The sequence below is a fragment of the Bombina bombina genome, chromosome 5 (assembly GCF_027579735.1).
Source record: "Bombina bombina isolate aBomBom1 chromosome 5, aBomBom1.pri, whole genome shotgun sequence".
NCBI classification, from domain to species: Eukaryota; Metazoa; Chordata; class Amphibia; order Anura; family Bombinatoridae; genus Bombina; species Bombina bombina.
The window spans coordinates 1,008,234,118-1,008,522,475 of NC_069503.1; the positions used below are offsets into that span (position 1 = coordinate 1,008,234,118).

The 288,358-nt window shown below is 38.3% G+C and overlaps 1 protein-coding gene and 1 pseudogene across 1 annotated transcript; one reads left to right on the plus strand and one right to left on the minus strand.

The window, feature by feature from the left end:
* Positions 1-23,122: 23,122 nt before the first annotated feature.
* On the minus strand, positions 23,123-239,134 carry SNX31 (sorting nexin 31). Its single transcript, XM_053715250.1, has 15 exons — positions 239,034-239,134; positions 212,602-212,676; positions 180,258-180,372; positions 173,751-173,815; positions 166,051-166,161; positions 163,801-163,891; positions 151,227-151,238; positions 148,381-148,468; positions 108,683-108,752; positions 95,619-95,711; positions 91,355-91,558; positions 89,869-89,976; positions 77,118-77,195; positions 39,283-39,327; positions 23,123-23,358 (listed from the first exon to the last, which is right to left on the minus strand). Exons 1-15 carry the CDS (start codon positions 239,091-239,093, stop codon positions 23,272-23,274), a joined length of 1,302 nt encoding a protein of 433 aa, XP_053571225.1. The 5' UTR covers positions 239,094-239,134; the 3' UTR covers positions 23,123-23,271.
* Positions 214,690-215,337, plus strand: LOC128659660 (thioredoxin reductase-like selenoprotein T; annotated as a pseudogene).
* Positions 239,135-288,358: the final 49,224 nt, after the last annotated feature.

Sequence of the window (288,358 nt, forward strand, 5' to 3'; positions counted from 1 at the left end):
GTGTGTGCCAGGCCCACTTTCCAACTAGTGCCACCAATCATATTTGTTATAACAGTATTGTAAATATTTAAAATAAAAACTTTTTTGACTGTGAATCATCAGTCTGCTAGTGCAATTGAATTGCAGTTGCCTGCCAGCATGTGTGCCAGGCCCACTTGCCAACTAGTGCCACCAATCATATTTGTTATAACAGTATTATAAATATTTAAAATAAAAACTTTTTTGACTGTGAATCATCAGTCTGCTAGTGCAATTGAATTGCAGTTGCCTGCCTCCCAGCGTGTGTGCCAGGCCCACTTGCCAACTAATGCCACCAATCATATTTGTTATAACAGTATTGTAAATATTTTTTAAATAAAAACTTTTTTGACTGTGAATCATCAGTCTGCTAGTACAATTGAAGTGCAGTTGCCTGCCAGAGTGTGTGCCAGGCCCACTTGCCAACTAGTGCCACCAATCATTTGTTATAACAGTATTGTAAATATTTTAAAAAAAACTTTTTTTGACTGTGAAACATCAGTCTGCTAGTGTAATCTAATTGAAGTTGCCTGCCTGCCTGCCTGCCAGCGTGTGTGCCAGACCCACTTGCCAACTAGTGCCACCAATCATATTTGTTATAACAGTAGTGTAAATATTTAAAAAAAAAAACTTTTTTGACTGTGAAACATCAGTCAGCCGCATGTCTTGTTATACTTTGTCAGGGTAATCATGCTGGCCATATAGACCTCCCCAGATAGGGGGAGTAACAGGTATTAAACTGCTAAGAACAGTACTACTTAACACAACCTAGTTACCATGGGTCCAGACCTCATGTCTTGTTGTTATACTTTGTCAGGGTAATCATGCAGGGTAGGCCATATAGACCTCCCCCGATAGGGGAAGTAACAGGGATTAAACTGCTAAGAACAGTACTACTTAACACAACCTAGTTACCATGGGTCCGAGACCGCATGTCTTGTTGTTATACTTTGTCAGGGTAATCATGCAGGCCATATAGACCTCCCCAGATAGGGGGAGTAACAGGGATTAAAGTGCTAAGAATAGTACTACTAAACACAACCTAGTTACCATGGGTCCCAGACTGCATGTTTTGTTGTTATACTTTGTCAGGGTAATCATGCAGGCCATATAGACCTCCCCAGATAGGGGGAGTAACAAGTAGTACTGTTCTTAGCAGTTTAATACCTGTTACTCCCCCTATCTGGGGAGGTCTATATGGCCTGCATGATTACCCTGACAAAGTATATCAACAAGACATGCGGTCTGGGACCCATGGTAACTAGGTTGTGTTAAGTAGTACTGTTCTTAGCAGTTTAATACCTAACACAACCTAGTTACCATTGGTCCCAGACCGCATGTCTTGTTGATATACTTTGTCAGGGTAATCATGCAGGCTATATAGACCTCCCCCGATAGGGGGAGTAACAGGGATTAAAGTGCTAAGAATAGTACTACTAAACACAACCTAGTTACCATGGGTCCCAGACCGCATGTTTCGTTGTTATACTTTGTCAGGGTAATCATGCAGGCCATATAGACCTCCCCCGATAGGGGGAGTAACAGGTATTAAACTGCTAAGAACAGTACTACTTAACACAACCTAGTTACCATGGGTCCCAGACCGTATGTCTTGTTGTTATACTTTGTCAGGGTAATCATGCAGGCCATATAGACCTCCCCCGATAGGGGGAGTAACAGGTATTAAACTGCTAAGAACAGTACTACTTAACACAGCATAGTTACCATGGGTCCCAGACCGCATGTCTTGTTGTTATACTTTGTCAGGGTAATCATGCAGGCCATATAGACCTCCCCAGATAGGGGGAGTAACAGGTATTAAACTGCTAAGAACAGTACTACTTAACACAACCTAGTTACCATGGGTCCAGACCTCATGTCTTGTTGTTATACTTTGTCAGGGTAATCATGCAGGGTAGGCCATATAGACCTCCCCCAATAGGGGGAGTAACAGGGATTAAACTGCTAAGAACAGTACTACTTAACACAACCTAGTTACCATGGGTCCCAGACCGCATGTCTTGTTGTTATACTTTGTCAGGGTAATCATGCAGGCCATATAGACCTCCCCCGATAGGGGGAGTAACAGGGATTAAACTGCTAAGAACAGTACTACTTAACACAACCTAGTTACCATGGGTCCCAGACCGCATGTCTTGTTGTTATACTTTGTCAGGGTAATCATGCAGGCCATATAGACCTCCCCAGATAGGGGGAGTAACAGGGATTAAACTGCTAAGAACAGTACTACTTAACACAACCTAGTTACCATGGGTCCCAGACCGCATGTCTTGTTGTTATACTTTGTCAGGGTAATCATGCAGGCCATATAGACCTCCCCCGATAGGGGGAGTAACAGGTATTAAAGTGCTAAGAATAGTACTACTAAACACAACCTAGTTACCATGGGTCCCAGACCGCATGTTTCGTTGTTATACTTTGTCAGTGTAATCATGCAGGGTAGGCCATATAGACCTCCCCAGATAGGGGGAGTAACAGGTATTAAACTGCTAAGAACAGTACTACTTAACACAGCATAGTTACCATGGGTCCCAGACCGCATGTCTTGTTGTTATACTTTGTCAGGGTAATCATGCAGGCCATATAGACCTCCCCAGATAGGGGGAGTAACAGGTATTAAACTGCTAAGAACAGTACTACTTAACACAACCTAGTTACCATGGGTCCAGACCTCATGTCTTGTTGTTATACTTTGTCAGGGTAATCATGCAGGGTAGGCCATATAGACCTCCCCCAATAGGGGGAGTAACAGGGATTAAACTGCTAAGAACAGTACTACTTAACACAACCTAGTTACCATGGGTCCCAGACCGCATGTCTTGTTGTTATACTTTGTCAGGGTAATTATGCAGGCCATATAGACCTCCCCAGATAGGGGGAGTAACAGGTATTAAACTGCTAAGAACAGTACTACTTAACACAACCTAGTTACCATGGGTCCCAGACCGCATGTCTTGTTGATATACTTTGTCAGGGTAATCATGCAGGCTATATAGACCTCCCCCGATAGGGGGAGTAACAGGGATTAAAGTGCTAAGAATAGTACTACTAAACACAACCTAGTTACCATGGGTCCCAGACCGCATGTTTCGTTGTTATACTTTGTCAGTGTAATCATGCAGGGTAGGCCATATAGACCTCCCCAGATAGGGGGAGTAACAGGTATTAAACTGCTAAGAACAGTACTACTTAACACAACCTAGTTACCATGGGTCCCAGACCGCATGTCTTGTTGTTATACTTTGTCAGGGTAATCATGCAGGCCATATAGACCTCCCCCGATAGGGGGAGTAACAGGGATTAAACTGCTAAGAACAGTACTACTTAACACAACCTAGTTACCATGGGTCCCAGACCGCATGTCTTGTTGTTATACTTTGTCAGGGTAATCATGCAGGCCATATAGACCTCCCCAGATAGGGGGAGTAACAGGGATTAAACTGCTAAGAACAGTACTACTTAACACAACCTAGTTACCATGGGTCCCAGACCGCATGTCTTGTTGTTATACTTTGTCAGGGTAATCATGCAGGCCATATAGACCTCCCCCGATAGGGGGAGTAACAGGTATTAAACTGCTAAGAACAGTACTACTTAACACAGCCTAGTTACCATGGGTCCCAGACCGCATGTCTTGTTGTTATACTTTGTCAGGGTAATCATGCAGGCCATATAGACCTCCCCAGATAGGGGGAGTAACAGGTATTAAACTGCTAAGAACAGTACTACTTAACACAGCCTAGTTACCATGGGTCCCAGACCGCATGTCTTGTTGATATACTTTGTCAGGGTAATCATCCAGGCCATATAGACCTCCCCAGATAGGGGGAGTAACAGGTATTAAACTGCTAAGAAAGGTACTACTTAACACAACCTAGTTACCATGGGTCCTAGACCGCATGTCTTGTTGTTATACTTTGTCAGGGTAATCATGCAGGCCATATAGACCTCCCCAGATAGGGGGAGTAACAGGGATTAAACTGCTAAGAACAGTACTACTTAACACAACCTAGTTACCATGGGTCCCAGACCGCATGTCTTGTTGTTATACTTTGTCAGGGTAATCATGCAGGCCATATAGACCTCCCCCGATAGGGGGAGTAACAGGTATTAAACTGCTAAGAACAGTACTACTTAACACAGCCTAGTTACCATGGGTCCCAGACCGCATGTCTTGTTGTTATACTTTGTCAGGGTAATCATGCAGGCCATATAGACCTCCCCAGATAGGGGGAGTAACAGGTATTAAACTGCTAAGAACAGTACTACTTAACACAGCCTAGTTACCATGGGTCCCAGACCGCATGTCTTGTTGATATACTTTGTCAGGGTAATCATCCAGGCCATATAGACCTCCCCAGATAGGGGGAGTAACAGGTATTAAACTGCTAAGAAAGGTACTACTTAACACAACCTAGTTACCATGGGTCCTAGACCGCATGTCTTGTTGTTATACTTTGTCAGGGTAATCATGCAGGCCATATAGACCTGCCCAGATAGGGGGAGTAACAGGTATTAAACTGCTAAGAACAGTACTACTTAACACAACCTAGTTACCATGGGTCTCAGACCGCATGTCTTGTTGATATACTTTGTCAGGGTAATCATGCAGGCCATATAGACCTCCCCAGATAGGGGGAGTAACATGGAGTAAAGGGCTAAGAATAGTACTACTAAACACAACCTAGTTACCATAGGTCCCAGACCGCATGTTTTGTTGTTATATTTTGTCAGGGTAATCATGCAGGCCATATAGACCTCCCCCGATAGGGGGGAGTAACAGGGATTAAAGTGCTAAGAATAGTACTACTTAACACAACCTAGTTACCATGGGTCCCAGACCGCATGTCTTGTTGGTATACTTTGTCAGGGTAATCATGCAGGCCATATAGACCTCCCCCGATAGGGGGAGTAACAGGGATTAAAGTGCTAAGAATAGTACTACTTAACACAACCTAGTTACCATGGGTCCCAGACCGCATGTTTTATTGTTATACTTTGTCAGGGTAATTATATATCTATCAAATCTATCTATTTATCTTCTATCGATTCTATCTAACTATCAATCTATGTATATCTATCAAATCTATCTCATGGCCGGACTGTTTTGAGACAGCCACTTGTGTTTAGGCCAAATTTGAAGTAGGAGGACAGACCAATCATCTTCTTCCATCTCCCTGTTCCAAAAATGCAGGCCATATAGGCCTCCCCCGATAGGGGGAGTAACAGGTAGTAAACTGCTAAGAATAGTACTACTTAACCCAGACCGCATGTCTTATTGTTATACTCTGTCAGGGAAATTATATATCTATCAAATCTATTTATCTATCGAATCTATCTAACTATCAATTGTATCTATCAAATATATATTGCATCTATTTATCTATGTAATTCGTATCTATCAAATGTATATTGCATCTTTTGATTTATGTAATTCGTATCTATCAAATGTATATTGCATCTATTGATCTATGTAATTCGTATCTATCAAATGTATATTACATCTATTGATCTATGTAATCTATGTATCTATCAAATCTATCTCGTGGTTGTGCAAATGGACTGTTTGCGGTGCGTTACACAGGGAGTTTGGTCTGTCACTGTGAAGCGGGCGTAATCCTTACACTACCTGATCGATACAACTTCATACCTGATGTTTTAAAGCACGTTATTCCAAACAATTTAGGAATGTTAGGTGATTAAGGCCCTTTATGGGTTAAAACCAGACTCTGCATCAACTATGTAATTTTCCGTGGGAGTTTTGCCATGGATCCCCCTCCGGCATACCACAGTCCAGGTGTTAGTCCCCTTGAAACAACTTTTCCATCACGACTGTGGCCAGAAAGAGTCCTTGTGAGTTTTAAAGTTCGCCTGCCTAGAAGAGTAGCGGAAGGTCGAGTCCGCCGTTCGCAAACCGAAATTTTAAGGTTCGCAACATCACTAATCTTTACTTCCTTAAGTGGTGATATTTCATAACTCACAATTCATTAATGCAAATAGTAGGTCTGAGATCGTATTACAATAGGAGTCGGACTGACTAACTTACTGTGAAAATACACAGAGGTTCCCTTCCCACCCATTAGCTGTGTCTGTCATAGAAAAACCTGGGCCTTAGTTTATGATTCAAAAATTCTATCATGTACAAAGCGTGGAGCAGCTGTGTAGTTGGTGCTCTGGAGGCATGTGATGTTGAAGGGAGCTGTCTTAGGCACATGGAGCACACTATCAGGCTCAGCATACAAAAAGTGACAATAAAAAGGTGAGTGCAATTTATGAAAGGACTAGCCTAAAGCTAGCTATAGATAACTATATATATATATATATATATATATATATATATATATATATATATAGTTATAAAAAAAATATTTATAAATATAAAGTATATATACCTTGCATTCCATATATATGTGTATCTTTATTATATAAATATTTAATGGGTGTAATACTAAAGGCAATGTCATTTTATTGATTATAAAAGTAAATTATCTATGAACAAATACTTTTTGAAGCTCTGACCTAAAAATATTATTGCCCAAAAAGGCCTTGATCCTTAGGGGGGGCAGCAGAATTTTGATTGCCTAGGGCAGCACAAAACCTTAATATGCCACTGGTCTAATCTAATCATTGCCTTATTATAAAATTAGAAAACATGTACAATACATGTTCAGGGTCTAGAACATTACCATGCTAAATATAATGGTTCCTACACAGGTCACCTATACACATATGCATTTGAAGTTAAAATCAATTTAAAAGAGATGTAAGCTACAAAAACATATTGCAACATGCTTACATAGTGCTTTCCATATGAAAGATTGCAATTTTTATGTCACTTAAATGATTGTATTATTAAATACATATAATATTGTAGTTTAAGGCAATGTTATTTTGTGTTTAGTTAATACAAACCTCAGAAATACTATTTTATAATGAGGCAGGAAAGTGGTTTTATAAAGAACAATAAAAATGAGGTAAAAACACGAGTCAATCTCTTCACAGAGCTTATTCAGATATTTACATGTAGAGATCCAAGCACCTTATCTGCTTGTTCTCACAGACATATACATTTTTTTTTTAATTAAATGTATTTTTACTACTTTATTACTGCAACTGATTAAAGTCACCAAGGCACTTTTTGTGTGTGTGAAAGTTTCTTTCAAGTATTATGAGAATCATTGGGGTCAGTGAGTGAATGGATCATCTTAAAAGTCCCACCGAATCTCACAGCTGCAGAATAAAAACCTCCTCTCTGATCCATGTCTCACAAAACACGTTCGGCAAGTGCCTCCAGCGAGCCCTGCCTTGCTTGGAGCGTTCGGGAAGGCTTCCAATCAAGGTGCTGGGCATTCGCTGAATGCTCAGATGACGTCGGTCCCAGCGCTTCCAGCTTGCTGGTAACGCTGGGAGTGAGAGGAGCAAGCATCTCAGCTGCCTTTGACGCGGCTTGGGAGCTTTTCTTAAAACCGTAACGTTTCCCAGCGCCACGTCATCACTCAGGGGATTTAACTGCCGCTGGGTCTATGTGTTTGACGAACGTGGCTACTATAGGTGCTGGAACATGGCTCTAGCCTCAGCCTGCCCTAACTGACCATAGGTTTTAGCTAACATACCTAGTGCTGCTCATCTGCCTTCAGTCACTAACAATGACACTGAAGCTGAAGGAGGGAGGAGCCTTACCCTGGACTTGCCATGCTTGACAGGGAAGGCAGCAACTGCTACTGTCCCATCCCATGCTGTTAACATGGAATCCATAGCTAGTACTCTCCTGCTGCTTCCTCCTCCCCACTCACTCTAGTGCAGTTCTGGGTGGGAGCTCAGCCCTCCACCTCTGATTTGTTTGTATTTACTGCATGGCATTCTGAATCATGTAGTTTCCAGCCATTTAGCAGAGTCTAGAAACACCGGATTAATGGCATTCTGGCACTGTCAGGGGGTCCAGGCCCCTCCCAGTCCAGGGCCCCTGACTGGAGTCACAGCTTTTAACCCCTGATGGCAGCATAAAAGTTGATTTTTTTTTTTTTGCTGAAGCTGTCTCGGGGGCCCTCTGCCTCTGTTGATGTATAATAGAAATACTTACTACATTGGTGTGTCACACCTAGTAATGTTATCACCTAAAATACTTTCCAACTCTAGTCCTTACGTACCCCTTTACAGGACAAATTTTAACAATTTCCTCTCTTGGGATGTCCAGAAGCTCATTGCGTGTTTTTAAAATCTTCCCTTTTTGTGGTAATTGAGGACAGGAATGGATAAACAGTGTTCAGTGGTGGTTTTAGTGGGAGAGCAAGGAGTCTAAAGCTCCATCAATTTTCCTTTTTTCATCCTAATTGGGCTGAGGAAGGTAAAATGGAAATACATTACTACTCCTTGTTCCTGTCCTTTTAGGCAGGCCACATCCAACAGCTGCCAAACTACACCACCTGACCACCAGGCTCTGCCCTCAGATCACCTGTGGCTCCAACTCTCCTGCCTGTGGAACACCTGTACCTATAACCCAACCACTCACCCTGTCCCCACCAATAGAACACCCACAACTCCCCCAAGGAGCATTTGCTCCTCCTTCCCCCACAATAAGGATTCTGGAACCACCACTGGTAGTGTTAGCCAGACAAGCAGCCTGCAGCATTATTACTGCTAAAATGTCAAGCTGGTGATGTCTGAGCAATTTAATCACACAAGAGAATTGCTCAATTTCCTCTCTAACTCTACGTGGCTTAATTGCAAAAAACATGTCAGCCATTACTTTGTGGAGCTGTAATCCATTCCTCTACTTAAAGCAGTTCTTCAGTGATATAATGTAATCAGTTGTTTTACATGATAAGTACATAAGTGTACTGAGATATATATTATATGGGGGTGTTTATGATTTTATTTTTAATAGTAAGTCTTTAGCATTGGCAATTATTAGTTGTGCCTCTACTTTTAAAAGTGGAATCCTGAGGTATGGCTTGTGCAGGCATCATTAATGAAATTAATAAAGCAAAAAACTCGAGGTCTTATTACTTCTGTTTTCAACATCATGGCTAGTCCTCATCCAAATATTTTGTGCCCAGAGAAACTTTTCACTACCAAAGTTGGATTGTGAACACACCAGCAAGAGCCTGTTGAAGGGGTACACCTGCAGCTTGACCCAAGCAAAGTCAGCATTAGGGTGGGTCAAACAGAAGTGCAGAACCACTTTATTCAAAGCCATTAGAAATGAACCAAATATAAATTGAGAACACATAAACTGGAAGCCATGGTGATTGGTGTAGATTATTGGCATGACAAATATTGTCTAAAATACAGCTTTCAAACTTTTCACAATCAATGTAATTGTAGAACCATTATACATTTTTAAAGGGGTATTCAAAACCTACAGCATATTCAGGAAGTTAGACAGATCATGCAGTTGGCAATAACGCATGTCCTGGATATCACAGAAGTTTACTTCACAGGGACAACCCACTGCCAGATAGACTCTCTCAGATTCCAAGAGATACTTTTGATATAATGGAACCTCAACAGTTTTGATTTTCTTTATCAACTAACTCGCCAATAGGGAGTGTAAACAATAGAGCTAAATGGTAGACTGCAATCAGGCCAGATGGTTTCCATCTGACTTACCTATGTAGTTCCTACATTGCCTAACATCCTCCTGCTATATTGGCCAAGCTGTTCCCGTTTTGTTCTTAAAATGAGACTGGGTGAGGACATTTCTTGGTCTCTTACTCCACATAAAAGATCTACAGGCCCTATATCTGATGGCTTACAGATGAATGCCACTGTTTGAAGAACACCAGACTTTCTGATCTTGTGATGGATACCCTCCTCCCCTTTCTTCCCTAGATAATTTACAATCTCCCTTCTGACAGGAAGATGGCAGTGTCATCCTGCACACCTAGAAAGGCACACTGTGTGGTTGTTCTTGTTCTAGGTGTTAAAAAAAGCCTCTTGAATATCTCATGCATATATCAAATTATTGTATATTATATGTTGCAGAGGCAGTTAAGCCTGCATCCCAACCACTGTGGGTAAGGAGGAAAAAAGCAGTTTTCACATGCAAATAAGAAGCAAAACACACAACCTAATACAAGTACACTGCAATGCTTTATTTCATGATGCATAATCAAACATTCTGTTTGTGATTTGTTAATTTAATATCCCTTTAAATTACATAGAGGAGTGGGAAGATATCAAACCAGACTTGCATATATTCATCTTAAGGAGATCCATAAAAGTAGCCTTTACATGGTATTTACAAAACAAGAGAACTGCCTACAGTTTTCAGAAAATGTTTGAGTTCAGGATAGATTTTCATGAATATAAAAGTTTATTTTGCCCCACAATTCAATTATGAACAAAGTTTTGATATCCTGTTGAATATAGTTTAATTTAAAAAACAAACAACTATTTGTAATAAATCCCTTTATTGACATAGAATAACAAACTCAGGAAACTCAGTTTATATACAAGCCTATGGGTTGGGTTCTGACGTATCAACATCCCATGGGTAGAACACAAGGACAGGATTTTTTTATATGCACATATTAAAGATGAACAAAAATGTCAGATATTACAAAACATTTAACTAGACATCTTTTTTAAACCAAAGTAAGAAAAAGAAAATTTATGCTTACCTGATAAATTTCTTTCTTTCCGGATATGGTCCACGACGTCATCAATAACTAGTGGGAATATCACTCCTGGCCAGCAGGAGGAGGCAAAGAGCACCACAGCAAAGCTGTTAAGTATCACTCCCCTTCCCACAATCCCCAGTCATTCGACCGAAGGAAAATGGAAAAAAGAATAACAAAAGGTGTAGAGATGCCTGAGGTTTAATAAAAAACAACTGTCTTAAATATAAGGGTGGGGTTGTGGACTCACCATATCCGGAAAGAAATACATTTATCAGGTAAGCATAACATTTTCTTTTCTTTCCTAAAATATGAGTCCACAACGTCATCAATTAATAGTGGGAACCAATACCCAAGCTAGAGGACACAGATAACTAGGGAGGGAGAACAAGACAGGCAGACCTAATCAGAAGGAACCACCGCTTGAAGAACCTTTCTCCCAAAAAGAGCCTCAGCCGATGCAAAAGTATCAAATTTGGAAAAAGTATGCAGAGAGGACCAAGTTTCAGCCTTTCAAATCTGTTCCACAGAAGCGTCATTTTTGAAAACCCAAAAAGAGGAAACAGCCCTACTAGAATGAGCCGTAATTCTCTCATGAGGCTGCTGACCAGCAGTCTCAAACAAAACAAATAATACTTCTCTGCCAGAGAGAAAGAAGTAGCAGTCGCTTTCGGACCTTTACACTTTCCGGAGAAAAAAACAAACAGGGCAGAGGACTGGCAAAAATCCTTAGTCGCCTGTAGGTCAAATTTCAGAGCACGCACAACATTCAAGTTGTGCAACAAACGTCCTTATGAGAAGAAGGATTAGGGCATAGAGAAGGAACAACAATTTCCTGAATATTATTTCTGAGACTACTTTAGGAAGAAAACTAAACTTCATACGAAGAACCGCCTTATCAGCATGGAAGATAAGGCAAATCACACTGCAAAGCCGAGAGTTCTGAAACTCTCCGAGCAGAAGAGATGGCAAAAAGAAACAAAACCTTCCAAAATAACTTAATATCTATGGAATGCAAAGGCTCAAACAGAGCCTGCTGCAAAATTTTAAGAACAAGGTTAAGGCTCCAAGGAGGAGAAACAGACTTAAACACAGGCCTAATCCTAATCAGGGCCTGACAATAAGATTGAACATCTGGCATATCCGCCAGACGCTTATGTAACAAAATAGATAATAATGCAGAAATCTGACCCTTCAGAGTACTGACTGACGATCCTTTCTCCAAACCTTCCTGAAGAAAAGACAAAATCCTAGGAATCCTGACCCTACTCCAAGAGTAGCCCTTGGATTCACACCAATAAAGGTATTTACGCCATACCCTATGGTAAATCTTTCTAGTAACAGGCTTATGAGCCTAAATCATGGTCTCAATGACCGACTCATAAAACACATAATTTATGTAAGAACTTACCTGATAAATTCATTTCTTTCATATTAGCAAGAGTCCATGAGCTAGTGATGTATGGGATAACATTCCTACCAGGAGGGGCAAAGTTTCCCAAACCTCAAAATGCCTATAAATACACCCCTCACCACACCCACAAATCAGTTTAACGCATAGCCAAGAAGTGGGGTGATAAGAAAAAAGTGCGAAAGCATAAAAAATAAGGAATTGGAATAATTGTGCTTTATACAAAAAAATCATAACCACCACAAAAAGGGTGGGCCTCATGGACTCTTGCTAATATGAAAGAAATGAATTTATCAGGTAAGTTCTTACATAAATTATGTTTTCTTTCATGTAATTAGCAAGAGTCCATGAGCTAGTGACGTATGGGATAATGACTACCCAAGATGTGGATCTTCCACGCAAGAGTCACTAGAGAGGGAGGGATAAAATAAAGACAGCCAATTCCGATGAAAATAATCCACACCCAAAATAAAGTTTAATTCTTATAATGAAAAAAACTGAAATTATAAGCAGAAGAAACAATCGCCCGGATGTAACGTTTGGCGACTGAGATAATCCGCTTCCCAATTGTCTATACCTGGGAAATGAACCGCAGAAACTAGACAGGAGCTGGATTCCGCCCATACCAGTATTCGAGATACTTCTTTCATAGCCAGAGGACTGTGAGTCCCTCCTTGATGATTGATGTATGCCACAGTTGTGACATTGTCTGTCTGAAAACAAATGAACGATTCTCTCTTTAGAAGAGGCCATGACTGAAGAGCTCTGAAAATTGCACGGAGTTCCAAAATATTGATTGGTAATCTCACCTCCTGAGATTCCCAAACCCCTTGTGCTGTCAGAGACCCCCAAACAGCTCCCCAACCTGTCAGACTTGCATCTGTTGAAATTACAGTCCAGGTCGGAAGAACAAAAGAAACCCCCTGAACTAAACGATGGTGATCTGTCCACCACGTCAGAGAGTGTCATACAATCGGTTTTAAAGATATTAATTGAGATATCTTTGTGTAATCCCTGCACCACTGGTTCAGCATACAGAGCTGAAGAGGTTGCATGTGAAAACGAGCAAAGGGGATCGCGTCCGATGCAGCAGTCATAAGACCTAGAATTTCCATGCATAAGGCTACCGAAGGGAATGATAGTGATTGAAGGTTTCGACAAGCTGAGATCAATTTTAGACGTCTCTTGTCTGTCAGAGACAGAGTCATGGACGCTGAATCTATCTGGAAACCTAAAAAGGTTACCCTTGTCCGAGGAATCAATGAACTTTTCGGTAAATTGATCCTCCAACCATGATCTTAAAGAAACAACACAAGTCGATTCGTATGAGATTCTGCTAAATGTGAAGACTGAGCAAGTACCAAGATATCGTCCAAATAAGGAAATACCACAATACCCTGTTCTCTGATTACAGACAGAAGGGCACCGAGAACCTTTGTAAAAATTCTTGGAGCTGTTGCTAGGCCAAACGGCAGAGCCACAAACTGGTAATGCTTGTCCAGGAAAGAGAATCTCAGAAACTGATAGTGATCTGGATGAATCGGAATATGCAGATATGCATCCTGTAAATCTATTGTGGACATATAATGCCCTTGCTGAACAAAAGGCAGGATAGTCCTTATAGTTACCATTTTGAATGTTGGTATCCTTGCATAACGATTCAATATTTTTAGATCCAGAACTGGTCTGAAGGAATTCTCCTTCTTTGGTACAATGAAGAGATTTGAATAAAACCCCAGCCCCTGTTCCAGAACTGGAACTGGCATAATTACTCCAGCCAACTCTAGATCTGAAACACATTTCAGAAATGCTTGAGCCTTCGCTGGATTTACTGGGACATGGGAAAGAAAAAATCTCTTTGCAGGAGGCCTTATTTTGAAGCCAATTCTGTACCCTTCTGAAACAATGTTTTGAATCCAAAGATTGTGAATTGAATTGATCCAAATTTCTTTGAAAAATCGTAAGCTGCCCCCTACCAGCTGGGCTGGAATGAGGGCCGCACCTTCATGTGGACTTGGGAGCTGGCTTTGGTTTTCTAAAAGGCTTGGATTTATTCCAGACTGGAGATGGTTTCCAAACTGACACCGCTCCAGTGGGTGAAGGATCAGGCTTTTGTTCCTTATTGTGACGAAAGGAACGAAAACGATTATTAGACCTAAATTTACCATTAGATTTTTTATCCTGTGGTAAAAAAGTTCCTTTCCCTCCAGTAACAGTTGAGATAATAGAATCCAACTGAGAACCAAATAATTTATTACCCTGGAAAGAAAGGGAAAGCAAAGTTGACTTAGAAGACATATCAGCATTCCAAGTTTTAAGCCATAAAGCTCTTCTAGCTAAAATAGCTAGAGACATATACCTGACATCAACTCTAATGATATCAAAGATGGCATCACAAATAAAGTTATTAGCATGTTGAAGAAGATTAACAATGCTATGAGAATTATGATCTGTTACTTGTTGCGCTAAAGCTTCTAACCAAAAAGTTGAAGCTGCAGCAACATCCGCTAAAGATATAGCAGGTCTAAGAAGATTACCCGAACATAAGTAAGCTTTTCTTAGAAAGGATTCAATCTTCCTATCTAAAGGATCCTTAAAGGAAGTACTATCTGCCGTAGGAATAGTAGTACGTTTAGCAAGAGTAGAGACAGCCCCATCAACCTTAGGGATTTTGTCCCAAAATTCTAATCTGTCAGATGGCACAGGATATAATTGCTTAAAACGTTTAGAAGGAGTAAATGAATTACCCAAATTATTCCATTCCCTGGAGATTACTTCAGAAATAGCATCAGGGACAGGAAAAACTTCTGGAATAACTACCGGAGATTTAAAAACCTTATTTAAACGTTTAGATTTAGTATCAAGAGGACCAGAATCCTCTATTTCTAATGCAATTAAGACTTCTTTAAGTAAAGAACGAATAAATTCCATTTTGAATAAATATGAAGATTTATCAGCATCAACCTCTGAAACAGAATCCTCTGAACCAGAGGAACCACTATCAGAATCAGAATGATGATGTTCATTTAAAAATTCATCTGAAAAATGAGAAGTTTTAAAAGACCTTTTACGTTTACTAGAAGGGGGAATAACAGACATAGCCTTCTTAATGGATTTAGAAACAAAATCTCTTATGTTAACAGGAACACTCTGAGTATTAGATGTTGACGGAACCGCAACAGGTAATGTAACATTACTAAAGGAAATATTATCTGCATTAACAAGTTTGTCATGACATTCATTACAAACAACAGCTGGAGGAACAGATACCACAAGTTTACAACAGATACACTTAACTTTGGTAGATCCAGCACCAGGCAGCGTTTTTCCATAAGTATCTTCTGACTCAGTGTCAATCTGGGACATCTTGCAATATGTAATAGAAAAAACAACATATAAAGCAAAATTGATCAAATTCCTTAAATGACAGTTTCAGGAATGGGAAAAAATGCCAGTGAACAAGCTTCTAGCAACCAGAAGCAATAAATAATGAGACTTAAATAATGTGGAGACAAAAGTGACGCCCATATTTTTTAGCGCCAAAAAAGACGCCCACATTATTTGGCGCCTAAATGCTTTTGGCACCAAAAATGACGCCACATCCGGAACGCCGACACTTTTGGCGCAAAAAACGTAAAAAATGACGCAACTTCCGGCGACACGTATGACGCCGGAAACAGAAAAAAAAATTGGCGCCAAAAAAGTCCGCGCCAAGAATGACGCAATAAAATGAAGCATTTTCAGCCCCCGCGAGCCTAACAGCCCACAGGAAAAAAGTCAAATTTTAAGGTAAAAAAAATGATTTATTCATATGCATTATCCCAAATATGAAACCGACTGTCTGAAATAAGGAACGTTGAACATCCTGAGTCAAGGCAAATAAATGTTTGAATACATATATTTAGAACTTTATATAAAAGTGCCCTACCATAGCTTAGAGTGTCACAGAAAATAAGACTTACTTACCCCAGGACACTCATCTACATGTAGTTGAAAGCCAAACCAGTACTGAAACGAAAATCAGTAGAGGTAATGGTATATATAAGAGTATATCGTCGATCTGAAAAGGGAGGTAAGAGATGAATCTCTACGACCGATAACAGAGAACCTATGAAATAGACCCCGTAGAAGGAGATCATTGAATTCAAATAGGCAATACTCTCCTCACATCCCTCTGACATTCACTGCACGCTGAGAGGAAAACCGGGCTCCAACCTGCTGCGGAGCGCATATCAACGTAGAATCTAGCACAAACTTACTTCACCACCTCCATAGGAGGCAAAGTTTGTAAAACTGATTTGTGGGTGTGGTGAGGGGTGTATTTATAGGCATTTTGAGGTTTGGGAAACTTTGCCCCTCCTGGTAGGAATGTATATCCCATACGTCACTAGCTCATGGACTCTTGCTAATTACATGAAAGAAAACATGCTTAGACAGAACTAAGCTCAATCTCCAAGCAGTCAGCTTCAGAGAAACGAGATTTGGATGGAGGAATGGACCCCGAGTTAGAAGGTCCTTCCTCAGAGGCAACCTCCAAGGTGGAAGAGATGACATCTTCACTAGGTCTGCATACCAGATCCTGCAAGGCCATGCAGGAGCTATTAGAATTACCAAGGCTCTCTCCTGTTTGATACAAGCAATAACTTGTGGAAGGAGCGCAAATGGAGGAGACAGGTAAGCTAGACTAAAAATTCCAAGGCAACGCTAGAGCATCTATCAGGGCGGCCTGCGGATCTCTTGACCTTAAACCGTACCTTGGAAGTTTGGAGTTCTGCCAAGACGCCATCAGATCAACTCTGGATGGAGAGCCCACTCCCCAGGATGAAATGTCTGTCAGCTCAGGAAGTCCGCTTCCCAGTTGTCACTCCTGGAATGTGGATGGCAGATAGAAAAGAATTGTAAACTTCCACCCAATGAACAATCCGAGCCCCCTTTTTTATGGCCAAGGAACTCAGAGTTCCTCCCTGGTGGTTTATGTAAGCCACTGAGGTGATATTGTCCGACTGGAACCTGATAAACTGGGCTAATGATAACTGAGGCCAAGCCATCAGAGCATTGTAAATTCCTCTTAACTCCAAGATGTTTATGGGGAGAACAGACTCTTCCTGAGTCCATAGTCCTTGCGCCTTTAACAAGTCCCAGGCTGGCGTCCATGGTCACAATCACCCAGGATGGTCTCCGGAAGCATGTGCCCTGAGACAGATGCTGCTGAGAAAACCACCATGGGAGAGAGTCTATTGTCGACTGATCTAGATCTATCCTCAGAGATCTGAATGGTCTCCATTTCATTGACTGAGCATGCATAACTGCAGAGCTCTCAAATGGAATCGAGCAAAGGGAATGATGTCCATGGAAGCGACCATCAGACCAATTACCTCCATACATTGAGCCACTGATGGCCGAACAGTAACTGCAGAGAGGCAAGAATCTTTGGATTTTCTGACCTCTAAGAATTATTTTCGTAGATAGGGAATCTATCATGGTCCCTAAGAAAACCACACTTGTAGCTGGAACTCTTTCCCAGATTCATTTTCCATCCATGGGAACGTAGAAAATATAACAAGATCTCTGTATGAGAGCTTGCTTGTTGAAAAGATGGCGCCTGAATATTTCATCCAGGTAGGGCGCCACTGCAATTCCCCGAGACCTGATAACAGCCAAGAGAGCCGCCAGAATCTTCAAGAAAATTCTGGGAGCTGTGGCAAGGCCAAATGGAAGAGCCACAAACTGAAACTGTTTGTCTTGAAAGGCGAATCTCATGAAATTGTGATGATCCCTGTGAATGGGAACATGAAGATACGCATCCTTCAGGTCTATGGTCATCATGAACTGACCCTCTTGGACTAAAGGAAGAATGGAACAAATAGTTTCCATCTTGAAGGACGGTACTCTGAGAAACTTGTTTAAACACTTCAGGTCTAGAATAGGCCTAAAAGTTCCCTCTTTCTTGGGAACCACAAACAGATTTGAATAGAAACCTAGGCCCTGTTCCAGTATGGAAACTGGAACAATCACTCCCAGGGAGGAAAGGTCCTGAACACATTTCAAGAACGTCTCTTTATCTGGTCTACAGATAATCTTGAGAGGTGGAACCTGCCCCTGGGAGGAAAGGTCTTGAATTCTATTTTGTAACCCTAAAAATACTATGTCCACAGCCCAGGGATCTGGGACATCTCGTATTGAAGCTTGATAAAACTGAGAAAGTCTGCCCCCACTTGATCTGATCCCGGATCAGGGGCAAACCCTTCATGCTGATTTAGACTCAGCTGCGGGTTTCTTTGACTGCTTCCCCTTGTGCCAAGACTGACTTGGACTGTTCCTGCTTGTAAGAATTTCCTTAAAAGTTACGAAAGGAACGAAAATTACTCTGACGTCCTTTAGGTCTATTCCACCCATGATATCAGAAATTATTTCTGCTAGACCAGGTCCAAACAAGGTCTTACCCTTGTAAGAAATCGCCAGAAGCTTGGATTTATATGAAACATCAGCTGACCAAGGCTTCAGCCACAAAGCCCTGCGGGCTAGCACAGCGAAACGAGATATCTTGGCTCCCAACCTGCATGGTAGCATCAGAAATAAAGTAATTGGCTAGCTTAAAAGCCTTAATCCTGTCTTGGATCTCCTCCAAGGGAGTCTCTACTTGAAGAGAATCAGACAAGGCGTCGTACCAATAGGATGCCCCACTGGATACAGTGGCAATACACACTGCAGGTTGCCATTGGAGACCTTGATGAACATACATTTTCTTCAAATAAGCCTCCAGCTTTTTATCCATTGGATCCTTAAAAGAGCAGTTAGCCTCAATAGGAATGGTAGTTCTCTTAGCCAGAGTAGAAATTGCCCCTTTTATTTAAGGCACCGTGTGCCATGACTTTTTAATTGAGTCGGCAACAGGAAACATCTTTTTAAAGACAGGAGATGGTATCCCATTCTTGTGCAATAATCTCCGTTGCACGATGTGGAATAGGGAATACTTCCGCAGAGGAAGGAACATCAAAGAATACAGTTTACTTGATTTTTTAGGGTCGACAGCAATAGTCGGGTCAAAACCTCCTTTAATAATACAGAAAGGCATTCAAGCTTAAATCTGAAGGATACTACTTCAAAGTCAGAAGAAGGAATTAGACTTTCCAAATCTGATATTTCACCCTCAAAAACTACCAGGGAATCCTACCCCTGAGCAGCAAAATGCGGAGCAGAAACCTTACTATCTGAATCTTTAAATGTCCTCTTGCGTTTTCCCTGTAGGATAGGAAAAGCAGATAAACCTGCAGATACTGCAGAGGATACGTGAGCTGCAAAATCTGCAGGTAAATAAACTCCTCCAGGAGATTGAGAGGAACCACAGGGCACTGCATGTGACGCCATAGAGGCTTGGGAAGTTTGAGGAGAAAGCTGTGGCAATGCCTGAGCAGCATCATCCTGAGAGACATTTGGCTCAGAAACAAAAAGTTTCTTTATGTTTTAAAGTCCTATTTAGACAAGAGGAGCAAACTTTCATGGGTAACACAATTTGGTTCTCTAAACATAGACACATGTTTAAAGGAAAAGATATTGGCAAAAATAAGAACAAAAAAATAAATCTACTTTATTTAATGTACTGTCCCTTTAAGAAACAGTAGAGTGGTATAGTGTTAGATTAACTAGACAACCTGCACCCTCACTGCTTGTAGCAATATAGCCCCCACACTATACAAAGAACCTGCATGGGATCAGAGTATTTGAAGGAACAAACCGCTTCAATTTAACCTTCTAAGAACAGCCTCTACACATCAGCTACACACTGAGGTGCATACCTGCCCCATTCGAGGATTATGATATCCCAGCAGCAACGAGAAAGTCTGATTTCTCTAGCCGGTCTCGCTCGCATCCAGCCACCGCAACCGCTAAGTGAACACTGAAGGATTTGGGAGGTCACATGACTGGAACAATAGAAGCGGCACAACTTAGAAATAAAAAGCGCACTAAAAATGTAGAGTGTGATTAGGGATACTACACTTCTGCTCTCCTAGCTAATCCCAATATGGAGTGTGCTAACCTCATAAAGTACACCCTTAGTTCAAAAAGAAAATGTGGGGGAGGGATAGCGCTAACGAATAGCTGAGAGCCAAAATATCTAAAAAACTCTAATGAGATAGTGCATTACTAGTATAAATAATAAAAATCGAATTAAAATTAGCGTGTCTACGTAGCCAAAAAAAAAGGATAGGATATATATGTACAAATAAATCAATATTTATTATAACAATATAAGATAAATTCTAACATAAATTCTAACAGATAACTCCTATAAAAGATGCCGGCATCAGGTAAAAAATGAGTGTATCTAAAAGACTGCAATGAGAGTGACCATCTGAGGTTCTCAAACAAACAAAATCATTAGCAGCATATATGACTAAACAGAATTATTAGCAGCATGCATAACCAACCAGAATTATTGGCAGCCTATATGACAAAAACAGATAAAATAACTATAAAGTCTATTAAAAATGCTTAATATCAGTATTCCCAAAATGGAGCTGATCCGTGGGTGATAATGTTTACCAGTGTGATCCGTGGGTGGTAATGTTTACCAGTGTGATCTCCTTAGGGGGTAATGTTACCAGTGTGTCAATTCAAAGACCGGGTAAAAACGGAGTGATGTGAGAAGTAACTTTATCTTCTTTCTGTATGGCTTTCCTCCGTTTTTTAGCCTATTTTTAGCCAGTATCTGTCCGTCCTCTGCAGCAGGTATCCAGCGTGTGGAAATGGTCCCAGAGGGGTCAAGTTCCGGGTTAAAGTTCAGTTCAGATTTCCAAATAGTAAAGCGCCGTTGTGCAATATTTCAGCCTATGAATGATAGACCTTTAAAAAGCACTCTGGGTTCGTTTTCTGTGGGTCCTGGGGCAGGAATTACACATGCAGAGACGGCTCACCTGTGATCAGTGACCGCTCAATGTACCTGTCCTATCCACCAACGATACCTCAGCTAGTAAAGAGATATAAAATGTATCAAGGTATAGTAAGCAAGCTCTACGCGTTTCAGCCTCCAGGGGCCTTTATCAAGATCTTGATAAAGGCCCCTGGAGGCTGAAACGCGTAGAGCTTGCTTACTATACCTTGATACATTTTGCCCCTGCCCCAGGACCCACAGAAAACGAACCCAGAGTGCTTTTTAAAGGTCTATCATTCATAGGCTGAAATATTGCACAACGGCGCTTTACTATTTGGAAATCTGAACTGAACTTTAACCCGGAACTTGACCCCTCTGGGACCATTTCCACACGCTGGATACCTGCTGCAGAGGACGGACAGATACTGGCTAAAAATAGGCTAAAAAACGGAGGAAAGCCATACAGAAAGAAGATAAAGTTACTTCTCACATCACTCCGTTTTTACCCGGTCTTTGAATTGACACACTGGTAACATTACCCCCTAAGGAGATCACACTGGTAAACATTACCACCCACGGATCACACTGGTAAACATTATCACCCACGGATCAGCTCCATTTTGGGAATACTGATATTAAGCATTTTTAATAGACTTTATAGTTATTTTATCTGTTTTTGTCATATAGGCTGCCAATAATTCTGGTTGGTTATGCATGCTGCTAATAATTCTGTTTAGTCATATATGCTGCTAATGATTTTGTTTGTTTGAGAACCTCAGATGGTCACTCTCATTGCAGTCTTTTAGATACACTCATTTTTTACCTGATGCCGGCATCTTTTATAGGAGTTATCTGTTAGAATTTATGTTAGAATTTATCTTATATTGTTATAATAAATATTGATTTATTTGTACATATATATCCTATCCTTTTTTTTGGCTACGTAGACACGCTAATTTTAATTCGATTTTTATTATTTATACTAGTAATGCACTATCTCATTAGAGTTTTTTAGATATTTTGGCTCTCAGCTATTCGTTAGCGCTATCCCTCCCCCACATTTTCTTTTTGAAATAAAAAGCGCACGCTTCATAACCGTTATAGGCAGTTTAAATTAAATATGCCTCTTACAATCAAAAAGCCAATAAAGTCTAGCTTCATAGCCACCAATAGAGGGTTAACCCCTTCCTAACCATGAAGGAAGTTAACCCCTAAAGTCTCTTAGTCGCATGCAAGAAAGTGCCTGCCCACTGCCAAATAAAAGATCCTACCTAAGGAATCTTGGTCCCAAATAAAGTGCAAAGAGTCCTAAACCCCTCCAGTGCCAGTCTCCCCAGAAGGCAAAAGCACTTACCTGCACATCTAGCTGTCTGGCAGGAGGACAGCTCAAACGGTGTGAAAGGACGCCACTCCTTACAGACCTGTGGAAAAAAGAACGAACAGAACAAACCTACTCTGGCTTTCTATATAAGGGCAGCAAAAAATGTTAGAAAAATGCAGCAAGGTCCACCTCACAAGTTCCCAACTGCTTTAAAGCCACGACTACCCTACTGAAGAGATTAAAGTGGACCACGGCTAGAGAAATAAATCAAATTCTCTTCAGACACAAAAAACGTCACCTCCTCCATAGACAGAGGCAAAGAGAATGACTGGGGATTGTGGGAAGGGGAGTGATACTTAACAGCTTTGCTGTGGTGCTCTGCCTCCTCCTGCTGGCCAGGAGTGATATTCCCACTAGTAATTGATGATGTCATGGATTCACCATATCTTAGGAAAGAAATTTAATTATAACATTTATAAGCAAAACAAATAATCAACCATAAACAAAGGGCAGCAACAGGCAGAACATGTCAACCTTATTTATTTATTATTTCTTAACAGACAAAAGTCTGCTGTTAATATGATAAAGTTACTGGGGAAATACTATCAGGGCTGGCAAGACCTAAATGCATAGAAGATATGATTACAGCGAGAAATAAAATATGGAAGTTACTGTAAATGATGTATTCACTGAAAAGAGTGCAATTAAAGGGACAGTAAACATGATTTAGATAAAGCATGTAATAAAAAAAAACACATTTTGCCATAGAAAAATAAATAAAATGTGAAGTGCTTAAGGATATTCAAAAACTTACATTCAATTGGCTGCTTTCATAGAAATAACAATAAAGCAACCGTTTGTATTTTATAGCATACAAAACAATACTCTTTAATTAGATTTTTAGTCTAGACAACTCACTACTATTGCTTACATTTATTTTTGAAAATCTTTAGTTTTATTAAATAATGATTTTTTTTTTGTTTATTTAAAAAATAGCTTTTGTGCAATTCTATAGTTCAAGGTCAGGGAATCCATCAAATGCTGGATTGCTTTCTGCATTTGCTAAATAAGTCTTGTTTTTTCCTTGAGTTCCGATCTGTAAAAATATAGAATACAGTTAAAGTTATTTTATAATCAACATGTTTTAAACTGATTAAACCCTCTGATTTGTAGTTTTTAATCATAAGAAAATTGTCATAAAAACATCTTAAGGAGATAAGAGTCACAATTAAACTTAATTCCGATAGATACTTTAAATTCAATGCTATTACCAAATAGACTTTGTTCTTTTGTTATCCTTTGTTAAAAAGCATATGCATATATCCTCAGTATCAGCAATGAATTGCTGGGAGCAGGGGTGTAACTAAACCTCACTGGTCTGAAATCAGCCGAGCCTGCGCCAGTAGCCACATTGAAATCCACCAGAAAATATGCACTTGAGCAGCCTTCTTGTACAAATATGGTGCAGATTTTCCTGTATGACCACACTGTCGCAACCAGTAGAGGACCTACTTAACAGAGGGCCCGGGTGCAAAGTAATAAGTAATAGTTATAATATATATGCTGCTCTGTATAATGAGTTTGAGGATAGATAGAGCAATAGAACACTAACCTACACTAATAAAAGGATCCCATGCATTAGGATTGTACACATTCTGCACACACCTATGTATAGACTGGCTGCTATGCCCCCCAGCTCTTGGGCCCTGGTTCCACTGCACCTGCTGGATCAGTGATAGATCTTCCCCTTTTTGTTTTTTTTCTACCGTCAAATTCTATGTTTTTATGGACTGCATATACAGGAAGCTAAACACTAGCTTAAAGGGACAGTCTAGTCCAAAATAAACTTTCATGATTCAGATAGGGCATGTAATTTTAAACAATTTTCCAATGTACTTTTATCACCAATTTTGCTTTGTTCTCTTGGTATTCTTAGTTGAAAGCTTAACCTAGGAGGTTCATATGCTAATTTCTTAGACCTTGAAGACTGCCTCTTAAGAATGCATTTTAACAAGTTTTTTCACATGGTTAGTTCATGTGTTTCATATAGATAACACCGTGCTCATGCACGTGAAGTTACCTGGGAGCCATCACTGATTGACTAAACTGCAAGTCTGTCAAAAGAACTGAAATAAAAGGGCAGTTTGCAGAGGCTTAGATACAAGATAATGACAGAGGTAAAAAATATATAAATATAACTGTGTTGGTTATGCAAAACTGGGGAATGGGTAAAAAAGGGATTATTTATATTTTAAAACAATAACAATTCTGGTGTAGACTGTCCCTTTAAAGGGACACTAAACCCAAATTGTTTCTTTCATGGTTCAGATAGAGCATGCAATTTTAAGTAACATTCTAATTTACTCCTATTATCAATTTTTCTCCGTTCTCTTGCTATTTTTATTTTAAAAAGAAAGCATGTAAGCTAAAGAGCTAGACATTTTTTGGTTCAGAAAGCTGAAGATAGCAAGAAAAAATGATAATAGGAGTAAATTAGAAAGTTGCTTAAAAATTGCATGCTCTATATGAATCATGAAAGAAAACATTTTGGGTTCAGTGTCCCTTTAAAGGACCATTAAAGGGGGCGGAGCCTGGGCAGGCAGCATGGAGGACGCATAATCTATCTGCTCCGTGTGCATTCCAACAAAAATTGGAGTAATAACAAGTTTAAGCCTACATAAGTGCTATTTAAATATGCATAGATAACCCCACATAACCCCTACAGCAACATCAGAGTGGTATTATATCTCTCTGAAGGGGCGACTTAAAGTGCACAGTAACGGTGTCAACCGGCTCAGCGGAGGCCCACGCAGCAAGTCTGAAAAGGGGCAACGGAAGCCTAACAACAAACACTGACAATTTTTGAGAGCTCCGGTGAGAGTGGAAAAGGGGTGAATACGATACCGGACAATGAAGTATGATTAGGAGCTGCGCGACACGTAAGCGTTACACAAGGAAGATGAGATGAATCACATGACTAACCCGCCATGCGGAGGAAATAATGGTAAAGTTTACCGGACTATGACAGACACACACTAATGCTGACAGGACATGGGAAATTGTTAAAAGGGTGCATTATAGGTCTGCAAACACAGATGACCACTAATCATATGCACTGAAGAGTAAAATACTAAAAACATCAGCCTAAACTGAATCGGTATAAGAGATTAAGAACAAAACAGCCCTAGAAATAAAGGAGATTAACCTATTACATACACAGTGGAAATAAGACAGGGGGGAGAAGAGAAAAGAAAAACGGAAAGACAGGAAAATTGAATCACACGCAGCTACTGAACCTTCTCACAATACTAGTGGGAAATAAACGTATCTAACTACTTCATATACAATACTTTTATCACAGAACCCCCTTGTCTTACCCTTTATTTTTATTTTTGCCAACACATTTTCAGTTTGAACTGCTGAGTAAATCAAGCTAGGATTTTTGGCGCCAAGTCAATTCTACACTATTACAGGGACAGTAGAGTTGTTTTTGCACAGCAAGAAGAAACTTCAGTGACGCTGTTTTGTGACTCTTTACCATCTGTAACATGTCAGTTAGGAGGCAGAATAAATTAGGCAGCACTAGCAAGCCAGATACAGCTAGCATTTTCTTTAAACCCCAAAAAGGCGACAAGATGATGGAAAGTGGTGAAGATATGAATGAAGTGGAAGTAGAGGAGGAAACTAATAATGTCTCTACAGGAACCTGTGGTCTTCCCATTACAAAATCTGACATTCAGAATCTAGTATCCAAGCAGGATATAGCATCAATTTTCGACAAAATGTGGGAAAAAATGGATACACTCCAAAATACGGTTACAAATAGCCTCACAGAAATTAAGCAAGATATTTAAGAAATGGGGGCATGATTAGAAATGGTGGAAGAAAAGGAGGAAGCAATGGAGGAGGAGGTTATAGGCATCAAGCAACAACTATCTGACCACCAACAAGAACTAAAGGACATTAACGACAAATTAGAGGATCTTGAAAATAGGAGTCGGAGGTGCAATATTCGTCTGAAAGGAATCCCGGAAACAACCACTGCTACAGCTTTAGACGACTATCTCCTTCAGTTATTTCAATCCATCACAGGTTCACAAGAAGAGGGGAAATTTCAGCTGGAAAGGGCTCATAGAGCTCTCAGAGCAAAACCTAAAGATACAGACCCCCTGAGAGATGTAATAGTAAAAATTTTTAGGTTTCAGGAAAAAGAAGAAGTTATGGCGGGAGCGAGGAAGAACCCAACATTCAAATTCAAGGGCTCAATCATCCAGTTCTATCAGGACTTGTGTGTTAAAACACTTCAGAAAAGACTTGCTCTTCGTCCTCTGACACAGCTTCTACGGAAAAATCAAACCACCTACAGATGGGGGTTTCCCTTTGCATTGCAAGTGCTTCATGAAGGCAGCACCTATACTATTAAAGATAAACAAGATATCCCAAATCTCTGTCAAATCTTGAAATTGGACTGTCCGGAATTTCCAGAAAGTTCTCAAGAACATTCCAGAATACGCTCTCAGCTTTCTAAAGGATCTATCCAGCAGGGACGCTGGACGAGGATTTCCAAGAAGAAACAGAAAACTTGAGTAACTTTCAGGTCTTTGAAGGCCGGTAACAGCTTTTCTCCCTTTTTTTTTCTTTTTTTTGCAATATAGTCAATTTTCCCTTAAACGGGTATAGTGACTTGTTTACAGTAAGTGGACATATGTTTAGGATGTTAAAACATCTCCAATAAGGCCTATTAATGACCAAATTAATATATAATTCTGTGGAAAAATAATAGGCAATAGAGTTTATAGTTATTTTAGAGGATACATATGAGGGCGAAGGACTTATCTGTCTTAGCTCATGTGGGGTCCCTGTATATTGGTTGTTCTCCATAGACTAGAAGTAACATTAGAAATGCACACATGGGTAGAAGCCAGAGTGAATGCAATTAGACAGATTGTATTCCCATAGTTATTCAAAGTTACTATTTGTTCCATGTTCTATGTTTGAATGTAATATATGTTATTTTGTTTTTGGTTTTGGTTTAAGCTCCGAAGAGTGGTGGTCTAGAAAGTTTCTCCATGCTACAGCGGGTCCAAAGAGATACCAATATAAGTTTCTTCCAAGAAGGTATGTGCAGGGGGGGGATAGAGAACAGACCCTAAATGGAATCTAAGATACAAATAATCTCCCACAATGTTAGAGGCCTAAATACCAACGTAAAGAGGAAAACCGCACTTACTCAGTATAATAACATGAAAGCTAAAATTCTATTCTTGCAGGAAACACACTTTACGCACGGCCAATGCCCTAAATATTGGGACAAACACTTTCACCAACACTTTCATGCCACAACAGAGACGAAAAAGAGGGGGGTATCGATTCTCATCCACAATTCGATCCAATTTGTTAAAGAAGAGGTAATTAAGGACAAAGAGGGTAGATATCTAATTCTTAGGGGGAATATTCAAGGGAAACAGATAACATTATGCAACATCTATGCCCCAAATGAACAACAACATGATTTCTTTAATAAAATATCCCAATTGTTGACGCAATGGTCACAATCTATTATGCTGGTGGCGGGACACTTTAATGTAAACCTGGGGATACATCGAGAATCTAGCACTGTCAAACTCACAAACAAACAGAGAAGGCTCAATACTATCACTAAGCAGATCAGAGAAGAATTAGAGACACACAATTTGCTAGACACTTGGACGGCTCTCTATGGCCAGACGACTGACCATACATATTACTCACCCGCTCATAAAATATATACTAAATTGGACTATATATATATCAGCCAAACTAATACCTAACTTAATCTCATCATCCATACATGCAGCAGTTTGGTCGGATCACTCTATAATACAAATTCATCTAAAAGGGATAGTGGATGTAAACAGGCAGAGATCATGGACATATGACCCGTCATTATTAAAACATCCGGATATACATGATAGAATTTTAAACAATCTTAATGAGTATTGGAGGATAAATGTTAACACCGCAGTCAAACCGCTTATGGTATGGGCAGCACACAAATCGTACATCAGGGGGTTGATTATCAAAGAGAAGGCTTTATACCTGAAGAGAATAAGGTCAACGGTAGAATCCCTACAACAAGAAATAGAATCTCTAGAAAAAATACACCAAACCACATCATCCCAACTAATTCTAACTACACTAAATATTAAAAGAAAAGAACTTGCTAAAATACTGACTGATAACTCTATGAGAGCCATAAGCAAACTAAAATCTTATTATTTTTTATATGCCAATAAGCCTGATAGGTTCTTGGCTAACAAATTAAGAGAAAAAACAAAATCTTTCACAATAGCGCAACTACAAAAACGGGATGGTACACTGACTTCCCACCCTCAGGAAATAGTAGAGGAGTTTGCTAAATACTACGAAAATCTATACGATGGTAAAAAAGTTAGTCACAATTCGCAAATAACAACATTAAGAGAACAAATCCTAGAGAAAGCTTCTCTGCCTAGATTAGATAAAGAAGAGGCAAAAAGCCTAGAAGCAGAGATTACATTACAAGAAGTAGCACTAGCCATCAAAGAACTCAAAAGGGGTAAAGCAGCAGGCCCAGATGGGTTCTCAGGGGATTACTACAAATCATTCAACACGGACCTAATGGCACACATACACAAATTCTGTAACGACATTCTAGAGGGGGCTCAGATTCCACCGGAGCTGCTACAGGCCAAAATTGTAGTAATCCCTAAACCAGGGAAAAATCCTAATTTGGCACAAAACTATAGACCGATTTCGCTGATTAACCAGGATGTGAAGATTTTCACAAAAATCTTGGCGAATAGGCTTAAACAATGTATACCCACACTGGTACATCCTGACCAGGTGGGCTTTATCAAAGAAAGGGAAGCTCCTGATAATATTCGGCGAACGGTAGCTCTGGTGGAATACTTGAAGAACACAGAAACGCCTTCTCTGCTCCTATCTTTGGATGCGGAGAAGGCGTTCGACAGGGTAGATTGGGGATACATGCAGGCGGTCCTCCAACATCTGGGATTCGGGAACAAACTCTAAGAGGCAATCAAAAATATTTACTCCTACCCAACAGCAACAATAAGAGCAGCGGGCTATCAGTCGAGAGTTATAAAGATCTTGAATGGTACTCGCCAAGGATGTCCACTATCTCCTTTACTGTTTGCTCTATGTGTAGAGCCGCTAGCAGCTTGCATCAGGAATTCCGACATTTATGGAGTCAAATTACATAGGGGGGAATACAAATTAACATTGTTCGCCGATGATATTTTACTATCAATTACGAGACCCATGCTTTCCCTATCTAATCTATATCAATTATTAGAGGAATTCTCTAGGGTTTCAGGTTTTAAAATTAACTCAGAAAAATGCGAAGCCCTCCCATTATCTTTACCAGACCATACAAGAAAATTAATAGAGATTAACTTTAATTTTAAGTGGACAAGTAAGTACATCAAATACTTAGGCATCAATATCACTGACACAATAGAAAAACTTTATACAATTAACTACACCCCAATTTATAAATCTATAAGGCAAGATATTAATAAATGGAAAAAAGGAAATTTTTCATGGCATGGTAGGTTAGCAGCAATAAAAATGAACGTATTGCCCAGGCTGCTATATTTATTCCGGGCATTACCGATCAAAATTCCGATGAAAGACCTAGATGAGATGCAAGGCGACCTCATGAAATTTATTAGAGGACATAAAACAGCGAGGTTAGCTGCTCAGACCTTAAAACTACACAAACAATTAGGAGGTATAGGAGTCCCCAATCTTAGGGATTATTATCACGCGGCCAGGGTGGCTCAAGGCGCCCTACTACATAAAGATTGTCGGGATATGACTTGGCCACTAGTAGAAGCGGAAATAGGGGGGTTGGATAGTCCAGGAGAGATACTGTGGATGACTACCAACAGTGGTCCACACTGTCGCACTAAATTAAAAATTACTGAGGATTCCAAGAATATATGGAAATCCTTAACCAAATCACTAAACTTACTGACCACGCAGACTACCATTATACCATTGAAGCTATTATTACCAAAAGATTTTCAAAAACAAGTAACTAAGTGGGAAAATAAGGGGTTATACAGGGTCGCAGACTTTATAGATAAGGGGCAGATACTAACATTTAATCAAATAAGAGATAAGGTTTCGCCAGATCCATTACACTGGTTTGTTTATCTTCAGATTTCACACGCAATACATAACTACAGAAAAGGGGCTAAGGATAACGTATACACGACTTTAGAGCATCTCATCTTAACACCAGGCAGACAAAAAAAAATGATCACACGCCTTTATCTGGCCATTCAAAGCGCACACAACACTGCAAAATCGAAGCTCCATTTTAAATGGGAGCAAGATCTGAATATTACCCATAACAAGGATGAATGGAATCAAATATTCTCAGAGTTAAGCAGAGGCTTGATTGGGGCGGACCTAATAGAAAACATAATTAAAACAGCATACAGATGGTATCTCACCCCACTAAAAACCTCACATTATACTATTCAATGTAATAGGCTGTGCTATCGTGGTTGTGGGGTTTTGGGAACATATTTGCACATGTGGTGGGAATGCCCAAAAATTAAACCAATATGGCAAAAACTCAGACAATTGCTTAAGAAAATACTGGGCGACTCTGTTAAACTATCAGCCGCAAAGGCTTTTCTACACATACACTTAGACTCCTTAAACTCAGCTAACAATAAATGGGTGAATATAGTGTGTACTGCCACCAGAATCTGCATTGCTAGAAAATGGAAGGTGGGGGCCCCAGATTGGAAGGAGGTGCTAGATAAAATTGAGGACATTTATCATATGTCTGAGTCAGCAGCATGGATGCAGGGCAGTGTGGAAAATTTTCAAAATACATGGTTTCACTGGACTCTCAACAAGCAATACTAAGGGGATCAGAATGGAGTAAGAACCATTGATCAATCCCTCCCTTCAAAGTCACACAAATTAATATATAAGAGAATTATTCATGAAGGTGAGAGGGAGGAAATATCTGATATTCTTCTTTTGCAAATTTTTCTTTTTCTTTTTGGAAGACACCACTCTACGGAAAAGGTTTACAGTTTAGAATTATACTAAGTTTATTAGTTTGAATGTTGGGGGGAGGGAAAGGGAGGGGGAGGTGGGATATAAAGGAAAGGGGGGAAAATAATAACATTGTGAACACAAAGGCAGAATGTATATTTTACTGTTTCCCACAACTTCTATGTACTGTCATGATGATACTAATGTGAATTATTAATAAAAAGTATTTCAACTAAAGGACCATTAAAGTCAAAATTAAAGTATCCAGTATACTTCCATTTTCAAAATGTTCACATTCTTTTTATATGCACTATTTCTGAGGCTCAAGCCTCTTTTGAGCATGTGCAAACGTGCTCAATATACGCATATGTTTTTTTTTTTGATAGGCTGATGGCTGTCGCATGTCGCAGGGGGAAGGAAAATTGGATTAACTTTGAAAGTTGCAAGAAAATATTTTACTGCTCATTTTAAAATTAAAGTGCTATTGCATTTTTGGTTTATTGTGTAATTCTCAGTTATTTAATGATACTGTATTTAGTGATCCTTTAAAAGATAACTTAATATTTAGGTAGGAAAAAACATAATTTATGTAAGAACTTACCTGATAAATGCATTTCTTTCATATTGGCAAGAGTCCATGAGCTAGTGACGTATGGGATATACAATCTTACCAGGAGGGGCAGAGTTTCCCAAACCTCAAAATGCCTATAAATACACCCCTCGCCACACCCACAATTCAGTTTAATGAATAGCCAAGTAGTGGGGTGATAAAGAAAGGAGTAAAAAGCATCAACAAAGGAATTTGGAAATAATTGTGCTTTATACAAAAAAATCATAACCACCATAAAAAAGGGGTGGGCCTCATGGACTCTTGCCAATATGAAAGAAATGAATTTATCAGGTAAGTTCTTACATAAATTATGTTTTCTTTCATGTAATTGGCAAGAGTCCATGAGCTAGTGACGTATGGGATAGCAATACCCAAGATGTGGAACTCCACGCAAGAGTCACTAGAGAGGGAGGGATAAAACAAAAACAGCCATTTTCCGCTGAAAAAAAATTAATCCACAACCCAAAATATAAGTTTATTCTCATAAATGAAAAAAAAACCTTAAAACATAAGCAGAAGAATCAAACTAAAACAGCTTCCTGAAGAACTTTTCTACCAAAAACTGCTTCCGAAGAAGCAAATACATCAAAACGGTAGAATTTAGTAAATGTATGCAAAGAAGACCAAGTTGCTGCTTTGCAAATCTGATCAACTGAAGCTTCATTCTTAAAAGCCTATGAAGGGGAGACTAATCTAGTAGAATGAGCTGTAATTCTCTGAGGCGGTGCTTGACCCGACTCCAAATAAGCTTGATGACTCAAAAGCTTTAACCACAAAGCCAAGGAAACTGCAGAAGCATTCTGACCTTTCCTAGAACCAGAAAATAACAAATAGACTAAAATTCTTCCTGAAATCTTTAGTAGTTTCAACATAATATTTCAAAGCTCTTACCACATCCAAAGAATGTAAGGATCTCTCCAAAGAATTCTTAGGATTAGGACACAAGGAAAGGACAATAATTTCTCTATTAATGTTAGAATTCACATTCTTAGGTAAGAATTTAAATGAAGTCCGCAAAACCGCCTTATCCTGATGAAAAAAATTCACAAGAGAGCGGATAATTCAGAAACTCTTCTAGCAGAAGAGATGGCCAAAATGAACAATACTTTCCAAGAAAGTAGTTTAATGTCCAAAGAATGTATAGGCTCAAACGGAGGAGCCTGTAAAGCCTTCAATACTAAATTAAGACTCCAAGGAGGAGATATTGATTTAATGACAGGCTTGATACGAACCAAAGCCTGCACAAAACAATGAATATCAGGAAGTTTAGCAATCTTTCTGTGAAATAAAACAGAAAGAGCAGAGATTTGTCCTTTCAAGGAACGTGCAGACAAACCTTTATCCAAACTATCCTGAAGAAACTGTAAAATGCTAGGAATTCTAAAAGAATGCCAAGAGAATTTATGAGAGGAACACTATGAAATAAAAAGTCTTCCAAACTTGATAATAAATCTTTCTAGAAACAGATTTACGAGCCTGCAACATAGTATTAATCACTGAGTCAGAGAAACCTCTATGACTAAGCACTAAGCGTTCCATTTCCATACCTTCAAATTTAATGATTTGAGATCCCGATGGACCTTGAGATAGAAGGTCTGGCCTTAATGGAAGTGGCCAAGGTTGGCAACTGGACATCCGAACAAGATCCGCATACCAAAACCTGTGAGGCCATGCTGGAGCCACCAGCAGCACAAACGATTGCTCCATGATGATTTTGGAGATCACTCTTGGAAGAAGAACTAGAGGCGGGAAAATATAAGCAGGTTGATAACGCCAAGGAAGTGTCAATGCATCCCCACATCTAAATCATTTGAGAACACACATCTGGATGGAGAGACCATTCTCCCAGATGTAAAGTCTGACGACTGAGGTAATCCGCTTCCCAATTGTCTATACCTGGGATATGAACGACAGAAATTAAACAGGAGCTGGATTCCGCCCAAACAAGTATCCGAGATACTTCTTTCATAGCTTGGGGACTGTGATTCCCACTCTGATGATTGACATATGCCACAGTTGTGATATTGTCTGTCTGAAAACAAATGAACGGTTCTCTCTTCAACAGAGGCCAAAACTGAAGAGTCCTGAGAATCGCATGGAGTTCCAAAATATTGATTGGTAATCTCACCTCTTGAGATTTCCAAACCTCTTGTGCTGTCAGAGATCCCCAAACAGCTCCCCAACCTGAAAGACTCGCATCTGTGATCACTGTCCAGGTTGGATGAACAAAAAAGGCCCCTAAAATTATATGATGGTGATCTAACCACCAAGTCAGAGAAAGTCGAACATTGGGATTTAAGGATATTAATTATGATATCCTTGTATAATCCCTGCACCATTGGTTCAGCATACAAAGCTGGAGAGGTCTCATATGAAAACGAGCAAAGGGGATCGTGTCCGATGCTGCAGTCATGCACATGCAGCTACTGAAGGGAATGACTGAGACTGAAGGTTCCGACAGGCTGGAACCAATTTCAAACGTCTCTTGTCTATTAGAGACAAAGTCATGGACACTGAATCTATCTGTAAAACTAAAAAGGTTACCTTTGTCTGAGGAATCAAAGAACTTTTTGGTAAATTGATCCTCCAACCATGTCTTCGAAGAAACAACACTAGTTGATTCGTGTGAGATTCTGCAGAACGTAAAAACTGAGCTTGTACCAAGATATTGTCCAAATAAGGAAATACCGCAATATCCCGCTCTCTGGATGAATCAGAATATGAAGATATGTATTCTGTAAGTCTATTGTGGACATATAATGCCCTTGCTGAGCAAAAGGCAGAATAGTCCTTATAGTTACCATTTTGAAAGTTGGTACTTTTACATATCGATTCAAAATCTTTAGATCCAAAACTGGTCTGAATGAATTTTCTTTCTTTGGGACAATGAATATATTTGAATAAAACCCCAGACCCTGTTCCTGAAACAGAACTGGCATGATTACCCCTGATAACTCCAGGTCTGAAATGCACTTCAGGAAAGCCTGAGCATTTACTGGGTTTGCCGGAATGCGTGAGAGAAAAAAAATCTTCTCATAGGTGGTCTTACTCTGAATCCTATTCTGTACCTCTAAGAGACAATACTCTGAATCCAATAATTTTGGACCGAATTGATCCAAACATCTTTGAAAAATTTTAATCTTCCCCCTACCAGCTGAGCTGGAATGAGGGCAGCACCTTCATGCGGACTTGGGGGCTGGTTTTGATTTCTTAAATGGCTTGGATTTATTCCAATTTGAAGCAGATTCCTTGGGGTGAAGGATTAGGTTTCTGTTCCTTATTTTGTCGAAAGGAACGAAAACGGTTAGAAGCTTTAGATTTACCCTTAGGTCTTTTATCCTGATGCAAAAAAACTCCCTTCCCCCCAGTGACAGTTTAAATAATTGAATCCAACTGAGAACCAAATAATTTATTGCCTTGGAAAGAAAGAGATAGCAATCTGGACTTAGAAGTCATATCAGCATTCCAAGATTTGAGCCACAAAGTTCTTCTAGCTAAAATAGCTAAAGACATAGATTTAACATTGTGACGGATACCCCGGCTACCCCAACTGGATAGCTCCACCAAACGGGTCCTGCTTCCTCCCTGCCGACTGCAGCTATGTAGCTGGCAAGTGACCACAGCCTGTAGCCACTCCTGATGCCCGACAGCACCAGTACTCAGGGTCCCACCCTGTGGCAGACTCCAGCTACCCAGACTAGGTAGCTCTGCCAAAGTGTCCTTACTCTGCCTGGAACAGGCTGCTATGTAGCCCAGGAAAGTGATTTCTATGTAGCCCAGGAAAGTGATTCTAGCTGGAGCCCACCTAAATGACTAGACAGACTAGCATTCAGGTGAAATAAGAACTGATTTTATTGAAACACACACTCCTTTTATACAGACAGCTCATCTTGATAAGAACAGAAGACAATGCAACAGTTTTCCCGCCATTCCCGCCCCTTCAGACAGCCCGGCACCTCCATAGGAGCCACAGTCTCACATAATCCCAAGACCTAGGGGTGGCGGTTTCGGGGTGATCCCGGTGGAGTGGCACCACTTCCAGGGTGTCATTTTAAAGCTTTCGGTCCCCAGATGCCACAGTCCAAATCAGCATGATTCGTTACTGGGGACCGGAGTTACAGTCCATTGAAGTTATGGGGTTAGGGGTGTCCAAATCCCGCAGTTCCCAAAGGAGCTCTGCCACTGGGGAGAGAGACCGACTGTCTCCTCTCCCAGGAAGGGGTTCTGTTTATGGGGAGGGAGGACGACTACCTCCTCTCCCTGTTCCTGGCTCTGCCGCTGGGGAGAGAGACCGACTGTCTCCTCTCCCTGCTCCTGGCTCTGCCACTGGGGAGAGAGACCGACTGTCTCCTCTCCCAGGAAGGGGTTCTGTTTACGGGGAGGGAGGACGACTACCTCCGCTTCCAGGGGATAACTCTGCTGCTGGGGAGAGAGACAGACATCCATCTCTCCCTGCAAGGGGTTCTCTGTAAGTGGAGGGAGGACGCCTACCTCCTCTCCCTGGTTTCCTGGGGCTGTTACAGTTGCTGGGCAGAGGCCGGCGCCTCTCTGCCCTGTTGCCAGTGCTTCTGTTGTCATTTTAAAGCTCTCTGTCCCAAGATGCCACAGTCCAAAAAATCAGCATGATTCGTTACTGGGGACCGGAGTTACAGTCCATTGAAGTTATGGGGTTAGGGGTGTCCAAAATCCCCAGTTCCCAAAGGAGCTCTCCTCTGATAATTGCCACAGCTCTTTTCCTCCCTAGGGGCTACCAATCCCCAAAAGAGCGGAGCTCTGGGGCAAAGGGCTGCTGGAGCGACCAGGGGTAAAGTTAGCGGGTGTCCTGCTGTTCTGTGGCTGACCGGGAGTTCCAGGAGCCCGGCCAGCCTTGGAGGGTTTTCCTGGTCATACACAAGCTCTTCACAAAACAAGCAAACAAAAGCTTCCAGAGATTGTGGTTGCTCTGAAGAGCGCAAAACCACTGAGAAACAACAGGTGTGAGGTTGTAGGGGGGGTTGGGGGTAGCCTTAACTGTCTGGTATCCGTGACAAACATCAATTTTGATATCAAAAATGGCATCACAAATTAAATTATTAGCATGTTGAATCAACTTAACAACGCTAGACAAATCATGATCCAATACTTGTTGCGCTAAAGTATCCAACCAAAAAGTTGAAGCAGCTGCAACATTAGCCAAAGAAATTGCAGGCCTAAGAAGATGAACTGAATATAAATAAGCTTTCCTTAGATAAGATTCAAGTTTCCTATCTAAAGGATCTTTAAAAGAAGTACTATCTTCCGTAGGAATAGTAGTACGTTTAGCAAGAGTAGAGATAGCCCCATCAATTTTGGGGATATTTTACCAAAACTCCAATCTAACTGCTGGCAAAGGACACAATTTTTTAAACCTTGAAGAAGGAATAAAAGTACCACCAGGTCTATTCCATTCCTTAAAAATCATATCAGAAATAGCATCAGGTACTGAAAAAACCTCTGAAATAACCACAGGAGGTTTATAAACGGAATTTAAACGTTTACTAGTTTTAATATCAAGAGGACTAGTTTCCTCCATATCTAATGTAATCAACACTTCTTTTAACAAAGAACGAATATACTCCATTTTAAATAAATAAGAGGATTTGTCAGAGTCAATATCTGAGGCAGGATTTTCTGAATCAGATAGATCCTCATCAGAGAAGGATAATTCAGTATGTTGCTGGTCATTTGAAATTTCATCAACTATACGAGAAGTTTTAAAAGACCTTTTACGTTTATTAGAAGGGGGAATGGTAGACAAAGCATTCTGAATAGAATCAGAAATAAATTATTTTAAATTTACAGGTATATCTTGTGCATTAGATGTTGAGGGAACAGCAACAGGTAATGAACTACTACTGATGGATACATTCACTGCATATAAAAGTTTATCACAACAACTATTACAAGCCACAGCTGGAGGTATAACCTCGACAAGTTTACAGCAAATGCACTTAGCTTTGGTAGAACTGTTATCAGGCCACAGGGTTCCAACAGTGATTTCTGAGACAGAATCAGATTGAGACAGCTTGCAAATGTAAGAGAAAAACAACAACATATAAAGCAAAATTATCAATTTCCTTATATGGCAGTTTTAGGAATGGGAAAAAATGCAAACAGCATAGCCTTCTGACATAGAAAAAAAGGCAGGAGGCAAAAAAGGATAGGGTCTTAAATGAAAATATTTGGTGCCAAGTATGACGCACAACAAACAGAAAAAATATTTTTTGGCGCCAAAAACGTCCGGAAATGACACTCGCGTCAGATGACGCAACCTTGTGAAAGGACCCGGCGTCAACTAAGACACTGGAAATGATGAATTTGCGCCAACGAACGTAACTTCGCGCCAAGAATTACACAATAAACTTTAGCATTTTGCGCCCTCGTGAGCCTAATTCTGCCTGCGAATTGAAAATGACAGTCAATTGAAAAAAAGACTATACCCCAGGTAAGAAATACATTTTCCTAAAAAATGCATTTCCAAGATATGAAACTGGCAGTCTGCAAAAGGAAATATACTGAAACCTGAATCATGGCAAATATAAGTACAATACATATATTTAGAACTTTATATAAATACATAAAGTGCCAAACCATACTTACCAGAAGACACCCAGCCACATATAGCAGATAGCCAAACCAGTACTGAAACAGTTATCAGTAGAGGTAATGGAATATGAGAGTATATCGTCGATCTGAAAAGGGAGGTAGGAGATGAATCTCTAAGACCGATAACAGAGAACCTATGAAATAGATCCCCGTGAGGAAAACTATTGCATTCAATAGGTGATACTCCCTTCACATCATTCTGACATTCACTGTACTCAGAGGAAACGGGCTTCAAAATGCTGAGAAGCGCATGTCAACGTAGAAATCTTAGCACAAACTTACTTCACCGCCTCCATAGGAGGCAAAGTTTGTAACACTGAATTGTGGGTGTGGTGAGGGGTGTATTTATAGGCATTTTGAGGTTTGGGAAACTTTGCCCCTCCTGGTAGAATTGTATATCCCATACGTCACTAGCTCATGGACTCTTGCCAATTACATGAAAGAAAACAGCTTATTCAAAATTCAACATTCTCTGACAATATTTTGAAGTGTTATAGAAATAACAACTGTAAAATCATTATTCTTCAATGCAGAATGTTGGCATAATGTTCATTACAGCAATAAAAACACAAATATAAGGTTATTGGTTTGTTTGATTTTCTGTGTTCATAAACACACTTCTGTTGTATTTATATTATTCTTTGTAGGGGAAGCAGTATTTCTTCTTGTGCAACAAAATAGTACTCTATGTTCCTCCTCTAAAATACCTATTAATGATCTTACCTGTACACATTTTTTCAAGGATTTCTTGACTGTTGGCTTTTCAATCTATCAGAAAAACACATAAATCAATTTAGTATGAGACACAGGACACTGGCAAATATTAGAATTTGCATTCATTTATTTGCATGTGATAGCAAGCCATACTAGAGTTTACTGGGTTTATAGATTAGCAGATGGTGGCTGTTGCACAGCATACATTTGTTCACTTAGATTTTAGATGAATAATTTAAAGATATAATGGATGGGATACATTACATGTTACATTTACTACTCACATCTCAGTGGTTTGAAACCTTGAAGTTGCATAAGGTATAATGATAGGTATCCTACATTAGGCTTGAAAAATCCCAGGAGCCAGTGAGAGACAGTGCTTTCTTCACATGTCCACAATGTAAAGAGAGATGTAGAAAAAGAAAGGGGATTTACAACAAAAATAAATATAAAAAGGTAAGAACTGGTAGAAGATGAGGCCCCTCAATAGTACTTCTTTAGTCCTTTGTGCACCTCTTATTTAATGTTCAATAACCAAATATGGAGCCACGGGTCCTAGAATTGTATAATCAATAAGGAAAATAATAGACAAACACTTGGGAGACTAAGGTTAAATATTTTAAGTTTAAAACTTCCATTACTTTAAACCCAGGAATATTACAATTTCCCAGCTTTTGCACATTTTTCCATTACATTTTCATGTTTCCATGGTGCTTCCATTAATGCATCCAGAACCAGTGGCAAATTCCAAGAGTCAAGGTTGTAAAAGACACAGTATCAATAACGGCCAGATATATCCACACAACATCCAAGCCATTAACTAATTTTTTGTGGATTTGTACCCAGACACAGATGTCCCTGAGAAGCTTGAATCTAGATAGGTTTTCTAGCAACAGGGACCACGGTATCCTTGGCCAAAGAGGAACAACAACTATCATCCTGAGCTTCTTTCTCTGAATACAACAAAGAAAACAAGGTATCAGGGCTATAGAAAAACACATTAACCAATCTGGCCTGAATGAGCATTCATACCCAATGAACCTGGTATGGGAATCGGCTACAAATTCTTGGAATTTGAAAAATTGACCTTTGTTGCTATCAGATCTATATCTGTCAATCAACCAATATAAAGACATATATTTTAATGGAAATGTGATGTATATCCTCAGACAGTACTGAGCGTTTCATCTGCTCAACAATTAGCTTTGAAGAGGTTGCATCCTCCACCTGGCCCATCTCTCAATTGGGAATACTGATGCTGTTCTTGCCAGAAGACTTACCCAATTAATTTCTGAAAGAGAAGTCTTCATTTAAGTTCTGTAAATGAACTAACGTCTGCTATGATAGAGTACACTTGAGTCTTCTCACATTGACAGTCCAACCTTGTTCTGTCTGAAGACATTAGCAAGATAAATAAAAAAAAAAAAAAAAAAGGACATCAGAAGTATCTTTTTCTCTCAGCTCTGTAATTAATAGTAGAATCTTTGCAATTGCTACAGCTCACAGTACTTCCAAAAAGGGTGTGGCATGACCCACAAATGCAATCTTAGAAATGTCTTATTGTACAAGATAGGAATGTGAAAAACATCCTGACGATCAACAGACCTCAGGAAATAATAATGGAACTGTTCCTAGATACTCCATTTTGAGTCTTCTTAAATGTTGGTAGTTATTCAGAAGTCTCCAATTTCCTTCCTTCTCATCAGGAACAAACATGAACAAAACATTGATTGAACTTGGAACTTTGACAATTACATCAGTATTCAGAAGATTTGAAAACATTATAGCACAATGTTTCTAAATTTGAGCAACAGACGTGACACTTAAAATAAAGGAGACATGAGTTAGAGAAATGTGGTAGAATTTGTTATGAAGTCAATTAGCCAGAAATACACAACCAATCCTACACAGATCTTTCTGAAATGACAGGTCACAGCAAAACACAGTAAGATGGCTCTCAAATGGACACTAAACAGTTCTTATACAAATCAAATGACATTCTATAAATAGAAATAAAAAATGTTGTGCACAGCAATACTGCATTACAGGCAGTAAGAGCCAATTTGGAGCTTCCCTACTAGCTGTAACTGTGGTATAGCCAGAAACATACCCTTATCAATGGTACTCTGGATAACCTTTGAAAATGTTTTATAGGAACATAAAAGTACAGGTTATCTAAAACAAATAACCCATATAAATAGTAGTCCAAGTTTAATACAAGGTCAATATCCTGAAGAATCAAAGAGAAGCAGGTGACAAAAGCAAAGAGTGCAGCTGAATGGGTAATCCAAATAGCAGTTCCAGAAATCAATAACCAGGTTATTAGTTCAAAACAAGCAACAAAACAGCAGTCAGGTAACAGGGTCCAAGTAAATATACAAGTATAGTATATAAGTATACAGAGCAGTAACAGAAATGCTAGGGTCTTCATGAAAGTATAACCAAGCACAAAATGACACCATCACAAGCCTTTTAAAATGCCTGCCACAAGGCTTCTTCCAACTCTATCACCACAAATAGAACTACCTTTAGCACAGGTACCACACAGTCAAACACAATACCAGCATTGACATCCACTGTGCTAACTTTAGAGCACCCAGCCTCCATAGTAGTGCTAACTTCAGATCTCTCTTCAGCAATTGGTCCAAAACCAATTTCAGACAACTTGGTACAGCTCATAGCAGGTTCTTTGATACCCGACAACAAATCTTCACAGGTTTGTGAAAAAATCAATTAGATAGGAAAGCACTGTCAAATTTCATAGCCAATACTAGCATTATCCTTAAAGGAATATGAAACAGTCATCTGTGAAGGGTCCTACAAGGGAGCGGTGGTCTCTAAAGTAAAGCAAATAACCTTTTTTGAAATGTTGCTAGGAGATATCTGTTCTAGCTGTAGTCAGTTTATGTCTTATGTTCAGGAGAGGACTTTTGCTGCAAAAATCATGTGACAGTAGAACTCAAGTTCTGCAATGTCTGCTGTCCTATCTAGCTGCAGGTAGTGGCTACACTGAGAATTTCTAAGGGCTCATTTAACAAGAAAACAAGTACGTTGTTTGCTACTTTTTTAAAGCACCTTCTTATTATGTATACTTTAATTTATATTTGCTTTTGCTACCCTAGCACTGCTTCATATCGCTTTAAGCAAGCAGACAAAGGTGTTGAGGCATAGTCCTTCAAAATAGGATGGATTACATGAAAGAGACTGAACGCATTTTAAAAGATTAATCTTATGTGTGTTAAATTCAGAAAATTCTTAACTAGAATGAATTGCCTGAAAAACCTTGTTTAGTACCGTATATTATCTAAAAAAAACATATAATTGATTAATTCTCTAGTGATTTATACTTTTTCATATAAATAGTAGCCTGGTGGGGGCAGTGTGATATGATTAAAAAAAAAATGCTATCTAAAGCACAAAATAATTGCATAATTTAGCAAGTTTGTTTAATTATTTGTTCAATACAATCAATCATAATCATCATCATCTTTTACCTACATTCTTACTTAAATTTGACAGGTGGTCAGTAAAATCAGCCGGGTGGTGCAGCCATTAAAGAGGTCCTGGGTAGAACACTAAGATTAATATATTAGAGATACTTCAGAAGTTGTGATTTTTCAGCTTTGTGCTCCAAGATGTAACATAATTTTGATTTAATGACTGATATTTCTAGACAAGTGCTTCTAATTTTCAGTTCTCAAGGAAGGCCAAGCTTAACGGAACACTAAACACAGTAGAATTGCATAATTAACAAGTGTATAATAAAAAAACATAATTTATGTAAGAACTTACCTGATAAATTCATTTCTTTCATATTAGCAAGAGTCCATGAGCTAGTGACGTATGGGATATACATTCCTACCAGGAGGGGCAAAGTTTCCCAAACCTCAAAATGCCTATAAATACACCCCTCACCACACCCACAAATCAGTTTAACGAATAGCCAAGAAGTGGGGTGATAAGAAAAAAGTGCGAAGCATAAATAAAAGGAATTGGAATAATTGTGCTTTATATAAAAAAATCATAACCACCACAAAAAAGGGTGGGCCTCATGGACTCTTGCTAATATGAAAGAAATGAATTTATCAGGTAAGTTCTTACATAAATTATGTTTTCTTTCATGTAATTAGCAAGAGTCCATGAGCTAGTGGACTACCCAAGATGTGGATCTTCCACGCAAGAGTCACTAGAGAGGGAGGGATAAAATAAAGACAGCCAATTCCGCTGAAAAAAATCCACACCCAAAAATAAAGTTTAAATCTTATAAAGAAAAAAACTGAAAATATAAGCAGAAGAATCAAACTGAAACAGCTGCCTGAAGTACTTTTCTACCAAAGACAGCTTCAGAAGAAGAAAACACATAAAAATGGTAGAATTTAGTAAAAGTATGCAAAGAAGACCAAGTTGCTGCTTTGCAAATCTGATCAACCGAAGCTTCATTCCTAAACGCCCAGGAAGTAGAAACTGACCTAATAGAATGAGCTGTAATCCTTTGAGGCGGAGTTTTACCCGACTCGACATAAGCATGATGAATTAAAGATTTCAACCAAGATGCCAAAGAAATGGCAGAGGCCTTCTGACCTTTCCTAGAACCGGAAAAGATAACAAATAGACTAGAAGTCTTTCGGAAATTCTTAGTAGCTTCAACATAATATTTCAAAGCTCTAACTACATCCAAAGAATGCAATGATTTCTCCTTAGAATTCTTAGGATTAGGACATAATGAAGGAACCACAATTTCTCTACTAATGTTGTTGGAATTCACAACCTTAGGTAAAAAATTTAAAAGAAGTTCGCAACACCGCCTTATCCTGGTGAAAATTCAGAAAAGGAGACTCACAAGAAAGAGCAGATAATTCAGAAACTCTTCTGGCAGAAGAGATGGCCAAAAGGAACAAAACTTTCCAAGAAAGTTATTTAATGTCCAATGAATGCATAGGTTCAAACGGAGGAGCTTGAAGAGCCCTCAGAACCAAATTCAAACTCCAAGGAGGAGAAATTGACTTAATGACAGGTTTTATACGAACCAAAGCTTGTACAAAACAATGAATATCAGGAAGATTAGCAATCTTTCTGTGAAAAAGAACAGAAAGAGCAGAGATTTGTCCTTTCAAGGAACTTGCAGACAAACCTTTATCCAAACCATCCTGAAGAAACTGTAAAATTCTCGGAATTCTAAAAGAATGCCAGGAAAAATGATGAGAAAGACACCAAGAAATATAAGTCTTCCAGACTCTGTATCTAGGGAGATATATTATAGATTTACGAGCCTGTAACATAGTATTAATCACAGGGTCAGAGAAACCGCTTTGACTAAGAATCAAGCGTTCAATCTCCATACCTTTAAATTTAAGGATTTGAGATCCTGATGGAAAAAAAGGACCTTGCGACAGAAGGTCTGGCCTTAACGGAAGAGTCCACGGTTGGCAAGAGGCCATCCGGACAAGATTCGCATACCAAAAACTGTGAGGCCATGCTGGAGCTACTAGCAGAACAAACGAGCATTCCTTCAGAATTTTGGAGATTACTCTTGGAAGAAGAACTAGAGGCAGAAAGATATAGGCAGGATGATACTTCCAAGGAAGTGGCAATGCATCCACTGCTACCGCTTGAGGATCCCTGGATCTGGACAGATACCTGGGAAGTTTCTGGTTTAGATGAGAGGCCATCAAATCTATTTCTGGAAGTCCCCACATTTGAACAATCTGAAGAAATACCTCTGGGCGAAGAGACCACTCGCCCGGATGTAACGTTTGGCGACTGAGATAATCCGCTTCCCAATTGTCTATACCTGGGATAAGAACCGCAGAAACTAGACAGGAGCTGGATTCCGCCCATACCAGAATTCGAGATACTTCTTTCATAGCCAGAGGACTGTGAGTCCCTCCTTGATGATTGATGTATGCCACAGTTGTGACATTGTCTGTCTGAAAACAAATGAACTATTCTCTCTTTAGAAGAGGCCAAGACTGAAGAGCTCTGAAAAATTGCACGGAGTTCCAAAATATTGATCGGTAATCTCACCTCCTGAGATTCCCAAACCCCTTGTGCTGTCAGAGACCCCCACACAGCTCCCCAACCTGTAAGGCTTGCATCTGTTGAAATTACAGACCAGGTCGGAAGAACAAAAGAAGCCCCCTGAACTAAACGATGGTGATCTGTCCACCACGTCAGAGAGTGTCGTACAATCGGTTTTAAAGATATTAATTGAGATATCTTTGTGTAATCCCTGCACCACTGGTTCAGCATACAGAGCTGAAGAGGCCGCATGTGAAAACGAGCAAAGGGGATCGCGTCCGATGCCGCAGTCATAAGACCTAGAATTTCCATGCATAAGGCTACCGAAGGGAAAGATTGTGACTGAAGGTTTCGACAAGCTGATATCAATTTTAGACGTCTCTTGTCTGTCAAAGATAGAGTCATGGACACTGAATCTATCTGAAAACCTAAAAAGGTTACCTGAGTCTGAGGAATCAATGAACTTTTTGGTAAATTGATCCTCCAACCATGATGTTGAAGAAACAACACAAGTCGATTCGTATGAGATTCTGCTAAATGTGAAGACTGAGCAAGTACCAAGATATCGTCCAAATAAGGAATACCACAATACCCAGTTCTCTGATTACAGACAGAAGGGCACCGAGAACCTTCGTAAAAATTCTTGGAGCTGTAGCTAGGCCAAACGGCAGAGCCACAAACTGGTAATGCTTGTCTAGGAAAGAGAATCTCAGAAACTGATAGTGATCTGGATGAATCAGAATATGCAGATATGCATCCTGTAAATATATTGTAGACATATAATGCCCTTGCTGAACAAAAAGGCAGGATAGTCCTTACAGTTACCATTTTGAATGTTGGTATCCTTACATAACGATTCAATATTTTTAGATCCAGAACTGGTCTGAAGGAATTTTCCTTCTTTGGTACAATGAAGAGATTTGAATAAAACCCCAGTCCCTGTTCCAGAACTGGAACTGGCATAATTACTCCAGTCAACTCTAGATCTGAAACACATTTCAGAAATGCTTGAGCCTTCGCTGGGTTTACTGGGACATGGGAAAGAAAAAATCTCTTTGCAGGAGACCTTATCTTGAAGCCAATTCTGTACCCTTCTGAAACAATGTTCTGAATCCAAAGATTGTGAACGGAATTGATCCAAATTTCTTTGAAAAAACGTAATCTGCCCCCTACCAGCTGAGCTGGAATGAGGGCCGCACCTTCATGTGGACTTAGGAGCTGGCTTTGATTTTCTAAAAGGCTTGGATTTATTCCAGACTGGAGATGGTTTCCAAACTGATACCGCTCCTGAGGATGAAGGATCAGGTTTTTGTTCCTTGTTGTGACGAAAGGAACGAAAACGATTATTACCCTGGAAAGAAAGGGAAAGCAGAGTAAACTTAGAAGACATATCAGCATTCCAAGTTTTAAGCCATAAAGCTCTTCTAGCTAACATAGCTAGAGACATATACCTGACATCAACTCTAATGATATCAAAGATGGCATCACAAATAAAATTATTAGCATGTTGAAGAAGAATAAAAATGCTATGAGAATTATGATCTGTTACTTGTTGCGCTAAAGCTTCTAACCAAAAGATGAAGCTGCAGCAACATCCGCTAAAGATATAGCAGGTCTAAGAAGATTACCTGAACACAAGTAAGCTTTTCTTAGAAAGGATTCAATTTTCCTATCTAAAGGATCCTTAAAGGAAGTACCATCTGCCGTAGGAATAGTAGTACGCTTAACAAGAGTAGAGACAGCCCCATCAACTTTAGGGATTTTGTCCCAAAACTCTAATCTGTCAGATGGCACAGGATATAATTGCTTAAAACGTTTAGAAGGAGTAAATGAATTACCCAAATTATTCCATTCCCTGGAAATTACTTCAGAAATAGCACTAGGGACAGGAAAAACTTCTGGAATAACTACAGGAGATTTAAAAACCTTATCTAAACGTTTAGATTTAGTATCAAGAGGACCAGAATCCTCAATTTCTAATGCAATTAGGACTTCTTTAAGTAAAGAACGAATAAATTCCATTTTAAATAAATATGAAGATTTATCAGCATCAACCTCTGAGACAGAATCCTCTGAACCAGAAGAACCATTATCAGAATCAGAATGATGATGTTCATTTAAAAATTCATCTGAAAAATGAGAAGTTTTAAAAGACTTTTTACGTTTACTAGGAGGAGGAATAACAGACATAGCCTTCTTAATGGATTTAGAAACAAAATCTCTTATGTTATCAGGAACACTCTGAGTATTAGATGTTGACAGAACAGCAACAGGTAATGTAACAGTACTAAAGGAAATATTATCTGCATTAACAAGTTTGTCATGACAAAACAGTACAAACAACAGCTGGAGGAACAGATACCATAAGTTTACAGCAGATACACTTAGCTTTGGTAGCTCCAGCCCCAGGCAGCGATTTTCCAGAAGTATCTTCTGACTCAGTTTCAACGTGGGACATCTTGCAATATGTAATAGAAAAAACAACATATAAAGCAAAATTGATCAAATTCCTTAAATTACAGTTTCAGGAATGGGAAAAAAATGCCAGTGAACAAGCTTCTAGCAACCAGAAGCAATAAAAAATGAGACTTAAATAATGTGGAGACAATAGTGACGCCCATATTTTTTTAGCGCCAAAAATGACGCCCATATTATTTGGCGCCTAAATGCTTTTGGCGCCAATAATGACTCCACATCCGGAACGCCGACACTTTTGGCGCAAAAGAACGTCAAAAATGACGCAACTTCCGGCGACACGTATGACGCCGGAAACAGAAAAAAAAAATTTTGCGACAAAAAAGTCTGCGCCAAGAATGACGCAATAAAATGAAGCATTTTCAGCCCCCGCGAGCCTAACAGCCCACAGGGAAAAAGTCAAATTTTTAAGGTAAGAAAAAAATTGATTTATTCATATGCATTATCCCAAATATGAAACTGACTGTCTGAAATAAGGAATGTTGAACATCCTGAGTCAAGGCAAATAAATGTTTGAATACATATATTTAGAACTTTATAAAAAAAGTGCCCAACCATAGCTTAGAGTGTCACAGAAAATAAGACTTACTTACCCCAGGACACTCATCTACATGTTGTAGAAAGCCAAACCAGTACTGAAACGAAAATCAGCAGAGGTAATGGTATATATATAAGAGTATATAGTCGATCTGAAAAGGGAGGTAAGAGATGAATCTCTACGACCGATAACAGAGAACCTATGAAATAGACCCCGTAGAAGGAGATCATTGAATTCAAACAGGCAATACTCTCCTCACATCCCTCTGACATTCACTGCACGCTGAGAGGAAACCGGGCTCCAACCTGCTGCGGAGCGCATATCAACGTAGAATCTAGCACAAACTTACTTCACCACCTCCATAGGAGGCAAAGTTTGTAAAACTGACTAGTGGGTGTGGTGAGGGGTGTATTTATAGGCATTTTGAGGTTTGGGAAACTTTGCCCCTCCTGGTAGGAATGTATATCCCATACGTCACTAGCTCATGGACTCTTGCTAATTACATGAAAGAAACACTTACATTGAATGTCAAATAAGCAGTAGATTTTTTGAGACAAATTTATGTTTTCCTTATTTGCCAGCCAATCACAGATAAGTGTACATTTACCCTATGAACTGTGCACATGCTCAGTAGGAGCTGTAGCCTCAAAGTTGGTAGATAAAAAGAATGTGCAAAATGTAATAAAAGTAAATTGGAGAGTCTCTTGGCATGCTCTATCTGAATCATACAAGTTAAATTTTGACTTTAGTGTCCCTTTAAATTTTATGACATATTTGGTTAATGAATAGCACAAGAAGGGAAATGCTTAAAATTGGTCCTGTTAGCGTTCCTTGAGGACTTGGACTGAGAAACCAAGATGTGTATATGCCAGCGAAAAAGAAAATTTTATTAGACTCTACTCTCTATCCTTACTATTTATTTATTTTTATTATTATTTTTACAAGTTTTGGGCAATGAAGACTAGATTTGCCCCTATATTTGGAATCTCTTTATGGGATGTTTAAAAATTATTAGATATTTAACACCTATTTTTCAACCAATACAGTCAACAAGTGCCATTCCTATATATTTTGCAGTTCATTTGTAGAGGCTCTCAAGTGCAAGCCCTCATTTTTATTAATAATTTAAATAGAAATGATTTAGGTATAACATTTTCATATTGTATCAAAAGTAAAAATATCCTTCCTGGATGTGAATTTAAGTTGGACAGATGAGAGGATCTATTTAAAAACCTATTTTAAAGAGGTATACAGCAAAAACAAAATTTATGCTTACCCGATAAATTATTTTCTTTCCTGGAATGGAGAGTCCACGAATCCATTCAATTACCAGTGGGAATTCAACTGCTGGCCACTAGGAGGAAGCAAAGAACACCCCAGCAGAGCTGTTAAAGTAAAAGTAAATCCTAGTGCTTTACAAACGCTAGGATTGACTATTGAAAGAAATAAAAGGGGACTTTCATTCATTAAGTATAAAAGATACTTTATGTAGAAAGTTCCTTTATTTGTTTCACTCGATTGCTGCTCTTAGCTCCTACAGCAGCCCACGGCTAAATAATATTTTGCTAAGGTGGTGACGTTTTCACCTCTTAGCCAATAGCCGTGTGGTAAATCCGGCTCCCATGGGCGCCAAGCCGGATTTACTGCCCGGCTATTGGCTAAGAGGTGAAAACGTCACCTCTTAGCAAAAACATTTTTTAGCCGTGGGCTGCTGTAGGAGCTAAGAGCGGCTATCGATTGAAACAAATAAAGGAGCTTTCTACATGAAGTATCTTATACTTCATGTGAATTAGAAAAAAAGAGGGCGCCACATAGCGTGATATTGTTGACTCAGAACCCAAAATAGGTGATAGATGTTAAGGCTTACCAAAGGTAATGGCACCGTGTAACTGGTGCTGACAGGCAGGCTAACACTTTCAGTGGTTAGCACACTGGGTGATCTCCGGCAATCTGTGCACAGGTGGTATTCAGTGTTTCCTTAATTGGCGTCTGTGCGGCTGCTAGCTGAGACGCTGCGGTATCGCAGACACTTAGAAACCTTTACCAGGAAGGCTCAATAAGGAGAACAAAAGCAGGCAAAGAACAACTTCCGTGTATTTAAAATCATTAAATTTTAATCCATACAAACTGCTACGCGTTTCTAGATCATAAACCGGTCTTTTCTTCAGGCATACAAAAATGGATATAAATTCATTAAAAGTATTAACCTTATAAACAATTAAAAAACGGAAGTTGTCATAGATTTCAAAAAAAGACCAATGAAATATAGGTGGTTACTTTGAATCTTATTTGTGTTAATAGGGCTTAGTCACCTGTATGCTCAATTGGCACCTGTAAATGGTTATTCAATGAAACACTCGAATATTTTTCTCAATCTGCCACAACAAACTTGAATGTTCTATAGTGTGCCTGCTCAAAAAAATATAATATAATAAAATACTTAATCTGCCTATGTGAACAATGTGTGAGTCTGAGTATGATCGTTTGAAAAGTATGTGTGACCCCATGTGAAAAAATAAAAATAAAATTGTCAATTAACAAAAGATCTTCTGTTCGCATTGGATGTGAAGTGTGTCAATTTATCATAATTCAAATCTATGGACATATAGGCGTGTGAATGTGTATTCGGCCAATGGTGTATATTGAACCTGAAACCACGATGTAATTTAATAAGTCACAACACGAATGTGTGTGTTACACAAAATCGTGACCTATAAGTCAGAATACATTCTGAACAATACATGATTTTGACAGAGTAAACTATGTAAGTTAGTTGTAATTACAAATTTCTATGTAAAATGTAATCCTTATAATAAACCCAAACCTGTGAATAAAATTCTTATTGTATTCATCACTGATATGAGGGACTCAAAGATTCAAAATGTTATATAGTCGTCCACAATTGACAAATGCGACTGGACTCACAGCTCTGGATATTAATACACAGAGGTCCTTTAACCTATGGATTCTAACGAGAGATATGTGTGTTCCTGAAGATGGCTTGTATCATGTTACTATGAAGGTATCTGATCTTACACTTCTGTGATTGAAACTTGGACAGATAAATCTAGCGAATAATTGTTCTGATTTATTATTATTTTCTTCGTTAAGCAATCTATATTTAATGGTCATGTTTTTATATATATATTTGTATTCTTCGTTTGAGAAATGAATGACCAATAGTGTTAAGAAAACACCATTAGTAATAAATTCGTCTCAATGATTTAATAATCTTGTTGTCTATACAATAATTTTGATCATTTCACAAAAGATTAGGCCATTTTTCAAAACTCCTAGTTCGGAGAGTTTGTGGCAGCTCTTCCAATTTTAAAAAAAGAAGATCTAATGGTTACCTCGGGATATTGAAATTGGTCTGATATATCTAAAATGAACAGTACATAAAGTATAGTCGTTCTTACCATCAGCTAGTGTTATATGCTATTTGGTGTTTGGTCTAGTGTGCCTAATGTATCATGTATCCCTATGTTAATGGAATTTAGTGGGCTGGGACATATTGAAACTATTATGACAGTCCATAGTGTGTGTTTGTTGTTGAAGTGATGAAAAAAGTTAGGTGTGTGGGAAATAACTATTTTAGTGTATGAGAAGGATTAATATGATGAATAATTGAATCTGCTGGGTATACTCTATGGCTATATTTACATACATGTTAGAATGCATAAATATCCTATCTTGAGTTTTGGGTTAAATTTTAGTTGAAAGCTGCTAAATCTAAATTAGCGTTTAGACCATCCGGAAAGAGAGTTTTTAATTTAAAGATCCAGAAAGTTTCTCGTTGTCTGAGTTTGTTTGTTCTGTTGTAATCTGCAGACCTAGGGATAAAATCTATGGGTGTATATCTGAAAGTATATGGATTACCTTGGTGTTTATTTAGACAATGGTTTGGTACACTGTGTTTGATTTTAGTTTTTTTGCAATTCTTGCAATTACGCAAGTGTTCACCCCATCTTATTTTAATTTTTCTGCAGGTGCGGCCTACATATTGTAGGCCGCATATACACTCCAATAGGTATACTACAAAAGAGGAATTGCAGTTATAAAATCCCTGAATGGGGTATGTGTCCCCTGTCGTGTGGGATCTGAATGATTTACTACCATGTTTGATGTATTGGCAAGAATTGCAACCAGTTTTCCCGCATTTGTATGTTCCTTGGAAACCAAATATCCCATTTTTTGTATGTGTATTGTTTTTGTTTTTGGATCGTTGTAAAGTGTGTTTGACTATTTTGCTTGGTGCTAATTTACTTCTCAGAGTGGGCGCTCTCCTGTAGACTATCTTAGGTTTATCTTGTACAATATTCTTTAGAACAGGATCTCTTTGGATGACATGCCAATGTTTGTGTATTATCTGATTTATTTTATGAAAACTACTGTTGTATTGTGTAATAAACATGGTCTTATCTTGCTTTGTTGTGCTATTAATTACTCTGTTGTTTTTATTGTTATTGAATAATATCTCATCTCTATTTAATTTTTTGGTTTTTGTCAATGCATTATCCAAAATGTGGACCGAATAGTTTCTTTCTAAAAATCTGTTGTAAATGACCTGACTTTGTTCAAGAAAGGTGTTAAAATCAGAACAATTCCTCCTGATGCGTCTAAACTGACTGTACGGTACGTTGTTAATCCAACTTCTGTGATGGTTACTATGGTATTCTAAATAGCTATTGCTATCAACATCCTTAAAAAATGTTTTTGATGTAATGGTCCAATTGGGACCCCAACTGAGTATCAAATCTAAATATTCTATTGATTCTGTTTGAATGTTGGCTGTAAACGTAATCCCCATATCATTATTATTAAGATTTGTTATAAATGATTCTGCTGCTTGTATGCTGCCATTCCAAATTAAAATAAGATCATCTATGTAACGGCCATAGAATACCAGGCTCCCCCCAAGGTTCGCTTGATGAATGTAGATCTCTTCAAAAAAATCCCATGAAGAGATTCGCAAAACTTGGGGCGAACCTGGTACCCATGGCCGTTCCCTTTATCTGTAAATAATAACGATCTAAATATAAAAAATAATTGTGTTGTAATATGTATTTGATACATTCTAAGATGTAAGTTCTTTGATCCTCAGGTAAAAAAGGGTCCTGTTCTAAATAATGTGAAACTGCCATCAATCCTAAGTCGTGTGTGATATTTGAATACAGTGAGCTGACATCGCATGTGATCCAAAGTTTTATGTCATCGGTAAAAGTGAGATTATGTAATGATTGTAAAAGATGTGTGCTGTCTCTGATATAGGAAGGGAGTGTAGTGACAAATTTCTGTAGAAATTTGTCAATATAAGAAGATAAATTGTACGTAAGATTGCCAATCCCTGCTATGATGGGACGTCCGGGGGGGTTAATTTTATCCTTATGGATTTTGGGAAGATGGTAGTAATGTGCTATGCTAGGATGGTCTATTTTCAAAAATTCTCTTTCTTCTTTGTTTAGGATACCTTGTAATGCGCCTTTATCTATTAGTTTCTGATATGTTAGTTTAAAAATCGGAGTTGGATCCTTGGGTAAAATTTTGTAATAATTATCATCTCCTAGGATTCTCTCTGCTTCTTGAATGTAATCTTTATAGTCTTGAATAATGATCCCACCCCCCTTGTCTGCGTCACGTATGATGATATTAGGATTATTTTGTAAACTGTGTAAGGCTTTTTTATGTCTATGGAAAGAGTAGTTGGTTTTCTTAGCTGTTGTTTTAAGTAATTTTTCGCAATCCTCTAGAACCATATTTTGATATAATTCAATATATTTATTGTTGCTATTATTGGGATTAAAGTTGGATTTATTTTTTACATTAGTGTGTATATATCCTTCAAATAGATGATCAGTTATATCTTCTATGTTTGTTATGACACATGGTGTTGATTTGTCTGATGGCATGTTGTCAGTTAGTATTATTTGTGGGTTGTTGTGATGAGGTTGATCTTTAGCTAATTTTTTATTTGCAAAATATTTCTGCAAGGCTAGTTTTCGTGTGAAATTGTTTACATCCACGAATAAATTAAAAATGTTTGGAGAATTGGGTGGACAGAACGAGAGGCCCTTTTTGAGTACTCTTTTTTTCCTCTACAGATAATGTATGTGATGATATATTAAAGAGACCCTGATCTAATCTGGATAATTCCGCTTTTTTGGCGGTAAGGCCTCTGCCCCTCCGGCCTCGCTTTCTGTTATGAGAGGTCTTTTTGCTGATCTGGTTGGAAAATTTTCTAATCTTGTATTGTGGCCTATTCCTAAAAAAGGTGGTGGTGGATTGCTACTGGTACTAGGACTTTCGTCGTCTCTTATAGTTAAAAGAGGACTAAATCTATTGTGCTGTCCAAATTGTTCAAAATGTGTGGTCGGAGTGTGTGGGTTCTCATTGTTAGCCCAAAATTGATTGGATGTTACATTGATTGTTGGTCGTCTAGGCTGATGCATTGTGTCATTGTAACTGTTGTAGTCATATCTCATGACATCTTCCCCTTGGGATCTAAAATTGCCATTTAGATTTCTATTGTTCCCCTGAAATGCACCCTTGTGATGATGTGTCTGGGCTCTCTGGTAGGACATGTTGTGTATGTCCTTATTGGTATTATGCCTGAATTTGAATTCTCTATTATTATGAGGTGTATGATCTCTATTCAAAGGTTGATAATAATGTTGTGATTTATGAGAATGTGTTTGGTATGGGCCCTTAGGAATGGAATATAGATTATGATGTGCTCTATTGTTAGATGAAACCCAATTGGGTCTATGTTGTTCTTCTTTGTTTGTTATTTGTTCAAAATCAGATTGCGTAGTTCTATACTGGGATGGCATGTGGTAAGTGGAATGTGGTGGATATGATCGATCTTGAAGAGATTGGGGTGTTCTATAGTGATTGTTATAACTCCTATTATGTTGAAATTGTCTAACTTCCTGATGGTTATGTGTTGGAGACGATTTTTCTTTACGGTTGAAGGTATATACACTGTCATTGGTATAATCTTCATGGTCCCTTTGTAATTTTTTATTTTTAATTTGCACAATGTTTTCCTGAAACCTATCTGTACGTTCACTAATTTCCTTCAAAATCTTGTTATAATCTGGATTCTGCTGGTAGACTCTAAGGTCTGTTTGTATTTTTTCTATATTGGTACTACTCTGGCTATAAAGCTGACGTCTATGTTCAATTAGAATTTTAATTAAATTAAAGGAGCATTCATCTAGTGCCTCATACCACTTTTTTAAAAGTGTCGGATCATCTTTAAATGAACAATGTTTCAATATCCTAAGGCCTCTGGGAATATATTTAACCTCTGTGTATTTTTCCAGAGCCGTAAGGTCCCACCAATGTCTGTGTTCTTTATTTAGTTCCTCCTCTAATAAATAGAAGAGGTCTCTCATGGGTTTGATTTCATTACTTTCCAAAATGACATCAGAAATGTTATAATCTTTTGATAAATTGAAACTGAGTCTTTTGGAACTACGTTCTTCCTTGGACTGCATGATAAAACGTGTAACTGTTGAAAGTTACTATTGAATTTACTCGGGAAATACCCTGGGATTTTGGTGATGATGTGATAAAGTTGGTATGTGTATGAAATCGTAAAATGTGACATGCTAGATGATGTGTAAAGAAAAATTGTTGTGAAAAATAGAATAAATAAATAAAAATGAGAATGAAAATTTGTGCAGTGTGTACGTAATGATCAGTGTGTAAACCCAAATGTGTAATTAGTAATAGTGTGTTACCAAAAAAAAAAAAAAAAAATTCTTTTTTTCAATTTTTTTTAAAAATAATACTATTCAGCCAGTGTTGAAAATGTCACTCTAATTATTAAAGTGTGGTAGTATTAGTAAGTGTAAAAGTACCGGTGCTAAAAGGGATTTGATGTGTGTAAAAATTCTGTGATGGTCGTGTAAATATTCAAATAGCCAATGTAGCTAAGGGAGTGAGAAATGTTGGTGAAAAAAAAGGTGATGTAAGAGGAATGTATGTGTGTGCAATGTTGTGTGATGTTTGTGCTGTCTATGCAGCTAGCTCACAGTATGTAAGTGCGAAATATAAATAAGAGATGTGGTGTGTGTGGAAAGGCCCTAATCGTATGGTGAACTAATATTGATGGGTGTAAAAATCGTGTTTGTGTGGCAGAAATGATCACGATGTTAAAAATTGATCATATAGCTATACTCTATATAAAAATGGAGGAACAGAGTGTGCAAAGAAACCCTAATTGGTAAAAAGTGAACCAAATATACAATAGTGTCAAACTGAACCAATTCAGTACAATATCAATTTGTAAAACAGAAAAATAATATGTGATGCAATTCAAAATCTAAAAGCAATTAATGTCAACATGTAGAGAAACCCTAATTAGTAAAAAGTAAACCAAATGTGCAATAGTGTCATACTAAACCAATTCAATACAATACTAATTTTGGACCTAGAAAGCAACAATCATTAAACAGGGATGTAATAAATGATGCAATTCAGAAACCAAAATCTAAAAGCAAAAAATGTCTAAAAGCAAATAATGTCAGCATGTGTAAAGACAGATAGTTAGCAAACAGTTGTTAGAGTTCAAAAAAAAAAAAGGTATCACAAAGAAGCCTCCTAGGTGTCAAAAGTCAATGGCTCAATCGTTATTGTAGGGCGCTGTAAAAACACCGAATGATACCCCAAATTGAGCTAAAGAACAAAAAGGAACCCCGTAGGGAACCGAGAGCGGGGTGCGCTGACAGAAATAATATATGGTGTAAGGACTTAGTGTCTATGGACAAACCATACTAATCCATGTGAGGAAATGGTGCTGTGTCTTCTGAAACAGTCAAATGTGCGGGCGGCAAGGCTCCTCTGATCTTTGGGAAAAAGGTATCTGTGAATTAGAAAAAAAGAGGGCGCCACATAGCGTGATATTGTTGACTCAGAACCCAAAATAGGTGATAGATGTTAAGGCTTACCAAAGGTAATGGCACCGTGTAACTGGTGCTGACAGGCAGGCTAACACTTTCAGTGGTTAGCACACTGGGTGATCTCCGGCAATCTGTGCACAGGTGGTATTCAGTGTTTCCTTAATTGGCGTCTGTGCGGCTGCTAGCTGAGACGCTGCGGTATCGCAGACACTTAGAAACCTTTACCAGGAAGGCTCAATAAGGAGAACAAAAGCAGGCAAAGAACAACTTCCGTGTATTTAAAATCATTAAATTTTAATCCATACAAACTGCTACGCGTTTCTAGACCATAAACCTGTCTTTTCTTCAGGCATACAAAAATGGATATAAATTCATTAAAAGTATTAACCTTATAAACAATTAAAAAACGGAAGTTGTCATAGATTTCAAAAAAAGACCAATGAAATATAGGTGGTTACTTTGAATCTTATTTGTGTTAATAGGGCTTAGTCACCTGTATGCTCAATTGGCACCTGCAAATGGTTATTCAATGAAACACTCGAATATTTTTCTCAATCTGCCACAACAAACTTGAATGTTCTATAGTGTGCCTGCTCAAAAAAATATAATATAATAAAATACTTAATCTGCCTATGTGAACAATGTGTGAGTCTGAGTATGATCGTTTGAAAAGTATGTGTGACCCCATGTGAAAAAAGAAAAATAAAATTGTCAATTAACAAAAGATCTTCTGTTCGCATTGGATGTGAAGTGTGTCAATTTATCATAATTCAAATCTATGGACATATAGGCGTGTGAATGTGTATTCGGCCAATGGTGTATATTGAACCTGAAACCACGATGTAATTTAATAAGTCACAACACGGATGTGTGTGTTACACAAAATCGTGACCTATAAGATTTATTATTATTTTCTTCGTTAAGCAATCTATATTTAATGGTCATGTTTTTATATATATATATATATTTGTATTCTTCGTTTGAGAAATGAATGACCAATAGTGTTAAGAAAACACCATTAGTAATAAATTCGTCTCAATGATTTAATAATCTTGTTGTCTATACAATAATTTTGATCATTTCACAAAAGATTAGGCCATTTTTCAAAACTCCTAGTTCGGAGAGTTTGTGGCAGCTCTTCCAATTTTAAAAATAGCATATAACACTAGCTGATGGTAAGAACGACTATACTTTATGTACTGTTCATTTTAGATATATCAGACCAATTTCAATATCCCGAGGTAACCATTAGATCTTCTTTTTTTAAAATTGGAAGAGCTGCCACAAACTCTCCGAACTAGGAGTTTTGAAAAATGGCCTAATCTTTTGTGAAATGATCAAAATTATTGTATAGACAACAAGATTATTAAATCATTGAGACGAATTTATTACTAATGGTGTTTTCTTAACACTATTGGTCATTCATTTCTCAAACGAAGAATACAAATATATATATATATATAAAAACATGACCATTAAATATAGATTGCTTAACGAAGAAAATAATAATAAATCAGAACAATTATTCGCTAGATTTATCTGTCCAAGTTTCAATCACAGAAGTGTAAGATCAGATACCTTCATAGTAACATGATACAAGCCATCTTCAGGAACACACATATCTCTCGTTAGAATCCATAGGTTAAAGGACCTCTGTGTATTAATATCCAGAGCTGTGAGTCCAGTCGCATTTGTCAATTGTGGACGACTATATAACATTTTGAATCTTTGAGTCCCTCATATCAGTGATGAATACAATAAGAATTTTATTCACAGGTTTGGGTTTATTATAAGGATTACATTTTACATAGAAATTTGTAATTACAACTAACTTACATAGTTTACTCTGTCAAAATCATGTATTGTTCAGAATGTATTCTGACTTATAGGTCACGATTTTGTGTAACACACACATCCGTGTTGTGACTTATTAAATTACATCGTGGTTTCAGGTTCAATATACACCATTGGCCGAATACACATTCACACGCCTATATGTCCATAGATTTGAATTATGATAAATTGACACACTTCACATCCAATGCGAACAGAAGATCTTTTGTTAATTGACAATTTTATTTTTATTTTTTCACATGGGGTCACACATACTTTTCAAACGATCATACTCAGACTCACACATTGTTCACATAGGCAGATTAAGTATTTTATTATATTATTATATTTTTTTGAGCAGGCACACTATAGAACATTCAAGTTTGTTGTGGCAGATTGAGAAAAATATTCGAGTGTTTCATTGAATAACCATTTGCAGGTGCCAATTGAGCATACAGGTGACTAAGCCCTATTAACACAAATAAGATTCAAAGTAACCACCTATATTTCATTGGTCTTTTTTTGAAATCTATGACAACTTCCGTTTTTTAATTGTTTATAAGGTTAATACTTTTAATGAATTTATATCCATTTTTGTATGCCTGAAGAAAAGACCGGTTTATGGTCTAGAAACGCGTAGCAGTTTGTATGGATTAAAATTTAATGATTTTAAATACACGGAAGTTGTTCTTTGCCTGCTTTTGTTCTCCTTATTGAGCCTTCCTGGTAAAGGTTTCTAAGTGTCTGCGATACCGCAGCGTCTCAGCTAGCAGCCGCACAGACGCCAATTAAGGAAACACTGAATACCACCTGTGCACAGATTGCCGGAGATCACCCAGTGTGCTAACCACTGAAAGTGTTAGCCTGCCTGTCAGCACCAGTTACACGGTGCCATTACCTTTGGTAAGCCTTAACATCTATCACCTATTTTGGGTTCTGAGTCAACAATATCACGCTATGTGGCGCCCTCTTTTTTTCTAATTCACAGATACCTTTTTCCCAAAGATCAGAGGAGCCTTGCCGCCCGCACATTTGACTGTTTCAGAAGACACAGCACCATTTCCTCACATGGATTAGTATGGTTTGTCCATAGACACTAAGTCCTTACACCATATATTATTTCTGTCAGCGCACCCCGCTCTCGGTTCCCTACGGGGTTCCTTTTTGATCTTATACTTCATGAATGAAAGTCCCCTTTATTTGTTTCAATAGTCAATCCTAGAGTTTGTAAAATGCTAGGATTGACTTTCACTTTAAGTATCACTCCTACTTCCCACAAGCCCCCAGTCATTCAGCCGAAGAAATATGGAAAGAGAAGATAAAACAAGGTATAGTGGTGCCTGAAGTTTGAAATAGACAAATGCCATCTTAAAATTAAAGGTGGGTTGTGGACTCTCCATGCCAGGAAATAAAATAATCAGGTAAGCATACATTTTGTTTTTTGCTGTATACCTCTTTAAAATAGGTTTTTGAATAGATCTTCTCATCTGTCCAACTTAAATCCACTAATCCATTAAATTACTAGAGGGAACTAATACCCAAGCTAGAGGACACAGAATGGAAGAGAGGGATAACAAGACGGGCACACTCAAACAGAAGGCACCAACGCTTGAAAACTACCTCCTAAAAGGAGCCTCAGCTGAGGCAAACACATCTGATCTGAAAAATTTGTAAAAAGTATGCAACAAGGGCCAAGGAGGTCCCTCACAAATTTTATCCACAGGACCACATCCTTAAGGACCCAGGAGAAGAAACAGCCCCAGAGGAATGAACCATAATCATCTCAGGAAGTTGTTATCCAGATGTCTCATAAGCCAACAGATAACACTTCTGAACGGAAAGAAAAGAAGAGCCCTTCTAGTCCTTTCATCAACCAGAGAATACAACAAAAAAAGACAAGATAGGAGAAAATCTCTAGATGATGGTAGATAGAACTACAGAGCACGTACATCATCCAGGTGACACTGCAGACTCTCCTAAGAGGAGAAGACTTAGGACAGAAAAGATCCAAGGGACATCCAGTACCAGTAGCCTTAATGCGAACTAACTACTTTTGAGATGCTAATCCACAAAGCTACTCCTAGGCTACACCGGCTGCCTGCAGAAATAGTTGGACTTAGCCTCGCTACCTTTGACTAGTGAGGCAGAAATGTTACCCACTAGGCTACACCGTCTGAAGATGACAAATCTAGATTAATATTAAGGTCCGAAACCACGTTAGGAAGCAAACCCAACTCGGTACGAGTGCTTTATCTGCCAGAAAAAAAAGATAAAGGAGGGTCACACAGCAAAATCGAAAACTGAGATTTTGCGAGCAGAAGACTTTAGCGAGAAGAAGCAAAAAACCTTCCAACATAACCAATAAAAATCAACAGATAATATGGACTTAAACGGAGTCTACTGCTGAATCCTAAGAAGGAGATTAAGACTCCATGGAGGAGCAACCCACATAAACACAGAGCTGAAAATGACTAAGGCCTGAACAAAAGAATGAACATCCGGTAAGTCAAGAGATTATCAAAAGATCAAAAGGTTAGAGATCTGGCCCTTCAGAAAATGACAGAAAAGCCCTTCTTCATGACCTTCTGAATAAAAGACAGATGGAGGATAACCCTCACGTGACTCCAAGAGAAAACCCTAGAGTCACATAAAAGAAAGAAAGGCATACTTCATAGCAAATCTTGCCAGCTGCCGACGTACAGCCTGAACCGGGTTATCAAACACCTTATGGGAGAAACTATGTTCAGACAAGACTAGGAATAAAATTTCCAGCCCTCATCATCAGAGAGCCTAAGCTTGACTATAGGTCTTTCTAAGGGACAAAAGTCACAGAAGACAATTAAGAAGTCATACGAGACCCGCAAACCAAAAATTGCGAGACCAAGCTAAACAGCTGCAAGTTGTAAATAGCTGTAGCTGGTTACAAACCATTAACCTACCGCTAGCTAGACAGCCAAGGTAACCATCTGGCTACTACAGCTGGTTCACCTGAAACCTGCTCCTATTTGATACAGGCAAACCCCAAAGGTTTAAGGAAGGCAAACAAAGGATTTATAAAGTTTGCAACCATGTAATTGGAACCACTGTTTAAGGAGCTAATAATAAGCAGGAGACAATATATAGACCACTGCACCAAAGAGCTAGTTTGCGTGCAGATTCGTATCTTGGGAGAGAAGCGTTTAGACAAAGCGCCAATAGACCCAAATCCGGAAAACACTCCCAGTGGATGTATAGCTAAAGGACTCCTAGTCTCTCAATGGTGGAAAATATACGTCACGCCAGAGAGAAGTCTGATAGGAATCTGTGAAGAACTGACCGATTCCAAGTGAGGCCAAGCTATCAGAGTATTGACGATTGCTCTCAACTCTAGGATATTTATTGAGAAGTCAGACTCCACCCGAGTCCCAGTCCCTGAGGAACCTCAAACTACTCCCCAGCCCAAAAGGCTGGCATCCGTTGACACAATCTCCCAAGATGGTCTCAGGAAGCCTGTGTCCTAAGCCAGATAGGTCTGAGAGAACCTTAGAAAATCTTGAAGCTTCTAGAGTAGATCTGTTCTAGGAGGGAACCAGCAAGTCCTAATTTCCAAAGACAGCCAAACAAGCCACAACACAAATGACCAGCACCCGTGGGTGGATTCCATCTCTCAACCTTCTGCCTCAAAGTCAGGTGAGCTAACCACTAACTACACCAGAGAGATCCAGGACAGATCTTCTGACATTTTTAGTTGATTTTGGCAACTGCCAGAAACACAGAGGAACACATAGTCATAGCTAGAATTAACCTCTCAACCTTCAGCTTACAAGCCATCATAGTTTACCACCAAGCCAGTGTGAGACTTTACTATCCAGGTATTGACCAGGCCTGGCCCTGCTTAACTTCAGAGATCAGACGAAATCGGGTGCCTTCAGGGCAAAGTGGCGGTAGACTAAGACTATGCTCTTAGGAAGGCCAAATGGACTCTGTACCATAGACTTGGCATGTCTAATCATAGAGGTCTCAGAATGAAGAAAGAGAAAGCAAAAGAGAGAAACTAGAGTAAACAAAAATGCACTCTATCAAAGGAATGAAGGGATAAAACATGAAAAGTTTAATCCCTAAAAACTACATTCAGCATGAATAGTACAAAAAAACCCCATAGGATATAACAATACCCATAATATATTTCTACAGAGAAAAGATAGGCATGGGAAAACATGCCAACGATAAACATCCCTAAAGGAACACAGTAAAACGTACGGACATAGCTTATAACAATATCACATATAAACCTCTCCTGAAAACAGAGAGGGAAGATGTACTATAGAAACAGAAAGAAGAAAACAAATACTGGATAATATTCAGATATACTTCTGCTATAAAAGATAGGGAGAGATAAAAACTCCCAAATACCATGTTCCAGATAAAAAAAAAAAAGTTCACTGGGACAAAGAATGTATTAGATATTAAATATCACCTCAATCTGAGAAGGATAGTACAATTTTCTTTCCAAAAATAGGATAACATACATGTCACAGGCATAAAAAGATTTCAGCTCAATATGAGCTATATAAATATACAAGTTAATAATTAGGGTTGCACCGATACCGATACTAGTATCGGTACCAATACCAAGTATTTGCATGAGTACTTGTACTCGTGCAAATGCACCGATACTTAAACCGATACCTCCACTTCCTACCCATATGCTATCTTGTGGCGTTTTTTCAAACTGCATGTTCCCATTTCATTTTAAACTGGCGTGGAGACTAAACTAAACATTGTTTACTACTGTTCTGCCAATACAAATTGCTGTTATTTGTATTATTGTAGGAGAGATCACTGTACCTCGTTCAGACAAACCCCTGAAGTACTGGGCAGTTAATAAACAGATGTCCAGCTCTGGCTAAAATGGCCCAAAAATATCTTTCTGCCCCATGCAGTATGGTGGAAAGTTGAAAGACTGTTCAACTTAGAGTCGAACCTCCATACAAATGTCAGATTGATGTTATATAACAGCCCTACAACCCAATTGTATCACCCCTTTAAATGTAATATTTTATTGTAATATTTTTTATTTATAAACATGTACAGTGAGCTTTGTGACAAATAAAACTGTTTTATTATTTCATAATGTCTTAAATAATTAGTCTGTATTGTGCTTGGCAAACTGTCACATGACATTAAAATAAAAAGTATCGGTAATTGGTTTCGGCGAGTATTTGAAAACAAGTATCGGTACTTGTACTCAGTCATAAAAAAATGGTATCGGTGCAACCCTATAATACAATTTTTCCTTCAGCCCATATATAAATAAAAATCTGGAACGTCTGAATTATACCTGGATAACTAAGAATATTGAATGCATACTACCTAATACCAATATAGGTAGAAAAACTACTCAGAATGACAGAGAAAAAGAATTATAATACATTAAATCACATGTAGATAATTAAGATTACATAATTTAAAACACAATCCCCGTGATTAACCTCTAAACCAGAAGGTTGTATCCTATGGCAGGGAACCAGAGAACCTTATATTCCTGATAAAGAAAATAATTTCAGTAGCCATGAAACTGCCACTAGATGGCAGTAAATGCTAAGAAATCCCTGAGCAGGCTCAAAGTTAAAGGGACATGAAACCCAATTTTTTTCTTTCATGATTCAGATAGAACAAGCAATTTTAAACAACTTTCTAGTTTACTTCTATTATCTAATTTGCTTCATTCTCTTGATATCATTTGCTGAAAAGCATATTTAGATAGGCTCAGTAGCTGGTAATTGGTGGCTGCACATAGATGCTTCTTGTGATTGGCTCACCTTTGTTCATTACTATTTCTTCAACAAAGGATATCTAAAGAATGAAGCAAATTAGATAATAGAAGTAAATTGGAATGTTGTTTAACCCCTTAATGACAACTGACGTACCAGGTACGTCATGCAAAAACTAACTGTTAATGACAATAGACGTACCTGGTACGTCAGTTGTCTAACAGAGTGCTGGAAGTGATCACAATCGCTTCCAGCAGCTCTGAGGGTATTGCAGTGATGACTCGATATGGAGGCATCCTGCAATACCCCTTTACAAGCCTCCGATGCAGAGAGAGCCACTCTGTGGCCCTCTCTGCACCGGTAGCGATGGTGCCGTTGTCCGGGTGGGAGGAGGGAGCGTGTGTGTGCGTGCACGATGCGCGCGCGTGCACGATGCGCGCGCACATGTGCGTGTGCACGGAGGCGCGCGTGCACGTGCGTACATTAGCCACACTGACACCAATGAAGGAACTGGAAGGAAGGGGAAAAAAAGTTAATTTTTTTTTTTTTTACATATAAAATGATCTGGGAGGGGGAGGGGGGTGTTGGTATTGTGGGGGGGCTGCTACACTACAGAAATAATTACAAATAAAAATAAAAGTTATAAATAAAATTATTTGTAAATAATTTCAGTGAGAAACCTAAAATTGTGAAAAATGTAAAGTTTTTTTTTTTATTTGCTCGCATTTGGCGGTGAAATGGTGGCATAAAATATACCAAAATGGGCCTAGATCAATACTTGGGGTTGTCTACTACAATACACTAAAGCTAAAATTAACCCTACAAGCTCCCTAATTAACCCCTTCACTCCTGGGCATAAAACACGTGTGGTGCGCAGCGGCATTTAGCGGCCTTCTAATTACCAAAAAGCAACCCCAAAGCCATATAAGTCTGTTATTTCTGAAAAAGGGGATCCCAGAGAAGCATTTACAACCATTTGTGCCATAATAGCAGAAGCTGTTTGTAAATAATTTCAGTGGGAAACCTAAAGTTTGTGACAAAATTTGTGAAAAAGTGAACTTTTTTTTTTTTTATCGCATTTGGCGGTGAAATGGTGGCATGAAATATACCAAAATGGGCCTAGATCAATACTTTGGGATGTCTTCTAAAACAAAATATATACATGTCAAGGGATATTCAGGTATTCCTGACAGATATCAGGGTTCCAAAGTAAATAGCGCTAATTTTGAAAAAAAGTGGTTTGGAAATAGCAAAGTGCTACTTGTATTTATTGCCCTATAACTTGCAAAAAAAGCAAAGAACATGTAAACATTGGGTATTTCTAAACTCAGGACAAAATTTAGAAACTATTTAGCATGGGTGTTTTTTGGTGGTTGTAGATGTGTAACAGATTTTGGGGGTCAAAGTTAGAAAAAGTGCGTTTTTTTTTTCATTTTTTGCTCATATTTTATCATTTTTTTTAGTAAATTATAAGATATGATGAAAATAATGGTATCTTTAGAAAGTCCATTTAATGGCGAGAACAACAGTATATAATATGTGTGGGTACAGTAAACGAAAGAGGAAAATTACAGCTAAACGCAAACACTGCAGAAATGTAAAAATAGCCATTGTCATTAAGGGTAAGAAAATGGAAAAATGGTCCGGTCATTAAGGGGTTAAAATTGCATTCTCTACCTGAATCATGAAATAAACATTTTGGGTTTAGTGTCCCTTTAAATATTATGAATCAAAATTGCATCAACATATGTACCAAAAAGTTATTCTTAAACCCAGGTCAGTAGAGATGAAGGATATCTTACACCTTAGAGCCCTTGGTGCATGCAATAGAAGCGGACCCTTCAAAGATCGCTGTTAGAATACAAACCGCATATAATTAAAAAAATTAGTGCCATTTCCCTCTCATATCCCGCTCCCAATATTGAGTGCCTGAAAAACAGAAAATTTCTGCTTTTGCACAACGCGGTCGCCATTTTTACCGCCAGTAAATAAGACAGAGGAAGGACAGGGCGCCAAAAAACATAAGCGCAGCAGACTCTCTTTCTCAATTAAAAAAAAATAAACTTTTAGAAGAGAGCAGATCCCACTAGGTCCCTGAATCCTAGTCATTCTTCCATAATATTTGAGATATATGAAAGGAGCAGCGACATACATCCAGGTTTGTTAGCCTCAACCGACCACTGACAGGGACCTGAAGATACAAGAAAAACAGAGTAACCCACCTTGGTTTTCTATAAAAGGGTAGCATACATTGTTGGAGTTAAAGTAAGGACTACCTCCCCGACCTCCAACCGCTAATAGCCACCATTACTCTTACTAAGAGATTTTGACATGGACACAGCATACCCCCATCCTTGCTTGCAAAGAAAAGTTCCCATTAAAGGATTAAACACTATTTTCTTCAGACACCATCTTCGCACATCTTCCCAGATGTACAAGCAAAGAATGACTGGGTGCTTGTTGGAAGTAGGAGTGATACTTAACAGCTCTGCCGGGGTGTTCTTTGCTTCCTCCTAGTTGCCAGGAGTTGAATTCCCACTAGTAATTGAATGGATTTGTGGACATCCATGCCAATTGAAAGAAAGCTATTTAACTTAAATCAGTAACCATTATCCAACAAAAGATTGAAAACATTCCATATAATAATTTTTGCTGTATACGTTGTAATTGCTCAAATTTAAAAATAAAAAAAATCCTTAATTAATAAGTTTTGGGAGAGCAACAAGCCAAGTCTAATGTTTAAATATGATGTATATAAAAATCTTCCCAAATGTTAGAAAATTAGTCAATTTAATGTTAACTATATTAAAATTATAAATGTATTTAATAAATATTGGACAATTCTAAAAGATGATTCCCTTTTGAAAGTTGTAATATGGGAAGCAACCGTATGTGTTTTTAGAAGGGCACCAACACAAATATAATCCATCCCCTTGTAAAGTGGTATTCAGTAACATTTGGAGAGTGAAGACTATTGATACTAAGGTGTTTTTAAATGTAAATGACAATATAGAATTTTCTTTTTTGGTCATTCACTTTGAAATATATATTTTAATGTATTTACTGTACATCACATTATATTACACACTGTGTGTTAAAATAATATTGCTTAATAAAATATTTGCTATTACAAAAATATTTTACATTGCTAATTACTTTACACTTAATAAAAAAAATAATATATATATATATATATATATATATATATATACATACATACATACATACACACACACACACACATTTCTTTAGAGGCTGGTGGTAATTGTAGCCTGTGGAACTCTTTCCTGGGACTACAAATCAATAGTCCGAGGAAAGACATCTGATATACAAACTAGGTTCCAGATATGACTAGTATTATTATTATTATTATTATTATTATCAGGTATTTGTAGAGCGCCAACAGATTCAGCAGGACAACCTATTATTATTGTTAGGATTATTATTATTATTTTTCTTTTTATTTTGCCAAGCTTTTTATTCAATTGCCCATAACTGCTCAACTGTTTGTGCAAAGCTCTTGAAATCAGGTATGCTGGTACAGCCTATTGCTCTGCTACATCTCATGCAAAATTGAACTCATAGGTCACATGCTCTGGCAGCCATATTGCTTTTTGCGACAAATTTCGACAAACGCTTAAAAATCTTTAACTCTGGAACTGCTTATGGTACAACTTTGAAACTTGCTGTGCTTAGTGCTACTATGTAGATACTAATATATGAATGCCTACATAATGTGTGCCCTGAATCATATCTAGCATATAAACTAAATATTAAAATATCCACAGATATGCAATATTTATATTAATATGGGATAATAATCAAATGTAAATATAGCTATATGAAATTACAGCAGACTCACAAGGTACAGTATGTAGATGATATTAAGATGGAAATTGTAAACTGAGAGTTGAATCCATGCTGAAAGTATTGTAATCCTTTTAAATCCTTTCATAGAAAATGTGATTTTTAAATGCAATTTCTTCAAATACCTCATATTTAGTCTTGAAATACTCAGATTAAATAATATTAAATGATCCCATACATATTGGACATATTTGTTTGCTGATGCAGGAAATAGTGAGTATATTAAATAGGCATTTGATAAAAATATATTTTCTGTAGCAGTATTGATAATGAAACTGTTTTTCTATGTCTGCTGCCCCTAATGGAATAAAACTGGTATTGCAACCAAAAGGCATTTGGCTGCTTAGAGAGGTGTTTCCAAATAACCAATTAAAGACCAGCTCAGAAAAATTGTGTATCCAAGCATATTGGATGATTAAGAAATGGGGAGTAGTTTGGTTTCAGACAGAAACTCCTTGTACAAATAGAATGGGTCTTTTTGCGGGAAATTTGCTTGGTGACTGTTGCAATCCTGCTTGGGACACTCTTTGTGGATAAGAGATGATCAGGATTAATTCTCTTCAAATTGTGCATAATTCCCCCCAAAAATATGATAATAGACATATTTGGATATTGAACCCTCACCTGGAGCCAGTAAAGTATATGCAATTGTTAAGTATATTTAATTTTTAAATCAAAGGTATTCTATAACTATAATTAACTTGTAGCTGTGATTTAAAAGGGTATTTTGTACTTTAAATGTATGTCCCATTGGCCTGTGTAGCTTAGAAATAATTATATGGATGCCAAGTTATTTTATTGCTAGGAAAAATAATTTGTATTTTGGTATTTATAAGTCAGTCTTACGTATAATGAAATCTCTTAGAAATTGCATATAAGTTGGTTATTGTGTTAAATATACAATTTCTCTGAATTATTATTATTATTTTTATTATTATTTATAATAATAATAATAATAATAATAATAATAATAATAATAATATTCCAGCATTATAACTTATAGGCTTATGTAGTGGCAGTAAATTAGAATTGTTGGCTAATTATAGACTGTTCTGGTATTCTCATTTGTGGGATTTTAATAAGCAATTCATTGTGAATAAGGTTAAATGTGTAGAGTTACCTTTATAACTGGCTTTGTATAGAATAATTGTAACAGCATAGATATACTTATATTGGCCATAAGTACTACGTAAATATAATCATTGTGTCTATAAAGATAACTAATCTGAACAAATATTCATAATTACAAGACGTATCAACATTACTGGAGGTTACTGCTGGGATACTAAATTATATTGTAACCTAGATATACAAAATGTATTGGTTGTCAATTGCTGAAATAAGTACACCAACAATATTAGCAAGAGCACTAGATGGCAGCACTGTTTCCTGTTATGTAGTGCTTCAGACATGCACACGCTACCTATCTAGATATCTCTTCAACAAACAACAACAACAAGAGAATGACGTAAATTTAATAGAAGTAAATTGGAATTTAAAAAAAAAACAGAATTTATGCTTACCTGATAAATTACTTTCTCTTGTGGTGTATCCAGCCCACGGATTCATCCTTTACTTGTGGGATATTCTCCTTCCCTACAGGAAGTGGCAAAGAGAGCACACAGCAGAGCTGTCCATATAGCTCCCCCTCTAGCTCCACCCCCCAGTCATTCGACTAAAGGTTAGGAAGAAAAAGGAGAAACCATAGGGTGAAGTGGTGACTGTAGTTTAAACAAATTTTTTTTTACCTGACTTAAATGCCAGGGCAGGCCGTGGACTGGATACACCACAAGAGAAAGTAATTTATCAGGTAAGCATAAATTCTGTTTTCTCTTGTAAGGTGTATCCAGTCCACGGATTCATCCTTTACTTGTGGGATACCAATACCAAAGCTTTAGGACACGGATGAAGGGAGGGAACAAGACGGGTACCTTAAACGGAAGGCACCACTGCTTGCAAAACCTCCCAAAAATAGCCTCCAATAGCAAAAGTATCGAATTTGTAAAATTTGGCAAAAGTATGCAGTGATGACCAAGTCGCTGCCTTACAAATCTGTTCAACAGAAGCCTCATTTTGAAAGCCCATGTGGAAGCCACTGCTCTGGTAGAATGAGCAGTAATTGTTTCAGGAGGCTGCTGGCCAGCAGTCTCATAGGCCAAACGGATGATGCTTTTCAGCCAAAAGGAAAGAGAGGTAGCAGTCGCTTTCTGACCTCTCCTCTTACCAGAATAGATAACAATCAAGGAAGATGTTTGTCTGAAATCCTTAGTTGCTTGTAAATAGAACTTTAAAGCACGAACTACATCAAGAATGTGTAACAGACGTTCCTTCTTCGAAGGAAGGACACAGAGAAGGAACAACTATTTCCTGGTTAATATTCTTGTTAGAAACAATTTTAGGAAGAAAACCAGGCTTAGTACGCAAAACTACCTTATCTGCGTGGAACACCAGGTAAGGTGAATCACACTGTAAGGCAGATAATTCTGAAACTCTTCAAGCAGAAGAGATAGCTACCAAAAACAAAACTTTCCAAGATAACAATTTAATATCTATGGAATGTAAAGGTTCAAACGGAACCCCTTGAAGAACTGAAAGAACTAGATTCAAACTCCATGTCGGAGCCACAGGTTTATAGACAGGCTTGATTCTGACTAAAGCCTAAGCAAACGCTTGAACGTCTGGTACCTCTGCCAGACGCTTGTGTAAAAGGATAGACAGAGCAGATATCTGTCCCTTTAAGGAACTAGCTGACAATCCTTTCTCCAATCCTTCTTGGAGGAAAGACAATATCCTGGGAATCCTAATCTTACTCCCTGAGTAACCCTTGGATTCACACCAACAAAGATATTTCCGCCATATCTTATGGTAGATTTTCCTGGTGACAGGCTTTCTAGCCTGAATCAGAGTATCTATAACTGACTCAGAGAAACCACGCTTTGATAGAATAAAGCGTTCAATCTCCAAGCAGTCAGACGTAGAGAAATTAGATTTGGATGCTTGAATGGACCCTGTATTAGAAGATCCTGCCTCATTGGCAGTGTCCATGGTGGGACAGATGACATGTCCACTAGGTCTGCATACCAAGTCCTGCGTGGCCGCTCAGGCACTATTAGAATCACTGATGCCCTCTCCTGCTTGATTCTGGCAACCAGGCGAGGAAGGAGAGGAAACGGTGGAAACACATAGGCCAGATTGAAGGACCAAGGCGCTGCTAGAGCATCTATCAACACCGCCTGGGGATCCCGGGACCTGGACGAAGAGGAAGTTTGGCATTCTGACGGGACGCCAATTCTGGAGTGCCCCATAGCTGAGTCAGCTGGGCAAATACCTCCGGGTGTAGTTCCCACTCCCCCGGATGAAGAGTCTGACGATTTAGAAAATCCGCTTCCCAGTTGCCTACTCCTGGGATGTGAATTGCTGAGAGATGGCAGGAGTGATCCTCCGCCCACCTTATTATTTTGGTTACTTCCGTCATTACTAGGGAGCTCTTTGTTCCCCCCTGATGATTGACGTAAGCTACAGTCGTGATGTTGTCCGACTGAAATCTGATGAATTTGGCCGCAGCTAGTTGAGGCCATGCCTGAAGAGCGTTGAATATCGCCCTCAGTTCCAGAATGTTTATCGGGAGAAGCGTTTCTTCCTGAGACCATAAACCCTGAGCTTTCAGGGAGTCCCAGACCGCACCCCAGCCTAACAGACTGGCGTCGGTCGTTACAATGATCCACTCTGGCCGGCGGAAACATATTCCCTGAGACAAGTGATCCTGAGACAACCACCAGAGAAGAGAATCTCTGGCCTCCTGGTCCAACTGAATTTGAGGAGACAAATCTGCATAATCCCCATTCCACTGTTTGAGCATGCATAGTTGCAGTGGTCTGAGGTGTATCCGAGCAAAAGGGACTATGTCCATTGCCGCTACCATTAATCCGATTGTCTCCGTGCACTGGGCCACAGATGGCCGGGGAATGGAATGAAGAACTCGGCAAGTAGTTAAGAGTTTTAGTTCTCTCTCCTCCGTCAGAAATATTTTAATTTCTACCGAGTCTATTAGAGTCCCTAGGAAGGGAACCCTTGTGAGAGGGGAAAGAGAACTCTTTTTGATGTTCACCTTCCACCTGTGAGACCTCAGAAAGGCCAATACAATCTCCGTGTGAGACTTGGCTCTTTGGAAAGACGGCGCCTGAATTAAGATGTCGTCTAGGTAAGGTGCCACTGCTATGCCTCGCGGTCTTAGAACCGCCAGGAGGGACCCTAGCACCTTTGTGAAAATTCTGGGAGCAGTGGCTAAGCCGAAGGGAAGAGCCACAAACTGGTAATGCTTGTCCAGAAAAGCGAACCTGAGAAACTGGTGATGATCTTTGTGGATAGGAATGTGTAGGTATGCATCCTTTAGATCCACGGTAGTCATATATTGACCTTCCTGGATCATTGGTAAGATTGTCCGAATGGTCTCCATTTTGAATGATGGGACTCTGTGGTTCCCAAAAGAGAGGGAACTTTCAGACCCATCCTGGATCTAAAAATTCTAAACAGATTCCTCAAACAGGTTTGAGTAAAAGCCCAACCCTTGTTCCGCCATTGGAACTGGGTGGATCACTCCCATTGTATGTAGATCTTCTACACAGCGTAAAAACGCCCCTTTCTTTGTCTGATCTGTAGACAGATGAGAAATGTGGAACCTTCCCCTTGGGGGAGAACCCTTGAATTCTAGAAGATATCCCTGGGATACAATATCTAACGCCCAAGGATCGTGTACATCTCTTGCCCAGGCCTGGGCAAAGAGAGAGAGTCTGCCCCCTACTAGATCCAGTACCGGATCGGGGGCTACCCCTTCATGCTGTCTTGGTGGCAGCTGCAGGCTTTTTGGCCGGTTTACCCTTATTCCAGCCCTGATAAGGTTTCCAGGTTGCCTTGGGCTGTGAAGCGTTACCCTCTTGCTTTGCAGCCGGAGAGGATGAAGCGGGGTCATTCCTGAAATTATGAAAGGAACGAAAATTAGCTTTGTTCTTTGTCTTAAAGGACTTGTCCTGAGGGAGAGCATGGCCTTTCCCCCCGGTGATTTCTGAAATAATCTCTTTCAATTCAGGCCCGAAGAGGGTCTTTCCTTTGAAAGGGATGTTCAAAAGCTTGGATATAGACGACACATCGGCCAACCAGGACTTTAGCCATAGCGCCCTGCGCGCCAAAATGGCGAAGCCTGAATTTTTTGCCGCTAACTTAGCTATTTGGAAAGCGGCGTCAGTGATAAAAGAATTAGCTAGCTTTAGAGCCTTAATTCTATCCATAATTTCCTCATATGAGGTCTCCGTCTGGAGCGAGTCTTCCAGTCAAACCAGAAAGCGGCTGCAGTAGTTACAGGAATAATGCAGGCAATAGGCTGGAGAAGAAAACCTTGTTGACCAAAAATTTTCTTAAGTAAACCCTCTAACTTCTTATCCATAGGGTCTTTAAAAGCACAACTGTCTTCAATTGGTATGGTTGTGCGTTTAGCAAGTGAAGAAACAGCCCCCTCCACCTTAGGGACCGTCTGCCACGAGTCCCGCACAGGGTCAGATATGGGGAACATTTTCTTAAAAACAGGAGGGGGAACAAAGGGAACACCTGGTCTATCCCACTCCCTAGTAACAATATCCGCAATCCTCTTAGGGACCAGAAACGCATCCGTGTAAACAGGGACCTCTAGGTACTTTTTCTCTGGGATCACCAAAGGGTCGCAGTCATCCAGAGTAGCTAATACCTCCCTAAGTAAAACGCGGAGGTGTTCTAGTTTAAATTTAAAAGCCAATGTATCTGAATCTGTCTGAGGGGGAACCCTTCCTGAATCAGAGGCTTCTCCCTCAGACATCAAATCCCTCGCTCCCACTTCAGAGCGTTGTGAGGATATATCTGATACGGCTACCAAAGCGTCAGAATGCTCGTAATCTGTTCTTAAAACGGAGCTATCGCGCTTTGCAGGTAACACGGGCAGTTTAGATAAGAAGGCTGTAAGAGAATTATCCATGACTGCCGCTAAGTCTTGTAAGGTAAAAGGGCTAGATGCACTAGAGGTACTAGGCATCACTTGAGCGGGCGTAACTGGTTGTGACACTTGGGGAGAGGTAGACAGGCTACCCTCGTTACCGTCAGTCTGAGAATCATCTTGGGCCACATTCTTAAGTGCAACAATATGATCTTTAAAGTGTATAGACATATCAGTACAAGTGGGACACATTCTGAGAAGGGGTTCCACCATGGCTTCTAAACACATTGAACAAGGATTTTCCTTGGTGTCAGACATGTTTAACAGACTAGTAGTATACACAAACAGGCTTGGAAATCACTTTAATCAAATAAAAAACACAATTTGAAAAAACGTTACTGTGCCTTTAAGAGATAAAAAGGGCACACAATTTTGCAAAACAGTGAAAAATGCAGTACTCCTTTTGAAATTTTCACAGTATGTACCTAAAGCCTTAGTAAGATTGCACCACAAGTAGCAAAACGATTAACCCCTTAATGCCCAAACCGGAGCAGCCTAAAGCCAACACCCGGTTAAAATTACTACAGCACCTTGCCACAGCCTTGCTGTGGCCCTACCTGCCCTTAGGGATCAGATTTGGGGGAATATAGCTTCTTTAAGGCCCTCAAACAGCGTCAGGATCCTCCATGTGAAGCAGCATGAACTTCTCTGCAATTCTAACTGCGCATCTGAGGCGTGAAATTAGGCTCCTCCCACTCTATTCCGGAGCTGTGAGGCCTAAGAAATCACTCCTAAGTGAATAAAAAATAGCCATGTGGGTAATAACCCGAGAAAGAACCCAAAAGGACTTTCAAAGTGTCTTGCAAACGATATTTTCCTTAGCTAAACAATCGATTGCCCTGAATTAGTGTCAACCAGCATAATTAGCCCTGTTATGTAAGCATTCAATTCCTTACTAAGTCTGTGAACATAGCTTACCCTCCCCTCATGGGGATATTGTCAGTCTCTTCTAGCATTATCTCAGTCTTGTGTAGAAATAAATGACTGAACATACCTTATTGCAGACTACCCTGCAAACTGCTCCCCCCAACTGAAGTTTTCTGGAACTCCTCAGTCCTGTGTGGGAACAGCAGTGGATTTTAGTTACAACATGCTAAAATCATTTTCCTCTCAGCAGAAATCTTCATCACTTTTCTGCTAGAGAGTAAATAGTACAAACCGATACCATTTAAAATAAACTTTTGATTGAAGATAATAAAAACTACAATTCTAACACCACATTCACTTTACCCTCCCGAGAGAGACCCTAGTGCTTAGAACCGGCAAAGAGAATGACTGGGGGGTGGAGCTAGAGGGGGAGCTATATGGACAGCTCTGCTGTGTGCTCTCTTTGCCACTTCCTGTAGGGAAGGAGAATATCCCACAAGTACAGGATGAATCCGTGGACTGGATACACCTTACAAGAGAAATAAATTATATTCTCTATCTGAAACATGAATGAAAAATGTTAGGTTTCATGTCCCTTTAAGCAAGCATAAGGATTCCCTGTAAGTACATTACAGGCGTTTTGCTTTTTGTGGGATTTGGAAGCTCTCACAGGCTATTTATATGGTTTTGTTAATGGTATTTTATACTGTGTGATGAAACAACGTTAGAAGCAGTGAGAAACACATTGCAGAATATAATTTTCAATTACCGTTTTATTAAACGTATCTATGCATGTGCTAGTAGATTTTCTCACAAACCTGTGAAGATTATTGGCTAATTTTATACTGGATATTTATGTTGGCTGCTTTATCAAGCACGGCAATGCATTGCAATAGAGTGAATAGCGCAATCAAGATGGTTGTGATTTGCCAACAACCCTGTGATACAGTTTGAAAAAACTGCAGCAACAGACAGGACATCTAAGAAGAGTACACTATGTACTTCTTTGGGGAACAGAATTGCGTTAAGAGGGGCTTTACAAAAGTCCCTAACTCCCCTTACCGTTTGTGCACCTACTCTATAAAACCTATCTTTCCTTACTCCTTTTATTTCCTTGTTTTTATTATATTGCCAAATTACTGGACCTATATATAGATTTGGTAATGATTTTATAGGGGGATCCCCTTCTTAACATATAAAATATATAGAATCTTAGAATTTATTTTGATTTAAAAAAGGTTATAAAATAGTATTAGGATCTTTATATAAAAAAAACGAAGACCAAAACTAGACTCCTCTATATAGGAGCATAGAGTTGTGGATTCAGATCTTTAGTTAGAATCGGAATGCAGAAGTAGACACCCGCTCTGGGAATTTGGCTCTTTTCAGAGCTGACTTTATTCTTGTGAAAAAAACACCATACAAAGATTTGTGCAAATTCAGATCTTTGTGTAGCTATCTTTCACAAGAAAAAATCTGGCTCCGAAAAGAGTTGAATTCCACGAGAGGCTGTCTGCTTCTGTATCCAAACTAAGGATCTAAATGCAGACCATATTGGAGTTACTCACAATCTCCAGTTCCTGTTTGATACATTTTGTGGGCTGCTCTTGTAGGATCTTTTTCAAGCAACTGCTGAGAAGGAATGCCTGTGAAAACACAAGAGTCAAAAATACAATTTCAAAATAGTATTGTGATCTGCTTACCATAGTCCAGTAGATTTGTAAATGAATATTTTCAGGTAGAAATAGTTTTTTACTGGGTCGGGATAATAAACCTAGTTATTGGGTTAGATTTATCAATGGTGTGTATAAATGTGCCAAAAAAGGGGAAGCTAATTTGCCACAAATTGCCAACATGAAAGTGTATATACGCAAATACTTATTTAAAAACAAAACAAAAAAAACAACAAAAAAAACCAACAGAATTTTGCCAAAAAAGTTGTGATTTAAAAAGATGATAAAATGTGCGACCTAATGTGACTTTAATGTGTTTAAAAGGGAAAGTAAAATCCAAATTAAACTTTAATGATTAGGATATAGCATGCAATTTTAAGCAACTTCCCAATTTATTTGTGTTGTCAAATTTTCTTTGTGCTCTTGGGATCCTTTGTTGAAGAGTAAATTTAGGTAGGCTGATAGGAACTTAGAAGCGTTCGGATCTGAATGTGGAAGGAGGGTGCTCGTGGCATTCGGCTCTTTTTTTGGAGCCAGATTTATTCTTGTGAAAGTTCAACACACTAAGATCTGGATTTGCACAGATCTTAGTGTTTTTAACTTTAACAGGAATGAATCCAGCTCTGAAAATAGAGAGAATGAAGGAAGGAAGGAAGGAAGGAAGGAATGAAGGAAGGAAGGAATGAAGGAAGGGGAAAGAAGAAAGGGAGAATGACAAGAGAAGCACAAGAGACACATTATTAAGACAGATGATATCTGGGATCCCAGAGAAAATGCTCTTAAGATATGCACTTTATAGCCATAAAGGATTTTATGTCTGTTTGGATTTGGTGTTAGTAATTTTGTATAGTTAGGTTATTGTGTTTTCTGTAATGTATTAACTGTAATTCATGTAAATGGTACCTTATATTGAAGCATAGAATTTTGCATTGGGTGATCTAAGATTTTGGGTGCTATGACTAATAAAGTTGTTTAACCAAGCGAACTTTCTCACAAGCAAATTCTTTAATATTTAATAGCAATCAATATTTAATACACCACATGGGATATAGGAGTCACATTAAAGTACAACCTTGAGAGCAGTATAAAAAAAACACCTAAGGGGGGCGTGTCCAAGAAGCGACTCTGAGCAGTCGCATTTTTCTAGTGCTCCGGGAGAAAAGCTAATAACTTGCCAGTTATTGCTAGATTTGCACAGCATCAAGAGCCCACACGAATGGATTCGTGAATGTTAAAGACTATTAACACTAATTATATCAGATTGCTGTATTAATGACCCCAGGGTCGGGAAAGGACACCTGAGGCCTGTAGTCGTGGCAAACTCACAGGCGGCGCTTCCCCCCCCGGTCTCTCTGGGGTGTATGACCGGAGCTGTTCACATAACTATCTACTGCTGACACACTAGAGTGCTTGCAACTTCATACAACGTAGCTGTTGAAGGTGGACGGCTACGCAACATAACAGAAAATTGAAAGGCTACTGAATATCACAGCTACCATGAGAGGTAATCCACTCCCTGACAAATGGGACGTAATTCTCATAAGATTAGAGGGACTATTTCAACCTCTCATAGAGAAGGCATTGTCTGAGAGTGAGCTGCAGCTTCTTATAGACAGACTACCTATGGATACATCTCCGGTGAAAACTACGCAGCAAACTATGGGCCATAGACCTGAATCTCACACGAAGCCCGCGAAATTGGAAATCCTCGGCACACAGATTAAAGGGGAGCCTCTACAGCAAGCTGATACCCTACTACTGTCAGGATTCCCTTTAGCGTTCACTTGCTTACCAGTTCATTGAGCTGCTGTCCCTTTAATTTCAGACCTACCCACTTCCTGTTTCCTATAAAGGTCTATCAGTCTCTTAGCAAATTGCTTGGTATTGAAGTACACCTTAATTCCACGCTCCTCAAATTACCTATAGTTATCACTTATGTGAGTTACAGCTCAAACCAACCTGACCTTTTAATTCATTAAAGCCGCTTAGCCGCAACTCAGCAATTCCAGCACCTACGATATCAACTCCAACTCCGGCCGGATCTACTAGATCAATCCGCGGTGACGTCACACGCCAACGAAACGGACAATCCAGGCTAATGCCATTCTGCTCATCGTTACCGGACCTCGTAACTGGGTATTAGGAGTTATACCTAAATCTGATACCTAACCATCTGGCTTATTTTGAAGGTAACCTACTTTAAGTCTACGAACTATACGTAATATCTGCAACTATCCATACTTAAGTACTACACTCAATACCACTGCTTAATTGTTTGTAAAGCACTATAGTGTATTTTCTTCTCAGCTTATCCGAAAAGGGATACTATGTTAATTTTCAGTTTCACAATTGTTTCTCAGTTGATACTTAGTAATTGTACCTCAGCTTAATTAACATTCTCCTCAACTTCTGTCATTTAACCACGCTGGTTTCAGTACAGTAGCTTAGCTGTATTTCTGTGAATTCTCTCAGGTGACAGTTATAAGCATTTTTCCTTCTCATTCCTGAAACTTATAACAACTGCTTAGGAATATAACTGGGACCCACTTTACCTATTAGGTAAATTATGTGCTTCCCAAATGATCCTAAGCCACATATAAATATAAAATTACATCTCAGCAGCTGTGGTCTAATTTGAAGTTTTTCTTATTCTCTAGAACAACTTGATATTTTTATAAGGTCGTGACAGAATACCAAGCCATTTAATATGGATCCAGCTGAGATGACCGCAGAAATACAGTCTTTAAACCAGAAAGTTGATTTACTGGCTGATGGCCTTAATACATTAAAAGCAGAAAATGTAGCACTTAAAGCATATATAAAGGATTACCTAGAGACAAAAATACATTCCCCTGAACCACAAGTTAGTCTCCCTGAAAAATTCTATGGTGACAGGGCACACTACAGAGACTTTAAAAATGCATGTCTCCTGCTATTCACGTTAAAACCCCAGTCCTATCCCAATGATAGAACCAGAGTTCTAACTATTATTTCTTTCCTTAGAGGGGAGCCACGCAGTTGGGCAAACAGTTTCTTTGAGACCAATGAAAATATACTCAATTCATTGGATCAATTTCTATTGGCCATGGGTCAATTATATGAAGACCCTTTCAAACAGCAGACTGCAGAGACAGCACTTAGGGCTCTGAAACAAAGGAAAAGGGTAGTTGAGGATTACATTTCAGATTTCAAGAGGTGGGCAAAAGATTCCGAATGGAATAATTTATCTTTAAGGAATCAGTTCCGCCTGGGTCTATCTGATCCTGTAAAAGATGAACTCTCCCGCACTGACATTCCTGCCACATTAGAAGAGTTAATGAAGCTCAGTATTACTATAGATAGAAGATTAAGGGAAAGACAACATGAAAGAACATATCCAGAGACATACTCTAAAAAGGGTTCTGGTAGTACGTCTGCCACATCTTCTCACAAAACTAACGCTGAACCAATGGAAATTGGCTTCCTGAAAGGCCCGTTAAGTCCCCAAGAAAAGATTAGGCGCAGAGAAAATAATCTGTGTCTCTACTGCGCATCAGATGAACACTCAGTTAAAGAATGTCCTGCATTACAGAGATCTAACAAGGGTGAGTTCACAACTTTTAATATTTGCTGTAATACATCTGTCACAAGAACGATATACTGTAAGCTTTCACTCTCTTTTCAGTGGGATCAACACCGTCTCAACGTGCCCGCAATAATTGACTCTGGAGCGACAGCTTGTTACATTGATAAAGATTATACATTTATCAATAAAATTCCGCTTATTCGGAAAAAGTCTCCTGTTTTATTAAAGGGTATTGATGGAAGGCCCATCTCTTCAGGTCCAGTAGAGTTTTAAACAATACCAATTCTAGTATCTACCCCTGAACAACATAGAGAATATCTTACATTTGATGTAATTGCTTCACCTGCTTCTCCAGTCATACTAGGATTGAATTGGTTAGTTTTACACAACCCTGACATAAACTGGACAAACTTGACACTTAAATTTCCTTCCAAATATTGCATTACAACATGTTTTCCTCTTAATATCATGCACTTCACCCCTGTACAAGATGAGATAATTTTACCTAAACAGTATAGGGATTTCGCAGATGTTTTCAGTAAAACCGAATCTGAAAACCTTCCACCCCACAGGAAGTATGACTGTCCTATTGAGCTAGTACCAGGGGCACAGATACCATACGGTCATATTTTTCCTTTATCTAAACCCGAGCTTTTACATCTAAAGACCTATCTAGAAGATAATTTAAGGAAGGGTTTCATTCGCCCCTCCACCTCTCCAGCAGGAGCGGGTATATTTTTCGTGAAAAACAAGGATGGCTCCTTAAGGCCTATTGTAGACTATAGACAACTTAACAAAGTTACAATAAAGAACCGGTACCCCTTACCACTTATCCCTGAACTGATCGAAAGACTAGAAGGGGCTAAATACTTCACCAAATTAGATCTCAGAGGGGCTTACAATTTAATACGTGTCAGAAGTGGTGACGAATGGCTCACGGCGTTCCGTACTAGGTATGGTCTATACGAATACACCGTGATGCCATTCGGTTTGTGTAACGCCCCTGCCACTTTCCAATATCTAATCAACGATCTTTTCAGAGATTTTCTAGATGTTTTCCTTGTCATTTATTTGGATGACATACTCATTTACTCAAAGACCTTTTCTGAACATATTTTACATGTAAGACAGGTACTCTCTAGGTTAAGAAGCAATTTCCTCTACGCCAAACCAGAGAAATGTATTTTCAACACACAGAGTATAACCTTTTTAGGTTATGTTATAACATCTAATGGAATTTACATGGAACAAACTAAAATTCAGGCAATTAAGGAGTGGCCTTCACCTAAATCAAAGAAAGAGGTACAAAGGTTTCTTGGCTTTGCTAACTTCTATCGGAAGTTCATAAAGAACTTCTCGAACATAACAAAGCCTCTAACTCATTTAACCAAATCAGGTACACCGTTTAAATGGAATTCTGAAGCCCAATCAGCTTTTGATATGTTAAAAATCCGGTTCACTACCGCACCGATTCTGAGATTTCCTAACCCTGAACTACCCTACACTTTGGAGGTCGATGCTTCAGATGTAGCTGTGGGTGCAGTTTTATCCCAACGTTCAGGCATAAACCAACCTCTTCATCCTGTAGTTTTTTTTTCTCGCTGTTTATCCAGCTCAGAACAAAATTATCCCATTGGAGACAAAGAGCTCCTTGCCATCAAGATGTCATTGGAACATTGGCGTCACCTCCTAGAGGGTACTTCATTTCCCACTATCATATATACGGACCATAAGAACCTCCAATACCTTAAATCAACAAGGACACTTTCCGCAAGACAAGTCCGCTGGAATCTTTTCTTTTCTAGGTTTAATTTTCAGATTGTATACCGACCAGCTGGGAAGAATCACAAGGCAGATGCCTTGTCTAGATTACCTACTCATACTCGATTCAATTTACCAAAGGATACTATCATCCCAGCGGAAAACTTTGTCTCCTTCGTCACTGACACCAACTCCAGTCTGATTCATGAACAATCTCTGGACTCCACTAAACCAATCTCCCAGCTCCAGAAGAAAACTGATGGATTATACTATTTCAAGAACAAGATTTATATACCTCCTACATTAAGACAACTAGTTCTTCAGTCTTCCCATGAATCTTTACTTGCTGGACATCCAGGAGTTAAAAAAACACAAGAACTTATCTCACGTTCATACTGGTGGCCGGGAATTTATCAAGACATTAAGAAATATGTCCTTACTTGTACAGAATGTACTATCTCCAAAAGAGCTAAACATGCTCCTTATGGACTTTTGATTCCGTTACCTACTCCTAGCAAACCTTGGCAAGAGATTGCTCTAGATTTTATCGTTGACCTTCCGAAATCTGACAATAACACTACCATCTTAGTTGTTGTCGATCTCTTCAGTAAAATGTCACACTTCATCCCTTACCATAAACTTCCTACTGCATCTGAAACCATTCAACTTCTTATCGCTCATGTTTTCAAACATCACGGTATTCCCAATACTATCCTTACTGACCGTGGAACTCAGTTCTCCAGCAAACTCTGGACTGAATTCTGTAAGGTTTTTTCAATTGATAAAAGGCTTAGTTCAGCATACCATCCTCAGACCAATGGCCAGACTGAAAGGTCAAATCAGTGGCTTGAGCAATTCCTTAGGATCTATTGCTCTTCGCAACCATTACAATGGTCAAAACATTTGCCTTACGCAGAGTTCTGCTTCAATAACACCACTCACTCCACAACCAAACAAACTCCATTCTATGTGAACTACGGTTACCATCCCAGATTTCAATTACTCTCTGACAATCAGAGTTTATCACCCACTATATCTGATCTTTCCGTTCTCATTACATCTAACTTTTCTACTATCAAAGCTGCTATAGAGGATGCAAAGAAGACCCAAAAGTACTATTATGACAGGAAGAGAATTCCGTCTCCGATATACTCCGTTGGAGACTTAGTTTGGTTATCTACGAAAAACCTTAGACTCAACACCCCTTCTAGGAAATTCGCTCCTCTGTTCATCGGACCTTTTCCAGTGGCTCAAATTGTCAACTCTAATGCTGTTCGTCTTACACTACCCGATTCTATGAAGGTGCACCCCACCTTTCATGTTTCCCTATTAAAGCCTTATAAAGCTCTCAGGAATCCCTCTTCTGCTACTATTTCTCCGGAGGTTATTGTGGACCCTAACATCGAATACGAAGTACAATCTATCTTGGACTCCCGAATCCATAGAGGAATTCTTCAATATCTCATCCGTTGGAAGGATTATACTCCGGATGATGATTCGTGGGAGCCTGCTGTCAACATCTCTGCTCCTCGATTGGTTGCACTGTTCCATCGCAGGAATCCTGACCGTCCCAGTCCTTGAGCCCCGGAGTTGCTCCTTGAAGGGGGGATTCTGTCAGGATTCCCTTTAGCGTTCACTTGCTTACCAGTTCATTGAGCTGCTGTCCCTTTAATTTCAGACCTACCCACTTCCTGTTTCCTATAAAGGTCTATCAGTCTCTTAGCAAATTGCTTGGTATTGAAGTACACCTTAATTCCACGCTCCTCAAATTACCTATAGTTATCACTTATGTGAGTTACAGCTCAAACCAACCTGACCTTTTAATTCATTAAAGCCGCTTAGCCGCAACTCAGCAATTCCAGCACCTACGATATCAACTCCAACTCCGGCCGGATCTACTAGATCAATCCGCGGTGACGTCACACGCCAACGAAACGGACAATCCAGGCTAATGCCATTCTGCTCATCGTTACCGGACCTCGTAACTGGGTATTAGGAGTTATACCTAAATCTGATACCTAACCATCTGGCTTATTTTGAAGGTAACCTACTTTAAGTCTACGAACTATACGTAATATCTGCAACTATCCATACTTAAGTACTACACTCAATACCACTGCTTAATTGTTTGTAAAGCACTATAGTGTATTTTCTTCTCAGCTTATCCGAAAAGGGATACTATGTTAATTTTCAGTTTCACAATTGTTTCTCAGTTGATACTTAGTAATTGTACCTCAGCTTAATTAACATTCTCCTCAACTTCTGTCATTTAACCACGCTGGTTTCAGTACAGTAGCTTAGCTGTATTTCTGTGAATTCTCTCAGGTGACAGTTATAAGCATTTTTCCTTCTCATTCCTGAAACTTATAACAACTGCTTAGGAATATAACTGGGACCCACTTTACCTATTAGGTAAATTATGTGCTTCCCAAATGATCCTAAGCCACATATAAATATAAAATTACATCTCAGCAGCTGTGGTCTAATTTGAAGTTTTTCTTATTCTCTAGAACAACTTGATATTTTTATAAGGTCGTGACAACTACCTATGCTCCTGCCAACTGAACAGAGCGAATGGGCAGACGACGCTTACCAGGATTCTCCTAATACAGAGCACCTTTCCCCAACGCAGAGAAATGCGCTGCTGCAGTGCAACCATCAAATTAAGATGGCGCCCGGAAAAATGGACACATCAAGCCGCAGTGGCGGAGGCCGCAAAGAAGGAGCGAAAGAGCCACATCGCCATCATCTGATGATAGCACACTTATTATACCTGAGCGGGTACAAGCCGGGACCGGCGGAGCTGCCCTGGGGCCTGGGGGGGAGCTCTGAGGGGTCTGGGAACCTCGACATCTCAAGTCTCCCGCTATTTCACGATCCTCCAGAAATCTTCAAGACCTGTAACCAGCAAACTGAAATAGCGCACAGTGACCCGGGAACCATCTACAAAAAAGAATCCTCCAAAATACTGGAACAAGATTGAGCAGGGTTAGCAGGAAAAAGCTTCAGCCTCACTTTGACCACACCGGGCTCAAGATCTGTGACAGGACATCTATCATGGGGTTCAGTTGTTACCTAGCAAAATCTATGCTAGATAAGCAGAGAGAAGACCCATAGGACTATAGCTAAGTACTATAAGCTTACCAGATTCTAAGTTAAAAAAAAAAGAAAAAAGTTTTGTTCTGTTTGGGAATGTTGTTCTATATGCAAATAGGCCCTAAGAATTGTTCATGTGGCATTAACTGTTTAATAATGTTTACATCACTTTTCATGCAAAAATCATATAAGATATGCAGAGTCAAGAATCCTAGGACTGTAGCTAAGTGCTATAATCTTGCTATATTTTAAGTTTTTAAAAAAACAAACAAAAAAAAACAGAAAAGTCTTATTTTGTCTTGGAATGTTGTTCTTTATGCACATAGGACCTGAGAATTGTCTATGTGGCATTGTCAGATAAATTTTGCATATCTCAATTTTTATGTATATAAATTTATTATAGAACCATATACACATTAGATGGGTAAAGAAAAGTAGAATCATCAGTAGGGTGACTGCATCACACGCATTTATTTTAACTGGAGCTCTCAACTAGTATGTCGCTAGGCAAAGTGCCCACATCTTTCCTCAAACTATGTAAATAGGTGTGTGCCTTGGGGGTTTGTGGGGGGCCCCTGGGTAGAAACTACTCAAGCCATACAGAAGGTGGGACATAAGAATTCACGAAAAGATATTTCAATGGGTGGTGTAGATTCATACATGCTGTCTTGTCTGGCAGTCTGCGGCCGGGACTGCGAGGTGGACACAACATGTGCAGCATTTTGCACCCATGATAATATAGCCAACTTTCAGGCATATATATATATAATTTATTAAGATAGCAAGTCACCCATAGTTAACCACCCTTCTCCTTTTAGTCTATTTTTACAAACATGGTAACCCAATCTTCACTTTCAAATTGAGCCCACAGATCAACTCGTATAAATGGGAAGTTTGTTTTTCCCAAACGGATATGCACTACTTTCCTAGGAAAAATGCAGCAGGTGTAGTTTCTAATTTGTACACTATTGGGTCACAATAGAGAATCTTATTAATCTATATCGCAACTGTTCAATGGTTAAATAGATTGTGTCAAAATGTTATGCACACCCTATGTTCAGCTCTGGTCTTAGTATCTGGACCATAACTTGTTTATATCACACCTACAATGATCTCATTTATGTCGGATACTTTTTTGTTTTTTTTGCATTATAAAATCCCCTGGACTTTAGCTATATCGCTTGAAAGGTCCAAGAGTGACCTAATATATTACATACAGGGAAGAAAAATGAGGACTTTACATTAAAATACCTACTCTTGTTATAAAAGGTAAGAATTAGAAAGCACTCACTGGACTGTAGACAACAACTTCAATGAAATATCCTTTATTGTGACGTTTCGGGACCAACAACGTCCCTTCTTCTGACAAGCAAAAAAGTGAAAACAAACAAACTTATAAAGTCCCTTACAACCACTCCCCTTGTTATAAAAGGAATATATTATTTTGTACACTGTTTATAACTGTTGTATGTCTTCTATCCTCAATAAAAATATTATAAAAAAAAAACAAAACAAAAAAAAAAACACCTAAATCTATTTCTTTTACTTTTTATTACAAAAATATTATAGAATCTGTACCACAAAGTTTCTTTTTTTTGGTAAAATATACCCGTTTGCTATAACACTAGGAGGTCTTAAAATTGTTTTAATATATTAAATGTTAGGGTTTCACCGATACCATTTTTTTAAGACTGAGTACAAGTACCAATACTTTTTTTTCAAATTCTCGCTGATACCAATTACCAATACTTTTAATGTCATGTGACAGTTTCTCAAGCACAATACAGACTAATGAATTAAGATATCTTATTTTAGAATTATGGAGAACTGTAACTCAAAAGACATTATGAAATAATAAAACACTTATATTTGCTTGTTGTCACAAAGTAGTTAAAACTCAGAAATTTCACAGAACAAGTTTATAAATAATATTACAATAAAATATATTAACAAATATAAAAATCACAACCAACCAAAAGTGCAATACTAATCATGGGAACACCACTATGGGATAGATTACATTGACTGGTAAGCTTTAACAATGCTCTCATTACATGTCCAACTCCATTAAAATCTATGGAGTGGAAATATGAACAAAGCATTGGTAAAGCTTACCAATCAAACGTAATCTAATTCTAGTCCTATAATTGTAGGATTTGTGTTCCTAGGAATTAACTTATGTGTCCTATGAACACTCTTCCTGCAAATATATAAGCTAAGGATGTTCCTCAGAGTACAGTATGTTTTGAGCATAATTGTGCAAGATGAGAACTAGCAGTATAACAGGCAATCTAGGATTGACAGCTCCTGCCTGCGCGTGATTGGCTGTGTGCGGGCAGGGGGCGGGATTGCATGCGAGCGCAAAATTGCACTTGTGTGCAATGTTAATTACCTGCGGGTAATTTCGCCCCGCCACAGACGAGCTGAGGCGTACAGGGGCGCGTATACGTGCCCCTGTACGCCTCAGCTGTGATAAATCTAGCCCTTAATGTAGAAAGCTCCTTTATTTGATTCAATCGATCACCACTCTTAGCTCCTACAGCAGAGCACGGCTAAAAAATTTTTTGGCTAAGATTTACCGCACGGCTATTGGCTAAGAGATGAAAACGTCACCTCTTAGCCAAAATATTTTTTAGCCGTGGGCTGCTGTAGCAGCTAAAAATGGCGATCGATTGAATCAAATAAAGGAGCTTTCAACATGAAATATCTTATACTTCATGAATGAAAGTACCCTTTATTTGTTTCAATAGTAAATCCTAGCGTTTGTAAAACGCTTTGATTTACTTTCACTTTAAGTCAATTAGAATTCAAACAATATGACATCTAAAAAGGGACAGTTTAGTCCAAAATAAACTTTCATGATTCAGATAGGGCATGTGATTTTAAACAATTTTCCCAATTTACTTTTATCACCAATTTTGCTTTGTTCTCTTGGCATTCTTAGTTGCAAGCTAAACCTAAAAGGTTCATATGCTAATGTCTAAGCCCTTGAAGGCCGCCTCTTCTCTCAGGGCATTTTGACAGTTTTTCACCACTAGAGAGTGTTAGTTCATGTGTGTCATATAGATAACACTGTGCTCACGCACATGGAGTTCCTATGAGCCAGCACTGATTGGCTAAAATGCATGTCTGTCAAAAGAACTGAAATAAGGAGGTAGTTTGAAAAAGGCTTAGATACAAGATAATCACTGAGGTAAAAAGTGTATTAATATAACTGTGTTGGTTATGCAAAACTAGGGAATGTGTAATAAAGGGATTATCTATCTTTTAAAGCAATAAAAATTCTGGTGTAGACTGTCCCTTTAAGAGATTTTTTAATTACTTATGTTACAGAAATACCAAATTTGACAGACTTAAAATGTTTGGTATCAAAATAATCCTCATGTCACAATGGGATTGCTTATTAGTGTATATGTACTCTATATAAATGAGCAATATTATAAAAAGGTATCTTGTAACTTCAGCCAAGGCTTGCAATTGGTTTATGGCCTGCCATAAAAAAGGGGTGAGTACCCCTCTACTCGCACTCTGGAAGGGGCCTGGCCAGAAATCTCTACTCAGGAAAAAAAAATATTGAATGGTGAATTCTGTAAAATAATATAGTCATTCTACATGAGAGGCTGCAGGCAACAGCATGTTAACCATAATTTTGCCGTCTCCCTGGAACAGAGACTATTCTTGTAAAAGAATAGGTTCTGCTATATTTTCTCCTTTTAAAAAAATGTTGTTGTTCATTCTTTTTTATATAAATGCATTGCGACTCTTGTTCATAATAAATATTCCTTTATTACGTTTTTGCCTTTGTCTAATATTTTAATCACGTTACCGAATATACTAGTAATAATAGTATTGTGTTTTTAGAGGGTTTTTTTATCCGTTAGTGTGTAGTTAGTGTGTATGGCATTAAAGGAGAGTTTGGGCATTTTTCTAGGTCTAGTATAGACGAGAGTGTGTTTGTTAACCCTTGCACCCACTTACGAAGTGTCACGCTTGCCTGTAAAGGCTAGACTGCGACCAACTGGTGGAAAGGGTTGGTTAACTCTTTCTTTGACAAACTGGTGACTGTTGCAGGGTTGGAAAAAGAATAATAAAATATGTCTAGATCTTTAATTGTTTTTCCTTTTAAATCAGCATATTAGTATACCGTCTTGAACTGCACAAATCATTGTTACCAAACCCTTGCAGTGTGGAATGATGACCCGTTAACTTTTCCTTGACACTTACTTGCTCGGTATGTATAGAAAACCATTTAATTACGTCTCCTTGTCTGTATTCCATCTTGAACTCCAGTTGCTGATGTTGTTTTGGCACTACTGCTCCTTTTTCAGATGCCTTTTAAAAGAAGGGATATGATTTTTATTTCTGATTTGTTCAGAGCTAAAAAATAACGGACAAGGCAGTTTTAATCAGGTCACAAAAGTAGTTTGTAGAAGAAGGTTAAACACATTAAAAAAATGCTTTAAAAAATAAAATGCATAATTTTCTTTTTACACTAAAAAACAGGTAAAAGACTTTACTTTTCAGGGACTAATGATCATTTTGAATCCTAATTAGAGCACTACCTATTTTAACATTACCATTGTAACTACTTTATTATTACTGGTAGGAAACTAAAATGTTAAAATTATTTGTGTGCACTAAATAAGTATCAAGTTATACGTTGCTAAATAAATTATTTTTTTTATAGAATAACTTATGGATCATAATTTTTTTAAAATAAATAAAAATGTCAGGTACTCATAACTATTTAATAAAATGAATTGGAAGGCTGATGAAAATAAAGTAAAATAATAACATATGTCTTGTTGTATCATTGTTATATTATTTCTTTCATTTACATGGATATGAAACCCAACATTTTTCTTTCATGATTCAGACAGAACATGTCATTTTAAACAACGGTTGCTTCTATTATATAAATTGCTTCACTCTTGGTATCCTTAGTTGAAAAGCATATCTAGGTAGGCTCAGGAGCAGCAATGTATTACTAGTGGTTATCTGCTTATTAGTGGATGCACAAAAATGCCTTTTCATTGGTTTACCAGATGTCTTCAGAAAGCTCCCAATATTGCATAGCTGATCCTTCAAAAAAAAATATCAAGAGAATGAAAGCATATTGGATAAAAGTAGTAAATTGGAAAGTAGTTTAAAATCACATGCTCTATTTGAAAAATAATAAAGAAAAATGTTGGGTTTAATTTCCCTTTAATATTAACTTATACACCATTTTGAATTAGAGAGACAGAACACGTCTCTAGGTAGGCTGATGTATGGAAATACCCTGTTGATTAAAACTTTGGTAAACACCATGATCAGGATGGGACAATCTTTAGTTATTTAAAAAAAAATGCAATCTAACATGCAACATGAAAAAAATGTGTTGTATCTACTACATGTGCATTATTTAAAAAGTAGCTTGCTTCACTTTTTCAGTTTAATTATTGTAGATACTAGATTATGTAAAGCAGCTGCATATAATTAGGGGTGGAAGAATAATTCATCTGTACAATACTAAATCTAGGAAAATGCCAAATTTCATACTTCTTCATCTGCTGCAGTGGAAATTACAGTTTGACTTTATTGTTCATTCACAATTCCTACTTTAGAATCCCCATTATATCCATGAGGTATATGGGTGCTGAATGTTCAGTTAACAATAATTCTCATAAGTTGCCAAAATGAAGGTCAAAAGGATTTGCATACTACTCACGTGCAATTTCACATGCCAACAAGTCAGGGTGTCAATGGGCAAACAGAGAGTCTCATTCTGGCCATTGGATAATTTAAAGCCGAATATCAATTCTGAATTACCAACCGATAGTGTTACAGTTGTTTCCACTTCTGGGTAATTGCTGGAACATGGGGCAAGTTGCAAGTATCCATAATGCTGCACTTCCTGCATTAGCTCTAAAAACTAAAAAGCAGATTTAAAAACAAAAATATATGCGGAACTGTGCAGCTGTATATCGCTTTATCACTAGGTACCTTACACATTTTCCTTGTAGGGCTATTATTGTCTTAAACCATATGCATATGAATTACATCAATATGAGCAGATCTTCAGAGTTAAATTAAGTCTTAAAATACATTTGTTTCTAAGCATTAAATATATTTTACCTCATAACAGGGCATTTAATTAAATAAACAACAAAAAATATATAAAAATTAATGAAAATATCTCCACAGTAGATCTTTAGGCTCATTCTAGAAACCAAACAGCCTTATAAAGTAAAATCAAATACAGATTTAGGCATAATGGCCTCTAAATTTGGTTGCATTATCCATGTCTAGATTTATAAGAAACAAAAACAGCCAAAAATGTGTGCTCTATAGAAATGCTTTAAAGGGACAGTCTAGGCCAAAATAAACTTTCATATTTCAGATAGGGCATGTAATTTTAAACAATTTTCCAATTTACTTTTATCACCAATTTTGCTTTGTTCTGTTGGTATTCTTAGTCGAAAGCTTAACCTAGGAGGTTCATATGCTAATTTCTTAGACCTTGAAGGCCACCTCTTTCAGAATGCATTTTAACAGTTTTTCACCACTAGAGGGTGTTAGTTCATGTTTTTCATATAGATAACACTGTGCTCGTGCACGTGAAGTTATCTGGGAGCAAGCACTGATTGGCTAAACTGCAAGTCTGTCAAAAGAACTGAAATAAAGGGGCAGTTTGCAGAGGCTTAGATACAAGATAATCACAGAGGTTAAAAGTATATTAATATAACTGTGTTGGTTATGCAAAACTGAGGAATGGGTAATAAAGGGATTATCTATCTTTTAAAAAAATAAAAATTCTGGTGTAGACTGTCCCTTTAATAAGATTTTTATAACCATCTTAGGCTCATCTGTTGCATGCATTACATAAAATGTGTGTGTGTTGAGCAAAAAAGAGGCTGCTCCTAGGGTGGAAACTAGCCATACAACAAGCTATCATGCTGTTTGTTCCCAGGTTTAGCGCTTTTCTTTTTTCATTTATGCAAATTATGACTGAGGGAAGTCTCCCTAAGGATGATGCAGGAAACCAGACATGGACCTGTTGCTCAGAGTCCCTTGAGAACAGAGGTATATGGCTTCACCTCACTGACAAAGCCCACACTAGGCCAAAATGTACATCAGGGATTTTGCCGTTTCTCTCGTTGAGTGAGGGATTGCCTGGTATTTTGGGGGCTGGATTGCACGGTTTAGCAAAGTAGAAAAATGGAAGCACTCACTGGACTTCAGAAATTTGTGAACAAAAATTGTGTTTATTTGTGACGTTTAGGGACCTCAAACGTCCCTTCCTCTGGTCAGAGGAAGGGACGTTTGAGGCCCTGAAACGTCACAAATACACAATTTTTGTTCACAAATTTCTGAAGTCCAGTGAGTGCTTCCATTTTTCTACTTTGCTGTTATTCCTGCAGAGCACCCTGGTAGATGTTGGATGGTGGTGAGTGTGCATATTCTTTCAACATCCCAGGTACCTTTACATACAAGCGGTCCGGTATGGAAGTCCTTTAAATAGGCAAGTGAAGAAGCCAGTCTATTAAAAAGACTTCCATACCGGACCGCTTGTATGTAAAGGTACCTGGGATGTTGAAAGTTGGTTGGGCTTGAAAGTCTTGCGGGAATTACTGTACAACCTGGATCTGTCTCTATACTGCACACATTGCGTTCCCCTTGCAGGGACATCTGAAGCAACAGTAACTTTTACCAATTCAAAATTGTGGAGTTATACGGTGTAGACACATAAGCCGGAAAAAAAGTAATTCAGACTGACGCTAGACAGCAGGACTTTACTATCACTTGCTGAGAGCAATCATACCAGTGCATGTATCAACACTTAAGAGCCTGGTTACTAAGACTATACAGCTGTTCTAGCACTAGTGGTGGGGCCCCACACTATAAAATTGTTTATTGGTATACATGATCCTATGCTTAATATGGTTAGACACAAGTATTTGTGAGTGCAGTACGGCACACCTACATGCATATTATTTAGCCTAGGACTTACTGTGTAATAGATATTTTCCCGGTATGCCAACATAGCCTGTGGTGTTTGTATTGATTTTATGCAAGGATTTGCAACTTGGAATTTGGGTGGAGGATAGACGGTCTGATCTGACTAGTCACACCCATATAGTAATAAAGCTTTTTGTAATTCTGAGCAGCCAGTGTCGTCCTTTGATTGACAATAATGTTTGATCAATCCTTTCTTACCAAGTAGAAATGCATATATATATATATATATATATATATATATATATATATATATATATATATATATATACATACATACATATACACACACGCATATATATATGTATATATATATATATATATATATATATATATATATATATATATATATATATATATATATATATATATATATATATATATATATATATCCTCTTCGGCATTGAGTTCACCAGAGCTTCACAGGTTGTCACTGCATTCCTCTTCTACTCCTCCATGAAGACATCACAGAGCTGGTGGATGTTAGAGACCTTGCGCTTCCCCACCTTCCATTTGAGGATGCCCCACAGATGCTCAATAGGGTTTAGGTCTGGAGACATGCTTGGCCAGTCCATCGCCTTTACCCTCAGCTCCTTTAGCAAGGCAGTGGTCGTCTTGGAGGTGTATTTGGGGTCATTATGGTAGAATACTGCCCTGCGACCCAGTCTCTGAAGAGAGGGGATCATGCTTTCCTTCAGTATGTAACAGTACATGTTGGCATTCATGGTTCCCTCAATGAACTGTAGCTCCCCAGTGCCGGCAGCACTAATGCAGGCCCAGACTATGACACTCCCACCACCATGCTTGACTGTAGGCAAGACACACTTGTCTTTGTACTCCTCACCTGGTTGCCACCACACACGCTTTACACCATCTGAACCAAAAAAGTTTATATTTGTCTCATCGGACCACAGGACATGGTTCCAGTAATCCATGTCCTTAGTCTGCTTGTCTTCAGCAAACTGTTTGCAGGCTTTCTTGTGCATCATCTTTAGAAGAGGCTTCCTTATGGGACGACAGCCATGCAGACCAATTTGATGCAGTGTGCGGCGTATTGGTCTGAGCACCGACAGGCTGACCCCCCACCCTTCAACCACTGCAGCAATGCTGGCGGCACTCATACGTCTATTTCCCAAAGACAACTCTGGATATGACGCTGAGCATGTGCACTCAATTTCTTTGGTTGACCATGGTGAGGCCAGTACAACCTGTCCTGTGAAACCACTGTATGGTCTTGCCCAACGTGCTGCAGCTAAGTTTCAGGGTCTTGGCAATCTTCTTATAGCCTAGGCCATCTTTATATAGAGCAACAATTCTTTTTTTCAGATCCTCAGAGAGTTCTTTGCCATGAGGTGCTATGTTGAACTTCCATTGACCAGTATGAGAGAGTGTGAGAGTGATAACACCAAACTTAAAACACCTGCTCCCCATTCACACCTGAGACCTTGTAACACTAACAAGTCACATGAAACCGGGGAGGGAAAATGGCTAATTGGGCCCAATTTGGACATTTACACTTAGGGGTGTACTCACTTTTGTTTCCAACGGTTTAGACATTAATGGCTGTGTGTTGAGTTATTTTGAGGGGACAGCAAATTTACACTGTTATACAAGCTGTACAGTCGCTACTTTACATTGTAGCAAAGTGTCATTTCTTCAGCATTGTCACATGAAAAGATATAATAAAATATTTCCAAAAATCAGGCTCATCTCCCCCAGATTTTGCATGCATTACATAAAAATGTAAATATACACACACACTAGAAGCTTTCAAAGATGAAAATGTGCTGGTAAGAACAGTTGTATCATTAATTTCTTCATTCAGGAATTGTAAACATTTGAAGAACTGGACAAAAAAATTAAATCTTCCTTTAAACATTAATAATTGGTATTCAGTGTACCTTTAACATATTAGTATATATTTTTTTCACAAAATGTAACCACGTTCTAATCTAGCGCTTACTATTTATAATTACCTTTAACTTTTTTTTAGTCTTTGCCAGATGCTGGAGCTTCTGATCTTGGTCTTCTGTTGGTTTGGACCATTTCATTTCAAGTTCCTGAACAGCCTTTTCATAAATGTAATTTAAAAAGTAGTAAGTATAGTACCGTGTAACACATTTTAAATCAAATCAAAACCCTCCAACATAATGAAAAAAATATATATATATTCATTTCAAAGGAAACACAATCTGACTAAACGAATAAAATACAAACATTTGTACTTTTCATATTTTTATGAAAGACATTTTAGTAATCATATACGGTGCAGCAAGCATGAAAATAATTTTATTTTATGTAAACCCTTGATTTTAGTAATTTGTAACTCCTATGTGTGTATGTGTGTGTGTGCGCATGTAGTTAAACTACTTAACCTTCAGCAAGCTGAAGTTTTCCCAAGAACACACCTGGTCATGTACAGGAATAAAGCAAGAAATTCCTTTAGTTAAAATAAAGTCCATGACAGAAGAATGTCAGGAACATAATTAATAGCCAAACTGGTGTCTTAACAAGCTGCTGTCCAAAAGTCAGAAATAACTAGAGAGTATGTAAGTGCAGAGATACAAATTCCTTCTGGAACAAAAATATAGATTCAGACTTCGCATCCATTATATCAGCCAATCACACTCTTAGCAAATTGAAATAGTAACAAGAATATCCATTTTGAGGAGTGTTATCTTGAGGAGGTCTGTCTCTAAATCTCCAGAATATGTCTATAAGTTATGGGGATAGGAGGAGTTAAGGAGGAGAGGATAGAAGCAGGAGAGAACCAGAAGAGAGGCAGACTTCTTACTGGGGCCCCAGAGGTAATTTTATTATTCTGATGCACTTACTTTATAGCTATACAATTGTTTTCATGTCTGTTTGGATTTGATGTAAGTTATAAACAACAAAGATTAAGTTTCCAGCGCCTAAAAAACTGATACCTACTTCACTATAAGGAAGATCCCCTATCAGATCTGGTGGGTAGTTACTATGAAAAGTGTATATAGGAGCGCCTACAGGCTAAGGTATATCACAGGGCTAGAAATAGGTCAAAGAATGATAGAAAAATAGAAAAAACAACTAGAATAGTAAACCAATTGTGACCAAATGTTACGTTTGAAATCGTTTTAATCAATAGGGTAATACACAATTATCTAATGTATACCGATGATACTTAAAAATGTAGACAAATTAAAATAAAATAAAATACAAAATAAAATACAATAAAATTACAATTTAGTGAAATACTCGATACAGTATAGATATGGAATCTATAGATATCTGAGCTTGTGGGCTACAGATTAGGATACAATATTTTCACAATAGAGTAGTGATGATCCTTAGGGGACCATACTGGTGGAAATATAAGAAACCTTATTAACAATTATTAAATCCTATTGACAATTATGAAATCCGCAGATAATTTAGTTAAGATTGGTACAATGTTAAAAGTAATATCTATTAATAAACCATAAAAAGAAAGAAATAATGTCTATTTAGTGAACCAGTGAATAAAACACTCAAAATTGTGTCTAATGTATCAGAAAAAACAAAAAAACTAATGAAGCAAAAATCATACAAAAAATCACAATATGCAAAAAAACAGTGCTTAATCAAATCTTGTGAATCCTAACAAAAAATAAATCCTAACAAAATATACTCATACGTGTCCTACCCTAAATTCGAACAATACCGGTATGTTCTGGTGTGACTTATCCGCTTCCCTAGCGGTAATACAAAAAACCAAAGTAAAACAAATCACTGATTTATGCGCCTAGTGCGATGAAATAGCCCCTAAAATATCCTAAATGTTATTGTGGGAGTAACATTCCAAGAGAGTGAAGTATAGAGGGGGGGGGGAAACAAAAAGCTTAATAAACAAAGCAAAGCAGACAAATATACATATTGGGTAAATTAAAATAGTCAAGTTTGTGTCCAAAGTCTCTTTGATGTCCCTCGATAGGGTCCGAATTGGCCAATAATCCTGGGAATGTAGCAATCCAAACAAATGCTGTATAAAATAATCCTGAAAAAGAAAACAAAGTGCACTAAACAAAAAAGCCTATGGGGTTTCAGATTATCGGTAAATGAACTTACCCCATTAGGTAATATCCTGGAAATATGGTAAGCCTCACAAATCGTGTGTCGATATTCGTCTACGCGTTTCGGTCCTCTGAAGAACCTTTTTCAAGACATAGTGAGGCTCGGTATATACTGACCTTATATAGTGTGGTTAGGGGTTGTCCCTTTGAAATATTGGCGCCAAAAAAGGTCGGATGGGGCCGGATTTCCTGCCAGATCTTCTAGGCTATTTTCCGCTAAACCGGATGTCATAACAAACGTACTTCCGGTTGTCGTAAAACCGGAAGTTACTATTATGCGTACTTCCGGATAAACTATTTCCGGTGTTTACGGAGCCATTTTGGAAGCGGGCTTCTATATATAATTTAGTGGCTAACTAGTTCACAAATTTTGAACTAATTTTTAAGTATGGTCTTTCAAAAATATATTCCTTTGGGACTAGTGGGTTATATCTCAATAGTTACTTAAAGATTATTATCGGCGACTTCAGTAATTTCGTTGGGTAATGTCCCCTATATCAGACTGGGGGATTTTTTAAAAAGATTTTAGGCTGGATAGAAACACCTGGAAGAGGTTATCCAAACCACACACAAAGAGAAAATAAAGGACCAAGGGTACACTTTGATCCAGAGAACCATCCCCAGTATGGATCTAACAGATTGAATTTGAGGAGACTCCCCAATGACAATTTTCCGAATAACCACCTAAGAAGAAATTCCTATTATGATAGAAATATGGACTATGGAGGAACCCCAAGGAATGACAGAGGGCAGCCACTGTATCAAGATCACTGACAAAGTAACCAGAACCATCCACATAGACCATATGAAAACTATGGGTCTTATAGGATTCCGCAACAAAATTTCAGAAGAGCACCATATACACCAAATTGGAATGATAGAAATCATGATAGATTCTATCAAACACATCCAAGGAAAGAAAACCAAGGACACAATTCACAATGGTCAAGTAATTATGAATACAATGATTACCATAGGATGAAGAACTCAGAGAATAATTTCATGAGAAGAAGACCCTTTCACAACCATATAAGAGACTATAGCCCACAAGGTGGATACAGAGGACAACAACAAGATTGGAAAGAAAATTATAGAGGACTATCCAATAGATTCTCCCTTCTAGTCACACCTACAAATAGAGGACCTCCAGACTATGGTAGAGAAGAAATCAATCCCACTTCTATATCCACGGCATCTTCCTCCTCATCTTTTTTAGAGATGGGTCACAACAACCCACCACCGAGAGAAGTGAATGGAAAAAGAAAGCAAATCACACTAGAAAACGTGGACACCCCGGTGAAAAGAAGATACACCGGGGAAGAAGGTCAGGGGCCAGATTTAAGAACAGATACAGTCTGGTCCATCCAATAGAAAGATCTATTGATGCTGTACGCACTCAGGACAATGACCAAAACATCAATGAAGTTAGAGGGATTTTTAATTTAAGCAACACAGTTCTAAAACCTGAAGATAAAGAAGTCTTGGGATTAAGTATTTTTGAAAGACCATACTTAAAAATTAGTTCAAAATTTGTGAACTAGTTAGCCACTAAATTATATATAGAAGCCCGCTTCCAAAAAGGCTCCGTAAACACCGGAAATAGTTTATCCGGAAGTACGCATAATAGTAACTTCCGGTTTTACGACAACCGGAAGTACGGATGTTATGACATCCGGTTTAGCGGAAAATAGCCTAGAAGATCTGGCAGGAAATCCGGCCCCATCCGACCTTTTTTGGCGCCAATATTTCAAAGGGACAACCCCTAACCACACTATATAAGGTCAGTATATACCGAGCCTCACTATGTCTTGAAAAAGGTTCTTCAGAGGACCGAAACGCGTAGACGAATATCGACACACGATTTGTGAGGCTTACCATATTTCCAGGATATTACCTAATGGGGTAAGTTCATTTACCGATAATCTGAAACCCCATAGGCTTTTTTGTTTAGTGCACTTTGTTTTCTTTTTCAGGATTATTTTATACAGCATTTGTTTGGATTGCTACATTCCCAGGATTATTGGCCAATTCGGACCCTATCGAGGGACATCAAAGAGACTTTGGACACAAACTTGACTATTTTAATTTACCCAATACGTATATTTGTCTGCTTTGCTTTTTTTATTAAGCTTTTTGTTTTTCCCCCCCTCTATACTTCACTCTCTTGGAATGTTACTCCCACAATAACATTTAGGATATTTTAGGGGCTATTTCATCGCACTAGGCGCATAAATCAGTGATTTGTTTTACTTTGGTTTTTTGTATTACCGCTAGGGAAGCGGATAAGTCACACCAGAACATACCGGTATTGTTCGAATTTAGGGTAGGACACGTATGAGTATATTTTGTTAGGATTTATTTTTTGTTAGGATTCACAAGATTTGATTAAGCACTGTTTTTTTGCATATTGTGATTTTTTGTATGATTTTTGCTTCATTTGTTTTTTTGTTTTTTCTGATACATTAGACACAATTTTGAGTGTTTTATTCACTGGTTCACTAAATAGACATTATTTCTTTCTTTTTATGGTTTATTAATAGATATTACTTTTAACATTGTACCAATCTTAACTAAATTATCTGCGGATTTCATAATTGTCAATAGGATTTAATAATTGTTAATAAGGTTTCTTATATTTCCACCAGTATGGTCCCCTAAGGATCATCACTACTCTGATATCTATAGATTCCATATCTATACTGTATCGAGTATTTCACTAAATTGTAATTTTATTGTGTCTACATTTTTAAGTATCATCGGTATACATTAGATAATTGTGTATTACCCTATTGATTAAAACGATTTCAAACGTAACATTTGGTCACAATCGGTTTACTATTCTAGTTGTTTTTTCTATTTTTCTATAATTCTTTGACCTATTTTCTAGCCCTGTGATATACCTTAGCCTGTAGGCGCTCCTATATACACTTTTCATAGTAACTACCCACCAGATCTGATAGGGGATCTTCCTTATAGTGAAGCAGGTATCAGTTTTTTAGGCGCTGGAAACTTAATCTTTGTTGTTTATAATCTACTACCACACCTATCATAAGTGGACAGCAGCCAAAACACAGGTCTATTCATCTATTTAATCTAACGCTATGGATTCTACATTATCAATTAAGAGCCTTAGAGCTGATGTCAGCTCTGACATCAATATAGCCCTGAATAGGGACAATTCAACAGGAACAAACACTGTGATTGACATCAATACCATTTTTAAAAATTTGAAAAAATTATTGATATCAGAAACTAAATACAAAATAGAAGTATCCTTTTTGAAAAAGTGTTTGGAACTAAATATTGTACCCAAAGGTCTATTAATCACTAAAGAATGTTCTTTTAATACTAATTCGAAAGAATTTAGTGATAACTGGAGTAAAATTATTATTGAGGCATCTCAGGAACTTATGAGACTTATTATAAAATATAGGGAGCTCCTTCTAACCAATATAGACTTAGAAATTCAAGCTGAAGAGAAGAACATGGAACTCTTCAAAGACTCCCAAACGTTTAAAGAAAAACAGGAACACCTATATACAAAAATTAATAAATTGAAAGACGACACCATTGCGAAGAAAACAAAGAAAATCAACAGAGATCTGAATGCAGCCCAAGGGAGTCCAGACATCACAAGGGCGATTCCAAATGACCAGATGGAATCAGAGGCGACAATACCACCTTTAACAACACAAGTGAGAAATAGGAATAATTGGATAGAAACACCTGGAAGAGGTTATCCAAACCACACACAAAGAGAAAATAAAGGACCAAGGGTACACTTTGATCCAGAGAACCATCCCCAGTATGGATCTAACAGATTGAATTTGAGGAGACCCCCCAATGACAATTTTCTGAATAACCACCTAAGAAGAAATTCCTATTATGATAGAAATATGGACTATGGAGGAACCCCAAGGAATGACAGAGGGCAGCCACTGTATCAAGATCACTGGCAAAGTAACCAGAACCATCCACATAGACCATATGAAAACTATGGGTCTTATAGGATTCCGCAACAAAATTTCAGAAGAGCACCATATACACCAAATTGGAATGATAGAAATCATGATAGATTCTATCAAACACATCCAAGGAAAGAAAACCAAGGATACAATTCACAATGGTCAAGTAATTATGAATACAATGATTACCATAGAATGAAGAACTCAGAGAATAATTTCATGAGAAGAAGACCCTTTCACAACCATATAAGAGACTATAGCCCACAAGGTGGATACAGAGGACAACAACAAGATTGGAAAGAAAATTATAGAGGACTATCCAATAGATTCTCCCCTCTAGTCACACCTACAAATAGAGGACCTCCAGACTATGGTAGAGAAGAAATCAATCCCACTTCTATATCCACGGCATCTTCCTCCTCATCTTTTTTAGAGATGGGTCACAACAACCCACCACCGAGAGAAGTGAAAGGAAAAAGAAAACAAATCACACTAGAAAACGTGGACACCCCGGTGAAAAGAAGATACACCAGGGAAGAAGGTCAGGGGCCAGATTTAAGAACAGATCCAGTCTGGTCCATCCAATAGAAAGATCTATTGATGCTGTACGCACTCAGGACAATGACCAAAACATCAATGAAGTTAGAGGGATTTTTAATTTAAGCAACACAGTTCTAAAACCTGAAGATAAAGAAGTCTTGGGATACGGTTTAACGTATGCTCCATCAAGAGGTTTAGATAAATTTCAAACATATCTCCATACCAAGGAATTTGTGAGGAAGCTCACTTTGAAGAGATATTTTCTTAAATCTGCGACTGAAAGAAATGTGTCACTTACATCTAGAACTCCTGAGATGGATACCTTCACACATACGGACCTCAAACCAAAGTCCCGGTTCTATCCCACCCACTGCAAGGGGCCAGCGATTGAGGCGTTTGAAGCCATAATCTGCAATGACATTAAGAAATTAAAATCAGTAAAGGCATACAATAGAAATCTGAGTGCCAGACAACTGAATGTAATCTCTAAATTAGAACATAATTCAGATATTGTCATAAAATCGGCGGACAAGGGTGGAGGAATTGTAATACTAAATAAATCACCGTATTGGAATGAATCTAAAAGAATTCTTGATGACAAGGTGACTTATGAGGTCTTAAGAACTGATCCTACTAGTGAATATCAAAGGAGGTTGGACGAACTGCTGAGAGAAGCCAATGAAATCGGGATCCTAAATGAAAAGGAATTTAGCTATCTAACCATTAAACACCCAAGGATCCCGGTGTTCTACCATCTACCAAAAATCCACAAGAGCCTCGATAACCCTCCAGGACACCCAATTATTTCGGGTATTGGATCTCTTTCCAGTAATCTTTCCGAATACATCGACAAAAAACTCCAGCCATTTGTAAGAACCTTGCCATCCTACTTAAGAGACTCAACAGAAGTCCTTAATCTACTCAGGAACATGGAGTGGGATGATAGTTACATCATGGTAACAAGTGATGTAACATCCCTATATACATCCATCCCACATAAAAAAGGACTTGAATCTATAAGTTATTTTCTAGAGAAAGACACGAACATCCCAGATCTTCAGAAAACATTCATATTGGATGGCATCAACTACATCTTGGAACATAATTTCTTCTGTTGGGACGGAACTTTCTATCGTCAAGTCTGTGGGACAGCCATGGGGACCAGGTTCGCGCCTAGCTATGCCAACCTGTATATGGGCAGGTGGGAAAACATCTTCTGGGAGTCATGCCCAGCAGGCGCGGACCTGGTCCTCTACAAAAGTTACATCGATGATATCTTCCTAGTCTGGAAGGGAAGTTTGGAAGATCTACACCACACACTAGACGTGATGAATCTAAATCAATTAAATCTGAAGTTCACGAGTACGATCAGTAAAAGAAATCTGGTATTTCTAGACCTTAACATAAGGGTGGAAAATGGGAAAGTAGAAACCTCGACCCATTTCAAGGAAGTAGATTCAAATAACTTCATCCATCAGACAAGCTGCCATCATAAGAAGTGGATCTCAAATATCCCAAAGGGGCAATTAATGAGAATAAGGAAGAACTGTTCGAGTGAGGATATGTGGGCTAAACAGTCGATAACCCTTAAGAAATTTTTTTTAGAGAGGGGATATAAAGAAACCTCCATAAACAAAACAATTGAAGAAGTAAGCCTTATGAAAAGAGAAAGCCTACTAACCTATAAGAAAAAACCAAATATAACTTCTGAAAACCTCAAAATACCATTTATCACTCAATATAGTGAAAGAAGGAAAACAATTGAGGACATAATTAAACGTCACTGGCATCTTCTGAAGGAAGATGACATATTAGGGGAACATCTGACAGAACAACCAGGCTTCATCTTCAGAAAAGCGAACAATCTCAAATCCATCTTAGCCCCTAGTGTCCCTAGAAATAAAACACCTAAGAATACCATGGGAGTTTTGGGAAAGAACTTGAAAGGTTTCTTCCCTTGCCATCTCTGTAAGGCCTGCCAACACGGAATGAAGACAGATACCTTTAAATCCAAGATTACCAATGAATCTTATAACATCAAACAAACCATCAGATGCACAGACCATCATGTAGTATACCTTATTGAATGTGGGTGTGGCCTACAATATGTGGGCCAGACCACAAGGAAGCTAAGAGACAGAATTCGGGAGCACCTCCTACAAATAAAGTGGAAGAAAATAGACCTGCCCCTTTACAAACATTTTAAAGAGGTACATGGAGGAAAAAATGAAAGCTTCAAGTATTTGGCTATCTGTAAACTAAATAAGGACTGGAGAGGGGGAAACATGGAAGCAAGAATGCTGAAAACAGAGGCCAAATGGATCTTTCATCTAGATTGCATTTATCCCAAGGGACTTAATGCTAACTTTGAGATAATACATCTATTTTGAGAATTCTAAGTCTATAAACAATTAGATGAATACTGCAAAGAAATAGATTATCCCTTAATAACATCAGCATTAGTACACACCACACACTTAAGAAAATTTTAGAGAAAATTTTATAAAAACGACCCTTATATATAGTACCTCTGTAAAACAACCACTCTTCTCAAAGAGAAATTCTTTACTCCATTTTTTAGAGCTCTTAAATATAGCTTCAAAATAGAAACAATGATTATCTATTTTTTTATTTATTCAGTTAAATATGGTATAATTAATAATAGAACACATGGTTTCTGATACCCTCATTATGTGTATATGTTGTATATTATGTAACATATGACTATTGTAAATCCTGGAATATGGAAGCCTAAAATCTTTTTTAAAAATCCCCCAGTCTGATATAGGGGACATTACCCAACGAAATTACTGAAGTTGCCGATAATAATCTTTAAGTAACTATTGAGATATAACCCACTAGTCCCAAAGGAATATATTTTTGAAAGACCATACTTAAAAATTAGTTCAAAATTTGTGAACTAGTTAGCCACTAAATTATATATAGAAGCCCGCTTCCAAAATGGCTCCGTAAACACCGGAAATAGTTTATCCGGAAGTACGCATAATAGTAACTTCCGGTTTTACGACAACCGGAAGTACGGATGTTATGACATCCGGTTTAGCGGAAAATAGCCTAGAAGATCTGGCAGGAAATCCGGCCCCATCCGACCTTTTTTGGCGCCAATATTTCAAAGGGACAACCCCTAACCACACTATATAAGGTCAGTATATACCGAGCCTCACTATGTCTTGAAAAAGGTTCTTCAGGTAGACGAATATCGACACACGATTTGTGAGGCTTACCATATTTCCAGGATATTACCTAATGGGGTAAGTTTATTTACCGATAATCTGAAACCCCATAGGCTTTTTTGTTTAGTGCACTTTGTTTTCTTTTACAGGATTATTTTATACAGCATTTGTTTGGATTGCTACATTCCCAGGATTATTGGCCAATTCGGACCCTATCGAGGGACATCAAAGAGACTTTGGACACAAACTTGACTATTTTAATTTACCCAATACGTATATTTGTCTGCTTTGCTTTATTTATTAAGCTTTTTGTTTTTTCCCCCCCTCTATACTTCACTCTCTTGGAATGTTACTCCCACAATAACATTTAGGATATTTTAGGGGCTATTTCATCGCACTAGGCGCATAAATCAGTGATTTGTTTTACTTTGGTTTTTTGTATTACCGCTAGGGAAGCGGATAAGTCACACCAGAACATACCGGTATTGTTCGAATTTAGGGTAGGACACGTATGAGTATATTTTGTTAGGATTCACAAGATTTGATTAAGCACTGTTTTTTTGCATATTGTGATTTTTTGTATGATTTTTGCTTCATTTGTTTTTTTGTTTTTTCTGATACATTAGACACAATTTTGAGTGTTTTATTCACTGGTTCACTAAATAGACATTATTTCTTTCTTTTTATGGTTTATTAATAGATATTACTTTTAACATTGTACCAATCTTAACTAAATTATCTGCGGATTTCATAATTGTCAATAGGATTTAATAATTGTTAATAAGGTTTCTTATATTTCCACCAGTATGGTCCCCTAAGGATCATCACTACTCTATTGTGAAAATATTGTATCCTAATCTGTAGCCCACAAGCTCAGATATCTATAGATTCCATATCTATACTGTATCGAGTATTTCACTAAATTGTAATTTATTGTATTTTATTTTGTATTTTATTTTATTTTAATTTGTCTACATTTTTAAGTATCATCGGTATACATTAGATAATTGTGTATTACCCTATTGATTAAAACGATTTCAAACGTAACATTTGGTCACAATTGGTTTACTATTCTAGTTGTTTTTTCTATTTTTCTATCATTCTTTGACCTATTTCTAGCCCTGTGATATACCTTAGCTTGTAGGCGCTCCTATATACACTTTTCATGGATTTGATGTAAGAAATTGTATGCAGTTATGTCAATGTATTTTATGTAATGTATTTAATGTAACTCATTTTCTTGGTACTAAATAAGGAAGCATAGAATTTTTGTATCGTGTGATCTAAGATTTTGGGTGCTGTGACTAAAAGTTGTTGAATTGAGCTGACTTTCTCACGAGCAAATTCTTTCATAAATATTATTAATATAAATATTGTATTGCAAATTAATTATTAATCTTTAATAATTTTGAACAATTATTACAAATCTGTTTCAGTTCATTAATGTTTCTGGGTTGTCTTGATAGCACAGTCCTCTTCAGGTCATGCCACAGCATTTCAATTTGATGCAGGGTCAGGACTCTAACTTGGACATTCCAAAACACAAATTTTATTCTTCAGCCTTTCATTAGTTGATTTACTTGAGTGCTTTGGATCATTGTCTTGTTGCATCACCTAACCTCTCTTTAGCTTGAAGTCATGGACTGCTGCCTTGACATTCTCCTTTAAAAGGTCTTCATACATTTTTTAATTCATTGCTCCCTCAGTGATTGCAAGACATCCAAGTCCTGAGGCAGCAAATCAGCCGCAAACCATGATGCTCCTTCCACTATGTTTCACAGTTGTAATGAGGTTATAGTGCTGGTGCGGATACAGCATATATGTAAAAAGCGGACTAGAAAGAAACCAATGAATCAGGTTCCTTTGAAAGTATCCCATTTGTGTGATAGTCACTTTCCTCCTCTGTTCAATAAATTTTACTCTGAAATCTTGCAAGATCTTTTGTGTGTGGATTGTTTAAAATATGAATATATAATTATTATAATTAATAGCTTCTGAATAGAGTGGAGTGCAATTTCATGTAATGTCGTTTATTTTATATTTTTATTAAAATAACATTTAAAGAACCACTAAGTACAGTTAAATTGAATAACTGACAAATACAAAATAAAAAGATAATGCTTACTAAATTTGAGCAGTAAAATATTTTCTGACTTATTTCATAGTTAAAGTGAAGGTCAATTTTGATGAATTAGTGCCCGTTTTTTAATAATCCTATTAAAAACATGGGCACTTTAATTCATCAAAATTGACATTTCACTCATTTTCTTCAAAAATGTACCTTTTAATCCTGGAAGCCGCTCCAGCGATTCCCCCGGCCGTCAGAAGCCTCTGCAGACGTCAGAAATGACAAATCCGGCTTCCCTCCCAGGAGAATCTTGGCCTGATGCAACGCCGTGATTGGAGGAAGCCGGATTAGTCATTTTGGACCTGTGAAGACGGCTTGCGATGGACGGAGGAGGTGCTGGAGCGGCTGCCAGGATTAAAAGATACGTTTTTGAAGCAAACGAGGGAAATGTCAATTTTGATGAATTAAAGTGCCCTTGTTTTTAATAGGATTATTAAAAACCGGGCAATAATTCATCAAAATTGACCTTCACTTTAATCTAATGTTGCCTGTCCCTGCATCATGGGACAGTTATCAGCCAATAACAAAATATATATATATATATAATGCACTTTTGCACATGCTTAGTAGGAGCTGGAGTCGCAGAAAATGTGCATATAAAAAAAATGTGCATGTTTTGATAATGAAAGAATATTGGATTTTTTTTTTTTTTAAATTGCAAGCTGTATCTGAATCATGAAACATTAATTTTGACTTTAGCGTCCCTTACTCCTCTTTACTTTATCTGCTCCCCTTTATCATCTCCAAAGTTTTTAAGTCTCCTTCCAAACACTTTGTCCTCACCACCAGCCATCAATACAATCACCCTTCTCTTTCCTGCTCTACCTTTAAAGGGAAATGCAAACAATATAGATTTTGTTTTAGTTTCATAGAAAGTTCAAGTTAATGTTGTTTTAATTGGTTTAGAAACTAACAGGGAGAACACATCTGGTCCATGAGATAAAACCTCCATGGTTGAAAATGTAATCTATTCTGTTTTAGGTGTAACTAAGAAAATAATCATTGTAATATAAATGTGCATTCAGAAGTAAAGCACAAGAACTAATACTGTGTGGTTCTGCTGTAGATCAATGATCTGTTTTTCTTTGGTACAATAATATGCTTAGGACTTAAATAATACATCACCTGTATATACATCAAGTGGACAGTAGCTGTACAACCGATAAGCATTCTATCAACTGAGGGATCAAAATACCTGTGAGAAAATTAAAGGCAAATTTATGTTAAATAAGGAACAGTTCTGTTATCTTGGAAAGACAACTTTTGTAGAACAAAGACTAGTTTAAAATGTTTACTTGCTTTAGCCCTAAAAGTATTTAGATTATTGCAAACTAGTAAAGTAGTATGTTGTTAAAGTGTCAGATGAATAAATGGCTCTCCCTTATTTCTCGACCACCACTTTTAAAAAGACTATTTGGCCGCATTTATACAATATAGTTTCCAATAATGAACTATAGGTAATATTAATTTCTTTTTTATGACACAATGAGTCCACGGATCATCTTAATTACTAATGGGATATTCACCTCCTCGCCAACAGGAGACGACGAAGAGCACCACAGCAGAGCTGTTAAATAGCTCCTCCCTTCCCTCCCACTCCAGTCATTCTCTTTGCCTACATTAGTGATAGGAAGTAGTAAAGTGAGGTGTTAGAAAAGATTCTTCAAGAGTTTATTATTTTTAAAGTAGTACAAGATTGTGCTGCTTTGTCCTAGGTTGTAGCCGTAGTCCATATAAGTCTCTTCAGTAGAGCTTTGGTGGCTTTAGAGTAATGGGAACTTGTGGGACATAATTCTCACTGCACCTCCCATATTTAATACTGCCCTAATTTTCCTATAGTCTGAGAGATACGACTCAGTCTTTGATTTCTCTGCAGGTCGATGTGAGGAAGAGGACCTCTCAAACCTGTGAACTGCCTTAATGTGAGGTAAGCGCTACTTTTATTTTCTGGGAGCAGAGACAACTCAGAACAGAGTAAGCACATTAAGATATACCTTTCATGGCATATAAAGGGGCTTAATTTAAATTGGGGCACTTTATTTCATGAATAAACTCTCCTAGGCTAGAGAGGACCGTTGACAGTATCTTATAGCAGGCACTGGGGCTAATTTTTGAGCGCTGTTATGTTGTCTGGACAAACGCTTTCAGTATGGTGGTTAAGGGGTTAACTTTTCCACGATGGGCGGATCTGTTTTCTCTGCGCGCCAATTCTATGCACTGCAGTTTAGGAAGACAAGTCAGGAGTGTAATGGCCTGTGCCTGTCTAGGAGCACATGTTACGTGCTAGACATGCGTTCCTACGACCGGACTGCTGAATTGATTTTGCTGGCAGTATTCCGGATCACCTACTACTTGCTGGGAATACGTTCAGCTCTTGGCCAGTAAGGTAGGCGCCTCAGCAGCATAGCTGAGGTGTAGAGGTAGCTGTAAATTTGTTTACTAGAGTATATAGGCAGGCAGTGTTATTTCTTCCTTGCACAGACCGCAGAAAAATAGTTGCGGTTTGAATTTAAAGTGACAGTAGCGTTTTTTGAGATAAATTTTTTTAATTAAAATTTCAGGTTTTTATTCAAAAATGTACCAAGTGTGAATCAGTATGGATCATGGGACTTTGCAAAATGTTCCTTGCTATCTGTGTTTTTATGCTATTGTGGAACCACCAGTACCTTTCTGTCCCTCATGCATTGAGAGGACTTTAGGTTATAAGGAGAACATTTTTTCTGAGCCAACTTCTTCTAAGGCGGATGTTGTCCAGGAATCTAATGATGAAGTACAATATATTTCTTCCCAAGCGCTACAAGTTTTACCGCCCTCACAAACAGTGCCCTGCAACACACCTGTAGCTCCCGCTGGAGTTACTTTAAGAGACATCGCATCTATTATGTCTTCTACAATTTCTGATGCATTGTCCGTTTTCCCCATGTTGTAGGGTAAACATAAGAGAAGATAACACATTCAGTAAGCGAGGTTTCTGATGCAATTGTTGCGGTTATGGAGACCTCCTCTCAGAGGCCTGAGGAGGAGGAAGCCGCAAGAGCATCTGAAGGTGAAAATTTCAGATTTTGAAAGTGTAATTCCTCTCGCTGATACTGAGGTTGTATATTTTAGATTTAAGCTGGAGCACCTCCGTCTATTACTTAAGGAGGTTTTAGCTACTTTAGATGACAGTGACTCCACGGTTGTGGTTGACCCTAAAAAATCCAGTAAGCTGATCAGATATTTCGAGGTTCCCTCCGCGACTGATGTGTTTCCGGTCCCCGACCGAGCTTCTGAGATCATTGCTAAGGAGTGGGAGAGACCGGGTATTCCTTTTTCTCCATCTCCTATTTTTAAAAAAGAGATGTTTCCCATAGCCATCTCTATCAAGCAGGTTTGGCAAACAGTGCCTTAGGTGGAAGGGGCTATTTCCACTTTAGCTAAGAGAACTACTATTCCTATAGAGGATAGTTGTGCCATCAAAGATCCTATGGACAAGAAATTAGAGGGTTTACTCAAAAAGATGTATGTACACCAGGGCCTGCAATGGCAGCCAGCTGTGTGCATTTCTACCATCACTAGTGCGGCAGCATATTGGTTTGACGCACTGTCTGACGCTATCAGAACTGAGACCTCTTTGGATGAGATTCAAGATAGGATAAAAGCTCTTATATTAGTGAATTCCTTTACTACAGACGCCTCCCTTCAACTTATTAAGATGGGAGCTAAGATTTCGGGTTTTTCGAGTTTGGGCTTGCAGAGCCCTATGGTTGAAGCCTTGGTCTGCGGACGTTACAAGGGAACGACCATATTTGGACCTGGTCTATTGGAAATTATCTCTGATATCACGGGATGTAAGGTCATCTTCTCCCTCAAGATAAGAGAAATAAGATGAAGAGACGACAGAGTACTTTTCGTCCCTTTTGTATAATTCAAGGGAAACTCCTCTTCTTCCGTTTTCCAAAAAAGAACAATCCAAACCTGCATGTAGACCCAGCCACTCTTGGAATTTCTGACTTGGTCATAGAGACCATGATTCAGGCTCGTAAGCCTGTAACTAGAAGGATTTACCATAAGATATGGCGTAAATATCTCTATTGGTGTGAATCCAAGGGCTACTCATGAAGTAGAGAGTTAGGATTCCTAGAAATTTCTCTTTTTTCCAAGAGGGTTTGGAGATGATTTATCGACGAGTTCCCTAAAGGGGTCAAATATCGACCTTATCTATTTTGTTACACAAACGTCTGGCGGATGTCCCAGATGTACAATCTTTTTGTCAGGCCTTGGTCAGGATCAGGCCTGTGTTCAAACCAGTTACTCCTCCATGGAGTTTGAATTTAGTTCTGAAAGTTCTTCAAGGGGCTCCGTTTGAGCCTATGCATTCATTAGATATTAAGTTGCTATTTTGGAAAGTTTTATTTCTTGTTGCGATTTCTTCTGCTCGTAGAGTGTGTCAGAGCTCTTGGCATTGCAGTACGAGTCTCCTTACCTTATTTTCCATTCAGATAAGGTAGTTTTACATACTAAATTAGGATTTCTTCCTAAGGTGGTTTCTGATCGGAACATTAATCAGGAGATTGTTGTTCCTTCTTTGTGTCCTAATCCTTCTCAGAAAGAACGACTTCTGCAGGCTAAGGACTTCCGCCAGTCTTCTTCTTTGTTTGTGATTTTCTCAGGAAAACTTAAAAGGGACAGTATACTGTAAAATAGTTTTTCCCTTAATGTGTTTACAATTGCTTTTTTTACCAACTGCAGAGTAAAAAATGTATGAAAATTAGCTTTTTAAGGTTTATTTCTGTATATTAAAGCTCTGATTTTGTGTTTTGAAGCCACAGCCTAATAAAATAGGTTGAGCTTGTAGGTATAATCAGATCTCATTACTGTATCACATTGTGCACATATACCTGCTTCTTTATCTTATATCTGTCCTTAAAACAATCACCAATACTTTGAGAGAACAATGGAAAATCAACATTTTATTACCTTATCTCTTCTTTATCACACTGGGAGTGTAATTTCTTCTGCTGGCTGTGTTTACAAAGCTTATCTATAGCTGGTACGCGCAGCCACAAACTTTCAGAATAGGTGGGGATACCACATGCTAAATTAACCATTTCAAATGCCAATATAAGGGTAAAGGAGCTACTTGTAAACAATTTAATACACTCCAGCAGGTAAAGTGGATCATTGGGAACAAATTAAAGGGGAGAAAATATTTGAGTAAACTGTCCCTTTAAGGGACAGAAAGCTACGGCTACTTCTCTTTCTTTTTGGCTGAAGAGTATCATACATTTTGCATATGAGACTGCTGGACAGCAGCCTCCTGAGAGGGTTACGGCTCATTCCACAAGGGCTGTTGCTTCCTCATGGGCATTCAAAACTGAAGCTTCTGTGGAACAGATTTGCAAGGCTGCAACTTGGTCCTCTCTTCACACTTTTCCAAAGTTTTACAAATTTGACACTTTTGCCTCGGCTGAAGCCGCTTTTGGGAGAAAGGTTCTTCAAGCAGTGGTGCCTTCCGTTTAGGTTCCCTTTCTTGTCCCTCCCGTATCATCTGTGTACTCTAGCTTGGGTATTGGATCCCATTAGTAATTAAGATGATCCGTGGACTCATCGTGTCATAAAAAAGAAAAATTTATCTTAACCTGATAAATTTATTTCTTTTTTGACATGAGTCCATGGCCCGCCCTGTTCTTGTAAGACAGGTTGTTGGGTATTATAAACTTCAGACACCTCTGCACCTTGGTTTTTCCTTTCTTTCCTTAACTTCGGTCAAATGACTGGAGTGGGAGGGAAGGGAGGAGCTGTTTAACAGCTCTGCTGTGGTGCTCTTTGCCGCCTCCTGCTGACCAGGAGGTGAATATCCCAATAGTAATTAAGATGATCCGTGGACTCATTGTGTCAAAAAAGAAATACAAATTTATCAAGTAAGCATAAATTTTCTTTTTTCCTTTAAAACCATTTAAATGGCTTGTTTTTTCCAATTTGTCAGGGTTTACCATTATCCTACCGTATACTGTTTTTTCAGAAGTGTGAATACTTGTTTAATTGGATATAGCAATACTAATCATTATCCTAGATTACAAGGAAGTGCTATGTTTCTTTTTTATTTGTTTTTAGTAGGTTCATATACTGATACATTTTAATATTCCATTAAAAGTTACGTTTTATTCTTTACCCCCTTGCTTTACCCATTATCCTAGTGTGTGCCTAGTGGTTATGTCTTTTTTTCTTGTTTTCATTATTAATTCTGATTAGAGCATGAACAAAATGCCTGAAAATTTTGAATTTTAGCAATTTTCTTATGAAGCAAAACAGAAAGACTAGCTCTAACCCTTTAGAGAACTCTATGACAAATGCTTATCCAGACCCTCATGCAGAAACAAAAAAGGTTTCTAGCTAAGACCTTATGATAAATATGTCTGGTAACAGGTTCCCTACCCTGTTCAGTGTTCAATCTTCAAACTATCAAATTCAGAGATTTTAGATCTTGATAAAAAAAGGACCTAGAGAAAGAAGATTGTTTCTTAGAAAAAGCCTCCAAGGCATGCACAAGGACATCAAACAAATAAATACACAAACCAAATCCTGCAAGGCCACTGTGGAGCAATCAGAATTGCTGAGGCTTGTTTCTGCTTGATTCTGGCTATCACTGGATAGCAACACAAATGGAGGAAAATTTTAAATCAGGTTGAATAACAACCCACCCAAGGGATTCAATACCTGACACAAAACTGAGGCAGTTTGTGATTCAAGTGAGAGGCCATGCAATTTCTCTCTGGCAGACCCCAATGTCTCATAATTTGGTCAGAAACTTTCTAATTCAGACGCCATTCCCCTTGGTGGAGAGACTGGCAGCTGAGAAAATCCGCATCCCAATTGCTCACATCCAGAATGTAGATGTCAGAAATCTTGCAATGATGGTGTTCTGCCCAGATGATGATGCAGGACACTTCCCTCATCGCTAAAGCACTGAAAGTTCCTCTGCCACTGCTGTGTCCTTGTCTGACTTGAATTGCAGAAAAGATTCATGTCTGATGTCAGGCCAACTCTGGAGAGCTATTTAGATTGCAGAGAGAGAATATTTATAGGTAACCTTGACTCCTGAGGACCTCCTTGCACCCCATACTGCACCCCAACCCAACAGGCTGGCATCTGTGGAAATTACTACCAACACTGACCGAAAAAAAAAAAAAAAAGGAATGGTGCCACCAAGTTGGAAATGTCTTGTCCTTTGATCTTACAGAATCCTCTGAGACAGATCCTCATGGTCCCCATTCCATTGATGCAGCATCTACAATTATAGACAAATGCTTAGCCACTGAATTGAATATGAACCCCAGAAAAGACACACAGTCTGAGGAGTTAAGGATTTATTTTCCAACTGAGGCAACTGAATTACCATTTGAATGTCAGACACAGCCAGACGTAAAGAGGGAGCCTGAACCAGAAGGCCTGTCAAGTAAGGCACTATAGAAATTCCTTGAGCTTGAACTACAGACAAGAGAACTCCCAGCAATTTTGTAAACATGCTAGAAGCTGTAGCCAGACCAAAAAGTATCTTAAGTCTATGGTAGACATAAACTAACCCGCCTGCACTAAAGGAAGAAAAAAGAGCAAACTAGTTCAATTAAGGTTCAAAACAGGCCAATAAAACCACCGGTTTAATTCTTAAGTTGGAACTGGAGCAGTCACTCACATTAATTCCAAATCTCTTCAACAAGCCAAGAAAGCTTGGTCCTTTAAAGGATCTTGAGGCACCCAAGACAGAAAGAATCTTCCCTGAGGAGGCCTTGAATGAAAATGTATTCAATAACCCAGGGAAATGATTTGCAATAGCCAAGGATCCTGAACAGATCTCTCCCAAGCCTCCCAAGAGATTCAACCTGCCCCCCCCCCCCGCGAGACTGGTATGGGGGCCACTCCTTCATAAAGTCTTAGAGGCTGAGGTAGACTTCCTGGAGAAAAAGGGGGAGTGAGAGGTGGCGCCTACGGCTAACTGTCTTTGAAAGAAAATTAAAAATGGCTCTACTAATACCGATACCATAAAATAAAGTTTATACTTTTGTTGCGAAGTTACCAGTGAACCATTAATATTTAATTAAAAACACACACGAGAAAATACATAAATCAAATAAAATATTTATTAAAAATATCTGTATAGGGGTGTGAGTATTCAGTTCTAAAAACAATGGTAGGAGGTAATTTTCTATGTAAATGAGTGTTTATATGACAATGTGGAGAAACAAATACACAGAAAAAACGTAAAGGTCCAAACACGATGTTACAAATAGTTATTAGTAGCAATGTGCAATTGAATTAGCTACCAAATAGCGATGCTAATCGATACAAACAGAGATTCTAAGTATGAGAACTACATAGTAATCAAGCAGATAAAAAAAATATATCACTAGACACATTGTGGTTCATAAAAAAAAAAAAATTGGAAAAAAAAGATTCAAAAAAATAAAAAACGGAAAACCGCAAAAAAGCTGCAGCAAAAAAAATTTCAAAAAATAATAACACAGAAAAATTGTTTTGCTGTGAAAAAAATATATATGTGGCCTCAAAATGTCACGTAGGTCCTTATATCTTAAAGTTGCATATATTATTTTAATTGTAACGGTGCATTTGATGTATGAAATGAGGACTTTCAGTTCAATAATATGTGCTTTGCATGCAAATCCTCAATAGTATTTATGCAGCAGGAGCGTGATTATTGAAACAAGATACATTGATATCCCTTAAGGCAATGTTACAAAGTGATTGTTTCAGTGAAAATCAGCTGGTGTTGCCCAGGTAATACTCGCTTAAATAAATGAAGCGTATTTAGCCTTATTTTGAGCTTTTTTTTAATAAATTTCTGAAGGTCTCTTTCTATAGAGTGTTTATAGGATAGATCTTTCCCCTTATATATATTGTTGTATTTGTAGACGTAAGGGAGGTATAGAATCTCTTATCCTGCCTTGCCTTGTCGGGCTTATTCAACTTGTGGCGACGTCTTCAGACTCTTTGCCGGAAATAGCTGGTCTTCCTGGGAACCAATCCTTCGGCTAATCTCCATTAGTATAGCAGGTGTAGGATTCGCCCTTTACCTATGATCCACTTCAAAGAAGGCTCCTATCATCCGGTGAGAAAATTTTGGAACTCACAAAGGGACGGTCCTCGGAGCGTTGATGCTCACGTTAACTGGCCAGTTAGTTTCAGAGTTATGAGCTGGAGCTGGTTATCTTCTACGCGTTTCAGCTTCGGAAGCATAAGCCTTTATCAAGTAGAGGTAAGACTTCCTGGACTTTTTTTTTTTTTTTACCAAGAAGAGCTGGACTTCTAAAGATTTGGTGTAGCGAGGGGGAAGTTTTCATAGCCTTACGTTGCAGAAGGAAACAAAAAATGCCCTGCAAATTTATACTTACTCTTAGATTTCTTATCTTGGGCCAAACAAACATAATTTATATATAAAAACTTACCTGATAAATTCATTTCTTTCATATTGGCAAGAGTCCATGAGCTAGTGACGTATGGGATATACAATCCTACCAGGAGAGGCAAAGTTTCCCAAACCTCAAAATGCCTATAAATACACCTCCCACCACAACCACAACTCAGTTTAATGAATAGCCAAGAAGTAAGATGATAAAAATAAGGAGTAAAAAAGCATGCAAAAAGAGGAACTTGAAAAATAAATTGTGCTTTTATACAAAAAAATCATAACCACTATAAAAAGGGTGGGCCTCATGGACTCTTGCCAATATGAAAGAAATGAATGTATCAGGTAAGCTCTTACATAAATTATGTTTTCTTTCATGTAATTGGCAAGAGTCCATGAGCTAGTGACGTATGGGATAGAAATACCCAAGATGTGGAAGTCCACAGAAGAGTCACTAGAGAGGGAGGGATAATAACAGCTATTTCCACTGATAAAATTAAATCCAAACAAAAAAATAAGTCTCTTAAAAATTTCAAGAAAAAACTTAAATCATAAGCAGAAGAAACAAACTGAGACAGCTGCCTGAAGAACTTTTCTACCAAAGACTGCTTATGAAGATGCAAATACATCAAAATGGTAAAATTTTGTAAAATGTATGCAAAAAAAAAAAGACCAAGTTGCTGCTTTGCAAATCTGATCGACTGAAGCTTCATTCTTAAAAGCCCAAGAAGTGGCGACTGATCTAGTAGAATGAGCTGTAGTTTGCTGAGGCGGAGACTGTCCCGCCTCCAAATAAGCCTTGTGAATAAAAAGCTTTAACCAAGATGCCAAAGAAATGGCAGAGGCTTTCTGACCTTTCCTGGAACCAGAAAAAACAACAAATAGACTAGAAGTCTTTCTGAAATCCTTAGTAGTTTCGATATAGTATTTCAAAGCTCTTACAACATGTAAAGAATGTAAAGATCTTTCAAGAGCATTCTTAGGATTAGGACACAAAGAAGGAACAACAATTTCCCTACTTATGTGATTAGAATTCACAACCTTAGGAAGAAATTTAAACAAAGTCCGCAAACCAGCTTTATCCTGATGGAAAATCAGAAAAGGAGACTCGCAAGAGAGAGCAGACTATTCAGAAACTCTTCTAGCAGAAGAGATAGCTAAAAGGAACAACACTTTCCAAGAAAGTAGTTTAATATCCAAGGAATGCATAGGCTCAAAAGGAGGAGCCTGCAAAGTCTTCAAAACCAAATTAAGACTCCAAGGAGGAGAGATTGATTTAATAACAGGCTTGATACGATCTAAAGACTGAACAAAACAGTGAATATCAGGAAGTTTAGCAATTTTTCTATGAAATAAAACAGAAAGAGCAGATATTTGTCCCTTCAAAGTACTTGCAGACAAACCCTTATCCAAACCATCCTGAAGAAACTGTAAAATTCTAGGAATTCTAAAATAATGCCAAGAGAATTTATGAGAAGAACACCATGAAATATAGGCTTTCCAAACCAGATAATAAATCTGTCTTGAAACAGACTTACGAGCCTGTAGCATAGTATTAATCACAGAGTCAGAGAAACCTCTATGACTAAGTACTAAACGTTCAATTTCCATACCTTCAAATTTCAGCGATTTAAGATCCTGACGGAAAAACGCCCTTGAGACAGAAGGTCTGGCCTTAAATGAAGTGGCCAAGGTTGGCAACTGGACATCCGGACAAGATCCGCATACCAAAACCTGTGAGGCCATGCTGGTGCTATCAGAAACACATGAGATTGTTCCATTATGATCTTGGAGATTCTAGCTAAAAATGGCTACAGCAGCATTCTTAGCATTAATGCAAATAATTTCCACTGCTGCATCATAAATAAAGGAATTTGCTGTTCTTAGGAGATTAATGTGATCTACAATCTCATCCAAAGTGGTGTCCCCAGAATCAAGTTCTGAAAGAATGTCACACCGAACAGCAATAGCAGCGTCTACACAGGCAACACTGACAGCAGGCCTAAACCTAAAACCTTCAAGAATCACCTATGAAAACCTTCAAGTCTATCTATAGGATCCCTAAAAGAGAAACTTATCTTCCAAAGGAATAGTGGTATGCCGGCAATAGTGAAAATAGCTGCATGAAAATTAGGAATAGTTTCCCAAATCTCTGTATTAACAAAAAGGAGATGATACAGATTTAAACTTGGCAGAGGGAACAAAAGGAATACCTGCCATTCCATAGAAATAAGTTTAAAAAGGAATCAGGCATGGGAAGAGAGGACGGCTGTTTGGGAGCTGCTATTTAACTGGGTACTTACTATAACAGGACAATCCTCTAACTCTAAAGCAATCACAACTTTGTGCAATAAACCATAAATATGCTCAAGACTTAAATTAAAGGACACATTTCCTGCCAAAAGGAGTAGGTTCCTCAGACTCAGAGAGACTATCCTCACAATAAGAGTCCTCCGAGACAAAGGCACCCTATCATCAATGGGTAACTTAGAAGGACTACTACTAAGGGAAGTCCCTGATAAGCTAAAGGCCAACGAAGGGCCACCTTCCAATACTAGCAAACATCTGTGCTTAACAGCTAGAGGCAAGAAAGTTAATAACCTCAATAGTAGAGTGAATATACTCCTAGTTCAGATTAACTTTACCTTTGAGTAACTTTGATATTTTAAAAACCCTTGCACACTCCGAAGCATGTGTGCTTGTTTTAATATTAGTCATATAGGCAGGGCCGTCTTTAACTCAGGGCAAAAGGGGCAGCTGCCCAGGGCACAGTCTCTGTTGAGGGGCCCCAGGAGTTTATGGTTCATACAAGACTGCTAATGTGAAATGGGGAACACACACATTCAGTCATAATACTGTCACAGTCAAAAGTACTCTGCTTATATATTATTTATTTTTTTAAACTGTGCCAGACCGTGTCAGTGTCATGTGACATGCCAAGCTATTGCCATATGCCGTTTTAGATGTGCACTGTGCAGCACTGAATGCAAAGCCCTAACTCGGCATCCAGCCATTCCCACTGCATCAGAAAAGGTCCTACTGGGGTTACCACTGTTACCAGGTAACTGCTCTGGTGGTGGGGATTGTTTCTGGGTAGGGCTGACTGTAGGCGCATGCAGCAGAAAGCTGAAGTGGCAGGCACATGAGGATTTGAGCATCTGTGCAGCTGCATACACTGCTCTCTTCAGTCTTGAGGCTGTATGACACATCTCACACTGTATCCATGCAGCCTTGGGCAGACAGCATCCAGTCTGCTGGTCCCCTTAGCCCTGCTCTTTCTGCTGTGGCCCTAAGATCAACTAACTGAAGTTTGTTAGGGAAAGGTGTCAGTGGCAATAATAAGTGAGTGCACACACGCCCCTCCCCATGCAGCATTATCTAGTGCAGGATGAGAGGGAACTTGTTTCTAGCAAAGAAGTGACATGTGCTGCTGTGGCTGATGTATAGTGTCATGCTGATACTTGACACAATGTAAGGTTTATTTTTATAGTTTTTGTTTTCTCTCTGTCTCAGATTTTACAGCTTCCCATAGCAGTTCTGCTGTTCCAGTCAGTAAACTTATATTTGCCTGCACGTCCATGCTTCCTCCTCAGTCTTTAACTTGCTTTGCTCCTGTTGGCTGCCCTAAATCTCTTTAACCAGCTAACCTCACACCAGAATCACATTCAAAAGAATATTAAATAAATCCACAGCGGAGGAATTTATATATTTATTTACTTATTAATACTGCTTAGGTCCAGTTTCACATATTGCAATTTATTTCATTTTTTTTAAATGATTAGCCCAGCAGTGGATGATCCACTGCTGGGCTAATAATTTTGAAAACAATTTCAAAATAAATTGATTTAGTTGTTTTTTGGGATGTTGGGGTGGAGAGCGAAATTGCGTGGGGTGGGGGGGGGGGCAAGAAAAATTTTGCCCAGGGTCCAGTCAATATTAAAGACGGCCCTGCATATAGGTTTGTTCTAATAGATAGCTGGACAGTATTTTACTATTTAATTTCTGTCTTGTAGATCTATATGAAACATCTTACAAATGTAACATAACATTTGATGTTTCAAAGTTATATTTAAGCTCTGCTCTCCCTCTCAATTAATTTCCCCAAATATTTATTGGCTGCACTATTTGGCATTTGTTTAATTTAAAACAAAATGAATACTGAATTTTAGGTTGATTCAAATAGTTTGATTCAAACAAATGTAAATGCATCAATGCTACAGGTGAAAAAGTTCACCTGTAGATACAATAATTACCCTAACGCACACTGAAACTGTGTTAATTACTAATCATTAACCCTTTGGGCTCTTGAATACTATCATATGACATTACAACACTGCCATCTACTGACAAAAAATAAACACCTAAAGAAAATTATTATCTCTAGCACAGATTATATGCTAGCATTAAGTGATACATAGCAAGATTAAAACCAAACAATATAATTAAAATATTGCAACATTTAAAAGAAAAAAAAGTTACATAAATAATTACTTAAAAAACAAATGGAGATCATAATCTTTTTTTCAAGACCTATCGGATACAAAGTTTTAAAGGTGTTGAATCCACCAAACCTCTCTTTTTGAGTTCTAGCTCCCTATTACCACCTCTCCTACGTTTTGGAATGTGGTCAATTATCTGAAATCTTAATTGACTGACCGTGTGTCCCATTTCAATAAAATGTGATGAAACAGGAAGGGCCTTGTCCTCACACCTAATTGAGGATTGTGGGTGCTGATTCTGTCCCTAATGGGGCGTATGGCCTCACCCACATAGCCCCACCCACATGGACATTTAAGTAAATAGTGTCACAGGTATAGCAACCACTTATTTCATGCTTCTTCCTACCCTGTAGTTGTGCTACAAATTGACCTTTTATCATAGCATTGCATTGAGCACAATGTAGACAGGGATAAGAACCCATTTTTTGGAGTGGTTAAAGGGACACTGAACCCAACTTTTTTTCTTTCATGATTCAGATAGAGCATGAAATTTTAAAGCAACTTTCTAATTTACTCCTATTATCAATTTTTCTTCGCTCTCTTGCAATCTTTATTTTAAAAGCAGGAATGTAAATATTAGCAGCCAGCCCATTTTAGGTTCAACACAATGGATAGTGCTTGCTTATTAGAGGCTTACATTTACCCACCAATAAGCAAGCATGATCCAGGTTCTCAACCAAAAATGGGCTGGCTCCTATGCATCACATTCCTGCTTTTTAAATAAAGATAGCAAGAAAACAAAGAAAAATTGATAATAGGAAAAAAATAGAAAGTTGCTTAAAAATGCATGCTCTATCTGAATCATGAAAGAAAAGAAAATGGGTTTAGTGTCCCTTTAAATAGTTGATTCTTCCAGTGTTATGTCCACCCACATCAGCTTTCACTAGTACATATGATATTTTTAGCCCTTTTGTAGGAGTGCATGGGGGGAATTTTAAATTCTGGTATAAAAGAATTATATTTATTTAAAAAGAAAAAGTTTTCTTATTATCTTGGAAATAGTGTCACTATGAGTATTATATTCAGAGGTAAAAATGAGTTTGTTACAGGTATTCTATTATAATCAGACAAGGAAATAAAGAGAGGTCTTAAAGAAGGGAAATATAATCATAAGTAAATAAATGGACAGCTAATGGGGAAAAACAGATACCTGGCTTATAAATGCCCATAAGATACATCATTTGACAGTATGGCACATGCAGGCATATTCCTCAATTGTAGAATTAAGTACATATTTATTTACAACATAATCGGGTCATACTAATAAATGCATATCAGTTCAAATTATGGCAATATTTATCATACAAACAAAACAAACATTTCATGTTGTATCCTAGCCTGTAAACAAACTACACTCATGTGTAACTAATACATGGCTAATAGCAATAGATACAGTTCAATTCAGATTGGGGCAATAATTAACATACAAACAAAAAGAACATTTCATGTTGTATCCTAGCTTGTGAGCAAATAGCACCCGAATGAACGTAAAAGAAAACACCATGACTATAGAGTAAGACAATACTATATATATATATATATATATATATATATATATATATATATATATATATACATACATATATATACATACACACACACACACACAAACACATATACATATACATACACACACACACATATATATGTGTCAAGACCAAAAAAATGTTTTCATGTTTCAAATAGGGCATGTAATTTTAAACAACTTTTCAATTTACTTTAATCAACAATTTTGCTTTGTTCTCTTGGTATTCTTAGTTGAAAGCTAAACCTAGGAGGTTCATATGCTAATTTCTTAGACCTTGGAGGCTGCCTCTAATCTTAATGCATTTTGATAGTTTTTCACCACTAGAGGGCATTAGTTCATGTGTTTCATATAGATAACATTGAGCTCATGCACACGAATTTACAGAGGAGTGAGCTCGGACTGGCTAAAATACAAGTGTCAAAAGAACTGAAATAAGGGGGCAGTCTGCTGAGGCTTAGATACAAGGTAATTACAGAGGTAAAACGTGTATAATTATAACTGTGTTGGTTATGCAAAACTGGGGAATTTATAATTAAGGGATTATCTATCTTTTAAAACAACAAAAATTCTGGTGTTTACTGTCCCTTTAATTGATATCTGTATATTCCATAAAATTGGTCAGTATTACTTCAGACTTGAAAAAGGAAGACATTCTTCCGAAAGCTTGTCATCTTCTAAATGTATAGTTAGTCCAATAAAAAGTATCATTGCTCAATACATACACACATACATATACACACACATTGAAATCCTTTGCAGTTTAGTAGATTAAAACATGAAAAAATATTATTATATATATATATATATAATATTCTGGTATGTGAAGAACATTGGATTGTGAAATAACAAATTATGCTTACCTGATAATTTTATTTCCATCGTGGGGAGGAGAGTCCACGGCTTCATTCATAACTTGTAGGAATTAAAAACCTGGCCACCAGGAGGAGGCAGACACACCCCAGCCAAAGGCTTAAACACCTCCCCCACTTCCCTCATCCCCCAGTCATTCTGCCAAGGGAACAAGGAACAGTAGGAGAAATATCAGGGTATAAATGGTGCCAGAAGAAAAAAACTAAATTTAGGTCTGCCCACCAGAGCCACGGGCAGGAGCAGGGGACTCTCCTTCCCACGATGGAAATAAAATTATCAGCTAAGCATAATTTTTGTTTTCCATCTAAAGGGGAGGAGAGTCCACAGCTTCATTAATTACTTGTGGGAATACCCAAGCTCTAGAAGACACTGAATGAAAAACAGGAGGGCAAAAAGAAGGTGGACTCTAATCTGAGGGCACCACAGCCTGTAGAACCTTTCTCCCAAAAACGTCAAATTTGTAAAATTTCATAAAGGTATGTAAGGAGGACCAGGTAGCCGCCTTACAATCTGCTCCATAGAGGCCTCATTCTTGAAAGCCCAAGACGAAGCCACAGCTCTAGTCGAATGAGCAGTGATCCTCTGAGGAGACTTATGTCCCGCTGTCTTATAGGCTAAACGAATCATGCTACTCAACCAAAAGGACAAAGAAGTTGCTTTCTGCCCCTTGCGCTTCCCTGCATGCACCACAAAGAGAGATGTAGATTTGATTATCTGAAATCCTTTGTAGCCTGAGGATAAAACTTTAAGGCTCGAACCACGTCCAAATTATGAAGTAACCTCTCCTTAGGAGAAGAGGGCTTAGGACACAAAGAAGGAACTACTATTTCCTGATTGATATTACAGTTAGACACAACCTTGTGAAGAAATCCCAAACCAGTGCGTAGAACAGCCTTATCAACGTGAAAAACCAAATAAGGAGGCTCAAATTGCAAGGCCGCCAGCTCAGACTCTGCGAGCCGTTGCAATGGCCAACAGAAAGAGAACCTTCAAGGAAAGAATGTCAATAGAGTGCATAGGTTCAAACGGAACCATCTGCAACACCCTCAGAACCAAGTTCAAGCTCCAAGTAGGAGTGGGCTGTCTAAAAACAGGCCTGATTCTAGACAGGGCCTGAACAAAAGACTGAATATCCGGAAGCTCAGCAAGCCTCTTGTGTAACAAAACAGATAATGACGAAATCTGTCCCTTCAAGGAACTGGCGGCAAGCCCCTTCTCCAGTCCATCCGGGAGAAAGGACAGAATCCTGGATACCTTCACCTTGTGCCAAGGATATCCATGCTTCTCACACCAGGACAATTAGGTCCTCCACAACTTATGACAGATGCGACAAGTAACCGGCTTCCTGGCCTGAACGAGTGCATCAATCACTCTCTTATAAAACTGTCTCCTGGCCAAGACTAAGAATTCAATCTATACGCAGTCAGCCTCAGATAATCTAGATTTTGATGTTGAAAGGGACCCTGTATCAACAGATCCCTGGGACAGGTAGAAGTGGCAACAGTGGAAAAATGTAAACTAGGTTGAACCCCCAAGGCTCTGCTAAGGCATCTATCAGCTCTGCCTGGGGATCCCTGGACCACGACCTGTATCTGGGTAGCTTGCAATTGAGTCTGGATGCCATGAGATCTATCTCCAGAATCCCCCATGTGACAAATTTCCGCAAACACCTCGGGATGGAGAGACCATTCCCCCGGATGGAAGGATTGCCTGCTGAGAAAATCCGCTTTCCAGTTGTCCACACCTGGAATGTGGATTGCTGAAAGCGAACAGCTGTGGGACTCTGCCCATTCCAATATCCAAGAAACCTCCCTCATTGCTATGGAGCTTCTCATCCCCCCCTGATGGTTGATGTAAGCCACCGAGGTAATGTCCGTCTTTAACCTGATGAAGCTGAATGACCCCAGAGGGGGCCACGCCTTCAGAGCATTGTAGATTGCTTGAAGTTCCAGAATATTTATTGGGAGGAAAGACTCCTCTCGAGACGAACCACTTTCCCTGAGCCATCCTGGCACCTCAAACAGCTCCCCATCTTGCCAGACTCGCGTCCGTGGTCACAATCTCCCAGTTGTTTTGGACAGATCCACCAAGAAAGGGAGTCCTTCGTCCGATCGTCCAGAGAAATCTGTTGGGATAGGTCTGTATGATCGCCGTTCCACTGTCTCAACATGCACAACTGAAGAGGTCTTAGATGGAACCTGGCGAATAGAATGACATTGATGCTGGACACCATGAGCCCAATCACCTCCATACACTGAGCCACAGAGGGACTGGAGGAGGACTGAAGGGCAAGACAGGTGGACAAAATCTTTCTGCATCGCTGATCTGTGAGAAATATCCTCATGGATATAGAATCTATTATCGTTCCCAGGAACTCCACCCTGTTGCTGGGAATCAGGGAGCTCTTTCCTGAGTTTATCTTCCAAACGTGAGATTGGAGCAAAAGAAAAAGGGCCCTCGAGTGATCCTCTGAGACTGAATGACGGCGCCTGGACTAGGATGTCATCCAGATAGGGTGCCACCGCAATGCCTCTGGATCTGGCTACTGCAAGTAGCGCCCACAGAATCTTTGTGAATACTCTCAGGGCCATCGCCAGACCAAAGGGAAGGGCCACAAGCTGAAAATGTTAGTTCAGAAACACAAATCTCAGAAACCTGCAGTGATCCCTGTAGATTGGCCCATGAAGGTAGGCATCCTTCAAGTCTATTGTCGTCATGAACTGCCCCTCTTGTACTAGGGGCAGAATAGATCTGATTGTTTCCATTTTGAATGATGGAACAGCCAAAAACATATTCAAACATTTTAGGTTTAGAATCGGGCGGAATGTGCCCTCCTTCTTTGGAACCATGAAAAGGTTTGAATAGTACCCTAAACCCCTTTCTGCTGGGGGTACTGGTACAATAACTCAGAGAAGAGAGATCCCTCACACATTCTAGAAAGGCATCTCTCATTTCTGGTCTGGAAGACAGATTTGACAGGAGGAATCTACCCTTGGGCGGATGAGATCTGAACCCTATCCTGTATCCCTGGGCGATAACCTCCAGAACCCAAGGGTCCTGAACATCCTGCAACCAGGCCTCTGAGAAAAGAGATAATCTGCCCCCTACTTGGTCCGGTGACCGGTCGGGCGCCACCCCTTCATGCCAACTTTGTGTCAGTAGGCTTTTTGTTCTGCTTGGATTTAATTCCAAGACTGAGCTGGCTTCCAAGTGCCCTTGGACTGATCCACTTTCGTGGGGGGCTGCTGGTGTTGGGCCTTGTCTGCACGAAAGGGACAAAAAGTAGATCCCTTAGGCTTAACCTTCTTATCCTGCGGTAGGAAAGCGCCCTTGCCTCTCATAACCGTGGATATGATCGAGTCCAACCCCAGACCAAACAGGATCTTTACCTTAAAGGGATAGCAGTCTAGATTTAGAGGTGATGTCCGCAGACCACGACTTTAGCCAGAGAGCCCTGCGAGCTAGTACGGAAAAAACTAAAATTTATGCTTACCTGATAAATTTCTTTTTTTTGCGATGTACCAAGTCCACGGATTCATCCTAACTTGTGGGATATTGTCCTTCCTGACAGGAAGTAGCAAAGAGAGCACCACAGCAGAGCCGTCTGTATAGCTCCCCCCTTAACTCCACCCCCCAGTCATTCGACTGAAGGCCAAGGAAAAAAAGGAGAAACTATAAGGTGCAGAGGTGACTGAAGTTTACATAAAAATACAATCTATCTTGAATAGACAGGGCGGGCCGTCGACTCGGTACATCGCAAAAGAAAGACATTTATCAGGTAAGCATAAATTTTGTTTTCTTTTGCAAGATGTACCGAGTCCACGGATTCATCCTAACTTGTGGGATACCAATAGCAAAGCTTTAGGACACGGATGAAGGGAGGGACAAGACAGGAACCTAAACGGAAGGCACCACTGCTTGCAAAACCTCTCTCCTAAAAATAGCCTCCGAAGAAGCAAAAGTATCAAATTTGTAAAACTTTGAAAAGGTATGAAGTGAAGACCAAGTCGCAGCCTTACAAATCTGTTCAACAGAAGCATCATCAGATGAAAAGTCTGACGACTTAGAAAATCTGCCTCCCAGTTCTCCACCCCTGGGATATAGATTGTTGATAGATGGCAAGAGTGAGCCTCTGCCCATCGGATTATCCTGGAAACTTCTATCATCGCCAATGAACTCCTTGTTCCCCCCTGATGATTGATATAAGCTACAGTCGTGATGTTGTCCAACTGAAACCTGATGAATCTGGCCGAAGCCAGCCGAGGCCACGCCTGAAGAGCATTGAATATCGCTCTTAATTCCAGAATATTTATCGGTAGGAGGGCCTCCTCCTGAGTCCACAAACCCTGTGCTTTCAGGGAATTCCAGACTGCACCCCAGCCCAGTAGGCTGGCGTCCATCATCACAATAACCCACGCTGGCCTGCAGAAACACATTCCCCTGGACAGGTGATCCTGTGACAACCACCAAAGAAGAGAGTCTCTGGTCTCTTGATCCAGATTTATCTGAGGAGATAAATCTGCATAATCCCCATTCCACTGTTTGAGCATGAATAGTTGCAGTGGTCTGAGATGCAAGCAAGCAAACGGAACTATGTCCATTGCCGCTACCATAAGTCCGATTACCTCCATACACTGAGCCACTGACGGCCGAGGAATAGAATGAAGAGCTCGGCAGGTGGTTAAAATCTTTGATTTCCTGACCTCCGTCAGAAATATTTTCATGTCCACCGAATCTATCAGAGTTCCCAGGAATGTAACTCTTGTGAGAGGAATAAGAGAACTCTTTTTCACGTTCACCTTCCACCCATGAGATCTTAGAAAGGCCAACACTAAGTCCGTGTGAGACTTGGCAAGTTGGAAAGTCGACGCTTGAATTAAGATGTCGTCTAGATAAGGCACCACTGCTATGCCCCTCGGCCTTAGGACCGCCAGAAGGGACCCTAGCACCTTTGTGAAGATTCTTGGCGCCATGGCCAACCCGAAGGGAAGAGCCACAAACTGGTAATGCCTGTCCAGAAAGGCAAACCTAAGGAACTGGTGATGATCTTTGTGGATAGGAATGTGTAGATACGCATCCTTTAGATCCACGGTAGTCATATATTGACCCTCTTGGATCATTGGTAAAATAGTCTGAATGGTCTCCATCTTGAAGGATGGAACTCTTAGGAATTGGTTTAGGATCTTGAGATCTAGAATTGGTCTGAAGGTTCCCTCTTTTTTGGGAACCAAAAACAGATTGGAGTAGAAACCTTGCCCCTGTTCTGTTTTCGGAACTGGGCAGATCACTCCCATGGTAAAAAGGTCTTCTACACAGCATAAGAACGCCTCTCTTTTTGTCTGGTTTACAGACAATTGAGAAAGATGGAATCTCCCCCTTGGAGGAGAATCTTTGAAATCTAGGAGATACCCCTGGGTTACAATTTCTACGGCCCAGGAGTCCTGAACATCTCTTGCCCAGGCCTGAGCAAAGAGAGAAAGTCTGCCCCCTACTTGATCCGGTCCCGGATCGGGGGCTACCCCTTCATGCTGTCTTAGTGGCAGCAGCAGGCTTTTTTGCCTGTTTACCCTTGTTCCAAGCCTGGTTAGGTCTCCAGGTTGGCTTGGATTGTGCAAAGTTCCCCTCTTGCTTTGCAGCAGGGGAAGAGGAAGTGGGACCACCCTTGAAGTTTCGAAAGGAACAAAAATTATTTTGTTTGGTCCTTGTCTTATTTGACTTATCTTGAGGGAGGGCATGACCCTTCCCTCCAGTGATGTCTGAAATGATCTCTTTCAGTGCAGGCCCGAATAGGGTAAAGGGATGGTCAAAAGCTTAGATTTAGATGACACATCAGCTGACCTGGACTTAAGCCATAACGCTCTTTGCGCTAAAATGGCAAAACCTGAATTCTTTGCCGCTAACTTAGCAAGATGAAAAGCGGCGTCTGTAATAAAAGAATTAGCCAACTTAAGGGCCTTGATTCTGTCCAAAATATCATCTAGTGGGGTCTCCATCTGAAGAGCCTCTTCTAGAGCCTCAAACCAAAAAGCAGCTGCAGTGGTTACCGGAACAATGCACGCTATAGGTTGAAGAAGAAAACCCTGATGAACAAAAATTTTCTTTAGGAGACCCTCTAACTTTTTATCCATAGGATCAATGAAAGCACAACTGTCTTCAATAGGTATAGTTGTATGCTTAGCCAGAGTAGAAATAGCTCCCTCCACCTTAGGGACCGTCTGCCATGAGTCCTTTATGGTGTCAGAAATGGGGAACATTTTCTTAAAAACAGGAGGGGGAGCGAACGGAATACCTGGTCTATCCCACTCCTTAGTAACAATGTCCGAAATCCTCTTAGGGACCGGAAAAACATCAGTGTAAACAGGAACCTCTAAATATTTGTCCATTTTACACAATTTCTCTGGAACGACAATAGGGTAACAATCATTTAGAGTAGCTAAAACCTCCCTGAGCAATAAACGGAGGTGCTCTAGCTTAAATTTAAATGCCGTCATATCTGAATCTGTCTGAGGGAACATCTTTCCTGAATCAGAAATCTCTCCCTCAGACAGCAAATCCCTCATCCCTACCTCAGAACATTGTGAGGGAATATCGGATATGGCTACTAAAGCGTCAGAAGGCTCAGTATTTGTTCTTAAGCCAGAGCTACTGCGCTTCCCTTGCAACCCTGGCAGTTTAGATAAAACCTCTGTGAGGGTAGTATTCATAACTGAAGCCATATCTTGCAAGGTGAAAGAATTAGACGCACTAGAAGTACTTGGCGTCGCTTGTGCGGGCGTAACTGGTTGTGACATTTGGGGAGAACTAGATGGCGAAACCGGATTTCCTTCTGTCTGAGAATCATTTAATGCCAAATTCTTATGTCAAAATATGCTGTTTGCAATTTATAGACATATCAGTACAATTGGGACACATTCTTAGAGGGGGTTCCACAATGGCTTCTAAACAAATTGAACAATGAGTTTCCTCAGTGTCAGACATGTTTAACAGGCTAGTAATGAAGCAAGCAAGCTTGGAAAACACTTTATTTAATGAAAAAAAACACAATTTGCAAACACGGTACTGTACCTTTAAGAGACAAAAAGGCAAAAACACAAACTGCAAAACAGGTTAAAATTGCTTCAAAAATTCCGAAATTTTAACAGTGTACCCACTAAGCTTTAGAAGGATTGCACCACAAGTAAAAAAGCAATAGACCCCCAAATGAAAAAAACGGATTGATAATTGTCTAAAACCGGTTAAAACCCCCTAAAGCACCTTGCCACAGCTCTGCTGTGGCCCTACCTGCCCTTAGGAAGCAATAATATGGGGTTTAAAGCTTCAATTAGTCTGCCAGAAAACTATCAGGACCTCAGGAGAAGTTGCTTGCTGCTTCTAAATGCTTGTAAATAGGCCCCGCCCACCTCCCTCAATGTTTCTGGGGCCTACACAAAACTAAAACCCTGCCTGAAAGCCATGTGGGTTATAAACAACCCCAAAGAACCCTCAAGCAAATGTCCCATAAAACAGAAAACGTTACTCCCAGACACAAAAACGTTTGTCCCAAATTCACATAAACTGAGTGCCCACAAAAAATTAACCCTTTATGCAAGCTAGTAAAAACCTCTGATAACACTAGGATTACTGCTTACCCTTCCCCTAATGGGGACACTGTCAGCCTTTCTGAGTTAACACAGTCTCTGCAGAAAATATGACTGAACATACCCTGTATAGCAAGAAACCGTTCCTTACACTGAAGTTTTCCTGTACTCCTCAGCTCATGTGGGAACAGCAGTGGACCTTAGTTACAAATGCTAAGATCATCATCCTCCAGGCAGAAATCTTCATCTATGTCCTGCCTGAGAGTAAATAGTACAACACCGGTACCATTTAAAAATAACAAACACTTGATTTGAAGATAAAATAAAACTAACAGTTTATTACCTCTTTCTCTTTACTCTTCCTGCTTAGAGCCAGCAAAGGAGAATGACTGGGGGGTGAAGTTAAGGGGGGAGCTATATAGACAGCTCTGCTGTGGTGCTCTCTTTGCTACTTCCTGTCAGGAAGGACAATATTCCACAAGTTAGGATGAATCCGTGGACTCGGTACATCTTGGAAAAGAAACCTGATACCTTAGCATTCAGGTGTATGATTTGTATATTGGCATCACAAATAAAAGAATTATCGACCCTCAAAGCCTTAATTTTATCCTGTATCTCGTCGAAGAGAGAGTCTCCCTCTCGACCATGTCCGAAAGAGATTCGCACCAATATGTCGCAGCTCCGGCTACTGCAGCAACCGCCGCTGCAGCTGAAAAACAAACCCAATGTGTTGAAACATTTTTCTCAACATGTTTTCTAACTTTTTATCCATAGGCTCCTTAAATTATCCTCAAGATCCTCTGCTGTGGCCCTACCTGCCCTTAGGAAGCAATAATATGGGGTTTAAAGCTTCAATTAGTCTGCCAGAAAACTATCAGGACCTCAGGAGAAGTTGCTTGCTGCTTCTAAATGCTTGTAAATAGGCCCCGCCCACCTCCCTCGATGTTGCTGGGGCCTACACAAAACTAACAAACCCTGCCTGAAAGCCATGTGGGTTATAAACAACCCCAAAGAACCCTCAAGCAAATGTCCCATAAAACAGAAAACGTTACTCCCAGACACAAAAACGTTTGTCCCAAATTCACATAAACTGAGTGCCCACAAAAAATTAACCCTTTATGCAAGCTAGTAAAAACCTCTGATAACACTAGGATTACTGCTTACCCTTCCCCTAATGGGGACACTGTCAGCCTTTCTGAGTTAACACAGTCTCTGCAGAAAATATGACTGAACATACCCTGTATAGCAAGAAACCGTTCCTTACACTGAAGTTTTCCTGTACTCCTCAGCTCATGTGGGAACAGCAGTGGACCTTAGTTACAAATGCTAAGATCATCATCCTCCAGGCAGAAATCTTCATCTATGTCCTGCCTGAGAGTAAATAGTACAACACCGGTACCATTTAAAAATAACAAACCCTTGATTGAAGATAAAATAAAACTAACAGTTTATCACCTCTTTCTCTTTACTCTTCCTGCTTAGAGCCAGCAAAGGAGAATGACTGGGGGGTGAAGTTAAGGGGGGAGCTATATAGACAGCTCTGCTGTGGTGCTCTCTTTGCTACTTCCTGTCAGGAAGGACAATATTCCACAAGTTAGGATGAATCCGTGGACTCGGTACATCTTGGAAAAGAAACCTGATACCTTAGCATTCAGGTGTATGATTTGTATATTGGCATCACAAATAAAAGAATTATCGACCCTCAAAGCCTTAATTTTATCCTGTATCTCGTCGAAGAGAGGCTCCCTCTCGACCATGTCCGAAAGAGATTCTCACCAATATGTCGCAGCTCCGGCTACTGCAGCAACCGCCGCTGCAGCTGAAAAACAAACCCAATGTGTTGAAACATTTTTCTCAACATGTTTTCTAACTTTTTATCCATAGGCTCCTTAAATTATCCTCAAGAGGAATCGTCGTCCGTTTCGCGAGTGTAGAGATAGCATCATCCACCCTAGGGACAGTCCGGGATGGGGAACATCTTCTTTAAGAAGGGGAAAAGGAAAAACCTAATCTCTCCCAGTCATTCTTAATAATGTTAGCCAACTTAACAGGAACCGGGAAGGTCTGAGGCATGACCCTGTCATCATACTTTATCAAGCTTAGGAATCGAAGGTTCCTTCGGTAGTTTCAGTTCCGGAACCTCGAGAGTAGTAAGCACTTGCTTCAGCAAAAAGCGCAAATTTTCCATCCTAAACCTAAAGTCAGGCTCTTCCACAGTTGGAGCTTTAGATGACAGACTCCGACCGAGAAGGAACGTCTTCCGAAGAGTCGGAGTCGTCAGCGAATAATCTTTCTGAAATATCCATTGGAGTATATGACCCCTGGGTCGGATCACCATATTTGACCTTATGCTTGTGTTTAGCAGAACGTGGTAAGGCACTAATCACCTTAGACACCGCCGTTTGCAGTTGATCCGCAAAATATGGCAGCCAACGGATCTCTCCCGTAGGATAAATAGTCGTGCCCTGGGGTGCTGCATGTGTAATCGGAGATGAATGAAGGGAACGCACCTCACGGGAGAGGGAACTCTCAGAGGTGGACGGCTCAGTAGTACTAGACATCCTATTCTTTCTAGATGTCGTAACATTATCAAGGCATATGGAACATAGTTGAGCAGGCGGATCTACCAGAAACTCCTCGCAATAAACACAGGTATGAGACTGACGCGTTAAAGGGTACTTCCTCTTTAACAGAGTCCTCCATAGCTTGCGCCTTTTATTATGGACTAGATATATTATATGAAAAAATGGCACCTTTATGACCTCCAATGGCCGGGGCACTCACCACCTCCTATGACCCGGACCACAGAAACCGTTTAGTCTCCTGCAACCGCCGGTCAAGCAGAGGAAGTCAAATAGGCATCACCCAGTCAGAAGGAATGCCTTGCAGGACCGCTCCTGCGCTAGGGAGAAAAACGCGCCAAATTGGCAGCACAAATACTCCCGGAAATTAAACTAAAAGTCTACCCATTGCCAGAGCCTCCTCTCAGACATATCACAGCAATGACACAATAAATAATATTATGTACAGACACCCCCTGTTCAATAATTCCCCTACCAGGGATATTAACCCTTGATTCTATAAAGATAAAAAGGTATCACACTGTGACCCTGTCTTCTGTGTTATCATTATGTGTATAAAAAAATGAAACAATCTTACCAGAATCCATGCCGTGGAACAGGAACACGGCCTCTCAATTGCAACAGTGTAGTACCATCGCTCCTGACATGGACTTGAGTGAAGAAAGCAGGCATCGAAACTCTTCAACACTGATTGCTTATGGAGCTGTTAGAATAAGTCGGAATGGTTTCGCAGAAAGACTCTCCCTGCATCTCCGGACTCTAACTTTCACCCAAGCTGTCACTGAGAGGCTGACAGGACTACTTAAAACTCCAGTCCCATTCCGAAGAGTACTACCCTCCATAAGAGACTACTCCGAATCTTCCGACACTGCTCTGCCAACCTCCTGTGATGAAAGGCAAAGAATGACTGGGGGATGAGGGAAGTGGGGGAGGTATTTAAGCCTGTGGCTGGGGTGTCTTTGCCTCCTCCTGGTGGCCAGGATCCTAATTCCCACAAGTAATGAATGAAGCCGTGGACTCTCCTCCCCTTTAGATGGAAATTAATATTTTCATGTTGGGTAAGCACACTTGAAAATATGCGATCGGGTTTGCACACAAGTAGGACGTTAGAAGTCAATGGAGAAAAAAAACAATTTATGTAAGAACTTACCTGATAAATTAATTTCTTTCATATTGGCAAGAGTCCATGAGCTAGTGACGTATGGGATATACAATCCTACCAGGAGGAGCAAAGTTTCCCAAACATCAAAATGCCTAGAAATACACCCCTCACCACACCCACAATTCAGTTTAACGAATAGCCAAGTAGTGGGGTGATAAAAAAAGGAGTAAAAAGCATCAAAAAAGGAACTGGAAATATAATTGTTTTTAATTATTTTTTCTTTTCATTTATGAGAAAAAACTTTTTTTTTTTTAATGTGTATTTAATTTTGTTATCTTTCATCAGAAAGATTATTCGCCGACGACTCCGACTCTTTGGAAGACGTTCCTTCTCGGTCTGAGTCTGTCATCTAAAACTCCAACGGCGGAAGAGCCTGACTTTAGGTTTAGGATGGAAAATTTGCGCTTTTTGCTGAAGCAAGTGCTTACTACTCTCGAGGTTCCGGAACTGAAACTACCGAAGGAACCTTCGATTCCTAAGCTTGATAAAGTATGAGGACAGGGTCGTGCCTCAGACCTTCCCGGTTCCTGTTAAGTTGGCTAACATTATTAAGAATGACTGGGAGAGATTAGGTTTTTCCTTTTCCCCTTCTTAAAGAAGATGTTCCCCATCCCGGACTGTCCCTAAGGTGGATGGTGCTATCTCTACACTTGCGAAACGGACGACGATTCCTCTTGAGGATAATTTAAGGAGCCTATGGATAAAAAGTTAGAAAACATGTTGAGAAAAATGTTTCAACACATTGGGTTTGTTTTTCAGCTGCAGCGGCGGTTGCTGCAGTAGCCGGAGCTGCGACATATTGGTGAGAATCTCTTTCGGACATGGTCGAAAGGGAGACTCTCTTCGACGAGATACAGGATAAAATTAAGGCTTTGAGGGTCGATAATTCTTTTATTTGTGATGCCAATATACAAATCATACACCTGAATGCTAAGGTATCAGGTTTCTTTTCCAAGATGTACCGAGTCCACGGATTCATCCTAACTTGTGGGATATTGTCCTTCCTGACAGGAAGTAGCAAAGAGAGCACCACAGCAGAGCTGTCTATATAGCTCCCCCCTTAACTTCACCCCCCAGTCATTCTCCTTTGCTGGCTCTAAGCAGGAAGAGTAAAGAGAAAGAGGTGATAAACTGTTAGTTTTATTTTATCTTCAAATCAAGTGTTTGTTATTTTTAAATGGTACCGGTGTTGTACTATTTACTCTCAGGCAGGACATAGATGAAGATTTCTGCCTGGAGGATGATGATCTTAGCATTTGTAACTAGGGTCCACTGCTGTTCCCACATGAGCTGAGGAGTACAGGAAAACTTCAGTGTAAGGAACGGTTTCTTGCTATACAGGGTATATTCAGTCATATTTTACAAAAAAACACCATCAAAAGTGTGGGTCTCATGGACTCTTGCCATTAAGAAAGAAATTAATTTATCAGGTAAGTTCTTACATAAATGATGTTTTCTTTCATGCAATTGGCAAGAGTCCATGAGCTAGTGACGTATGGGATAGTAATACCCAAGATGTGGTACTCCACAGAAGAGTCACTAGAGAGGGAGGGATAAAAATAAAAACAGCAATTTTCCACTAAAAAAATGAAATACACATAAAAAAAAAAAAAAAAAAGTTTTTTCTCATAATTGAAAAGAAAAAATAATTAAAACATAAGCAGAGGAATCAAACTGAAACAGCTGCCTGAGGAACATTTCTACCAAAAACTGCTTCCGAAGAGGCAAATACATCAAAACGGTAGAATTTAGTAAATGTATGCAAAGACCAGGTTGCTGCTTTGCAAATCTGATCAACTGAAGCTTCATTCTTAAAAGCCCACAAAGTGGAAACTGATCTAGTAGAATGAGCTGTGATTCTCTGATGCGGGGCCTGACCCAACTCCAAATAAGCCTGATGAATCAAAAGCTTTAACCAGGATGCCAAAGAAATGGCAGAAGCTTTCTGACCTTTCCTAGGACCAGAAAAGACAACAAATATACTAGAAATCTTTCTGAAATCTTTAGTAGCTTCAACATAATATTTCAAAGCTCTTACAACATCCAGAGAATGTAAGGATCTCTCCAAAGAATTCTTAGGATTAGGACACAAAGAGGGAACAACAATTTCCCTATTAATGTTGTTAGAATTCACAACTTAAGGTAAAAATTCAAATGAAGTCCTCAAAACTGCCTGATCCTGATGGAAAATCAGAAAAGAATACTCACAAGAAAGAGCAGATAATTCAGAAACTCTTCTAGCAGAAGAGATAGCCAAAAGAAACAACACTTTCCAAGAAAGTAGTTTAATATCCAAAAAATGCATAGGCTCAAAAGGAGGAGCCTATAAAGCCTTCAAAACCAAATTAAGACTCCAAGGAGGAGAGATTGATTTAATGACAGGCTTGATACGGACCAAAGCCTGCACAAAACAGTGAATATTCGGAGGTTTAGCAATCTTTCTGTGAAATAAAACAGAAAGAACAGATATTTGTCCCTTCAAAGAACTTACAGACAAACCTTTATCCAAACCATCCTGAAGAAACTGTAAAATTCTAGGAATTCTAAAAGAATGCCAGGAGAATTTCTGAGAAGAACACCATGAAATATAAAAGTCTTCTAAACTCGATAATAAATCTTCCTAGAAACAGATTTACTAGCCTGTAACATAGTATCAATCACTGAGTCAGAGAAACCTCTATTACTAAGCACTAAGTGTTCAATTACCATACCTTCAAATTTAACGATTTGAGATCCTTATGGAAAAACGGTCCTTGAGACAGGGTCTGGACTTAGAGGAAGTGGCCAAGGTTGTCAACTGGACATCTGGACAAGATCTGCATAACAGAACCTGTGAGGCCATGCTGGTGCTACCAGAAACACAAACGATTGTTCCATGATGATCTAGGAGATCACTCTTGGAAGAAGAACTAGAGGCAGGAAGATATAAGCAGGTTGGTAAAACCAAGGAACTGCTAACGCATCCACCGACTCCGCCTGAGGATCGCTGAACCTGGACAAGTACCTGGGAAGTTTCTGGTTTAGATGGGAAGCCATCAGATCTATTTCTGGAAGACCCCAACATCTAAACACACATCTGGATGGAGAGACCACTCCCTTGGATGTAAAGTCTGACGGCTGAGATAATCTGCTTTCCTATTGTCTACACCTGGGATATGTACCTCAGAAATTAGACAAGAGCTGGATTCCGCCCAAGAAAGTATCCAAAATACTTCTTTCATAGCTAGAAGACTGAGTCCCACCCTGATATTTGACATATGCCAAACCTGAAGAGCCCTGAAAATAGCATGGAGTTCTAAAATATTGATTGGTAACCTCACCTCTTGAGATTTCCAAACCCCTTGTGCTGTCAGACATCCCCAGACAGCTCCCCAACCTGAAATACTTGCATCTGTTGTGATTACAGTCCAGGTTGGATGAACAAAAGAGGCCCCTTGGACTATACGATGGTGATCTAACCACCAAGTCAGAGAGAGTCGAACATTCGTATTTAAGGATATTAATTGTGATATCCTTGTATAATCCCTGCACCATTGATTCCGCATACAAAGCTGAAGAGGTCTCATATGAAAATGAGCAAAGGGGATCGTGTCCGATGCTGCAGTCCTGAGACCTAAAACTTCCATGCACATAGCCACTGAAGGGAATGATTGAGACTGAAGGTTTTGACAAGCTGAAACCAATTTTAATCGTCTCTTGTCTGTTAGATTCAGTGTCCATGACTCTGTCTATCTGGAAACCTAAAAAGGTGACCCTTGTCTGAGGAATCAAGGAACTTTTTGGTAAATTGATCCTCTAACCATGTCTTAGAAGAAACAACACTAGTTGATTTGTGTGAGATTCGGCAGAATATAAAGACTGAGCTAGTACCAAGATATCGTCCAAATAAGGAAACACTGCAATACCCTGTTCTCTGATTAGAGAGTAGGGCACCGAGAACCTTTGAAAAGATTCTTGGAGCTGTCGCTAGGCCAAATGGAAGAGCAACAAATTGGTAATGCCTATCTAGAAAAGAGAATCTCAGAAACAGATAGTGGTCTGGATGAATCAGAATATTAAGATATGCATCCTGTAAGTCTATAATGACCTTGCTGAACAAAAGGCAGAATAGTCCTTATAGTCACCATTTTGAAAGTTGGCACTCTTACAAAACGATTCAAAAGTTTCAGATCCAGAACTGGCCTGAATGAGCTTTCTTTCTTTGGGACAATTAATAGATTTGAATAAAACCCCAGACCCTGTTCCTGAAATGGAACTGGTACGATTACCCCTGAAAGCTCTAGATCTGAAACACACTTCAGAACAGCCTGAGTGTTCACTTGATTTGCTCAAACGTGCGAGAAAAAACCCTTCTCACAGGAGGTCTTACTATGAAACCTATTGACCCTTGAGAGACAATACTCTGAATCAATTGATTTTGGACAGAATCTGCCCAAATGTTTTGGAAAAATTTTAATCTGCCCCCCACCAGCTGAGCTGGGATGAGGGCCGCACCTTCATGCGGACTTGGGGGCTGGCTTTGGTTTCTTAAAAGGCTTAGATTTATTCCAACTTGAAGGTTTCCAATTGGAACCAGATTCTTTGGGGGAAGGATTGGCAAACTGTTCCTTATTCTGTCGAAAAGAACGAAAACTATTAGAAGCTTTAGATTTACCCTTAGATCATTTATCCTGAGGTAAATTAAATCCCTTCCCCCCCAGTGACAGTTGAAATAATTGAATCCAACTGAGAACCAAATAAATTGTTACCTTGGAAAGAAAGAGATAGCAATCTAGACTTAGATACCATGTCAGCATTCCAATATTTGAGCCACAAAGCTCTTCTAGCTAAAATAGCTAAAAGACATAGATTTAACGTCTATATTGATGATATCAAAAATAGCATCACAGATAAAATGATTAGCATGTTGAAGCAAGTGAACATTGCTAGACAAATCAGGATCCTTTTCCTGTTGCGCTAAGCTTTCCAACCAAAAAGTTGATGCAGCTGCAACATCATCCATGGATATAGCAGGCCTAAGAATGTAGCCAGAAAATAAATAAGCTTTCCTTAGATAAGATTCAAGTTTCCTAACTAAAGGATCCTTAAAGAAGTACTATCTTCCATAGGAATAGTAGTACGTTTTGCAAGAGTAGAAATAGCCCCATCAACTTTGGGGATTTTTTCCCAAAACTCCAACCTAACTGTTGGCAAAGGATACAACTTTTTAAACCTAGAAGGAGGAATAAAAGTACCACCAGGCCTATTCCATTCCTTTGAAATCATATCAGATATAGCATCAGGAACTGGAAAAACCTCTGGAGTGACCACAGGAGTTTTATAAACAGAATTTAAACGTTTACTAGTTTTAATATCAAGAGGACTAGTTTCCTCAATATCCAAAGTAATCAACACCTCTTAACAAGGAACGACTATACTCCATCTTAAAGAGATAAGTAGATTTGTCAGTGTCAATATCTGAGGTAGGATCTTCTGAAGCAGATAGATCCTCATCAGAGGAGGATAATTCAGCATGTTGTCGGTCATTTGAAATTTCATCAACTTTGAGAAATTTTAAAAGACCTTTTATGTTTATTAGAAGGCGTAATAGAAGACAAAGCCTTCTGAATCGCATCAGCAATAAAATCTTTTATGTTCACAGGGATGTCATGTACATTAGATGTTGAACGAATAACAGGCATTGTACTAGTACTGATGGATACATTCTCTGCATGTTAAAGCTTATCATTACAAGTGTTACATACAGCTGGAGATATAATCTCTGCTAACAACAGATACACTTAGCGTTGGTAGAACTGTTATCAGGCAGCAGGGTTCCAACAGTGGTTTCTGAGACAGGATCAGATTGAGACATCTTGCAAATGTAAGAGAAAAAAGAAAATTTATGCTTACCTGATAAATGTATTTCTTTGACACGATGAGTCCACGGATCATCTAATTACTATTGGGAATATCACTCCTGCCCAGCAGGTGGTGGCAAAGAGCACCACAGCAAAGCTGTTAAATATCACCTCCCTTCCCTCCCACTCCAGTCATTTGACTGACGTAAAGAAGAGAAAGGAAGTAACAAGTCTGAAGTTTATAACATACTCGTACCCTGTCTAGAAAAACAGGGCAGTCAATGGACTTATCGTGTCAAGAAATAAATTTATCAGGTAAGCATAAATTTTCTAATGACACGATGAGTCCACAAATTACTATTGGGAATCAATACCCAAGCTAGAGTTCACAGAGAAGGGAGGGACAAGACAGGGATCCTAAACGGAAGGCACCACTGCTTGAAGAACCCTTCTCCCAAAAGCAGCCTCAGCCGAGGCAAAAGTGTCAAATTTGTAAAATTTTGAAAAAAAGTGTGGAGAGGACCAAGTTGCAGCCTTGCAAATCTGTTCCACAGAAGCTTCATTTTTAAATGCCTTTGAGGAAGAAACGGCCCTCGTGGAATGAGCCGTAACTCTCTCTGGAGGATGCTGTCTAGCAGCTTCAGAGGCAAAACGTATGATACTCTTCAGCCAAAAAGAAAGAGAAGTAGCCGAAGCTTTCTGTCCCTTACGTTTTCCTGAGAAAACCACAAACAAAGCAGAAGACGGACGAAAATCCCTAGTCGCCTGTAAGTAAAATTTTAGAGCACGTGCCACATCTAAATTATGCAGAAGCCGTTCCTTCTTAGAAGGATTAGGACACAATGAAGGAACAGCAATCTCCTGATTAATGTTCCGGTCAGAAACTACTTTAGGAAGAAACCCTAACTTAGTACGTAAAACTACCTTATCTGAATGAAAAATAAGGTAAGGAGACTCATACTGTAAAGCCGAGAGCTCTGACACTCTACGAGCAGATGAAATAGCAACAAGAAACAAAACTTTCCAAGACTCTTGAGATCTAAAATTGGTCTGAAGGTTCCTCCCTTTTTTGGCTACCACAAACAGATTGGAATAAAACCCCAGATCTCGTTCCAGCGTTGGAACAGGAACTATCGCTCCTAGGTCAGAGAGGTCCTGTACACAGTGTAAGAACGCCTCTCCTTTTGTCTGGTCTACAGATAATCTTGAAAGCAGAAACCTGCCTCTGGGAGGAAAATTCTTGAACTCTAGTTTGTATCCCTGGGACACTATATCAACTGCCCAGGGATCCTGAACGTCTCAAACCCAAGCCTGAGCGAAGAAGGAAAGCCTGCCCCCCACAAGATCTGGTCCTGGATAGGGAGCAGGCCCTTCATGCTGTCTTTGTTTCAATAGCAGGCTTTTTGGAATGTTTCCCTTGTTCCAAGACTGATTGGATCTCCAGGAAGGTTTAGACTATTCTTGCTTGGAAGAGGAAGTACTTCCTTTGAAATTTCGAAAGGAACGAAAATTACTCTGACGTCCCTTTTTGTTTGCTTCTCTTATCTTGAGGGAGAAGATGACCCTTTCCTCCCGTAATATCAGACCATTTCCGCCAAACCTGGTCCAAACAAGGTTTTTCCCTTGTAAGGAATCGCTAAAAGTTTAGAGACTTAGATGACACATCCGCAGACCAAGGTTTTAACCATAAAGCTCTGCAGGCTAGTACAGAAAAACCTGAAATCTTTGCTCCCAGCTTGATAACCTGTAGGGAAGCATCAGTAATAAAAGGAATTAGCCAATTTAAGGGCTTTAATCCTATCCTGGATTTCATCAAGGGGAGTGTCTGTCCTAATAGCATCAGACAACGCATCAATCCAATATGCCGCCGCACTACTCTAATTTTTTTGTCCATAGGATCTTTAAGAGCACAACTATCCTCTATGGGGATAGTAGTTCTTTTGGCCAGAGTGGAAATAGCTCCTTCCACCTTAGCTACTGTTTGCCAAGCCTCCTTGATAGAGTCCGCTATGGGAAACATCTTTTTAAATATAGGTGATGGAGAAAAAGGGATACCCGGTCTCTCACATTCCTTAGCAATGATCTCAGAAGCTCGGTCTGGTACTGGAAAAACCTCAACCGAGGAAGGTACATCAAAATATTTATTAAGCTTACTGGATTTCTTAGGATGAATAACTACCATAGTGTCGCTGTCATCCAATGTAGCTAAAACCTCCTTAAATAACAGATGGAGGTGTTCTGCTGATACTGAAGTTGTTTCCTTCAGGTTTAAGCTAGGAGGAATTACACTGTCAGAATCCGAGATCTCCCCCTCAGATGCTACTGAAAGATCCTCCTCCTCAGGCTTCTGGGAAGGGGCATCCGAAATAGCAACAACTGCGTCAGTAACCCCCACTGAATGTTTACTTTTCCTCTTGCATTTTCCCTGCAGAATGGGAAAAGTAGACAATGCATCAGAAACCGCAAAGGACATGAGAGAACCGATGTCTTGCAACGTAACCCCAGGAGGAGTTAGAGATGAAGCGCAGGGCACTGCATGTGAGGGCGATACAAGTTGGGATGTCTGAGGAGAAAGCTGCGGTATATATTGAACATTGTCATTAGACTCCTGAACAGCATCCACCTTGGAAAATGTTAGCTCAGAAAAAAAGTCTATCCCTATATTTTAAAGTCCTCTCAATACATGAGGAACAGAAAGGGATTGGTGGTTCCACATTAGCATCAAAACACAAAGAACAAGTGACATTTTGCAAACCCTCTTGGTCCATACTGACTCACAATGGATTAAATAAATAATAACTTTAATTTTTTAATAAAAATTTAAAAAAAACGTTACTTTCCCTTTAAAATTTTAAACCGCAACTTTTTTACTTAAATCTGCAGAATGCGGTATTAAGCTACATAACATAAGGAAAAACACCTCTACACCTCAGCTTCTTTGCTGAGGTGCCTACCTGCCCTGCAACACCAGAGTTTAGTCCCTCTAAGTAGATGAACGATCCGGACTCCAGCAGCAGAAAAGATGAGCCATTCTCTGTTCCTAGAAACTCATGCTCTCAGAAAATCATGCGTTTCTAAACAGACCCTTGAAATTCTGTTTCCTCCTCACTCGGAAGTGAAGAAAGTGGCGCGCTAAACAGATTGCTGCCTCACTTAGCTCCACCCCTTGTGGGCGTCCTAAAAAAAAAAAAAAATCTCCCGGTCAGCATATTGATATATATGTTCAACAACCAAGCAGACTATTCTCAGCCCCAGTGCCTGCATAAACTGCTGTCTCAGAGTCCTCTCCAGTATAGGAGAGTCTAAGTGTCCCATATTAAAAATAAAGTGTATTAGCTTAAATGGCCCTTATTTTCTTTACACATGTCTTTGAAATAAAGTGCCCACTTTTTCTGAGTGTCTTCTCCTTCCCAGAATAAACTCAGCACTTACCTCACAAATCTGCCCGACAGAAAGGCAGCTCACCAGGTTTGAGAGGTCTTCTCCCTCACATAGCCCTGTGGAAAGAAAAAAGACTGAGTAATTTAACTCGGACTTTCAGAGTTAGGGCAGCATAAATTACATGGGAGGCGCAGTGAGAATTATGTCCCACAAGTTCCCAGTGCTCTAAAGCCACCACTGCCCTACTGAAGAGACTGATGTGGACTACGGCTACACCCTAGAACAAAGCAGCACAATCTTGCACTACTTAAAAAAAAAAAAAAAAAATCTTGCTTGCAGAATCTTTATCTAACACCTAACTTTACCACTTCCTTGCTCTACACAAGGCAAAGAGAATGACTAGAGTGGGAGGGAAGGGAGGTGATATTTAACAGTTTTGCTGTGGTGCTCTTTGCCGCCTCCTGCTGGGCATGGTGATATTCCCAATAGTAATTAGATGATCCGTGCACTCATCGTGTCATTAGAAAGAAAACAACATATAAAGCAAAATTATCAATTTCCTTATATGGCAGTTTCAGGAATGGGAAAAAAAAATGCAAACAGCATAGCCCTCTGAACATAAAAAAGGCAAGAGGCATATAGGAAGTGGGGTTTAAATAAATTATTTGGCGCCAAGTATGACGCGCAATGCAAAATGAATTATTTTGGCGCAGACAACATCCGGAAATGACGCAACTCGCATCATGGCAGACGCAACCTTGTGCAAGAAAACCTGGCGTCAACTAAGACGCCGGAAATGACTAATTTGCGTCACCAAACGTACCTTTGCGCTAAAAAAAATAAATCTGCATTTTGCGACCTCCCAAGCCTAATTTTGCCCACGAAAATTAATGAAAAAGCAGTCAATTTGAAGAAAAGACTATACCCTAGGTAGGAAAAAATAACTTCCTAAATAGGTTTCCCAATTTTGAAACTGATAGTCTGCAAAAGGAAATATACATAAACCTGACTCATGGCAAATATAAGTACAATACATATATTTTAAACTTTATATTAATACATAAAGTGCCAAACCATAGCTGAGAGTGTCTTAAGTAATGAAAACATACTTACCGAAAGACACCCATCCACATATAGCAGATAGTTAAACCAGTACTGAAACTGTTATCAGTAGAGGTAATGGAATATGAGAGTATATCGTTGATTTGAAAAGGGAGGTAGGAGATGAATCTCTACGATAACAGAGAACCTTTGAAAAGATTTCCCGTGAGGAAAACCATAGAATCAATAAGTGATACTCTCTTCACATTCCTCTGACAAACACTGTACTCTGAGAGGAATCGGGCTTCAAAATGCTGAAAAGCGCATATCACAGAAGAAAATAGAGCACAAACTTACTTCACCACCTCCATAGGAGGCAAAGTTTGTAAAACTGAATTGTGGTGAGGGGTGTATTAACCCCTTAGTGACCAGAGCACTTTTCCATTTTCTGTCCGTTTGGGACCAAGGCTATTTTTACATTTTTGCGGTCTTTGTGTTTAGCTGTAATTTTCTTCTTACTCATTTACTGTACCCACACATATTATATACCGTTTTTCTCGCCATTAAATGGACTTTCTAAAGATACCATTATTTTCATCATATCTTATAATTTACTATAAAAAAAATTATAAAATATGAGGAAAAAATGGAAAAAAACACACTTTTTCTAACTTTGACCCCCAAAATCTGTTACATATCTAAAACCACCAAAAAACACCCATGCTAAATAGTTTCTAAATTTTGTCCTGAGTTTAGAAATACCCAATGTTTACATGTTCTTTGCTTTTTTTGCAAGTTATAGGGCCATAAATACAAGTAGCACTTTGCTATTTCCAAACCATTTTTTTCCAAAATTAGCGCTAGTTACATTAGAACACTAATATCTTTCAGGAATCCCTGAATATCTATTGACATGTATATATTTTTTTTTAGTAGACATCCCAAAGTATTGATCTAGGCCAATTTTGGTATATTTCATACCACCATTTCACCGCCAAATGCGATCAAATACAAAAAATTGTTCACTTTTTCACAAATTTTTTCACAAACTTTAGGTTTCTCACTGAAATCATTTACAAACAGCTTGTGCAATTATGGCATAAATGGTTGTAAATTCTTCTCTGGGATCCCCTTTGTTCAGAAATAGCACACATATATGGCTTTGGCGTTGCTTTTTGGTAATTAGAAGGCCGCTAAATGCCACTGCGCACCACAAGTGTATCATGCCCAGCAGTTAAGGGGTTAATTAGGGAGCTTTTAGGGAGCTTGTAGGGTTAATTTTAGCTTTAGTGTAGTGTAGTAGACAACCCCAAGTATTGATCTAGGCACATTTTGGTATATTTCATGCCACCATTTCACCGCCAAATGCGATCAAATTAAAAAAAAACGTAAAATTTTTCACAATTTTAGGTTTCTCACTGAAATCATTTACAAACAGCTTGTGCAATTATGGCACAAATGGTTGTAAATGCTTGTCTGGGATCCCCTTTGTTCAGAAATAGCAGACATATATGACTTTGGCGTTGCTTTCTGGTAATTAGAAGGCCACTAAATCCTGTTGCGCCTCACACGTGTATTATGGCTAGCAGTGAAAGGGTTAATTAGGGAGTTTGTAGTGAGCTTGCAGGGTTAATTTTAGCTTTAGTGTAGAGATCAGCCTCCCATCTGACACATCCCACCCCCTGATCCCTCCCAAACAGCTCCCTTCCCTCCCCCACCCCACAATTGTCCCCGCCATCTTAAGTACTGGCAGAAAGTCTGCCAGTACTAAAATAAAAGGGTTTTTAAAAAAAAATGAATTTTTTTTTTAGCATATTTACATATGCTACTGTGTAGGATCCCCCCCTTAGCCCCCAACCTCCCTGATCCCCCCCAAAACCGCTCTCTAACCCTCCCCTCTGCCTTATTGGGGGCCATCTTGGGTACTGGCAGCTGTCTGCCAGTACCCAGTTTACAATAAAAAGTGCTTTTTTTGTTTTTTTTTTGTTTTTTTCTGTAGTGTAGCTTCCCCCAACCCCCCACCCCCCACAAACAAACCCCCACCACCTTGCTGATTGTTTAGATTTTATTGTTTATTATATTTTTTATTTCCCCATTTTCTGCAGTGTAGCGGTTCCCACCCGCTCCCTCCCCGTGCACGCGCCCGCCCCCACCCTCCCGTGCGTGCGCGCCCCCAGCCACCCCCGCCCACGATCCCGCCCCCCTTCAGATCCACATGGCCATCGATGGCCGCCACCCGCCTCCCGGTCCGGCTCCCACCCACCAACGCAGGTAGCCACCGATCTCCGGTGCAGAGAGGGCCACAGAGTGGCTCTCTCTGCACCGGATGACTTAAAAAGGTTATTGCAGGATGCCTCCATATCGAGGCATCACTGCAATAACCGGAAAGCAGCTGGAAGCGAGCAGGATCGCTTCCAGCTGCTTTCCACACTGAGGACGTGCAGGGTACGTTCTCAGGCATTAACTGCCTTTTTTCTGAGGACGTACCCTGCACGTCCTCAGTCGTTAAGGGGTTAATAGGCATTTTGAGGTTTGGGAAACTTTGCCCCTCCTGGTAAGATTGTATATCCCATACGTCACTAGCTCATGGACTCTTGCCAATTACATGAAATAAAGTAGTAAAAAAAACTATGAGGATTTTTGCGTGCACGGGGTTAGCGCACAAGAAAACCTTTCACTTTCAGCTCGTAATACACGTGCTGCCGGACGCTTGCAAAAAGCTTACTTCTAGCCGAGTTAGTGTGCGAGCGGGAGCGTTAAATACCACTCCACTTGTAATCTGGCCCATAATATTTTTATAATATTTAATCCAGCTTCCTTCTACATTTAAACATCTTGCCTGTCCCTGCATTTTCTGGATTAAAATTGTATCTTTTTTTAATTTTAAGGAAAAAGTGTCAATTAGCTTACTAGATCTTATGTGTATATTTAACAACTTACCACTTTCTGATATCAATCTGAAATTGTTCATCACTTAAACTCCAGATAGTTATAAACGGTAGCTCAAAACCTGCAATCTTCTTCATCACTACAAAAAAAAAAAAAAAAGACGAAATTTAAATATTTACAGACTATGAAGAAAACGTATTCCCATAATCTATCTACAAAAATCACTGCAGACTTGGGTATTTTGAAGACAAAATATAGTTATACACTTTTGAACTGCAATAACATCTACAATATAAAAACAGAATTTATGCTTACCTGATAAATTACTTTCTCCAACGGTGTGTCCGGTCCACGGCGTCATCCTTACTTGTGGGATATCTCTTCCCCAACAGGAAATGGCAAAGAGTCCCAGCAAAGCTGGCCATATAGTCCCTCCTAGGCTCCGCCCACCCCAGTCATTCGACCGACGGACAGGAGGAAATATATATAGGAGAAACCATATGGTACCGTGGTGACTGTAGTTAGAGAAAATAATTCATCAGACCTGATTAAAAAACCAGGGCGGGCCGTGGACCGGACACACCGTTGGAGAAAGTAATTTATCAGGTAAGCATAAATTCTGTTTTCTCCAACATTGGTGTGTCCGGTCCACGGCGTCATCCTTACTTGTGGGAACCAATACCAAAGCTTTAGGACACGGATGAAGGGAGGGAGCAAATCAGGTTACCTAAACGGAAGGCACCACGGCTTGCAAAACCTTTCTCCCAAAAATAGCCTCCGAAGAAGCAAAAGTATCAAATTTGTAAAATTTGGCAAAAGTGTGCAGTGAAGACCAAGTCGCTGCCTTACATATCTGGTCAACAGAAGCCTCGTTCTTGAAGGCCCATGTGGAAGCCACAGCCCTAGTGGAGTGAGCTGTGATTCTTTCAGGAGGCTGCCGTCCGGCAGTCTCATAAGCCAATCGGATGATGCTTTTAAGCCAAAAGGAAAGAGAGGTAGAAGTCGCTTTTTGACCTCTCCTTTTACCAGAATAAACAACAAACAAGGAAGATGTTTGTCTGAAATCTTTTGTAGCCTCTAAATAGAATTTTAGAGCATGGACTACGTCCAAATTGTGTAACAAACGTTCCTTCTTTGAAACTGGATTCGGACATAAAGAAGGTACAACTATCTCCTGGTTAATATTTTTGTTAGAAACAACCTTAGGAAGAAAACCAGGCTTAGTACGCAAAACCACCTTATCTGCATGGAACACCAGATAGAGCGGAGAACACTGCAGAGCAGATAACTCTGAAACTCTTCTAGCAGAAGAAATTGCAACCAAAAACAAAACTTTCCAAGATAGTAACTTAATATCTATGGAATGTAAAGGTTCAAACGGAACCCCTTGAAGAACTGAAAGAACTAGATTTAGACTCCAGGGAGGAGTCAAAGGTCTGTAAACGGGCTTGATCCTAACCAGAGCCTGAACAAATGCTTGAACATCTGGCACAGCTGCCAGTCTTTTGTGTAGTAAGACAGATAAAGCAGAGATCTGTCCCTTTAGAGAACTTGCAGATAATCCTTTCTCCAAACCTTCTTGTAGAAAGGAGAGAATCTTAGGAATTTTTATCTTATTCCATGGGAATCCTTTGGATTCACACCAACAGATATATCTTTTCCATATTTTATGGTAAATCTTTCTAGTTACCGGTTTTCTGGCCTGAACCAGAGTATCTATCACAGAATCTGAAAACCCACGCTTTGATAGAATCAAGCGTTCAATCTCCAAGCCGTCAGCTGGAGGGAGACCAGATTTGGATGTTCGAATGGACCCTGAACAAGAAGGTCCTGTCTCAAAGGTAGCTTCCATGGTGGAACCGATGACATATTCACCAGGTCTGCATACCAAGTCCTGCGTGGCCACGCAGAAGCTATCAAGATCACAGAGGCCCTCTCCTGATTGATCCTGGCTACCAGCCTGGGAATGAGAGGAAACGGTGGAAATACATAAGCTAGGTTGAAGGTCCAAGGTGCTACTAGTGCATCTACTAGAGTCGCCTTGGGATCCCTGGATCTGGACCCGTAGCAAGGAACCTTGAAGTTCTGACGAGACGCCATCAGATCCATGTCTGGAACCCCATAATTGGGTTATTTGGGCAAAGATCTCCGGGTGGAGTTCCCACTCCCCCGGATGGAATGTCTGACGACTCATAAAATCCGCCTCCCAGTTTTCCACACCTGGGATGTGGATCGCAGACAGGTGGCAGGAGTGATCCTCCGCCCATTGAATTATTTTGGTCACTTCTTTCATCGCCAGGGAACTCCTTGTTCCCCCCTGATGATTGATATATGCAACGGTCGTCATGTTGTCTGATTGGAACCTTATGAATCTGGCCTTTGCTAGTTGAGGCCAAGCCCTGAGAGCATTGAATATCGCTCTCAGTTCCAGAATGTTTATTGGGAGAAGAGACTCTTCCCGAGACCATAGACCCTGAGCTTTCAGGGATTCCCAGACCACGCCCCAGCCCACTAGACTGGCGTCGGTCGTGACAATGACCCACTCTGGTCTGCGGAAGCTCATTCCCTGGGACAGATGGTCCAGGGTCAGCCACCAACGGAGTGAATCTCTGGTCTTCTGATCTACTTGAATCATTGGAGACAAGTCTGTATAATCCCCATTCCACTGTTTGAGCATGCACAGTTGTAATGGTCTTAGATGAATTCGTTCAAAAGGAACTATGTCCATTGCTGCAACCATCAACCCTACTACTTCCATGCACTGCGCTATGGAAGGACGAGGAACAGAATGAAGAGCTTGACAAGAGCTTAGAAGTTTTGATTTTCTGACCTCTGTCAGAAAAATCTTCATTTCTAAGGAATCTATTATTGTTCCCAAGAAGGGAACTCTTGTCGACGGAGACAGAGAACTTTTTTCTATGTTCACCTTCCATCCGAGTGATCTGAGAAAGGCCAGAACGATGTCTGTATGAGCCTTTGCTTTTGACAGGGACGACGCTTGTATTAGAATGTCGTCCAAGTAAGGTACTACTGCAATGCCCCTCGGTCTTAGAACCGCTAGAAGGGACCCTAGCACCTTTGTGAAAATCCTTGGAGCAGTGGCTAACCCGAATGGGAGGGCCACAAACTGGTAATGCTTGTCCAGAAAAGCGAACCTTAGGAACTGATGATGTTCTTTGTGGATAGGAATATGTAGGTACGCATCCTTTAGATCCACGGTAGTCATAAATTGACTTTCCTGGATAGTGGGTAGAATCGTTCGAATGGTTTCCATCTTGAACGATGGTACCCTGAGAAATTTGTTTAGGATCTTCAAATCCAAAATTGGTCTGAAAGTTCCCTCTTTTTTGGGAACTACGAACAGATTGGAATAAAATACCATTCCTTGTTCCTTTATTGGAACTGGGTGTATCACTCCCATCTTTAACAGGTCTTCTACACAATGTAAGAACGCCTGTCTCTTTATTTGGTTTGAGGATAAGTGAGACATGTGGAACCTTCCCCTTGGGGGTAGTTCCTTGAATTCCAGGAGATAACCTTGAGAAACTATTTCTAGCGCCCAGGGATCCTGAACATCTCTTGCCCAAGCCTGAGCAAAGAGAGAGAGTCTGCCCCCCACTAGATCCGGTCCCGGATCGGGGGCTACTCCTTCATGCTGTTTTGTTAGCAGCGGCAGGCTTCTTGGCCTGCTTACCCTTGTTCCAGCCTTGCATCGGTTTCCAGGTTGGTTTGGGTTGTGAGGCATTACCCTCTTGCTTAGAGGATGCAGAATTAGAGGCCGGTCCGTTCCTGAAATTGCAAAAGGAACGAAAATTAGACTTATTTTTAGCCTTGAAAGACCTATCTTGTGGAAGGGCGTGGCCCTTTCCCCCAGTGATGTCTGAAATAATCTCTTTCAATTCTGGTCCAAATAGAGTTTTACCTTTGAAAGAGATGTTAAGCAATTTTGTCTTGGATGACACATTCGCTGACCAAGACTTTAGCCAAAGCGCTCTGCGCGCCACGATAGAAAACCCTGAATTTTTCGCCGCTAATCTAGCTAATTGCAAAGCGGCATCTAAAATAAAAGAGTTAGCCAATTTAAGTGCGTGAACTCTGTCCATAACCTCCTCATATGGAGTCTCTCTACTGAGCGACTTTTCTAGTTCCTCGAACCAGAACCACGCTGCTGTAGTGACAGGAACAATGCACGAAATGGGTTGTAGAAGGTAACCTTGCTGTACAAAAATCTTTTTAAGCAAACCTTCCAATTTTTTATCCATAGGATCTTTGAAAGCACAACTATCTTCGATAGGAATAGTAGTGCGTTTGTTTAGAGTAGAAACTGCCCCCTCGACCTTAGGGACTGTCTGCCATAAGTCCTTTCTGGGGTCGACCATAGGAAATTTATTTATTTATTTATTTATTTATAAAATATTTTACCAGGAAGGATACATTGAGATTTCTCTCGTTTTCAAGTATGTCCTGGGATCACAAAACATTGCATTGATACAATAGGGTACAATAAAATACAAAAACAATAATAAAAATACACATTATATGCAAACATTTAACATAGAGCAGGTATGAAATATTTATCCATGACAGGAGCATTCTGTTTTGAGATATGTATAGAGGGATCTCTTAAAGGATTTTAGGCTTGGGGAAGTTTTTAAAGTGTGAGGGAGGTCATTCCATAATTGTGGCGCTCTGTAGGAAAAGGAGGATCGAGCTGCTTTTTTTTTGTATTGAGGCAAGCTAAATAATGTGCTGTTATTGGATCGGAGGTTATAGGAGGTGGGAATAGCAGGGGAGAGCATTCTGCTCAGGTAGGGTGGGAGCTTCCCAGAAAGGCTCTTAAAGACAAGGCAGGAAAGATGGAGGGTGCGTCTGGATTCTAGCGACAGCCAGTTTAGTTCTTTTAGCATGTCACAATGGTGGGTCCTGTAGTTACATTGTAGCACAAAGCGGCAGAGCGAGTTATATAACGTATTTAGTTTATTAAGGTGAGTTTGCGGAGCAGGTGCATATACTATGTCCCCATAATCCAAGATAGGCATCAGCATTTGCTGTACAATCTTTTCCTTTACTGTAGGGCTGAGGCAAGATTTGTTTCTGTACAGGGCACCTAGTTTTGGATAAAGTTTAGAGGCAATTTTTTCTATGTGGAGTCCAAAAGATAGATTGGGGTCTAACAACATACCTAAGTATTTAAAAGAGTGGACTGCGGTCAGCGTGCAATTGGATTTTGTTTTGATGCGAAGATGGGAATTTTGTAATTTATGTATTTTAGGTCCCATTCCAAAGATCATTGTGACCGTTTTGTCAGTGTTTAGGAAGAGTTTGTTTTTCGAGATCCACTTTTCTACCTCTGTGAACTGGTCTTGGAGCACTGTTTCAAGCTGCAGCAGATCAGATTTGTTTGCATAGATTACCGTGTCGTCTGCGTACATGTGTACAGTTGAGGATTTGCAGACATTAGGCAAATCATTTATAAATAATGTGAATAGTAGGGGGCCGAGAATGGAACCTTGGGGAACACCACACGTGACTGGGAGAGGGAGGGAGTCAATGTTAGAGACAGAGACATATTGTGATCGATCCGATACATATGATTTAAACCAGGTTAACGGGTGATCAGCAATACCAGAGTTTTTTAGTTTGAGAAGTAGTAGGTCATGGTCCACTGTGTCAAAAGCCTTTGCAAAATCAAGGAAAATAGCTCCAGTTAGGTCTCCTTGTTCCATGGCAGTTTGGATGTCGTTGCAAACTTTTAGGAGGGCAGTTGTAGTGGAGTGATTTGGTCTGAAACCTGATTGATCAGGGGTCAGATAGTTAGAAAGTTGGTAATACTCGCATAATTGCGTATGGACGCATTTTTCTAGGATTTTTGACAATACAGGGAGCAGTGATATAGGACGATAGTTAGAAACCAAGGTTAACTCCCCACTTTTATGAATAGGCACTACTCTTGCAGTTTTCCAGAGTTTGGGTATGTATCCAGACACCAAGGATTCGTTAATTAGGGTTGCAACAGGCTTAGCAATTGCCGGCGCACTGAGCTTCAACAGCATTGCTGGGATTTGATCAGGTCCTGACTGGTTTTTCATTTTTAGATTATCGAGGTGTTTCTTAATGACATTGAAGGGTACAGGTCTAAAATTGAACTTTTCTATATTGGGTCTTTGCTGTTTTAGTGGGGCCTGATCCACATTTGTAGCTTCAGGATGCGTGCCATTTATTAGTTTGTCAATCAGGGTGGTGGAGCATCCTACAAAATAATTGTTAAAGGCATTTGCTACTTCTAAGGGGAGTTGCAGGTTTTGGTTATCCACATTGACAGTAGAGGGTTGGGAGTGGATTGGTGGATTTTGTAAGTTATTTATGAGTTTCCAAAACTTTCTAGGGTTACATATATTATTGTTCAGATTTTCACAGAAATATTGCGCCTTAGCCAATTTTGTTTGTTTAGTACATATATTTCGCCATTTTCTATATACACAGTGATCATTCATAGAGCCAGTATGCTTGAACTTTGACCACAATGAATCCCGAAATTGGTACATTTGAATGAGGTCAGCTGTGATCCAATTCAAGTGTGCTCCTTTTACTCTCACCTTACGCAGCGGTGCATGTAAATTCCAAACTTGTAGGAGTTCAGACTGAAAGAATTCAACTGCAGAGTCTAGATCTGGGATTAGGTTTAATCTGTGCCAGGGGAGGTTCTTGATGTCATTTAGAAATGATTGAAGATTAAATTTTTTGAAGGACCTGGTGATTGTAACCTTGGGAGAGGATTTAGTTGCCTTTATTTTGCGCACGCAGTACACTAAGCAGTGGTCACTGAAATTGTTAGGGAGAACACCTGCCTCCTGGATTCGGTTGGGAGAAGTGGAGAGAATCCAGTCGAGCAGGGTATGATTATGGCTTTTGATGTTTATGCGAGTTGGGGAGGAGATTAATTGCGTTAGATGCAAAGATTTAAACAGCGAGCGACAACTGTTATTTTTTGGATTCAGCCAATCGATGTTAAAATCTCCAAAAACCAAAATTTCACTTTTTGGGTTTTGAGTTATGGATTCACTAAGGAGCTGTGCTATGTCCGAAATGGAATGCACAGGGGAGCTTGGTGGGCGGTAGATTCCTGCAACAATGATTGATTTACTGCACGGGATCTCAATTTTGCCAGAAAGGAAATCAAAGGTGGCAGGAGAGCTAGATTTTTGTAAGGGGGTGAACTTTGTGGAATTGTCAACATAAATTACAATGCCACCTCCTCTCTTTGCTCTATCATTTCTATGGCATGAATATCCATGTATTGCAATGGCAGAGTCAGGTATTTTGCGGGTTAGCCACGATTCAGAGATCACAATGATTTTGGGTTTGTATTGTAAACACCAAGCTTGCAGTGCATCAATTTTCGGTAGTAAGCTGCGGATATTACAGTGCACAAAGGAGAGGCCTTTCTTAGCTGGAAGGCTAGGAATGGAATTTGTTAGGGGACCAGGGTTAGACTCTACGTCATTTGCAAGGGCAAGTAACATAAGGAATAGGAATTTGGAAATCATTTTTGATTGGCCATATAGTGAATGTGATACTTTATAATATTGTGAGGTGGGGGTAGGAGGGTTATTTTTTATAACCCTCCACCAGCACTCAGCAGATAAGTTACAGCAACAGAGCAGGCCATGATGTATGATAATTTGTTTTCCAGTTTGAGGTGTGTGCTTATGGCGGTTATTATGTGAACCAAATTGGAGTGAGAAAAGGGTTATCATGAATAACAGTAAGGATATATTTGGATTCATGTTAGTGGTATGAGGTGTGTAGATAAAAAATAAAAATGAAAAGTATATACACTATTGATGTGTGATATATAGCTATATGTAGGAAGAGAGGGTATTTATTCTATAGGGTTAAGTAGAAGGAAGGATGTGCTGATCAGTGGTTGCAGCTGTCATTTAAGGAGAATGAAATAAGTGTGGGAGACTATCTATAAAGGAAGAAATGAGCCTGGGGTGGGTGGGGTGAGGGGCAGGGTGGGAGGGAAACTATCTTGCAGGATCTACCTTTTTGCAAAGCAGGGGCACAGCTGAGATAAGTTCTGTATTTTCTTGCAAGGCTTGGGTAGATATGTTTAAAAATCAGACTAAAGGAGAGAGATAAATTAGCGTCAGATTGGGCTGCAAACATTTAGAGGAATGGGGAGGGAATATCTATGAACATTTGAGCTAAGGGTCATAAAAGCAAAAACACAGGGAAAGTTAAAATTACAGAGATAACACAGAGGTATTCATGTAGGGGAATAAAACCATTAAAGTCCAAAAAAGATACATGGCCTTAGCTGATTAAACTAACTTTTAACATAATGGTCAGACATAATGGTAATAAAATATGCATTTTAAATCATAAAAACAAAACAATAAATAGCCAATACATATAACAATACACACATCAGAAAATAACAGGGTAGGTTAAATATAATGATATAACTATCTTGCAGGATCTACCTTTTTGCAAAGCAGGGGCACAGCTGAGATAAGTTCTGTATTTTCTTGCAAGGCTTGGGTAGATATGTTTAAAAATCAGACTTTTTGCAAAGCAGGGGCACAGCTGAGATAAGTTCTGTATTTTCTTGCAAGGCTTGGGTAGATATGTTTAAAAATCAGACTTTTTGCAAAGCAGGGGCACAGCTGAGATAAGTTCTGTATTTTCTTGCAAGGCTTGGGTAGATATGTTTAAAAATCAGACTTTTTGCAAAGCAGGGGCACAGCTGAGATAAGTTCTGTATTTTCTTGCAAGGCTTGGGTAGATATGTTTAAAAATCAGACTTTTTGCAAAGCAGGGGCACAGCTGAGATAAGTTCTGTATTTTCTTGCAAGGCTTGGGTAGATATGTTTAAAAATCAGACTTTTTGCAAAGCAGGGGCACAGCTGAGATAAGTTCTGTATTTTCTTGCAAGGCTTGGGTAGATATGTTTAAAAATCAGACTTTTTGCAAAGCAGGGGCACAGCTGAGATAAGTTCTGTATTTTCTTGCAAGGCTTGGGTAGATATGTTTAAAAATCAGACTTTTTGCAAAGCAGGGGCACAGCTGAGATAAGTTCTGTATTTTCTTGCAAGGCTTGGGTAGATATGTTTAAAAATCAGACTTTTTGCAAAGCAGGGGCACAGCTGAGATAAGTTCTGTATTTTCTTGCAAGGCTTGGGTAGATATGTTTAAAAATCAGACTTTTTGCAAAGCAGGGGCACAGCTGAGATAAGTTCTGTATTTTCTTGCAAGGCTTGGGTAGATATGTTTAAAAATCAGACTTTTTGCAAAGCAGGGGCACAGCTGAGATAAGTTCTGTATTTTCTTGCAAGGCTTGGGTAGATATGTTTAAAAATCAGACTTTTTGCAAAGCAGGGGCACAGCTGAGATAAGTTCTGTATTTTCTTGCAAGGCTTGGGTAGATATGTTTAAAAATCAGACTTTTTGCAAAGCAGGGGCACAGCTGAGATAAGTTCTGTATTTTCTTGCAAGGCTTGGGTAGATATGTTTAAAAATCAGACTTTTTGCAAAGCAGGGGCACAGCTGAGATAAGTTCTGTATTTTCTTGCAAGGCTTGGGTAGATATGTTTAAAAATCAGACTTTTTGCAAAGCAGGGGCACAGCTGAGATAAGTTCTGTATTTTCTTGCAAGGCTTGGGTAGATATGTTTAAAAATCAGACTTTTTGCAAAGCAGGGGCACAGCTGAGATAAGTTCTGTATTTTCTTGCAAGGCTTGGGTAGATATGTTTAAAAATCAGACTTTTTGCAAAGCAGGGGCACAGCTGAGATAAGTTCTGTATTTTCTTGCAAGGCTTGGGTAGATATGTTTAAAAATCAGACTTTTTGCAAAGCAGGGGCACAGCTGAGATAAGTTCTGTATTTTCTTGCAAGGCTTGGGTAGATATGTTTAAAAATCAGACTTTTTGCAAAGCAGGGGCACAGCTGAGATAAGTTCTGTATTTTCTTGCAAGGCTTGGGTAGATATGTTTAAAAATCAGACTTTTTGCAAAGCAGGGGCACAGCTGAGATAAGTTCTGTATTTTCTTGCAAGGCTTGGGTAGATATGTTTAAAAATCAGACTTTTTGCAAAGCAGGGGCACAGCTGAGATAAGTTCTGTATTTTCTTGCAAGGCTTGGGTAGATATGTTTAAAAATCAGACTTTTTGCAAAGCAGGGGCACAGCTGAGATAAGTTCTGTATTTTCTTGCAAGGCTTGGGTAGATATGTTTAAAAATCAGACTTTTTGCAAAGCAGGGGCACAGCTGAGATAAGTTCTGTATTTTCTTGCAAGGCTTGGGTAGATATGTTTAAAAATCAGACTTTTTGCAAAGCAGGGGCACAGCTGAGATAAGTTCTGTATTTTCTTGCAAGGCTTGGGTAGATATGTTTAAAAATCAGACTTTTTGAAAAGCAGGGGCACAGCTGAGATAAGTTCTGTATTTTCTTGCAAGGCTTGGGTAGATATGTTTAAAAATCAGACTTTTTGCAAAGCAGGGGCACAGCTGAGATAAGTTCTGTATTTTCTTGCAAGGCTTGGGTAGATATGTTTAAAAATCAGACTTTTTGCAAAGCAGGGGCACAGCTGAGATAAGTTCTGTATTTTCTTGCAAGGCTTGGGTAGATATGTTTAAAAATCAGACTTATTGCAAAGCAGGGGCACAGCTGAGATAAGTTCTGTATTTTCTTGCAAGGCTTGGGTAGATATGTTTAAAAATCAGACTTTTTGCAAAGCAGGGGCACAGCTGAGATAAGTTCTGTATTTTCTTGCAAGGCTTGGGTAGATATGTTTAAAAATCAGACTTTTTGCAAAGCAGGGGCACAGCTGAGATAAGTTCTGTATTTTCTTGCAAGGCTTGGGTAGATATGTTTAAAAATCAGACTTTTTGCAAAGCAGGGGCACAGCTGAGATAAGTTCTGTATTTTCTTGCAAGGCTTGGGTAGATATGTTTAAAAATCAGACTTTTTGCAAAGCAGGGGCACAGCTGAGATAAGTTCTGTATTTTCTTGCAAGGCTTGGGTAGATATGTTTAAAAATCAGACTTTTTGCAAAGCAGGGGCACAGCTGAGATAAGTTCTGTATTTTCTTGCAAGGCTTGGGTAGATATGTTTAAAAATCAGACTTTTTGCAAAGCAGGGGCACAGCTGAGATAAGTTCTGTATTTTCTTGCAAGGCTTGGGTAGATATGTTTAAAAATCAGACTTTTTGCAAAGCAGGGGCACAGCTGAGATAAGTTCTGTATTTTCTTGCAAGGCTTGGGTAGATATGTTTAAAAATCAGACTTTTTGCAAAGCAGGGGCACAGCTGAGATAAGTTCTGTATTTTCTTGCAAGGCTTGGGTAGATATGTTTAAAAATCAGACTTTTTGCAAAGCAGGGGCACAGCTGAGATAAGTTCTGTATTTTCTTGCAAGGCTTGGGTAGATATGTTTAAAAATCAGACTTTTTGCAAAGCAGGGGCACAGCTGAGATAAGTTCTGTATTTTCTTGCAAGGCTTGGGTAGATATGTTTAAAAATCAGACTTTTTGAAAAGCAGGGGCACAGCTGAGATAAGTTCTGTATTTTCTTGCAAGGCTTGGGTAGATATGTTTAAAAATCAGACTTTTTGCAAAGCAGGGGCACAGCTGAGATAAGTTCTGTATTTTCTTGCAAGGCTTGGGTAGATATGTTTAAAAATCAGACTTTTTGCAAAGCAGGGGCACAGCTGAGATAAGTTCTGTATTTTCTTGCAAGGCTTGGGTAGATATGTTTAAAAATCAGACTTTTTGCAAAGCAGGGGCACAGCTGAGATAAGTTCTGTATTTTCTTGCAAGGCTTGGGTAGATATGTTTAAAAATCAGACTTTTTGCAAAGCAGGGGCACAGCTGAGATAAGTTCTGTATTTTCTTGCAAGGCTTGGGTAGATATGTTTAAAAATCAGACTTTTTGCAAAGCAGGGGCACAGCTGAGATAAGTTCTGTATTTTCTTGCAAGGCTTGGGTAGATATGTTTAAAAATCAGACTAAAGGAGAGAGATAAATTAGCGTCAGATTGGGCTAATAATTTCTTAAATATAGGGGGGGGGAACAAAAGGTATGCCGGGCTTTTCCCACTCCTTATTTACTATGTCCGCCACCCGCTTGGGTATAGGAAAAGCGTCGGGGTGCACCGGAACCTCTAGGAACTTGTCCATCTTGCATAATTTCTCTGGAATGACCAAGTTGTCACAATCATCCAGAGTAGATAACACCTCCTTAAGCAGTGCGCGGAGATGTTCTAATTTAAATTTAAATGTCACAACATCAGGTTCAGCTTGTTGAGAAATTTTTCCTGAATCTGAAATTTCTCCATCTGACAAAACCTCCCTCATGGCCCCTTCAGATTGGTGCGAGAGTATGACAGAACAATTATCATCAGCGCCCTCCTGCTCTTCAGTGTTTAAAACAGAGCAATCGCGCTTTCTCTGATAAGTAGGCATTTTGGATAAAATATTTGCTATGGAGTTATCCATTACAGCCGTTAATTGTTGCATGGTAATAAGTATTGGCGCACTAGATGTACTAGGGGCCTCCTGTGTGGGCAAAACTGGTGTAGACACAGTAGGAGATGATGTAGTATCATGTTTACTCCCCTCATCTGAGGAATCATCTTGGGCAATTTCATTATCTGTGGCAGTACTGTCCTTACTTTGTTTGGACGCTATGGCACAATTATCACATAAATTTAAATGGGGAGACACATTGGCTTTCATACATATAGAACATAGCTTATCTGAAGGTACAGACATGTTAAACAGGCTTAAACTTCTCAACAAAGCACAAAAAACGTTTTAAAACAAAACCGTTACTGTCTCTTTAAATTTTAAACAGAAAACACTTTATTACTAAATATGTGAAAAAGTATGAAGGAATTGTTCAAAAATTACCAAAATTTCACCACAGTGTCTTAAAGCATTAATAGTATTGCACACCAAATTTCATAGCTTTAACCCTTAAAATAACGGAACCAGAGCCGTTTATAAATTTAACCCCTATACAGTCCCAGCTATAGTCTTTGCTGAGACCCAACCAAGCCCAGAGGGGAATACGATACCAATTGACGCCTTCTAGAAGCTTTTCCAGCAATTTTTAGATCCTCACACATGCATCTGCATGCCCTGCTCTCAAAAAACAACTGCGCAGTAATGGCGCGAAAATGAGGCTCAGTCTACAACTAGGAAGGCCCCCTGACTGGAAAAGGTGTCTAACACAGTGCCTGCCGTTTAATAAACGTTCCCCAAGTTTATAAAAGCAAATTGTCAGCATAAATATGAATAAAATGCCCAAATAAAGCAATCGATTTAGCTCATAAAAATGTCTACCAGTTTTTTAGCCCATAATAAGCCCTTTATTCTGTTTGTTTGACTAAGAAAATGGCTTACCGGTCCCCATGAGGGGAAATGACAGCCTTCCAGCATTACATCGTCTTGTTAGAAATATGGCTAGTCATACCTTAAGCAGAAAAGTCTGCTAACTGCTTCCCCCAACTGAAGTTACTTCATCTCAACAGTCCTATGTGGAAACAGCAATCGATTTTAGTTACTGTCTGCTAAAATCATCTTCCTCTCACAAACAGAAATCTTCATCCTTTTCTGTTTCAGAGTAAATAGTACATACCAGCACTATTTTAAAATAACAAACACTTGATAGAAGAATAAAAACTACATTTAAACACCAAAAAACTCTTAACCATCTCCGTGGAGATGTTGCCTGTGCAACGGCAAAGAGAATGACTGGGGTGGGCGGAGCCTAGGAGGGACTATATGGCCAGCTTTGCTGGGACTCTTTGCCATTTCCTGTTGGGGAAGAGATATCCCACAAGTAAGGATGACGCCGTGGACCGGACACACCAATGTTGGAGAAAGGGAACACTTTTATTCAGTAAATCGAACTGCCGCAGATATCACTATATAAATTGACAACACAAAATATGGAAATATTAAAAATCCAAATGTAGATCATCATTAAGAAAAAAAAAAAAAAGAAGAACAAATTTAAAATGCAATTTACAATAAGTATCGCTATAGAGTGCTTGAAACAAAAAATAGGTGAATAAATATAAGAAAGAACGTGCAATCTGAGCCTTACACAAATACCATACAAACCAAAAAAAGTGATAAAATAATCAAAGTCCTTTTGTTGAAGTATATTTGTAGTATTTAATGTGAGTTATCCACAGAACAATTCCTCAAAAGGACTGATTATTTAATCACTTGTTTGTTGGTAAGGTTTATGTAAGGTTTATGTAAGGTTAAGAGTGCACATTCTTTATGATCAAAATGCAATTTAGTCAGAAGACTACAAAAACTAAATCAAAAGTTGGTGTCAAAATTATCACTGCTAAAGTGTGAAATAACAGCCTTTTCAAAAACAAGATTTTGCAAATTGTTTTAAGCTTCGATATAGAGAATTGCAATCTATCTTAAATTGTATAAAATTTTAAATATATTTATATGTATTAAACTATAAATTCATGGTGAAATTATATATATATATAAAAAAAATTTAAAGGACTAATTTGTTACAGAAACACATACAAACCATAGAAATAAAAAGGAAATAAAACAAAAAGTATGCTGTGCATGAATCTATGGCATATAAGAATATATGGAAGGGTACAAACATCTGCCAATCTGAATAAATGTAAGCAGCCATTATATACTCAAAGAAAAAACCATCATATAATTGCTTTTAATTTAATCACTCTGCACAGAAATGACCTCACGTCAGGGAATGTTGCATAGAGTATTAATATATTCTTTCTAATATACATAATATCTAAGGAGATCACAATTCCAATATATTTTAATTTTCACAATATGAATTTGCATTTTTAATTAGATTTCTAAAGTATTAAATGTAAGAATTCATACAGTTTTAAAACAAAAATATTGTTAAAAACAAAGGTTTACCATTAAAATAGATGTACATTTAGATATTCTGGATAATTGGATCATCTATTTTTTTTTAATTTAAACATGAGAACAATGAATTAGAAAAACTACAAAAATTATCTTCCACCAAGACTCAAATATAAATGAAAAGAGGGAGGAACTAATTTGTATATTATATTAGGATTTTTTCTTGGGATATACCCTGTCCGTTGCTGGTCGTTAAGGGTTTTCTTGTTTAGAACAGCGCTGGACCACGCTATTATACCCTCCCTCCTTTTTGCTGGTCACTGGAAATAGCTATTGATGCAATCTCTGTATGTGGCTGGTCCTTAAGGGGTTAATGCACACTTTGGAATATTTATCAAAGTTGGCAAGTCTGCAACTTGCAGCAAATGAACCACTGCATGTGAAGTGATTTAAAAAAGACATTATAAAAAGTTACTTGGCCTCATAGTATGGAATGGATAGGGGAAAAAAAGAGTGAGATGAAGAGACAGAAAAAATAAATAGTTTTTTATTCACCTGTATCAAGAAGTCAGAAAATGTACATACCTTTATAAACACCATTGCTATCCTTATGAACAAGAAACAAGCTGAAATATTTCATTAGCTCCCTTGATACACCTAACTTGTACAATGCAGCCTTAAAGAAGAAAAAAAAAAAACAGATAAACATTATGCATTGAAAAGTAATTTTGTTTAATGGTTTGAGGTTGGCTTTAGTTTTTTTAAATTTGTCAGGTGCTCTCTTACAGCCAAAACTCCCTATCATAATATAATTACATTTATTAACCTTAAAGGGACATTAAACCCAAAATGTTTATTATTCAGATAGAGAACACAATTTTAAACAACATTTCAATTTACTTCTATTATATATATTGCTTCATTCTTTAGATATCCTTTGTTGAAGAAATAATGCACATGGTGTGCAGCCACCAATCAGCAACTACTTGAGTCTATCTACATATGTTTTTCAGCAAAGGATATCAAGAGAATGAAGCAAATTAGATAAAAAGTAAATTAGAAAAGTTGTTTAAAATCACATGCTCTTTCTGAATCATGAAAGAAAAACAAATTAGGTTTCAGGTCCCTTTAAGTTTTGTAATAACCAATATTAATGCATATATACTCATTCAGGGCCCATGTTCAGAGGATCGTCTGATCTGCAACAAACGCTCATTTGAGTCTCACAGTCTGTTCGGTAGGTGAAATGTTATAACAAAAAGTGGGCTGACCCTCGCTGTATAGATGAATGGCTATGTGTCTTCCTTAGGAACCAATAGGGATTGCTACCTGTTCAACACTCTGTACAGTTTGCCAGCTAATGTGGATCTTAGTGCGTAGGAGCCATTTTTTTAAAGGATATTTATACAACATATACTGTGTGTGCACTAAAAAGTTCAAATAACCTACTGTGTATGCAAACCAAGTTTCACTGTACATTCAGTAGATTTCTTACAATTGCTCACCTCACTACTGAAAGGATGGCGAGACAGGTATACGTTAAATTGTTCACCTAAGCTGGCAGATATTGTTTACAATATTAGAAACTCCCGGCAATGTTCTCGCTTTATAATACAGGTTACTCCCATGGAATGCTTATATAATTTGCTATATAGCATCATTGTTAATTAAAAAAAAAAAAAAAAAAAAAAAGGAGCTGGGAGTTTGTGAGCATATTATACATGTTTATATAGTGTTATATGAATGTTTTATACTGTAAAATAGTATATTTATGTTTAAAAGTACTTTCATTATGTGAATAAACGTAACTTTTGGCGTGTTCTTTTCATTTTAGGCAGAAGATAATATATAATGTACGGGATATTAATTTTCCATAGAAGACAGTACCTGCAGCTTTTTCATTTTACAAAAGTGCGTTAACTTTGCACATGTTTTTAGAAAGTGACAGCTTTTTAATATTGCATTTGTATAGCCGCTAAAAGTTTTCACCATACTGTATGTGGTTTAGTTTTAATAACGCAATATTACAGCAATATTCATTTTCAGTATGATCTGGAGTTACATTGTTTTTTACAGTAAATGTAGAGGTTTGAGAATTACAAGTGCTGAAATTTTCATCCAAATAGTTGTGTGTGGACTGTTTAAGCACAAACAGATCTCTCTTTCATATACTTTACACAGAGATTGTTTTAACACATTTTACCTGAGTCGGTGATGGACTAAGTGAATCTATGTAATGACATTAAAATTGGAAAACTTTAAAAGAAATTGCTAGTGTCTATATAGTGCTAATTGTTCTAAGTCAAAGCAAATAGAAATTATATTTTAAAACAGCAGAAATGTCAATATCTTGGCCTGTATACTAGCTAATAATTACCAAGTTAGACCTCTGGAGGGAGCATGAACCATGTCCCCTTTGACTATACAAAGGTCTCCAGGAATACTAAACTCCTATTCTGTCTATCATAGTATATATGACTAGGGACAGGACTATGGTAAGTAGACTCTAGGATATAAGCCCAGATAGATCTATACAATTCTGCTATTGATTGTATAATTTCTAATTATGTTGCCCTTCCTGAGCCAATACTTACCAAGTGAGATGAATATTAAGCGGTGTAAAATAGAAATGTGGGAATAAAAACCCCTCAAAGATACAAAGAATGAGATGCAAAGATAAATAAAAATTCTGCCAAATCTATCAGATTATTTACATTTTTCTAACTACTTGTCTATGGCTTTAGCATTTATTTTTCTTCACCAACATAGTCCTGATGATGGCAGCTTTTATTAGTATCAAAAATGAAAGTCTTGGACCTATTGAAATAAAATTACCTCCATTACTCTCTCAGCTATGTCTGATGTTTGAACATTGACTTGAACTTGTTTACTGTCTGCCAAATAAACATTGAGAATCATCTTTATTTTTGGAATTTTAGAGGTTTCCTGTGAAAAAAATAAAAAAACACAAAATTAGCAACAAAAAACAATTAAACGCTTCTAATTGGATGGTGTATACATTGCATGTATCCTAACATTTTTATTTTAAAACCAGAGAGCAGGAGTAAGGGGGAGGGCTTAAGTGCGAGAGGGCATAAATGATGGATGAACCAAGTAAAGTGGGGGTTGTTTTAGGCCGTTTCTCAAATTACTAAATAATTGTGACCAGCAATGTTATAGATGTAAGAGTCAAATGAGGTATTTTTTTGTTCAAATTAAAATAGTTTGTGCATATAAAAGCTACATATATATAGTGCTGCAGACACATGCACACTCCTGAACTTGCTTTCCTGCTTTTCAACAAAGGATAACAAATAAACAAAAATTGATAACAGAAGTACATTGGATTTTTTTTTTAAACTGGATGCTTTATCTGAATCATGAATGAAAAAATTAGGGTTTTATGTCCCTTTAAGCAAACATACAATTTGGTACATAAATAAAAATAGTGAAGTAATAAACACCGATATGTTGGCTTAAAAGGTATATGAAACCCAAATTATTTTAGGATTCAGACAGAGCATGCAATTTTAAACAACTTTTTAATTTACTCCTATTGTGAATTTTACTTCGTTCTCTGGTTATCTTTATTTGAAAAAGCATGAATGTACGCTTAGGAGCCAGCCCATTTTGGTTTAGGACCCTGGGTAGTGCTTGCTAATTGGTGGTTACATTTAGCCAGCAATTTCTACCCAGGGTTCTGAACCAAAAATGTGCCAGCTCCTTAGTGTACATTTCTGCTTTTTTTAAAAAAAATTATGATACCAAGAGAACAAAGACAAATTGATAATAGGCGTAAATTAGAAAGTTGCTTAAAATTGCATGCTGTATCTGAATAATAAAAGAAAAAAAAATGGGGTTTCATATCCCTTTAAATGGCTATTTTTACGTTATTTCAAAGTCCAGTGTTGTTATTCTGGAAAGTGCTTTAGTCACCACTGCCTACAGTAATCCCCCCTGTCCCTCCAAACCTGCAATTCCATGTAATACTCAAGTATGATATATGGCTTGGTTATTTGAAACCTTTTAATCCTCAGCCCTAATAATGAAACCCTCTGCTGGTGTATCAACTAACTAGCCAGACAGGTATCTATCTCTGTCAGAAAAGGAGCCCATTTTCAATTACATACATTACAGAATGACAAATTAGGCCCTGATTGAATTTATATCCAGTAATGTGCTGCCCCAATGGGGCATAGAATATGACATAGCCTCTGTTAATATTCATGTTGATATAGTTAAGAAATTATAGGGTTTTTTTATGCCATTTTCTCAAAGCTTCTCTATGTTTATTCTGTGCTGCCATCTAGTGACCTTTATTGGTGATGCTCCTGTTTTCTGTAGTACCTTCCCTCAGACCTATTATGCATTTCCCTTTTGTGTATTGCTCCACCCTTGTAGTTTGATGATGCTTTTCCTGTGTCATGGCTGCAGCTAACAGGCCTCATGTAACAAGCACACGTGTTAAACTACATTGCACGTTACGAACAGTATCAACTTTTGACCGCTTAAATACTGTAACCATTCATCCGATGTATCCCAATATTCAGAATAAAGCAACTTTGTGGATGGACAAGGTATTGGTGAGTTCAGCTATCTGACAAGGATTGTATCTTCTTATAAAGTCCAGGCATAGATGTTGAAAACTGTTTCTCTGCATTGAACTGTGTTATCCCACCTGTCTAAGCTGCTGTTCGTCTTCTTAAAGAGACAGTACCATTTTTTGCAAACTTAAAAAAAAACTAGACATGGCTCTGAGAAATCTTATGGCTGAACCAACACAGATACATCATGCCTCTGAACCCGCAGACGTACAGGGAGCAGATCCTGTAGATATTGCCGAACAGAGTGCAAGACCCAAACGTACAATAAAACCGACACAGAAACTCAGAGAAAACTATGAAACCACTAGAGATGAGTTCTCCAGCAATCTGTCAGACCTATGGGACAGAATTTCGTGATGCATGTCTGGTTTGTCACACTTTAAAATGATCAACCAGCCGATTTGAGAGACTCTATAGATCACCTATCTACTGCGTATGAACGCTACTAGTGGCGGTCTGCAAAATACAAAGCCTTCTTACAGGACTTTAATATAGAGGACTCTTCAGCAGAACTGACTAGGAATGATGCACTGGACCAACATAGAGATCTCTTAGTACAAATCGCTAAAGAAAGGGCAGAGTTCTGCATTGCTCAACTGCAGGAGACCAGCTCTCATAGATCCACATCAACTAAAGTCACTGCACGTTCTAGATCCTCTCGCTCCAGAAGTTCAACATTAAGAGGCAAGCTAATAGATCCCCGTGCTGATGCGGAATAAAAAAAAAGCACAAAGCTCCTTTACCAGAAGGGAAGCAGAGATGGAAGCCCAAATAAATGTTCTGCAAATGGAAAAGGAAGAAGCAGCGGCCCTAGCAAGGCTGAAAGTCCTTGAACAAGCAATGGGGAAAAAGTACTAATTCAGACTGCCATATCCCAGCAGATCTAGAAGACCCAGTTGAACGAACTAATAAATACGTGTTCAAGCATAATATTTGCAATGATACAGAGTCATCTCCTGTATTTCCTACTAACACCATCATTCTCAATCCCAACAGAGAGACCTCTCGGCACCAAATGCCTGAGCCTCTTCAAATCTGCAACACAAGTGCATCTACTTAGCAAACCGCATCACCTCCCGCTGACAAGGTGACTTCCAATGACAAGCCACAGCCAGCAGAAGCCTTAGAGACTACACCACAGTTGAACGCTCTTGCAACATCATTTTATCCTGGTAAACTTCACTCTTTTTCACCAGAGAACTTTCACACCCCAAGGGGTTCCTCAAGTTACTTGCAGATCATGTTAAAAGACTGAGAACAGTACATGTTGACCACCCAGACGCAGGCCTTGTTGCTGCATGGGTAAGACTTGAGCAAGCCTATGGTAGCTCTGAAGCCATAGAAAGTGCTCTGTTCAAGAGATTGCAAAACTTCCCAAAAATAGGGAACAAAGACTATCGCAAGCTCCAAGAACTAAGTGACCTCCTCATGGAGCTAGAGTTGGCAAAGACAGACCCACGTTTTCCTGGACTAAGCTTCCTGAACACTGCTCATGGTGTCAATCCAGTGGTGTCTAAAAACTTCCATGCAACCTGCAAGAGAAATGGGTGCAACAAGGCTCAAGATACAAAAGAGACTATAACGTATCTTCCTCCATTCTCATGTTTTTGAAGGTTCATCGCGATCAAGCCTGGATGAGAAACGATCCCAGCTTCAGCAAACCCAACTTGCCTGCTTCATCATCCTCACCAACATCATCAAGGTATGATAACACAGCAGCTAAACAAAGAGACTTTAATAGAGCAATATCTGTTAAAAGGACAGACATCTCACCACTCGTATCCTCTCTTGTACATCAGAGTGACTCGTTGCAGCTATGCATCCTACTCCACTTCCAGACAACCCATAGCAGCTAACTGCCTCCACCCCTGTCTCAATTCATGGCGGGGAGCAACAAAGTTGTGCTCCAGTCACAGCGAGTGTTTCCTCTGAATGCACAGAAGTCTGTGGAGAAGGCTTAGACCACAAATGCTGTGCCAAGGTATGCCTAGTCAAGATTTACCCACAGGATCAACAGAAAGTTGCTAGAATGTATGCTATAATAGATGAACAGAGCAACAGATCCCTGGTTAAGCCTAAATTCTTTGAGATCTTCGGCATAGAGGGTCATGCAACACTGTATACTCTCAGAACCTGTTCTGGTCATGTAGAGGCCTTCGGCAGAAAGGACGATGGGTTTATGGTCTCTCATATTAAAGGAAACCAAGGCATACCCCTACCAACATTAGTCGAGTATGACCAGATACCAGACAAAAGGGAAAAAGATTCCTACTCCAGAGGCTGCATATCACCATCTGCACTTAAGGCACCTTGTTGATGAGATTCCGGCAATGCACATGAATGCGGAAATCTTGGTCCTGCTAGGAAGAGACATTCTCAGAGTACATAAAGTATGCAAGCAGTGCGATGGACCTGACGATGCACCTTATGCACAAATACTTGAGCTAGGCTGGGTGATAGTAGGCGATGTATGATTGAATAGAATGCGTACGTCATCAGATCCACTCCTTCAAAACTTACATATTAAGAAATGGATGTGCATCCCACTTCAAACAGTGCTCTTGCCATTATGAAGTAAGGGAGAAGCCTCCTGACATCATCCAAATACCTGATGTTACTCCTATACTTTGTGATGATAATCTGGGTACCAAATTGTTTTGTACTACAAGTGATGACAACAAAATAGCCTTATCAGTTGAAGACAAGAGATTTCATCAAAGTAATGGACAAAGAATTCTTCAAGGACGAGTCTAACAACTGGGTTGCACCATTGCCTTTTCGTGCTGCAAGGGTCAAACTCCCAAACAATCGTGAACAGGCATTATCCAAATTCAACTTACTTCAACAAACACTAAAGAACAGGCCTGAAATGAATTACCATTTCATTGCCTTTATGAAATTAATCCTGCAGATCATGCCACCAGGCCGGTGTCTGCAAGTGTCTTTGCAAATTCTTCTTGGTTAACAGGCCCTGAATTACTGCTGGATCATCCAGAAGAAACCACAGCTGATGTCTTCAGTCTTCTAGAACCTGACAACGATCCAGAGATTTGTCCTGAAGTAAAAACCCTTGTCACCAGAACTGAAGACTTGTCTTGGGCTGTCAACGCTTTGAACGTTTCTCCAAGTGGCCAAGGCTTGTATGTACCATTGCAAGGTTAGTCCATATTGCACACTGCTTTCACACAAAGCCCACAGATGCTCACTGTCAAGGTTGGCACGCGTGCCAAAAGTTTCTTTCTGCAAAGGATATTGCTGAAAGTGAACTGTTCATAATACGCCGTGTACAACAGGATGTCTTTGGCTCAGAAAGTAAATGTGTCCGTGACAAGAGGGACATTCCAAAAACAGTCCAATGGCTAACCTGAACCTATTCATTGACTATGATGGCATGTTAAGGGTTGGAGGACGATTAAACAAGGCTAAGCTGGGAGGTCAAGAACAGAATCCTCTCATACCTGCTCGCAATCATATCACCACTTTTCTCATATGGCACTACCATGAAGGGATTAAGCACCAAGGTAGACACTTCACAGAAGGTGCCATAAGAGCTGCAGGCCTTTGGATTATAGGAGCAAAAAGACAGATTACAGCTACACTGCACAGCTGTGTTCAGTGCCGTAAACTAAGGGGTAAACATCAACAACAGCAAATGTCAGATTTGCCAGCTGACAAGTGAAGAACTGACCCACCTTTCACTCATGTTGGTTTGGATGTCTTTGGACCATGGATGGTAACAACCCGCAGAACTCGAGGTGGCCAAGCAAATAGCAAACGATGGGCAGTGCTGTTCACTTGCATGAGTGTGCGTGCAGTACACATTGAAGTAATAGAATATATGGATGCCTCAAGTTTCATCAATGCTCTAAAGGTGATTCCTTGCCATCAGGGGACCAGTAAAAACATTAAGATCTGACTGAGGAACTAATTTTGTTGGAGCCCGTCGAGAGTTTCATCTCAACTCTAGGCCAATTTAAGACCTTTTAGCTGAAAAGGGCTGTAACATGGATTTTCAAACCTCCTTATTTTTCCCACATGGGTGGCTCATGGGAGAGAATGATAGGCATCACACGTAAAATACTGGACTCCATGCTTATGGACTTGAAATCCACAAGACACACCCATGAGATTCTAACCACCTTCCTGGCAGAAGCATCTGCCATAATCAATTCAAGACCACTTGTTCCAGTGTCTGTAGATCCAGAGACCCCCAACTCTTCTTACTCCAACTACTTTTCTTACCCAGAAGCTTGGGTCTGTTCCTGTTCCACCTGGAGACTTTAAAACAGGATATGTGTGCTACAATCAGTGGAAGCTAGTACAACACCTTGCCAGCTGCTTCTGGAATCGGAAGATGGAGTAGCTCTACTCTGCAAGGACGCAGGAAATGGCAACGTCTGAACCCTAACATCAAGGTTGGAGATCTCGTTCTCCTCAAGGACCAGCAAGCTGAAAAAATCGAATGGCCCATGGGACCAACTGTAAAGAGCATTCCTAGTGATGATAGCAAGGTGCGTAAGGTGGAGGTGAAAGTTGCAAGACAAGGGACTATAAAAACCTTCATCAGACCCATCACAGAACTTATTTTGCTCTTGCCCTTTAAACTGAGCTTACTTACGTATGCTGTTGGATTCTTCCTGTGACTTCAAGGAGGAAATATCTCGAACTCTAATTGACACAACTGGAAGTCTTATATTATAGTTGTTGCTGCATTATATGTATGTTCTCCTTATATCTTTCAGGTCTTCAAGACATCTCTGCAAATTACATTGTTATGCATAATTTCTGTTATGATTTAAATAGTGACATTTGCCATGCCAGACAGGGAGTGTGCTGCCCCAATGGGGCATAGAATATGACATAGCTTCTGTTAATATAGTTAAGAAATTATATAGTTTTTTATGCCATTTTCTCAAAGCTTCTCTATGTTTATTCTGTATTGCCATCTAGTGACCTTTATTGGTGACGCTCCTGTTTCTGTAGTACCTTCCCTCAGACCTATTATGCATTTCCCTTTTGTGTATTGCTCCGCCCTTGTAGTTTGATGATGCTTTTCCTGTGTCATGGATGCAGCTAACCGGTAACAAGCACACGTTAATCTACATTGCACTCTACGAACAGTATCAACTTTTGACCGCTTAAATACTGTAACCATTCATCTGCTGTATTTTATTATCTGCTGTAACCCGATATTCAGAATAAAGCAACTTTGTGGATGGACAAGGTATTGGTGAGTTCAGCTATCTGACAAGGATTGTCCGCAGTGATTGTATCTTCTTATACAGGCCAGGCATAGAGTTCTCAGCAAAGGATAGATCACTATCGGAGTCAGAATAAGTAACTTATTTTGGAATGTGTTAAATAATACATTATATAGAATTAACAAATAGTAATTCTGAATATTTTATACCCACTTACTGAAAATCATATTCCATTATCAGCATTACATTTCCACCTTTAACCAGAGCAGGACAATATTACAGAGAAAAAAAATTCAACTGTTATTTCACCCAACCACATTATTTTGTTACACGTCTAGTACTTGTGAAAAACAAACTTTGTTCATTGCATGGCCATTTAATTGACATTCACATGCACCTCAGTTATTACTGAATACTTTTGCTAGTGCACAAGTAGCTCATCTTGTGCGCACACAGAGATTTACTTAGTGTCTTTCCCCGAGTAGCACCATCTCCTGCAGTCTCAGCAGAAATGTTATATTTATTTTTATTCTTACAAAAATCACATGGAGCCTGTGCTGTTCCCTCCTTTATTTCACTTTAAAACGGTCAGTGGTCTCTCGCTATAAGTTCCACAGGTCTTAGAGGGTAAAGAAGACTAAATATTACACACACACACACACACCAAACATCAAAAAAGTAAAAAATTATTATAAAACAAAAAAAACAAAAAACAACAACAAAAACTTACAAGCTGTAGTTTTGTGAAACATTCAATGAAGATCTCACTTCCTGCGATAGATTTATCTGAAACAACTAGTAAAACAAAATGAAAATTGTTATCCGTGATATAAAAAGACTTTTACTTGCTTAGTTACAGACATTAGCCATTATTACACACACTGAAATCAACTCATCTCAAAATACTTAAAAGGGAAACATCGGCAGTTAAAAGATCTGCGATTCCGTACTGTTGCCAGATGTGTTTGAACATATACTGATATGTAGTTCTGTAGCTATGCACATCATTTGTTAGTTGCTCAAAACTTGCACCTACCCATAAAGAAAAAAAAAAGTGTTTTAATTTTACCAATTGGCAAAATGAAAAGTGAGTGAACAGAAGAAAAATCTAAATCAAATAAATATTCAGTGTGACCACCTTTTGCCTTCAAAAAGCATTAATTCTTCTACAGACACTTGCAGTTTTTTTAAGGAACTTGGCAGGTAGGTTGTGTTACATCTTTGAGAACTAACCATAGCTCTTATGTGGATTCAGGCAGCCTCAATCGCATGATGATGATGATGTTGAGATTAGGGCTCTGGGGGCCATGCCATCACTTTGAGGATTCTATTTATTATAATTAGCACCTGTTTTGTACAATTGTTTAATCATGCACCTCACTTTATTCCTCCAAAATCCATTTGAGCAAGTGTACCTAGAATAGAAACTATTTAGAAGGCCAAATACCAAACTAAACATTGGTTCGATTTAGATTTTTTTTGTGTTTACTCACTGTGCTTTTTTTTTTTTTTTTTAATTGATGAAAATTACTATTGACATACTATATTTAAAATCATTCTTACGTTACATAATTTTTTCCCACATCTCTGTTTAACTAAATATATATATAAAAAAGTATCTGAACAAAGTGATAGATGGTTACAATATATTTTAACATGACAGACAAATAGAATGTAATATATATTACATTTAAAGTATAATATATGGCATTGGTTTAAATAGTGGTGCAGGGATATTTGAACAGGTTCTACAATGGAGTCATCTCATATCAAAATCTTGTTATGTTCCACATATTCAGATAATACTATAAAGATGCAAATATGTATAATGCACTGTTTCTGGTATGAAAGACAGATTCCAAGTTGCAGAGTTGTGGTGTGACAGTCAAAACAGCAGCAAATATTGTAAAAATGTCAGGTCGTGTACACACTTCCCACCCTCAGTAAAACCAGGCAAAACAAAAAAGTAGGTTAGAGTTTATTGAGGAAAAAAAAAGTTAACAAGCAGAAAAAATACAAATGACTAGGCTTGACATATATAGGTAAGGTATCCCGGGTTCAAGGCAGGAGAATAACCAATGTCTAAGCAAAGGTCAGGGCCTGAGCCATAGTCCAGGCAAAGTTCAGAAAGTCCAAGACAAAAATAGTAAAATGCCAGTGGAGGGTCAAAAGCCAGAGATAAAACTTATGTTCTGCTAGTAAACAAAGAAGCAGGATTACCATCACAGAGAAAAAAAACGGATTGGATGAAGGTTGTGTGACAAAACACATTCAATAATGTAGAGAAAAAATAATATCAGTTTATATAGTACTTCTTTAAGGGACAGCCTTGGACAGACCATTGCAGATTTGAAGAGCAGTACAATGCCTTTACAAAGGTTGGGGGATGGACATCACAGGCAAGGATGCAATGTTTCTTCTCTGTTCTTTACACCTTCAAGTGGATCAATGAATTTAGGCCTCTTCAAGAAAATAGTAGGAAACAAAACTCTGTCTAATCCCAAACTCTTCTTTGTTAGGTTAGGATGTTAATGAGAACAAAAGCCACTTAAAGTCTTAAAAGAAGGTCCATTTTGATGAATTAGTGCCCAGTTTTTAATAAACCTATTAAAAACAAAGGGCACTTTAATTCATCAAAATTGACATTTCACTGTTTTCTTCAAAAACTTACCTTTTAATCCTGGCAGCCGCTCCAACACTTCCTCCACCCGTTGCAAGCCGTCTTCTCGGGTCCAAAATGACGAATCCGGCTTCCTCCAATCACAGCGTTGCATCAGGCCAAGATTCCCCCGGGGGGAAGCTGTGATTGGAGGAAGCCCAATTCGTAATTTCTGATGTCTGCAGAGGCTTCCAACAGCCGGGGGAATCGCTGGAGCTGCTGCAAGGATTAAAAAGGTAAGTTTTTGAAGTAAACAGTGAAATGTCAATTTTGATGAATTAAAGTGCCCTTGTTTTTAATAGGTTTATTAAAAACCGGGCACTAATTCATCAAAATGGACCTTCACTTTAAGATAGATAGATAGATAGATAGATAGATAGATAGATAGATAATTTTATTTTTTTATTCAGCCCCCCTCAGTACAAGAACAGTTTTACAATAAAATAAAATTAAAATGCCCTCTCTTAGGGCACAAAGATTCAGCAATACTTGGCATACATGGAAGCAATGATTTTCTAATATAGACTGAAAGTTGGAAGAAAATCTAAATATAAAAAGGGGCAAGAGAGTTACATGTACAGCAATGAGTTACATAGTCCAGGTGGATAGCAAAATCATAGAACTGATGAAGACGCAAAGTATTCACCTCCTGTTCAGAAAATACATTATTAAAGTCATTATATTGGGAATTCTCTATTTCAGATACAAGTGTTACCTTCTTACATTTAGCAATTGATAGACATGTCTCTTGAAACACAGGTGCCCACAAAATTAATTTTGTTGACCACTCTGTGACAGAATTATAGAATGGAACCCATGAATAAACCAAAACAGTAGCAGACCAAGTCTATATTATACTTTCAAGTTTCAGTATAAAAGAAGGTCATTTCCAATGGTTAGTGCAGTCTTAAATGACCCCAGTTCCTGAACTAATAAGCCTTCCATAACCAACAGACAAGAGCAGAACCTTAAAGCAAACTGGTATTGGTTGTAATTTGAAATCCTTGATATCTATAAAGTTTCAAAAAGCTACTGAGTCAATAAAAGTTTAAGTGCTTAGAAAGCAATCTTTACAAGATATGAAACATGCAGGTGACTTGAAAGGAAATGGGACTTATAGGGCTCTATTTATCATTCCAATTCTCCTATATTTTCTCCTAAAAGTTCTCATGAGAAATAATTCTCCTATTTATTATTCAATAATACTCCTAAAATTGGGCAAGTTCGACTAATATTCTCCTACTCTGTTCTAACTCTCCTTGGAGAACATGTTCTCCAAAAAAAAGGGTTAAATTAGATCTTTTTAGTCGTATTTCATATAGTTCTCCTAATAATTCTCCTAGTTACAAATTTATCATTTATATTCTCCTGTGGAGGACTGAAAGTTCTCCTGCAAGTTCCTACCTTAAAGTTCTCCATAGCTACAGTGGAGAACAGCATTAGAAATCTATTCTCTACCAGTTGTAGAAGCAGTTACACACACAAAAAGGGCTCTACAAGGTTAAAAAATTATCTATAACAAAGCACAATAATAATAATGGTTATTGGAACGCAATAATAATTTATGATGGAGTAAAAAAAAAAATATATAATGGAGCACAAAAATGATATCTATTGGGGCATAAAAATAAGATATAAAAAAGCGCTAAAATTGAAGCACAAAAACAATGAAAATGTAGATCTATTTCATATATGAAAGTTTGCTGAACAGGGGCGTTAACAAAGCTACTAGGAAGGCTGTATAAAGATTTCTATTGGTTTATATATGATTGACATGGAGAATAGTTGCTTATTTTTAGTGATAAATAAGGAGAAGATACTAATCCGACTGGAGAAATTTATCATTAGTTCTCCCCAGCTCTCCTCAGCTCTCCCATGGAGAAAAAACTACTTTTTTATGATAAATATGGGCGCACATGTAGTCCTCTCCTAAGGAGAGCTGTGGAGAACTGATAGGAGAACAGAAAGGAGAATTCCCCAAATGATTGATAAATAGAGCCCATAGAAGGCTTCGATCCAAGAGCTAAAAGCCTTAAAGGGCCACTGAACCCACATTTTTTTCATTTGTGATTCAGATAGAGCATGCAATTTTAAGCAACTTTCTAATTTACTCCTATTATCATTTTTTCTTCATTCTCTTGCTATTTTTATTTGAAAAAGAAGGCATCTAAGCTAAGGAGCCAGACAATTTTTGGTTCAAGACCTGGACAGCACTCGTTTATTGGTGGGTGAACTTATCCACCAATCAGCAAGAACAACCCAGGTTCACCAAAAATGGGCCTGCATCTAAACCTACATTCTTGCTTTTCAAATAAAGATACCAAGAGAATAAATAAAATTTGATAATAGGAGTAAATTAAAAAGTTGCTTAAAATGGCATGCTTTATCTGAATCACAAAATAAAAAAAATTGTGTTCAGTGTCCCTTTAAGCTTTGGAGTTTAATGACTGGTTAACACTTGCATTCATAAGGTGGCCCCTTTTCCCTCTGTAGAAGCACAATCTTGCTCTTTAAGACACAGGTGCTACTTTTTTTTTTGAGAGACAGGAAATACCTTTATAGGTTACATGTGCGGAAGGGACACTTTAGAAAGAATTATTGCAATTTGAAAACAGGTTGCTAATAGAGAATTTAGAGGTTTAACATTCCTCAACTGGTTTTTCTGTCATACAAAAGATCTAGATGAAGACGAAATCAGATGCTCCTTTGATTTAGGTTTATCCTTGTAAAGAATATATTATTGAATTTTCTCAGCTGCTAAAGTAAAGAATTTAAAGGGCCACTGTAAGTAAATATTTTCTATGCCTGTTACTAACTAACTACCCCAAATACGCTTTTTATCAATAGCATTTCATTAACATATCTCTACCGTATATCAGAAATCTTGTCTGAAAATTTAATTGTTTTCCAAACCCACTCCGTGGGTATCCTTTGCTCTGTACCAATTCGTTTACAATACCTAGGTTTCAAAATGGCGCTTTAAACACAAAGTTATTGGTTTAAGTATTTTGAACATGCAGTGCTGAAAATAGTGGGCAGGATAACGTGACATCATCGGCGAATAAAAGATATAACTTTTAGAACGTTATGAAACTTTGTTTTGGAGAAAATATAGGTCAGTAGGTTTTAATTAATGTTTATTAACTTTAATATGTTAGTTGTTTGGCTTAAAAATTATAACAGAAAGTAATTATTTAACTGAATAATCTAAAAAAATTGTTTGGTTATTTTGGTATCAGGGAAGACTAAAAATTGCACCTACATAATTCAAAAGTGCTTAATGTAAGCTTAAAATGTAATACATTACTGTGCACACAATTATACACTTTACATATTGGATGTGTTTATTTAAGAAAAGTTCTTCTGACCAATTATGTATTTAAAATTCACAGAGTCAAGGAAACAAATCAAACCATAGCAAAACAGTTAAACAAATCAAGAGATCAATTCCAAAAGAGTGCTACTCACATTCAGAAAAACTACTGTAGCTCTCGGGTATGCACTTTATGTTAATAAACTTGGGGTAAGGCAGAAATTCTTCATGAAAGATTTTTTTAACAAATATGAAATTAGACAGACACTCTGAATAAGCCCATATAGTGTATATCCTGCAAAGATAAATAGCAGTGCATATAGCAGCCATAGCTCTCAGATGTGAGTTGCACTATTTGGGGATTGAACCCCGATTTACTTACAATGAGCCCATAGTGTCATACTGTACAAGTAGCGTATGCTGCATTTGAGACCCGGCAATATGCAAGCCTGCTTTCTGCAATGTAGGAAGCAGTGGTCACCAGATCGCTGCTTCTTAAAGGGACACCGAACCCAATTTTTTTTTCTTTCGTGATTCAGATAGAGCATGCAATTTTAAGCAACTTTCTAATGTACTCCTATTATCAATTTTTCTTCATTCTTTTGGTATCTTTATTTGAAAAGCAAGAGTTTAAGTTTAGATGCCGGCCCATTTTTGGTAACAACCTGGGTTGTTCTTGCCGATTGTTGGATAAATTCACCCACCAATAGACTAGTGCTGTCCAGTGTTATGGATCAAAAATTGGCTGACTCCTTAGCTAAGATGCTTTTTTCAAATAAAGATAGCAAGAGAACTAAGACAAAATGATAATAGGAGTAAATTAGAAAGTTGCTTAAAATGGCATGCTCTATCTGAATCACAAAAGAAAAAATTTGGGTTCAGTGTCCCTTTAACCTTTCTGCCACCTCTGATTTGGCAGAGGTAAAATCACCTCAAACACATTTTTTCAGGGTGATTGACAAGTCCTTCTCTTACGCGAGACAAGTGGGCAGTAAAACACTGTACGTCTTCTGCCTATTCACCATGAAGCTTCCAAATTAGGAACCTCATCCGCACTTGGCTTCATACATGGGGCCGTATGTTTGGTTCTGTTTCCTTGACTCATTTCCTTAGCATTCCTAATTTAGAAATTGGTTAGAAAAGAAACTAAACACTTCTGAGGAGTTTTAAACACTGTTCATCTAAAACTAAAACGTCTAAATGTCAATTTTGTAAAGTAAATATTTCAGACATATCAACACAAAAAATAATTTAATAGAATTTACGGTTTTGCAGGTACTGTTCTAGATGTAGCCTTCTTTCTTCGACCATGGACTTAGTCATTGCCAGGTAATATTTTGGTGGAAATGCTGGCAGTAGATTTCCAAATACCCGATGAAACTGAAAACATCAAAATATAAAAATTAAGAAATCAAAATGGTATCCAAGAAACTGCATTAGAATATTATAAATGTTTTCAAGTGAACAGCAATGGGAAACAGATTTAGTGAAAGGGGGTGAAGATATTAGTGAGATGACCCTGTAGGATGATATATGTCCGTAAAACTGAGAAACTAATGTGGAGATATTCAGAGGAGGAGGATGAAAACGTGGTTAATGTCTTCAATGTTTAGTGCCTACATTCTTCTTAGTTTACAAGTTTTTAAACTGTAGTTCATAAAAGAAACATGAATTGCAAATTGTAATTTACTATATGTACAATTAAGCATAATAAATATTGCAGTTTACTTTCATTATTATTTTGCTATATTCCTATGATTTACATTGACACATTGTGCTTTTCTACTTCTGGCCAAGATACTAAAAACCTGGATTGTGTACTGGAATTCTACACTGTGTGATTGTGCCTTTAAGGTTTTCTAGGTGTGTATCCATGGAATGCTTTGTAGTATTACAGTCCTGCAAATTTTGCTAACAAATGCTATGAAAACATTTGAATATATTTTTGGGGGGCCAAATAGTGCTTAAAAGGGACAGTATATCCTACATTTTTCGCCAAATTATCCATTTTACCTTCTGGCGCGTAATTACATTATTTACGAATGACTCTTTTTACTTTATTTTGGCATTTGAAATAGCTGATTTTGCCTGTGGTATCTCTACCTATACTGAAAGTTTCTATACTTCAGTATAGGCTAAAGAAAAGCTATGTAAACATAGCCAGTAGAAGAAATTACACTCCCTGTAGGAGGTAAAAAAGAGGTAACAAAAATGTTAATTTTCAATTGTTCTCTCTAAGTATTGGGCTTTTGTTTACAGGGATAGTATAAAGAAGCATGCATGTGCACAGAAAGTGACAAAATAATTATATCCGATTTTCCTGCAAGCTCAACCCATTTTGATGGGTTGTGGTTTCAAAGAACAAAACCAGCTATTTCAAACAAAATTAAATCTAAAGGATAATTTCCGCATACATTCTATACTTTGCAGATGGTATAACAATTCACTGGAAATGCACTGTCCTTTAGATATGTAAATAGATAAAACACAACACATAAAAACATATACATAAAAACACTAAGTTTGTATGTAAAAAGTTAATGGAATAGCATGAGTGGGGATGGTATCAGTGAAGGTTACTGCGCTTCATTAATAGGTGCATCAGTTTGACTGGTCAAGAGAAGTAACACGATTTACTTCCCTACATTTTATATTTAGTATATTGAATACTTGGGCTGTCTCTTGCATCTTATTAGAAGTTCCAGTTCAGATCTTAAAAGACAAAAATGTATATTATTTTTACAGCATTTTATTATTATTATAATGCTCCTTGGTAGTGTTTTGTTTAACCCCATGTAAAGGAGCTACAGTTCATTGCTGAGCATACCAGGGTGCCAATTAGGTGCACAAGCATTATTTAAACCCGTTGGAAGTGTTACGAATGAACATTTGTGCAATAATAAAATACTTTTAAAGTGCAGTAATTTTTTATTGCATTAAACATTCCTTTCAGTACAGATATGTTTATTTATTGTATGTCTACCTGCAGGATGCAAATGTGGCAAGATGGAATCCAGACTAACTATTTTGGTAACCGTATTGGATTCACATACTGCAAGAAAAAAAAAAAAACTTTTCAGTCTATTTAAGGACATTAAACACAAAAAAAAATTTTTTTACAATTAATAATGCAGCTTTATTTTGTCAAATGAGCATATTATTTTATGCTTTTTCCACCACCAATTTCCCTGTCCCCACAAACTAAAAACACAGATACAGCATTAACTCTGTTTGCACATGTACAGTGAATGAAATAGACTGGGATAGCCTGGCCTATTATATCCCCTTAAAGGGACATGATACCCAAATGTTGAAGCACTCTATGGTGATGCAGCATTGCTGTAAAAAGATGACTAGAAAATATCACCTGAACATCTCTATGTAAAAAGGAAGATATTTACCTCAAAATTTCCTAAGCATTTAAACCCCACTAAAAAATGACTTTAGCCCCAGGACTTCCAAGGGAGTGTGCATCTAGCATGCACTGACACAGTCATGTTATTTTCCTATTCAGTTTAAGGAAATTTACTGTGAAATCTCATGAGATCACAGCAAAGCATGAGCTTAGCACTGCTGATGCAGACTGGCTGTTGTATTATTTTTTTTACCTCCAACTTTTAGCTTTAACTGTTCACACAGCACTTACTCTGGTGAGCTGAATATTTTTTTTAAAGGTAAAATATCTTCCATTTTTACATAGATGTTCAGGTGATATTTTCATGTTAACATTTTACAGTTATGCTGCATCACTTTCAAGTGATTTAGCATATGAGTATTATGTCCCTTTAAAAAGGGACAGTCTAGTCCAAAATAAACTATCATGATTCAGATAGGGTATGTAATTATAAACAACTTTCCAATTTACTTTTAGCAACAGTTTTCTTTGTTCTCTTGGATTACTTAGTTGAAAGCTAAACCTAGGGAGGTTCAAATGCAAATTTCTTAGAGTTAATAAGTAAAAAAAAATATATATATTTTTTTTTTTAATTGGTATTTAAAATACATACACTCCCTTTTAATCTTTATCTAATGGCTACATATATAAACCTATATATTTATTTACACCTAAACTAGATTGTATGATCACGGCTATTGCAAAGAAAACTTTTCCTACAATGATTGTTGTTGCAAAACTGATAAACCACCTTAAAAAGGAAATTGGTATAAAGAATGCCAATGCTAAAATTATTGGCCCGAGCCTTTCTGGAAGAAAGTGGAACAAGTTTAATGTTCAGATGTATTTTACAGCAAAAGGAAGCAAAACAAACAATGAATGTATACTGAAACTTTTTATGCATTGTTGAAATGCGTCGTTTAATGGTTTTCTGTAGAACATTTAACTTAAGGGGACAGTCTACACCAGAATGTTTATTGTTTAAAAAGATAGATAATCCCTTTACTACCCATCAGGGCCGCCACTAGAAATTTTGGGGCCCCTGACTCAACCATTGATCAGGGCCCCCCCCCCCTCCTTTGACATGTGCAATTTTTGACCAAGTGACTAAAACGTATATGCACTTTATTCTTAATTGTCTATTTAAACTTGTAAATGTTGTAAAGTTAGTAACATACACACACACAGACACACTCATACACTGAAACACACAAACACACTCACACATAAGGATTCACATAGACACTCTAGCAGACACGCAAAGAAACACACACAGACACAGAACCCCAAACAGACACTTAGCACTTGTTTACATTGACCTGACAAGTAATGAGGTATACTACAGTTTTGTAAAAAAAGGAGATTTAGAAAACAAAATATGGAGTTCTGATTATCTTTTTGTAAAAGAAGATGACAACTAAATTATGACAACAGCATGCAGTGGCTGAAAGGAAGGGCCCTGAACTGCCTAAACAATAATTTAAAGGTTAAATGGTGGATTGGTTACTTCCGGAAAGGTCTCATTAGTCTCAAAGTCTGTAGAAAGATGTGAATAATTAGTAGTAAGGTCAAAATGTCCTAAAAAGGAACAGACAATGGACACACACAAACTCAAACATAAACATGCACATACACCCAAGGAAACACCGACAGAGACAGCCTCAGAAAACAGACAAAGACATACACACACAGAGACAACCACAGGAAAAACACAGAAAGACATACATACACACACCCTCACTGAGACATCCACAGAAAACACAAAGACATACACACACCCTCACAGAGATACCCACAGAAAACAGACATACATACATACATACACACACACACACACACACACACCCTCACAGAGACGCCCATAGAAAAAGCTCAAAGACATATGCACACACCCTCACAGACATCCACAGAAAATGCACAAAGACATACACACCCACCCTCACAGAGAGCCCCACGGATAAAAAATACATACACATAGAGGCACAAACCTAGAGGCACAAACCAAAGCACAAAGACATAAACACATACACCCACAGAAACACTCACAGCAGGAAACATTTATGCACCTTGTATCCCCTAAATCAACAGTGTGTGATATGCATGATAAAACAATTGCAGAAATTAAGAGATTACTTTTTAAAGAATCATATTTGTAAATGTGCGAACAAAAATAATTCTGTGAATTCAAAATTGTACATTAATGAGCTGGGTAGATGGCTAGATGAAGATAAGTACCTTTAAAAGGTTGACATATATATGTTTGTTTTTTCCCCATTTTCCCCAACTAAGAGCACCACTTCAAATATAGTGTACAAATGTTCCCATCTGTCAGCTGTACTTATGGATTTTGAAAATGCTGTACTCTATATGGTCTTGGTGGGACCATAAGCTGTGGTACTCATACCATTAGATCTGGTTAAATGCAGGATTTAGGCTTGTTGGTATGTATTTCAAAACAAAGTCAGCTGTAGTGTAAACTGAACAGTTTTAAGTTAACCTGTCTCATTTCAAACACTGAGCAATCTTAGTCTGAAAGTATAAAATTTTATGCAGATGTAAAAATCTTAGATAAAATGCCTCCTTGCATCTGGAAAGTCCTTGCATAAAGGGGCAGTAAACTGGAATGTAATATATATATATAAAATGCATATCTGCCAAAAGAGCATCTACCATTTGTGTATTGAGGAGGAAACATTTCTGCATGGTTTTAAATATAGAATTTCTACAGCATTGTCAAACAATCATAAATACACTGCTGCTAAACAAATGTGTTTTTATGGACCCCTAGCCCCACCATACAACTACTACCACACTGAAGTTACAATCCAAAATTGCACAAATAAATAAAAAACATTTGCTAAGTAAGTCCTACCTCCTCTTCAAATGAAAGTGATCTGCCGTCTGACTCAGGCACACACTGTACTAAGTGCACACTAAGAAATCCTCTCAAATGCTAATACTTTACTCCTTGTAATAACATTTCCCATGCTCAATTAGCACTCTGCTGTAGTACCCACTGGTTGCTGCCAAAATTAAAAAAAAAAACATTTTTTTTTTAGTTCTTGCCTCATGGGGTCCCCCTGGCTCATTGGGCCCCTGACAGGAGTCACCCCTGTCACCCCCTGATGGCGGCCCTGCTACCCATTCCCTAGTTTTGCATAACCAACAGCGTTATATAAATACACTCTGTGATTACCTTGTATCTAAGCCTCTGCAAACAGCACTCTTATTTCAGTTCTTTTAACAGACCCATTTTAGTCAATCAGAGCTGGCTCACCTGAACTCCACGTGCGTGAGCACAGTGTTATCTATATGACATGAACACCCTCTAGTGGTGAAAAACTGTCAAAATCCTCTGAGAGAAGAGGCGGCCTTCAAGGGCTTAGAAATTAGCATATGAACCTCCTAAATTTAGCCTTTAACTAAGAATACCAAGAGAACAAAGCAAAATTGGTGATAAAATTAAACTGCAAAAATTGTTTAAAATGACACTCTCTATCTGAATCATGAAAGTTTATTTTGGACTAGACTGTCCCTTTAATCTCAGTAATAAGTGAAAAAATACTTCATTAACATAGCAAATGTATAGATTGAAACAGCTATTACAATTGTAGTGAGTTTAGGGTTGGAAAGTTGGGATAATCAGGTAGGCATATGACCTTCGATGCGCATGACGAGGTGTTCACATCATGCACATCACTACCTGTAGACGCAGGATGAGCCCTTCGTGTCAGAGGATTGCCAATCAAAAACGGTTTTAAATGTAGGTAGCAAAAAAAGCTCAGCACTGGGTGAAAAAAAAAAAAAAGGATTAACCGGAAACGAACGGATTAAAAAACAAACAAAACACAGACATGGAAGATTAATTGTGCTGACATCTAGTGGCCAGAGTGATGCAGTACAGCCTGTGAGTGATACTTAAAGGGACATGAAACTCAAAAATTCTTTCATGATTCAGATAGAGAATACAATTTTAAACAACTTTCCAATTTACTTATTCTCTTGTTATCCTTTGCTGAATTATTTATTTAGGTAAGCTCAGGAGCAGCAAAGAACCTAGGTTCTAGCTGCTGATTGGTGGATATATATATATATATATATATTTTTTTTTTTTTTATTGGCTCACCCATGTCTTCAGTTAAAAAAACAGTAGTGCATTGCTGCTCTTTCAACAAATGATGCCAAGAGAATGAAACAAATTAGATACAAGAAGTAAATTAGAAAGTTGTTTAAAATTGTATTCTCTGCTGGAGGTTTCCGGAGGAGGAGCTCAGGTGTATGGTCAGGTGAACCACCTGTGCAGCATCACCTCCACTACAAGCCTTGGCGGTATCTTCGCGCCTAAACCTACTGACTCAGGACGGCTTGCCTAGCTAAATCCATCGCTTCCATAAACCTCCACAGTGCCATACCAAAGCACTGGGCTGCATTCTGCAGCAGCTATATGACTTTTATCCCTCTTCTTGGATATCGCCATATCAAGTGGTAATTCTTAAAAAGAGACTGCTATCTCCCCCTCACGCTGAATTTTCTATATGCAAACACAGGTCGTGTTCTAAAAAGGCATATTGTACTGAACTTCCACCCATAGCCCTTCCTGCCCGGAACGCTGAGATCTAGAGGTGTACAGACTCCTTGGTGATCTTACCCGGCTCAAGAGAGAGGTCCCCTGCTCCTGCCGTTTGGCTCCAGTTACAGATCCAGGGCTCCCTGCCTGTTCGGAACTCTGAGGCGTGCCCTCACTGCGGATAGAGAGAGGTGTAGAAGCTCCAGACGCTGCACTACTCTTCCGGTCGTGTAGTCCCCTCCCACAGGTGCTGCGTGAGGGGACCCGACCGCTGTTTGCTTCCAGAAACCCTGCCCGGGCACCGGGCGTGACCACCCCCACTACAGTTACTGGGCCCTGGACGGACCTGGATTTCCGTCAGCTGGGCAATCTCCTGCACCTCCATCAAGCCGGACCAAGCGCCCCCTCTCCCACCGGTGCTGCGTGAGAGGGGTCGCATAAGAGAAAAGAACCTCTCGTGGACACAGGCATCCTTTAGATCTCCAGCGGGTTATATTGATGGCTACTGGGTATTAGAACTTACTACTGGTATCCTCCCTGTCCCCTTATCCTCATATACATACCAAGTTAAGAACTGGTAAAGGGAGTTAAGGAAGATCAAAGGGAAGGGATCACTAACTCAGTTCCTAACACGGCTCGTAAAAGTTTGTGAAAGTTTGGAAAGTTTCATTTTCTCACTTAATTTCATAAGATATTGGACACTTCTTTCTGCATTACTACTTATCATGCTCCTGGCCTAGAGCATTTAAATTTGTCCAAAGGTTTTGTCTGTCCTAACAAGGATTCTACCTTTAAAGAACTAATACTTAGTATATGTATATTTCATAAGGGCTGTATTTATCCATATCCGTAGCTGTGTTATTTACACCATTAGGAAAAAGGACAATAAATTCCCACCTACACATGGTTAACTAAGACATACATGTTTACTAAACTACTTTCTAGCTGTATTACACTATTTCTTTTCACTTGCTAAACCTGCATCTGACGAAGGAACAAGTGAGAAAAAAAAAATAATAGGAAAATAACTGGGAAGGAAGAGAAGGGGGGAAGGGAAGGAAGGGAAAGGGAAAAAAAAAATATATATATACTAATAATACTGACAAAATTGATGTGAACTGTTAACTGTTACATTTCCCTATCCAAAAATGTAATACTGTATAATTCACTGTTAAGCCAAGTTTATATCTTGTCGTTTTCTTATATGGTATCCATGACTTTGGAATTGTAATCATTATAGCTACTGGGCTTTGCTATTACAACCTTGCATTCTGATCACTAGCTACTACTGAAAATCTATAGAAAAAGGAGAATACTGGGAAAACTAAGACAGCAAGGAGTGTTTTAGCAATCCCAGTATATTTATAACAAAACTGAGAAAAATAGCTAATTTTGAGGTAGTAGTATCATACCTCTCTCCTTTATATTTCCCATTTGGGCTAGAAATGAAAACAATGTAGGAGGTCAACTGTTGTAACTGTTTGGTAAATCCAAATTTATTGTACTCTTTAAGAATATAACCCTTTTTTTGTTCTTAGACAATTACATCTGATATTGCTCCTCTTATCTGAAGCTTAACAAAACTCTCCCCAGATACTATGGGAGGGAGTGTATGAAACCTGCTGCAGTATTGTTAAACATCTTGAGTGTTTCCTCTGGGTTTAGTCCTTTACACACATCTTGAATTGACTGTAATAACCCTCATTGGGCTCTGTAATTACATCTCTTGAACCTAGGGCCCCTGCATTGGCACATAAAAGGTTTTAAGAGCACTCCATCTTCGCACTGAGGAAGTTATATATCCTTAGAACAGACACTTTGGTTCAGATAAATTTTCCTCGGTACCCTTGCCTTATAGGCAATAAGTTTCTCAGAAAATTAATGGTCTATTGCTCTTAAAGTCATAAATTCTCATAGACATCTTTAGAAATTGCTATAACCCTTTTAGTAATACTATATTACTGTACTATTAAACATTATAATCCTTTCTTATCTCTTAGACACCTCTTACTTACTACTGAGTTTGCCCCCTCAGGCTTAACTAATTGGCCCCTCTTTTTGTGGATAGCAGCAGAGGGAGCAGGGAACATAACTCTGTGTGGAAGTTTCAAATGAACCAAATTTGGGCTTTCTCGCCCCTGAATATGCTAATGGTCACCTCTGGAAAACAGTGTAACAGAACATAATTCTTCTTAACTGTTTCTCTTAATGTATTTGTCTAATTGAACTGGGTATTTCTTTAGCAGAAAAGAACAGGGCTTGAGAGTTCATACTCTGGTATTTTATACGCTACAAAATATAGAAGCACTCAGCCCTGGGTCAGACCAATTCATTTTAGTGCCTTTCTTTTCCTTTTTTTTTTTTTTTTTTTTTTTCTCCTCTTCTCTTATATAGGCAGTAGGGCTCTCAGAAATCAATCATTTCCTCCTGTCAAGGTCTAAAGGATAAGGTCTATTACTCCCGCTTCCTTCTTTGCACGTTTTGTATTTCACTTCACATTCACTCCTGCACACTATAAAGGGTGATAATTCTCACTTTCTTAAACTCTTTTCGCGAACGCACTTTCTCCCCTATTTAGATATAAGCACTTTACACAACGGACCCTTCACATATTCAATAATCCACCTTCACGGCCGCCTCCAATCACGCCACACCGCACGATCTGGAGAATTCCTTCACAGGACCCATTAACGCACGTCACTATATATGGGCAAATATTTACACGGACACCCAAAAACTTCTCCTTTAGCCATGACAGGGAGACAAAAAGAAAAAAGGAACAAAGCTGTCCCCGAATTCTCATCCGATTTACACCCACCTACCATGCCCCACTTAGCCACCTCAGAGCAGTTAGATATCCATTCTTTAGTATCTAAAATCTCAGAAGCTTTATCTCCCAAATTTGACCTACTGCAAAAGGAAATCAGACAAGACATTGCCTCCTTGTCTAACGAGGTGAAACAGTTTGCCAGCAGAATCTCTGAGGCTGAACAGCGAATCTCAGATCTGGAGGATCTGACTGTTAACTATAAAAGTAATCTTGAATCAATAAACACTTCCCTTGTAAGAATGCAAAGCAAAATCGATGATTTAGAGGATAGAACAAGAAGGAATAATCTTAGGATCATAGGGGTTCCTGAGGAAAGGCAATTTGAGGACTTACTTACATTTATCACTGTCACATTGCCTAACTTGTTGCAGATCCCAGAATCCCACCCTCCTATCATCATAGAAAGAGCTCATAGGGTAGGCCAACCAGATAGACATAGAAACAGCACTCGCCCAAGACCGATTGTTGTAAAATTTTTAAATTTCCAACATAAGGTCATGTTACTTCAGGCCTTTCGTAAACAGCAACCCATCTTTATAAATGAGGCAAAAATCTTTCTGTTTCAAGACTATTCCATAGGTACAGCCACTAAAAGGAGAGAGCTAGCCCCACTGTGTACAAACTTTATAAAGAAAGGTGTCCAAGCAACCCTGCTGTACCCAGCCAGGTTGAAACTCTCTATTGAGGGACACATACATTTTTTCGAAAAAGCTCGAGATGCAGCGAAATTTTATGCCGAATCCTTTCCTCAGGATTAAAATTGAAAAGACTTAAGCATCTAAAACTAGAGGGATGAACACCCATGGTGTTCTTAACAGGTAAATTGATACCTTATGGATATGGGAGTGGCCATAAGGTCAAGTCTTCCCAATATGTTTGTATTAAAAGGGAACATAGGATTAAAATCCCTTGTTTTCTGTTTTTGTTTTCGGTGGGGTTTTTTTGTTTTTGTTTTTTTTTTCTCTCTCTCTCTCTCTCTCTTTCTCTCTCCTTCCCTCTCCCTTTTTCCTTCCTCCCTTTGTTTACTTAAGAAGTGGCGGCGGGGGGTAAAGTTAAAATAACTTCCTGGAACATTGGAGGTCTCACCTCCCCTATCAAACGGAAGGCAATACTTTTGCATCTAAGAAAGATTAATACTGATGTAGCCTTCCTACAAGAAACACACTTAAAACCCGAGGAAGTTCTAAAACTAAAATCTTCCTGGGTTAGGGAAGTCCTATTCTCATCTACTACGAAAAGAAAAAGCGGGGTAGCAATTCTGCTGGGGAAGAAACTCTCTTACAAGGTCATTCAAGTAGCCACGGATCAGGAGGGAAGATACCTAATGGTAAAAATCAAAATCTCAAAAATGTTATTCACTTTTTGTAACGTATATGCCCCCAATGTTTTCAATCTCCCCTTCTGGGAAACGCTCCAAAACAAGCTCCTATCATTTGCAGAAGGGTACCTAATACTTGGAGGTGACTTCAACATGGCCCCCCAATATCCGATTGATAGGCTCAGGCAGAACCTTGTCCCAATTAAAACCAAGAGAGACAACCTTGAATCTAAACTATTTACTAACTTGCTTCACAATTTGAAACTTTGTGATATTTGGAGGGTACAAAACCCTGATCTGAGGGATTTCACCTGTCACTCGAAAGCCCACAAGACTCTGTCAAGAATTGATCTCTTTTTAGCAGATGAAAGAGTATGTAAAATGAAAGTAACTTCTAAAATTTATCCTATTACTATCTCAGATCATGCTCCAATAACACTCGATTTCCAATCAACTCCCCAGGGGAGTAAGAATCGTGCCTTTTTTTTCCCAAAATACCTAGCATCTGATTTAAAATTTAAAAACTGGTTAGTCTCTAGATTCCGCGAGTACACGCTTCTCAACCAACAACATACCTCTCAACCTGCTCTCTTTTGGGAAACTGCAAAGGCAGTCCTCCGTGGAGAGATACTAGCGTATACCATTTCCAGGTCTAAAAAATTTAAAAGAAGGGAAAACGAAGTTTTGCGAGCTGTCACAAATGCTTATAACCGCTATATATTACATAAAACACCCGAAAACTGGTCTAGGTATAATATAGCATTGACAGAAAGGGACTCTTTCCTACTTTATAAAAGTACCCAAAAAGATCTCAGGCTACAAGCTAAATTATACCACTATGGCAATAAAACAGGGAAGCTTCTGGCTAACCTGGCTAAGGTGGAAAGAGGATCCTCTATAATAAAATCCATTAAAGAAGGGAGTAAAAGCGTTAATACCACCGAAGAAATCCGTAGGGTATTTGCTGCATACTACGAACTCCTGTATACCTCTAAAACGTCTAATAACACTCAGAGAGAGAACTTTTGGAATAAAATAGCATTCCCATCCCTCACCCCTGATCTGCTTCAAAAGTTGCAGTCGCCACTTACTGAAGTAGAAATTTCTACAATGATCCAAAGAATGTCTTTAAATAAAACCCCGGGACCGGACGCACTCCCGAATGAGTTTTACAAAATATTGGCACCTGAGATAACAAGGTATCTGACGTCACTTTTCAATGACATATACATCACTGGCAACACTCCTACCAAGGAGTTTGTCGCTTCTTTTACAACTCTCATTTTGAAACAGGGGAAAGATCCAGACAAAAAGGAGTCATATAGACCCATTGCACTCTTAAACTCGGATTACAAACTCTTTACATCCATCTTAGCACACAGGCTTCAACCTCTGCTTAATATCATTATTCATAAAGATCAGGCCGGTTTTTTACTAAAGCGAAACTTATCATCTAAAATAAGAGAAGTATTTTTGTCAATTGAACACTGCGGGATGTCGGACACGAGGGACCTGGGGGGGGAGGACACTTCTGATATGGCGATCATTACTATCGACGCCGAAAAAGCGTTTGACTCGGTACACTATGATCACCTGGCTTTCTCCCTACAGCAATTCGGACTTGGAGGTAATTTCCTTCGCCTCTTTAATAACTTATACAGTAATGCTTCCACGAGAGTCTTAATTAACGGTGAAATGACTGCAGATATAAGGCTGGGGAGGGGAACTAGGCAGGGGTGTCCTCTCTCCCCTCTTCTCTTTGATGTGGCTATTGAACCACTCGCCATACAAATACGACATCAGCTTGAAGGGTTCAAAATAAAGGGAAAAGAACTACAAATTGCACTCTACGCAGATGACGTTTTGATTTACATGTCTAACACGGCTAGAAATATTCCCAAACTTTTAGATATTATAGACCAGTTTGGATCTTTCTCTGGTTATAGGGTGAACATTTCTAAATCAGAGTTATGCTGGCTTAAACAGAATAAGGAGTCTTGTGCTAATATTCCATTCTCCATAGTTCAAGACGCTTTTAAGTATTTAGGTATCTGGATTTCCCCTAATCCTAATCTTTGGTATGATCTAAATGTTCCTCCAGTTCTTAACAGAGTTAAACAAGCTCTTAAAACCTGGCAGAAACTTCCCTTGTCTTTGTCTGGACGTATTGCACTCTACAAAATGATGCTCCTTCCAAAAATCCTTTTTGTGCTTCAGAATACTCCACTTATTTTAAAATCAAAAGATATCTTATCCTTTAACATAGCACTCCGTTCATTTATTTGGCAGAATAAGAAACCAAGGATCTCTCTTGCAAAATTAAGCCTCCCTACAGAGTATGGGGGACTAGCTCTGCCAGATATTCGTTTATACAACATAGGGATACAAGTTAGAGTGGTGATAGACTGGTTAACGAAAGCTAACTACGTAACAAATCTTGATCTCGAAAACAGCATAGCGTATCCACACTCCCTAATAGCTCTCCTACACTGCAATAACGACTTAATCCCCCCCGAAATAAAAAAAATAAAGTCTATCTACAACCCAATTCACATGTGGAAAAAGATATGTATCTTGTTGAAAGTTCAATTTAGAGTCTCACGATACTTACCATTTTTAAACAACCCACAATTTCAAGCGGGGATACAGTCTCCTATCTTTTTGAATTGGGAGACCCAGGGCCTAGCAAACATCTCACAATTACTTGATCTCCTAAAAAAATGCATTAAGACTTTCGAATCTATTAGGGAGGAATTTCATCTCCCTAATAAAAAAATTTTTGCCTACCTTCAAGCGAGGCATTACACACTTAAATTAATAAACGACTTCGGCTGGGATTGGTCCTTGGGTCTCCTGGAAAATTGGCTTTTATTAGCCAAAAATGGCCAAACATCTATATCATATATTTACCAAAGATTGAGTTCTCTCCAAGCCCCAGAAACGATAGAAAAAATCCAGACTAAATGGAGGGTAATGCTCCAGGAAGACTTCGCTGAGATCCCCACAGTAATCCCATCTATTCAGGCAATCGCACGTGTCACCCCTTCTGCTACTTGGCGGGAGGCGCACGTTAAGTTGCTTCATATGACTTACTTCTCCCCAGAGAAAGGGGCTAAATGTCGAAGCACTACCTTCTATAAATGCCCAAAATGTTCACTTCCAGCAGCCAATCTTATTCATATGTTCTGGTATTGTCCGAGAATTAGATCCTGCTGGTCAAAAACTCAATTCTGGCTTATTAACCTCTTGGGCATTAGGTCCCTGGAACTATCTCCTTCAAATATAGTGTTTCCCATAGCGGACTTAGCCCTTCCTAGGGATAATATTAAAATAGTTACCCTGGTAATCTTAGCGGTTAGGTATTTAATCTTGAAGAAGTGGAAATCGAGAGCAACGCCGAGTATCACAGAAATAAAAAACTGTTTGAAGAAACAGTGTATCATGGAACAATTAGACACGAATCTACATAATGATCAAGAGGTGAGGAGTTTCTTCTCCAAGTGGTCAAAATTTATTAAGGCTTTATCTCCTAGCGAGATTGAACATCTAATCTTTCCATTTAGGGATACGGAATTGGTTCTCCTTGGAGTATGGTAAACCCTTGGTAACCAATAAATTGATATAGAGGGGGGGGGGGAGGAGAGAGAGAGAGGGAATTCTTCTTCTGGTCATCTTGTCCTGTCTCCCTTTTTTTCTTTTTCCTTTTTTTTTTTTTTTTTTTTTTTTTTTTTTTCTCCCCCGTTTATATATGTTTTTGTCCCCCCATTCAAAATTTAAAAACCCCAACTTTGTGTACAAGTAATTTTTTTTTTTATAAAGGTAATACTGATTTGATAGGAGAAGGTGTAAATCACCTTCTTGAATTATGTTTGTGTTTTGTATTTTCTTTGTTTTTTTCTCTCTTGGAATGCAATGCTACACCTGGCCCTGCGTGGCATAAAATGGTGGATTTCATTTGTCTGTATACATTGTTGGTTATAAATAAAAAAAAAAATAAAAAAAAAAAAAAATTGTATTCTCTATCTGAATCATGAAAGAAAAGTTTTGGGTTTCATGTCCCGTTAACTGGCTTTCCAAAAAGATATATAGTGTTGAGCCTTTACAAGAGAGGATATGGATGATTTTTAGATTATTGAATAAGGACATTTGTCTTTGAACAGCACATTTACAATCCTGAAAAGTTATTGTCAAAATGTAAAATAAATTGCATTTGAGGTGTTGCTTGATACTAAAAAGATTTATTGAATTTTGATAACTGCATTTTACAAAAGTAAATTTGGAGAGTGAAAAGAGCGCCACAAAAATTATTGTATAGCCTATTAGCACATCTAGGGAAGAATCCATGTTTGCTTTTCCAAGAAGTATTTCATATACATTGTTACCAATGCAACAGAGAATTGTGGGTAAGATACAAATGAAATTTACAACAACATCTCATGTTTTTTGCTTCCAGTACTGTGTTTAATCACAGATATCCTCTTTATGTGGTTAGTGCAGCAAAATCAGTACCACTTCTGGACAGCTGTCTCAAGCTCAGCTTATATCCAGGGCAAAAGCAATATTCATTTAGGTTAAGGTGGCCATAAAAACTTGTTTAAAATCCACCATTTAATACGAGTAACAACCTATCTTCTGCTGAAATAAGCCAAAATTAGTTTTTAAAAAGGTCAAACCTGAAAAATGTAAATAAGTCCCAAAATTGTGACAAAAGCTGACAGAAAATTATTTTATGATGAACTGGAACACCACAGTTGAATAGTTCCCATGAAAGAAATAGGGGTATTAATATTCCACAAATGTATTTAAAAAATGGTTTATGATAAATATGGAATTGTATGTTCCCAATTGATTAGAATGGCTTCAGTTTTGATTGGAATGATTGCTTTCTGTTAAAAGGACCATAGAATTGCATAACCAACACATGCATAATAAATATAAAAAATATAGATTTTTTTCCCCCTCTTCCTTTTATAAAGCTGATCTTAGGCTCCTGAGTGGATTGAAAAAAAAAAAGAGTCCTAATGTTAAAGTGTAAATATGGAGAGAGACATATAAATTGTTGCATACACTCCTATATTGGTTTTAATTGAATTAGGTGTGGTTCCGAATAGGGTTGCCACACAAATACTGTACTGAAAAAGTAGTGAGGGAGAAACGACTGAGATGTGCAGAGTCAGTAGAAGAGACTGCTGCATTTTACTCAGACGCTTCTTACATGAACATTTGTATAATTTCCTATTTATTGTAACCTGCATTGTATATCATCCATCACTGAGGATCTTCTTGATCATTTGTTGCATCACTCTGTGGCAACCTGTATTAATGGATGTCTCTTCTTTACATTTTCTTGTAACAAATACAACTACTGTTAACAATGCTGGTTTTCTTCTCTCACTGAAGACGCCGCCGCCAACAACCCACAATAAGACTTCCTTTAAATTTCAAGCAAGCAGATTTTTTCCTGACATATTTCATAAGTCTGGGGTTGTCATGTTCCTTGTTCAGAGGAGAATTGCCTGGTATTTCGGTGCTGGTCTGACCTTACTTGGCGGGATCAGACTGATATACTTCAGGAAAGTTTTCTTCTGTGAAAAGCACACTGGTCTAAAAGAGGCTGCTTCCGGGTAGTAAATCGCCATAGAACAAGCCACGGTTCCTGGTAGAGTGCTTCTCTCTTTGTATGCAAATTATTATGACCCTGGGGACGTCTCCCTATGGGTGATGGGGGAAACCAGACGTGGACTCCTTGCCCAGTGTGCTTAGAGGAATGTGGCTGCACCTCACTGACGAGGCCCATAGGAGGCCGAAACGATCGTCTGGGGTTGTCACGTTCCTTGATCAGAGGAGAATTGCCTGGTATTTCAGGGCTGGACTGACCTTAATTGGCAGGATCAGACTGATATACTTCAGGAAAGTTTTCTTCTGTGAAAAGCACACTGGTCTAAAAGAGGCTGCTTCCGGGTGGTAAAACGCCATAGAACAAGCCACTGAGCTGTTGTTCGTTCCTGGTAGAGCACTTCTCTCTTTGTATGCATATTTCAAAAGTTCCCTTTAATTTCCATGTATCATGACAGCTGCTAGCCAATGATAGACTCAATTATGTACACACAAAACTTTTTAACAGGGCCAACTTATCCATGTTCCACAGTAGGCACAATGCCTAGGGCCACAAAAATCATTGTTATTTATTTCTTAATAAAAAAAAAAAAATGTAGCAAGATCTTCATGGCTCATACAAATATAAAATGTTTCATCTTCTCAGGACATTTGGTCCTGTCAGTTACAGCACTCTGGGATAGAAAGGTGACTTCCACACAGGGTCGGCTCCAGAAAGAATGAAAATGGGGGTATTTTTTTTTCACGAGGGGGCACGCATTTAAAAAGCATGTATGAGAGTCAAAATAAGAGCAGACCTACCGTGGCATTCCAGGGGTTACATTTATCAGATCTCTGGCTGTGCAGGAGTTAGATTTGTTTATATTTCTGGAAGTGCAGCGGTTACATGTGTCATATATCAAGGAGTATAGGGGTTACATTTATAAGATGTATGGCAGTGCCGCAGCAGTTACATTTACCAAATGTATGGCAGTGCAGGGGTTACATTTGTCATATCTCAGGAATGTCTCCCACATATGACACAGCCAGAAGTTTGAGTGCCAAGCAGTACATTACTTGTACAGATATTATTAATGATATTTACCAGCACACACACACAGTATATACAGTATGTATATACACACAAATTATATATATATATATATATATATATATATATATATATATATATATATATATATATATACACATACATACGTACATATACATATATATATATATATATATATACACATATACATATATATATATACACATATACATATATATATATATATATATATATATATATACATATATACACACACACACACACACGGTATATATGTATATACACACAGTGTGTGTATTGTGTGATATATATATATATATATATATAATATATATATATATATATATATATATAATAAAACAACCTTGGGGACAAATAGGAGATGTTTTGAAACATGTAAATAATAAACATAAAGCTATTTCACTCATTGTCCCACAGCTACATTTGAAGTGTGTGTATTTGAGCACCTATAATCTGAAACACATTTTACACTGATCACTGCAGATAAAGCAGGCACAATGCACACTTGTTTTGTGTGACCTGCAGTGGGGAAACCAAGGAATTCCCAATTTGCTTCTTTATCTGTGGCTGCCAGGATATAAAGCACAATAGGGAAGGGATACTACTTTCACACACACATTTGTTATACGGCTGTGTTTTCACAAAATTACTTCTGCCATCCCTCTCACTGACTGTTAGCTTCTCCCAGCACTTCCTGCAGAGGTCTGATGATGTCATCATCTCACTTCAGCTCTGTAGTAAGTGGGCTAGAAGGAGGAGGGGCATTGCAAGCCCTAGGTTAACTGTGAGAGCACCAGCAGGGAAATGCAACTTTATTTGTTATCTGGTTGTAAATAGAGGAGAGTAAAGAGATAAGCTGGGCCCTCCAGTGGCGGATCTCCAGGGTCCAGTGGCTGCAAAAAAAAAAAAAAAAAAAAATTTTTTAAAAAAAATCACTTATTTTGCCCTGGGGGGCACAGCATTCCATTTGGGGGGGCATTGCCCCCCCAATGCCCCCCCTTAGAGCCGACCCTGCTTCCACAACCAGTCCAAGATAAAGCCTAATAATAAAGCCAATGGCAAGTGTAATTGGCCTTAATGGTCAGAAAAGTACTGTACAGTTTAGAGTTATAAAGCGGCTCTGCTCTTGCACAGGCTCAGTAGGAGCTGGTGCCTCAAAAAAAGTGTGCTATAAGACCACACACACTCCTCCAAGACTGAGCAGATGATCTTCTACACGGGCTCCTTATGACGATTACAACAACCTTCTCAAAGTGTAACAAATAAAATTATATACATGCTGCTGCGAGATAGTGCTTGACACGTGCACACATGAGCATATCTAGATTTGTTAAATCAACAAGGGATACCAAGAAAATAAAGTAAATTTAGTTATAGTAGTAAATTTGAAAGTCATTTTTAAAATGATTCATGAAAGATTAATTCTTACTTTAACGTCCCTTTAAGAATTTAAAGGGACAGTAAACACCTACAAGTTATTTCTGTTGTGCTGCTATAGAATAACACAGCAGCCAAACTTTTTAAAACAAATTAAATTCCTTTATTCTGCAGTTCTTTGTCAATAGCCAAAATCAACCCACTATTTGCCTTATTTGGAGGAGCCAATCTGTGCTTTAGTCAGCAGACAACAAGGCTGCCCACGATCACAAAGTTAGTATAAAAGTGAATTGTTTAGCAGTAGTTACCTGATAAAGCCTATTTGGAACAGGTATGTACCAGGGTAAGCCTTGGAATGCACCCTGCTGATTTCTCAAGTTCTGAGAATTAAAATTGGCTCAATTTTCAGAGCTAAATTTCATGAAAGGGGCAAAATAATAAAAATATATTGCAAAGTTGTTTTATTCTGCATAACTAAAAAAATATAACTGTTTACTGTCCCTTTATCCACATCATGCAACAATAAAGTAGAAAAAAGCAATGCAAATATCCAAAGGGGCTATATCTGGTACTGACTTTAAAGTAGTGAGTAGTTCACATCTTATTACAATCTTTTTTTTTTTTTACAATTTTTTTTTCTTTCATGATTCAGATAGAGCATGCAATTTTAAGCAACTTTCTAATGTACTCCTATTATGAATTTACATCACATACAAAGCAATTGAACTTTGATTTTTGCGGGGAATTCCCAGTTTCTATGTTTTCCTTTACTAGTTTCATAACGTCTAGGAGTATTTCGTTAGGTCTTATTGCATGCTTGACAATCTTGAGAATGTCAAAAGTGTCACAAATGCTAAAAAAAGGAATGTGCATACAGTACATTTCTGTTGCTTTGATTGCAGAAAGCATGCAAAAGGATTGTTGAACCTAAAGGACATTAGCACAAAAAAATAAAAGGCTAAGCTTAATTTTGTGACGATCATAGCCTGAAAAAAAGCACCTGATGGCAGCATTAGATATCCACACAGTGACCTTTATTTAAAAATATTGTGTAAAAGTATCAAAACATTTTGTATATTTTCAAATTTGAGACCATTCTAATCCATTCAAAATACATTAAAAATCTTGACTGACTATCGTGTCGTATATACCAGTGGCTTTGTACCATGTTAAAGGGACATTGTACATTAGCATTTTCTTTGCATAAATGTTTTGTAGATCAGTGGTTCTCAACCAAAGTGACCTCAAGGCCCGGTAAATTTTAGCTGGACATGTCCAGGGCCTGGATATATGGATATATGGATATATATATATATATATATATATATATATATATATATATATATATATATATATATATATATATATATATATATATATATATATATATATATATATATATATATATATATATATATATATATATATATATATATATATATATATATATATATATATAGTAAGCAGCAGGGATTTGCCCTATCAGTAACTAATCAGTTCAATGTGGGTTTAGTGGGAGCCCTGGAGTGTTGGGGTCCTGCTGAGGGTCCGTCGCTGTGAGGGACATGGAGTGTGAGGTCTGGCCCTGGAGGTTGGGGGCCCTTTCTTTGGCCCTTAATGTTGGGGGTCCTGGCTCTGGAGGTTGATGGGCCTGTTGGGGTTAGGGCAGGGAGACTACCATGTGCATTTGCATAAATTTGAATACATTTGGGTCAGTGTGAGACAGTTTTCCCGGGGCCTTGATTGGTCTCAGTCTGCCCCTTGTGTGCAGTGGGGTAAGAGTGTGCAGTGGGGGCATGACAGGTCAGGGCCCACCAGCAGGGCTATCACGGCCCGGTACTGGGCCACGGCCCGGCTGTTGAGAAACCAGGTTGTAGATAATCCATTTATATATCACATCTGAGAGTGTTTTTGTAACGATGTATAGTTTGACTTATTTTTAAATTTATAGATGTATGCTGTATATTGATGTCTACAGACCCCAGCTTGCGTAATGGGTCTTTTCATATGCAGAGGAGGGTCTACTTTTCTTGCTTTCTCGGCCCATTTCAGTGGGTGTCCTAGGCTCATCTCATCTACAGTGCTAAATTTGGAACTTCTAAGTACTTTTTCTTTTTAAAAAGGTTTTATACTGGATTTTTATATTAGTATATGCGCAAAATCTACTTTATTGAAGTGTCTATGACATGCAGTTATATGAAATTTAGTGTATACTGTCCCTTTAACTTCACCAATGCTTTGCAGTAAGAACATTTCACTACATTATTCCAATTTATCAAAAAATACATTTTGGACGGATGTAGTTCAACAGCATTAACCAATTTAAAAACAGATGTAGGCTTGTTTCAAATGTGATGTTTATTTAAATGGCTTTTTAAAAAACAAAAAAACACAAAGTTTTTGTGTACAAGTAGTTCACATCTTAATATAAATCCTTTCGAACATAGCTAAAACTATAGCTCAGATCCTGCCTTGAAACAATGAAAGTAGAACAAAAAAATAAGAGCGTGAAAATGCTAATTTTATCTCTGCAGTTAAAGGGATATGAAACCCAATTTTTTTCTTTCATGATCCAGATAAAGCAAGGAATTTTAGGTAACTTTCTAATTTACTCCTGTTATCAATTTTTCTTTGTTCTCTTGCTATCGTTATTTGAAAAAACAGGAATGTAAGTTTAGGAGCAGACCTATTTTTGGTTCAGACCCTGGATAGCACTTGCTGATTAACATTTAGCATAATTACAAAAGCTATTTTAATTAATGTCCATCTTCAAGGAGTACTTGCAGGTCCATACTAATAGAAACCGGTATTAAATCATCAAAGGACAAATACAATTCCCACGTGCTAGGATGTTACTCTTTGAATGAATGAAATATATATTCACAATCATTTTGAAAATGTATACACAAGTAATGTGTGAAGTGTATACAAATGGCAACAAAGATTAAAAAAAAACAATGATTTATCTCAGTGTTAAAATTGAACAATAGGTATCTGATTACAATTTTACAGTTAACAACGTGAGCAGATTAAACCAGCTTGTGACGGCCAACTCAGACTTTTGGAACCTACTGTATTATATATAGGCGTTTGTGAGTGTGTGTGTGTGTGGGGGGGGGGGGTTATAAAGAAACATAATTCATGCTTACCTGATAAATATATTTATTTCCGGATATGGTGAGTCCACGGAATCATCAATTACAAGTGGGAATATCACTCCTGGCCAGAAGGAGGAGGAAAAGAGCACCACAGCAAAGCTGCTATATATGTAACTTCCCTTACCCATAACCTCCAGTCATTCAGCCGAAGGGAAAATGGAAAAAAAAGATAACACAAAAGGTGTAGAGGTGCATGAGGTTTTAGTTAAAAATAACCATCTTAAAATAAAGGGTGGGCTGTGGACTCACCATATCCGGAAATAAATAAATTTATCAGGTAAGCATAAATTATGTTTTCTTTCGTAAGATATGGCGAGTCCACGGAATCATCAATTACTAGTGGTAAATAATTCCCAAGCTAGAGGACACAGAGAGGACACCGATGATTAGGGAGGGACAAGACAGGTAACCTAAACAGAAGGCACCACTGCATGAAGAACCCGTCTCCCAAAAGAAGCTTAGCTGAGACAAAAATATAAAAATTTGGAAAACTTATGCAGAGAGGACCAAGTTGCAGCCTTGCAAATCTGTTCTACAGGAACTTCCTTCTTGAAAGCCCAAGAAGGGATAGCCCTAGTGAAATGAGCTGAAATTCTCTCAGGAGGCTGCTGTCCAGCAGTCTCAAAACAAACGCATTATATTACTCAACCAAAGAGAAAGAAGTAGCTGAAGCTCTCTGACCTTTATGTTTCCCAGCGAAACAAACAGCAAACTGGTGACAATCCTTAGTCGCCTGTAGATAGAAAATAAAAGCAGGCACAACATCAAAGTTGTTCAACAAATGTTCCTTATGAGAAGAAAGGTAACACAGAAGGAACAACAATTTTCTGATTAATATATCTACCTGAAACCACTTAAGGCAGTTATTCGTACTAGTAAGGTTTTCTTCCTAACTGCATATAAGGCAAATCACACTGCAAAACTGAGAGATTCAAGACTCTCCAAGCAGAAAACATAGCAATGAGAAACAAAACCTTCCAAAATAACTTAATATCTATGGAAAGTAAAGGCTCAAACAGAGCCTACTGCAAAACTTTAAGAACAAGGGCAAAACCCTAAGGGGGAGCAACCGACTTAAACAGAGGCCTGATGTAGACCAGAGCCTGACAAAAAGATTGCACATCTGGCACATCCACCAAATGCTTATGTAGCAAAAAAAGACAATGCAGAAAACTGACCCTTCAGGGTACTGACTGAAAAACCCTTCTCCAGACCACCCTGGAGAAAGGATAAAAAAAAAAAAAAAAAAAATATTCAGAACCCCCCCCCCCCTTAGACAATACTAAGCATCAGGACGGTCTGCGGATCACATGACCATAAACCGTACCTTCAAAACTTGGCATTCTGTCGAAATGCCCCAGAAGCCAGCTCCAGAAACCCCCCCCATGTGAAGGTCTACCTAGAGAACACTTCCGGATGGAAATGCTCAGTCCTCGGGATGAATTATCAGTCTGTTTAGAAGACTAACTCCCAATTGTCCACCCCTGGAAAGTGGATGACTGACAGCAAATGTGAGCTTCCTCCCACTGAACAATCCAAGTCAGCTCCTACATGGCTAAGGAACCCTAGTTCCTCCCTAATGGTTGATATAAACCCTAGAGGTGATATTGTATGACTGGAACCAAGCTAGGGATGACTGAGGTCAGGTCATCAGAGCATTGCGAATTGCTCTCAACTCCAAGATGTTTAAAGAGAAGAGCAGACACTTAGAGTCCATAATCCTTACAGACCCAGACAGCTTACCAGCCCAGCAGGTTGGCATCCGTGTTCACATCACCTAGGAATATCTCCAGAAACACGTGCCCGAAGATAGATACTCCTGAAACAAATACTACAGAAGAAAGTCTCTTGTCATCTGATCTAAATCTATCCTTTAAAGGCAGATCCGAAAGGTCTCCATGTCATGGAAAATAGCAAAAGGAATGATGTCCATGGAATACCATCAAACCAATTCCCTCCATACACAGGGTCACAGAAAAGTGAAGAAAAATCAACTGCAGCTAAATCCAAACTCCCAACCTCCTAGTTGCAAGATGGCTAAGCTACTAGAAAAAACAAAAAAAACTTACTTTTGGCCGGACAGAAGACTGCAGAGTGTGGAGAAGGAATAAATCCTTGATTTTTTGACCTCTGAAAGACATCTCCTAGATAAAGAATCAAATAAAAGGTCCAAGCATACTGCACCTGGTGTTCCCAAGGTGGTCTCCCATCCAGGTACTGACATGACCCTGCATAACTTCAGAGATCAAACGAAATCGGGTGCATTCAGGGTATTGTGGCGATGGTCCCAAATAAATTACCCTTGTGGATAGAACATGGGAACTCTTCTCCAGATTCATTTCCCATCCCCGGAAAAGAAGATTGGACAAGATCTCTTAAACGAGAGTTAGCTCGAAGTCAGGATGATACCTGAACTATATATTGTCCAGAAAAACACACTTGCAATAGCCCAAGACCTAAAGGTCTGACTGGGATTGCGCAAACTAAATAAACTAGAGAAGATTCAAATTAAGGAAACAATAAATCTCTCAGGTCTAAGTTCATTATGAACAGGCCCACTAGAACCAAAAGGAGAACGGATACTACTTTGAAGGACAGAATCTGAAATATAGGAGGTAAATACCTATATCCCATTCCCAAAGTGGGACTGGAACTGTCACTCCCAGAGATGAAGACCCTGAATCCAGTTCAAGGAATGCTTCTCATCCTACTTGGATTGCAGATACTCTAGAAAGAGAAATCTGCCCCTGGGAGGAAAACTAAGATTGAACTTGAAAAAGGCATGACCCAAACAAAGTCTCATCCTTAAAAGGAGACACTAGAAGCATGTATTTGGAGGAAACAGAAAGAATTTAATCTGCAATTGCAGAACTATAAAGCCTAGGCTGTACCACTAAACCACAGGTAGGCTTCTCAGCTGACCATAAATTTCAGCCACAATGCCCAGCAGCTAGTACAAGACATTGCTCTAAATGAACAATTAGATCTCTCTGAAGATAATCTAGTTTTCTTTCTGACATAGGTAAGAAGCTGGAGGTTTAAGTTCTCTGATTAAAAGTAGAAAGTTCCCTTCTACTAAAGACACCATGCATTTCAAGAGAGATAGCAACAGGAAATCCTAAAAAGGGCGTGAGACAGGGAGAAATATCCCCAGATTCTCTATAACAATCCTGTGAACATCTCACAGCACATCTAGAACCCTTCCATAGAGGAAAGAAAAATATAAAACTGATAAAGTTCACAAAACTCCAAAGGAAAGACAACAATAGGGATCGGTGTCATCCAGTCAGCCAAGACCTCCTGACAATATAAGAGGCTTTGAAGCAAACAACTAAAGAATACCACTTCAGTAACAGATAAAGGAATTATACTGTCCAGATCTGAGATTTCAGCCTCAGAAACTACCGGCGAATCCTCCTCACTAACTTGGAAGAAGACAAACCTGCGTAGCAGCATGTGGAGCACAACCCCTCTTATCTGAGACTTAAAATGTCCTCTTGCCTTTTCCCTGAAGTAAAAGGAAAACAGACCAAGCCACAGATACCGCAGAAGATACCTGAGCTTGCAACTTCTGTAAGCAAATACACTCCTCCAGGAGATTGAGAGAAACCACAGGGCACTGCATGTGACGCCATATAGGCTTGGGACATAAAAGGAGAAATCTGTGGCTTTGCCTTAAAAAGGGACACTGAACCCAAATTATTTTATTTTGTGATTCAGATAGAGCATGCAATTTTAAGCAATAATGTAAGTTTAGATGCCGGCCCATTTTTAGTGAACAACCTGGGTTGTTCTTGCCGATTGGTGGATAAATTCATCCACCAATAAAAAAGTGCTGTCCAGAGTTCTTAACCAAAAAAAAAAGCTTAGATGCCTTCTTTTTCAAATAAAGATAGCAAGAGAACAAAGAAAAATTGATATTAGGAGTAAATTAGAAAGTTGCTTAAAATTGCATGCTCTATCTGAATCACAAAAGAAAAAAAAAATTGCGTTCAGTGTCCCTTTAACAGCAACATCCTTGGAGACATGAAGTTCAAACCAATCTGTACATTTAATAGCATTTGCGAAATCAGAGGTACAGAAAAAATAAATGTTTAAAACAATTCTTAGTTGAGCAAGCCTTCCACACAACTTCAGCATCAGAAGAAGAAATTATACTGCCTGAACCCGAAATTTTACCCTCTGATGCACCCGAAAAATCTTCATCCTCAGACTTCTGAGAGGAAATACTTTGATTAGCCACTTCAGGATCAGAAACCTTACTTACTGTTTCTTTAAATTTCCTTTTAAGTTTTCCCTGCAGCATGGGAAAAGCAGACAGAGCCTCAGATACTGCGGAAGATACTTAGGCAGTAATATCTTGCAAAATAACTTTAGATGGCGCTAGAGAGGAAACGCATGGCACTGCATGCGCAGATGAATAGGATTGGTACGCTTGAGGATTAAGCTACAGCACATCTGAAACAGGAGGCTCCTGAACAGCATCCGCCTTACCTAATGATGGTTCAGGGTCAAAAAGTCTATTTCTATAAGCTAAAGTTCTTTCAATACATGAACAAAAAGGTACTGGGGGTTCCACCTGGGCATCAAAACATAAGCTACAGGTAACATCCAGCCCAGCCTCCTGATCCACAATACAAAAAGAAGATATATATATATATATATATATATATATATATATATATATATATATATATATATATATATATATATATATATATATATATATATATATTTTTATTTTTTTTTTAAACAAAGGATATAATACAGAGCCAAAAAAACGTTTTTTAAATAAGTTCCCTTTAAAATTTACCAAATCAAGAAAACATACCCCAGGTAACACTACACCTCAGCATAATTACTGAGGTGCCCTACCTGTACTGCAACCCACAGCAAACTGAGGAGAAAAACAAACCATCCCATTTACAATCCGGATTCTAGAGATGCAAAAACAGCAAGAAGCCATCTAAACAGCAGAGCCATCTGAAATATGGGCACCTCACTCTTACAGGAAGTGAAAAAAAAAGCGCCAAAAAAAAAAAACCAAAAAACCTGACATCACAGAATCAGAACCTCCCTAAAAGGGGCAGTCCTACAGCTGACAAAAAAAACATTTTAGTTTTTATTTTAAAAACAACGTTCTTGAAAAACAGGCTTAAAAACAAACAATAAAACCCCACCAAAAAAGTACATAATCTGTTACTAAAAACAGATCCTCACTGAGCCATCAATAAAAGAAATAACTCCTCCCCTAACAGTGCCTGCAAAAACTGCCATAAAAACCTGCACCCTGACAGGAATAATAAAAAATGTCCCCTGCAGCGTTTCAGCTGAATAAGTGCTAATTTTTTCCCTGCTACATAGAAAAATAAAAATGGCACCTCAATATTTATCTGTCCGTTAGCAGGACAGCTCACCTGGTTTGAGAGGATGCCATCCCTCACATGGACCTGTGGAAATACAGAAAGACTGAATAAACTTACTCAGGATATCTAAATAGGGCAGCAAAATGTTTTGGGAAAATGCAGTGAGGATTGTACCCCACAAGTTCCCAATTGCTTAAAAGCCACCATTGCCCTACTGAAGAGGCTGCCATGTGCTAAGGCTAGACCCTTTAGAAAGATCAGAGCAAACCTACTCTGCTTTAAAATAAAAATAAAAATCTTGATTGTAGATCAGACACCAAAACTTCACCTCCTCCTTGCACCACAGGCAAAGAGAATGACTGGAGGTTATGGGTAAGGGAAGTGACATATATAGCAGCTTTGCTGTGGTGCTCTTTGTCTCCTCCTGCTGGCCAGGAGTGATATTCCCACTAGTAATTGATGATCACCATATCTTAGGAAAGAAAAAAAAAAAACCACACACACAATTGCATTTAACTGCATAATTGCGCAAAAGCCTTAGGCAGTTATGTGTGAGAAATAGTTCAGAACAAGAATATAATTATAAATTCAGTAAACGGGTAGTATGCACAGCGCTCCAAGCATTCTGAAATGTTCCTTTAACAGCTAGCTGGAAAGCCTGAAGACTGGCTTTAGTTCAAGAATAAAAAAAATTCAGTGCTGGTTTTGAAGGGGGCACTCGCACCAAACACGTAGCTTTATATTGTTTCTTCCCCCCCCAATATAATTTCTTGCTGATATTGTACCCTTAAAAAGGTATAGTCTAGTCAAAATTAAACTTTTATGATTAAGATAGAGCATGCAGTTTTATGCAACTTTCTAATTTACTCTAATTATCAATTTTTCTTCGTTCTCTTGGAATCTTTAGCCCATTTTTTGTTTAGCACCTGGGTAGCGCTTGCTGATTGGTGGCTACATTTAGAAACTAATCAGCAAGTGCTACCCAAGTGTTGAACCAAAATTGGGCCAGCTCCTAAGCTTACATTACTGCTTTTTCAAATAAAGATACCAAGAGAACGAAGAAGAATGATAATAGGAGTAAATTAGAAAGTTGCTTAAAAATTGCCTGCTCTGTCTGAATCATGAAACTTAAATTTTGACTATCCCTATAAGTGGACATGAAACCCCAAATATTTATTTCATGATTCAGATAGACCATACATTTGTAAACAACTTTCTAGTGTACTTCTATTATCAATTTTGCTTCATTCTCTTGGTATTTCTTGAAGGGGTAGCAATGCACTACTGGGAGCTAGCTGAACACATTGGTAAGTCAATCACATGGGGCATATATGTGCAGCCACCAAGAAGCAGCTAGCTCCAGGCTTCTAAGCCCACCTAGGTATACCTTTCAACAAAGGATACAAGGGAACAAAACAAATTAGATAAGAATTGGAATGTTATTTAAAAAACGTTATGCCCTATCTGAATCGCACAGGAGAAAATGTGGATTTCATGTCCCTTTAATAGACCAGGGCTATTGACAGCTTTGTGTGTTTTTTTTTTTAAAGAATGCTTAGCTCACTGTGTGCATTTTCTACTAATTCTTAATAGTCGTTTCATGCAGGTCATCCTTGGTCGGTTTGTTTATAAGACACAAAATTATTCATCCCCTTACCTTTTGGTTTACCATTATTCGTTAGGGATTGTCAAGCACAGGAATTTGGTTAAGACTCGGAAACTTTTTCACGAGTGACAATTTTGATCAGCAGCGATTTTTGATCTTGAGGTTGCCTACAATGAGACGTCCACCTAAAGACTTCAATTTGAGAGCTATTAATGGGACAATTTACCCTAAATTGTTCTCTCCTTTAATTTGTAATTATTGGTTAATTGTACCTGCGGGAGTGTATTCAGGACCGTCTTTAACACAGGTCAAAAGGGGCAGCTGCCCTGGGCCCAGTCTTTGTTGAGGGGCCCAAAAGTCCTAGTTCATGCCAGACTGCTGATTTCATGGGACATGGAGGGCACACACAGTCAGTCCTAATATTGTCACAGTCAAAAGTTCTCTGCTTATATTTATTTGTGAGAAACTGTGCCAGTATCATGTGACATGCCAAGCTAGTGCCATGTGCTGTTTTAGATGTGCACTGTGCAGCACTGGATGCTAAGCCCTAACTAGGCATCCAGTCAATCCCACTGCATCAGAAAAGGTCCTGCTGGGGTTATTACTGTCACCAGGTAACTGCTCTGGTGGTGGAGATTGTTTCTGGGTAGGGCTCACTATAGGCGCATGCAGCAGAAAGCTGGAGTGGCAGGCACGTGAGGATTTGAGCATCTGTGAGAGCTGCACACACTGCTCTCTTCAGTCTTGATGCTGTGTGACTCATCTGTATCCATGCAGCCTTGGGCAGACAGCATCCAGTCTGCTGGTCCCCTTAGCCCTGCTCTTTCTGCTGTGGCTCTAAGATCAACTAACTGAAGTTTGTTAGGAAAACAGTGCTTTGTAGAAAGGTGGCAGTGGGAAGAATAAGTGAGTGTACACATGCCCCTCCCCCATGCAGCATTGTCTAGTGCAGGATGAGAGGGAACTTGTTCCTAGCAAAGTAGTGACATGTGCTGCTGTGGCTGGTGTATAGTGTCATGCTGATACTTCACACATTAAGTTAAGGTTTATTTTTATAGTTTTTATTTCTCTCTGTTTCAGATTTTACAGCTTCCCATAGTAGTTCTGCTGTTCCAGTCAGTAAACTTATATCTGTCTGCACCTCTATGCTTCCGCCTCAGTCTTTACCTTGCTTTGCTCCTGTTGGCTCCCCTAAATCTCTTTAACCAGCTAACCTCACACCAGAATCACATACAAAAGCATATTAAATTAATCCAGAGTGGAGGAATTTATATATTTATTTACTTATTAGTACTGCTTAGGTCCAGTTTCACATATTGCAATTTTTTTTTTAATGATTAGCCCAGCAGTGGATAATCCACTGCTGGGCTAATAATTAAAAAAAATATATATAAAATTAATTGATTTAGTTGTTTTTTTGGGATGGAGAGCGAAATTGCATGGGGGGGGGGGGGGCCCCAAGAAAATGTTTGCCCAGGGTCCAGTCAGTATTAAAGACGGCCCTGAGTGTATTAAACCGTTAACAAATAGCTACTTTACCTTTATATCAAGCCTTCAAAATAGATTTTGCCTGTGGTATCCCTACCTATACTGAAAGTTTCTATACTTAAGTATAAGCTATATAAAAGCTATGTAAATATAAGAAAAGACACTGCCAGTGGGAGTTAGAAAAGATGTAATAAAATGTTAATTTTCAATTGTTCTCTAAGGGCCCGATATTTAAAAGCTTGCCGCTCAGGTGAGATGATCTAAGACATCTGGTCAGTACAGAGAGGTCCCTAAAAAAAAGTTAGAAACACAAACATTTTTTTGAAAGATATTTATCTCACTTTGCCTGGTTTCATATATGAACGAAAGACACTTTACGATATAAGGTCTAAAAAAAACAAAGATTTTGCATGATCACTCTATGCTGGCGAGCTTTTGAATATCAGATCTTAAGTACAGGTATTGGCTTTTGGTATACAGACAGAGATAATATAAAGAAGCATGTGTGTGTACAAAAAGGATATGATGAGGTTTCAAAGAACAAATACAGCTATTTCATATACACAATAAACCTAAAGGGGACGATTTATGAAAGTGCGGACAGACATGATCCATGTAGAGATCATGTCTACCGCCGCACATTGATAAATGCAGACAGGATACGTGGTCGTTATTTGTCATTGCACAAGCAGTTCTGGTGAACTGTTTGGCCACGAATCTGCAGGGAGCAGCATTGCACAAACGGCTGCTAGCAAGGGGTGTCAATCAACTCGATCGTATGCGATTGGGCGGATTGCTGAAGGCTCGCACGGAAACGGCTGCATCAAGCTCCATTTGAAGATTGATGAATCGTCCCCAAAGACTCAATTTCTCATACTTTTTATCATCTGCAGCTCATATAACAAGTCACTGGAAACAAATTAAATGAAAAACTATTTTACAGTACATTGGAAATTTGTTTAAAATTGAATCATTAAAGAAAAAATTTGGTTTATATGTCCCTTTAGCATTCTAGCTGAGTGTGCAAATTTTCTGAATATTTTAACAGCGTTTTTTCAATTGTCAAACTTCCACACAACTTCACTTATTTGATGGTCCAGTTCAGACTTGCTACTAGAATACATAAGAATAGTCACTCTTATTTTACAAAAGCAAAATTGGCATGGTTTTGCAGCATCGTATTGCTTCTGCTGAGGCCAGTTAAGGCCCAATATGAAGAAGGGTTAGACTAGATGCAGAATGAATAATGAAAACTGTATTGCAAAATGTGTGTTTGTTTTGTTTTTTTAAATTTATTGTGCAAAGCTTTTCAAGTCCCTTGATGGAATTTGTGTGTGCACATTATATATGGTTATACCACATTAGCTTTTAGAACCTAAAAAAAAAAAAGACAAATATTTATGATTTAGGATGAATGGTAACGTAGCCTTACACCCCTGTTAATAAATAGCTATATGAATAACCATATGAGACAAATGTTAAATGGAACATGTTGGAATTATATGTTCAGGCCTGAATTTTATAGCAGAAAAGAAATAATAGAAGATACAAAGAGACTCATCCATTATTTTTCTGTTTTTTCCTAGGATACTGAAGAAACGCACAACTGTTGTAAAATTTCTGCTACAGCACACTATATAGAAATTATGATTTTTTTGTGCAACTTGTGAATCACTAACATTTTAAAGTATTTTAACTTGAATAATTATGCAATTGTTGGCGGAGAACATAAATACTGAAAATATATATATAAAAAAAAAGTATATTTAGCTAAGAATACTCTGGAAGATTTTGGGATATTAAATTGATGCACTTACCTTCTCATCCCACAGATGCAAGTCTTTGTATCGCACCTTGAAAAGGAGGAATCCTTCCAGATACACAGAGTATAGCTGCAAATTAAAAACATATACACATTTCATCATTTACTGGTCTCAGAAGTTTAAAGTATTTCACAATACAACTGCTATACTGAAAAACATTTCTACCAGGAGCCAATCCAAGCTCAAGTCTGCAGAAGACAAGGCTAGCCATAGTCAATATAAGTATAAAGTATGTTGTTCTGCAGTTATTTGCCAAAGCAAATACATGTGTGGCAGGGTTAGCCTTAATATGTTTGCAATATGTATTTCTTGTTGTGGGAATTAGAAAATCATGTAAATTGGCTTTGAAAATTGTGTAAAGATGAGGCAAAATAAATATATTGCAAAGTTGTTTAACTATGCATAATTAAACACTTGATATTTAAATATCAGGGTGTCTTCTGTCCCTTTAAGAAAAAGACAAGACTGGAAGTTGTAAATTTAACCCAATACAATACTATCCGTTATGTATGATCTAATAATGCTCCATAGCTCATCTATCACAGCTCTACTAATGGACAAGAGCACATCTAATTAATCTTAGCAAGAAACCTGTTTGATTCATGCATAACAAAAAAAATTTTTTTTTTTTAAAATATACATGGTAACACCAATGATCTCTTTTATATAAAATGAAGAAGAAATTACTACAATATCCCTTTAATTGTTCCAAAGTTAAAACAAATTGTGGCAATTGTAACAAGGCTGGAAACAATACGAGTACACAAAATTATCCACATTTTATTACTCTCTACATATTTTACTGATTAGATTTCTGAAATTCATTAATATTTTCATATAAAAACACACACACTAAAAACAACATTTCTATAATGTATTTAAATGTTCAAAGTTTCAAACGCTGGCAGAGTCAACTCAACCTTTTCTTCTTGTAAGATCAATACAGTAAGAAACACGTAGTAGGAGTTATTTAGCAGTAAAGCACTGTCTGGTCCCTTGGGGACAAATACAACATTATTACGGTAAATGGATATGAAACACAAAAATGAAACACAGTATACACACATAAAAAAAAAAAAAAGTTTCCAATTTTCTTTTTTTCCCCCTTTAAATAACTGACTTTAGAGCTTTGAATGATACAATTTGGAAGGCGCAGGTCCCCGATATCTACATAGTCCAATTATTTTTATCATCACACTAGTGTTAAAAGCCCGTGTACACAGGCCAAAATGTCCCCCTCCAAGATCCTACCTCCCTTCTCCCTCCTCCCCACCGCTCTTGGCATACATTTTTTCTGTAGTGTAGAATTCTCTTCTGTTCCAGCCCCTCCAGCAATGGGCCGCCCGCCCACCTACCTCCCTCCCTCCCTCCTAACCCTCCCATGACACAAATGATCAGCACCACTGCTGCCCGATGCAGAGAGGGACACAGACTGCTTTGGTATCTCTGCCAGATTATTTCCGCACAGCCCCACTCATGGCAGAGAGAAGCCCAGGACTCAATGATCTGCACCGTCCTCGCGCTTGTCTCTCACAGTCTCTACTGCGCATCAGCGCTGGTTGTTAAGGGGTTAAGGCCAGGTATGTTTGTCTTGCACAGTCTACTGCGCATGACTGCATCAGACAAACATACTTAGCCTTTTATTATATACCATTGGTTTCGTTCTCATTGTTGGATACCTAGGTAGGTGTCTGGAGCACTACTTGGTAGGAAATAGTGCTGCCATCTAGTGCTCTTGCAAATTTGCTGCCGTATTGTGCTCTAGACACGTACACGCTCCTGAGCTTACGTCCATGCTTTTCAGCAAAAGATACCAAGAGAACAAAGAAAAATTGATAATAGAAGTAAATTAGAAAGTTGTTGAAACTGCACATTCTATAAAAATCATAGAACACATTTTTTTGGGTTTCATGTCCCTTTAAATAAGAAATCAAACATACTGAAGCAATTTTGCATGACCACAAGTTAACTTAAAAGGTTTTAAAGTTTGATAACAAACATGACGCCAGGATATGTAATCCGCGCCCACATCTAGTAAATCACGCCATGAACACCATTACGTCACAAAGGGCTGTTCCCTGCGCCGGGCACAAGGTTGTGGTGCTCGAGTCTCGGGATGTCGCTGCGGTGCACTCCGTGGTTGCTGCTCATTAGCGGCCTGCTGGCCGGAGTGTTTAGCGGTGCTTCCGGTGACAACAACATGCTACCTAGCAAGAAACTGAGGATGCAGTATGCTGCCGGCCGCTGCTCAAGTTCCAGATCTGTGTCTCCTGAGGGTACAGGCGGATGTTTGAAGAGTACATGCAGGTTATCAACCAGCGCTACCCAGACATCCGCATAGAAGGAGAAAATTATCTTCCTCATCCTATTTTTAGGCATATAGCATCCTTCTTGTCAATATTCAAGCTAGTATTAATAGGTTTAATTGTTGTTGGAAAAGATCCATTTGCATTCTTTGGTATGCAAGCTCCAGGTGTTTGGCAATGGGGACAAGAAAATAAGGTCTATGCCTGCATGATGGTTTTCTTCTTAAGTAACATGATTGAGAATCAGTGTATGTCTACAGGAGCTTTCGAGATCACGTTAAATGATGTTCCTGTTTGGTCAAAGCTAGAATCAGGACACCTCCCATCAATGCAGCAGCTTGTCCAGATAATTGACAATGAGATGAAACTAAATGTTCATATGGATGCAATACCCAACCACCACCTTCCACTCAGGTACTTTTAAAAGTTCAGTTGTTACAAGTTTGTTCTTACTGCTACAGCCTGTATTTTCAGTTCACCCTAAAGAGCAACCTGTCAGTTTTTCTTTTGTTGTGCACATTTCTCTTATCCTCTCAAAATACCACATATTTATATATATATATATATATATATATATATATATATATATATATATATATATATATATATATATATATATATATATATATATATATATATATATATATATATATATATATATATATATATATATATATATATATATATATATATATATATATATGAATAAGTTGATCAACATTTATCCGCTGCATAGCTGTGCTTTATGATAATTATTTTTCACAAGTACTTTGTAAGTTTGTTCTTTTTTTATTTGGGATTCACAGTGAGAGACACTGCTATATAAAAGCAGTGTTAATACCAAACACATGTGATAGCAAGTGTTTTCTCACCTATGCCCCTAATATCAACCTTGCTGACTGTTAAATGTGCTGTTTGACACTATCACTCATGATAGTTTATGTCACATAGCAATATTTCATTCTGCTACAATCATTCATATTTCTTAGTACAAGTATGATTCTCAGCAGCTGTGGTTCACACAACTCATTATATAAATCTCATTACTAGCTATCGTATCTGAGTCTGACAATCACTATCTCTATCTATATCTATATATTGATGTTTGAAGCAACCCATAAACAGGTTTGCAAAGCTTGGGGCGTACCTGGTGCCCATGGCAGTTCCTTTAACCTGTAAATAAAAATCATCTTGAAATAAAAAATAATTGTGTTGTAAAATGAATTTTAAGTATGCCTGTGTTTAACACCTTTAATAGAGAAAACATCTATTGGCAAAACTTACTATCCCTGCAAGCAGATAGGTTCGCAAGAAGTGAATCGAACAGCAAAATTTAACATTGCACAAAAGGTTTCTTCTGCAATGCTCAGGCACAACCAATTGTGCTAGATCAGATATATTAATCACTGAGAAAGAGCAACTCTTGGGGTGAATGATCTTGCTACCTCTGAGGTGGTGGAGAGAAAATGAAGCCGCTTCTACTTTTTAAATATTTTTATTTTTTGCCTATAAAATGTTTAAAGGACAGTCTAGGCAAAATCAAACTTTTGATGATTCATATTGGGCATGCAATTTGCTCATTTTTAATTCCTTGAATGCTGCCTCTTATCTCAGTGCATTTTGACAATGTTTCACAGCTAGACAGCGCTAATTCATGTGTACTATATAGATAAAATTGTGCTCACTTCCATGGAGTTATTTTTTAGTCTGCACTGACTGGCTAAAATGTAAGTCTGTCAAAAGAACTGAATGGGTAATAAAGGGATTATATCTTTTTAAACAACCATTCTGGAGTAGTCTGTTTAAATTTCAGTTTTAACTGATATTGCAGGTTTGGCCTTAAACTTCCTGCCTTTATTTTATTGGTGTTGAGGGACACACCTTTGCAAGTATGACAAGTTAACTTTGGTTTATTCTTTACAGAAACATGATAATTTTTGATGAAACAAAGAAAAAAAAAAAAAAAAAAAAAAGACTACAATGTCCCTTCAAATAGGGAGAAATGTCTCTATATAGTGAAGATATGAAGAGGATATTAGTTTTATGAGACCCCCCAGACAAATCAGAAGTGCTATATTTCTGTAAATATCCCCAAACAGCATCTTCATGACTTGCGTTGGCCCTAGTCTCTTTAGCTTTCATGGACTCCTACAGAGGAACAGAGGGTACCAATTCCACTTGACACATGTTCACACTACTTTTATATCTAGGAGCGGATGACGTCACCACTCTAACCAATAAGAGCAAATCATTGTCATAGAGGCAGGACCAAAAAAACGTAAGAAGAGAAGTCAGAATGTCCTCAAAAAGGAGAATTTGCCCCTTTATGGGAGCCAAAGCACTCCCTCTACCTTTCTCACTCCATGTACAGACCTTTGTATAAAACTGCATTCAACTTTATAACAAAAAGGCAATGGATTTCATTTATTTTTTATATTTGTTTCATTTCTCCCACTTTAAGCAAAAATAAAAATATTTCCTTCAACATACGATTTTTTTTTAATTATTATTTTTTAAACCAGATTCTCTTGGGCTCCTAATAGGTTATTGGCTTTGAACATCCACTCAGTGTAACTGTTTTGAACTAAATTAAAAACGTTCTAGGGTGTGGTGGGAAACTGTTTTTGGGAAGTCAGTAATGGGACTTAAACACTCAATACAGTAGAATGACAATTAACAAGTGCATAATAAAGAGACAATGCAATAGCACATACTCTGAAATTCAAATAAGCAGACTTTTTTCTGACAAATTTATTTTTTCTCCCATTTTACGGCCCCCTGTATCATGTGACAGACATCAGCCAATCACAGACTAGTATACCCTGTGAGCTTCTGCACATGCTCAGTAGGATCTTATTCCCAATAAAGTGTGAATATAAAAAGACTGTGCAAAATTTGATAATGAAAGCAAATTGCAAAGTGTCTTACAACTGCTGCTCTATCAAACGTTTATTTTGACTAAGCGTCCCTTTAATGGACACTGTGCTTTTAGAGGTCATGTGTGTAAAATAAAATAATTAACTTAAGCCAGATTTTAATGCCAACTGAAAACATATAAAATGAGCTAGATTTGCATAGTGAGAACTGCTTTGTACCGCTGTGAACCATTTTGTTAGTACAAGAAGTTTTTGTTTTTTTAAGGAATTCAATTTAAATGTTTGCCAGGATGTAGAGATTAATATCAGTGATCACCATTCTACCTGTAGATTCTCATCTGGTTCATTAAACAAACAAAAAGGAACCAGAACACTTGGCAGCAAATAGGTCAGAAGTGTTTTGTAATAGAGATCAAAACTAATTGTATTAGAGCTAACTTAAAGGGATATGAAACCCAAAACCTTTTTTTTTTTTTTCCCTTTTTCATTATTCAGATATAGCACGCAATTTTAAACTTTTTTTTTTTTTTTTTAATTTTTATTTACTTCTATTAGCAATTGTTCTTCTTCCTCTTGATATCTATTGTTGAAAGGCAGGGATGTAAGCTTAGGAGCGTGCCCATTTATGGAGCACTATATGGCAGCAGTTTTGCAAGAATGTTATACATTTGCAAGAGCGCTAAATGGCAGCCCTATTTCCTGCTATGTAGCGCTCCAGATGCCTATCTAGGTATCGCTTCAATGCAGAAGCAACTTTGAAAACAGAAGTAACATTTTTAACTTTTTTAAAATGGTTTGTTCTGTCTGATTCACCAAAGAAAATATTTGTGTTTCATATCCCTTTAAAAGCAATTTAAGGGGGTATTATTGTCAGTTTTTTATTTGCTGTATCTAAAAAGAGGATATTAGAAAATGTATTACAGGTTTTTGAAAACTACATATTCCTATCCTGAATAAAACAACTGGTTTTTATGCTTGGGAAAGCATTTCACTTGAAAATAGTATGTTGGAGTTATTTATCTGCCAGTAAGTAGTGGATTCTTAGGAGTCACTTGCACAATATTATGTAGTTCCTGTTTCAGCTTAAAGGCACAGTCAAGTCAAAATTAATCTTGCATGATTCAAATAGAGTATGCATTTTTTTTTTATTTTTTAAATCTTATTTAAAGGGACAGTCTAGTATAAATTAAACTTTCATTATTCAGATAGGACTTTTAATCAACTTTCGAATTTACTTTTATCATCAAATTTACTTTTTTCTCTTGGTATTCTTATAGTTTAAAGGGCCATAATACCCAAATGTTTAAACACTTGAAAGTGATGCAGCATAGCTGTAAAAAGCTGATTAGAAAATATCTCCTGAACATCTCTATGTAAAAAAGCAAGATTTTTTACCTCAAAAAATCCTCAGTAGCCACCTCCCATTGTAAAGGATTTCTAAGCAGCATATTAGTATGTCTGTCCCGGGACAACTGAAAGGATGAGCTTCGTGAACTCTCATTATTTCACCAATCAGGTAAAGGAAGCTTACTATGAAATCTCATGAGATCACAGTAAGAGTTCATGACCTCAGCACTGCTGATGCTGATTGGCTGCTGTTCATTTCTTCATTTTTTTACCTGCAGCTGGGAGCAGCTGAGTATAACTTTTTACAAAGAACTTACTCTGGTGAGCTGAGGAGATTATGTAAAAAAGGAAGATATTTTACCTCACAGAGATGCTCAGGTGATATTTTCCTGTCAGCTTTTAACAGTTATACTGCATCAGTTTCAAGTGATTTAGCATATGAGTATTATGTCCCTTTAAACTAAACATAGGTAGGCTCATATGCTAATTTCTAAGCCTTTGAGGGCTGCCTCTTATCACATGCTTTTTAAATCTCTTTTCAACACAAAGACAGAAAGTACACATGGGCCATATACATAACACTGTGTTCAGGCACAGAAAGTTATTTAAGATCTAGTACAACACAATGCTAAATGCAAGTCAATAGATAATAAATAGTCACAGTCATGTGATCAGGGAGTTGGAAGAAGGTTCCTAGATACAAGGTAATCACAGAGGTAAAAAGTATATTAATATAACTGTTGGTTATGCAAAACTGGGGAATGGGTAATAAAGGGATTATCTATCTTTTAAAACAATAACAATTCTATGGTAGACTGTCCCTTTAAATACAACAGAAGCAGAAATTAAAGTGACAGGAACCCATCAGGCAAAAAAAAAGTATTTGTGATGTATATAAGAATATCATCGGCGTAAAGTGCTATTTTAAGCTCCTTTTTGCTATCTTAATGCCTTCCAGTTGCTGTCTAATTAAAATAGCAAGGGATTCAATGAAGATATCGAAGAGGAGAGAGAGGGCACCCCTGCTTCGTTTCTCCTCTTAGCATTATATCATTGGACATAAAACCATTTACTATCATCTTTGTAGAGGCCTTCCTGTATAGATTATCAATAAAGTTAAAAAAAAAAAAAAAAAAAAAAGTTACCTCTAAGGCCAAAACGATGGAGAGAAAATAAGTGATCATAGTGCACCGAATCGAAAACTTTTGCAGCATCAATAGAAATAATTGCTAGATCCGGGGTGTCCTCCCCCTCCCCATGGTTTTGAAATAATCTATAGTAAGAAAAACTTCCCTTATTTTAGCTGACAAGTTCCGTTTAGACAGGAAACCAGCTTGATCTTTGTGAATACTAGGAAGGAGAGATTAAAGCCTTTGCGCTAAAATAGAGGTAAATAGTTTATAATCCATGTTCAACAGAGCTATAGGTCTGTAAGATTCTGTCTTACCAGGGTCCTTCCCTTGCTTTAATATTAGGGTAGTGTAGGAAGCAGCAAAATTAGATGAGGCCAAATTTCCCTGATTATACATATCATTGAAGAGCGTGGTTAAGTGTGGTACAATTAAAGGAGATACTATTTTATAAAATTCGTTGGGGAGAGCATCTGGGCCTGGGGCTCTGTTTAAAGAGATCCTGAATTGCTCTAGACACTTCTAACTCAGAGATGGGAGAATTGAGAGTTTCGGATAAATCAGGTGTTGGGGTCGGATAGGATTTTACTTCAAAAAAACCTCACGCTCGAGGTTATTTGAGGTCCTCAGGGAATACAAGTCTTGATAGTAGTCTGAAAAAGCCTTCAGGAGCTCTTCTGTTGTCATCAGAGTATTACCTTCACATTGAAGGGAGTCAGAGATGAACCTTCATCTCTCTTGACTAAATTTTCAAGGAGTTTCCCTGTTCTATTTCCATACCTATATAAAACTTAGCCTGAAATCTTAGATCTTTCTGGGTAGCCCTATAGAGAAGGAGAAGGAGAGAATCTGTTTCCCCTAGTGCTCGAGTATATCTTGTCCAATACTCTTGTGTTTTCTCCAATAAATAACGATTATACGAGTTGGATACTGATTTCAGGACTTCTCTTTCCCTTAATTTAGGTTTCTTTGTCCTGCTAATGCTGTAGGCTAGTATCTCCCCTCTGAGGACCGCTTTTGTGGTTTCCCAGAAGATAGCGGGCCGACTGGTATATTCCCGATTAAAAAAGACAGACATACTCCTCAAACTTGGAATTGAGCCAGTTTTTAAACTTAATGTCTGATGACAAATATACAGGAAAGAAAAAAGACGATTCCTATAAAACGGGATCACTGAACTGGAAATCAAGAAAGATAGGAGCGTGATCCAAAATGGGAAGAATCCCTGCTAAAACTCATTTTACACAGTCTTTCATCCAAAAGGAGTAAATCAATTCTAGAAAGTGTCTTATGTGCTTTAGAAAGGTCATGTAAAATCTCTTATATCAGGGTTTTGTGATCTCCGGGAGGTCACTACACCTGAGGTTCTGAAAAAGCCTAGTAAACAGTTTTGATTTCAGATTGTCTCTTTTGTTTTTAAGACACAAGGGATTCTGTCTTAATCTATCAAGAGGATCCTGTGGTGCCATATTAAAAAAGTCTCCCCTTAGTATCAGTTAACCTTCTGCATATGATGTAATTTTAGCTTGCAACGCTTCCCAAAAGGCTAAATTAAAGACATTAGGGGCATATATATTAAATAATGTATAAAGTGTTTTAGCAAGTTTAATTTTTACCATTAAAAATCTCCCCTCTAAGTCCGCATTGATGAAGAACTTCATAATTTATCCTTTTCCTTAGAAGGATCACAACACCACCTTTCCTCTCCACGCTAAGGGAGGAAAGGACTTCCTAACCCAAGAACATTTAAGCTTAAAGGGACACTGAACCCAATTTTTTTCTTTCGTGATTCAGATAGAGCATGACATTTTAAGCAACTTTCTAATTTACTCCCATTATCAAATGTTCTTCATTCTCTTGGTATATTTATTTGAAATGCAAGAATGTAAGTTTAGATGCCGGCCAATTTTTGGTGAACAACCTGGGTTGTCCTTGCTGATTGGTGGATAAATTCATCCACCAATAAAAAAGTGCTATCCAGAGTACTGAACCAAAAAAAAAAAAAAAAAAAAAAAGCTTAAATGCCTTCTTTTTCAAATAAAGATAGCAAGAGAACGTAGAAAAATTGATAATAGGAGTAAATTAGAAAGTTGCATGCTCTATCTAAATCACGAAAAAAAAAATTGGGTTTAGTGTCCCTTTAAGGACTTCCTCAAGTTTTAGATGGGTTTCCTGTAAAAAGGCAATGTCAGTGTTAATTTTCCTCAGGTGGGATATTATTGTTTTCCATTTAATGGGGGATGTAATGCCTCCAATATTCCAGGAGGTCAACTTGAATCTACCTGCCGTGTCCATCATCTAAAAACCCCCCCAAAAAAACACCAATCCAAAAAAAAAAAAAACCCATCTCAACCCAGTAGGCACCCCTATTTCCCACGGTCAAAAAAGGACTACTTAGAAAATACCAAAATTTACTATCTAACTCCACTATCAGAGGGATAGGTCTCAGCATAAACTTTTTCTACATCTTTAGCAGAATCAAAAAAATGTGTGTGGTTATCTACAATTAGCTTCAGCCTAGCTGGATAAATTATGGTAGCTCAGAGACACTGGTTTATTAATTTTGTGCAGATTGGAGCTAAATCTCTCCTCTTTGCAGCAGTATCCGAAGAGAAATCCTGAAAAAGCATAATTTTTGCATCTCTGAGAAATACGGGCTGATTCTTACGAAAAAATGACCATCTTGAAAATTTAACGCCTTGGCTATAAATTGGCCTAGGTCTTATATTCACTTTGCCAGGTCTAAGCGGGCCTATCCTATGTACCCTCTCTAGCACTATGTTGGGCTGAGAGTCTGGGTTCTGTAGAAGTTGCAGTAATGTAACCGTTAATTTATTAAGGTCCTCATATTGCTTCTCTTCTGGTACCCCAATAACTCTTTAGTTGTTCCTTCTAGAATGGTTCTGTAGGTCTTCTAGTTTACTCTGAAATTTTTTAGAGGTTAGTATTTGTGGCTTTTTGCTTAGTGTTATGACCTACAGCAAAATCTTCTAGATCCGAAATTCTTTGTTCTACCTCCGATAGTCTACTAGCAAATTGTCTAATTTCACTAGTTAAAAGTGAGATATCTTGTTTAATCTCATTTTTGAGAACATCAAATTTGGGAGCCAGAGCTTCAGAGAAACTAGAGACCAGAGATTGGATAACTAATGGCTCACTTTGAAGTGGAGGATTAGCGACAATCGATTGTGCGTCCATCAAGGTCTCAAGAGTGTTTTTGTCCTTCCTGTCTCTTTATCTAACTGCCATAACTGAGGGTGAAGTTTTGGAGTGAGTGTTTAAAAATGTATCCATGTGAACGTGAAGAAAACAGCGATTGATTAACCCAAGGATAAAAAAAAAAAAAAAAAAAAAAAAAAAAGGAGTGAGAAAAAGCAAGGAGGTGGCGGGGGCAACCCCCCTGAGGAAAAATGGAGTGGGGAATAAAAAAACCTAAGCCGTGAAGGGAGAGTTGATGTTAGCCCACGACACCTTAAACTAGTAAGGGAAGAATTAGATACAACTTCCAAGTGAATAATTGTGATCTGTGAGTTAGGGGAAAAAAAGAGGGGGGGGGGGGGGGAGGTGCAAAAGAAGGTGTTTAAGGAATTCCAAGGTCAGTTATGGGAGGTAGCAAATGATGAATACAAATCAGCGAGAAAAAGAATCAGCAAAGGAGAACCCCCAAAACAAAATCAGCTTCCAGAATTTATACTTAGAAAACCAGTGTTAATTCTTGCCAACCCCAACATACATACATACATACATACGTATGAGAGAGAAAAAAAGAATTGTGTGTGGGGATAGGGAAGAAATCCTTATAGCAATAAACCCAACACAAAAAGAAACACCATTAAAAAAAAAAAAAAAAAAAAAGTATTAAAAAAAATTGGCAAATATGTCTACAGTAACCTTTTTAGTTTAAAGATGACAGTTCTGGGAGGCCCTCATCTTAAGGGAAAGAAACAAAGGGGTTTATTGTTCACAGATAGCCTTAGGGCCCCCAGGTAGGTTTACACAAATAAGGTCAAGTAGTTTGTGTCTACCATCAACCTTAGGGGAAAAAAAAAAAAGCAAAGAGAGAAAAAAGAAGAAACTTTTTTTTTTTACCAACCCAACTTACAAACTGATAGTACTATAATCAGCATGAAGGGGTTATTATAGCCCCAGAGCCCGCAGATTACAGATTATTTAAGTACTAAACAATTGTTAACATATCTCAACTATATGAAGAACATATGTGGGTTGGTGTTGTACAGACAGCAATTCTGTTAAAATAAATATACAAAGAAGATTTACAGGGCCAAGGCTTAGGTACAGGTTTGTGACCGTGTTGAAGACATAGAACAGAGTGCTTTTCTAAGCATTTTGAAAATATTTTTAGACCAGTTCTTGGGTCAATTTAGTGTAGGATTCCAGCACTTCAGCCCCGCACAGGGAGCAATACTGCTTCACCGGGGCCGTGTGAAAACCTGTGGTTCCTGTGTATGAGGTGATTTGAAGGAGGCAAAAGATTCCCAAGGTAGCATAGAGCCAGTGAGTACAATCCACTCACTGATCAATGTGGATCCAGAGAAGAGCCCTCGACACCCGGGGACAGACCAGTGAACAAGCCCAGGAGCATGTAGTCAGTACACAAGGAACCCAGGGTCCGGTTTTAGACAAAGCTCTGCTGCGACAGCCTCAATAGCAGACCGAAAGCTCCCTCACACAGCACTGGTGGGAGTGGGAAGTCAGTGATGGCATCCTGATGGAAACTCAGAGAGACAAACAACAAATTATCAAGAAGCTGCAGGATCCAAGAGGCAGAGCAGCCCTCTCAACATGGACCAACATTGAATGAAGAAGAGGAGGAGGAGGAGGACAGCCAGCGGCACCAGGGAAACAGAAAGAAGCGCCCCTCTCTCAGCAGCAGTGGGAGGGGTGATATAACAAAGAAACAGCAGCTTGATCTGAGGCAGAAACTCACTGGTATGTACAGGTAAGCTAAGCCACCCTTCTCGCAGCAACAGTGGGAGGGACAGAGTAGAAAACCAGGTAGCGACTTAGTCTTGAGTAAGCCTGTGAAAATAGCCCAGCTATAGTTGTTACCCACAGGTGACTTTCTGGGTCAAACAGTTAATAGCCTCTCTTGTACAATACACCTGGGTGGGATACAGCACCCTTATCCGTGGGAACACTTCACCTGTCGAGACTCACTGTAGGACAGCCAGGAAGACAAAGATTTGCCCTCCCCCCTAATGCAGCACCCGTGGGAGGGGGAGAGAAAACGCTGACGTCCTTGGATGCTATGGTTGTGGGAGTAGATACAGAGCTTAATGCCCAATACTGGAGAAAAACAAACATATCCAGTCTTTCAACTGCTGCAACATGCAGCCCAGTGCGATGTAGTAGCACTGAAGGAGCACTGGTAGCGGTGTAGAGTGTGCTAGGCAAGCCGCCCAAGGTCTAGGGATTTTCGGCATGAGAATTCTCTGCCAGCAGCTCGCTGGGAACCACAGAACAAGCATTTGGTGTGACCTTGCGCTCACGCTCCTCCCCCGGAAGCTCTCTAGGAGCATGCAATTTTAAACAACTTCAAAGAAAAAGTGAATTGTTCTCTTGGTATTCTTAGTTGAAAGCTAACCCTAGGAAGGCTCTTATACTAATTTCTAAGCCCTTTAAGGGCGCCTCTTATTTCAATGCAGTTGACTATGTTTCAAAGCTAGATGGCATTAGTTTATGTGTGCCATATAGATAACATTGTGCTCACACCCTTGGAGCTACTGGATGGCTAAAAGAACTGAATTAAGGGGGCAGTCTACAAAGGCTTAGATACAAGGTAATCACAGAGATAAAAAGTGTATTAATATAACTGTGTTGGTTATGCAAAACTGGGGAATGGGTAATAAAAGAATCTCTTTTTAAACAATAAAAATTCTCACACACTCTCTGAATCATGAAAGACAATTTTTGGATTTAGTATCCCTTTTAATAGAAGCATTTTTGCTAAAATAGAGCCATACTGCACTGCTGAACATTTCAGCTAACTTTAAATTGCCCCTTTCAATGTAACAGGCTAGAGATATATAGCATTTATCTTAAAGACACATGAAACCCAAAATGTTTCCTTTCATGATTCAGATAAATTATACATTTTAAAACAACTTTCAAATTGACTTCTGTTATCAATTTTGCTATATTCTCTTGGTATCTTTTATTGAAGAAGCAGCAATGCACTCCAGGGAGCTAGCTGAACACATTTGTAAGCCAATGGAAATGGGCATAAAAGTTGAGCCACCAATCAGCAGCTAGCTCCAAGCTTCTGAACAAAAGATACCAAGAAAATGAATCAAATTTGATAACAGAAGTAAATTGAAAAGCTGTTTTAAATTGTATGCTCTGAATCATGAAAGAAAACCTCAAATCCTGAGTGTTAGTGCAGCATTCATCATGATTATATATATATATATATATATATATACAAAAAGAGAAAAAAAGCCGGATACGGTCTTGAGTTAAATTAAAACGTCCAATTTATTGGTCAATGTTAAAAATTGACAGTACTCAAACGAAAAAAGTCTAACATGTTTCGGCACACGGCCTTACTCATAGACATAATTTTCTTAGTGAAAACCGCCAGTATTTAAAAGCAGTAGTGAGTAACTATTGGTTGTCATTAATTGCTAACAGGTAACAAGTGATAATATACTTAAACAATAAGAGAACCCAACTAACAATGCTGTTGGATAAAAACATGATTGCTGCACAGATATATGGATTTAACATATATAGGTGGCATATAAATCCCAACAAAATTAATATTTAATGAAAATATACCATATATGTGGCAGCTAGTTTACATTCAATTGAATCAACAAGTATATATATATAAGTGAATAAATCTATACAGACAGATTACAATATACAAAAATACAAAAATAAACCATGTAAAGACTATATTGGTTCGCTGAAGCAATTTGGAAAATCACATACTTGTGATCATGCATACAATATTAATACATAAGCCTAAAACAATTTTAAATGGCTACTGTATATATGGGTTTTTGGAAAAACACCTCTGTTTCATACAATTTTTGTATATATTAATGATAGTCTCAAATATATTTAAATCTGTTGTTAATAACAATGTTAATAATAATTGAGCACAAAAAGGCAAATGAATTTAAGAAGATTGTGTTATAGAAGTACAAATACTCCTATTGGTGATGTGAACACATACAGGAGAAATAATAATTTGGTGCTTGGTGAATATCATTGATTCAAAACGATTAATTACAAGGTGAACCTTGTGTTCTTAGAAAATATGTTTTAACAGCACCAATTCTCCTGTTAATGTAAACACCAACAGACACTAATTGCTTATTAAAGAAATTATTCAAATTTGGATATGAGTTACTCAAAAGTGTGCTCAGGGGAAAACTTTGTAATTGGTTTAATATAAATGGAATAGTGGGGTGGGGGTTTAGTACATTATGTTATGGGCATATATAAACCCCTCACAAAATGAATACTATTTGTGGTTGTCCTAAACAAATTATCAGATTGATACATGATCATATAATGTCTGGTGAATTATTCCCAAAAATTTATAATGTCATTGATGGAATTATATCCATCAGGGATACGCGATTTTAAAGTGAAGATCCAAAAAGCTTCTTTTTTCAAGAGAGCCTTGTTTCGATCGCCACCTCTATTTTGTGCCTGTATGTGGTCAATGACCATCCATCTAAAGGTTGTGTTACTGCTAGCATGTATCTGAATGAAATGCTTAGCCATATCAGATACAGGATCTGATCGTTTAATATCCGATAGATGTTGACGGATGTGTTCTCTAACCTCCCTTGAAGTGCATCCCACATATTGTTTTGGGGTGCATGTGCACCAAATCACATATACTGCAAATTTTGTGCGACAATTCACGCAACCTTTTACTGCATATGTCTTATTTGTGGTGGCGGAGGAAAAGACATTGCCTCTTTGAATAAAGCTGCAAGGGATGCATGCATTGTAACCACACTTGTACATGCCCCTAGTTTGCAGCCACGAGCTTGTTGTGGTTTTATCCTTAGGTAAAGCACTGGGGGAAATAATATTTCCTATAGTGCAACCTTTCCTGTAGGAAAACCTACATCCTTTGTCGATGAAAGGAACCAATCCCTCATCTGCCTTAAGCATAGGTAAATGTTTACGAATGATCTTACAGATGTTATCATAGTCAGATGAATATTGAGTAACAAAGGTAACCCGATCACTAGTGGGATTGGTCCTTTTGGGTTTATTTGTCAACAAAGTTTTCCTGTCCAAACTATCCACTTCATTTTTTGCCTTTTGAATGGCTGTGTTTTGGTAACCTCTACTCCTGAGTCTGTGAGTAAGGTCTTCACTTTGTATAGCACAATCTTGTTTGTCAGAACAATTCCTTTTTATTCTAATATACTGTCCCTTTGCTATGGCATAGGGAACATTTAGTGGGTGGTTGCTTCTACCATGTAGGAGTGTATTGCCTGATATAGGCTTTCTAAAAATTTGTGTTTTTACATTGTTAGTACCGACCGGATTGCTTAGCTGAACATCTAGAAAATTTATAGATGTTTTGTTTGTTTCAAAAGTGAATTTGAGACCCCATTCATTTTCATTTAGATATCCAATGAACTCTTCAATGAGTGTGGGCTGACCAATCCAGATCAACAGTAGATCGTCTATAAAGCGATTGTAGCTTTTGATATACCGAAGGAAAGGATTCTGTTCCCCATATATCATGCTAAGTTCGAACCAACCCATTACTAAATTTGCATATGAGGGCGCAAATTTCGCCCCCATTGCTGTTCCTTGCAACTGGAGATAAAAGGAATCATCAAATTTAAAATAATTATGTGTTAATAAAAATTGCAACACATCCAAGATAAATTGAATAAATTCTTTAGTATAATTTGTTTTATTTTCCAAATAGAATTTAACAGCAAGGATCCCCATAGTATGGGGGATAGATGAGTATAAAGCTACAACGTCTACTGTTAGCCAAGAAAATTCTTCTTGCCATATAAAGCCATCAAAAATTTGAAGCACATGTTTGGTATCTTTCAAAAAGCTTGGTAAGGAAACAACAAGTGGCTGCAATATGCTGTCCAGCCATTCCGATAGTGGTTCGCAAAGCGAACCAATACCAGACACAATCGGTCTACCTTTTACATTCACAGTGCTTTTGTGCACCTTGGGCAAAACATGTATAATAGGGGTAATGGGATTGTCAACGGACAAAAAATCAAAAGTTTTGTCGTCAATGTGGCCAAACATGAGGCCATCATCCAAAAGGGAGATGAGGTCCTTTTTAAATTTGTGTACAGGATCACAAGGTAAAACCTTGTAATCAGTAGGATTATTAAGCTGCCTCATAATCTCCCCTTTATATGATTTTAAGTCCCAGATGACAACACTTCCACCTTTATCGGCGTTCTTGATCACCAAATCTGAGTTTGACTTTAATGAAGTCAAAGCAGTTCTCTCTTGTTTGGTGAGATTGGGTTTACTTTTTAAGGGTTTTTTGGCAAGATCAATCAGGTCTTTCTCAATTCTTTTTTGGAAAGCAACCAATGTGTCCCCCCTTGTTTGTAAAGGATAAAACGTAGATTTTGGTTTAAACCCAATATGGGCATTGCATGTGCCCAAATTTAGTTCAGCATTCTCTTCATTCAATGACATAAGAGCCTGGATATCCCTGACTTCAGAAAAATCAAAACTCAGAGTATTTGGAATATTCTCAGATGAACTACCATAATGGTCAGTTCTGTTGTCAATCTGTTCACCAATCTCTTGTGAGAAATAAAAATGTTTTTTCAATGTAAGTGCTCGAATGAATTTATTTATATCTACCAAGGTTTGGAACAAATTAAACCTAGTGGTAGGGACATAACCTAGTCCATAACCGAGTACTTTGATCTCATCCTTATTCAATTTGTAATTGGTGAGATTGATGACATCATAAGTGGAGTCAATAGACTCATCCATTAGATTCAAAACATTTCCATTTGAAATACATGTATCACCCATCAAATCTGATATTTGTTTTGACCCCTCACTCTCCTTGTTGTATACCTGGGTTGTTGTCTTAAATTTGGATTTCCCCTTGTATTTGCCCCTCGCCCTCGATTTACATGGTTCATTGGGGTAATCTGAAAAACCTGATCCAGTATATTACTGTCGGTTTGTTCTTTCTGTGAACCTGTCTGTTCTAATGCAGTTTGATATTTATTTGACGTTGTGGGATGCTCAACTTCCTTTGAAGTAAAGGATACAGTTTTTAATGTCTGATCCTTGGAGTTTTTTAGTATAGATTTAGGTTGTGCCCCCTGAGCCTGATAGGCTTCATTGTCAGGATTACTATGATCTGAGTTGCTGGCATCACCTGAATCTGAACCACTCCAAGTGTCTTTTTTATTTTGATTTACTCTGTTGGACCTCCATCTACGTTTGCGTTCCCTAGAGCGATTTCTATTTTGTCTTTGCCAAATATAAACCTTATTTTGACTATAATCCATTTGATCTCTCATGTATTTTTCGTGTTTTGATTGCACTAACTCCTTTTTTAGTTGCGCTATACTGTCATTTAAAATATTGTCCAGTTCTTTATAGTTTTTTTCTAACGTGTTTAAATCCAATTCTTGTTGTAAGAGAATGATTTGATCTCTGACCGCTCGAAGTTGGGCATCTTTGTATTCAATGATAAGTCCCATCAATTTGAAAGAGCAGTCAGAGAGAGAATCATTCCATTTTTTAATGAAAGCCTGATCATCTACAGAGAAAGTGGGAAATTTCTTAATTCTAAGGCCCCTGGGAACCATTTGTAACCTTATATAGCGATCCAGGGTCCATTTGTCCCATTTTAACCTCAATTCCCTTTTCATTAAATTTTCCATAGATTGGAATTTGTCACTTAAAGGGTTCACACTGTAATTTTCACAAAAAATATTTTCGAAATCTTTTTCTAATTGATCTAAATTGTCAATAGTGGTGAGTGAGTAGAATTGTTGGTCCATGTCAAAGCCTGATGCTGCTTCCATATTTGAAAGCTGAGGATGGAGCTTCACTCGGAAGTGGCTGTATATATCAAGAAATGGTGTCAACAATTGAACTCATTCAGATGGAGATTAATATGCAAATAACAAACAACAAGTGTATATATGTGCTGCTATATTATAAATTTTTAAAGTACTAAAGTATCCTATTGCAAATTAGAAAATGTTCACATTAATGTTTATAGTGGAGAATTAAAGAGCAAAAAATACTTGTTTTCTTTCTAAAAGCTGGGAACAGTTATACCTGTGTTTTAGAAAATAAACAAAATGAAACTCTGTGTTAAAGCAATAGGAACACACACCTATTTTCTAATAGGACAAATAGGAAACAGGTGAGTTGTATAGTAACTTTTCAATAATGCTAAAAAAAAAAAAAAAAATGAAAGAAAAAATGAATATGCACACTTGTATGTCTGTGTACTTGTGAAAACTAGAGCCAGAACAGAAAATATCACAAATGTGTACGCAAATAAACTTATATACCTATGTGAAAGTTGAAGCAAAACCAAAAAATGTTATAACAGTACTTTTAGATATTTTTCAAATACAATGAATAAAACCAGACAAACGAAAAAAGAGATGGAGTTGGTGGTTAGAGCAAAAAATTGGATAGCATCTACGATTAAATAACCATATTGATTCAAAAAACAGTATGTGGTTGGAGTTCTCCTTATTGGATATAGACCTCTGGACTGAAAAAAATATATATGAATATATATGTATGCAAAACGAACATAAAGTCCAAAGTCCCAGCTGCTAGGAAAAAGTATGCAGAAAATCAACACAAAAAACAGTCATAGATGTAAGACAAGCTTCCCTTCCGCTTGTAATGGTAGAAAACACAGAGAAAAACATCAAGGCTGAATTGTGGTTTCCTGCCGTGACAGACAGTCACTCTGAAGACCTCAATGAAGTATGCCTGAGCTCGGTGGGGAAATGGAAAGACATCGTGGATCAACAGGGGTAAGGATTCACAGGATTCTTTACAGCAGATAAATGAATGGAGGGTTTAACTTATGATTCTCCGGTAACTTTACCATACGGCACGGCCACCGCTGCACCTCTGGAAGACCAGTGAATTCTTGCAATATCCACTCCTTGCGTCCGCTCTCTGGCGTGGCTGCACTTCCTGTCACGCCCCTTAGTCGATACCAGCCAATCCGTGCTCGTCTGTGACGTAGCTCCACCGCTCGGCCAATCCTTCTAGGGCAACTTTGAAAATCCCAGTCCGGGGAACAAATGGAAATATCCCTGATATTTACCAGGAATCAGAAAGTTCGCTACAAGACCTGGCTTTTGCAAGGGTTAACGAAACAGATACAAAAAGAGAAAAAAAGCCGGATACGGTCTTGAGTTAAATTAAAACGTCCAATTTATTGGTCAATGTTAAAAATTGACAGTACTCAAACGAAAAAAGTCTAACATGTTTCGGCACACGGCCTTACTCATAGACATAATTTTCTTAGTGAAAACCGCCAGTATTTAAAAGCAGTAGTGAGTAACTATTGGTTGTCATTAATTGCTAACAGGTAACAAGTGATAATATACTTAAACAATAAGAGAACCCAACTAACAATGCTGTTGGATAAAAACATGATTGCTGCACAGATATATGGATTTAACATATATAGGTGGCATATAAATCCCAACAAAATTAATATTTAATGAAAATATACCATATATGTGGCAGCTAGTTTACATTCAATTGAATCAACAAGTATATATATATAAGTGAATAAATCTATACAGACAGATTACAATATACAAAAATACAAAAATAAACCATGTAAAGACTATATTGGTTCGCTGAAGCAATTTGGAAAATCACATACTTGTGATCATGCATACAATATTAATACATAAGCCTAAAACAATTTTAAATGGCTACTGTATATATGGGTTTTTGGAAAAACACCTCTGTTTCATACAATTTTTGTATATATTAATGATAGTCTCAAATATATTTAAATCTGTTGTTAATAACAATGTTAATAATAATTGAGCACAAAAAGGCAAATGAATTTAAGAAGATTGTGTTATAGAAGTACAAATACTCCTATTGGTGATGTGAACACATACAGGAGAAATAATAATTTGGTGCTTGGTGAATATCATTGATTCAAAACGATTAATTACAAGGTGAACCTTGTGTTCTTAGAAAATATGTTTTAACAGCACCAATTCTCCTGTTAATGTAAACACCAACAGACACTAATTGCTTATTAAAGAAATTATTCAAATTTGGATATGAGTTACTCAAAAGTGTGCTCAGGGGAAAACTTTGTAATTGGTTTAATATAAATGGAATAGTGGGGTGGGGGTTTAGTACATTATGTTATGGGCATATATAAACCCCTCACAAAATGAATACTATTTGTGGTTGTCCTAAACAAATTATCAGATTGATACATGATCATATAATGTCTGGTGAATTATTCCCAAAAATTTATAATGTCATTGATGGAATTATATCCATCAGGGATACGCGATTTTAAAGTGAAGATCCAAAAAGCTTCTTTTTTCAAGAGAGCCTTGTTTCGATCGCCACCTCTATTTTGTGCCTGTATGTGGTCAATGACCATCCATCTAAAGGTTGTGTTACTGCTAGCATGTATCTGAATGAAATGCTTAGCCATATCAGATACAGGATCTGATCGTTTAATATCCGATAGATGTTGACGGATGCGTTCTCTAACCTCCCTTGAAGTGCATCCCACATATTGTTTTGGGGTGCATGTGCACCAAATCACATATACTGCAAATTTTGTGCGACAATTCACGCAACCTTTTACTGCATATGTCCCCTATGCCATAGCAAAGGGACAGTATATTAGAATAAAAAGGAATTGTTCTGACAAACAAGATTGTGCTATACAAAGTGAAGACCTTACTCACAGACTCAGGAGTAGAGGTTACCAAAACACAGCCATTCAAAAGGCAAAAAATGAAGTGGATAGTTTGGACAGGAAAACTTTGTTGACAAATAAACCCAAAAGGACCAATCCCACTAGTGATCGGGTTACCTTTGTTACTCAATATTCATCTGACTATGATAACATCTGTAAGATCATTCGTAAACATTTACCTATGCTTAAGGCAGATGAGGGATTGGTTCCTTTCATCGACAAAGGATGTAGGTTTTCCTACAGGAAAGGTTGCACTATAGGAAATATTATTTCCCCCAGTGCTTTACCTAAGGATAAAACCACAACAAGCTCGTGGCTGCAAACTAGGGGCATGTACAAGTGTGGTTACAATGCATGCATCCCTTGCAGCTTTATTCAAAGAGGCAATGTCTTTTCCTCCGCCACCACAAATAAGACATATGCAGTAAAAGGTTGCGTGAATTGTCGCACAAAATTTGCAGTATATGTGATTTGGTGCACATGCACCCCAAAACAATATGTGGGATGCACTTCAAGGGAGGTTAGAGAACGCATCCGTCAACATCTATCGGATATTAAACGATCAGATCCTGTATCTGATATGGCTAAGCATTTCATTCAGATACATGCTAGCAGTAACACAACCTTTAGATGGATGGTCATTGACCACATACAGGCACAAAATAGAGGTGGCGATCGAAACAAGGCTCTCTTGAAAAAAGAAGCTTTTTGGATCTTCACTTTAAAATCGCGTATCCCTGATGGATATAATTCCATCAATGACATTATAAATTTTTGGGAATAATTCACCAGACATTATATGATCATGTATCAATCTGATAATTTGTTTAGGACAACCACAAATAGTATTCATTTTGTGAGGGGTTTATATATGCCCATAACATAATGTACTAAACCCCCACCCCACTATTCCATTTATATTAAACCAATTACAAAGTTTTCCCCTGAGCACACTTTTGAGTAACTCATATCCAAATTTGAATAATTTCTTTAATAAGCAATTAGTGTCTGTTGGTGTTTACATTAACAGGAGAATTGGTGCTGTTAAAACATATTTTCTAAGAACACAAGGTTCACCTTGTAATTAATCGTTTTGAATCAATGATATTCACCAAGCACCAAATTATTATTTCTCCTGTATGTGTTCACATCACCAATAGGAGTATTTGTACTTCTATAACACAATCTTCTTAAATTCATTTGCCTTTTTGTGCTCAATTATTATTAACATTGTTATTAACAACAGATTTAAATATATTTGAGACTATCATTAATATATACAAAAATTGTATGAAACAGAGGTGTTTTTCCAAAAACCCATATATACAGTAGCCATTTAAAATTGTTTTAGGCTTATGTATTAATATTGTATGCATGATCACAAGTATGTGATTTTCCAAATTGCTTCAGCGAACCAATATAGTCTTTACATGGTTTATTTTTGTATTTTTGTATATTGTAATCTGTCTGTATAGATTTATTCACTTATATATATATACTTGTTGATTCAATTGAATGTAAACTAGCTGCCACATATATGGTATATTTTCATTAAATATTAATTTTGTTGGGATTTATATGCCACCTATATATGTTAAATCCATATATCTGTGCAGCAATCATGTTTTTATCCAACAGCATTGTTAGTTGGGTTCTCTTATTGTTTAAGTATATTATCACTTGTTACCTGTTAGCAATTAATGACAACCAATAGTTACTCACTACTGCTTTTAAATACTGGCGGTTTTCACTAAGAAAATTATGTCTATGAGTAAGGCCGTGTGCCGAAACATGTTAGACTTTTTTCGTTTGAGTACTGTCAATTTTTAACATTGACCAATAAATTGGACGTTTTAATTTAACTCAAGACCATATCCGGCTTTTTTTCTCTTTTTGTATCTGTTTCGTTAACCCTTGCAAAAGCCAGGTCTTGTAGCGAACTTTCTGATTCCTGGTAAATATCAGGGATATTTCCATTTGTTCCCCGGACTGGGATTTTCGAAGTTGCCCTAGAAGGATTGGCCGAGCGGTGGAGCTACGTCACAGACGAGCACGGATTGGCTGGTATCGACTAAGGGGCGTGACAGGAAGTGCAGCCACGCCAGAGAGCGGACGCAAGGAGTGGATATTGCAAGAATTCACCGGTCTTCCAGAGGTGCAGCGGTGGCCGTGCCGTATGGTAAAGTTACCGGAGAATCATAAGTTAAACCCTCCATTCATTTATCTGCTGTAAAGAATCCTGTGAATCCTTACCCCTGTTGATCCACGATGTCTTTCCATTTCCCCACCGAGCTCAGGCATACTTCATTGAGGTCTTCAGAGTGACTGTTTGTCACGGCAGGAAACCACAATTCAGCCTTGATGTTTTTCTCTGTGTTATATATATATATATATATATATATATATATATATATATATATATATATATATATATATATATATATATATATATATATATATATATATATATATATATATATATATATATATATATATATATATATATATATATATAATATATATATATATATATATATATATATATATATATATATATATATATATATATATATATATATATATATATATATATATATATATATATATATATATATATATATATATATATATATATATATATATAACCATGAGAGTGCATGCAGCCTATACATGATAGTTTATACACTGCATATGGGAATGGAGCTTTATAACCTAAATTTCTTACTTTAATCTAACAAATAAATATACAAATTATTCTGATCCCTTTATTTAATTTTTTCTGACTACAATGTCCCTTTAAAAAGGGACAGTAAACACCTTAAACACTGCATATAAGAATGTAATTACAAGACATTTCTGTTGTGTTGCTATAGAACATCATATCAGCCAAGTCTTAACATTTTTAAAACAAATTAACATTCTTTTTATGGCAAGTATCTTTCAGTAGCCAACCCCACCCACCATCTGCCTTATTTGGAGGAGCCAATCTGGGCTTTAGTCATAGACAACAATGCTAACCACTGTCTTAAAGGGACAATGAACCCAAATTTTCTCTTTCCTGATTCACATAGAGCATGCAATTTTAAGCAACTTTCTAATTTACTCCTATTGTCAAGTTTTCTTCGTTCTCTTTCTATCTTTATTTGAAAAAGAAGCCATCTAAACTAAGGAGACAGCAATGTTTGGGTTCAGAACCATAGACAGCACTCGTTTATTGGAGCTGTCCAATCAGCAAGGACAACCCAGGTTGTTCGCCAAAAATGGGCAGGCATCTAAACTGACATTCTTGCTTTTCAAATAAACATGCCAAGAGAATGAAGACAAATTGATAAAAGAAGTAAATTAGAAAGTTGCTTAAAATTGCATGCTCTGTCTGAACCACAAAAGAAAAAAAATTGGGTTCAGTGTCCCTTTAAAGTAGTATAGAAAGCATTGTTTTGCAATTTGTATCGGAAAAAGCCAATCAGGAACATATATGGAGCCAGCAGGGTGCATTCCAAGTTCTGAATAAAAAAACAACAACTACATTTTCATAGCTAAATTACATGAAAAAGGGGCAAAATAAATAATGAGAACATATTGCAAATTCGTTTTATTATGCATAACTAAACATTTCATATAAAAATATCAAGGTGTTTACTGTCCCTTTAATTAACAAGTTCGGTATTTAAAAGATAAATAGAAGTTAAAGTGACATAAAAAACAACAAAAAACACAGATAATATAAAATGATAAATAGCATACTGTATATTTAAAAAAAAAAAAAAAAAAATCTTTGTTTTGTCTCCTTTTTCATGCAATTCCATTCTGAAATTGTCTAATTGGACACAGCAAAGAAAGTAACCTAAGTTACAACATGTCAGCTTCCATTGGTTTTAAAAACATTAAATCCTTACACTTATTTTGTCAATATTTAAAAGAACTAATAAAACACATCTACATGTTATCTCACAGACTAATCTTTTCATTAATGCATCATTCTATCTAACATTTATTTAGTGTTTAAAGGGGACAGTTTTCCTAAATAATTTTTCCCCTTTAAATTGTTCCGAGTGATTCATTTTACCTGCTGGAGTGTATTAAATTGTTTACAAGTAACTCCTTTACCCCTATTTTGGCATTTGAAATAGCCGATATAGCCTGTGGTATCCAAATCTATGCTTGAGTATATTCTATTGAATAGCCTTATTAAACACAGCCAACAGAAGACATTACACTCTCAGTAGGGTGCAACATAGTTAAGTAATAAAATTATCATTTTCCATTGTTCTCTCTAAGTATTTAGTTTTGGTTTTCTAGACAAATATACGATAAGGGAGCAAGTCTGTGTACACAAAGTGATAACATAATGAGGTCTGATTCTGATATTACCTGAAGTTCAACCCATTGCAATAGGCTGTGGCTTAAAAGCACAAAACCAGCTATATCATATACACAAATAAACCTGAAAATGTAAATAAATATTTCCATGCAAAAGACAACATCTTGCAGTATATACACAAATGTTTCAAACTATTTAGCGACTCTGCACATATTTAGTTAAAATTACTACATAACGTAACCTATTGCAACCAAAGAAACATATTAAAAGGAAGGCTAACAACAAGTCTAAGCCAATCAGAATTCATATCAACACCTATCCATTTTCTGGACAAAAAATACCATAAACTGAAGTCTGCTCTAAAAATAATGACAGTTATAACATGATACCTTTCTATCCACAGAGCAAATACCCTATGAGCGATTAGATAGATAGATAGATAGATAGATAGATAGATAGGTGTGTGTATAAAAAATAAAACATTACCACAAAACGTCCCCCAAAATGATCTGGGAGTTCTTCTGTGACAGGGATGCTGATATGCATTGGTCTGGCAGGGCAGGTGAAAAACTAACAAGGTATGTGTGTCTCTGAAGAATGTGAGTATGTTAGTGTGAATCTGTTCAGCATAACTTTGTGGGTGGAACTTGTAGGCACTAAAAGGGGGAGGCAGACAAACTGGACAGCATAGTTTAGCCAATGCAGCACACCTGAAAAACTGCATTGGAGATGGAAGTAGTGGTAATCAACACCATGCAGACTAATAATAAAGGGTCATGGTACTTAAATATTGTTTCCATTTAAAACAGGATGTTTAAAAATGCATGGGTGTGCTTTTTTTTTCTTTTGTTTTTAAATGGAGGTTCATTTGCTGAATAAACCAACTTTGTATGCAGGAGTTGTCCCTATCAGCCAGTGAGCAATAGAGAACACATTCATGCACTTCCTTTAACTTCACTTTAAACAACTGGTTTCCAAACCTGTCCTCAGGCCTCCCCAACAGGCCAGGTTTTCAGGATCACCTTGGGTGAGAGAAGGAAAAATAACCAGGTTTACTAAGCAGCTGATTATTTCACCTGTGCTCTAGTTCAGATATCCTCAAAATGAGGCCTGTTAGGGAGGCAGGGGACAGGTTTGAAAACCAGTGATTTAAAGAGACATGAATGATGAATACCAAAAAAATTCTTTCATGATTCAGATATAGAATACAATTTTAAACAACATTCCACTTTACTTCATTTATTTAATTAGCTTCTGGAAGAAATAGCAATTCACATGGGTGAGCCAATAACACATCAAATGTGCAGCCACTGAGCCTATTTAGATATGCTTTTCAATAAAGGATATCAAGAGAATGACACAAATTAGATAATAGAATTAAATTGGAAAGTTGTTTAAAATTGCACGCGCATTCTGAATCATGAAAGAAAAAAAAAAGGGTTTTGTGTCCCTTTAAACTGAAACAGCTTTTACTTAAAGAGATAGAGTACTCTAATATTTTCTCCCCTATGTGTTCCCAATAGGGTTGCCACTCAGCCATGTTTTTAATTTAAAATAGCTGATTTTGGCTATTGTATCCCTACCTATACTGAATATTTCTTATCTTAAATCCTGGTAATTTTCCCAGTGGGGGTTGTGCAGAGCGGTACTTTCCCCTTCCCCCCCCCCCATTTCCCCTCCTTTCCCCACTCTAAAAAAAATACACACATTTTTTCTTTACTTATATTGGTTTTGCTTAAAGGGACAGTCAACACCAGCATTTTTACTACCCATTCCCCAGCTTTGCACAGCTAACATTGTTATATTAATATACTTTATATAATTTAAACCTCTAATTTTTTGCCTGTTTCTAAGCCTCTACAGACAGCCTCTTATTACATGCTTTTTTATTTACTTTTCACAACAGGAGACTACTAGTTCATTTAGACCATATAGATAACATTGTGTTCACGCCCTTGGAGTTATTTAAAGGGACAGTATACTGTAAAATAGTTTTTCCCTTAAAGTGTTTACAATTGCTTTTTTACCAACTGCAGAGTAAAGAATGTATGAAAATTAGCTTTTTATGGTTTATTTGTGTATATTAAAGCTCTCATTTTGTATTTTGAAGCCACAACCTAACAAAATGGGTTGAGCTTGTAGGTATAATCAGATCTCATTATTCTATATCACATTGTGTACATATACCTGCTTCTTTATCTTATATCTGTCTATAAAACAGTCACCAGTACTTGGAGAGAACAATGGAAAATCAACATTGTATTACCTTATCTCTGCTATATCCCACTGGGAGTGTAATTTCTTCTGCTGGCTGTGTTTACAAAGCTTATCTATAGCTTGGACCTGCGGCCACAAACTTTCAGAATAGGTGGGGATACCACAGGCTAAATCAACTATTTCAAATGCCAATATAAGGGTAAAGGAGCTACTTGTAAACAATTTAATACACTCCAGCAGGTAAAGTGGATTATTGGGAACAAATTAAAGGGGAGAACATTTTTGAGTAAACTGTCCCTTTAACCTTTTAGCGCCGTTATGGCGTTCTATTCTGTCCTAACCGTGCTGGGCTTTAGCTCTGTTAGGACGAAATAGAACATCCTAACCGTTTGGCTGTCCTGAAGCCAACGGCACTTCCAGGATATGATCGCGGTCTGGAGGGCATGCCTAGCGTCATAGGGACGCCCCCCTGACCCGATCCCATCAATGAAATCTTGAGATTGCATACAGGATCACGGAATTTTGATTCGTTGTTCCAATGTAGACAAATTAACCCTGTCATCAAAGGGTTAAGAGTCAGCACAACACAGCTCTAATTGGCTAAAATGCAAGTCAATAGATAATAAATAAAAAGTCATGTGATCAGGGGGCTTTCAGAAGATGCTTAGACACAAGGTAATGACAGCGGTAAAAAGTATATTAATATAACCGTGTTGGTTATGCAAAACTGGGGAATGGGTAATAAAGGGATTATCTATCTTTTAAAACAATAAAAATTCTGGTGTAGACTGTCCCTTTAAAAGAGTATTATGTTTGGTGACATTTTTTTTCTCCGTATCAACATACATCATGTTCACTTTTTTTTCTCTAGAACTATACCTTTTCCATAGGCTAAAACAAAAGTGCATTTACACAGAGGTGCCCAGACTAGCACACCAGTAATGCAGATATACTTCATGCTTACATAATTAAAATCAAGTACCACAAATATTCTGTTAGATCTATGCTTATTGTGCAGTTCTTTTGAATGGACTATTATATATGTGTATAGCTTCCATCTGAAGACAAAAAGTAGAAGAAAATAATAATTAAATGGAGATGGTCTAAGGTAGTTTCTCAATTACAGGTCTCAAGTTCCCCAACAGCCAAGATTTTGATGATATCTGTACTAGAGCACAGGTAAAATAATCGGCTGATGGGTGAGGCCGTGATAGTAACCATGGATATTTGAGGTATAAATTGCCTTTAAAGCATACTCTAAAGGGTAGGTGCAGATTTTAACTACAGATGGAGAAGGTGGTGAAGTAAGGATTAAAGGGACACTGAACCCAAAAAAAAATCTTTCGTGATTCAGAAAGAGCATGACATTTTAAGCAACTTTCTAATTTACTCCTATTATCAAATTGTCTTCATTCTCTTGCTATCTTTATTTGAAATGCAGGAATGTAAGTTTAGATGCCGGACCATTTTTGGTGAACAACCTAGGTTGTCCTTGCTAATTGGTGGACAAATTCATCTACCAATAAAAAAGTTCTGTCCAGAGTGCTGAACCAAAAAAAGGTTAGCTGCCTTCTTTTTTAAATAAAGATAGCAAGAGAAGGAAGAAAAAATGATAATTGGAGTAAATTAGAAAGTTGCTTAAAATTGCATGCTCTATCTGAATCACGAAAGAAAAAATTTGGGTTCAGTGTCCCTTTAATAGCACAGAGAGGCAGTCATTATTATTGGTTTGGGAGGTTTAGGGGTAAAGGGTTAACTCCAGTGAATGCAAACTGTATGGGTAGTAAGGCTTATTGCAGGTACCCATATAATATTATATAATTTGACCATCCTTTTATATTTGAATAATCAGAATTGAATTTATACGTTTGCTGCTGCTGAAGGCCTCCAATGTACTTTATCTGACCCTGTAGTTCACCTGTTTCAGTACTGACTGTGTGTGAACCAAGGAAAAATGATTCAAGTGTCCTTATTTAATAACGGAACTTTTCCTCTTCAGGTTACAAACATATTCTGATCGAGATGTAGGAGAAACAAAACCCGGAGTGGATCTCGAATCTGTAGAAAAACAACAGCAGCCATTTAGCTAAAACATTACTCATTTTAAAATCTTTAGATGGATAGAGTTTATATAGTTATTTGATTGCTTTGCTTAGTAATATTTCTGAATGTGCTCCCTTCAGTGTGGCTACTCATTTGAAAAGGTTGCATACCTCAGTCTGTGTTAAATCTGATCACCATCCAGGTCAAAAATGTTGGGAATTTGGGACAAAACGTGTAGAATAACTGTATACTGGACGGACAAAACACTACACCTGTTTTGCAGATTATCTGCATAACAATCTGACTGAGTTACATTCTTTTACTTTAACAAAATTCAGGACTTTGATAAGATCTGTATGTATGTCAGCAACAAGGAATATGCCTCGTTCTGTTTACAAGAAAATTTAAAGGGACAGTCTAGTCAAAATTAAACTTTCATGATTCAGATAGGGTGTGTGATTTTAGACAACTTTCCAATTTACTTTTATCATCAAATTTGCTTTGTTCTCTTGGTATTCTTAGTTGAAAGTGTTACAAACTGCTGTTTGTAACTGGCCCTTTAAATGAAAATTGCCCTGCTTCCCTGGATTTTGGAGAAGCCTATTTGCCAGCCTCCTTCCACATGACTATGGCCCCTGGAAGATTGTGCCCCTGAGGACATATTGACTTTTGTTGGGTGTGTGTGGCCCTTTAATAACCGTCTGGGGACATATTGTGACTTTGGTGAACAATGCCCCTTTAAGACTATGTCCCCAGACCTGTGAAATGACTTGTCCCTGGCTTTCTCCCACTTGGTTCAGTTTCATTGTGTGCCATTAAGTGCTATGTGACAGACCCTTCGGTCAGAACTACAGAGATAACTTTGTTCAGCTTCAAGGAGCATTCTAAATACAAGTTTGCTGGGATCAGCTCTAATTAAGTTTAGTGATAAACTTTCCCATTGTCTAATCAGACTTCTAGTAGTGATAAGGTGGACTGCATTGTTTTATTGTGTGTAAAATGTTATCTGCTGAAGTAATGTTGTGGCCTGTCAAAGGGAGTGTCTCTCTATCTAATATCAAATGTGTGATGGGGGATTTTATGCCTCCCCCTGCGAGTGTCCTGTTTGCATGTAACCTCAATAAAAAGCAGGCTGTGTGCTCCAGCACATGAGACCTATGTTGACCCTCTAACTTGAAGCTTTGACTCATGTTTGTAGGATACAGCTTATAATCACTACAGGGATTGCTATGCTCTTCATACTCCCTTAGCTACAGGGATTGCTACAGAAGGAAGAGGTTCACCTACTGGAGCCTGGTCATAGGTCCAGGGCGCAGAGCAGACGGCGAGATACCAGCCCAGCAGCGGTGGTTCATAGAGTCTGCATTACTTATGGTGGCTACGCAGCAGTTATAGAGTCTACGGTGCTGCTACTCCTTTGGTGAGCGCTAGGAGCATCCTTTTCTACGGTCCAACTTCCAGCCAGCCTGGAGGCAACCGTAACAGAAAGATAAACATAGGTAGGCTCATGTGCTCATTTCTAAGACATGGCTTGAAGGCCACCTCTTATCTAAATGCATTTGACAGTTTTTCACAGCTTGACAGCGCTAGTTCATGTGTGCCATATAGATAATATTGTGCTCAAGCCCGTGAAGTTACTTATGAGAGGGCACTGATTCACTAACATGCAAGTCTGTCAAAAGAACTGAAATAAGGGGGTAGTCTGCAGAGGCTTAGCTACAAGGTAATCTCAGAGGTAAAAAGTGTATTAATATAACTGTATTGGTTATTCAAAACTGGGGAATCTATACTATAATTGCGTTTGTAATGTCCGTTGGCAGTTGCGCACGCATCCTCAATTGAATGTTGGAAGCGCAGCCAAAATAATTCACCTGGATGCAGCAAAGCTGCATCCAGGTGAATTCCAAAAATGGCAAAAAAAAATACCGCCTGCACAAAGTATTAACACCTACACCGCAAACCCACAGATCGCAAAATAATAAAGTGATTAACCCCTTAATCCCTTAACCATCAACCATCCACATCGCAATAAACCTAATTACCCTATTAACCCCTACTGTTACTGTTTACTGTTAGGGGGACTTAGACTTTTTTTCTGTAAAAGAGCTGTTTATTTTGGGACTATGTCCTGCAAAAATCCCTTTTAAGGGCTACTGGCAGTTTATTCTTAGATTAGGGGGTGTTTTTATTTGGGGGTGCCTTTTTATTTTCAAAGTGATTAGGTTTAATTTTGTAAACTTTGGTAATTTGTTTTTTTTTATTTTCTGTAATATTAGATTTTTTTTATTTTCTGTAATTTAGGTTAATTTAAATTTAGGTTTAATTTTTTTAATTTTTAGGAGTTTTACTTTTTTTTTTTTTTTTAGATTAGGGATGGGCAGCAAAAAAGCTGAATGCCCTTTTAAGGGCAATGCCCATACAAATGCCCTTTTCAGGGCAATGGATAGTTTAGTTTTTTTAGTGTTAGGTTTATTTATTTTTGGGGGTGGTGGGTTTTACTGTTAGGGGGGACTTAGAATTTTTGGTAACTACAAAAGAGCTGTATAACTTAGGGCAATTCCCTACAAAAAGCCCTTTTAAGGGCTATTGGTAGTTTAGCATTAGATTAGGGGGTGTTTTTATTTTGGGGGGGCTTTTTTATTTTCATAGGGATTAGGTTTAATTTTTGATAACTTGTTTATTTTTTCCTGTAGTTCAATTTTTTTAGACTGAGAGGGGAGAGAGAGCAAAAGAGAGGGGAGAAAAAGAGAAGGGGGAGAGAGAGTAAAAGAGAAGCGGGAGAGAGAGTAAAAGAGAAGCGGGAGAGAGAGTAAAAGAGAAGGGGGAGAGAGAGTAAAAGAGAAGGGGGAGAGAGAGTAAAAGAGAGGGGAGAGAGAGTAAAAGAGAAGGGGGAGAGAGAGTAAAAGAGAAGGGGGAGAGAGAGTAAAAGAGAGGGGAGAGAGAGTAAAAGAGAAGGGGGATAGAGAGTAAAAAAGAGATGGGGGAGAGAGAGCAAAAGAGAGGGGAGAGAGCAAAAGAGAGGGGAGAGAGAGAGCAAAAGAGAGGGGGAGAGAGAGCAAATGAGATCGGAGAGAGAGCAAAAGAGAGGGGAGAGAGAGCAAAAGAGAGGGGGGAGAGAGGGCAAATGAGATCGGGGAGAGAGAGAGCAAAAGAGAGGGGAGGGAGAGAGCAAAAGAGAGGGGAGGGAGAGAGCAAAAGAGAGGGGAGGGAGAGAGCAAAAGAGAGGGGAGAGAGAGAGAGCAAAAGAGAGGGGAGAGAGAGAGAGCAAAAGAGAGGGGAGAGAGAGAGAGCAAAAGAGAGGGGGATTGAGAGCAAAAGAGAGGGGGAGAGAGAGCAAAAGAGAGAGCAAAAGAGAAAGGGGAAAAGGAGCAAAAGAGAGGGGGAAAAAGAGCAAAAGAGGGGGGGAGAGAGCAAAAGAGAGGGGGGAGAGAGAGGGGGGAGAGAGAGTAAAAGAGAGGGGGAGAGAAAGCAAAAGGGATGGTGAAAGAATCCACCTGGATGGATTCTTTCACCACCCTGCTTTTTTCGGAATCCACCTGGATGCAGCATAAGCTTTTTAAAAAATACAAATTCTGGAGTAGACTGTCACTTTACAAATAGTTTTTATAAACATTGACTTCATCACTGTAACAGAGTAAATGTCTTGAAGTTACAGAGACAGTCTGATGCAAAAATTAATTATAGCGTGTAGTGTTTGCATTAGTGAACCTAGCTAGCTACGGGGACCATCACAATCCTTTAGAATCGTGTATCTAATGATTTTTCTACAAAATTCACCAATACAGTTTAGGGGGATTTTTTGTGGCTAAATCATTTAATAAATTAAAATACTGTTTTGTGATTGACCCCTATGTTTTTAACGAACTCAAAAGTAAACGTAAAGTCTCGCTCAGAAACCACAATGATTGGGGCTCCCTTGTAAGAAACCACCAGTTAAGGGCCAGTACATACCACTGTCACTCCTGATTGGCTCACTGACTGTTTTATTCTAGGGATCTGCAATGCTTGTAAGTCCCAATCAGCACTTTAACTATGTTTTTAACTACTTTACAATGGTTAAACATTTTGTTATCTAGGGTCATTAACAAATGAGAATTTCCTTTTACCTTCAAGGGGTTTAGAAAAATAAGAAGCCTATATTAATACATAAACAATAAGAATGCATTTGCTCATAATAGATACAATCCCATTCTAAGAAATTCCTTAGATTATATGATCAATGTTGTGCCAGATTTTTTCTTTTGATAGTACAACACGTTAAGATCTGGATTTGCACAGTTCTTAGTGTATTGAACTTTCACAAGAAGAAATCTGTCTTTGAAAAGAGCCAAATGTGTGAGTGGTCGCCATATTCAGCATTTGTGACCTTACAAAAACTTCAAATGCACATTTCTAGTTATAATTTCTTCAACCTAACTAGGTGGCATAGAATAATTTATACATTCAAGTGACAGTCTAGTCAAAATTAAACCTTCATGATTCAGATAGAGCATGCAATTTTAAGCAACTTTCTAATTTACTTCTATTATCAATTTATCTTCGTTCTCTTGGTATCTTTATTTGAAGGTAAGCTTAGGAGCAAGCCCATTTTTGGTTCAGCACCTGGGTAGGACTTGCTGATTAGTGGCTTCATTTAGACACCAATTAGAAAGAGCTACCAAGGTGCTGAACCAAAAATGGACACTCTCCTAAGCTTACTTTCTTGCTTTTTCAATTAAAGATACCAAGAGAAAGAAGAAAAACTGATAGTAGGAGTAAATTCGAAAGTTGCTTAAAATTGCATGCTCTATCTGAATCATGAACATTTAATTTTGACTAGACTATTCCTTTCATTTTCTTCACCATTAGGTTATATTTTTTTTAATAAATTTAATTTAATTTTATAATAAATAATCTCTGTTGCAAGACACAATAATTTAAAAGAGGGAGGAGAATGCAAGAATTTCAAAGGGAAAGGAAAGTGGGTATAGAGCTGAAGGGAAGCTATGTAATGACCATACTATTTAAAGGGACATGAAACACAATTTTTTTCTTTCATGATTCAGATATAGCATATTATTTTAAGCAACTTTTCAATTTAATTCTATTATGTAATTTGTTTTGTTCTCGTGATATCCTTTGTTGAAAAGGATGCCTTAGTAGGCTTAGGAGCTGCTGATTGGTGGCTGCACATATATATGCCTCATGTTAATCGCTAACCCAGTGTGCTAACTAGCTCCCAGTAATGCATTGCTGCTTCTTCAACAAAAGATACCAAGAGAGTGAAGCAAATTAGATAATAGAAGTACACTGGAAAAGTTTTTTCAAATTGTATGTTCATGTCCCTTTAAATGGACAGTAAAGTAAAAATTTAACTTTCAATAGAGAATGCAATTTTAAACAACTTTCAAATTTATTTCTATTATCTAATTTTCTTCATGTTCTTGCGGCTAGATTTAGAGTTTTGCGTTAGCCGTCAAAACCAGCGTTAGGGGCTACTAACGCTGGTTTTGGGCTACCGCTGGTATTTAGAGTCGTGTAGGTAAGGGTCTAAGGCTCACTTTCCAGCCGCGACTTTTCCATACCGCAGATCCCCCTACGCCATTTGCGTATCCTATCTTTTCAATGGGATCTTTCGAACGCCGGTATTTAGAGTCTTGGCTGAAGTGAGCGTTAGAAATCTAACGATGAAACTCCAGCCGCAGAGAAAAGCCAGGAGTTAAGAGCTTTTTGGGCTAACGCCGGTTCATAAAGCTCTTAACTACTGTGCTCTAAAGTACACTAACACCCATAAACTACCTATGTACCTCTAAACCGAGGCCCCCCCACATCGCCGCCACTCTATTACATTTTTTAACCCCTAATCTGCCGACCACACACCGCCGCCACCTACGTTATCCCTATGTACCCCTAATCTGCTGCCCCTAACACCGCCGACCCCTATATTATATTTATTAACCCCTAATCTGCTGCCCCCAACGTCGCCGCCACCTACCTACAATTATTAACCCCTAATCTGCCGACCGGACCTCACCGCTACTATAATAAAGTTATTAACCCCTAATCCGCCTCACTCCCGCCTCAATAACCCTATAATAAATAGTATTAACCCCTAATCTGCCCTCCCTAACATCACCGACACCTAACTTCAAGTATTAACCCCTAATCTGCCGACCGGATCTCACCGCTACTCTAATAAATGGATTAACCCCTAAAGCTAAGTCTAACTCTAACACTAACACCCCCCTAAGTTAAATATAATTTTTATCTAACGAAATAAATTAACTCTTATTAAATAAATTATTCCTATTTAAAGCTAAATACTTACCTGTAAAATAAACCCTAATATAGCTACAATATAAATAATAATTAAAAAAAAGCACGCGTAGCTAACGCACCCCTTCTAACGCAAAACTCTAAATCTAGCCGTTGGTATCCTTTTTTAAAATAACATACCTAGGTAGGCTCAGGCGCACCAATGCAATACTTTGAGCTAGCTGCTTATTGGTGGCTCCTGCACATATATACCCATTTGTCTCTAGCTCACCTGGTGTGTTTAGCTAGCTCCCAGTAGTGCCCTACTGTTACTTCAACAAAGGATACCAAGTGAATTAAGCAAATCTTATAATAGATGTAAATGTGAAACTTGCTTAAAATTGTATGCTCTTTCTTTTTTTTTTTTTTTTTTCAAATAATTTTTTTATTGACATTTTTATATTTAACAAAAACAGGTAAATGAATAACAGAGATCAGTAAATATGCATCAACATGTTGAATCATTATAGTTCCTCACCAGTCATTGCAATATGAATAATGGGAAAAAATGAAAGAAAAAGGGGGAGGGGGAGAGTGAAAGAGGAATTGGAGGGGTTCAGAATGAGGGTTGAGGGAGTAGGGAATAGAGGGACTAATGAGGGGGAAAAGTATATGAAAACCTCCCTGCACCTAATTTACTTAAAGATAATGACTTGTGTCTTAGGTAGTTATAAGATCTGTCTATATACAGGTAGGCAAAAGTTATCTCTTCATGTTTATGTTGCTCTTTGCTCCCATAAAAAAATTATATCCAATATAAAGTCTTGCTTCCCTAAATAGTAATAATGTCTCTTTTCTAGGGATAAAGTATGTGTGACCTCAGCTACCCATTGATTAAAAGTGGGGGGGAGTGTTTGTTTCCAAAGTCGGGGGATAATACGTTTGGCACATGTGAGCATCAGTTGAAGAAGTTTTTTATGATAGGTACACTGTAAATTAGGGACTTGATTTAGTACTATCATAGGTGCTGAGAGAGAGAGTTGAGTGTTTAATGTAAGGTTAATACAGCGTTCAATTTGGTCCCAAAAGGCTGATAGTTTACAGCAGGACCACCAAAGGTGAGAGAGTGTACCTGTTTCACCACAACGTCTCCAACAGCTAGAGTTAGCTCCTGGATATATTTCATTTAGTTTTTGGGGTGTAAGATACCACCGTGAGATGATTTTGTAATTAAGCTCTGTCAAGGCAAGTGCGGTAGAGGAAGAGTGAGTAGCACGAAAACATTGTAGCCAGGTGTCTTTCGGGAGCTGAATCATGAGCTCGGTTTCCCATTTAGAGGTATAGGAAGGTAGTCTAACTGTATGTAGTACCCTTAATAGTTTATGTGTGATAGAAAGGTGTGATTTATGAATATCTTTAGTGATGCATAGTTTTTCGAATGGAGTGAGTGGACGGAGACAATCATTCCTGTGGGGGGCCATTCAAAATCGCTTGTCGAATTTGAAAATAGGGGAACCAATTATGGAAAGGTGAACCCATTGAATCTCTCAGAACAGTTCTATCTTTTATTTGGGATGAGTCAATAAGTAAAAATATAGGCATGTTTTTATAAGAAGCGTCCTCAGGTTCGTATTTAAACTGGGGTTGGGAGAAAAAAAGGGTGTTGTGCAATAATGGGGTCATTGGTGAGATTGGGGAAGAAAGAGTGTTGGGGTGTTGGATAAGAGAATCCCATATAGCTAATGTCGTCTTGATGCACTCGTTAGTTTTAGGCAGTAGGGGTCTATGAGGTTTAGGAAGCCAGCAAATATCTCGCATTCCATTTATTTTAAGTAAAGCTGCTTCTATTTGTATCCACACTTTAGAAGAGGGATTATGATTCCATGAGATTATGCGTGTTAAGTGTGTTGCTTTATGGTACTGTGCTAAATTTGGTACATTTAGGCCTCCTTCCTCTTTTCTCAAGTACATGGTGTTGCGTGAGACTCTCGGCCTTTTATAAGCCCAGATAAAGGATTCTAACATCCTCTGCTGAGTGCGTAAATAATACCTTGGTATTGTTTTAGGTAGGGCTTGAAATATATATAAGTACTTAGGAATTATCATCATCTTTATTGTATTTATTCGTCCTAACCAGGAAAGGTGACCCTGCTTATGCCATGTCTGTAATAGAGAGAAGACAGTAGTTTGAAGTATCATGTAGTTATCATGAAATAAATTTTGAGGATTTTTTGGTATATTCAATCCTAGGTATCGGAGGGTATTTGTGGCTGATGCACTGCAAATAGTGTATCTAGATATATGCAAGATTAGGAGGGGGCACCCTATGTGGTGAAATCTGTGATCCTAATAAGTAAGTAGTGATAGAGTGAATTAGTCTAATATATCATATATAACAGACATAAACCTCATAAGAGAAAGATAAAAATAATATACTGGTCATGAGACTATACAGTCTAAATAGTAACAGCAAGATAGATATAATGCACAACCTCCTAAGAGAAAGACAAAGTTAGAAAATATATATATACACAATGGTGAACAGGTAACTAAACCTCAGAGTATCAAAAATCACAATGGTGTATGACCTGATTAATACAATGCACTAAATGACATACATATAAAGATGGATGTGATCTCAAAATATAATAGTCTCTAATAATAATGGTGAAGAGTCACTGGGGTGGAAATCAGGCAGCTATCTGTGGAGATCCAGGCCGGGATCCAAAGCAGCAATCTACAAAGACAAGAAGAGACAGAAGCGCCACATGGTCCAATATTGTCTGGTCCAAAAACGAATAAATGTGTGTACACAGAGTAAACTCACATTTGTGGAAGCACCTCAATTAGTGCTATAGAAACAGTCTGGGATTTCTTACAGTCACCTAGGGGACCAACCTCCGGTATTGGTATGATGTCTATATCAAAACGACATAAAGAGACACAGGTGCCTATATGGCCTAGTATTGTCTTAACACAGGTGAGTCAGTGTGTTAATATAGGAAGGTACTCACATTTGTTGTAGCATCTCCCTTGATGCTATAGAGGCAGGATGGGATCAATATAGTCACCCACCAGACTTAAACAAAGGCCTGCTGGACACAGATGGAAGTCAGGAACCGCCAGTGGTCAGGAGAGACCCAGGATAGAGAGCCCCTCTCTACAGAGGGATAGATAGCAACAAAAATAGATGGTAGCAAGTGTTCAGAATATAAAATAGTTTTATTAAAATAATAAAAACAAGGCAACGCGTTTCTCAGCTCAAGGCTGTTTCATCAGGCTTCATAAAAACATTTGAGAACACTTGCTATATATACCAAATATCTAGTTAGTTCTAATCAGTATCACATGATAACAGGAGGGGCCTAAGAGGCTAGAAGCCCTATTGGCCATACAAATGTAATTAACATAAAAAATCCTCTATCATATATCAAACTAAAACAAATCAAAGGTGTCATGGCAACAACCATCTCATTAAGTTTGACATTTTGCTTAATCAAAACAGTCATAATACATTTAAATGAGTGATAAAAATAAATGGTGATAAAACATACATCTCACTGATAGCTATCATTTAGTGGTATACAATGGTAATTCCAGTCAGAACTCATAAATTTATAACTAAATGTAAAGATAAAGTGGTTATGGTAGGAGGGCCAATAGGGGCTAGGTCAGGAATGAGTCGAGCTCAAATACCAACAGGGTCCAATAGTGATTATTTTGAGGCAATAAGTTATGTGGATGAAAACCTAATGATAAGATGGGTGATCTGAGAATTGTGTCTATACAAATTTATTACACATATATTATAACCAAATCACATAAGGAATTAAAAATTGAACATTAGACATTGTAAATGTTAAAAAAGACATGGATCCATGTTTACATGTACACATAAAAATAACAATAAAATACTAGATTTATCTAGAAATGTGGCTTCTATAAACTATAACAGATATCTAGATAATACCTAAAATTGGTTGGACTCTTAAATACAAGGTAGTGTTAAGTGAGAACACTCCAAATGTTATAATGGGGATGATGGGATTAATACAAAAAATACATTAGATACAGCAATACAATTAGATTGTGCTATTATAAAAAATTAAAAACCAAATAAAAATCAAAAAAGGTCTTAGGTGGGTATAAATAATGTCCATCCGTTAGTCCATCTTGGATCTCAAACAGACAGTCAAATAGATAAAACAGTGTGAATATCCAGTGAAACGTGATGCAAATCCTAGTTTTTGATTGCGAAAAAATATATATGAAAAAATGATGAATGAATTAAAAGTGAAAAATAAAATAAAAAAAACAAAAAATTATATTCCAAAAGTTATATTCCAAAAGTTAAGATATCAAATAGTGAGTTGTAAAATCAAAAAGCCAATAGTCACAAATCCACTATCGTGGTGTAGTGCTTCCAAACTTTAAAAATAGTGCAAAACCTTGTGATGATCAAACAATCCTTGAAAAAAATCGATAAAAATAGAAATAATTTTTACATATTTACATTTTTAGATGCCAGTAAAAGAATTGTATGTTTGAAAATTATTGAATACGGTATATCTATTTATATAATAATCTATCCTCTTTTTATTATGTCTTACTTTGTCCCCAATTTTAAACTTTTTATTATGCCCCAATTTGTCCCCCATTTTTACAATTTTTTTAAATTTTAGATTTTAGACTTCATCACATTGGTAATATGATCCTTTAAATGCCACTTTTATGATTGCCAAATAAGTCTGATCTTTTATTGGTTAACACTACTTAACATGCTTGTTTGACTAATGTCTCCTATAGAATCCAGGTTGAGACATCTTGGATACTTAAGATGGAAACATCGATTATCCAAAATCACATACAGCTATTTCTCCCACGATATAAATGAGTAATACGCTAAACCGGAAGTGAACAAGTAACTTCCGGTTTCACGGTCTGTTAGCACTTCCGTTTCCGCCGAGAACCGAAAGTAAACAAAACCCCGATCTGATTGGGAACAGATACCCATCAAATGGAGGCTGAGCAAACAGGAAGGTAAATAGGACTAAGTCAAGGCACAATCCTGAATATCATATAAGATGGCAAAAATATCAAAACCGGAGGTAATTAATGTAAGTAACTTCCGGTTTTGTAGTTAAAAAGGACTTCCAGTTTCGGGTTAAAACCGAAACTAAATGAAGCTCCTCATATGGATATCAGTTATAATGATAACACAAAATGTTAGTTATAATGATTACACAAAATGTCAGTTTACATAAAGGGGCAAATAAAGAATAGCATTTATGTCAAAATGAATAATATAGATGGACATCGAAAATGAAAGAATACATCCGGTTTCTAAACAAATCCGGGTGAAAGGCTAAATTTTGGCGCAATTTTCGGCCGTTTTTGGCGCCAATAGCCCATTTATAAGGAGAATACAAACATCACCATATTCAGTCTTGAGAAAGGCCCCAGAAGTGGGCCGAAACGCGTTGGCTTATATGGTGAGATACTTTTCATTGGTTTAAACTTATTATATGCAATACTACTCTATGTTGTATATCTTTTCTTTCACAGGTTTTTAGGATATTATTATTATTTCTATTTTTATCGATTTTTTTTCAAGGATTGTTTGATCATCACAAGGTTTTGCACTATTTTTAAAGTTTGGAAGCACTACACCACGATAGTGGATTTGTGACTATTGGCTTTTTGATTTTACAACTCACTATTTGATATCTTAACTTTTGGAATATAACTTTTGGAATATAATTTTTTGGTTTTTTGATTTTATTTTTCACTTTTAATTTTTCATCATTTTTTCATATATATTTTTTCGCAATCAAAAACTAGGATTTGCATCACGTTTCACTGGATATTCACACTGTTTTATCTATTTGACTGTCTGTTTGAGATCCAAGATGGACTAAAGGAAATTGACATTATTTATACCCACCTAAGACCTTTTTTGATTTTTATTTGGTTTTTAATTTTTTATAATAGCACAATCTAATTGTATTGCTGTATCTAATGTATTTTTTGTATTAATCCCATCATCCCCATTATAACATTTGGAGTGTTCTCACTTAACACTACCTTGTATTTAAGAGTTCAACCAATTTTAGGTATTATATAGATATCTGTTATAGTTTATAGAAGCCACATTTCTAGATAAATCTAGCATTTTATTGTTATTTTTATGTGTACATGTAAACATGGATACATGTCTTTTTTAACATTTACAATGTCTAATGTTCAATTTTTAATTCTCAATTTTTAATTCCTTATGTGATTTGATTATAATATATGTGTAATAAATTTGTATAGACACAATTCTCAGATCACCCATCTTATCATTAGGTTTTCATCCACATAACTTATTGCCTCAAAATAATCACTATTGGACCCTGTTGGTATTTGAGCTCGACTCATTCCTGACCTAGCCCCTATTGGCGCTCCTATCATAACCACTTTATCTTTACATTTAGTTATAAATTTATGAGTTCTGACTGGAATTACCATTGTATACCACTAAATGATAGCTATCAGTGAGATGTATGTTTTATCACCATTTATTTTTATCACTCATGTTACGGTACCAACAGGATACCAAGGGTTAATACCAGGGAACAACGTCCTGCATAGGGAATCAGCAATTCACAAACCAGCCAGTTTTCAGGTTTAAACAGAATGACATTTATTAAAAGGCTATGCCTAGTATTTATGCAGGTCTGACCCCCCCCCCCAGATGGGGGTTGAAAGACTGTTGTACATTACATGGAGGGAACAAGCCCTTTGACATGATACAATAGAATTATATTACTTAAACACTTCAACCACAAGACACTCTTGGCTCTTCTTATCACTTAGGCGTTTTCTCTCTGAGGGTGATCAAACAATGGAATTCTTATCACTAACTAAATTATGGTTGGAGCCAGCAACTTGTGTTTAGAAAATAGTTTCTTAAAGCTAAACACAGTTAACTCCTTCAGTCCTGACAGAAGGGTCTGTCACAACTCATTTAAATGTATTATGACTGTTTTGATTAAGCAAAATGTCAAACTTAATGAGATGTTTGTTGCCATGACACCTTTGATTTGTTTTAGTTTGATATATGATAGAGGATTTTTTATGTTAATTACATTTGTATGGCCAACAGGGCTTCTAGCCTCTTAGGGCCCTCATGTTATCATGTGATACTGATTAGAACTAACTAGATATTTGGTATATATAGCAAGTGTTCTCAAATGTTTTTATGAAGCCTGATGAAACAGCCTTGAGAAACGCGTTGCCTTGTTTTTATTATTTTATTAAAACTATTTTATATTCTGAACACCATCTATTTTTGTTGCTATCTATCCCTCTGGTGAGAGGGGCTCTCTATCCTGGGCCTCTATAGCATCAAGGGAGATGCTACAACAAATGTGAGTATCTTCCTATATTAACACACTGACTCACCTGTGTTAAGACAATACTAGGCCATATAGGCACCTGTGTCTCTTTATGTCGTTTTGATATAGCCATCATACCAATACCGGAGGTTGGTCCCCTGGGTGACTGTAAGAAATCCCAGACTGTTTCTATAGCACTAATTGAGGTGCTTCCACAAATGTGAGTTTACTCTGTGTACACACATTTATTCGTTTTTGGACCAGACAATATTGGGCCATGTGGCGCTTCTGTCTTTTCTTGTATTTGTGGCTGAGAAGGGAGTGTTTTGCAAGATGTAGTCCATTTCCGCTGGATTTAAATGAAAAGGAATAATGCTAGATTTATCCATATTTATTGAATAATTAGAAAATTGTTTATAAGTCTCAAGGACTTGTATTAGGGCTGGTAGGGAGCTTAAAGGTGATTGTAGAGTAAAAATAATGTCATCGGCAAAAAGAAGACATGTTTGTTGAATATTGCCAAACTTAATGCCCGAGATATTTGGATTATTTCTAATCTGGATAGCTAAAATTTCTACCGTTATGGCAAATAAGAGAGGGGACAGTGGGCACCCCTGCCGGGTGCCATTAGATATTGGGAAGGTTTGTGAAATTGTATCGTTAACTTTAATGGATACTCGAGGGTTGTTGTACAGTGCCTGTACTCTGGATAAGAATTTGTCTGAGAGACCAAATTTTGACAGGGCCGACCACATAAATTGCCAGTCGACCCTGTCAAAGGCATTCTCAGCATCTGTGTAGAGAAGCACCAGAGGACTCAACTGATCATGGGAGGCGTAAATTGTATGTAATAGCCTTGTGGTGTTATCTTTTGCTTCGCGACCTTTAATAAATCCCACCTGATCCGGGTGGATAATCTTCGGCAGAATATGACTGAGGCGATTGGCTAGAATCTTGGCGTATATTTTAATATCGACATTTAATAAGGAAATTGGTCTATAATTACCTACAATGTCTCTAGGTTTATCTGGTTTTGGAATCACTGTTATCATGGCATTTAAGAGTGATTGGGGAAACGTTAGACCTTGATCAATAGACTGAAATGATTCATGTAAATGTGGGCCAATATTTCCTATTAATAATTGATAAAATTTGGTAGGGAGACCGTCCGGTCCTGGTGACTTGCTATTTGGGAGAGATTTAATAGTATTTACAATTTCTTGTAAGGAGATGGGGGAGTCCAACATAGACAGGTCTTCTTTAGGGATTGATGGGACATGTATTGAGTCCAAGTACGTTTTTAACCTGTCTTGTTTTTCCTGGTCATTTGTATTATTAAGATTGTATAGTGAGGTATAGTATGTGACAAAGCTATTTATTATATCTTCATTTTTGGTTCAAGTTGCTCCTGAGTTATGTTTGATAGATTGGATATAAGAGGCGAGTCGCTGTTTTTTCGAAAATCTGGCCAACATTTTTCCGGCCTTATTTGATTCTGCGAAGAATTTAGCTTTAGTTGTCATAGCACGCATATGTGCATTTTCGATTAAGAATTTATTAAGATTGTCCCTAGCTTCTTTTACTTCTGTTAGTTTTTGTAAGGATTTTGGATCTTTTTTATGTAAGTTTTCACTCTTTAATAAAATGCTAGACAAGGAGTCAAACTGAGCAGATCTTTGTTTTTTAAGTTTTGCTGTTAACTGTATAATGATATAGCACTTGTAGGACTCCCAGTTATTTGCGGCATTTGTATCGGTGGGAATATTAAATAAGAAATATTCGTCTGTGCTTTTAGTTAGTTGGTCAATAATTTCATTATCAGTGAGAATGTGTTCGTTTAGTCTCCAGTTGGTGTCTGGGTTTGTTAGTCCATTTAAAGATAGATTTAACGAGGCTGTGATCGGACCAAGAGGTATGCGAAATTTTTGAGTCAGCCAGATTTGTCAACAAAGCCTGGTCGCAGAATATATAATCAAGTCTGGCATAAGAACGTTGTGGGTGGGAGAAAAAAGTATAGCCTTTAGTGGAGGTGTGTACCGTTCTCCATGTAGCGAACATGTTGAATGAGTAAAGGGAAAGGTTATTATTTTTAATCTGTGAATATCTAAGATAAGAATGACCTGTGGAGGTATCTAGGGTGGGATCTGAGGGGAAATTAAAGTCGCCCCCTAATATAATGGGACCTTTGGCTATATCAAGTAGCTTATTGACGACTTTGCGGAAAAAGCAGAAAGTAGGTCCTATTTGGGCATAGATGTTTGCGAGTGTAATAGGTTTACCATAATAAAGGCCTACTAATATCAGAATCCTGCCCTCAGGGTCATTAAACTGCTGTAAAAGATCAAATGAAGTGTTGCGTTTAAAAAGAGTACAAACACCATTATGTCTGGATGGGCCTGAGCTAAAATAATGTTTGCCATAATATTTGGATGAGAGTGTGGGTTTGTGGTTTCTTTTAAAGTGATTTTCCTGGATCATAATAATATCCAGATTCTTTTTGTGGAAGTCATGAAGGGCTATAGAACGCTTTTCAGCTGATAAGAAGCCTTTCACATTTTGGGTAGCAATAGTTATAGACCCTTCATACAAACGGGTAGGCATTGCTGAAAATGTGGGTATAAATACTATCCAAGAGCGAACAAAGTTTAAGTGCAGGAAGGGCACTGGGGTATGGTTAGAAAGAGGGAGGTTTATGATTTAGTATGGAAAAATAAAAAGTTAAATTTAAAAATTGACTGAGTTGGTAGGAATCTTTTAAAAGAAGTAGTTGACTGAGAGTTGGTGGAGGCTTCTGGGCAAGCTGGGCATGTGCTCGTTAAGAGATATTAGTAGAGGTATAGGGAATGGGGGAGAGGGACAGGGGAGAGAGAAGAGGAGAAAAAGGTAAAGAGGCAAATATAATATAATAACAAGCGGACCATTATAAAGCTAGGTGAGGTGGGTGATACAACATAATATCTTGTAATGAAACTGTATAAGCATAAATCAGTTTCACAACTACAAACTGCTTTTTAATATATAGAAACTTGTCGGTATTTCTCTAAGGGGATTCTACTTAAAGAATGCAAAGTTTTTCAACTCAGACTAAGCAAGTTATACACAATAAAACCTAGAGAACATTTATTAGAGACTCTCCATGTGATCCATAGTGGTATATCATATTTAATTGTGACATATGAAGTGCTAATAATTTTAGTAAGTGCTCCAATAACATTGTTCCGTGAGGCGGTACCTGCTTCTGAGTTGTGATTAGAATAGGAGCTCGCCTTTATGGGTATTTAGACTGTTTTCTAGTAAAGCTCAATGAGTTTATGTCTTAGTGGAGCTAACTAAATAAGGATTAAATATATTAGCAGCAAAGGTTGAGGATCTCCTCGGGAAGATATATCAGGGCCTAGATGAGTCTCAGGTTAAATCATAACTTTGTCTATTCCTACCATAACATTTATGCGTGTAACAAATGTCTTCAGACAAAAATGCAATCAAACGTTAACATAACATAATGCAATAAGCATTTAGATATAGTCTCTGTGATACCTAGAAGGAAAAATCAGATTAGTGAAAACAACTATAGTATGCTGTTTACAATCAATGCTCTTTTCATTATGCAAGATATAGAACCCTCCTTTTCAAGTAAGAAAGGATTATGGGAGATCTCTATACACACTAGGGCCTATCTTAATAAATCAATGATTATATATGAGGCTGGAACCATTAGGTTATTGAATAGATAATACAAACAAATCAAAACATGTTTAGTAACTGAGAACAGTCCTTTTGGATGCTGAAAAAGAAATTTGACACATATGCATAGCAAAGAAATTAGTGACAACATCTTATAGTTACGTGTCCTTTTTCAGGGTGGTTCATCTTCAACATGAGCATTATTGGTTTGTCTTCTTTTATTTAGCGGGGTTGCGGATTCCATCCAGGGTCGCCTTTGAGACTTAGAAGATTCCTGTCTGGTCGATGCAGAAGATTGGGAAGTTAAATCTTGCGATTCATGCGGTGGTATTCCTAGTTGTTGACAGAATTTTTCTGCATCAGGTGGAAAAGGGCATTCAATTTTTTTCCCATTCTTAACAGCTATAACTGAGGTTGGGAATCCCCATCTATACGGAATCTTCAAAGCACGAAGGTGTGAGGTTAAAAAAGAGAGGTCTCTCCTTTTTTGAAGCGTTCTAGTTGAAAGATCCTGGAACACTTGTAATCTGTGGCCCTGGAACATGATGGATGATTGTTTTCTAGAGTAGTTATAGATAGCTTCTCTATGCTGGAAATTTTGGAAATGAACAATAACATCTTGAGGAGGTGAGTTTTCAGATGGCTTAGGGCGTAAGGATCTGTGAGCCCTGTCCAGTATAATGCCAGATATATTTCCTGAGTTGCTCTTTATTAGGTCTGTGAAGAAGGACTGTAGATAATCCTGGATCTCGTTGCTCTTTACAGTCTCAGGGATTCCTCTAAATCGTAAGTTACTCCTTCTAGAGCGATTCTCCAAATCGTCTAACTTATCTTCTAAGTCTACCATATGATGGTGGTGTTGAAAGGCCTTAGAGGAGAGATTCGTAATTTTTTTAGCTGATATATATTTATGTTCTTCTAGGGTATCAACCCTATAGCATAGATCAGAGATGTCTTTTTTCAAACCTGCACATTCATTCTTAATACAGGACTTGACCATATCTGTAAGGGCTTCCATAGCGCCATATGTTATAATGTTGTCTTTTCCCATTTCAATAGTCTTCGGCTGTAACTCTATTGCGGCATCTGCGGCTTCACATGAGCTTTCATCTTGAGAAGTTAGTGTAGTGTCATGATCTTTGTTAGATTTTTGCTTGTCAGCTTGTTTGAAAAAAGAGCTCATAGCTCCCTGGGATGATAGTGGTAGCTTTTGAGATTTATCACTCCTAGTTAATTTCCTTTGTGACATGTTGAAAAGATCTGGAGGATATACTAAATATGCCTGCAATAAAGTTCTGGATTGCTGCAGTAGTACACCTCTCCTTGGGGCTATTGCTCTCACAGAGCGATTACGGGAAAAGGTATTGGATATGACCCACTGCTACCAGGAACAGTGGGAAAAGGAGTAGGAGGGTGCACACTATATGGAAGCCAAAAGTCTATTCAATCTCTGAATCGGTAAGTTATGCCCGGGGATGTGCTCCAGCTATATCACTTCAGCACAAATGACACACTGTAAAACAAAGTCCAGCAAGACAAGCAGAGAGGAAAAAATAAAAAACATGCTTTCAGTACAAACTGTGACACTTAGTCCATTGTTGTATCCCCACTAGTATATGAATATGCAAACCATGCCAGAGGTTCCACACTAATCGGCTCACTTCAATCTATATGCGTCACGCCATATTGCTGACCAAAGTATCGCACAGCAAAAAGAAATAAAAAGTGTGGAGAGGTATTTCACCAATATATATTCTACCCCTTTCTTCTCCTTCCCCCAACGTTGCACGGAGGAGAGAAAAAGAGGAGTTTCTAGGTCAGTTCTCAGTTCAGTATTTTAATGGGCTGCTGAAATAGCACCCGGATTTTATCATAGTCATATATAGTGTTAATACTACACTGAATTATGAAGTTCACCTCTGTTTTCGTTTGGGGTTGATCCGGTTCAGGTTGTGGGTCTTTTTAGGTAGGTATCTGTGCTACCGCTTGTTTGCAAAGCTCCATGACGTTGTTTAAGGAGACCTCGTGGGTTTACATAGTGCGGTTCCAGCGTCTCCGACAAAATCAAATGAAACTGGACAAAAGTCGCATCGGATGTTCTATAAGTGTTCCGGAGTACAAATCAAGGTCCTATACCTCAGCAGCCCGGGGCTTTCAACGAATATGAGCCTTTATGCCCAGCTCGCATGAGCTTCAGTGATGTACGGCCATCTTGGTCAGCCGCTTGCTCCGCCTCCCTTTCTTTTTTTTTTATGTTTCATGTCCCTTTAATTTTCCAGCTTTGGGTATGCAGCAGCTCTGTTTACATAGATTATAAATGGTAGATGTTTCCCTTTATTGTAGCATACACATGTTTACTCTAGGTTTTGTTAGTGCATGTCTTGTGTCAGAATGCTCATGTGCCTACTACACACAATAGTGAATAAACAATGTGTGCATGGGACAATATCATGATAACCTAGAGCACACAGAAACATGGTTACTTTCTGTTGTTATTTTCTATGCTAGCCCTTAAAGTCCTCTTTAAATCATTTTTCCTGTGGAAAAATTGCCAATATTTTAAATCAGTATTACGATTACTATACTATGCATTTCACTGATGCTATCTAATACTGAAAAGGGCGTTAAAATATCTAGGATTTACATATACTCTTTATTTTGGCAAAATTCATTTTTTATTTATATACAAACAGGCACGTGCAGTTTCAGGCTATAAAATTGTTTTCATAATTGAAGTGTATTAAAGGGACATATTACCCATATGCTAAATCGCTTGGAAATGATGCAGCATACCTCTAAAAAGCATACCACCTAAACATATTTTTGTAAAAAAGGTATATTTTACCTCATACTTACTTCAGCTCACAATAGTAAGTGCTCTGTTAACAGTTCTTCTTCAGCTACTGCAAGCTGCATGTTAAAATACAAAACAAAACAGGGGGACAGCTGCGTGTCCGGGCAGCTGTCATGGAAGGACAGGTAGTGGGGAGCAGCGTTGGTAAGGGCTTTGTAGGTCAGGATGAGAATTTTGAATTTAACTCTGTTGGAGCCAGTGAAGGGACTCACAGAGAGGTGCAGCAGATACAGAGCGGCGGGAAAGGCGGATAAGCCTGGCAGAGGCATTCAGGATGGATTGAAGGGGTGGGGTGGAAGGTCAGTTAGTGGGTTATGGCAGAAGTTGGGAAATGACAAAGGAGTTGGTTGTGGCAGGATGAAGAGAGCAATTGGATGAAGGAGATGTAGGAAAGATTGGAGTGAGTCAAGTGTAACTGCGAGACAGCAGACTTGGGGTGATGAGGAGATAGGTGACATTGTAGTGGCAACACGACAAATGGGTTAAGCACAAATTTAAAGTACCGCTCTAGAGAACTCCTGGTCCTCAGCGGATACAGACAGTGCACCAATCAGCAGCTGCAGTCATGCAGCTGGTTCATGCGACTGAAGCTACTGATTGAGTCACTGACTGTATCTGCTCTGGGACAGCAGTTCTCTGTTTCACCCGAGAGGTTCTTTAGCACAGAGAGACTGTTATGCCAGGCATTCCTCTTCTATTATTCCCTAAATTGAATTCCACTACTTTTCTTGAAGCGACATGTAACCAAATTTTTTTCTTTTATAATTCCGATACAGCATACAATTTTAAAGATGTTTCCAAATTACTTGTATTACAAATTGGCTTTGTTCTCCTAGTAGCTGTATTTGTTGAATGAGCAGCAGTCCACTAGTGGAAGCTAGGCTAACACATCAGGTAAGCCAATGACAAGAGGCATATACAGAGAGTGCAGAATTATTAGGCAAGTTGTATTTTTGAGGATTAATTTTATTATTGAACAACAACCATGTTCTCAATGAACCCAAAAAACTCATTAATATCAAAGCTGAATAGTTTTGGAAGTAGTTTTTAGTTTGTTTTTAGTTATAGCTATTTTAGGGGGATATCTGTGTGTGCAGGTGACTATTACTGTGCATAATTATTAGGCAACTTAACAAAAAACAAATATATACCCATTTCAATTATTTATTTTTACCAGTGAAACCAATATAACATCTCAACATTCACAAATATACATTTCTGACATTCAAAAACAAAACAAAAACAAATCAGTGACCAATATAGCCACCTTTCTTTGCAAGGACACTCAAAAGCCTGCCATCCATGGATTCTGTCAGTGTTTTGATCTGTTCACCATCAACATTGCGTGCAGCAGCAACCACAGCCTCCCAGACACTGTTCAGAGAGGTGTACTGTTTTCCCTCCTTGTAAATCTCACATTTGATGATGGACCACAGGTTCTCAATGGGGTTCAGATCAGGTGAACAAGGAGGCCATGTCATTAGATTTTCTTCTTTTATACCCTTTCTTGCCAGCCACGCTGTGGAGTACTTGGACGCGTGTGATGGAGCATTGTCCTGCATGAAAATCATGTTTTTCTTGAAGGATGCAGACTTCTTCCTGTACCACTGCTTGAAGAAGGTGTCTTCCAGAAACTGGCAGTAGGACTGGGAGTTGAGCTTGACTCCATCCTCAACCTGAAAAGGCCCCACAAGCTCATCTTTGATGATACCAGCCCAAACCAGTACTCCACCTCCACCTTGCTGGCATCTGAGTCGGACTGGAGCTCTCTGCCCTTTACCAATCCAGCCACGGGCCCATCCATCTGGCCCATCAAGACTCACTCTCATTTCATCAGTCCATAAAACCTTAGAAAAATCAGTCTTGAGATATTTCTTGGCCCAGTCTTGACGTTTCAGCTTGTGTGTCTTGTTCAGTGGTGGTCATCTTTCAGCCTTTCTTACCTTGGCCATGTCTCTGAGTATTGCACACCTTGTGCTTTTGGGCACTCCAGTGATGTTGCAGCTCTGAAATATGGCCAAACTGGTGGCAAGTGGCATCTTGGCAGCTGCACGCTTGACTTTTCTCAGTTCATGGGCAGTTATTTTGCGCCTTGGTTTTTCCACATGCTTCTTGCGACCCTGTTGACTATTTTGAATGAAACGCTTGATTGTTCGATGATCACGCTTCAGAAGCTTTGCAATTTTAAGAGTGCTGCATCCCTCTGCAAGATATCTCACTATTTTTGACTTTTCTGAGCCTGTCAAGTCCTTCTTTTGACCCATTTTGCCAAAGGAAAGGAAGTTGCCTAATAATTATGCACACCTGATATAGGGTGTTGATGTCATTAGACCACACCCCTTCTCATTACAGAGATGCACATCACCTAATATGCTTAATTGGTAGTAGGCTTTCGAGCCTATACAGCTTGGAGTAAGACAACATGCATAAAGAGGATGATGTGGTCAAAATACTCATTTGCCTAATAATTCTGCACTCCCTGTATGTGCAGCCACGAATCAGCAGCTAGCTCCCAGTAGCACTTTGCTGCTCCTGAGCCTACCTAGGTATTTTTTCAACAAAAGGATAGCAAGAGAACAAAGCAAATGGGATAATACAAGGAAATTGGAATTTTGTTAGAAAGCCTATGTTCTGTTTGAATTATATAAGAAAAAGTTTGTTTATTTTATTCTTCTTCTACTTCATATATAAAGTGTCAACATATTCTGCAGCGCTGTCCATGGGTACAATTGATTTAAGTAAAACAATGATGCAATACTAAGAGACAAGACAACATTTGACAAACAAATCCATGAGGAATTTAGGGCCCTATTCCTGCCGGTAATTACAATCTAGCAGGGTAGGTGGGTGAGAAACAGGAGGTGAGGACTACACGGGTGAGAAAGATGTTAATACAGAATTGGATGAGGGAAATTATTAGGTAGGTAGAATTAATTTGTTACTGTGTTTGGTGGTAGACTTCCCTGAACAAAAATGTTTTGAGGGAGCATTTAAAAGAAGGCAGATTAGAAGAAAGGATTTTCTCCATACAACCCCTACCCAACCAAATTTTTAACACACATACCCAGCGTGTTTTCCTCAAACAATCCCTCTATCTCATATTCAGGCCCCTCCTCATTCTATTTTTTTTGCCAACCAAGTTGTCAGGATTCCATTCCAGCTTTTCTTTTTCACCTAAGCTTACCTGCCTTGCTTTACCACTCCCCTATTTAAGGCATCACAGCACCTTGAACAGGTGCTTAGTTATTGTTGATTTGCAGCTAGAAGCTATGCCAAAATTCTACCTGACTCCTTACTGAGGATTAAGAAAGGATTACAATTTATACCAAAGAACTAAAGATTTAATTTAAAGCCTCTCTTTATTCACTGCAGCTTGCTTGAAGTGCTGCAGCGCTTGTTTGGATTTCCTTTTTCATTATAGCTGAATGTGATTACCAGCGTCAGCGCAATCTCTCAACTGAAATTCAGAAGCGGCAAACTGGGACATTTCACTGTTTCAATCTGTATCAGGTATTGAGGTTTACTTGGGACATACTAAACATCTACTTGTTACTTTATATAACGGATAACCCACTGTTAAGTAACGGAACCTAGCCGCGCCCTCCAACTATCACCGTGACACTTCCAGAGCTTCAACCGGAGCCACAAGCCGTCTTTGATTTAACAACTCATTTGCTCATCGCAACTGTAGCAAGCTATCTCTTTATACACAGACCGCATAGCTCCGGTAACTACTCCATGCAGCATCTCTGACGTCACTCCTCAGTAGATGAAAACTGACACTCGGATTTCATTCCGCTGTAGCGCTTAAGCTAGAACAAACCTCCTTACTTGTATGTGCTCTGTCTCTAGCAATATTTAAAGGGAAAGTAACAAATTCTCTCTGTGCATTCAGTTGCTAGGATAAAAGCAACTAGGAATAAAAATAACAGGTTCTCATACATAATAGAAACCTGCTTATGCAAAGTCTGATACTTTCATCTAATCTTAAGAACTTTTCTTTAAAGGACTGTTTCATCTTATAATTTACTGACTTCTCATTTAATTAAATTCACTTATGTCACTCTGAGCTCATCACTTATATAAGCACAGAGACTAAAGTGATACAGTCACTCATTTTTGAATAATTAGATCTGCAGTTGAGATCCATAATTTCCTTTAACGGTGTCAACTGCTGACACTTTACGCAGATTCTCACAGAATAACTAAGCATAAAAGAATAAATGGATCCAGTAGATCTACCACAAGTGGTCTACAATCTCTCTCAAAGAGTCGACCAACTCAGCCAAGGGATGCGGGAACTCCAGTTGGAGAATGAAACACTGCGCAAAGTAATCAAGGATACAACCACTTCCAGGACTCCACCTTCTGAGCAATCTCCTGAACCTTCTGTTTCCCCACCTGATCTATTCTATGGAGATAGAAGTCAGTACCGACATTTCAAGAATGCTTGTCTCCTAATGTTCCACCTGAAACCCAGGACCTATCCCAATGACGAGGTCAAGGTACTTACTCTAATATCTTACCTCAGAGCTGAACCTAGAGTTTGGGCTGACACCCTATATGAAACACGTAACCCAGTGTTATCCACTCTAAATACTTTTCTCACAGCCATGGATGAATACTATGCAGACACCAATCTCCAACTCAGTGCTGAAGGGAAAAAGAGAAAATTAAAGCAAGGAACTAGACCAGTCGAATTATATATCACTGACTTTAAGCAATTTGCGACCGACTCGCAATGGAATGAAATAGCCTTGAGGAACCAGTTTAGATTAGGCCTTTCAGAGCCCCTTAAAGATGAACTCGCCAGAGTTGTTCTACCGGATACACTGGAGACACTTATGAAATTAAGCATGCAGATAGACCGAAGACTTCGGGAAAGGAAAAGTGAACGTCACAATCAAGATATGCCTTACAAAAAACCCACTATACCACCTGCACATAGCTCAGCTATATCTCCTAATCAAAGTTAAGCCATGGACATAGGGTTCATTCGGGGACCCTTGACAGCTGAAGAACGTTCAAGACGCAGGAACAAAGGCTTATGCATGTACTGTGGTATGGCAAACCACACTGTTAGAGACTGTCCAACCCTTGAAAGGAATAAAACTTGTAAGTGCTCTCCTTTCTTAACCTCTCTTATCTTGCATAATAAACCTTCTCGCTGTAGTCTTCTACTCTCTTTACAGTAGGAGCAAAGGCTGCTGAAGAAAGAAGCAATCGTTGATACTGGAGCCCAAGGAAATTATATTGATCACACACTTGTAACCTTAAATAAAATACCACTAATTAAAAAAATAACCCTGTGTCTATCCGTGTTGTAGATGGTTCAGAAATCTCCTCAGGTCCAATCACACACCACACCATCCCTATTTTGGTTACAATTCAAGGTTCTCACCAAGAATACATCACATTTGATGTGATTCTCTCCCCATTATTTCCAATTGTATTGGGGTTGCATTGGCTACAATTACATGAACCCTCAATAGATTGGAAAACCTTACAAGTGAGATTGGATTCCTCTTATTGCAAGCAGACTTGCTACCAACACTCCTTAACTTCACTCTTGCTCTTCAATGAAGTATTACCAGAACCAGATTTAACTTCAATCCCAGTCGAATACTCTAAGTTCTCGGAAGTATTTAGTAAGAAAGAGGCTGAGACATTACCTCCACATCGTCCATACGATTGTCCTATAGATCTAAAACCTGGGACCACACCACCCTGTGGACGTCTTTACCCCCTTAACAAACCAGAATTGGACCATCTCAAAGAGTATTTAGAAGAAAACCTGCGTAAAGGGTTCATACGTCCTTCAGTTTCACCAGCCGCAGCAGGCATGTTCTTCGTCCGGAATAAGGACCAATCTCTACGTCCAATTATTGATTATAGAGATCTGAATAACATCACTGTGAAGAACAGATACCCACTTCCCCTCATCCCTGAATTGATCGAAAGACTACAGGATGCGAAGATCTACACGAAATTAGACTTGCGAGGAGCATATAACTTGATTCGCATTAGAGAGGGGGATGAGTGGCTCACGGCCTTTAGGACAAGATATGGGTTGTACGAATATTTAGTTATGCCCTTCGGGTTGACAAATGCCCCAGCAACCTTTCAGTATTTTATTAATGATGTCTTCAGAGACCTACTGGATATCTGTGTTGTTGTTTACCTCGACGACATCTTGATATATTCTTCCTCCCTGGAGGAACATATTAAGCATGTTAGTTGGGTCCTTTCTCGTTTACAAGTACATCGCCTTTATGCAAAGGCTGAAAAGTGTCTATTCCATACACAAGACATCACTTTCCTTGGATATCGTATCAGTCCCAAAGGTATACAAATGCAACAAGATAAGGTAGATGCAGTCAAACAGTGGCCACAACCCACAACTAGGAAGCATCTGCAACGTTTCTTAGGCTTCAGCAACTATTATAGAAAATTTATTAAGAATTACTCCAAGATAGTAAAACCTCTCACAAAACTAACCAGTTCTAACATACCTTACAGATGGAATGATCAAGCTAACCAAGCCTTCCTTTTCCTAAAAGATGCATTCACTTCTGCACCCATACTAAGTTTTCCGAATTCCACACTTCAGTTCATTTTAGAAGTGGATTCCTCAGAATACGCTATAGGGGCAGTCTTATCGCAACGGAACACCTTGAATTCACCCCTCCATCCAGTTGCCTTCTTTTCAAGCACCTTATCTCCAGCAGAGATGAATTATCCCATCGGGGAAAAGGAGCTCTTGGCCATCAAAAGGGCGTTTGAACATTGGAGGCATCTTTTAGAGGGCACCAAAGACCCGATTATCATATATACGGATCACCGTAACCTCGAATACCTGCAGAAGAACAAGTCTCTTTCTAGTAGACAAGTCAGGTGGAACCTCTACTTCAGTCGCTTCAATTACCAGATAATTTACAGACCAGGATCACGAAATGGAAAAGCTGACGCCCTTTCAAGAATGGTTGACAAACCACCTTCATCCACCTCTCCCACTTCCATGATCCCACCTGAAAGATTCCTCGGAGCTATGACGGTTCTAGAAAGTGATATCCAAGTAGCATTGAAAAATTACAAACAGATACCTTATGACAAACTTTCTTTCTACAAGGACTTGTACTTCCTCGGAAACAGACTCTACATACCTGATTCACTAAGGTCTCAACTGATAAGAGATTTCCATGAACCACCATTATCAGGACATCCAGGTATCAGAAGAACGCTGGAATTACTACAAAGACATTATTGGTGGCCTAATATGTTCATTAGCGTACAGAATTACGTAAGGTCATGCAATATCTGTTCCATTTCAAAGGCAGAAAAGAAACCACCATATGGTTACCTAATGCCAATGCCCATTCCAGACTCTCCATGGAACCATTTAGGAATGGACTTCATTGTTGATTTACCGCTCAATGCTGGGAAAAATACCATCCTAGTTATAACAGGTCTTTTGACTAAGATGGCACACTTCATTCCCTTTCATAAGATCCCCTCTTCTCTTGAGACTGCTCATCTTTTCCTTGATAATGTGGTTCGTCTTCATGGACTTCCTTCCATTTTAACTACTGACAGAGGTAGTCAGTTCACTTCCCGATTTTGGAAACATCTCACAACAGCTTTACAAATAGATCATCGTCTATCTACATCCTATCACCCACAAACAAATGGGCAATCAGAGAGAATTAACCATTGGTTGGAGCAATATTTAAGATGTTATTGTGCATACCACCAACAAGACTGGATAAAATTTTTGAGTATGGCAGAGTTTTCATATAACAACACCCTAAATTCATCTTCTAAAATGACACCTTTCTATGCTAATTATGCATATCATCCACGCCTGTCATTCAATTATTCTGGTACTGAAGACATACCTTCTGTTGACGACTTAATACGTAAACTGACGGAAAATTATCTTTCATTGAAGAAAAACCTGCAACAGGCTCAAGCTTCCCAAAAGCGCTTTTATGACCTCAGAAGAAGACCCTCGCCTCATTACTCCATTGGCGACAGAGTTTGGCTTTCCACTAAGTATTTACGTCTTCAGGTACCTAGCAAAAAACTTGCCTCTCTTTTTATCGGTCCATTTACTATTTCAAGGATCATAAATGAAAATGCTGTAGTTCTTGACCTTCCACCTTCCTTGAGGATACACCCTTCATTTCATGTGTCTCTCCTGAAACCTCTTATTTCTTCAGATCCAACTGATCAGATACTCCCACCAAATTCTGCCATCTTGGATGCGGATTCGTTTGAAGTACAAGATATCTTGGATTCCAGGATTGTCAACGGGGTCGTTCAATATCTCATCCGTTGGAAGGGCTTTTCGCCTGATGATGACACCTGGGAACCTTCAACCAATGTATCTGCTCCTAGGCTGGTAGCTCGCTTCCATAGACGATACCCTCAAAGACCTAAACCCCAAGCCGAGGGTCGGCTTGCTTGAAGGGGGGGATCTGTCAGGATTCCATTCCAGCTTTTCTTTTTCACCTAAGCTTACCTGCCTTGCTTTACCACTCCCCTATTTAAGGCATCACAGCACCTTGAACAGGTGCTTAGTTATTGTTAATTTGCAGCTAGAAGCTATGCCAAAATTCTACCTGACTCCTTACTGAGGATTAAGAAAGGATTACAATTTATACCAAAGAACTAAAGATTTAATTTAAAGCCTCTCTTTATTCACTGCAGCTTGCTTGAAGTGCTGCAGCGCTTGTTTGGATTTCCTTTTTCATTATAGCTGAATGTGATTACCAGCGTCAGCGCAATCTCTCAACTGAAATTCAGAAGCTGCAAACTGGGACATTTCACTGTTTCAATCTGTATCAGGTATTGAGGTTTACTTGGGACATACTAAACATCTACTTGTTACTTTATATAACGGATAACCCACTGTTAAGTAACGGAACCTAGCCACGCCCTCCAACTATCACCGTGACACTTCCAGAGCTTCAACCGGAGCCACAAGCCGTCTTTGATTTAACAACTCATTTGCTCATCGCAACTGTAGCAAGCTATCTCTTTATACACAGACCGCATAGCTCCGGTAACTACTCCATGCAGCGTCTCTGACGTCACTCCTCAGTAGATGAAAACTGACACTCGGATTTCATTCCGCTGTAGCGCTTAAGCTAGAACAAACCTCCTTACTTGTATGTGCTCTGTCTCTAGCAATATTTAAAAGGAAAGTAACAAATTCTCTCTGTGCCTTCGGTTGCTAGGATAAAAGCAACTAGGAATAAAAATAACAGGTTCTCATACATAATAGAAACCTGCTTATGCAAAGTCTGATACTTTCATCTTATCTTAAGAACTTTTCTTTAAAGGACTGTTTCATCTTATAATTTACAGACTTCTCATTTAATTAAATTCACTTATGTCACTCTGAGCTCATCACTTATATAAGCACAGAGACTAAAGTGATACAGTCACTCATTTTTGAATAATTAGATCTGCAGTTGAGATCCATAATTTCCTTTAACGGTGTCAACTGCTGACACTTTACGCAGATTCTCACACAAGTACCTCCCCTCTCCATTTCAACCCACCAGGCCCACCTCCCGATTCTAGTTTTTCCAACCAAGCCCCTCCTATCTCTACCCACCAGACCCACCTCCCCATCCTAGTTTTTCCAACTAAGCCCCACTCCATCCTATTTTTCCCAACCAGACTTACCTCCCCATCCAAGTTTTTCCAACTAAGCCCCACACCATCCTATTTTTCCCAACCAGGCCCCTCCCATCTCCACCCACCCACGTTCTATTTTTTCTAACTTAGGCTTTATCAATATACTTATCCCATACCCTTACCCGTCTTGGATAGGGTTTTCAGATTTTATCCCATGGCATAGGGGCAATGACATAGGGAAATGACATTACAGATCCCAGTCTGTTTAGGTGAACTAGACCAATTTAAGCAGCCCTGTTTCCATTATTAGGAAATGAGTTGTTGTAGTGTGGATTCGAACTGGTGACCCTGCACTTTACCACTGCTCCACAGCAGCGTTCTGCTTTTACATTGAGTGTTGACTTGACTGGTTATAACCTGAAAATACTAGGTAGTGCAGCTTTTTCCCCATGCAGTAGAATCCTTTGTGGCCTAGTGGTTGAGTGAACATCCTTGCAAGTGAAAGGTTGGTAGTTCGGTTCCAGCTGCTAGGATTTCATGGTGCATGTCCTTCTAGGGAAATTCTGCAAGTAGTAGTTGTATGGTTAACTTTGTTTCTTTTGTCAACGTTGTTCTATCTCCTTAAAGCAAGCCACCCTATCACTGCTTATACACTGCTTCTTCGATTAATGGTTTAAAACCTTAAAAATAATTGAATGCTGGCCCTGGCTGAGTAGCCTAGTGTGCCCTAATGGGACGGGTACCTTTTAACACAAGCAGCAGGTTGAGAGTTTAAATCCAGCGGCGCGTGGTGGTTCTTCATGACGGACATCAAGTTATATTGTTGCTTCTTATCAGCTCCCACTTTTGGTTAATGGTTTAACACTGGAAAAATAATGGGTACTGGCCCTGTTAATCCTCCGCTGGGCAGAACATTGTGGCTTAGTGGAAAGCAGATGTTTGAGAGCTTGAATACAGCTGTGGCTGCTAGGTATTCATCATGCATGTTCTTCACCTAGCATAATTTTTGTGTGCCAGTTTATTTCTTTGAAGCAAGTAATTTCTTGACAGCTTAAAAACTGTTTCTGTGATTAATGGTGTAAAATGTGAAAGCATATTGGGTACTAATCCGGTAACTGTTCATGTAAGCAGGCCATTGTGGCCTAGTAGTTAGTTGCAGCGCGTTGCACACCAATGTTCGAGAGTTTGAATCTGGCTATAGCTAGCAGTTCTTCCATTTTCTACAAGTAAAATTATCTCTTTATTTCTAATCAATGTTCTGAATTTGGAAAAAGCTATGGGTACTGGCCCTGTCAGTGCACCACACAGCAGGACGATGTGGCCTGGCGGATAACTTTGCGGTCTTTGAAGCGGAAAGGTTCTGTGTTCAAATCCAGCTGCGGTTGCACTCCTTTGTTATTGCTTGACCGTTTTTCAAATATCTTTTCAGAAATAAACTTTGCTGCACAGCAGTCCACCCAATTTTAAACACCCATACCCGTTCCCAGATTATTTTTCTCAAACAACCCCTCTCTCTACTATCCAGGCCCCTTCCTATTCTATTTTTTTCCCAACCAAGACCCTGCCCTCTCAACCCACCTCCCGATTCTAGTTTTCCCAATCAAGCCCCACTCCATCCTAGTTTCCACAACCAGGGCCATCTCATCTCCGCCTCCCAATTTTAGTTTTTCCAACCAAGCCCCACTCCGTCCTAATCTTCCCAACCAGGCTCCTCCCATCTCCACCCACCAGACCCACTTGCTCATTTCCTGCACTTCCTTTTATGGCCAGACTGGTGTACATCATCCATGTGAGACAGGATGCAGTCTCGGAATTGTGATGTCATCACTTATTATTTAAAGGGCCTCTGTTCAGTATGCTTTGCCCTTGCGTTGTCTCAGACCTGTTTGTGAGAGCTCCTGTGTATTACCTGGCTGTCCCTCCTGGTTCCTGATCCCTTGCTTGTTTCTGACTCTGCTGTTCTCATTGTTCTTGATTCCGGCTTTGGCTCCTGACTCGGCTCGTCAGACTACCAGCTCTGGTTTTGATTCTTGGCTTGTTATTTGACTTGTGGACATTTTATTATTTTTTGCTACTTAATAAAGGTGTGATTATTTTTGCACTTCTCGTCTCAGTCTGTTTCCTGGCACCCTGACATTAGTGAGGACAGGTAGTGGGGAGAGGAGTTGATAAGGACTTTGTAGGTCAGGATGAGAATTTTGAATTTAACTCTGCTGTGAATAGGGAGCCAGTGAAGGGATTCACAGAGAGGTGTAGCAGATACAGAGCAGCGGGAAAGGTGGATTAGCCTGGGGGAGGCATTTAGGATGGATTGAAGGGGGGAGAGGAACGCCAGTTAGTAGGTTATGGCAGTTGTCAAGTCAGGAAATGACAAAGGAGTGCCTTAGTTGCTCAGTGGTGTCAGTGCTCAGAAACGGATGAATTTTGCAAATATTACGTAGGTGGTTGCGGCAGGATGAAGAGAGCAATTGGATGCGGGGGATGAAGGAAAGATTGGAATCAAGTGTAACTGTGAGGTAGCGGACTTGGGTGATGAAGAGATAGTGACATTGTAGTGCCAAAATGACAAATTGGTTAAACACAAAGATAAAGAAACCCTGGTCCTCAGACGGTGCACCAATCAGCAGCTGCAGCCACACAGCTGGGTCATGCGACTGACGCTGCTAATTAGCTCACCAACTGTACCCGCCCTGGACCAGCAGTTCTCTGCTTCTCCGAGCGGTAATTTAGTACGGAAAGACTGTTACACCAGACATTCCTCTTCTCAGTACAAGAAGCAGCAGCTTTTAAGAGACCTTTAAAAAGGATATGGGGTTTGCTCTTTGTGTCCTATGAAATCATATGAATTCTTTGCGGTTGGAGAGCTACAGGCTTAACATGTACCTTCCGTTCTTAACTTTTGCACACTTTAACCCGTGACCGAGTAGCCCTAAAAAGTCTGTGTGCCCCATACCTGCAGCACTGCAAGGAGAGATACTGACTTCACCTTGCCCCAGGAAATTTGCTTTTGAGGCTTACACAGCATCCTAGCTTTGTGCCCACAGACTACTTTCTAGCTTTAATTAAAACTGTATTAAGGCAGTTTACCATCACTTTAAGCATGGTAAATCTTATTTTTCAAAAATGCAAACTGTTAAAACATGCTCTAGTCTATATATAGTGTAGCCCAAATTAAGAAAATGCAAATTTTAAGCCAATTGTTCCAATAAATTGAAATGGAAATCTATGGTCTCCTGATAATAATGTTTCATGTTCTGAAATTAAGGAGACAATAAATGTAGCTATGACAGATCAAATTTTGTTCACAATCAAATATAACTTAGGGCCCTTGTTGTACAGTGTCTCCTATTATTGCAATCTATAGACAAATTATAATCTGAACAGAGAAACAAAGGGCTCCTGGTTTAAATGTGCTTATTTGTCAAAAAAAAGTTAGTTCCCTGTATGGACTAGATATATTGTTCTTCAAGTTCAGGTTGTTTTTCTCCAGAAGACACCGAAGTACCATATTCTTCACCTGAAGACCATCTTGTATACTTAGTTTTCCCTTTATGTTTCACTCAACAGGCTTCCTGATAAATGATACATCCTTAGCCACAACCCTAGATATTCAATACAGACACGTTTGAGTTGTATAACATTTTTCCCACTTATTGAGAAAATGTCTACCAATGAGCTGTCAACCATTTTCTTTGCTAACTTGACTACAAGGTTTATTCTAAGGGGCCGTATTATCAAGCTCCGAATGGAGCTTGATGCCCCTGTTTCCACGCAAACCTTCAGGCTCGCCGGAAACAGCAGTTATGAAGCAGCAGTATAAAGACCGCTGCTCCATAACTGCTTTGAGGCTGCGGACATCAATCTGCCCAATCCTATATGATCGGGCTGATTGACAACCCCTGAATCTGCATGGAGCGGCATTGCACAAGCAGTTCAAAAGAACTGCTTGTGCAATGATTAATGCCGACAGCGTATGCTGTCTGCATTTATAGATGTGCGGCGGACATGATATGCTACATCGTATAATGTCTGCTCGCACTTTCATAAATCGGCTCCTAAGTCTTTGCTTCACATGCCCAAATGACTTTTTTTGTGGTGATACATCCATCATCTCTATGTTAAGCCCACAATTTACTTTTCTTATCACATCTCTCTTATTTTAGGTGCAGAAGATACATTGTTGGTAACACCCAATTCAAGACAAATATTTTGTTTATGGCTACATGTAGGGGCCCACATTTGATTTTGAATATTTAACTTTTTTCCCCTTTTAATTGGGAGTACAACTTTTTTCTTGTGCTTTCTTCATCCAGAAAAAGAAAATAAAGAGACGTGCTCAACTAAGAATAACAGCTAGAAAAAGTCCTTGCTTGTTCATCAAGCCAGTGCCACTTAGGGTGCAGTCTCGTTTATCTCACTATTCATTTCATATAGAAATATTATGTAGTATATCTGATCTAATTGATAGGTCCTACGCTGCTTTCCTTTATCTTGTAGAGAGACACACAGAGACATATAGATGTGATTGAATGCTGTATCCTGTCTGGGTCCTATTTTAGTATTCTTCCACTTATAGCCCAGAAAAGGCCAATGCCAGCTAATTCATGGGAGATAAGTGGCTTCTCTTTGATTTGAAAAGTAGATTATCTTAAAAGTAGGAGGGGCCTAAGTTACTAGTAAAGATTGTGCAATTTATTTCATACTTAATAGTTCCCTCACTGCTTTATTGACTACTTATGAGATCCCTTACAAGCATGAAAACAATCTTTTTTTTGTCTTTACAGATACTTGTGTTTTTATACACAGAAAGAAATACATTTTTTGTCTTTTTATTTTTTTGTAATGTTCCAAATAAATCCCAGAGGCTTTTACTCTCTCTGTGTGTGAGTAGAACACTACATATGCATGATAATAGAATCCATATATAAAATGATGCAGCTTAAAATGTGCATTGTTTATCTCATTTGCATACATTCATATCATTAATTATGCAAAATGCAGAGAAAGGACCATCTATGCCTTAACTCAAATGGGTTTGGCGGCATTTTTTGTCTTTCTAGTACGCACAAACTCTAAACTATGTGATCTATCTTTATGGGAATTTTCATGATCTTTGTCTGTATCATTGTTTAAAATTCTTTGTATGCTGATGAGGGAATTGTATATTTTTTAGTTCTTAAAGAATGTTCTAAGTCGATAGAACACACAATTTTTGCATTAGTGACCCTACCTAACCTGCCAAGATGTTAAACACATTGGTAAAGTTCAACTCAGAAGGTTTATTGCTATCTGTTCTGCATTAAAATACTGGTAAAAAACAGGAAACCCTACTCACGAACTGCAAAATGTATTTACATATATTCATAAACATTTTTGTGTTACTATACGTGTATATAGGTGCACAAAAATGTTGAACTGATGTCCTTACTAGCAGGGCTGCTTCATGACACTGGGGTAAGAATGCAGTAACCCCCCCCCCCCCTAACATTATGTCAACTACAATGTAAACCCAACTATCATCAGTTATATCAAGGGTTAAAATTTAGCAGGTTGAAATATGAAAGCAAACTGGCAGACCCCAATTGATTGTAATTTCTCTTAAATATAATATTATCCAACATATGCCAATGTGCCGCGTCTATCAAATGCTGCCTGGGTCCCATGGTGCCGCCTGGTACAGTTATAGCACCAGCAGCGCTTACAAGCATTATATGCTGCAGGATCATTAAAAATCTGTTCAAGCAACCTTAGCAACACAGCGCCCTCTATTGGTCGATTACAAATTATTTACCTAGATAACCATTTATTAATAAGTCATTTAAAGTTATGGTAAATAATAAACACTATTTAATAAATTAACTAAATTTTTATATTTGACAAGAAACTCAAAACAAAAGGAGGCATAGATTCAGCCCTGCTTACTTGTATTATAGAAATCCAAAAGTAGCAGAGCGCACAAAAGCGCAAAAGGACTCCTTGTTAAGTAAAAATTTCCACTTTTATTCAGAGAATACACAGAGTAAAAACATGACAGCTACCATGGCTGTGAAAAGCACTGTAGATAAAAACAAACACAATGTCTTGCGATCAGGACCTCACGCAGACATGTTTCGTGCGGTTGCGCACTTGGTCACTGCATGTGTGTGGTCCTGATCGTATACAGCTTTATAGCATTAATTCCTTAAAGAAACAGTATACTCATTTTCGACATTGTGTCAAAATTCCTATTGTTTAAACCTAAGTTATTTTAAATTAAATATAAGATAGAAAACAATCTATTAGTTCTTGCCTTAGTTTCACTTAAAGTGCAATAGTGCATATATGTTTATTTGTATGTATTTCATATCTGACATATTAGACATTTTTTTATAACTTAACTTTCAATTGATATCTCTTGTGGTGTTTTTATATTTTTGATATTTGGGAATTTTAGATTTAATTTTGATTTCATTAAGGTATAAGGAAAATCATTTCTTAGATGTTATTCTTGTGTTTTAATTTACAAATAAGTCAAGTTCTCTCCTCATATTTAGGCCTAAAGGGTTGCTAGTTCTCAATTTAAATATCCAAAACACTTCACGTTTATTTAGTTTATCTTCTCTATTCCCCCCTCGTTTCCACATAGGGACATGATCTATGCCCTGGATTTTCAATAGGGAGGCATCAGCATTGTGATGGATTTTGAAATGTCTGGATACCGGCGTATCCGATTCTTCATCCTCAATAGATCTTAAATGTTGGAGAAATCTATCTTTGATACTGCGCTTCGTTTTGCCTACATATTTAATTTTACACATTTGACATGTGAGTAAGTACACTACATGTGTTGTTGAACAATTTATGTAATAATTGATATTATGTTTTTGTTGTGTAACATGTGAGGTAATATTATCTCCTTCAATTACATGATGACAGGTTTTGCAGATATTTCTTCTGCACTTGAAGAAACTTTTTCTTCCTTTCAACCAACACTTGTTGGTTTTAGTTGGGAGATCAGATGGAGAAAGATAGACAGAGTTTTAACTCTCTTAGATACTATATCAATTCCTTTACTGGTTATCACTTTTAGAATAGGGTCTGAATATAGAATAGGAATCGTTTCTTTTACAATTTTTTTTAATATTATTGAAATCTTTACTGTAGGTGGTAATAAACCTAAGTTTATCTTGTCTTCAGAATTTTTTGTCCTGTAATTCCTCCCTAGTCTTTTTCTGTACCTCTTCTTTTGCCTTATTTAATATATCCTCATTGTAACCCCTTTGTTTTAATCTGTTGGTTATAATGTCACATTGTCTGGTAAAATCTTCATCAGTGGAGCAGTTTCTTCTTGCTCTGATGAACTCCCCTTTGGGGATGCCTTTGAGGACATGTTTTGGATGACATGAGTTATATTGTAACGTGGTGTTGCCCGCTGTTGGCTTTCTATAAAGTGTAGTTGTTATAGCTTACCTTTCTTGATCTGCTTTTAATTCCAAATCCAAAAAATTAATGGACTTTGAATTATGGTCTCCCACAAACTTTAAGTCACATTGATTCTGATTGAGATAATTACAGAAGCCTTCTGCTTCAGTTGTATCCCCATCAAAAATGAAAAGCAAATCGTCTATATACCTGAAAAAATGCACCACATTTACTTGTATTATATGTAGCAGAAACATTACTGAAAAACATACCAAATCTATGAAAGCAACCTTATCTACACAGCGCCATCTATTGGTTGGAAATTGTTTACTTAGAAAGCCATTTATTAACCCCCTCACTACCGTTAATTTCAGAGAATTTTTAGCATTTTTGCTATCCCTTTGTTTGTTTTTTGTTTTTTTGTTTTTTTATTTACCTTTGATAAACATATATATTTTTAAAGTAGCTAACCCAAGATATTGATATAGACCCATTAAGGTATATTTGATGCCACTATTTGGCTGCAAAATACAATCATTTAAATAAAGTTAACTTTCTCGCAAACTGTGGGTTTCGTACTGAAATTATTTACACACAACTATTGCAGTCGTAAGACAAATGGTTGTAAAAACTTCTCTGGTGTCCCTTTTGTTCCAAAACAGCGGTAGTGTAGAGATTACCATCTCACCTGACACCTCCCAACCCCTACTGGTCACTTCTAACTGATATACTTGCATAGTTTTGTTTGTTTGTTTGTTTCTTTCCTCCTAGCTGATTCCCCCAACAGATCTATTACCCTCCCTCCTCCCACTGCTCTCAACTATATTTGTTACAAGAAGCTAGTAACAAATCATTCTTTTTTTTATGTTTATTTATTATTTATTGATTTTTTTTATGTAGTGTAGCAGCCCTCCTCACCCTCCCATCTCCAAGATCCTTTTTTCAGTAGCGCAGGGTCACCCCTCCCCCTCAAGCTGATTGTGTTTCATATTGTGGGGCCTCATCCCTCCCTCTCACTGGCCTCATATTTTTCTGTATTATAGGGCCTGGTTTAACAACCTGTTGTACGTGTACCCCTGGGGGTACTTAAAGGGACATGAAACCCCAATTTTTTTTTCATGCAATACAATTCATACAATTTTAAACAACTTTCCAATTTTCTTCTATTATTTAATTTGCTTCCTTCTCTTGTTATCCTTTGCTGAAATGTTTATCTAGGCAAGTTCAGGAGCAGCTAGAATCTAGGTTCTAGCTGCTGATTGGTCGCTGCATATACTGTATATACCGATTGTCATTGGCTCACCCATGTGTTTAGTTAGAAACCAGTAGTGCATTGCTGCTCCTTCAAAAAATGATACCAAGAGAATGAAACAAATGAGATAGTAGAAGTAACTTAGAAAGTAGTTTAAAATTATATTATCTATCTGAATCATGAAAGAAAAAAAAATTGGGTTTCATGTCCCTTTAAGGCATTAGCAAGGGGTACTCCAGGGATTGGGTTTCATTATTCATTATTTTTTTTCCTGATGTAGCTATTGTAAACATGACATATCAAAGAAAGCTGTGTTTCTACCCTTGAGCTCTCATAAAAGGGCAGAGTATGAGCATATCCTTGATTAGGTTGAACCAGTGCTCAATCACAGATTCACCTCAAATTGGTAAAACCTTAGATTCTGGCTTGTTAGTGACATAGGAGGGCTGGAAATAAAGGGACAGTCTAGTCCAAAAAAAACTTTCATGATTCAGATAGGGCATGCAATTTTAAACAATTTTTCAATTTACTTTAATCACCAATTTTGCTTTGTTCTCTAGGTATTCTTAGTTGAAAGCTAAACCTAGGAGGTTCATATGCTAATTTCTAAGCCCTTGAAGGCCGCCTCTTCTCTCAGGGCATTTTGAAAGTTTTTCACCACTAGAGGGTGTTAGTTCATGTGTGTCATATAGAAGATAACACTGTGCTCACACGTGGAGCTCCTATGAGCCAGCACTGATTGACTAAACTGCAAGTCTGTCAAAAGAACTGAAAAAAGGGAGCAGTTTGTAGAGGCTTAGATGCAAGTTAATCACAGAGGTAAAAAGTGTATTTATATAAATGTGTTGGTTATGCAAAACTAGGAAACGAGTAATAAAGGGATTATCTATCTTTTAAAACAATACACATTCTGATGTAGACTGTCCCTTTAAAAGGGACATGAAACCCAAACATTTTCTTTTATGATTCAGATAGAGAATACAATTTTAAACAACTTTCTAATTTACTTCTATTATTTAATTTGTTTTATTCTATTGGTATCATTTGTTGAAGGAGCAGCAATGCACTACTGGTTTCTAACTAAACACATGGGTGAGCCAATGACAATCGGTATATACATGCAGCAACCAATCAGCAGCTAGAACCTAGATTCTCTGCTGTTCCTGAGCTTTCATAGATAAACCTTTTAGCAAAGAATAACAAGAGAATGAAGCAAATTAAATATTAGAAGTAAGTTGTAAAGTTTCTTAAAATCGTATTCTCTATCTGAATCATGAAAGAAAATTTTGGGGTTTCATGTCCCTTTAAGCTTTATTGATATGAACAGAGAAAGTGTATTACTGAAACTAAGTGTGACAAAGACAAATACCAGATAAATGTGCCCCTTTGAAATAGGTAAATTGCCACAGTAAAATGAGACATGTATGAAATGGTTATTAAAAATAGAAAGATGGTACCATAAATATTAATTTTTCATCATGCAGAAAATAGTTTTTTAATTGTTTTTTTAACATAAGAAGCACATTATTTGCATATAATTATTAATATCAATGGCCTATATATATGTGTTGTATGTGTTTATTAATATCAGTTAGAAAATTGCCAAATATTAAATTCCAGAAAACATAAAATAAATATCTCATTCCTACATATTTACTTCCTTAATATATTTGATAAAAGCCAGTGAAATCAAGAGAAAAACATAATACAGTTGGGGTGCATAGAAAACAAATGTATTCCTGCAGGGGCACTTGCTACAAAAAGGTTGAGAAACACTGTTGTAGGGAACCACACACCCCCTCCCTTCTTCCTTCCCACTGCTCCCACTTAGCACCAACGAATGATTGTTATAGAGAGTGACACAGACAGTGTCACTCTCTGTAACAATCAGCGATTTGCCTATTGTAGTACCTATGTCAAAATGATGCAAGGGGTTTTATGAGTTACTTAAATTTCTGCTAAATAATAAACACTACTCCAGAAAATAGCTAATTTTTTTCTATTGGTAAAAGCAAAGGAAGGCATTTTGAATATGTAACGTCCTATTTGCATTATGCTATGATTATGGTCAGCATCTACTAACAAATTCCACACTAACCCTCAATTGAAAGGAACTGATAACATCAAACTGTAAGTCTCATACATATAGATAAATAAATATACAAATCAATGTAAGATCCACTCTCAGTTAGCAGTCACAGTTAATACCTTTAGACTCCGGTCCACAGGGAGGGCATTTATATACTGTCTTGGGGGAAATTCCCCACAGACAGTGGGAATAACTTTACTAAGGTCCCTTTAATAACCAAGAGTACAATACAAATTTCATGTTGCTTTAAAAGGTCTGGGGGCTGAGATGTGCATTTGTCCTTGCTTTGCGTAATTGTAACATATGCCTGCCTGATATCACTGTCCCTTTAAGATTGCCTTCCCTGCTACTGACATTCATACTGTGTGGGCACTATCTGCATTCAACTTACCTGCCAAATTAACTAATCATTCATGCACCTGATTCCCTCAGCCTCCTTTTAAATCTTCTCAGGGCCAATGTGCATTGCATTAGTATTGAAGTTTTGTTCCAGAAACAACAGAGGTCTGTGAATGTTTCCATTATGGATTTTACCAGCATATACAAACTACAGCCTTTCCTTCAAGCTATGCTTAAAATCATCTAAATCGCAAGTATCCATATAATTCCTTTTGTTTCCTGGACTCTGCTACTTAACAATCTCTGAACTATTTCTAAATTACAACAATGCATTGGTTATAATCTCTCAAATTGCTACAACAGTATCATACTCAAAACTTTACAACTTTTCTCTGCTACAAGTTATCATAGTTGAAATATCCTCCTGAAAGCAGGTTAATCTATTCAGAACTCTGCATCTATGTGTTCAGTTAAACAGTTTTCCTGTGATTTTCCAATATACAGGTACCCCTCAGTTTACGCCGGGGTTAGGTTCCAGAAGGAATGGTTGTAAATCGAAACCGTTGTAAATTGAAACCCAGTTTATAATGTGAGGGAGTTAGGTTCCAGGCCCCTCTCAAAATTGTCATAAGTAACATCTAATACATTATTTTTAAAGCTTTGAAATGAAGACTTTAAATGCGAAACAGCATTATTAACCTAATAAAATAGACTGTATCATCATCAAACTAAGTTTAATCAACAAAAACATTTGCTAAACCGCACCTAATACAATTATCACACAAACACAGACTGTAACATCATCATCAATCTAAGTTTAATAAACAAAAACAAAATAATCACACAACAGACTGTATCATCATCAAACTAAGTTTAATGAAGAAAAACGTTTTTTTACTTGCATTTTTCTGCAGCTAAGGGAAGTGGCTGCTAGATATTGTTCCTTTAAAAATGGCTCCATTGCTCAGGTCTGGTTATACACTGATTAATTTCAGCCTGTCTGTGTTTAATCACACAATAGACTGTATCATCATCAAACTAAGTTTAATGAACAAAAACGTTTTTTAATTGCCTTTTTCTGCAAACAATTCTCTGCATTGAGTCTGCAGCTAAGGGAAGTGGCTGCCAGATCTTGTTCCTTTGAAAGCTGATCCATTGATCACGTCTGGCTTGTTATTCTTTGCATGTGTTTGCTGCAACACAAGCGGACAGCTCCACCTACTGGCTACTTTAATGTATGCATGTGCTAATGCTTTCAATAGCAGTCAATGCTTTTCAATAGCAGTCACATGGCTGAAAAAAAGGGCGTTATTCTGAAACGGCGCAAATTGAACTGTCGTAAACCGAGGGCCACCTGTATAAACAATCAGTATTTAATGCCTTAAACTTGCAATTTGCCCATCACCTGTGCAACTCTGCTTACAGCTCTATATACTATTAAGTACTGTGAACCTGCAGTAAGTCTTTGCATCCATGAGTCACAGCCTTTTACCAGTTTAATCTGAAGCCTGGACATCTTACATTGCTACATTTATCTCATGAATGCTGCAGCTACTTCTATTAACCATTAGTCACAGTATCAATTTATGTTTCCATTGAAGTCACAATATATTATATTCATATGGTTTACTCTCTATGAATTCTACAATAACTTATTGCAACTATGAACCACAGAATATCATCTATTCACGTCCAGGATACTCTTCCCCGGGTCGGTGTCTCCAATTTCCTACCACTGCCCCGAGGGTCTGTGTCCTGAGCGCATATACACCGGAACCTGACAGTAATGTTCCTGACAACATCAAAGAGATTTCCCACTAATGTAAGGTTTAGTAGATGCTGAATAAATAAAGTGTGCCCGGGAAGCCTTTAAAAACCAGATTCTTTATTTCCAAAGTTTAAAAAAACATCATTGCAACAAACACTATGTATCCAAAAGTAGCACACACACAGGTGCCCGGCAGCGTATAATGAGTACACCGCATTAGGGTGTAGCTATGTCTACTAGAACACGTAAATGTATATAGGACCGCAGGATAATAGTGATAATTGTGTTTCTTAAGCTAATGGAATGGAACGGCGGTGTCAATTTGTTTTAACCCAAAGAGAGCGCAGCTCCTGTTTTAAGAATAGGGAGGTGTGGTGCACAGGTCATACAGCTATGACTACAATTACTTTTGGATACATTGTGTTTGTTGCAATGATGTTTTTTTAAACTTTGGAAATAAAGAATCTGGTTTTTAAAGGCTCCCCGGGCACACTTTATTTATTCAGCATCTACTAACGCCTTACATTAATGGAAAATCTCTTTGATGTTGTCAGGAACATTACGCAGAGCAAGAAAAAGTCTGTCACGCCGCTCCATTGCTTGGCAGTTGCCAGGGACAAGGTGGTTGTTGTGAGTGTGCTGCGATGATGTCATCGCTGCACGCCAATTCCCCTCTCATGCCTGTCGGATCTTGGGACTCCTCCTTGACGTGAATCTGCGCCTATGTAAGTACCTGAATTACTTACATACAGTGCCCAAGTATAGGTTGTCTTGTACTCCCTGGGTGCTTTGTTTGATTGTTCTGTTTGCTTATTGATGAATGCCTTATTGTTGCTGAACTCTGCCTGCTAGTGACCACTCTACAGATTAACCCCTGAACTACTGTATGCCTTATTGTTGCTGAACTCTGCCTGCCTCTGACCACTCTCAGATTAACCACAGATTAACCCCTGAGCTACTGTATGCCCTATTGTTGCTGAACTCTGCCTCTGACCACTCTACAGATTAACCCCTGAACTGCTGGATTGCTTTATTGTTTCTGAACTCTGCTTATCTCTGACTACTCTACTGTTAATTTACTAAACTAGATCTTCGTGGAGCGTATAATCTCATTCATATCTTCCTGGGACATGAATGGAAAACTGCCTTCAACATGAGATTTGGGCATTATAAATATTTATTAATGCCTTTTAGGCTATGCAATGCCCCTGCAGTCTTTCAAGCATTCGTCAATGATGTGTTCCGTGACCTCCTTAATCGTACTGTAAATGTCTATTTTGATGACATCCTCATATTCTCCACCACCCTGAAGGAGCAGCATGATTCAGTTCCTTGGATATGTTATCTCAAAAGAAAGTTTTGTCATGGATCCTACTAAGCTAACCGCAGTTCTGGAATGGCCTCAACCCACCTTTAATGAACAGTATATGTGAAATCAATATCTTAATCCCTATTGCAGGATATAAATTCATAATATAAATATGTGGTTCTGTTCCTTTAAGAATATTTAAACTTAGTCTTTTGTACAAGGATATGTCTCATTAAAATAGAAGTCGCTAGATACAAAACTTGTACAAATAACTTATGTAAAAGTAGATAGAAGTGCGCTATGGAAATTATACTAAACACCTCTGTAAAAGACACTATCCCTACAATGGGGGGTAGTTATCAAGCCGTCTACTTTTCTGGCTTCGCCGGCCCAATACGTCCGCCTAAGCTCGCCTACCTTTGCCACCGCGGACCTTGAATACGTTCGCCTAAGTTATCAAATAAAGCTGTCAAAAAGCCGCGGGGCGATGAGCAGCGGACTGTGACAGTTATCACTCATCCGATCTCGCTGCTCTTCGGCTTTTTCCCAGCTTTATTGCTAGCCTGTCACTAAGCACTCACACTAAACTACACTGTTCTACCCCCTATACCGGCGCCCCCGGAGCCCCCCGCAACTAAATAAAGTTACTAACCCCTAAACCGCCACTCCTAGACCCCGCTGCAACTCTTATAAATGTATTAACCCCTAAACCGCCGCTCCTAGACCCCGCCGCAAGTCTTATAAATGTATTAACCCCTAAACCGCCGCTCCCGGACACCGCTGCCACCTACAGTATACCTAGTAACCCCTATCCTGCCCCCCTACACCGTAGCCACCTATAATAAATTTATTAACCCCTAATCTGCCCCCCCTACACCGTCGCCACCTATAATAAATTTATTAACCCCTATCCTGCCCCCCACTACGCCGCCGCCACTGTAATAAAATTATTAACCCCTAAACCTAAGTCTAACCCTAACCCTAACGCCCCCCTAACTTAAATATTAATTAAATAAATCTAAATAAATTAACTCTTATTAACTAAATGAATCCTATTTAAAACTAAATACTTACCTTTAAAATAAACCCTAATATAGCTACAATATAAATAATAATTATATTCTAGCTATCTTAGGATTTATATTTATTTTAGAGGTAACTTTCAATTTATTTTAACCATGTCCAATAACTATTAAATAGTTATTAACTATTTAATAGCTTACCTAGCTAAAATAAAGAGAAATGTACCTGTTAAATAAATCCTAACCTAAGTTACAATTACACCTAACACTACACTATACTTTAATAAATTATTCCTATTTAAAAATAAATACTTACCTGTAAAATAAACCCTAAGATAGCTACAATGTAATTAATAATTATATTATAGCTATCTTAGGATTTATATTTATTTTACAGGTAACTTTGTATTTATTTTAGCTAGTTAGAATAGTTATTAAATAGTTATTAACTATTTAATAACTACCTAGCTAAAAGAAATACAAAATTACATGTAAAATAAATCCTAACCTAAGTTACAATTAAACCTAATACTACACTATCATTAAATTAACTAAATAAACTACATACAAATAAC

What these genes read in the sequence shown, in the direction of transcription:
- SNX31 (XM_053715250.1), bottom strand. Translation starts at nt 239,093, where the DNA reads ATGCATATCAGCATCCCTGTCACAGAAGAACTCCCAGATCATTTTGGG. An exon ending in TAGCTGAGAGAGTAATGGAG is followed by an intron (nt 163,892 to 166,050) that starts GTAATTTTATTT and finishes TTCTTCTTTAAG; the next exon opens with GCTGCATTGTACAAGTTAGG. An exon ending in AGACTAAAAAAAAGTTAAAG is followed by an intron (nt 91,559 to 95,618) that starts GTAATTATAAAT and finishes TCTGCTTTTTAG; the next exon opens with TTTTTAGAGCTAATGCAGGA.